The following is a 210952-nucleotide window of genomic DNA, read 5'->3' as shown; positions in this document are numbered from 1 at the left end:
GGGGGGGAAGGGTGCCTGGCCCGAAGGCCTTCGCTCCCAACAGCAAAAAGCCTTACATTGTGGCTGAGCCCAAGCCTCTGTTACTAGACTTCCCACCCTTGAGCCAATCAAAGTGTTGATCCACCCTTGAACTAGCCTAGCCCACCATTGTTTGTGGTCTCCAGGTGGCCTCCAGACTTCCCACCCTTAATCACTCATTGACCTCATTAACTCCTCCTGAAGACCCTCCCCAAACTCCTTCTCTAGACCACCCCTAGATTCCTCCCACAACCTTCTGTACGAAGACCCCATCCTGTCTTCATGTTTGTGAGAGGGCCATAGATTTACCTAGCACAGACTTACTCTGTGTCTAATGCAAGCAAACTTTTAATAAACTTTATTTTTCTTTGGCTGAGAGAAGACTTGAGTCGAATTCATTTGGCAGGACCTGGTGAGATGGAATTTTGGGGTCTCCAGAGCAACCCTAACATTCTTAGTGGGTAACCTCTTCACAAAGACCCATTGATTTTTTTTTTTGCTTTTTTGGAGGGGGGAAAGCAAAGCAATTGGGGTTAAGTGACTTGCCCAAGGTCACATGGCTAGTAAGTGTTAAGTGTCTGAGATAGAATTTGAACTCAGGTCCTCCTGACTCCAGGGCAGTACTCTATTCACTGTGCCACCCAGCTGCCCCCTACCTACTGAATTTAAAAGTAACTTGGTTATTTAAGAAAGGGTTCAGTGTAATAGCCTTAGGTTCCAAATAGTTTGGTACTTCTTTATTAGGTGCATTAAGTTTTCAAGTAGTTAAAGTAAAAATCATAAAACCCCCACTTAAAGGTAAAAGGCTATTGCTCTGGATCAGCTGCCAGCAGGGGGAGTGTTTCATTTTCAGCAACGGCAAAAGATGTTGGGGTAGCTAGGTGGTGCAGTGAATAAAGCACCAGCCTGGGAGTCAGGAGGACCTAAGTTCAAATGTGACCTCAGACACTTAACACACACAAATAAACTAGCCGTGTGACCTTGGGCAAATCACTTAACCCCAACTGCCCTCCAAAAAGCAAAAAAAAAATCTCTCACGGATCAGGGTCACTTTGGTTGATGTGATGATAAATCGAATATTCATGCGGTCCAGTTGTTCTGAGGTGTTGCAAAGCTTTTCCTACTTCTCTTATAGAGGTTACTTCTAGCATTAATCCTTTTCAACTTCTCTTCAGGGGAGCAGATTTGGGAGGAAAAAGCAACAAGTTGAATGAAAGAAAGCAAATAAAATGAAACACATACTCCTTTGCCCTGCACTCGGGAAAGTGCACGACTGGCTCCCACATGGCATGTGACAGTAAGAAGAATGATAAGGATATTAGGGAAAAAGCAAGGGGAGGCTCCCACTCTCTCTCTCTGTCCCGCTCTCTCTGTCCCACGGTTCCATTCTGCTTTGTTCTGATGGCCACACTGTTAAGATGTAACTGAATAAAGAGCAGCCTTGCTTGGCAACCTCCGTGTCCTTGGGTGTTCTGTGGGGGTGAGTTCTTCTTGGAGACAAGAAGCTGGAGACGTCCGAAGACTGGGTATAAGGTAAGACAAGGCTGGAGCTGGGAAGGAGAGCCCAGCACTAGACCAAAATAAACTTAGAAGAGGACAGAATCAGTAAAGTGGGTGCTCTTGTCAGAATCAATGCTTGCTGGTGGGCTGAAGTGGGGGACAGTTTCCCTCAGGAGTATCTTAGCCACAAAAGTGGTCATGGCCCTAGAACCAGGAAGGTCCTTCACCCACAGGGTGAGCTAATCAACAATAACAAGGCAGACTTTACGGTGGCTAGATTTAGGCAGACAGCTGAAATTCATCTGCAAATATTCAAAAAGAGTATAGGACAGGGGGTGCCCACCATAGGAGGTAGCATGAAAGGCATCCTGGTTATATGCCTATAATTCCAATCCACAACAAAAAGCAACTAAGATGTAGCATGATCAGCTAATTTATTAGGGAGACTGATAGTCCCTAAGCAATTGGATCCCATTGCTCATTGTGAAGAGGTTTCCACCTTGGAAGGTCACCAAAAATAGACTGAGGGGTACAATTCCATGATAGGTCAGCTTTGGAAGCAAGGGAACTCACATGATTGGTTAAGGGGAAGAGGTGGAAAACCCCCCATATTTGGTTGAGGGAAGGAACACCCATATTTGGTCAAGGGAGATGTTCATTAATCACTACTTTGTCAGTATCATTCTTGGGCCTTTGACCAGCCATCTGGTCATCTCAGCAGGGGTTTTTCAGGGTTTAGTCAGCAATATTCTGGGGTTCAAGAAAAATGTGATGAGAGACCAAGGAAATTATAGTTTTCAAACAAAGGTCACTTAGGAGTGGGTAGGGGTAGTGCTAGTACAGCAAATTCCTAACACAAGTTAATAAAAGTGCTTATAATAGGCTTAACTAATATAGTATAATCTATCCTATAAATCAGTCACAAATGATATAATCATCAATAAATGGTGGATTAATTAATCATGACTCCTACTCTTACAGCATTAACTAACATAACTTACTCAAACTTAATTCTTGTGATTTTTTAAAAGTTAGAGAGACAAACGTTATGGGTAATTAATATCAACAGTTTAAGGCAAAATAGGTTGCCAGCCTCTGGGTCACTCCTCCCCCAGTGTTTCCATCACCAGGTACTGTGAAGATAATGTTGATAACTCTACTCAATTTAACTAGCACTTACTCAGATCATTGTGAATTAATGGTTATCAGTGATTTATTAATAATGTTAGCATTTTATTAATAAAAGGGTCAGTGACATTCTCAAATGCCAAAGACAAATCATGGAGGTGGTCTTGAAGAGGGTACCCACTAAGAGGGTTAGGGTTGCTCTGGAGACCCCAAAATATCAGCACGCCGTGTTCTGCCGAATGAATTCGACTCAAGTCTTCTCTCAGCCAAAGAAAAGTTTATTCAAAGTCAAGAGGACCTGAGTTCAAATCTGACCTCTTAACACTTAACTTAACTTAACTATAGCCCAAAGGTTTATAAAAATATGCATACCCTTTGACCAAGCAATATCATTTCTAGGACTGTATCCCAAAGATATCATACAAGTAGGAAAAGGACCTGTACGTACAAAAATATTTATAGCAGCTCTTTTTGTGGTAGCAAAGAATTAGAAATCAAGGGGATGCCCTTGATTTGGGCAGACACTTAACACTTGCTAGCTGTATCACCTTGGACAAGTCACTTAACCCCAATTGCCCTGCCTTCCCCCCTCCAAAAAGAACAAAAAAATTTTTTCTGTTAGTTTACAACATTCAGTTTTACAAGTTTTTGAGTTCCAAATTTTTTCCCCCACCCTCTCCCCTCCCATGATGGCATGTAATCCGATATGGATTCTACATATACCTTCACATTACACATTAGTCAAGTTGTAAAGAAGAATTACAACCAATGAAATGAATAATGAGAAAGAAGAAAGAAAAAAACAAAACGAAGAGAGAGAGAGCAAATAGTTTTGCTTCAGTCTGCATCCAGACTCCATAATTCTTTCTCTGGATGTGGAAAGCCTTTTCCATCATGAGTGCTTTAGAGTTTTCTTATAGCCTTGCATTGTTGAGATGAGCCCAGTCTATCAAAGTCAGTCATCATAGACACAATGTGTCTGTAATTGTGTACAATGTTCTCCTGGTTCTGCTACCCTCACTCAGCATCAGTTTATATAAATCTCTTCATGTTATTATGAAAAGTCTGTCTGCTCCTCATTTCTTATAGCACAATAGAATTCCATTACATGCATATACCACAACTTGTTTAGCCATTCCCCAATTGATGGGCATCCCCTTGATTTCTAATTCTTTGCCACCACGAAAAGAGCTGCTATAAATATTTTTGTACATACAGGTCCTTTTCCTACTTGTCTGTTCTCTTTGGTATACTGTCCTAGAAATGATATTGCTTGGTCAAAGGGTATGCATATTTTTATAAACCTTTGGGCTATAGTTCCAATGAAATAGTTCCAAATTGTTCTCCAGAATGGTTGGATCAGTTCACAGCTCTACCAACAATTCATTAGTGTTCCAATGTTCCCACATCTTCTCCAGAATTTATAATTTCCCTCTGATCAATAGTAATTTAGAGCATTTTTTCCATATACTTACAGATATCTTTAATTTCTTCCTCTGTAAACTGCCTGCTCATGTACTTTGACCATTTATCAATTGGGGAATGACTTGTATTCTTATGAATTTGACTCAGTTCTCTTTATGTTTTAGAAATAAGGCCTTTATCAGAGACACTTGTAACAGTTAGGATTTTGCAAAGGGGTGTCAGAAACATCATTACAAAAATTTTCAGCCATGCCTACTACAGAGGCACAATCATGTAATGGCTCCCCAGTGACTGGTGAATTGGGGAGTGATGTGGCAGGACTGAGAACTGCACAGTGCCTAAGAGTGATGTTTTCTTTATCAAGCAAGATCACTTCATGTCTGGCAAGTCTCAAGTCTGGTCATGAAGTAAGAGGGACTCAACTTTATGGGGGCACTGCGTTATCAAGGGAGCACCAAAAGCTAAATCACAAGCCTTCTGTACCAAAAAGGAGGTGCTCCAGCATAAAACTGAGTAGAATAATAAACTACTACGTATGAAGTGGGTCTGAATATATATGTAAGGATACCAGAAGCCACCCCCCACTTTGTTTTTGTACAAAAAGAGAGGACTTACTTTATTTGGGAATCCCAGCACAGGTGCTGATAATGGCTTCTTTCTGAGGTCTGAAAAGGTGGAAAGGTGCTGATGATCAGGCTTCAAAGGATCTGGAACACAGTCTTTAGTCAGAGACACAAGAAGTTTAGTTATTTCACTGAATGAAGGAATCTACCTCCTATAGTACTGGGTTACTCTGAGGATGGTGCACAACTGCAATTGGTGGTGTGTACAGTGAGCTGGATGGCCTAGATGCATTTGCAGAGACAGAATGAGTCCCCAAAGCCAAAATAAATCCCAAATATTCCACCTATGGACGGCACCAGTGGACTTTTTTTTTTTTGCTTTTTTGAAGGGGAAGTTGGGGTTAAGTGACTTGCCCAAGATCACGCAGCTAGTTTTTGTGTTGAGTGTCTGAGTCTGGATATGAACTCAGGTCCCCCTGACTCTACGGCCAATGCTTTACTCACTGTGTCATCTAGCCGCCACCTAGCCACCTTCCCCCCACCCCCACCCCAGTGGACTTTCAATATAGAGACTCCCTCTGATGAAGTTGCATTAGATGATGACAAACCTCTTGGCACAGTCAGGCACTGAGACACACTAGCAGGAAGCACTGATATATTGAATCAGGATGATAAACACTAAATTCTATGGTAAAATTTGAGAGAATAAAATGGAGCTCTCTACACATCCTTGAGGTAGATGAGTCCCCATCCATTGTGTGTTGTGAAGGCAAACAGGTATTGGGTGTCTGAGTGAATGAGGATTATAAAAAGTGCTGAGCAAATATTTATTACCGTAACCTCACAAGGGACTGAGGAAATGATAGTATCGGGGTTGGGCACCATTGGATGCCTAGGGATAAAATAAGCATTAGTGGTGCTCAAATCTTGCACAAGGCAGTAAATAGGCTTTCCAGTTGGACTTGGAATAGGCTTTTTTAACAGTGAGGATTGGCATACTTCAAGGCACTATAATACCTTGATCTCTTAGTCAATGATGGGTGAAATGCTCTCAGTGGCCTCCTTGGGTAAAGGGTAATTCAAACTAGATGGTGGAAGGCTTCCCCTAATTTTGATGGCAATAGAGATGGCAAATTTTGAAGATGCAGATGTCCATAGGGAGTCCAAAATATTAGATGAGATGCTAAATGTATCCCTGATCATCTCTGGATCATTCTGAATGAGAATGGGGAAAAAGGAAAAGAAGTTCTTAGGTATTTGCAAGAACAGAACACTATCAGGAGAACAGGAAATAGTGGCTCTAAGTTTGCATAGGAGCTCTTGCCCCAGTAGATTTACAGGGAACTTGGGCATGAAGAGGAAAGAGTGTTTAACAGACAGGGGGCCAACAGTGGGGCGATCTAGGAACATTCCGAGGCTTTCCCAAGACCCAAACAATATTTAAAGACCCAATAGAGGTATAGTTGGAATTAGATTTACTCATTAGAATGAAATTAGAAGGCTCTGTTATCCTGTAAGCAATCATAGAATGTATCACCAACTTTAAGGCTGACATGGGTAGGTGACATGGTGGCATTTTGAGGAGAAGAATGGACTAGAATAACTGAGGTCAGGACATCAGGTTCAGGAAAAATAAAAGAATCTCTGCAATTTACAACTCATACTTTTTTTTTTTTACATCTCCCATACTTTTATGCAGCAAAGTTACTCTGGGGAAACTCTATGGTCACTCTACCTTCTGTTTCTGAGATCCCATTGTTTCTTTTTACAGTCTTGGACAATATGGACCTTTTTTCTACAGTAAAAACACTCACATGATTTGTGCATTTTGATAGGGTCTCTGAAACAGCATGTACAATAGTTTCCAAAATGGCCCATACAGCAGCGTTCAAAATAGCCTGTGCAGGAGTTTCTGAAATAGCCTACACAGGAGCAAGGATGGTTTGTTGCTGTATCTTAGATCTCACCTTTTCCTTGTCCTTTTTCTTCTTTATCTTTTCCTTCACAGGCATATAGGGCAATGCTCTCAAGCTGGCCATCCTGGGTATCTTTTATGGAATTGTTTTTTGTATTTCTGGCAGTGACTGATTAGCAAATTGTGTGTTAATGATGTGTTCATCTCCTGGGTTAAGTGGGAATAATCTTATATTATTGCTCAGCACTTTTTGCACCATCTATCATAAAAATAGTTAGAGATTTCTTTCTCTTGCTTTACTGTCTCTTGTAATTTACTCCAGTTTTCAGATCTGGTGGTGCAAGCTTCCATGCCCACACTTAAGGTACCCCCTGGCTTGCCACAATCTAATGCAATGAACCTGAACATTAGGATTCCAATGGGGAGCCTGTAGTGGTCTTTTGGGAAGATCTGCAGGGTCTTGAGGGTCCCCTCTGATTAGGGGCATTCTATTAGTAACCTCTAGGATGGCACTTCTTTCTCAAGGGGAGAGTAGGGTCTCCATAAGGTCAGCAACATCTCCCTAAGTGGAGCTATACCACCTAAAACAGTCTTAAGTTGGGAAATAAGAGCCCCAGGATCTTCATCAAATTTGGGAGTGACTTTCTTCCAGGTAGAGAGGTCAGAGGGACTGAAAGACTGATGGTGACTTTTGAGTCATAACTAAGTCTTTCTTGGAGAGAGAATATACCTGTAGGTTGTTCCTCAGTTTCCGAAGGAATGAAGTTTTCACCTGATTTAGGAGGAGAACAAGTTGGGGGTGTAGAAGGAGGAAGGGGAAAAAGAAAGAGGAGGCAGTGGAGGAAGAGGAGCTGGTGAGGAAGACAAGACAGTAGGAACTGAGGAAGAAGTAGCCAAAAGGGAATTAAATATAATGAAATAAGTGACTGCTGTCATGAAACTCTAAACAGAAGTGATGAAATTCCCAAAAGAAATTAGTGTACACACATGACAGTCCCTTTTCAGGCCAATTTTGGGTCTTTTCTTATAAATCTTAGGTCATTTCTGCTCTCCATATATTTGGTTACCCATTTATCTGACTAGAAAGAAAGGCTTCCCCAACCACTTCTTGAATAGGAACCTGAGAGTTCTTGAAGAAAGAAAAATTCTTCAAGGGTTTAGTATCCTTTCTGACTGGATCCAGGAACTCACTTAAAGAAGGAAAAATTCCCTAAGGTTTTAGTATCCCTCTGGGCTTAAATCAGGAGCTTCCCTTGGAGAGAGTAAAAAAAAAAGTTCTCCAAGGGGTTAGAATTTCCTGAAGGGGTGTTGATAATCCCTCTCAGCATGTACTGAGAGGTCCCCCTTGAAGAAAGAAAATTTTTTCTACATGATGGGGTGCTTGGGATCTATGTTTATAAAATCAATTTGTAATACCAATTTGTAACATCAGTCTGTAAAACCATACCTCCCCCCCCCCCCCCCCCCCAGCTTCAGAGCATTAACTCTGCCCAGAAACAACTCATGAATTGTTTATCTCAGCTTGGAACACTGAGAAGCTAAGCCTATCAATCCTTCACAAAAGTATCTATAAACATTCCAGCTTAGGCAACTATTATCTCCCCCTTGTATAGTGTCTAGCTGCCCCCTTGAATCCTTCAGTACCCTATCTCTAGGTTGACTCCTTGGCTGCCTCAATGAATGCTTCAGGACCCTATCTCTGGGTTAACTCCTTAGCTTATTATCCACACACTGAGTCTCCATTAGCCTTGGTTCCCAGTCATCAATCTTGTCAAACATGACACTGATGTGTGGCAGACTGGGCACTTCTCAGTCAGCCCTTGACTGCTAGCTGACTTAGTGAGGTTTCAAGCCTAAAACCACACCTCCAGGTAGCCCGTCCTTGGGCTTTTTCCCAGTGAATTATGGGCAATATGACTGCTCAGTTACATTGGAAGTGCATGTCCCTTTAAACACTGGCCCCACCTTAACTCCTCCCTAATACCATCCTTGATCACCTAGTTAGCATAATTTGAACAGGTTCTACTATGGATTATTCTATAAAAACCTTAATTCTACTCCTTTAAGGTTACAGGTTCCCTAAGAACTCTTGTCAGCTGTACAGCCTAACAATTAACTGGCAGGTCCCCTAAGGACCCCTGCCCACTGTAAAGTGTACAATAAACTGTTACAACTCTGACTCCAAGTTTGCTTGGGCCTACTGAATTCTTTCCAGACTGAATTACAGGCTTTCTGGTCTTAGAAAAAGATCAGAGCTCCTGCTGAACCTATTGTGAGCCACCCTCATCATAAGGGTTTAAGTCCCTTAGGAGATTTCCAGGGTTTCTTGTCTAATTATTTTGAAACAAACACAGTAAACATAGACAGACCAAAGCAAACAAGCAAAGCTGAAACTTTTCCCCCACAAGGGGGGTGGGGTTGGGGGGAAGCTTACCTCGTTCCAAGAAGTTGGGATCAAGGGAAGAACTGGGTCTCTACCACAGTCCTCCACGGGGAAGTCCCCCTCAGTGAAAATTTCACCAAGTGCTTTGGTTGGGGTGGGTGGAGGGAAGCTGAGAGTTTGCCTCAGGGACTAGGTTGCCCCCCTCTACAACTCCTACCTAGCTTGCCCATAGTTAAGGTAAAAATTAAAGTCAACCAAGGCACAAAGCTCTGAACATGATCAATTTATTAATAAAGTGTGAATTTACCAATAAATAGAATTTTAGCTTTGTCCTTAGTTAAGATCATGAGGTAAGGTCTCCTTAATTGTTCCTGGGCAGTCCTATATGAGAAATAATATATTTCCTTGAGTTAGGGTGATTTATGGGACAACTTAGCTCCAAGAGGAAGGCTGAACTTCTGAACCTACAGACTTCTTAGCTCAGAGACAAAGAAAGGGACTTACTTAGGTGGTTATGAAAAAATACAGAATAAAATCAACTACAAATAGAATTAATTACAAAAATGGGATTGATTAAGAAAAGGAATCAATTTTATTTTCTCAAATGGAATGGGCTATCTCAGGAGGTAGTGGGTTTCCTCTCTTTGGAGGTCTTCAAGTAGAAGCTGAGTAACCATTTTGGGGGGTCATTTTCAGGTATGGATTGTATTAAATGTTCTCTGAGTTGCCTTCCAACTCTCAAATACTGTGACTCCATGATTCTGTTTTAGGGTTGGATTGTATTGGATTGTACCACATCCCATGGAGCATTCAGAGGAATGGGTTATTTTGAGGTTATTTTGGAGCATGTATAAAACTGAGCTGAGCTCACCTGGCCACTTCCAGGGATAAGTGCCCTGGCTCAGTACTGAAGTCCTTCCTCTCTCAGATGATGCTACAATTCCTTATTGCTCCAGGTGGATCATGCCTTTGGGATGAGGAAGCAATCCCTTTATTGGTTTCTTGGTCCCAATGACAGAATTTGGGGGAGGGGAGGCTGTTTCAAAGAGGATTGACCTCTGAGCAGGGAAGAACTGCTCACTCAATAGACTTTGGCAAGAGTGACAACTCCATAATTGCTTTCTTTCTTTTTAGCTATTGAGGTCATTGGGACTTTTCAGGGAACAGGCATTTATTATCAGTAAATGAACATTTATTAAGTATCTAAAATATGCCAGACACTAAGTTAACACATACAAAGGATACAGAGAATGGCAAAAGAAATTCTCTTCTCTCAAGGAGCTCTCAGCCTAATGACATGTAAACAAATATGTACTAATAAACTATAGACAGGATACCTTGGAAATTCTAGACAGGAAAGGAAAGCATGACAATTAAGAAGGGTGGGGAAAGATTTCCTGCAGAAGGTATGATTTTGGGTGGTACTTTAAAGAAGGCGGGAAATTGGGAAGGTAGAGATAAGGAGGAAAACCATTCCAGACATAGGGGACAACCCCTGAAAATGCCCAGAACCAAGAGTAATGTCTTGTTCAAGTAACAGCAAAGCCATTGTCAGTGAATTAAAGACTACCTGGGGGCAGGTGTGTGGGGGGTAAGGTATGAGAAAACTGACAAGGGAGTGCAATTTACCAAGTGCTTTCAATCCAAACAGTGGGTTTTATGTTTCTGGAGATGACAGGGAGCCTTTGGAGTTTATTGTTTGGGCATGGTATGATCTGATTTGCACTTTGGGAAGATTACTTTGACAGCTGAATGAAGTATAAACCGAAGTGGAGATTCAGGGCAGAGAGACCAAAAAGCAGTATCTACAGGACAGCAAGTGCTAGATATGAGACTGCAGTTCAGGAGAGAGGTTAGGGGTAGACAGATAAATCTGAGAATCCTCAGCATAAAGATGATAGTTGAATCTATGGAAGCTGATGAGTTCAGCAGGTGAAATAGTATAGATGGAAAAAAGAAGAGGGTCCAGGACAGAGTCTTGGGCATAGCCATGGTTAATGGCCATGATCTGGATAAAGATTCAGCAAAGGAAACTGAGGAGAGGTCAGACAGGTAGGAGAACCAGGAGAGAATGTTGTCCCAAAAACTTAGAGAGAAGAGAGTATTAAAGGGAATTGGGTGATCAACAGTGTGAAAAGCTGCAGAAGTCAAGAAGGATAAGGACTGAGGAAAGGCCATTAGATATGACCATTAAGAAATAATAATAACTCTGGAGAGAGGAGTTTCAGTTGAACAATGGGGTCAGAAGTCAGACTGTTGAGAATTAAGACAGTGAGAGGAGAGGAAGTAGGTCACTATTAGTCAGTCATGTCTGACTCTTTGTGACCCCATGAGCCATAGTATCAGGTCCTTCTACTCTACTGTCTCTCAAAGTCTGTCCAAGTTCATGTTTGCTGTTTCCATGACACCATCTATCCATCTCATCCTCTGCAGTCCCCTTTTCCGTTTGCTTTCAATTTTCCCCAACATCAGGGTCTTTTCCAATGAGTCCTGTCTTTTCATTATGTGGCTAAAGTATTTAAGCTTCAGCTTTGGTATTTGACCTTCCAATGAATAGCCTGAATTAATTTCTTTAATTTCTGATTTGACCTCCTTGCTGTTCAAGGGAGTCTCAAAAGTCTTCTCCAGCACCACAATTCAAAAGCACTGATTCTGTGGTGCTCAGTTTTCCTTATAGTCCAACTCATAGCTATACATTGCTACTGGAAAAATCATAGCTTTGACTACATGGACTGTTGTCAGCAAGGTGATGTCTCTGCTTTTTAATATGATGTCCAGATTTTCCATATCTTTCCTTCCAAGGAGAAATATTCTTTCAATTTTATAGTTATAGTCACTATCTGCAATGATATTTAAACCCAAGAATATAAAATCTGACATGCTTCCATTTCTTCTCCCTCTATTTTTCAAGAAGTAATAGGATCAGTTAGGACACCTTCCAACATGAGGGACTCATCTTCTGATGTCAGCTCTTTTATCATTTTGGTACTATCCATGATGTTTTCTTGGCAAGTTTGTAATTTCCTTCTCCAGCTCCTTTTGTCAGAACTCTCCACTAAGATCTGTCCATCTTGGTAACCCTGTACAGCATAGCTCATAGTTTTATTGAGCTACAGAGGCCCCTCTGCCATGACAAGGCAGCGATGGAGTGGGTGGGGGGCACCAAGGGTAGGATTGTTGTTGAGTTTTTCAGTCATGTACAACTTTTTGTGACCCCTTTTTGGGGTTTTCTTGGCCAAAGTACCAGAATGCTTTGCTATTTCCTCTCCAGTTCATCTTACAGATGAGGAAACTGAGGCAAAAAGGGTTAAGTGACTTGCCCAGGGTCACACAGCTAGGGTCTTGTCTCATGAAGATGAGTCTTCTTGATTCCAAGTCCAATGCTCTCTCCACTGAACCACCAAAAAGCCCAGAGAGACTATAGGCACCTATAGATGCCCATCTCAAGGAATTTAGCCACAAAAAGGAGGAGAGATGTGGGACTATAGTTATTGGGGACAGATGGATCACATGAGTGCTCCTCATTGTTACTGAGTTATTCAGAAAATATGGGTCTGATGGGAAAGAGGTATGACTAATAATTCCAAACTGTATTTGCCCTCTATGGGGAATCTGAACCATAATGTGGGCCTATGAATCTAGGAAGGATTAAGTAGGATGTAGGAATAAGAATTTTGGTCATGGTGTGGTCCCATTGATAGCCTCATGCTCAATTTCCTTCTGAGAGGAGTTTATAAACTATTGTGAGCATTTTCTGTATTTGTTTAAGGGTTCCTATAGGCCCTTTTTGCCTTTGGCATTTTTTTCAGGGTGAAATAAAGGTTGTCCTCTACCTAACATGCAATTTTTACTCTGAGTGTTAATATAGAAACCAGGGATTTTGTTGTCCTAGAGAAATCTAGAGAGGAATTTGTTAATTTCTTGGACAAACTTTGGATAGGGGCATAAAAAGTCAAAGGGGAAATATAATCCTTTGGGGGAGGTCCCTGAAATCTGATGCACTCTGTGTGAAGCCATGTAATAAGAATGTAAATTTTGAAGATCTTCCCTGCCCCTAGGCTAATGTGCACCTGAAGCCTGGGGTGGGAGGCTTGTTTTTCAGTAGATACTTCTTGATTGGCCAGTGAGTCAATAAGGTTGTTACATTCTCTGAGCCAGGAGAAGGCTATATAAGCCCTGATGTGTAGCTTTGTTTTGGGACTCACTTTGAGAAGTGTTCTGTGATTTGATCTGAATTCTGGGAAGCCGTTGTTGAGAGTCCCCCGGCTTTGAAAAACCCAGAATGTGGAAACCCAGATGTTGACTGGGTATGGATGTAATGGTTGGACAGTTTGGAAAGCTGTCTACTTGATGTTTCTGTCTTGATAATTATGCCTGTATACTTTGAGGTTCAGGGTGCTGACCTTTTCTCCTGAACAAGGTAAACGATATATGTCTGACTGATTAAAGTAAGCTTGTTAACCCATTTTGAGTTGCTTTCCTTTAACAAAGCAGATCCAAGAACCTGTGTGAGCAGGCACCCTGGGGACACTGGGGTGCTTGCCACTACAAGCCAGAATTTGGGGGGTTCTGAACCATGTGTTACATCAGATTGAAATGAATTGGTTTTCTTTGTATCTTATTCAAAACTTTGACAATTCAAAGGTGAAAGCTGCTTTCACATAATTACTGGCAATACTCTACTTGACTTAAATAGTTTTCCAGATAATCTCTTTACAAAAGAATTCTTTTCCTGGATTTCAGATATTTTACAAAGCCCCCAGCTGCCTCCTTAACTCACAAATTCCTTAAATATCTAGCAGTCAGGTTACTAAATTTAAGCCTATACGAAGTGAATTGTAACTGTTCCAATTCTGGAACACGATCTTAAAAATTACAACCAGGTAAGAAATCAAATACCTTCTTTGTATGTGATAAAACTTGGAACTCAATCCTGGCAATAACACTTTGTATTTTCCATATGTCAGCATAGATACACATACTATCAGGAAATGCCCGTCTGCATGCTCCTGATTTACCTGCTTTTACTCATTGTTTTGGGGGTGAGGAATCAGTTGAACGGTGTGTCTAGAGATTTAAACCTTTCATTATTCTATTACTTTATGTTCCCATATTTAATCATCTTCTGAATGTATTCAAATAGCTCAACTAAGATGTTTTCTTAAAAAACCAAACAAGTCAAATTAGCTGAAATTCTACTCATGTTCTATCTTTTCACACCCAGTCAGCTATCTCAGAACAGATGGATGAGCTTAGCAGACCAAGAGGGGAAAAAGATGAGACTGTGAACAGTGAGACATTTGTTGTGAGAATGCCTCTAGAAATGAGATTTGATTTCATTTGCAGGGTGTGTGTGTGCGTTTGTACAATAAAGTGTATTTGACTTTGTATGGCAAAGTAACTGTGTTTGTGTTCAAGGTGAGGGAGTTTATGGGTATCTGGTGAGGAGAGTGTGCATGATGGGGTGTTTGTGTTTATGGTTAAATGCATGACTATGGTGTGTATGTGTGTTTGTGTGTATGACAAGAAGTGTGTACAATATAGCAAGCTGTATATTTTTGCATGTGTACATGGTGGTCTTAGTATGTGTGTGTAGTGAAGGGTATGCATTTTGTCTATGTGGTGATGGGATGTATTCACATAAGTGGTCTATTTGTGTGTAGAGTGAAATAGATTTGCGTTTGTGTGCATAAGTGTGTGATTATCTACAATGAATTTGTGCATGGTGGCAGGTATGTATAGTGAGGGATGTGTTGGTATGTGTATATTGATGTGTATTTGTGGACGGTGAGGGCATTGTGGGTATGGTGAAGTATGTGATGGTGGAATGCATATGGTAAAGGGTGTGTGCTTGTGTTTATGGTGATGACATATTTTTTGCGTATGTCAATGAGTTGTATTTTGTGTGTATAGTGATGAATGTTGGTTGTGTTGTTTGTGGATGGTTGTACACAATCTGACTGTGAAACCATGGTGATTTGTGTGGATGTTGACAATAAATATTTAAAAGTATGTGTAAGAGGGCGATGTATTTACGGTATTATTACGGGGACATGCAGTCTCATTCCTAGGTCCAGTTCCCCTCCACAAGCCCTTGGGTGTGTGTAGGGATAGAGGCACGTGGTTGCTGTTCACAGCGCCCCCCTGTGTGGTGGTGGTGTGTGCACAGCCGGCCTTGGGTCTCCATAAGCCCTTGGGTGCTCAAGAACACCGGCTAAGCATTTTAAATTTTGCATACTTAGGCCCAAGAGGACCATTTGTGTGTATGTGCTGTGCATGGTGTGTCCGCGTGGACACTACTCCCACGTCAGGCCTCCCGGGCCCGGGGTGTGGGCAGACGAGGGTTATTTGCGTGTGTCCGTGGGCGGGGTGGACACGGTCTTGCCCCAAGCGCACCTCTCCCCCAGGTCGTGGGGGAGTATATGACTAGTCCCGGAGGACACAGCCTGGAGCTCCTCAGAGCTCCGCTCCGCCCCGCCCCCTCTCCAGGCCTTGGGGTGTGTACGAGTTAGGCTGTGTGCGAAGGCGGACGCAAAGTCTCCCCCACTCTACCCCCTGCCCGGCCCCGGCCCCGTCAAGCCCCCTTTGTGTCAGCCTAGGCCCCCCGGCCTCGGTCTCGGGCCCAACCCCAGCCTCGTTTTCGTCTTCGTCCCGCCTCCTTCAGTCCACGTCCTCGTGCCCTGCCCCCGCCCTCCTCCGCGCGGTTGCCATGGCAGCCGTCCGTCTGATTTCCCGCCCCCTTTCCTAGCCCCGCCCGCCTCTCTCCTCCCGCCTCCCGCCTCCCAGCGCTATGGCTGAGCTGGGGTGGGAGGAGGGAAGGGTAGAGAGGAGGAAGAGAGGGAGGGCCGCGCCGCGCTCTGAGAAAAGGAACGCCGGCGCGCCGGGGCCCGCGCTCTCATTGGCTGCCTCCTACGGAGGCCGGGAGCCCCGCCTCCCTGGTGGGGGGTCACGTGATCCCTTTCCAAGATGGCCGCCCTGTTGTTTTGATGAATAATCCTTGGTGGGGCCAGGGGGGCCAGCGGCGGGCGGAGGGGTAGGCGGCTTCGCGCTCGGGCCTGACGCACCCGCACTCCCGGCCCCTTCCCCGGCCCCCGGTGGGGCTCTGGCGCGCAGGCAGGCAGGCGGGCGGGCAGACAGGCCGGCGGAGCGGGGAGGGGCGGGGCGTGGCGTGGTGGCCGGCCTTGCCCGAGGAGGCGGCGGCAAGAGGGTCAGTGGCTACCCAGGAGGCTCCGGTCCCCAAAGCACCTCGGCGCTCGTCCCGCCCGCAGCCTGCAGCCGCCGGGGCCCGAAGGGCCGCCAGAGACGAGCCGAGCCGCGGCGAGGCGAGGGGCGCGGGACCGAGCGAGCGCCCAGGCTGCAGCTGCAGCGGCCGCCACGAGGAGCCAGCCCGGCGGGCTGCAGAGCCGGGCCGGGCCGGGGCCAGGCGCCTCCTGCCTCCAGCGGCGGCGGCAGCGAGGGACAGCGCGGGCGGCCTCAGGCTCGGCAGCGACGCGCGCCCAGGCGGAGCTCCCCCGGCCGCCCGGGGCGCCGCTCCTCGGGGCCCCTCTTCCTCTCCTCTCCTCTGACTATGCAATTCTGAGACCGCCCCGACGGGGATCCCGCCCGGCCGGCCCCGTGCAGCGAGCCCCGGAGCCCCGAGCCCGGCCCCCACGCCCCTTTCCCCGCCACCTTTCACCATTAAGAGGAAAGCGATGGAGGAGCTGAGCGCTGACGAGGTGAGAGCGGGGCAGAGGGGTGGAACGGGTGTGTGTGAGACGGGGTGGGGGGGGGTACTGAGTGTGACAGTGGTGTGTGTGTGTGTGTGTGTGTGATAGGGCATGGTGAGTGTGTAGATGTGTGTATGTGTGAGACTGAGCGTGTGGTGGTGTTGTGTGTTGTCAGCCTGAGTGTGTGATAGTGTTGGGAATGTGTGTTGTGAGCATGTGTGTGTTGGGAGTGTGTGATAGTGTTGGGAGTGTGTGTTGTGAGCAGGTGTGTTGTGAACCCGAGCGTGTGGTTGTGTGTGTTGTGAGCAGGTGTGTTGTGAGCAAGTGATAGTATTGGGACTGTGTTATTGAGCGGGTGTGTTGTGAACCCGAGCGTGTTGTAGCATGTGGTAGCGTGTGTTGTGAGCCTGAGTGTGTGTTGTGAGCCTGAATGTGTGGTAGTATTGGGAGTGTGTGTTGGGAGTGAGTGATTGTATTGGGATTGTGTGTTATGAGCGGGTGTGTTGTGAACCCGAGCGTGTAGTAGCATTGTGTGTTGTGAGCCTGAGTGTGTGTGTGTTGTGAGCCTGAGTGTGTGATAGTGTTGGGAGTGTGTGTTGTGAGCGGGTGTGTTGTGAGCGAGTGATAATATTGGGACTGTGTTGTGAGCGTGTGTGTAGTGTTGTGAGCCTGAGTGTGTGATAGTGTTGGGAGTATGTGTGTATATAGGTGTTCTGAGCCTGAGCATGTGTGTCTGTGATGGGAGTGTGTGTGTTCGGAGCCTGAGCATGTGATAATGTTGGGAGTGTGTCTTGTGAGCCTGAGTGTGTGTGTGTTAGCCTGAGTGTGTTTGTGTGGTGAGCCTGAGCGTGTGATAGTGTTGGGAATGTGTATGTGACTGTAATAGGGTATTGTGAGTGTGTATATGTGTGCAGCTGATAAGAGCTATGTGTGTATTGTGAGATTAAGTGTGTGATAGTGTTCTGAGTGTGAGACTGAGTCATTGCGTTAGACTGAGGGAGAAACTGAGACTCAGTGAATGTGTGTGAGCGTGTAACTGAACGTGTGTGACAGTATGTGTAAGACAGAATAAATATGTGTGATAGAGAATGTGAGCAAATATGTGTGAGACTGAGTCTGAGTGATTGTGTGCAATTGATTATGATAGTGCATGACTGTGAGTGATGTGAATGAATGTGTTGGGATGATGAGTGTGGGAGATTGAGTGTGTGTCTGTGTGTGTGTTGGGAGGAGGGGGGGTCAGCATTGCACAGACATGATTCTGCTCCAGGACTGCTGACCCTCTCTCTAGTAGAACTGGGGACCTGAATTTCCCACAGACTTGGGTGTCTGACTCTGTAAGAGGTGGGAGGGAAGGAAGGTTCCATGTCTATCCTCTCAACCTCCACCTTGAATTTCTCTTGAACCCTTGGCTGGACCTTATTACTTGCATGATCTAGGGGAAGAAAGGGCTTCTTGGAGGTGGGGTGGGAAGTCTTGGCCTGAACTCCACAGTTGTTTTTCTTTAAAAGTTTCTCACTTCAGGCACCTGAAAGTTGTCTTCTTTAAAAACACCACCACAATTTTCTAATGTGTCGCTTTTTTTTTCTTAATGATCCCGTTTTTTTTTTTAATGATCCCGTGAAGATGCCCAAGATTGTCAGTCTCCCCATATAGTGAGCTAGAACAGTTAACTGTGTGTTGACCTGTCAGTCAGCTAGTGCCTACGGTGTGCTGGGCACTGTGCTGAGTCAGCACCAGAATGCAAAGAAAGACCAGAAAACCTCCAGGCAAAGCACCCAGTCCCTGCTCTCTCCAGGAACCCACCACACAGTAGGCATTTTATAAATTCAGGTTGCTTAAGTGTCTAACAGGGAGGTCCAGGTCAACTCCTGGAATTACAGGCAGTGTTTTCTTTATGACTTGTCATAGGACCTCTTGAATTCTACCTTTTTTTTTTTTCTATTTCTGTTCCCTTTCAGACTGGTGGGCATTTCTTACTGTGGTAGAGACCATGCAGGAAGCCATTGACTTTAGTCAAAAGAGTCCAGAGAGTTCTGGGTTTGAATTCTGACTCTGGCACTTGTGGGACCATGGCCTAGTTGCTTAAGCTCTTTGAGACTCAATTTCTTTATCTGTTAAATGGAGATATTTAACATAGCACCTACCTCATTGGGTTGTTGTGACAATCAAATGAGATAATATACATAGAGAACTTTAAAATGATTTCATTTTCAGTTATCCCTGCTGTATCTAAAAGGAATTGTATTTCTTTCTCTGCTTTTTGAAGATGATTTTCATAAAGCAGGGTTCTGGCAGCTCCCTCAAAGTTCCTTCTGATGGTTCACAAAGAACTACGCCACAGTGAGCAGAAGAAAGTAGTAAACATGAGAGTTAGTTGTGACCAGCCTTCAGTGCAGCTGTTTTAACCTCAGTGGTCAGTGTATTTACTTAGGTATTACACTCCCCCGGGATAGGGCAGACTCATTAGTGGGGAGGAGTCGGACTGGGAAATTGTGATGTGGTACCTGGCCCTTGTGAAGGCCAGGACTGCCCCGACCTGTGCCACAGACCTTTCAAACAGGCCATTTGTAGAGTAGCATCGTACTCCTGGAGAAGCTGAGCAGTGGCATCCAGCCCTCTTCTCTCACCTCTGCTGTTTGGACAGAGCCCCCTCCCCCATCGGCTGCTCCCTCTGCTGATGAATGGCCTCCTAGTTCTTGAAGACTGGCTCAGACGCTGCCCCTTCTTCCAGCCAGACACGTTCTCTTCTCCAGATCCAAGGGATGCTGGCCTTTCCTTTGGCACTTGAGTAAACCTTTGTGGTTTGGTATCTGGAGCCAATTCACGTTTGGTAGTTGCCTGTACTATACAAGATTCTGGGGATAAGAAGACAGTAACAAAACAATCCCTGCCTTCCAGGTACTTCCATTCTTCTGAGAGGAAACAGCCCTTACATATGTGTTTAGTCTGCACACTCATTCCCTCACACTATTAGGTCATCAGCTGTTCAAAATTGGTGATTGCTTCCATAGATGATCCTGCTCTAATTAAAAATCAAGCAAAAAAGGTTGTTTATAATATCTGTTCAGTAGTTAGGTGATTTTAAAGTGAAGAAATTGGGTTAATGAGGAGGCTTTAACATTTTTTAAATTGACAGATGCATATATATTTTTTTGCAACATAATTTCTAACATTCCTCCTCCCTCTCCCCTACCAAGAGAGCTATCCTCAGTAACAAAGAAAAATCAAGGCAGTGTTATATGCACGGGGCCTGGCATATAGTGGGTGCTTAATAAATGTTTATTGATTGATTGGAGACAACAGAAGAGGAATCTAACCAGCCCAGCCCAGCCCAGTCAGTCTAGTCTGAGAGTATCTGCAGTATTCTGCACCCAGAGCGGGGAGATGCTTTTTCTTTTCCCTTATTCAGGGCCATGCTTGCCTGTTATAATTATACGGTATTCCATCTCAAACCTTTGTTCTTTGCATTTACATTGTTGAGGTCATTTTGTATGCCCTCTTCCTGGTTCTGCTGACTTAAGTTTGTAGCAGCTCATCTAAGACTCCCAGTGTTTTTCTGTATTCTCCCTAGTCAGTGGCCCCTCCAGAGCTCCGGCTCTGCCAACAGAGGACCTGGGTTTGTAGCCTGCCTCTGATGTTCTTCACTGTACATGATGACCTTTGAGGCTCTTTCTACCTCTGCATCTGTGATCTCATGGTCACTTCTCATGGTGCAGGGATGTTCCATTCTGTTCATGGAATGACAGTGGATAGAGGGATTGATGGACTCAGTAGAGTCGTGAAGGACTTGGGTTCAAATCCCACCTCACATACTTATGGGCTCTGTGACCCTGGCCATATCCCTTCACCTTTGGGTGCTCCAGTTTTCTCATCTGTAAAATGAGGGGGTTGGACTGGATGACCTCTTCAGGCCCTTTGCAGCTCCAAGTCTCTGACTCTGACCTTATTCCGCAGTGTTAGCCATTCTACAGTTTATGGGCATCTGTCCTATTTCTGGTTCTTTGCTTCTTCAAAAAATCCTGTTATAATTTGTTAAGTGCCTGGTATCCAGGAAGAGACAAAAGGCGACCCCTGTCCTTCAGGAGCTTACAGTCTAACTAGGGAGACGCCGTTCAGACAAGTAGAAAGCAAGCTATCTACAGGGTAAATAAGAAGTAATTACTAGAGGGGAGGCCCTAGAATTAGGAGAGGTTGGGGAAGGCTTCCTGTAAAAGAAGAGATTTTAGTTATAAGTATTTTGCAGTGCTATAAATATTTTGGTGAATGTGGAATCTTCTGCCTTTGACCTGCTGGTGACGTGGATAGAGCTCTAGCCTGGAGTCAGGAAGACCTGAGTTCAGATCTACCCACAGACATTTACTAGGTGTGTTACCCTGGGCAATTAACCTCAGTTTATCTCAGTTTCCTCATTTTGAAAATGGAGATAGTAATAGCACCTTCTTCCTAGGGTCCTTGGAAGGATCAGATAATATTTATAAAGGCCTCAGCCTGGTGCCTGGCACATAATAAACACTACACAAATGTTGTCATTATTATTACTGCTCTTACTGAACAGTGCCTGCCTGGAACATAATAGGTGCTTCCCCTTTCTTAGCAGAATTGCAAAGAGCTTCCCATAGTGGTAACAGTCCATGACTCCACAGACACTGTATTGGGGTGCCTTGCTTTCCACAGCTCTCTCAGCATGTACTGCTTCCCTCTTTTGTGAGAAGGCAGCTGGGGCTGAGACGTGAAGCCCAGAGGGTAAGGAGTGGGGCTGAGAGACAAGGGAGCTGGCGGTCTGGCGACCTGGCAGACTGGCCGCTGTCTTTACTTTGAGAGGGTGATTGCAGCCCTTGCTCTTTTGCTTTCTCCTGATGCCTAGTCAGTTTTGTTTCAGCCTCTCATTTTCTTTTTGAATCTTTACCTTTCTATTTCTTTCAGTGTCTTTATTTCTTACATATGTTTTCATAAGCAAGAAATTGGCTTTTCCCCCCTCATCATTCCATCACTATTTTTTTTATCACGTTGTTTAGTTCATTCATATTTGGCAATTTTTAAACTTCATTTTGATTTTAATTCTGAACATAAACATAAGACAATTTCCATAAATACAGTAGAACAGAAATAGAGTACTACATAAAATGTGAATACTATGTACAGTTATTTCCTTTTTAAATATTATGATTAATTCTAAAAAAGATACTGGAGTAGTTTGTCTTTTCCTTCTCCAGCTCATTTTGCAGAGAGGAAACTAAGGCAAACAGGGTTAAGTGACTTGCCCAGGGTCACACAGCTAGTAAGCCTCTGAGGCTGGATTTGAACTCAGTAAGAAGAGTCTTCTTGGCTTCAGAGCTGGCACTCTATCCACTGAGTCACCCAGCTGCTCCAGGAGGGGAGTTCCCTACAGTGATACAGTTTCATAAGTCTGGACCATAGAGACAAAAATGAGCAACACAGTTGCTAAAATGAATCTTCCCTTTTTAATGTCACTGCCTTCCTTGAGAACCTATTGCTTGCTACCGAATGCTTAACCGTTTTTGGGTGGAAAAGACTTGATTTCTTCAGTTTTTTTTAATTTGATTTCATAGCATATTCTGGCATTGTTGTATTCTAATGTGTATTGTGCTTATATATGTATATGTCTTATTACCCTCATAGATTGTAATCTTTTTGAGGGCAAGACGTACCTCATATTCTTATTTTCTCTAGCTCCTGTCACAGTTGAATGCTTATTTATTAAGTGCTTGTTATATGCCAGGGACTGTTACATATACAGTATATATAGTAGGTGCTTAATAAAGATGTATGAAGGTCCTAGGAGGACCAGCAGCTCCAGTGTGAGGGCTTGCAAATCCTCTTCAGGGCTGTTCCTCGACCTTTGGTGGCCACCTGTCACCCTGTTCTCACCCGTGGCTCCAAGAAGCTGCAGGATACACAGTGGCCACAGCCCAGCAGATTGTCTTGGCAGAAGGGCTAAACCAGTTTGAGGGTTGGGGATGTCTACTCTAAGCATGTGAAGACATCCCCTGGCAGAATGGGCAGATGAGAACAGTTTTGTTTCAATGGCCATGAAGGCTGCCGAAGCAGTCTCTGAGGAGCGCTTAGAGCTTGGTCAGACATCAAGACACCAAGGTCATCCACTGCATCCAGGGCCATTTCTTTTGGCTTGTCCCTGGACTTCAGTGATTCTGGAAAAGAGAACGAGGGTCACTTTGTGCAACTCTGCCTCACTTAAAAATCCAGTTTGCCCAGGAGTCAAGACATTACACTGTGATGTCATTGGTCCTCTTCAAAAATAAAGGACAAACATCTTTACCAGTTTGCTTGGTAGGAAGTGAAACCTCAGATGATTTTAATTTACATTTCTCTTCTTAGTGGTTGGTAGCAATCTTTCATATAGCTGTTAATCATTTGTATCCTTTGTTCTTTTGTGTTTTTGTTTGTGGCCTATATATCTTGGATATATCTTATCAGAGATGTTTAATGGAAAGATTTTTTCCCCCCTTAATAGGCATTTTTCATTCAGGTTATATCTTATTTTATCATCTCTAAACTGTTCTGATTTAGAAGTTTTTACTTTTTTGAGTTTTCAATTAATATTTATTTTAAATCATTACAGGAAAAGGCGTGAATAGTAGTGTATAATTCTGGACTTGGTTTGAGGAAAACCTGGGTTCCTGTTTGACCTCTGACCTTATTTTGTGACCAGAGACAAGGTACATAATCTCTCTGGGTCCCAGTTTCCTGAACTGTAAAAAACAAAACAGGATAATAACACCTATGATAGTTACCTCCCAGGTAATAAGTAAGAGGTTCAAGAATGTGTGTAAGATCTCTGTAAGTTCTAAAACACAAAATAAGTTACCCATTACTAGGTTGTAGCAATTGTCTCTGCAATTTGAGAGGTTATGTAAAAAGCAAGGGCTGTGATGAGAGAAAGGAAGGCTAATAAATATATTTTGTAATGATTGCAGGGATGGGGAACCTGCAGCCTCAAGGCCACATGTGACCCTTTAGGTCCTCAAGTGCAGCTCTTTGACTGAATCCAAGTTTCACAGAACAAATCCCCTTAATAAAAGGATTTATTCTGTAAAACTTGAACTCAGGCAAAAGGTCACACCCAAGGACATAAAAGGCCACATGTGGCCTTGAGGCCGCAGGTTCCCCATCTCTGTATTAGAGTATAAAGCAGGGTGATAAATTTAAAATCACAAATATGTTGATATTAATCAACCTCTTGGTAAAATATTGAGAAAATTGATTTTAGGATTATTCATTATTAACTTAGATATATCATTTCAAAATAATTTCTTCTAATTAAAAAAATCTGACAGAATTTTTGGATAGAAACTGTCTAGAGACTGGAATCTAGTACCTGAGTATGAGACCTTTTTTTTTTTTCTGTTTGGAGGGGGGAAGGCAGGGCAATTGAGGCTAAGTGACTTGCCCAAGGTCGCATGGCTAGTAAGTGTTAAGTGTCTGAGGTCACATCCAGGGCCGGTGCTCTACTCACTGCTCCACCTAGCTGCCCTGGTATGAGATATTCTTAAAGCTTCTGCCATGCCATCATAGATTATTTGTCCTTTGATGAAAGCTTGTTGCATCTCAGTCATGGCAGTATCAGTTCTCAGTGATACAGTTAGGAGTAAATACTTCTCAAATTAATCCTTCACTGAAGACACTGTAGCATTGTGATGTTCTAGTACTTGATGTCCAGGAGATAGATGGCAAAAGCAGAGCATTTGATGAAAATTCTCAAGCTAACCTCGTGGAAAAGATGGTGAGAAGATACAGGCCAAACTGTAGGGCTGTTAGACCAGTCCAGCAGTGAGTGGGTCACCGTACTTGGAGAGGGCTCGGTTTTGGTGTCAGCTTGAAAACATGTCCTTTGGCGGTGTCTGGGATCTGGGCTGTGGCCCTTTGCTGATTTAAGGAGCAGTCTTTGCTCTTCAGGGGCTCACATTCTAATGGCAGCGGCAGAGGAATTTTCATTTGCAGGTTACATGTCAGGGTTTCATAATCCTTAGGGTGGAGAGGCAATGTAGAAGGTCATGATTCTTCGTTTCTGTTGTTTCCATTGATAAAATGGTAATATCAATTAATTAGGAAGCATTTGTTAAGTGCCTGTTATGTGCCAGTCACTGTGCTAAAGGCAGGCTGGGGATACAGAGAAAGGCAGAAGACAGTCCTTGTTCCTCAGGGACCTTACAGTCTAATGGGAGAGGCAACGTGAGCAAATATTCAAAGCAAACTGACTGGATAAGTAAGAAATGGTTAAGAGAGGGGAGGCATTAGAGTTGGGGGGGGGAGGGGATGTTTGAGGAAGACTTTCTGAAGAAGGTAGGATTTTAGTCATAATTTGAAGAGTAGGAGCTGAGGAGGGAGAGGGTTCCTGGTGGGGGGGACAGCCAGAGAAAATGCCCAGAGCTGAGAGATGGAAGCTCTTGGTGGAACAGGCAGGAGGCCATTGTTACTGTATCCAAGAGTATGGGTGGAGAGTAAGGTGTTAAGGAGGCTGGGTTCTGAAGGCTTTAGATATCAACAGAGCATTTGATTTTTCCAAATGATAGGGACCCACTGGAATTTATTCAGTAAGGGGTGACATGGTCAGTCTTGTGCTTTAGGAAATCCACTTTAGTGACTTAATGAAGAAAGAAAGGATTGGAGTGGAGAGGGACTTGGGGCAGGCAGACCCATGAGCATATCAGCTTCTGCTGTTGAACCCCCTTTCAGGGCCCAGGAACTTACTTTTCTGGGTCTTCAGGAGCTGGGGCTGTAGCATCTGTAGGGGCCCCTGACAGGATAAATGCTGGGCATGGGGCTGGAAGCAGTGCTTTCCTCAAGGCTCTTGTGCTTAGGGTTACTGGGCTGTCATCATTGAGGTCTGAGGGGAGATGGTGGTCAAGCTGCTGTTAGTGGTTTGGCTTGCCTGGGTCGTGCTTCCTCTTGTCTCTCCCTCATGGTACCTTGCTGCTAATAGGGGTAAATGTTAAATCTTACACTTAAGCTAAAAAAGTATCGTTAGTATAGTAAAGGAGGAGTTGTGGCTAGATAGCAGTTCATCTAACAAAGCTCTGGGCTACAGAGCCCACTCCGGGGGACTAAAAGTTCCATCAGTGACTGGCATAGTATGGCAGCCAAGAAAGTGAGCGCAGGCTCTGAAATCATGTGATTCTGTAGAATCATAATCTGACCAAGTCAAAATGTGAGAATGTCAAGATACATAAGGGCTGGCCAGCACCAAGCCATTAAGCTGTGGACACTTTAGGATGGGGCTGCTGCTTCTTGGCACCCACGTCTCACTCTATAAGCTTTCATACTTTCTGCCATTGATGCTCTAAGACAGACACTTCTAGTCATAGAAACCACATGAGAGAATGTGTGTGAAAGCATTTCATAAATTGTAGAGCACTGCAGATATGAGGTCTGGTGCAGAGTATTCACAGTGAATTAATTGTCATATAGGTCGTCTCTGTAGGCGTTCTCCCGAGGCCTCCTGCCCAACTCGATGTTTACATATTGCGTACTTGTTGTGAGCCTTTCCCAGCCACAGCAGTGGGATTGAGGCAGCGAGGCTGTGTGCTTAGACCTGGTTTCCCAGGGATGGTGATAGGTTTGCACTGATGCAGTGTATTTTCTTGCCCAGTTTGTACTTCAGAACTTTAGTGGGGCTGTGATCTCCTCATGATCTCAGCCTTGCATCCTTATCCAGATCTTTCTGTATCTCCTGCTTAGAGAATCCTCTTCACGTGTTTTTCTCTAGTTCTTTGAACATTTCATGTAGCCAGATGAGTGTGGGGATGTGCATATTATACCTTATTCCCACCATCTGACAGGCTTACCTCCTATTGTGGTCATAGCATCCTTGATGAAGTCTTCACTGCTGTATGATAGATAGCTGGTGTGTTCCAGCTTGGTTGTGCCCACCCTGTAGGTTTCCCTTGGTCTTTGGTCACTTGAAATTGTGTGATATTTTGTGATTTGAAATAATTTTATTGCCAGTGGAAGAATATCGGTATGAAACACTTGTTTCATTGATAAATTTTCTTTTAACGAAATATACAAAATCAGCCAAATAAAAAAGTATAATCCTGGAAAATAGTTAAGCAAAAACCGAGCCAGTCATTGTCGATGATTTCTGTGCACAGCTGGATCTCTTTGTTATTCTTGTTTCTTAGAAGGGAGAAAGACTTAAGGGCTTTAAAGCCCTTAAAGAAGGGCTTTAAAGACTTAAACATTTTTGCAGTTTTTAAAAAGAAGTTTTATTGATGCCTTTTGTTTTTAAATCATTCATTTCTGGACCTCTCCAAATTGAAGCCTCCTTTGTAACAAAGAAATAGTTAAACAAAACCACCTGGATCCAGTGACTCTTGGACAGTGTAAACAGCATTCTGTCCTAGGCATCTCCTGCTTCCCTGCCAGCAGTGGTTGGTTGGTTTTATTCTCTCTTCTCCAATGCCTTCAGTGGTTTTTCAATAGCTCAGAATTCTGCTTCCTTTTAGAGATATTTATATTCTTTTGCTTCTGTTTATTTTATTCTACATCAGTTCATATAAATTTTGCAGTGTTTCCTTGAGTAAGAAATGACTAAGATGACAAGAATTTATTAGGTTCCTACTACGTGCCAGATACTGTGCCTGCTGCTGAGGGTGCCAAGACATAAGCAACAGTCCTGCCCTCAAGGAGCTTGCTTTCTAGTGTGTGAGGGAAAGCAATACACAAACAATTTATGCAACAGAGATAAAAGTACTAATTTCTTAAGAATAATCCATTAGATTAATTTACCGGCTTTTTCCTGCTGTTCTCCAGCAGATGCATGTCCAGAAAAAGTGTTGCTACCAATATGTTGTTTTACATAGGATGTTTGTGTTTGACTTCTGTCTTTACATTTTTGGGCCATATATTTTCTTAGGAGTGGGATTATTGGGTCTTGATATCCAGAATAGCCGGACTGGTTCCCAGGGTTCCTGCTTTCGTCCAACCCTCCCACATTGACTGATTTTTGTTATCTTTGCCAAATTACTGTGTCTGAGGTGAACCTTGAGAGTCTGTTTGCTTTGGGCCTTACACTTAACCAGAGTAGTGCCAGCACTGTTCGTCATCTTTAACCTGGATTTTGTTGCCATTTGTTGTCCTTTACATATGTTGTTCTTTTGGACCTACTTTCTTCTCTTTGCATAACTTTTGTGTAAGCCTCAATACATTTCTTTGAATTCTTCTTATTCCTTATTTCTTAGGATGGCAGTATACTGTTATGTTCATATGGCACAATTTAGTTCTTTCCCAATCATTGGGCCCAGAGTTTGTTTCCATTTTTTTTTTTTGCTGTTGCTAATAATTCAGCTATAAATATTGTACAGATAGGTTCATAGACTATTAATCTGGTAGTGCAATTGTTGAATCAAAGGATGTGAAGAGTTTTATTACTGCTAGTGAATAATTTTGAGTTGCTTTCTCATTTTCCCTTTACCAAATATTTTCAGATTTTAACAAGTATTTTTTTTTCTAATTAACAAGCATTTATTTTCTCTCCCCCCTCCCGTCACCCCCTAATTAAAAAAAAAAAGAGAGAAAAACAAAACCCTTGTAACAAATATGCATAGTGAAGCAAAACTAATTTCTACCTTGGCCATGTGAGTCAGTCATTAAGCATTTATTAAGTGTCTGCTGTGTACCAGGCACTGGGTTGAACACTAAGAACACAAAGAAAGAAAAAAACCCAGAAAAACAGTTCCTGGCCTCAAGAAGCTCACAGTATAATGGGGAGACAACATGCATACATTATTTTCAGATAAGATATAGATGGGATAAATTAAGATGTAGAAGGGATAAACTGAATAGAATCACCGTAGGGGAGGCACTGGCATTATAATGGGCATTGAAAAGGGTTTCCTTTAGAAGGTGGGGTTTCAGCTGAGATTTGAAGGATGCTGGGAGAGGGTGAGAGAGATGTAAAGCTAGAAAATCCCAGGAATGCTGGGAGCCAGTGAAGCTGCCTGGAGCCAAGGGTTTTGGAATCATTTTTCTTTTGCCAGCCAGCTTTTCCACAGATCAGATTTCAAATCTTGGATTCATTAATACTATAATATAAGCAGTTGGCTTTTGTACTTATCCACTAGTGTCTGTATGTATATACCATAGGAATATCTATTACGCACTTCTTGAGTTTTGGGTTTTTTTCCAATTTTAAAATAATGTCCTTTTTTTTTCTCCCAGGTTAGGGTCAGTATGGTGTAATGAAAAAAGCACTGATCCTGGGGAAGACTTGAATTGAGGTCCTGGCTTGGATGTTTACTTAGCTGCGTGACTCAAGGAGGGAGTCTCTTAATCTCTCTGTGCCCCAGTTTCCTCATCAGTAAAATGAGTACAGTGATTTGAATTAGCTGCCTCAGAGTTTTTGTGAGGACAGTGCTTTTTGTAAACCTTAAGGAGCTATGTGTTATTCATTCTGCTTGATATGAAAATTTTCATAAGAAGATTCATTTAGATGTTCTCATTCATGGGTTTTCTACAGTCAGAGTGAGAGGGATGTTAAAGGTCTTTTAAAAAAATCATCATAAGATTGAAAAATACTAAAAGCGTGATGATTTTCATAAACAAAGAACAGAAGAAGACTATTGTGTACAAAACTGTGAAATCTCTGCTATGTGCAGCAGTTTTCTAAACCGGTGATATCCTGACCTGCTTGTGAAATTGGCCTTAAATGAGGCAGAGCTGCCTGCAGCTGTCAGCCTCCTCTCCTCCAGAGCCTTACCTTTAACACACCAGTATCCACACTACCCTGCTTGTCTGGGTCCCCTTCTGAACTTCCTTCTGCCTTCTGTGTATCTTTAAATGTTTCACTGATATTCTTTTCTCTTTCCTTTTTTTAAATCCCCCTCCTTCCTTTATATAATTATCTCTTACACACACTCCTGTCCAAAATAAAAACCTTCCCTTGTAATAGATTTAAAGCAAAACAGATCCATGTATCCTAGGTAACTTCAGAGGTCTTTTTGTCTCCCCAGTTCTCAGTGTCATTTCTGCAGTGTCTCTAATAAGTGGGCCTCCAGAATCAGCTTTAAGACCTCAGGTGGGTCCCAGGGGAGTCTGTCCCACTCTGAGATGGCTCAGCGGTGGTGCAGTCTTGCTCTAGGTTGTGCTGAAATCTGTCTCTTTGCAGCTTCTACTTGTTCTTCCTAGTTCTGTCTCCTGGGGCTAAGGAACACAAGCCTACTTCTCCCTTTTCTTGACCACTCTTCATAGTCCCACTATGTGCCCCAGTATAGGGCTTCTCTCTTCTGCGCTAAAGCTTCTCCACTTCCCTCAGCTGTGGATTTGAGTTTCTTCATAATCCTGATGACTGTCCTCTGGACACTGACTGTAGAGTCATAGATTTAGAGCTGAAGAAGACCTTGGAGACCATTTGGTCCAATCCTCTCATTTTAAAATGAGAAAACCCAGGTTTGGTGATGTGGAGGGACTCGCCAAAAGTCACGCACTTTGTGAATAGCCCCAAATCCATTAATCTTGCTGTTTTACCATACTGTCACCCTCTGTGATGTCACAAGCATGATGCCCAGAGGTGGGCTGACCACAGCTGAGCAGCCAGAGTGCTCCCACTCCCTGAATCAGGGTGCATCCTTGGCTAATGCAGCTTAACATCCCATTGCTGACTCATCCTGAATCATAGTATCTCAGCATTTGAAAGGACTGCCAAGGTCATCCAGTCCAAAACTTACCTGAATAATGACTGTCACCTACATCTGATGTTCCGGAAAAGTGATGATGTAATCTCTCCTTGAAGACCTCTAGTGATGTAGAGTTTACAACTTCCTAAGGCAGCCCATTCAGTTTTGGACAGCTTTAATTTATTAGCAAATTTGTACTTGTTTGGAGCCAAAATCTATCTCAGTTTGTCCTCTTCAGCCAAGCAGAACAACTCATGTCCTCTTTCGTTTGATTTTTGAAGACAGCAGTCATATTCCCCTTAAAGTCTGATTTTTTAAATTAAACGTCTGACCACTGGGACAGAGTGCTGTAGTACAGGATTGTAACTCCCCTTGTTCTTGACATTGGGCGAGCACCACCTTGTTCCCAGTTGCCCAAGCTCATGACCTCAGTGTCGTCCTTGATTCTTCCCTCCCACTTACCCTACAGAACCTGTTTGTTGCCACATTTTGTTGTTTTTTTCTTGCAGGCTCTTTCCTATACATCCTCTTTTCCCCATTCACACAGCAGGAACCCTGATATAGGCCCTTACTGCTGCATACCTGAATTATTGCAATAACCTGCTTCTGGGTCTGCCTGTCCTGCTTCTCCCCATGCCAGTCCATCCTCCACTCAGCTGTCAAAGTGATCTTCTTAAGGTGCAAGTCTGGTCGTGTCACCCCAGCCCCCATTTACTCCAGAGGCTCCCTTAAAGAACGAATATAAAATCTCATTTGGCTTTTAAAACCCTTCATGACCCCCCCTTCCTTTCTAGTCTTCTTACACTTGGACATCTGGTTCACCCTTTTGTACTTTACTGTCAAATCTGCATTTCTAGTCCCTACCTCCCTTCAGTTCTTTATTGGAGCTCCTACTGCCCTCAGGTCATCTCTACCTGTTCTATTCTATTATATATATAATAATATACCTGTTATTCTCCTGGCTCCTTTGGTTGTCAAAACCTGAGATCCTTATCTTCCCTTCTCAGCCCTTTCCTGTTCCTTCTCACTTATTTCTCACCACTCTTAACTCAAGCTCCTCCATTAATAGCCTTGGATCCATCTTGGAGTCTCCTTTCTTCCTTAACTCATGTCTCGTCAGTTCCTAGTGCCTGCCGGTTGCAGTTCTGAATTATCTTTTGAATCCACTCCCTGCTCTTGGTTTTTCTAACCAGTAGCCATTACCTTTATTATCTCCCCTTCCTCCAACCTTTACACTAATATCAGAATCATCTTTATAGTTAGATCTCCAGTGGTGTGCTAAATACTTGTGACAAGCAATAATTGAAATGGTTTCATTTTGTGACTGCATTTATTAACATGTGGGTACCCCTGCTGACACTAGGCTTGCTCAGGAACATCTGACCTTGACCAAGTGAAACTTGAAGGAGGAGATTGGTTTTCCCACCTTCGTTAGTTCTCTGTCTGTTGAGTGATTTTGTGCCATGTATCATCCCCTCCTGGCTAAGTTTTTTTCTGACTTTGTGGACTTCTCTAGGACAACATAATTGCTGTCTCATCCCTGGAACATTTCCTGTGCCATTACTGGCCCCCTTCTCCCATTTGTGAATTCCTTCTGTAACCTCCCTTTTGGAGCCAGGCCAGGCCAGCCTTGTTCCATTCCCTTCCTAGTTGTACTTTTGGCTCTATGGACTTTGCCACCATTCCTGTTACCCTCCCCCCCAGCCTTCTAGTTCCCTTCTTTCATTAGAATGTAAGTTTCTGGAAGGCAGGGACTGTCTTTGTGTTTGTAATGCCCCAGTGTAACAGGGCCTGGCACATGATAAACTTTTAACAGATGCTTGTTGCCTGCCCTGCCATGCATAAATGTTTTTTATTGTTTTTTTGTTTGTTTTTAATACTGAGGTTTTTATGAGTGAATATTACCCTCAAGGAAATATGCAAGGATTATAGCTCTTACAGAAGGATTTTTAGAGATATTGGAACCACTGTTGGTGTGAGGAAGGATCAGTTTTATCAAAGCTCAAAAGAAAGAACAAAACAAAATGACAAGAATTGAGAACCCATTTCTGCAAAAAACCCTAATTAATCTTCAGAAAACAAGCATAAACCTTCAGGAGGACCTGACATTTTGAGTAGTTGTTACTGATTCTTCTGATGTGTGGTATGGACTTCTTGATGTTGGAAGAACAAACCATAAGCCCAGTAAAAAAAAAAATATCCAGCTGCTAACCAATGATATGAAGAAAAAAATACTTGTTATGGGTAAGACAGCCACTTTTAGAATGCTAAAGATTGGAAAATGGTGCCATTTCCATTGTGAAACTCACTTTTTCATTTAAGGCTTCCCAAAAAATATTGCTAGAAGTTTTCTAGGTGAGTCTATAAAATCTGGACAGAGAAGCTTCCAGTGGTGCTGGAAGTCTTATCCCTGTCAAGATATTGATCGACTTTGATTAACATATTGATACAACACCAAGAGGGAGAAGTTTTGGAAATAAAAGAACTTTTTCAATGGAGAAAGAATATTACAACATGACTTTGTACCGTGTCAGATGTTATGAAAGGTTAAGGAATTTATCCAAGAGGTGGAGATGAACTCCCCTGAAACTCCATTGGAAAACTAAAGACTGTAATCACAGCTAGCTTTTGAAAAATGGACTGTTCATCAAAGCTGTGTTTTGTGCCCTATGTGATGTGTGTGGTTTCGTGATGAATTAAAGAATATGTCAGTCTTTTGGACTCCTCTTCAAGTTATATAAAAGAAGTGATTTCTGCGAAAAAGAGGACATTTCATCTGAAACATTTTATGTGACACCCTTAGGGAGGGCATAGTGGAGGGTTCATGGAGGTGAGGTCTGGCTTGGACTTTGAAGAATGGGTAAGGCCACTGAGGCAGGCAAGTGAAGTTTTTGTTATAGGGAAAGAGTCTTGTTTGGTAGAGTCAGGGGAGAGAGCAGTAATTCAATGTGAACATCAGTTGCTAAGTTATACCAGCCCCTAAAACTAGAAAGGCAAATGAAAAAAATCCCTGCCTTTAGGAAGCTTACCTTCTATTCCAAGGATAACAGCATTGACACAGTTCAGTGAAATGAGAAATCAGCTTGGAAAGATAGAGTGTGAAGGACTTGGAATTTCAAACATGGGAATGAGTATTTTATTCTTGAGGCAACCTGGGACCCACTGGAGACTTCTCAAATAGGGAAAGGATGTAGTTACATTTTCACTTCAAGAATATCACTTGGACTGTGGAGGATGGATTGGAGAGGAGAGAGTCGAGAAGGTCTTGTCTCAGCTGAGAGGTGGTGAAGATCCTACACCATGATGTCATGTGAGTGGAGAGAAGGGCATTGACACAGGTGATAGTCTGGAAGTAGAATGGGCTTGATTTGGCACCTGATCAGATGTGAGCCTCAGTAACTATGAACCACATTGAGTTTGGGATGCCTTTGGGACAACAGAAGGAGCAGAAGGAAGCCTCACTCCCCACTGACCTTTCTCCTTCCCCATGAGATAGAAAGCCTGAGGTCAGACAGAAGACTGTGCGTCTTTATACTGGACCTTCTCCCCATCAGTGTTGGGAGATGAGGCTGGCAGCAGGAGGTGGGAGCTGCCTTGTGCTGGCCCAGATGGAAGTCTGGCCTGATCTCCTGCTGCCTTTCCTCGGGGAATCCTGGGAGCAGAAGACAGAAGTTATGAGGTCTGACTGCCCTTCTCCCCTCAGCCTGGAGATGAGGCCATACAGCAGGAAGGACAGACTCTGGGAAGTGGTAGATTCCTGCTCTATGCAAGGATTGTTTTGTGGAATATGGAAGTCACCTAGTCCAGCCTTTGCATTCCTTTAGCAGATAGGCTCTCCAGCAGGAGAGGGAAGTTCATGGCCAGGGGAAGCTCTGGCTCCTTTTCTCTAGAGACAGATAGGTGGTGCAGTAGGTAGAGTGCTGGGCTTGTAGTCAGGAAGACCTGAGTTCAAGTTCAGCCTCAGACACCTCCTAGCAGTGTGACCCTGGACAAGTAATTTTACTTGTTCTCTTCAGTTTTCTCAGCTCTGATATGGGGATAATAGCAACATCTACTTTCCAAGGTTGTTTGAGGATCAAATGAGATCCATTGTAAAGTGCTTAGCACGGTGCCTGGTACATAAATGCTTAGGGCCCTCCTTCATTATAACTAGCATTTATATATATAAAGATAGGGGGGTTCCCCCTAGATTAGGGACTTACATCCTGGGTTTCACAGAGATCCTGTTTCTCCCCCCTCAAAAAAAGAAAAAAAGTAACCCATGACTAGATTCTAGGTGATCTGTAAATTTAAATAGGAAAAATAATTACATATTTATTGTCATCAACCTCTAATGGAAATGTATCATTTTCTTCAACGAGGAATTTTTTTAAAAACATGTAATTCTGAGCAGTAATACCTAGGCTTCTTCAGACTGCCATAGGGGTCCAGGATATACAAAAGGGGAAGCACCCCTTGCCTAGTCAGTTATTTCTGCCCACCCTGCTTAAGGTAAGTAAAGAGGGGGGGCCTATGACTAGACCTTAAAGAGGTGTGAACAAGGTTAGGCTGCTTCCCCTGAATCAACCATGGGCTTTAGAATAAGTGAAAAAAAGGCCTTGATCATTTTAATGCCTTTGAAACCTGTTGGAAGAACTGGATGCATTGGTTGAGGGAATATAGGGCTTATATCATAGGAATTGTGTCTGGAGCAGCTTCATGGTAGAACCCTCCAGCCAGGCCCCTGTGGGGGATTCTCTTGGGGAGTGGTCTTCTCCCCACCCCTTGTCCAGAAGACTGAGGGAGGATTTGGCATCTGAGCAGTGTCTCTGGGTCAGCAGTGGCTGCTTCCAATGTCTGCATCTGGAGCCGGGGATGGCAGATCCTGGTGCAAGGATCCTAGCAGAAAAGCTACACCATATGTAAAGGGAACATAGAAGAAGCAGTAGTAATAGCTAGCATGTATAGCATGCTTTAAGGTTTGCAAAGCCTTTTACAAAGACTTCATTTTTTCCTCACAACAACCCCGTGAGGTAGGTGCTGTTATTGTCCCCATTTTATAGATGCGGAAACTGAAGCAGACAGGTTTGGGCTCAGGTCTTGCTGAGTCTGGGTCTGCTCATAACTGGCATTTACGTAGTGCTTTAAGGTTTGCAGAGTGCTTTACTATTAGGATCTCTTTGTGCCTCACAACTGCCCTGGGAGGTGTCAGTGCTGTTATAACCCCCATTTTACACGTGAGGGAGCTGAGGCACCTGCCTCACCCACTACTGTCTTCCCCAACTACCACTCCCCAGCTGATGTGTCCACTTCCTTTCACAGACAAATGTACCTTTGGTTCTATCTTTTATTCCATTTCTCATATTCACTACATCTCTGTGACCTTCTTACATCTTTGCCTCTTTGGGTCCTTAACAAGTGATTCTTCTGAGATTGTGGTGTTCCACGATTCAAAACCATGCAACATCACTGGAAAAGGTTTTTTGTTAGAAATGTTGTGACAGCAAACCACTTGTAATCATTGAATGATCTGCAGTTTCCCAAAGGTGATCTAGCCCAGTCTCTTCATTTTCATTTTTTACCCCAGCTCATTCTTTTCCTGTAATACCTGTCCAAAATTTGCATGTACTGATGATGATGTACTGATGAAATGTCCATGCAGCTGAATGTTGTCTTCACCTGGGCTGTGTGCCTTCTTCATCACTTGGTTTTTTTTCTGTAGATTCCTAGGCCAATCTCTTTTTGAACGTTTGTAGATTCAGTGGCTCATTGAAGAGTTTTGTGGGCCTGGTGTGGTTAATGTGATGCTATCTCCTAACAGGAGCATTTGGAGAACCTTGTTGTTTATTTGGAGTCTGTCTTCTATTTGGACTTTGAGACACATGACAAACTATGATAAATAAAATTTGATATTTGATTCAGTAGATTCTTTGAGATATTACTTACTGTAACTTCAGAAACATCATGTATTAGATATGTGAAGGAGCAGAGAATCTTAGTTAAAAAGAACTCATTCTGTAATAACAGATAATTCTATAACAGAACATCAGTTATGCTTTTGTTTCTGACAAGGGCTAAGAGTTAAGTTAAATAAAAATCACATACCCCTCCACTGATATATTCTCTAGAGAAGTACCACTTTCCCCATTTAAAACAATATTTTTTTCTTCATTTGTAAGTTGGAAGCAGGTACAGTGGGAGCTCCATTCTGTGGAGCTTTTGATCTTCCAGTATCCTGAAAAAGTAAAGTATTTCTTTAAAAAAAAAAAATATATATATATATATAATTAAAGCAGTTTTTGGCTGAAGAAAGTATTAATGAAAAGACTGCTTTAATAAAAGAGGAGGAAAAATACTTGTATTAGGGAAACATTTTCCCTGGCATTTTGCAACTTCCTATTTATTTTAATATATGTATAATGAATCTCATTCTTATCAATTAAATGTATTTTAAACAGTGCATATGAATTGGTTTTTGTCTTTGGATAAAATTTTCCAGTGGAGTTGACCATTAAAATTTGACCAACATTTGGTGGTATCTGGGTTTACATGAGTAGGAAGTGCAGTTTGGTGACCCAGATGGTTTATATGGTATGAAAGGCATAAAACTTCACATTGATCGTTGTTTTCTTCCTCAGATCTCACCTCTTGTAACAATTTAATGGATAGTCTTCCCTGGGAATATTGGCTTTACATGTATGGAGTTTAAAGTTAAATTGTGGGGGTTTTACTGTCTTTAAAAACAATACTGATGGTGGTATTTGCTCTCATTATTTAATTCAGAAAACACTTATTGAGTGCCTTCTCTGTGTCAAGTGCTGTACTTGGTGCTGCCTGCTTTCTCTCAGAGAACTTACATTCTGTTGATGAGATACAGTAAAACTTCATATTGGCCACTGTTCATAGGGATCAGGAAAGACCTCATGTTGGAGATGTGTTGTGCTTCGAAGGAAGCTCGGATTTTATGTGATGAAAGTGAGTCAATAATAAGAGACACAGGAGCCCTGCACGCCAAGGTGAGGAGGTAGGAACTGGAGTGCATGTTGGGCAACAGCTATCAGGTCAGTTTGACTAGAACAGAGTTCAGGAAGAGCAGCAGCCACATGAAATTAGAAAGATTGGTAGACACCAGATTTTGAAGGTTTTAAGTGCCAGGTTGAGGATTTTCTGTTTTATCCTTCAGACAAGAGGTAGTAATTGAAGATTTCTTATTAGGGTGTGACATTGAAAAAAATAAAACTTTTTAAAAAATTTATATATATATATGAACAGGTGGTTCTACTTGTAATCGTTTTTTTAAGTTTTATTTTTTTCAGTTGGCAAAAATCCATCTTTTTTCAACCACCTCCCACATTGATAAAGAAAAATAAAACCCTGTTGAAAAAAAATATATATAGTCAAGTAAAACAAATTTTCTCATTGTCTGTGTCCACAAAAAGAGTCTCATTCTGCACTCTGAGGTAACATGTTTCATCATCAGTCCTTTTGGAATTGCGATTATTCATTTTGCTGATGAGAGTTCTTGAAGTTTGTTGTTTCTTGGAAACTATCCTCTTCATCATTTCTTATAGCACAAATAGTATTCCATCATATTCCTATACCCTAACTTGTTCAGCTGGCCCCAGTTGATGGGCATCCCCTCAGTTTCCAATTGTTTGCCACCAAAAAAGAGCTGCTATAAATATTTTTGTACTTATGGATGATAAAAACATTTTTTAAACTCCTAATCTCTTCTGAAGAATTCTGGTTGAACTTGGGATGATTTTGTGGTTTTCTTTGAGCTTTACCTTGTAGATGTTTAGAGTCGTCCTTTTCGCCTGGGTTTGTGTGTAACTGACCTTGATATCAATAACCTTTAATGGACCCTCCCCTCTCATTCTGTTCATTCCAGTGACTTGATTTTGGACAGCATTGCTGTTAAGGGCAGCCTTCTAGTAAATTATTAAAGTGTGTGGTCACAGGCTCAACTTTTTTGTGTTGTCTTTCTTTTTTTTTTTTAAACTTTAATTTATTAATTTGTTTGTTTCCTTTTAGTTTACAGGATTCAATTCCACAATTCCTTGAATTTCACATTTTGTCCCCCTTCCTCCCCTCCCCCCCCATAGCGGCTTATTATCAAGTATAAGATCTGTAAATACTTTCACATTATACAGTGGTCAGTTTATAAGGATGGATTGTACCAGCTGGAATGAAAAATGGTAAAGAGGACATAAAATCAAATAAGAGAATGAAAAAGATCAGGTATTTTGCTTCCCCTGGATATAAATTTAGTTCTTTCTAGTTCTTTCTCTGGATGCACGTTTTTCTCTCCATCATGCGTCTTTTGGGATTGATTTATATCCCTGTATTGTTGAGAAGAGTCCAGTCTATCAAAGTTGGTCATCACACATACGTTGTGTCTGTAATTGTGTACAAATTCCTCCTGGTTCTACTCTTCTCACTCAGCATCAGTTCTTTTAAGCCTCTCCAGGTAAATATGAAGACCGCCTGCTCCCCGTTTCTTATAGCGCAATAGTATTCCATAACATGCATATACCACAACTTGTTCAGCCATTCCCCAATTGATGGGCACCCCCTTAATTTCCAATTCTTTGCCACCATAAAAAGAGCTGCTATAAACATTTTTGTACATATGGGTCTTTCTCCCATTTCTATGATATCTTTGGGATATAACCCTAGGAGTGGTATTGCTGGATCAAAGGGTATGAAAGTATTTATAGCCCTTTGGGCCTAGTTCCAGATTGCTCTCCAGAAAGGCTGGATCAGTTCACAGCTCCACCAACAATGCATTAGTGTTCCAGTTTGCCCACATCCTCTCCATGTGTTGTCTTTCTTAATGGTTAGTGTGATTTATGTTTCAGGTGTATATCTGTGTTTATCAGCTGTGTTAAAATTATTTTTCATTTGGCATTCACTAAGTAGAATTACACAAAGCAGTTTTGATAATGTTATTGTCCATTCATTTCAGTTGTTTCTGGCTCTCTATGATCCCATTGGGGGTTTTCTTGGCAAAGATCCTGGATGGCTTGCCATTTCCTTCTCCACTTCATTTGACAGATGAAGAAACTTAAGACAGGCAGGGTTAAGTGACTCGCCCAGGGTCACACAGCCAGTAAGTGTCTGAGGCCAGATTTGAACTCAGGAAGAGGAGTCTTCCTGATTCTCCAGGCCTAGCACTCTCTCCACTGTACCACCTTGTTGCCCATTTTATAATGAGATATTTATTAAAATAGCAGGCAGCATTTATAAAAACAGGCTTGCAGAAGATTTGCGAAGGTTTAAGGTTTGCAGAGCTCTTTCCAAATACATTTCATTTGATTTTCACAATAATTCTGGGAGGTAGGGGCTGTTATTCTCCCTAGAGAGGTTAAATGACTTGCCAAGGGTCACACAGCTACTAAGCATCTGAGGTCAAATCTGAACTCAGATCTAATTGACTCCAGCTAGGTACCTATAGGTTTATGACTATAATTCTATACTTGTGTAATTTACTGGAATGCTGCATGCCAAACTTACATGGGAAGCACCAACATGGTCCATTAAGTTTAGCCTAAATTTTGTTGTATGGTTTCCTCATTTATATAATTGTTGTCAGAGTGTGTGCGTTTAGAGATGTGTTGTAGTTTATTTGGTTTTGTTTTCTTTATACAGAATCACTCCATCTTTCCACAGTTGTTCGAAATCTTCATGTTTGTCATCCTGAGTGGTGCTGTAAAATGTGAATATTTACATATCGCAAGATATTAAGCCTGGGGTACATAATTTCTAATTTTTTTTGCTGTTGCAGATCATGCTTCTATGAATATTTTTGCACTGATAGACCTTTTTTCTTCCTGTCTCTACCCTACTCAGACCATAAGCCTTTTAGTTAGGTTGCTGAGTCAGAAGGGATGAAAAATTCCTCAACTGGTATTGTATAATTCTTTATTGTTTTGCAAAACAATGAGATGAAATGACAGTTCCACTGTATTGATTGGTATAAACACCTTTCTTTAATGAGGGCACCTTGCCTACTGGAAGTTCCCTATTAAAGTTCATGTTACTAATAGATTACGTGTAGAGCACAGCTCCCACACAGTTTAGGAAGACTTTGCTACCTCAGGTTGTTGGGAGTCTTTTGGCTAATTTTTTTTTCTTTGTGGTTTAGGTTTGTGATGGTTTCTGTTTAGGGAAACTGTTTCCACCTATGTATCTGAGTAGCTTTTCTGTAAATTAGTTTTAGGGACTTGTTTAGGTCATTGAGAAACTAAGTGACTTGGTTATGGTTATATGGTTTATATATCAGGGATGAGAATTGAACCTAGACTTCCTGATTTCAGAACCTTTCCTCCTATCCACTAGACCAATTTCCTCTCATTATTTAATTTTAATTATGCAAATATAAATTGAGGCCTCCATTGGGCCTGTTGTCTACCAGCAGACTAGGCTAGAGTTTTAAATCTAATAGTAAAGCATTTAACTGATAAAATAGCAAAATAAATAGCAGAAAATGAAGCAGCAGAATCATGTACCTCTGGGCACAATTTCCCATACCATGTGAGTGGGGGCGTTGTGTGTGACTGGAAGGCTGCTCATGTCGTCTTCTAGTAGCCTCTCTGGTTTCCAAGTCTAACTCACTAGTGGACGCTCCAGTTCATCTGAAGACACTAGTCATTTTTTCTTCATTGATCTACTGGAGCTACTTCTATTCTGTGAAGGGAATTTTAGAGCCTTTTTTTTCCCTAGGGAGGCAGGGAAGGACTGGTGAGAGTTAGTAGGGGCTGATTAACACATTTTAATCTGTTTGATTGGAAAGGCTATAGTGTAACCAACTGTAAGAGAAAAGGTCTCTTTGTGGAAGTTGCAAAGATCTTTGGACTTGAGTTGCTACTTCAGTCCTGGCTGGTTAGGACATATTAATTTTTTCTCAGTTTATCTCATGTAGGGACATACAGATTACTTTGAAGCTGCTTAGGTAATCCTCAAAGAATCTCTTACACAAGGGTATAGGGAGCTGGTGACTGATGTTTAGCACAGTACCTGATATATAGTAGGTGCTTAATAAATGTTTATTGATTGATTGTGTTTGGAAGTTCTGCAGGCATGACTAATGGTCTCTGACCCTTTATATAGACAAGGATATCAGAGGGAGATTTTTTCAAGTGTTTTATAAAAACCCCAGCGAAAGTATTGGTACTGTCAGGATAATGAGCTGTTTATCTATAAAATAAGGACAATAATGCTTGTTGTGAGAACCAGTTAAGATATTTACATGCCTCAGTTTGTAAAATTGCAAGTACTATATAAAGGGAAATGATTTTAATTACCTTTAAAAATTTTATCTTTGTTTTCTAGATCCGACGGAGGCGCCTTGCTCGACTTGCTGGTGGACAGACTTCACAGCCCTCTACCCCACTTACCTCTCCACAGAGAGAAAACCCACCAGGCCCTCCTGTAGCAGCACCAGCCCCAGGCCCTTCCCATAATCTTGGTCTAAATGTCCACAACATGACCCCAGCTACCTCCCCAATAGGTGCATCAGGTGAGCCTTAGCATAATCCTGGAAAGGAATTTTTGATTTTGACCATGGTATTTCATTAAATTTGCAAATAGTATAGTTTTTCTTACAGATTCTAGGTAAATGAAGATGAATATCTTGAAGTACTATATACTCTTAAAATATATTTGCTATGATAACCCTTCCATTCACAATGGAATATTGCTGCTGTTTTAAAAGCCTCAACCTGATGAATATAGTTGAGTGTGTCTTTCTTAAAAGTTCATTTTAATCTACCAAATGTATAATGTTTTTCTTCTTTTTTTAACTTTTTAGATTTTTATTTTTTCCAATTCCATGTAAAAACATATTTTGACATTAGTTTTATCTTAATTTTGAGCTCGAAATTCTCTCCTTTCCTTCTTCCTCGTTGAGAAGGCAAGCAGTATAATGTTTTTCAAAATTAATTTCTTTTTCCTTGAGAAATACTATCAAGAGTAATACTATTTTAAAGCTTGAGTTAACTTTTTCCATTTTGCAGCTGTAGGTCAATAGATTTCCATATTTCTCTTAACAAATTTTGTTTTTTTTTCTTTGAGTCTTAGGGGCCAACCCATCAAAACGGCCAGACACTTCAGGGGTTGTTCATTTATCAAAGATTTAAGAGTTGTTATACATTTCTTTACAATCATTTATTAAGCAACTTCAGTGGTTACTGAGTGTAGCCATAACACTAGGTAGCTTGGATGATACAAAGCTGTTGTAAACATGATTTCTACCCTCAGAGATCACATTTTCTCTTAGTGATTGATAGATTTTTGGTTGATTGTGTTTAGCACTCCTGCAAACATGACTGGTGGTTCTTGACTCCATATGTGAATGAGGATATCAGAGGGAGATTTTTCAAGTGTCTTTATCCCCAGTGAGATTATTGGTACTGTCAGAATGAGTCCATTTTCTGCTCCTTGGAAAGTCTAGGCCAGGTGATGATTGACAAGTCACTTAACCTCAGAGCTGCTCTGTTCTTCATCTGTAAAATAAGGACAGTGATCCTTAAAAGTTCACATTTTCTTTAGTTGCAGGGTCAATGTGAAAACTAGGAGGGAAAGGTGATTTAAGAATACAGTGCAATCTGTATAAAAATGCTATAAAGCATAAAGAAAAGAGGTGATCCTGCAGATTTAGACTATGAAGATAGATTGCTGATGAGAGAACTATCCTGTGGTGCTTCTGCAGTTGTGACAGTGTTGTATATATTAGTTAATGTATTTTTTTCTAGAAAATCTTGGTATTTTTCTTTCTTCCTTATTTTGGCCTTTTTTTTTTTTTAATTAAAAGCATTGCCAGAGTAAAGGTTATTGAAACACTCACATTGATGATTAAAGGTGAAGATGAAGACTTTTTCCCTGCCCACCTTCACCTCTGTATAAATATACATACAGTATAGGGCTAACGTAGAGGCATCTATTTAACAAATATTTAAAGGTCTGATTGGTGAAAGGTTTATTGCTATTCATTTAGAAGAATGTAAAGAGGAATAAATTCAGATTTTGAATTCAAAAGATACTCATTGAGCAACTGCTGTGAATTAGGGACTGGAGTTACAAAGAGGAAAATTAACATATCTCTTACCCTCAAGAAACTTGTATTCCATTTGAGGATACAACATATACTAGGTGTAATTGAGAGTGTAATAAGGTAAAGGAAAAATCCACAGTGTGCTAGGAAAATTTGAGGAGGGGTTAAAACCTTCCCAGTGGGGTGAAGGGTAAATGTGAAATGTAAATGAAGTAAGAACTGTTCTAGGGGTGGGACCAATACAATAGAGGAAAAGGAACAGTCCAGCCAGATTCTCCCAACATTTTTCGCTGAATACCTTTAAAATAATACATCAAATCAAATTCTAAAGTGACATAACCAACAGAAGGTCAAGGTAAGACATTTTTTCAGTCTAGGACAACTTAGAAGGTCTGAAAAAGTGTGTGACATGGAGACAAGGGCTTGCTGGGAACACAGTTCAGCACAGAGCAGTGATGACGCCCACTGTGGGCCTTTGAGGAAGCCTAGAGCAGAGAGGAGTGCTAAAGGTTGCAAAGGAGCAGAGGCCCTAGTTCTGGATCGCAGTTCCAGGGAGAAGAAGAGTTGTGGTTGAAAAAGAGCAGGGGGTCCTACCTTGATAAGAACCAGAGCACAGACCAGGAGAACGATGACCCTATCTCTCCGCATATCACACCACTCTTCTTGGTGTTGTTGAGTCATTGCAGTCATGTTTGACTCTTCATAACCCTGTTTGGGGTTTTCTTGGTAAGGACACTAAAGTAGCCTGCCATTTCCTTCTCCAGTTCATTTTACAGATGAGGAACTGAGGCAAACAGGTTTAAGTGATTTACCCTCCAGGATCACAGAGCAAGTCTGAGGCTGGATTTGAACTCCGGATGATTCAGTTTTTCTGATTCTAAGCCCAGTGCAGTATCCATTGCACCCACCTAGCTGCCCTCACACCACCTTGGAAGCACCCAAAACTCACAGGTGCTCCAGAACTGGCTGTGAAAAGAGCAACACAAAAAACCTGAAGCTTGTGAAAGTGACACCCTCCCACACCCCTTCACCCCTAGGAGAGCAGAATATCTCTGATAAAAAGATAAGAAGTCAAGAAATCCACTGGAAAAATGAGCAAATAACAAAAAAAGAACATGACACCAAAAACTGCTGGTAACAGAGAAGGCTCAAAACACAAACTTGGAAGACAGTGACATGAAAACATTTGTAAGCAAAGCTTTAAAGAAAAAAGGAAAATTGGTCACAAGTGCAATAAGAATTTCTAGAAGAATTAAAAGATTTTTTTTAAAAGCAAAAAAAAATTAAGTCAGATATGATAGAGGAAAAATTGGGGAAAGAAATGAAAGCAATTCAAGAAAATTACAAAGAGAATTAATTAAAAGCTTGGTAAAAGAGGCATAAAAATATTGGAGAAAACAACTCTTTAAAAAACTTAGTTTGCCAATTGGTTAAGTGGATCTAAGGCGTTAGAGTCAAAAGAATACAAAAATAGAAGAAAACGTGAGCTGTCTCATTGGAAAAATAGCTGACCTGGAAAACAGATTTAGAAAAGATAATTTAAGAATTATAGAACTTCCTAAAAGCTCTGGTTAAGAAAAAAAGATCTTAGTAATCATATTTCAAGAAATTATAAAGGAGAACTGCCCAGATATCTTAAAACTAGAAGGAAAAATAGAAATGGAAAGAATCCAATAATGAATGGGAATATGAAATGAAAATTCCCAGTAGTATTATAGCCAAATTCTAGAGTTTTCAGGTCAAGGAGAAAATATTGTAATTAGCCAGAAAGAAACAATTCAGATACTGTAGATCTGCAGTCAGGATCATGGAAGATTTAGCAGCTACCATGATAAAGGAATGGAGGTCTTGGAATATCATATTCTGGAAGACAAAGAAGTTGGGATTACAGCAAAGAATAACCTACCCAGAAGAACTGAGTATAGTTAGGGAAGAAACAGATAGTATGATGAAATATAGGAATTACAGGTATTTCTGGTGAAAGACCAGATATGAATAGAAAATTTGATATTAAAACACAACTCGAGATGTGGGAATTGTGGGAAGGGAGTGAGCCCTATTGACTCCATCTTGTGAATTATTTCTGGATATAGCTCAGTTCCCTTTCTACTCAATTATGAAATTGTGAGAAAATTTTATTGCATTGTATGATCTTAGCCCAGCATGGCTAGAAAGATGAACCATTTCTACTTATTGCTTAGAGACTCTAAACTAATGACCTAGATTAATGCTGACCAGAGATCCAATCAGATCCTGAAGCTTGATGCAAGGAGTTTTCTCACAGTTATACATTTCAAGCAGTCAATGTGTCTTATTTGAAAATTGGCCCGGTACTGATAAATCAGTTACATTTTCCTTGTTCCTTTGATTGAATATAGACGCTTGTGGGGAGTAGGACCCCTCTTTTTCTGATTTCAGGGAATTGTACCTGTTTGCTCTAACCCTCCCAACTTGAAAAGATCCTAATCAGATTACCTAATTTTGTATCCTGGTCTACATCCTGTTGTTTTCTTTTAATGCATAAAAATATGTCTCCATGTTCTGGGTCTAGTGCCAAGCTGAGGAGGCCTCATCCCTGTTTGTTATGCAATTGGCATACATTGCATAATAAATTGATATGTGTGGAAACTTAACCTTTGTTTCCTCAGTTATTTCAGATGTCACAGAGATGCATAAAAAGTAAACAAGAGTGAGAAGTCTTAAGGAGTTTAACAAGGTTAAACTGTTTACATTCCTATAGGGGAAGATGATACATGCAACCCCTAAAACTTTATCAACATTAGGGGAGTTAGGACAAGTTTACTTAGAGGGCATGGTTGTGAATCTGTTATGTTGGGATGATCTCAAAAGAAAAATCGAAGATTGAGAAAGTGGGCTATACTGAGAGAAGAGGGGAGGAACAACAGGGAAGATTATCTCACATAAAAGGTGTGCAAGAAGAATTTTTACGGTGGTTGGTTTGGGGGAGCAGACCACACTTGAAACTCTCACCTGAACTGGTTCAAAGAAGGAAGAATATATGTGTATATATATTATAGATATGAATATATATGCATAATATACACTGAGTTGGGCATTGATATCCATTTTAGCTAACAGTGAAGTAGGAGAGGAAGGGGCTAAGGGAAAAGGGAAGGAGTTACAAGAGGGAAGGCAAATTAAAGGAGGCAGTGGTTAAAAAGCAAAACACATTTGAGAAGGGATAGGGTGAAAAAAGAGAAGGATAAACAGAAGAAAATTTCCCAGTGAGAAATCATAGCTGCGAATGGAATGAACTTGCTCATAAAATGGAAGCAGAATGGATTAGAAACCAAACTCCAGCAATTTTTTTTTATAAGAAACCCTAACAGTTGAAATAGAAAGATACACAGATTTAAACTAAGAGACTGGAGCAGAGTATTATTCAACTGAAGTAAAAAAATGCATGGGTATTAACACTTACTAGCATGTGACCTCAGGCAAGTCACTCAACCCCAATTGCCCTACCTTCTTCCCTCCAAAAAAAAAAAAAAAAGCAAAAAAAATTGCACATGTAGCCATCATGATCTCAGACAAAGCAAAAGAGGACCTAATTAAAAAATAATCAGGGAAATTACATTTTACTAAGAAGTACCATAGACATGCATTAGCAATACTAAACATATATGCAATTCAGATTTTTAAAGGAAAAGCTAAATGAGTTAAATGAGAAATAGAAAGTGAAGCCAGACCTCAAATTTGTCCTCTCTCAGAACTAGATAAATCTAACCATAAAATAAGAAATTAAGGAGACAAATAGAATTTTAGAAAAGTTAAATATGATAAAACTGAAGAAAATTGAATGGGAATAGAGAAGTATGCCTTTTTCTTAATTGTATATCGTCCTTTCACAGAAATTGACCATGTATTAGTATATAAAAATCTTACAAATAGATGCAGAAAAGCAGAACTGTTAAATGTACTCTTTTCAGCCCATAATGCAATAAAAATCACAATTCATAAAGAACCTTGGAAGCAGAGATTAAACATTAATTTGAAACCAAATAATCTAAGAATGAGTAGGTCAAAGAACAAATCATTAAAGATGACAACAATGAGACAGCATACCAACATTGGTGGGATGCTACCAAGGCAGTAATTAGGGAAAATTTTATATCTCTACATGCTTACATAAACAGAAGAGAAAAAGAGCAGATCAATGAATTGGACATGTGATTAAAAAAAACTAGAAAAGGAGCAAATTTATAATCCCCAATTAAACACCAAAATAGAAATCCTGCACATCAAGGAACAGATTAATAAAACAAACAAAAATCAAACTGTTAACTAATAAAATGAGCAAGTTTTATGGGGGAAAAACAATAAAATAGATGAGCCATTGGCTAATTTGATTTAAAAAAAAAAAGAAAACCTAATCACCACTAAAAAATGAAGAAAATAGGGGCGGCCAGGTAGCACAGTGAGTAAGAGCACCGGCCCCAGAGTCAGGATGACCTGGGATCGAATCCAGGCTCAGATACTTAGCACCATACCCAGAAATAACTGGCCGTGTAACCTTGAGCAAGTTACTTAACTCCAATTGCTTTAAAAAAGAAATGAAGAAAATGCCACATGAATGAAGGTAAAATTAAAGTAACTTTTGGGAATTATTTTGCTGAGTTAGTGCCAATAAAACTAATAGTCTAAATGAAATGGATGAATATGTCCAAATATATAAATTTCCCAGATTAGCAGAAGAGGAAATAGAATACTTAAATAATCCTATTTTAGAAAAAGACATGGAACAAGCCATAAATGAGCTCCCCAATAAAAAATCCCCAGGATCAGATGGATCTACAAATGAATTTTACCAAACTTCTAATGAACAGTTATGTCATATATAAACATTTGAAAAAAAGAAAAGAATGTATCCTACCAAATTCCTAAGTGACACAAATATAGCTTTGATTCTTAAACCAAGGTGAACAAAAATAAACTATAGACCAATTTTCCTAATCAATTTTAATGCCAAAATTTTAAATAAAATACTGGTAAGGAGTTTACAACAATTTATCAGAAAGGTTACATACTTTGACCAGTTGGGATTTGTATCAAGAATTAGAGTCTGGTTCAATATTAGGAAAACTATAAACATAATTGACCCCATCAGTAACAAAAACAAGAAAAATCACACATTATTCCATTCCCATAAAAACAGCAGAAAGCATAATAAGGAATAATTGGATTTTTCTCAAACTATTATGTGGTCTCTCTCTAAAACCAAGAACAAGCATTATCTATAATGGGGATAAGCTAGAAGCCTTCCCAGTAAGATCAGGGTTTAAGTAAGGATGCTCATTATCACCACTGTTATTCAGTGTTATACAGGAAATGCTCACTATAGCAATAAGAGAAAAAGAAATTGAAGGAATGAGAATAGACCAGAAGGAAACAGAACTTACTCTTGACAGATGATACAATAGTATACTTAGAGAGCCCTAGAGATTCTGTTAAAAAAAAAACAAAACAGGGGTGGCTAGGTGGTATAGTGAGTAGAGTGCTGACCCTGGAGTCAGGAAGACCTGAATTTGGATCGGGCCTCAGACACTTAACACACACAAACAAAAAAAAAACCTAGCCGTGTGACCTTGGGCAAGTTACTTAAACCCAATTGCCCTCCAAAAAGCAAACAAACAAACAAAAAAAAACCACCTAGTTAAAACAATGTACAAATTTAACAAAATTATAGCATATAACAGATACCCGCATAAACCAACATTTCTAAATATTACCAATAAAATACAGTAGGAAGGGGACATAGGTGGTACAGTGAGTAGAACACCCAGTCCTGGAGTCAGGAGGACCTAAGTTCAAATTCGGCCTCAGATACTTAACACTTACTAGCTATGTAACCTTTGACAAGTCACTTAACCTCAATTGCCTTGCCCTCCCCCCTCCAAAAAATACAGTAGAAAGAATTAGAGAAATCCCATTTAAAATAACATGAGACTGTATAAAATACTTGGAATTCTTACTACTAAGACATACCCAAGAACTATATGAACAGAATGATAAAATACTTTTCACACAAAGATCTGAATAAATGAAGAAATATTAATTACTCATAGGTAGACTGAGCTAATGTAGCACAAATTAATTTACTTACTCAGTGCTATACCAAACTACCATAGAATTATTTTATAGAACTAAAAAAAAAAAAATCCCCAAAATTCATCTGGAAGAACAAATGGTCAAGAATATCAAGGAAATTAGTGGGGGGTCAGGGGGGAAGTGAAGGAAAGCAATCTAGTAGTACTAGATTTCAAACTATATTTTAAAGAGGTAATCATCAAAACATTTTGGTACTGAATTAGAAATAAAATGGTGGATTAGTGAAATAGATTAGGCATATAACATAGAAATAAATGACTGCAGTAATCTAAGGTTTGATAAAACCTAAAGATCCTAGCTATTGGGGAACTCACCATTTGACAGAAATTACTGGGAAAACTGGAAAGCAGTCTGGCAGAAATTAGGCATAGACCAGCATCTCGTACAGTATAATAAGATAAGATCAAATTGGGTATGTGATCTAGACACAAAGAGTATTATCATAAGCAAATTAGGTGAACTTGGAGGAAATTACAAAAGGTCAAATGGAAATTTTTTTCTGTGAAATTAGAAAGTTTTTTTTTACAGAAGCTCAGTACAGCCAAAATTAGGAGGAAACGGGGGTGGGGGTGGGGGTGGAATTTTATAGCAAATTTTCCTGATAGAGGGAACTGAGTTAATAAAAATAAAAGCTTTTCCCTGATTAATAAGTGGTCAAAGTATATGAGTTTTCAGAAGAAGCAAAGCTATTTATAGTCATATGAATAAATACTCTAAATCACTTATGATTAGTAAGATATAAATTAAAGCAAGTCTGAGATACTAAATTGGCTAATATGACAGAAAATGAAAATAACAAATGCTGGAGGGGAGGTGGAATAATAAGGTACACTAATGTACTGGCGGTGAAATTGTGAACTGGTCCTTCCGTTCTGGGGAACAGTTTGGAACCACACCCAAAGGGCAATAAAGCTGCACAGTGTTTGCCCCAGCAATACCACTACTATGTCTGTATCCCAAACAGATGAAAAAAAAAGTGTACAAAAGTGTTCATGTGTACAAAAGTATTTATAGCTGCTCATTTTGTGGTGACAGAACTGGAAATTGAAGGGATACCCATCAGTTGCGTAATGACTGAACAATTTGTGGTATATGAATGTAATGGGATACTATTGTGCTATAAGAAATGACAAATGGGATGGTTTCAGAAAAACCTTGGAAGACTTATATGAGCTGATACAAAGTAAAGTGAGCAGAACCAGCAGGACATCATCGATATTGTAACAATGATCACCTGTGAAAGACTTGGCTACTTTGAGCAGTATAATGATCCAAGATAATTCCAAAGGACTCATGCTGAAAAATACTATCTACCTTCAGAGAGAGAAGTGATGAACTCTGAGTGCAGATTCAAACATATTTTTTTTTAAACTTTTACAATTTTTCTTGCTTTTTGGGGGGTGGAAACATTTATTTTATGGAAATGTGTTTTGCAGAACTTCACATGTATAATGAGTATCATACTGCTTACATTCTCACTGTATTGCAGAGGACTGGAGAGAGGGTGAGAATTTGGAACTCAAAACTTTTTTTAAAAAAAGAATGTTAAAACATGAAAACTGATTGAAGTCTTGATGGATCTATTGAAAGTTGAAGATGGGGGAGGCATTATGTTCTTGCTATGTGGAATGACATTAATGTAGTCACAGAATCACAGAATTTGAAAATTGGAAGAAACCTCAGTTAGCACCTTCTGTACCCCATATAGAAGGGAACCCCCAGCCTAACAGCACTTGACAAGTAAGGCAGCTGGGTAGCCCAGGGCATAGAACCCTGTACTTGGAAGCAGGAGACCTGAATTGGCATCTTGATGATTCAGATATTTACTAGCACGTGGACAAGTTGTTTAACCTCTGTGCCTCAGTTTCCTCAATTGGGGATAATAATAGCACTATGTAAATTCGAGTTATTACATTTAAAATAGTAGTGATGGTGATGATAATGATTGTGTAGCTATCCAGCCTCTGCTTGAAGATCCTCAGGAAGGGGAGATCCTGCTTGTCCAGGAAGCCACTTCCCTCCCAGGATGGCTCTCATTAACTTTTCCCTGATATTGAGCCTAAGTTTGTGGCTTTGTATCTTCCACCTCTTGTGTTAGGTTATGCTCTCTGGGAACCAAACAGGACAAGTCTGACCCCTCCTTCACATGACAGCCCTTCAGATATATGAAGACAGCTATTGTGTCCACCTTGCACCTTCCTTTTCCTGGATAACCATGGCCAGGTCTTTTAACCAGTCCCTATGTGACCCTTTGTCCATACCCTCTTGGTGGCCTTCCTTCTCACTCTTCAGCTTGTTTAAACTGTGGTGCCCAGAATTGAACACAGACCTCCTGTTGAGGGTTAAGTAGGCCAGAGCACAGTTAGATTATCATCTTATTCTTGAAAGCAATGCCTCTCCTAATGTAGCCCAAGCAACTTTTTTTGATTGCCGTAACACACTACTGATTCCTTCAGTCTTCTAAAAGCTCCAGATACTTTTCAGAACTGCTGACTATCCGTGCCGTCTCCCATGTTTTACTTATGGAGCTGATTTTATTTGAACCCAAGTGCGAGACTTTATGCTCCTAAGAGAGCAATACCATCTTCCCACTCCCCCAAGTTCCCCCAATAAGGATGACTTATTGAGTCATCCTCAATATCTCTCATACTTCAAATCCAAGCTGGTACCATGGCCTGTTGATTTCATCTTTGCAACATCTCTTGAGTGTGCTTCCTTTTCTTCTCTGACAGAGTCCCCTCCCTGGTTATCACCTTGCACCTGAACTTTTGCTGCAGCCTTCTGGTGGGTCTGTCTGCTTCTAGTTTCTCCTTATGCCAGTCCATCTTTCATTCAGTTATTAAAGTGATTTTCCTGAAGTTTAGGCTTGACTATATCACCCTTCAACTCAATAAAGTTCAGTGGCTCTCTATTGCCTCTAGAATCAAATGCAAAATCCCGTGGCATTCAGAGCTCTTCATAACCTATCCCCTTGCCATCTTTCCAGTCTTCTTACACCTTACTCCTTCCCACATACCCTACAACTTGGTGACACTGGCCTCCTGGCTGTTACAAGAATAAGATACTCCATCTCTGCTTTGTTCTTTGCCTGTCCCCCCTTCCTTGAATGTTCCTCTTTCTTATCTCTGGTTTCTTTCCATCTTCTACAGAAAACCTTTTCCCTCTTAATGCTGATGCTTTCCCTCTGCTAATTATTTCCTGTTTATCCTGTATATGTACCCATTTGTCTGCTTGTTGTCTGCTTCACTTGGTCGTGAGCTCCTGGAGGGCAGGGACTGTCTTTTGCCTCTTCTTGTATCCCCAGTGCTTAGCATAGTGCCTGGTCCATAGCTGGTGCTTAGTCAATGTTTATTATTTAATAATAAATGACATTTATTCCTGTTGAATTCTACCTCCCTAGATTGAACTCAGTGCCCTTAAAGCCACTTTGTTCGTGATTCTTAGCTTGTTGTCACCTGCAGGTTTGATGAGTGTTCCCTCTCTGTGTTTATTCAAGTCACTGATAATAATGTTAAGTAGCACAGGGCCAAATACAGATCTTCGGGGTCCTTCACCTGAGAAAATCAAGAAAAGATAAGAGTAGAGTAAAGGGTAGTCTTAATCCATTAGCTTCCATGGATTCAGTGATCTCTAAGCACTTGCCAGTCCTGATTACTCTCCTGGGCTCGTGAGCTCATTTACCCACCTACCCATCCTTACTTCCATTTACCGCACTGCTATGCTTCCAGTCACCCACATTTACAACCTTGAAGTAATCTTTCAACTCTCATTCTCCATCTTAAGTCAGTTTCCAAGTCTTGTCAATTTTACCTTTACAACACTTCTTTTATATGTCTTCTCTCTACACACAGAGATAACAGTGCACTTCAGATTTTCAGCATCTTTTGCCTAGACAGTTTCACTCCCTAACAGTCTCCCCCTTTCCATTCCCTGTTCTCTACTACAGCTACTAATGGTTTTTCTTCAGTCTTTATTTTTTAAAGAATGTTTTTTAGTTATCTCTGTATGGATCTTGGTTGTGCTATAGTAGGTTGGCTCATATATTTTATGTATTTTTAAATTATTTTGAACAGGATGTCATTTTCAATGATTTTCTGTTGAGTTTTGTTGTTGCTGTATAGAAGTGCTGCTGATTTTTGTGGGTATATTTTAGAATCTGCAGCTTTCCTTGAAGCTGTTAATTTCTCAGTTTTTCTACTAATTCTCTGTAGTTTTTCCTATAAACCACTGTATTGTCAGCAAATAGGGATGCTTTTGTCTTTTTGTGTACTGTTGTTTTTATTCTTTTATTCTTAGCATTTTACACCTATGTCAAATATTAGGGAGGAAAAGAAGCATCCTTGCTTTATTCTTCTACTAATTGGGAAAGTTTATAGTGTTTCTCCATTCTAAAATGTTTTTAATTTTAGATACATACTTTTTTATATTAAAAAAAAAAGGTTCTTGGGGCGGCTAGATGGTGCAATGAATAGAGTACTGGCCCTGGAGTCAGGAGGAACTGAGTTCAAATCCAGCCTCAGACACTTAACACTAGCCGTGTGACCTTGGGCAAGTCACTTAAACCCCAATTGCCCTGCCTTCCCCCCCTCCAAAAAGCAAAAGCAAAAAAAGGTTCTTTTGTGCCAATGTTTTGTACAGGTTTTAGTATAAATGAGTGTTATGCTGTGTTTCAGAGTATTTTCCTGCACCTGTTGATATAATCATGTACTTTTGTATCTTGTTTTTGATATAACTGTTATCCCTGGTATAAATCCAAGTTGATAAATTTTTAATACATGCTGTAGTCTTTCTACTAAGATTTTATTTAATATTTTTGAAACAGTTACTAATAACATTGACCTGTAGTCATTCTTTGCTTTGTTCTTTCCTAGTTTAGGTTTTAAGACAAAACTTGACTAATAAAAGGAGTTTAATAGTGTTTTCTTTCTCTGTTTTTATAATAATTTGTGCCCTAATAGCTTTTTATTGCTACTGTTTTCTTAAATGGTATATTTCTCTGCCATCGTGCCGCCCCCCCCAACCATCCCTTATAACAAAAATTTTTAATAAGGGAGGAAAACCGTAAGTAAAACCAATCAGCATCAACAGTTTTTGACATCTGCGGTGTAAACATAAACCCCAGCTCTACAAACCTCTCTGCTTTTATAAAACCTGAGCATGTATTAAGGCATAAAAACCTCACAAATGCAGAAAACAAAAAAATTTTACCAATAACTAGTATATATGTAGCACTCTAAGGTTTTCAAAGCACTTTTACAAAGAACTTATTTTTAACTTCACAGTAACCCTGGGAAGTAGGTACTGTTGTTATCCCCATTGTATAGATGAGGAAACTGAGGCAGGTAAAGATACCCTCAGAGGTTAGGTATAAAAAGTATGGAGAGTGAGTGCATCTGGGAGAGAAGTAAACATGACCAGACTCAGAATACTTCCTGAAATGGAGGTTTGGGACAAGAGCACACTAATTAGAGAACAGGACCACCTTGATTGAAATTGCTCCAAGGTGAGAAGGTAAAGGGTTGGAGATATAAAATGGAGCCAGAAATGGAGCCAGCAGAGAAGGGGGGTTGACCCTGGATACTTCCTCAAATGGAGGTTCTGGGCAGGTGCTGGCTAATCAGAGAAGGGGGACACCTGGATAGAGACTTCTTCAGGGTTAGAATGAAACTGAGGCTGTGGTATAAAGTACAGAGAATAAAGAGTGGAGCTGGGAGAGAAATGAGCATGTTCAACCTGGCTACTATCTTTACTTTGATAGGATGATTGCAACCCTTGCTCTTTTGCTTTCCCTTGATGCATAGTAAGTTTTGTTCTAGTCTCCAGTTTTCTTTTTGAAACTTTGCCTTTCTATTTCTATTTCTTTCAGTGTCTTGATTTTTCACACTTTTTCCACATGCCAATTGTTGGCTTTTTTTTTTTTAACCATTCCATCACTTTCTTCTCTTTTATTAGGTTGTTTAGTTCATTCATATTTAAGTTTTTAAACTTCATTTTAATTTTAATTCTGAGCATAAACATGAAACAAAAAATTTCCACTAACAAGGATAGAAATAGAGGATTGTATACAAAATATGAATCTCTTTTATGTACAGCTTGTATTTCCTCTTAAATATATGATTAACTCACCATGTAATTTTCTAAGTTGTCCCTGCCTATTTATCTATGCTTCATTCTGGCCTTCTCTCTGTTCTGTTCTTTGCATTTAAAAAAGTGCTTCAGTGACTCTCTTTTCTGAGTCCTGTGCATCCATTTCAGAGTTTCTATTCAGCCCTGTTCTTTTTTCCCCCTCTTTTCTTTACTATAATTCTTTATTATACTTTTTTTTTTTTTGCACTTAATAGTATTTTCTTGACCCTGGTATTTTTGTCAAGAATTTTTCAGAATATTGGAAGGAGCCAATATGGTAGATAAAAGGTAGGGACTTGCCTGAGCTCTCCGTATTGATTCCACCCCCTTGCAATTCCTCCAAACAGCTTTAAATAAGGCTTCAAAACAAATTCTAGGAGCAGCAGAATCCATAGAAGGACAAATTGAAAGAATTTTCCACCTCAACACAAGTTAAAAGGTTGGTGAGAAAGGTCTGTTACACCAGGGTTTGAATAGAGCACAGTCCAGAGCAGACCATGCTCCAGCAAAACATCAGTAGGCCTTGGAACAGCTGAGTCAGTGATGGTAGTGACAGTTGCCGTGCCTTTCAGCCCACAGGTGGCAAGGGGGAGTCAGAAGGAGATTACAGGGGTCCCTTTGTTGGCATCAGGGTGAGGACTCTGTTGCATTGCCCATATTTGGATCTTGGTCCTGGTCCTGGGTCTTAGTCCCAGGGTGAGGAGGAGCGCTAGCACCACAAGAGCTTGTCGTTGCAGGGGAATTGAGACTGGTCACAGTTCCAGGTCAGAAGAGAGCACTTGTGGTTGCTGACCGACTGGAGCAAAGACCAGAATAGTTAACATGCCTCTGCCAAGATCATACCAACTTGGAAAACCCAAACACTTAGAGAGGTTCTCAGATTTATCTCTGAAAACAGCTGCACAAAAAAACCTGAGACAGTGCTCACTCCAGTCTGGAAGCAGAGCCCCACTTTATCATAGAGTTAAAAGTCAAGAGATAGGCTGGGAAAATGAGCAAACAGCAGAAAAAAATCCTGACTATAGAAAGTCACTATGGTGTCAGGGAACTCAGAAGAAGACAAGAGAGTCAAAACTGGTACATCCAAAGCCTTAAATAAAAATATGAGTTGGTCTCAGGCCATGGCAGAGCTCAGAAAGGATTTTAAAAATCAAGTAAGACAGGGTGGAGCCAGGGTGGCAGAGTAAAAAGCAGGAACTTGCTTGAGCTCGTCCCCCAGTCACCTCCAATACCTGTAAAAAAGTGACTAAACAAATTTTAGAACTACAGAACTCACAAACTAACAGAGTGAAACATCTCCAGCTGAAGACAGCCTGCCAGATGGAGTCTTTGGCACTGGGTTGGGAGCAGAGCACAGTCCCACAAGGGTCATGTGAGCACAGAGCAGACCTCCAGGGACTGAATAATTGGCAACTGTAGTGGTTTCCATACTTCTCAACCCACAAATGCCAAATACAAAGTAAAAGGTCAGTGGGGAAGCCCTGTTGGACCTGGGTGAGAGAAGAGTACAGTCTGGCTCCAGTCCCTTGGGCAGCAGAGGTGGTGGCAGTGACAGCAGCAGCAACAGGGGCTGCTTCTGGAGCTCCAGGCCCATGGATGGTGGGGGGATCAAGCATCTGATCAGAGGTCAATTACAGGAATCTCTGCTAGCACTGATGCAAGATTGTCTTGCTTTGCCCTGCTTGGATCTGGGTTGCAGTCTTGGGTTGCAGTTCTGGGGTGAGGAGGAGTGCTGGTGTGGCAGAGCTTGTGGCAACTGTGGAGAGGAAGTCCTCACTATTCTGAGGCAGATGCCTAGAAGTAACTCTGACAACAGCTGCATAAAACCCCAGAAAATTTGGGACAAAGCATTTTCTACTCTGGAAGCAGAGTTCTGGCAAAAAAACTCAAAACCAAGTTATTGGCTGGGGAAATGAGCAAACAGAGGAAAAGAAATCAAACGAGAATCTTTCTTTGGGGACAAAGAAGATCCAAACAGAACCAGAAGAAGACAACAAAGTCAAAACTCCTGCATCAAAAGCCTCCAAGAAAAATATGAATTGGTTGAGAGCCATGGAGAAGCTCAAAAAGGATTAGAAGTACAGGAAAAATTGGGAAGAACAATGACAGTGATGCAAGAAAATCATGAAAAATGAGTCGATAACTTGCTAAAGAAGACCCCCCAAAATACTGAAGAAAATAACACCTTAAAAAATGGACTAACTCAAGTGGCAAAAGAGATCCCAAAAGCCCATGAGGAGAAGAATGCCTTAAAAGAGCAGAATTGGCCAAATGGAAGAAGGAAATCCAGAAGCTAACTGAAAAAAATAATTTCCTTAAAATTAGAATGAAGCCAATGGAAGCTACTATTGACTTTATGAGAAATCAAGAAAATATAAAACAGAACCAAAAGAATGAAAAAATAAAAGACAATGTAAAATATCTCATTAAAAAAACAACTGACCTAGAAAATAGATCCAGGAGAGATAATTTAAAAATTATTGGACTACCTGAAAACCATGATAAAAAGAAAGCCTAGAAATCATCTTTCAAGAAATTATCAAGGAAAGCTGCCCTAATGTTCTAGAACCAGAGGGTAAAATAGAAATTGAAAGAATCCACCAATTGCCTCTTGAAAAAGATCCCAAAAAAGAAACTCCTAAGAATATTATAGACAAATTCCAGAGTTCCCAGGTCAAGGAGAAAATATTACAAGCAGTCAGGAAGATACAACTTGAGTGTTGTGGCAACACAATCAGGATAACACAAGATCTAGCAACTTCTACATTAACGGAACAAAGGGCTTGGAATATGATATTTTGGAGGTCAAAGGAGTTAGAATTAAAACCAAGAATCACCTACCCAGCAAAACTGAGTATAGTACTTCAGGGGAAAATATGAATATTCGATGAAATAGGGGACTTTCAAGCATTCTTGATGAAAAGACCAGAGCTGAACAGAAAATTTAACTTTCAAATAGAAGAAACAAGAGAAGCATAAAAAGGTAAACAGGAAAATGAAATCATAAGGAACATAAAAGTTGAATTGTTTACATTCCTACATGGAAAGATGATGTTTGTTACTCATGAGACTTTTATCAGTATTAGGATAGTAGAAGGGAATATGTGTGTATATATGTATGTATATGTACATATGTGTACATTTGTGTGAATGTATATATGTATATGTGAATGTGTCTATATATGGATGTGTATGTCTATGTCTATATATATGTGTATGTATGTATATACATAGAGGGCACAGGGTGTGTTAAATATGAAAGGATATCTAAAATATAAAATTAAGAGGTGAGAGAGGAATATAATGGGAGAAGGAGAAAGGGAGATATAGAATAGGGTAAGTTATTTCACGTAAAAGAGGCAAGAGAAAACCATTACAGTGGAGGGGAAGAGTAGGGAGGTGAAAGGGAATGATTCAGCTTTACTCTCATTGTATTTGGCTTAAGGAGGGAGTAACATACACACGCAATTGGGTATCTTACCCTACAGGAAAGTAGGGGGGAAAGGGATAAGAGGAGGGGATGATAGATGGGAATGCAGATTGGGGAAAGTGGAAGTCAGAAGCAAATACTTATGAAAAGGGTCAGGGTCAAAGGAGAAAATAGAATAAAAGTGGGGCAGGATACAATGGAGGGAAATATAGTTGGTCTTTCACAATATGACTTCTATGGAAATGTTTTGCATAACTACATATGTATAATCTATACTCAATTGCTTGCCTTCACAAAGGGGGGTGGGTGAGGAGAGAAGAAGGGAGAGAATCTGGAACTCAGTTGTAAAAGCAAATATTAATAAATTGTTTTTGCATGCAACAGGAAAATAAGATGGCAGTGGGTTATAGAAATCCATCTTGCCCCACATGAAAGGAAGGAAGAAGGGGGAATAGGGGGAGATAGAAGAGAGGGCAGATTGGGGGAAGGGATAATCTTTATGCTTGGCATCTTGGTGTGTAGGGGAGAGATGGGGAGAAAATTTGTAACTGAAAATCTTGTGGATATGAATGTTGAAAGCTAAAAATAAATACTAAAAAAAAAGAAGTAAGACAGGTAGAGGGAAAATTGGGAAGAGAAATAAACGATGCTAGAAAATCATTTTAAAAGAGTCAATAGCTTGCTAAAAAAAATACTGAAGGAAATGACACCTTTAAAAACAATAGGTCAAATGGTAAAAGAGGCACAAAAGTTCAGTGAATGCCTTGAAAAGCAAGAATTGGCCAACCAACGGGAAGAAAATAGACAAAAATTGGTCAAGATGCAAAGTAGAAGCAGGACTTTTGTGGGGCTCCAGCTTCCACCTCCTCCAATTTATGTTAAAAATTACTCCAGACAAACTTTGGAGCTACAGAACCCACAAAATGACAGAGTGAAGCTAACCTCCCGTGGAAGACAGTCCAGTAGGCTGGCAGGAAGTGGCCAGTGCAGCATGTTAGGAATTAAGTCCAGCCCCACACGAGCCCAAGATTTTAGCCTCAGGGTCGCTACAACCAGTTGCCTGCCAGAGGGACTTCAGATCACCAGCAGCTGTGATGGTTTCCAGAATTATCAGCCCATAGATGCTAAGGACAAAGTGAGAGGTCAGTGCAGTGTAGACTTTGAGATCCAATAGTTCAGGAGTGTGGTTTGGCCTTTACCCCCCTGGAGGGAGAAGCAGCTGAGGTGCTGTGGCCATGCAGCCACCGCTATATGGCAGCTTTAGTTGCTGGCTTGCAGATTGTAGGGGGATCAAGCAACCATTCTGAGGGGTAACTCCAGCGTTTGGGACAAAGCTCCCCTGTATGCTAACAGAGTCCTACTGTGGCAAAAAGCTCAAAAGTCAAGTAATTGAGTAGCAACATGAGTAAGCAAAGCAAGCAGAGCAGTCTAACTTTACATTCCTATTTTGGGGACAAAAAGGATCAAAACATGAAATAGGAGGAAGACAGTGAAGTCAGAACTCCTGCACCAAAAGCTTCCAAGAAAAATATGAGCTGGTTACAGGCCATAGAGGACCTTAAGAAGGATTTTGAAAAGCAAATAAGAGAAGCGGAGGAAAAATTGGGAAGAGAAATGAGAATGATGCAAGAAAATTATGAAATGAGAGTCAACAACCTGACTGAAGAAAATAACACCTTAAAAAATAGACTAACTCAAATGGCAAAAAAAGGCTCAAAAAGGCAATGAGGAGAAGAATGCCTTAAAAAGCTGAATTTGCCAGATGGAAAAAGAATCTCAAAAGTTCACTAAAGAGAAAATAGACAAAAATTACTGAAGAGAACAGCTCCTTAAAAAAGCAGTATTGGCCAAATGGAAAAAAAAAGAGGTACAGTATTTCACTGAAGAAAACAACTCTTTAAGATGTATAATTGGCTCTGTGGGAACAGATATACACATATTCATTGAAGAGAACTCCTAAAAAAGAAAATTGGCCAAATGGAAGAAGAGGTGCAAAAATTCACTGAAGAAAAGTATGCCTTAAAAATTAGAATTGACCAAATGGAAAAGAAGTTACAAAAGCTCACTAAAGAAAATAATGCCTTAAAAATTAGAATTGACCAAATGGAAACTAATGACTTGGAGACATCAAGAAATAATAAAACAAAATCAAAAGAATGAAAAAATAGAATAAAATGTGAAATACCTCATTGGAAAAACAAATGACCCGGTAAATAGATACAGGACAGATAATTCAAGAATTATTGGATTCTCTGAAAGACATGATTTAAAAAAAAACAACCCTAGACATCATTTTTTGAGAAATTATCAAGAAAAACTTCCCTGCTATTCTAAAATCAGAAGGTAAAATAGAAGTTGAGAGAATTCACCAATCACCTCCTAAAATAGATCCCCCAAATGAAAACTCTAGTTATATTATAGCCAGATTCCAGAGCTCCCAGGTCAAGGAGAAAATATTGCAAGCAGCCAGAAACAATCTGTTCGGATATCACAGAGCCACAGTCAGCATAATACAAAATTTAGCAGTTTCTACATTAAGGAATCAGATGTTTTGCAATATTGTTTTGTCCTGGAGGACCAAAGTGCTAGGATTACAACCAAGTATCATCTGCCCAGCAAAACTGAGCTTAATTCTTTAAGGGAAAAAAAAAATGAATATTCAATGAAATAGAGAACTTTCAAGTATTCCTGATGAAAAGATGAGAACTGAATAGAAAATTTGCCTTTCAAATACAAGCCTCTAGAGATGTACAAAAAGGTAAACAGGAAAGAGAAATCACAGTGGATTCAATAAGGTTAAATTATTTACATTCCAGTGTGGGGAAATGATACTTGTCGTTTCTAAAGATTTTTCCTTAATAGAGCAGTTAGAAGGAGTATGCATAGACAGGGCATAGATTATATGAATGTGTTGGGAGGATTATCCAAAAAAATTTAAATTAAGGGTTTAGAAAGAGGAATGCACTGGGAGAAGAGGAAAGGAAGAGTATAATACAGTAAATTATCTGACATTAGAGAGACTTGAAAGAACTTTTACAGTGGAGAAGATGGGGGGAGATGGAGCTGGGGCATATGAACTTTATTCTTAGTGTAATTGAATCAGAGAGGGAATAAAATGCACCCTCAGTTGGATTTTAGAAATCTGTCTTACCCTACAGAAAAGTAGGAGGGAAAGGGCTTGATAGAAAGAAAGGGGGAGGGCAGGGGATAGGAGGTAAAAGTCAGAAGCAAAATATTTTTGAGAACAGAGTGAAAGGAGGGAGAATGAGAAAGAGAGAAAAAGAAATGGGAAATATAAGATGGAAGGAAATACATAGTAATCATAATGGAAAAATTTTACAGCAGGTTTCTCTGATAAAAACCTCATTTCTCAAATATATAAAGAATCGAGTCAAATTATAGAAATAACCATTCTTCAGTTGATAAATAGTGCACAAGTATGAACAGGAAGTTTTCAGATGAGATAATCAAAGGTATTTATAGTCATATAAAAAAATGGTTTAAATTACTGTTGATTAGAGAAATGGGAATTAAAACCATTCTGAGCTAGCAGCACACACTTACCAAGTTATCCAAAAGGGAAAATGACACTTGTTGGTGGGATGTGGGAAAACTGAGACACTGTTGCACTGCTGTTGAAATTGTGTACTCATTTAGCCATTCTATAGAGCAATTTGGAATTGTGCCCAAAGGGCTCTAAAACTATGCATACCTTCTGGTCCAACAATACCACTACCAGGTCTGTATGCTAAAGAGATAAAAAGGAAAGGACTCGTATGTACAAAAATATTTATAGTAGCTCTTTTAATGGTGGCAAAGAATTGGAAATGGAAGGGATGTCTATCATTTAGGGAATGAGTCATAAGAAGTTCTTGTATTTGATTATGATGGAACATTATTGTGCTATAAGAAATGATGAGTAGAATGCTCTCAGAAAAACCTGGGAAGACTTAGAAGAACTGATACAAAGTGAAATGAACAGAACCAGGAGAACATCATATAGAGTAGAAGCAATATTGTATGGTGATCAGCTATGAATGACTTAGCTATTCACAGCAATACAGTGATCCAAGACTAAAGGACTTATGATGGAAAATGCCATTCGTCTCTGAAGAAAGAGCAGATGGAGGCTAAATGCAGATTATAGCATACTTTTTCTTTACTGTCTTTCTTTTTTATTGTTGTCTGTGTTTTATTTCACAACAGAGCTAACATAGAAATATAATTTGCATTATTGCACACCTGTATCATATTGCTTGCCATCTCAATGAGGGGATAAGGGTATGAAGGTTGGAAGAGTGGAAGGGAAGGAGAGAATTTGGAATTCAAAATTTTAAGAAGCAAATGTTAAAAAAATTTCACATGCAATTGGGAGAAAAATAAAATATTAAAAAATATTTCACGGTCTTCTTTATGTTAAAGATCCATTTTCCCCTTGTAGAGGGTAATATTTAGTTTCATAGCATAAGTTTTCTTGGTTGTAAGCCTTTTTATCTTTTGCCTTTTGAAATATTTTCCATAATATTTATAATAATGTGAGTTGCAAAGTCTTCTTTGTTTCTGACTCACCCCTTGGTGCCTGATTTCTTTCTAGTTATGGTTTTTCCATGTTTTTTTCACTTTACAGCGCATTAGTTCATACAGGTTTTTCCAGTTTTGTCTCAAATCATCCCTTTTATCATTTCTCACAGTCCTGTTATATTATTGCATTCACATACCATAATTTATTCATCTGTTGCCTAGTTGATGTATAGTTCCTTAGTTATTCCTTTGCCATTATAAAAAGTAGCTGTAGATATTTTTGTTGGGGTGGCTAGGTGGTGCAGTGAAAAGAGCACCAGTCCTGGAGTCAGGAGGACCTGAGTTCAAATTTGACCTCACTCATTTAACACTAGCCGTGTGACCTTGGGCAAGTCACTTAACCCCAATTGCCCCGCCCTCCCCCCTCCAAAAAGCACACACACACATTGTCCATAGAGATGCTTTTTTTCTTTCTTTAATCTCTCTGGGGTATATAAGCCTACTAGTACCACTGGGTTAAAGAGTAGCAGCAGTTTATTAACTTTTAGAACATAGTTCCAAATTGTTTTTCAGAATGACCAGATTGCTTCACAGGTCTTAATGATGAGTATATCTGCTCTCCCACAATCGCTATTCTGCTTTTTGGGGGATTATCCTCGTCAATCTGATGGGTGGGAAGTGGCACCAATGAGGTTGATTTCACCCCACTTAATATATGTGGGAGGATCCTCTGGTGATAATTTGAATGTAAGAATAATTCTTTGAGCTACCCTCTTATCTGACTTCTAGAATAGAGTCAGTAAGAGCCTGAGTAGCTTCTTTACCCTCCCCTCCAGGTTGTTCCCATTCTGGTACATTTTGCATACATGTCAGCTAAACATAAATGCTTCCCATAACACTACTTTGGTGTTTGCAATCATTATAACAAATATTTGAGTACTTGTTATAGGCAAGTCAGTATGAGAATACACATTTATGAGGAGGTAGTTTCTGCATACAATGTATTTTTATTCTACTAAGTGATATGAAGTGCTTGCTGTTATCAGTTCACTTCCCTAATACCTCTTTCTCCCTCTCTCCTTCCATACTAAATCCCAATTATCCTGCTTAATATATAAGCCCCTCAATAATCTGGACCCATTTAACCTCACTTTTCTATGAAAATACACTCTGATTTTCTCATCTTTTTCTTTGATTTCCTCTTATTTATTCATCATCTCCCCATTCATCTTTTTCTTACTCATTCATTTCTTATTCATTCATCACCCCCCCCATTTATTCACGTTTTTCTCCTGAACTATTTTTCCCCCCACAGCCATCCAAATCCTAACCATCTTTGAATGCCCAGCTTCTGTCATAGCCCTCCCAGTCTTCCTCTGGTGAAACAACTCCTATGAAAAAGGGACCAGCCATGCCCCCAGTTGCGATCCAGCTGCCACCCACTGGGCAGCAGTCCAGCCTGGGTGAGGGAACATGGGAACTTTGATGGGGACACAGGTGCAGCATGGACTAGGTGTATCAAACATACCACTGTCTCCCCTCAGACCCTGCTCTGTGGCAGCCCAGGTCCCTAAGCCTAGAGTCTTGGGGAAGCAGTTCTTCCAGCCCTGTGACCTCAACCATCATCCTGGGGAGATCAGCCCACCCACTGTTCCTGGATGCTTTCCTTGCAGGCACTACTGCTTGAGCTATGAGGACCCACAACAGGCCTTGTTAATATCTGAGAATGGTTTTTATGAGAAAGAAGATGTCTGCTTGGTCGCTGCGGCCTGAGGACCTCGTGACCCTTCCAGCTGGCCTGTGGTTGCAGCCTTGTTTGGGTGTTACCTTCCACATTGGAGTGGAGGCCCCTGCAGGGCAGAGGCTGGCTTCCTTTCTGTGTTTATTGCTAGTGATTAATAGAGGGCCAGGGTTTTCCTCACTGTAAGTGCTTTTCTTCTGAGGCAGAGGAGCAGGAGCTAACAGGAAGAGTCTGGACTCTTGTTGCTGGTGTGTGAATATGTGCATTAGCAGAACCATAGTTTTTAGCATGAATAGTACCACCCTTTATTCCCTAGTGACAGATACTTCTTTTAGAGCTTTGGATGCACACCGGCTCTTGTTTGGGGTCTTCCTATAGAGACTGCTTAGGCTCTTAGACTGCTGTTACGTAAGAAATTCTGCCTTGAATCATCCCCTTTCCCCCTTGTCAGCAAGTTATGTCAGGTCAGCCTTATTGAGTGCTTATGGAGCACCTACTGTTTTGCCAGTCATTGTGCTAAGCTCTGGATTCATAGAAAGGCAAAAAACTGTCCCTGCTTTCAAGGAGCTCTTGGGGAAGACAGGATGAGAAGAGCTTTGTACAAATAACTGTAGACGAGGTCATTTGGAGACAATCAGTCAAGAGAGGGTGTTACCATTTATGGGGAGAGTTAAAGGCTTCCTGCCTCCTGCTCCAGTTAAGGCTACCTTTTCTTAGCACTGTTTGATTCTAAGTACTTAGAAGGAGCCTTTTATCGAGTACCTAGAGGATAGAGCATGAGGCCGGAATAAGAAAGCCATCCTCCTGACCCGAGTGCCTGCTCTGTGCCATGACTGCTAAGCTCTTTGCAGCTCTTCTCCTTTGATGATCACAGTAACCCTGGAAGGGAGGTGCCGGTGTTATTGGAATTCAGTTCCTCCTTACTCAGCGCCTAACAGTCTGTGCAGTGCCAGCAAGCAGCCTCTGAGTTTAGATGTCACCTCAGATGCTTCGCAGCTCTGTAATCCTGGGCACATCACTTAGATCTGTTTGCCTTAGTTTCCTCACCTTACAAATGGGGTTAATAACAGCACACCCCTCCCTTGGCTTATTGTGAGCATCAGATGAGATAAATGTACAACACTTAGTGCAGTGTCTGGCATGTGGAAAATGATACATAAATGCTTACTCCCTTCTCCTTCCCGTTCCTTTTTTGATAATATGTTAGCTCTTCCCTGTCCTCTTCACATTTTGCTTCAAGGACTTTCTAGGAATTTTACCTTGACTGAGTTGAGAGACATCTAACCTGATGGACAAAAACCTGGTATTAGAGTCAGGCTGATCTGACTCACACACACTCTCTGTCTCTGTCTCTGTCTCTCTCTGTCTCTCTGTCTGTCTGTCTGTCTGTCTCTCTCTCTCTCTCTCACACACACACACATGCTGAATTTATGAATGGCAAAGACTGGAAGGGCCTTCAGATGCCAGCAGCCTGATTTTATAGGTAAGGCAGCAAGCGTTTATTAAGCACTCACTGTGTGCTAGCTTCTATGCTAAACCCTGGGGATAGAAATACAAGGAAATAGACAGTTCCTGCCTTCAGAGAGCTTATATTCTTCCGGGAGAAAACAGCACACAAACAGGGGACTGAAAAGAGGGGGTGCACAGTGAAGGTACTTCTCTAGCCAGGGATTCAGAGCCAGGAGGGTGGTTCACGTGAGGCCTGGGGAGTTTGGTGCTCTGGCAGTGATCATACAGGCTCGTAGGTGCCCTTACAGGATGTCAGACAGTAGCTTTTCTGAAGCTTTTACTGTGTTCCAGGTAAATGGAAGTAGAGCCTGCCTTCATGGAGACTGCTTTCTAGTGGGAGAGATGTGTGTGAATAGGTAAATACAGGGTACGTACAGACTGGACAGAAGGTATCAGAGCAGGTCACAGAGTTGTTCATCAACACGGGCATAGACAGATGCCATTTTTATGATCCACACCCTGCCTCAAATGAAGTGGAAAGTTTAGAAGTGGGGTACGTGCAGTGTCATACTGACCTAGGGATAGATAGAGAGACTCAGGTATGAGTAAGACGCTTTAATTTGTGGTGAGAACAGCAAGTTATTTTCATCCCTGTTTGAATTTGATGAGAATCCTGCAGCAGTAGATCTGGAAGGGACCTTAGAGACAGTCTTGTCCAACCCCCTCATTTAACAGAACAGGAGGAGGTTAAATGAGTTTCCTGAGGTGACACACACACAGCTAGTTAGTCACATCCTTGTTTCCTTTTGAAATTAGGTAATTTGATATACTCTCCCTCCCTCTCCCCTGTTCCTCCTCCCTCCCTCCCTGCCCTGCTCCCCATATAAACTCAAAAGAGCACACAAATACGTAATTTTCTCCTGGCAGTGTAGAGATTGATACATCCATGTCTGTCTAGATCTGTCTGTCTCGAGGTTCCTTTCTGTATTCATTGCTTTACAACTGATGGAATCTTAAGAGGTCATCTAAGTCTGAAGTTGGGGCAGCTAAGTAGATAGAATACCAGACCTGGAGTCAGGAAGACTCATCATCCTGAGTTCAAATTTGGCCTCAATCACTTACTAGCTGCATGACCCTGAGTAAGTCAAGTGTTTGTCTCAGTTTCCATATCTGTCAAATAAACTGGAGAAGGAAATGGAAAACCTCTCTAGTATCTTGGCCAAGAAAAACCTAAATCAGATATGACTAGAAAATGACAGAACAAAAAAAGTGTGAAATTAGATTCAGAGTTCCTATATTTGAATCCTTGCTCAGCCACTTTGCTTCCTATGTATATTTGCGGAAGTCATTTAACATCCTTGATCTGAAATCATCTGCCATATGAAGATGTTAGAGATAACATATCTAATAAAATCCTTTCCCATTCTAAATCAATGATCATAAATCTAGTACACCTTTATTTTGTAAATAAGACCCAGAGAGATTTGCCCAAAGGTCATGCAGGTAGGAAGAAGGTGTTTCCTTAGCAGTTTTCCAGGATTGAGATTGTTCATAGGTTAGTTCATTTGACTGTTCCAAATAGGCTAGCTTTAAGGAGGGAGCTGGTTTATTAGGAATTAAAACTGATGAGAAAATTTTGATTGAGATGGAATAAAATTGATTTTTAAGACCAATGAATCAAATCATAGTTCTCTCTTTTGACCTGGAAGGATGTATGAAAAATTGTGTTAATGAGCTAGACCTGAGAAAAATTGTAAGTCAGACAGGAAAGGCCAGTTTATCCATTTGAAATATCTGGATTTCCCAAGATCACTTGCATATAATCACTGGCTGGTTGCACATGAATTTATTATTTAGATTATAAGGAGAGAAGTTTGTATATTTTGATATATTTTCTCAGTTGTGCTTTTTCTTGTAATGTTTAGGAATCTGCTGTTTCTCTTTTAAGGGAAGAAATCTGGTTAGTATAATTGGAGGGTTAGCTGTTAGCATAATATACCTGTGTCTGATAGCATAGAATATATAAATTATAAACGGTTTTGAGGACGGGAGTATGATATAAGCCAAATAAAATACTCTGATATTTGGTATTTATACAATGTTAGCTCTTTGAGCCTTTTAACCTATTATTATAATCTGTACATAAATCTTTTTTTTTTTTGCTTTTTGGAGGGCAATTGGAGTTAAATGACTTACCCAAGGTCACACAGCCATTTTTTTGTATTAAGTGTCTGAGGCTGGATTTGAGCTCAGGTCCTCCTGATTCCAGGACCAGTGCTCTATTCACTGCGCCACCTAGCCACCCCTACATAAATCTTAGTATTCCATTTACCAAGTTTATGATGTTGCTGTTTAGGATTAAAAAAAAAAACTGCACATCTGATCTGTTTTATTCTAACGAATTTGAAATTAGCTTTGTCCTGCTGTGATAGTTCTTTAGGGTATGAAGTTGCCCATGGATGCTCAGAGCCTATGCCTGTAAATGGTAAGGTCTGGTCAGTCCCATTATAGGCCAAATAATAGATGACATGGCAGTTTCCCAGCAGCCATCCAAGCTAGATTCAGAGAAACTCCTGACCAGGCTCACTGAAGGAAGGAAGATGAATTTTTCACCCATATGTAGTCTCCTAAATTATCTGCATGGTTAGAGGGATTATCCACAGTGATCAGAATTAAATAATGAAATATTAAAGATGTGCTTTTAAATTTTAGGCAGGGGGGGCTGGAGTCAGGAGGACCTGAGTTCAAATCCGGCCTCAGACACTTAACACTTACTAGCCATGTGACTTTGGGCAAGTCATTTAACCCTAATTGCCCTTCAAAAAAAAAAATTAAGGGGAGAATTTGTAAAACATCTTAGATTTGGAATGTCATGATTACAGAAATGTTTTGTCAACATACTTATTAATCAGCGTGCGTGTGTGTGTGTGTGTGTGTGTGTGTGTGTGTGTGAGAGAGAGAGAATGAGTCAGGATTTAAACACGTCAGCCTGACTCTAAGATCAGCTTTTCATCCACCAGGTCAGATAACTCTCAACTTTATCAAGTAGAAACTCCTAGAAAGGCCTCAAAGTGAAATGGAAAGAGGAGCGGAAAGAATTATCCTATATCAGAGAACCATTCCTTATATCAGAGAACAAAAATGAAAGAAGGAAAAGGTACCGAGATGAAGGATCACAAGTGGGGAGCTCTGGATGTAATGGCAGACTTGGTTGGTTGTGTTGGTTAGTTCTGCTGAACTGAAAACAATGTGATTTTGTCGTAAGCCTATGCTTATGACAAAACAAGACTGACTGTCGTTAAAACTTAAACATAGGTTTTTGGTCTCATTTTCTTATTTTCACTTAACACCCAGTCTTAGTTAGGAAATGTTGAAATATCAAGAGCAAAGCTTGATAGTAATGAAGTTTATCATATTGTTTCTTTTAGCATATTTCCCATCTAGAATGTATGGTTTTTCTTTAATGAAATTACTCAATCTAATAAGTTTGATTATACTACACTGCTGTTCTGACACTTAGTAATTTGCATTTTATTAAGCATGCATAGTTTAAGTTATCACTTTTCATCAAATGAGCCTAGCTATGGCCCTTTACTTTGAACCAATTTTTAATTCAAATTTTTATCTTTATCTTTCATTTTTACCTTATCTTAATTTCCTAATACGTACCTCCGACTTCCCCTTCCAAAGAGCCATCCATCCCTTACATCAAAGAAAAAGTACAATTCAACAGAACTTACCAACCCATTACCCAGAGGTGGCATTACATGCAGAGCTCCCTGCTTGCAATCCTCCACCCACGTCCAGGGATCACCCATCAGCCTTGGCTGAGGTCCACTGATATCCTTGTGGTGTTAAGGTAAAACAGAGAAGGCCCCTAGTGCATTGGGTAGATTCTCTGTGCTGAACTAATGGAACAACAGCGACAACAATCACAGTCAGTCAAGGTTTGTACACACGACTGGGGATACAGAGAAAGGTAAAATGCAGCCTACCCTCAGGGAGCATACACTGTGCTAAGATAAGCTATTTTTAAATGGTCAGATATATAGAAAGATCTGGGGGAGGGGCGCGTGTGTGTGCGCGCGCATATATGTACAGAATAGATGCAAAGTAATATGAAAAAGAAGCCTTGTTAGCTGGGGGTGGTAGGGCAAGGGAGGGACCAGGAAAGGCCTTTTTGGAAGGAAGCCTTTGAGCTGAGACTTGATGGAGGCCAGGAAAGCTAAGAGGCAGAGGAGAGGGAATTGAGGAATGGAGTTGGGAGAATGTGTCTTGTGTTCAAGGGAACTGTGAGTAGGCCATTCTGACTACCTTGCTGAGTACAATGGAAGGAAGTAAATGCCAAACTGAGGACTTTAGATTGGTCCTGGAAGTGGTAGGGAGCCTCTGGAGCTCATTAACAGGAAGGGTGGCTGCTAGGACCATGTGAATGACTGTGTTCTTCATTTTTGTACCTTGTCACCAGAGCACAGAATTCTGAAAGATGAAAAAAAGACAAATAGGAGAAATCGCAAGGAACATGACGCAGAAGGAAATAGGGAGAACCACAGTAACGATGGACAATAGTAACTTCACCATGGCAGATAATGAAAGGAAGTAACTGTCCTAGCAACAGATACCAAAGTGCACCTCTGTCTTGAGGGCAGACACTGTACTTACCAGTCATTCACCAAATGTTTATGAAGTGCTTCCTATGTGCCAGGCACTGTGCTTGGTACAGGGAATACAAATACAAAGAATAAAACAATCCCTGCTTACCGGGGCTGATGGAGGAGAAAATGAAAAACATAGATATACATGTAATTTGGGACGAGAGCCACCAGCAGTTGTGAAGATCAAGAATGGCTTCATGCAGGAGATGGTACTTGAGCTACGTCTTAAGGGAAGAAAGGGAATCTGTGAGGCAGAGATAAGGAGCAAGGGCATTCCAGGGAGAAGTATGGCCAGTGCAAAGACAAGGAGATGGGAGATGAAGAACAGAGAGAAGGTCAAATTTTCTGGATCATTCAGTAAACATTTATTAAACACCTACTATGTGCTAGACACTCTGTTAAGCACTAGGGATATGAAAGGGGGTAAAAGACGGTCCCTGCCCTCAAGGAGCGGGAGAGACAACATGCAAGCAAATATCTACAAAGAGAGCTGTATTCAAAATAAATAGGAAATAATTAGCAGAGAAAAGGTGCCATCAGAAAGATTAAGGAAAACTTCCGGTAGCAGTTTTAGTTGGGAAGGATGCCAGAGGTCAGTGTTAGGAGCGAGGGCATTCTGGGCATGGAGGAGAGCAGGGGTGGAGTGTCTTGTTCTTGGAACAGACAGAGGACTAGTGTCACTGGATCGAAGAATCCACTTATGGGAGTCAGGTATAAGAAGACTAGAAAGGCAGGAGCGGGCTTTGAAGGGACTTGAATGCCAATGAGAGGATTTTGTATTTGATCTTGGAGATCATGGGGAACCACTGGAGTTTTTTGAGTTGGAGGGCGGGGTTTGACACAATCAGACCCACCCCTTAGGAAAATCACTTTGGCAGCTGAATGGAGGATGGATTAGAGCAGGCTTCTTAAACTTTTTCCACTTGCTACCCCGTTTTGCCCGAGAAATTTTTATGTGATCCCGGGTATATAGGTATATAAAATAGATAAGCAAATCAAACATTTATTGATAATTAATCATAAAGAACTTATTTCAAAACAATTCTTTGGTATACATGTAATTTTACTATTTATTAAAGATAAATATGCATACTATTGAAATGGATGTGCTTATTTAGTTTTACATAGAAAAAATACAAAGAATTAAATCTTGGTAGAATATTTGATACTGTAGGGTATAGAGCATCTTCAGTATTTTGATTTTTATCATCATTAGTGCTGAGAACACCTCTTCACATAAATACATGGTGCAAAATGGCAAGAGTATGTTTAGGGCCATTTCAGAAATTTTTTTCAGAAAATTTTTTTAGGAAACTCAAGTTTTAAACTTTTTTTTTGCTTGATAACTCAGTAAATTCTTTTTTTTTTTTTTAAAGCAATTGGGGTTAAGTAACTTGCTCAAGGTTACACAACCAGTTATTTTGTGTGGGTGCTAAGTTTCTGAGGCCAGAACTCAGTAAATTCTTCTTGAACAAAACCATAATGGCAGATAACTGATGTTTTTTATTTCAATTGAGTATGGTTTATGAACCCAGATTAGTTTTTTAGAATCAAAATTTTAAAGGAAGTATTTCTAAAACTGTCTCCACACGCTTCAGGTGATCAATTATAACTTACAATTAAATTTTTGGGTAGGTTATTTTCAGTTACAAAATCATCTGTAGCTGTAAACATGTCTAAAGAATCATTTTCCACCCTATTCTTCCATATGTTAACTTTTTCAGTAAAACTTTAAATTTTGTTTTAATATAAATGTTACAGTTTTTCCTTGAAGTGACATGTTTAAATCATTAAGTTTTTTGAAAAAGTATGACAAATAAGTCTTGAATGCCATAAGTTATGAAAAAAATGAACAAATTCAGATTTCTGCTTAGTCAAAATATAATAACTTCATCTTTCAATTTCATTAAATTCAAATTCATTAAACTTCACCCTCTTGAAAGCCACCTAATCTCTGTATGTAATAATAAACTTTTGTAATCAGAGTCCATGTCTTAGCAAAGGTTTCAAAACAAACAACTGTTAAGGGCATGGCTTTTAATGAAGTTAATGATTTTGTAAGTATCACGAAACAACATCTAACTCTGGTGATATTTTTTTGGTTGTGAATGTCTCCGAATGGAGTAGGGAGTAAAAATGTAGGGAGTAAAAATGATATGTTCATTGCCAATGGCTTTAACTTTTGCTACAAATCCAACATTCTTGCCCATCTTTGTTCTAGCACTGTCTGTGCAGACTCCAAAGTAGTTTTTCCACCATAAACCTTCATTTGTTAAAAATTCATCAACTTTAAGATGTGTATCTTCCCCTCTTGTGTGCCTTTCCAAAGGGTGACAAAACATTTCCTCATATATGCTTTCATAAACATATCTTACATGAAACAATAATTCCTCATGTACACTTCCTTCATAAACATATCTTGCATAAAGTAACAACTGTGCCATGTTTGAAATATCAGTTGTTTTATCTAACTGAATTGCAAACTTTGAACTGCCCTTAAGCCTGGTAATAAGCTGCTGGAATTGGTCATTACTAATTTCAGAAATTCTTTTGAAAATAGTATAATTCATAAAGGAATTTTATGAATTTCATGTCCATAGTTTTTCCCATGAACTTTCTGACATTTTAATAGCAGCAGGTAATAGAAGATCTCCTATTGGGTAGGACTTTTTAGTTTTTGCAATCAAATAAGTTTTGTAAAATGTAAGTAAATACTTTTGATGACAGTAAAAAAAAAAACTTCTCAAAATACTGTTTTTATTTGAAGATTTTTTTTTAAAGCAATTGGGGTTAAGTAACTTGCTCAAGGTTACATGGCCAAGTGTTTCTGGGTGGGTGCTAAGTGTCGGAACCGGATTCGATCCTCAGATCATCCTGACACTGGAGCTGGTGCTCTTACTTGCTGTGCTACCTGGCCGCCCCTTTATTTGAAGATTTTAAAAAGTCATTCAAAGTATTCCTTTGGTTTATTGCAGTTCACTGCTTGCTTGGTTTTTAGTTTAGCTAGGATCTCTGCAGCCAAAACTTTATTATAAATTAAGCAAAGAGGTTTTTCAACACCATCATCATTATTAGAAGTAAATCCATATTGTAAAAATGATTGAGCATATTTTCTTTTTTCTTGCCCATTTAGGTGTAGTACAACTTGGTAGCAAAGATTCTGATGTGTTGTCATCAGTATTTTTAACTCCTCTGTCTAAATTTAGCCACTTAAATTTTTGTTCCAAAATGTAAATAAATATTGCTAATAATTTCTCAAATAAATGCTAGCTTTAGTGCATGAAATTACATTTGTGCTTAATTTTAAAAATTGATGTTCACATTTACACATATAGCAGTGATAGTGGAGAAATATTATTAAAGGGTTTTTGTCTTTACTTGTAGCAATTAAACACTTATGTTTCTGTAAAGAAGAAGTTAACAGCAATTTTTAAAATCAAACATTCTAGTCATATTTTTTTTAAAAGCAATTGGGGTTAAGTAACTTGCTCAAGGTTACATGGCCAGTTATTTTGTGTGGGTGCCACATCTGAGGCCAGAACCGATCCCGGGTCTCCCAACATGGGGCTGGTGCTCTTACTCACTGCACCACTTGGCCACCCCAGAGTCATATTTTTACAGGTATTGTGGGTGGTTGGAGAGGGAGGTCAAGCAAGTTCCTGCTTTTACTCTACTATCTTGGCTCCACCCCTCTAAAAATCAAACATTCTAACACAATACAATCCAAAGAGAGACTAATTTGATCCTTACATGCTAAGGAATGACTGTAGGAAAATAGTAAAAGTTTTTATTTTCCGTAATTAAATTATTATGTTTCTCTAAGAGCAGAAAACTTTGTATGTATAGTAAAAACACTGCAATTCATAACATACAATAGTCTTGATTCTGAGTTGAGGTGTTTCTGGCATGATGGCATGCACAGTGTAAAGTGTGCATGTTGTATGTTTAGAACCAAGGTTGCAGCAAAATTGTTAGATGCATGACAGACAAGTGCTGCCACAAACACCTCAGATTCATTATGTGGTTGGTTTTGAATTAATTTTTGGTCGTTACACATCCAGAAACCTTTTACTTTTGCCAAATTTTTTGCAACCCCCACTTCAATTATGTAACCCCATATGGGGCAGGACTCACAGTTTAAGAAGCTTTGGATTAGAGTGGGGAGAGACTTGAGGCAGGCAGAGCCACCAGCATGTTATTACAGTGGTCCAGGTGTGAGGTGATGAGGGCCTGCAGGGCCCTCACCAGGGTGGTAGCAATGTCAGGGGAGAGAATGGAGCATATTTGAGAGAGGCTGCAAAGAAAAAAACCAGGCCCTGGTAATAGCTTTTATTGGGGTGAGAGATAGGAGTCTTAAGATGATGCCTAGGTTTCAAATCTGAGACTGGGAGAATGGTGTTGTCCTCTATAGTAACAGGGCAGGTAGTGGGAGTGAGGATGTGGGGATTAAGGGGGAAGAAAATGAGTTCTATTTTGGGCATTTTGAGTATAAGATGTCTATTGGACATCCTGTTTGAGGTATCTGAGAGGCAATTGGAAATGCAAAATTGGAGGTCAACAGAGAGATTTGGGACAGGAAAGGTAGATGTGAGAATCATCAGCATTGAGTTAGTAATTAAATCCATGGGAGTTGATGAGATCAAAAAGTAAAATATTATAAACTGAGAAAAGGGCCCAGGACAGAGCCTTGAGGGGCAGTTATGGTCAGAGGGCATGATCTGGATGAGAATATGTAACAAGATTCTGAAGGATTGGTTTGATAGGCAGGAGGAGAACCAGGAGACAGAGCTGTGTCCTGCAAACCTGGAGAGAAGAGAGTGTCAAAAGAAGAGAGAGATCAGCAGTGTCAAAGACTGCAGAGAGGTCAAGGAGAATGAGGATTGAGAAAGAGCCATTGGATTTGGCAGCTATGCTTTGGAGAGAACAGACTGCAAGAGAATGTTGGTAATGTCCAGTGAGGCCAGGCAAATAGATTGGGGCCTGGTGGTATATGATTTTAAAAGCTATTTGATCCTAGATGTAATAGGAGAGAAGTGGAGTCAGTTGAATAACAGTGTCTGGAATGACCTGGCCTAGTAAGAGAATTTAGTCCAGGAGACCAGTCAGAAGGTTCTTGTGATCATCTAAGTAAGAGGTATTGAAGACCAGAACTGAAATGTTAGAGAAGCGAGCGCATAAAAGTGGCCACATTAGAGAGGTATCCTCGCCATTTCTGTGCCTCTGTTTTCTTATCTCTAAAATAGGGTATTAGGAAAATAAATGATATGCTGATGTGACTGATTTTAGGCACTAAATAAACTACATAATTCTCATTTCTCTTCCCAGTTTTTTCTCCATTTCTCTTACTTGATTTTCAAAATCCTTTTTAAGCTCCTCCATGGTCTGTAACCACTTCATATTTTTCTTGGAAGCTTTTGATGCAGGAGTTTTGTCTTTGTTGTCTTCTTCTGTTTCCAGTTTTGATAGTTTTTGTCCCCAAAAAAGGATTCTATGGTCTGATTGCGCTTCCTCTGCTTGCTCATCTTGCCAGCCAATTACTTGACTTTTGAGCTCTTTGCCACAGTAGAACTCTGCTTCCAGAGTGGAGAGAGCTGTGTCCCAAATCGTTGGGGTTTTCACAGTTGTCAGAGGTCTGAGGAGGGCACCCTTTCTGCAGCTACCACAAGGTCTGGCACACTGGCCACACATCCCAGGACCACCGCCGACCTGCAAGAGCGATTACTCTCTGAATGGTTGCTTGGTCCCCTGCGATCTGCAGGTCGGGAGCTCCAGAGGCAGCCTCACACCACCTCCCCACCACCTCTTGCCCCCAGGGCAGGGGTCGGACTAAGCTCTTCTCCACTCAGTTACAACAGAGTTCCCTACTGACCTTTTACTTTCTCTTTGGTGTTCACTAAATAAATTAAAGGTGATGTTAGTCACTATATTGGGAGATTGCAATGACTATCACCTCAGGTGACAGAATCATAATTCTTTTTTTAGATAATAAGTTTTTAATTGATGCATTTTGTTTTTATATTACTTCTGTATCCTTCTTTATCGTTCTCCCTTCCAGAGAGCCATTTCATATTATAAAGAATTTATTTTAAGAAGAAAAAGATGATAAAGAGTAATAAAACCCATCAAAACTGAGCACAGTACACTGAAAAAATCTGACAAGGGTCCCAGTACCAGCAGCCCCTCCCCCCTGCAATGGACAGGGGGCAGGGGCTTCTCATTTTTCATCTTTGTAATTTTTCAACATTACCTTTCAATAGGTGTTCTTTGTGTTTAACTTGTGGTCATTTTGTATATTGTTTTTTTACTCCTCTTCACCCTGCATCAGTTCATAGAGATCTTCCCAGACTTCTCTGTATTTGTCCCATTCATCATTTCTCACAGCACAATCTTATACCATTACATTCATTTATTTCCATCAGTGTTCATTTCTTTCCTCCTACGAAAAATGGCAGCAGAAAATTCTTGATGGAAATTTGTTCATTGTTGAATTTTGCAGCACTTTGAATCAAACTGGTGAAGCTCTCCTGTGTTTTAACATTTCCTTCTCAGTGTTATCCTCTCTGCCCTGTTCAGGAGTCACGCATCGAAGCCAGAGCAGTGAAGGAGTCAGCTCACTCAGCAGCTCACCATCTAATAGCCTTGAAACGCAGTCGCAGTCTCTCTCACGGTCCCAGAGCATGGATATCGACAGTGTCTCCTGTGAGAAAAGGTAAAAAAGAGGCAGATTTTCTGTAAAGCTATTGGATTGTGGGAAATACCAAGTCATTGCTATCCTTAGAAGGAAATCTCCCTTAAACTCCTTGCCTTGTTTCTTCAGAGTACTTTCAGATACACATGCATACAATAAAAAGTACTGGTAAGTGTTTAAAAGGATGGTGAAAGATCCTACTTATTATGAGAAAACATTAATGGATGACTGTTAAACAAGATCTTTTATGTTAACCATTACAGCAAGTCCCAAGCTTTATAACAAGTTGTTTTCTTAAATTATGCATATTGGAATTATTTTTTGTGTAATGAAAGTGATGTTTATGATATTGGTAATCATTCTGTCAGACTGACTTTTTATATAGTCTGTCTTATCCATAGAACTGGCATTTTTAGATAAGCACTTTTATAAGTAGACATAGAAGATTCTAACTTATCAGAATAGAGCTAATATTGAATGTGGGGGAATTGTCTAGTATACAAGTCATTCATATATTTGAAGGGATTTGGGACTATAGGGTTTCAACATCTATGGAGCGTTTCATGTTGTCTGAGGGCTTCATGGGTACTCTTAATGCTTATTGAATATCAGACAACATTGGCGGTATGGTACCTGGTTAGATTAACCAGAGTTGGTTATTTTGTCCCTGGAGAGTCTGGTCAAACTGATCTTTTTTTTTTTAATTTGGAGGAGGGAAGGCAGGGCAATTGGGGTTAAGTGACTTGTCCAAGGTCACACAGCTAGTAAGTATGTCAAGTGTCTGAGACCAAATTTGAACTCAGGTCCTCCTGACTCCAGGGCCGGTGCTCTATTCACTGCTACCCCTAGGTCAAATTGATTTTGAGGTGAGGAAAAGTTAATTAAATTAGTTGAGCTTTATTAAAATATGCAGAACAATGGAAATTAATGGGGATATGTTTATATCAGTGCGATCAGTTTCTAAAAGATTTTACATATTTTATTTCAGTTGATCCTCTCAGTAACCCTCTGAGGTGTTATCATCATCACCATTTTACAGTTGAGGAAACTGAGCCTGAGGGAAGTTAAGTGTGTTGCTCAGAGTCACATGGAGCAGCTAGGTGCATAGTGCCCCAGGCCTGAAGTCAGGTAGACTCATTTTCCTGAGTTCAAATCCAGCCTCAGACACTGGCCCTGTGACCCTGGGCAAGTCACTTCACTGTTCTCCTCAGTTCCTTATCTGTAAAATGAGCTTGAGAAGGAAATGGCAAACCACTCCAGTATCTGACAGTAAAACCACAAATGGGGTCACAAAGAGTTGGGCACAGCTGAAAAAACAGCTGAGCAACAGCAGAGTCATGCAGGTAGGGAGGTGTAAGAGGCGAGGTTTGAGCTCCAGGCTCTTTGATTCCAAGCCTGGTGCTCTGTCCATTATGCCTCTAGCTGTCTCCATTATCACTGACTTCCTATGTATCGCATGTATATGGATCCTTTACTGGTTTGCAATCATCTTAGTGTTTTGGTTTTATAAATTTGCTTAGGAATATAAGCAGGCGATCCGGATAACTGGCTGAAGGGGAACATGTCACCATGCCTTTGTTGTATGTGCAGAGTACCAGGAGACACAAGTAGGAGAGTGTCTGTCCTAGACAGCCTCTGTCCTCAAGGCTTACGTTTTGTGGGCAAATTAGATTCAAGTTTAGAGAGTCCAAACTTAGAAAGGCCAAATTTTCAGTCATTTTCCTCAGTTAAAATGAAAAGATGAGTATTACTCATTTTAATTGTTTGCCTCAATTTTAATGTGATATTGAGAACAAGAAATGAAATAAAAATGCCTACTAGCCAGTATTGTTAATGACCCTTTTTGTTCTTTAAGTAATTTTCTTTGATTTTGAACTTTCTCCTAGTTAAGGGTGATGTTAAAAATGATCTGGATCTCCTAAGGTTATTTGTTTTTCTTTCTACCTAAAGCATGTCCCAGGTGGATGTAGATTCAGGAATCGAAAATATGGAGGTTGATGAAAATGATCGCAGAGAAAAAAGGACCCTCTCTGATAAGGTTGGTGAGAAACCCAATGCGTCCTTCAGCTTTTCTGTACTATATGCCATGTTTTTTATATTGAATTGGAAAAACCCATAACCACAATTCCTCTAAGTCAGTTACTTTTGTGAAAAAAAGGTTGAAATAGCTCAATATGCCCTGTTAGAAGGGATTTAATGCATTTCCTTTCCCAGAACTGGCCGTTTTTAAAAGCTGGTGTGCTCTTTATCCCTGGAGATCTAAGAATAGCATGTGAATGTTGTGGAGAGGCATTCATGTTTGAGTTGGACTCTCTGACATCTGAAGTCCCTCCAGGTCAGGGATTCTGTTCTCCTAGCCGTCAGGCTTCTGTTTGATTAATATAACCTCTTGGAATGAGTAAATAAGTTCTCTTTTGCAAGCTGACTTTTCTTGGAGCTAAGTAGAGATATTCTTACTCAGGTGAACAAACCAGTAGATAATTCCCATTATCGTAATATGAGGAAGCAGATTGAAAATTGAGCCTGGGCAAACCTGGCAGGATACAGTAGCAAAATAGAAGAAATGTTGGAATCACGATTCTTCATTCAACTGAAGAATCTGAAGAAGGTACAGGAGGTAGGAGAGAAGCTGATGGTGACCCTTTTATTAGTAGATTTCCTTTTTGGGAGCCGTCTTTGAAAATATGTGTGGTTCATGTTTTGATAACTTAATTAATTCCCTTTTGTTTGTGAGAAAGAAACATTTCTTTCAGTGTCGGTTTATACCTGGCAATTATATTCATAACATCCACCAAATTCAGTTATTATGGTATTATTCAATGAAGAACTGTGAATGTTGCATTGCTGTTCTCAGCAATGCAGTGATCCAAGACAGTCCCAAAGGACTAATGATGAAGCATCCTGTCTGCCTCCAGGGAAAGAACTGATATTGATTGAATAAAGACTGAAGCATGTAATTTTTCTCTTTCTTTCATTTTTTTCTTTTATTCAAGTCTTCTTGTACAAAATGACTAATATAGAAATGTTTTACATAATTGCACATGTATAAACCTATATCTCATTGTTTACCATCTCAAGGAAGGGAGGAGGGATAGAGGGATAGAATTTGGTGCTCAAAATTTTAAATAAAAATGTTTTTGAAAATTGTGCCCAAAAATGTATTATGGATAATTTCTTGTATCTTCCCTTCAGTAACTGTGCTGACAGCTATGGAGAATTTCAGTACAAGCACACAATCATTGAATTTGAAAGACCATCTAGTCTAGCTTTTATCTGAACAGTCAGTCATCTCTCTGCACTGTCCCTGACTATGGACAGCCCACTCTACTTTGGGGCAGCCCTAATTGTTAGGAAATTTTTCCTGAAATTAAACCTGCCTGTCCCTCTGCCAGTTTTGCCCCATGTTACTCATTTTCCCCACTGGGGCCAAGGAGAACCAGTACAATCCTTAGTCTGTGTTAGACTGCCCATTCCTTACCACATGTCATGGCCCCCTCAGTGTTCTCTTCCCAGGGTCCCTTGCAGTCTTTGCAACTGTTCAGTTGGTGAGAACTGAACGCAGCCCTTTCCCAGACAGGGCCTCATCTAAGCAAAGGACAGCAAGAGGATGAGCATCTTTATTCTGGGCACACGTCCTCTCTTACTGCATCCTGAAATTGCTTTAGCTTATTGGGCGGCCATATCACAATGCTACTTTATGTTGAGTTGTAATCCACTAAAATGCTCTGGAGTTCTTCATTAAAAAAAAAAAAAGACTTGCCTAGCACTGCCTACTATGTTTTTAGCTTTTGGAGTTTTTTTTTTTTAACACTAGTATAGAATTTACATTTATTCCTATTACATTTTGTCCTGATAGATTTGACTGTATATTCTAACCAGTGACTATCTTTTTTGATCTTTCCTCTTTGATGTAGTCTCTCCATTGATTTCTCTCAGCATTACATCACCTGAAAATTGGATAAGCATGCTGCTTATGTCTTTAGGTCCTTGAGAAAAATATTAGTCAGCACAGGTTCAGGCACTTTCAAGACCCACTCATCCATTGATGTTGAGCCATTAATGATAACTCTTGGGCCCCCAGCCAGACATCTCAGTCTAACAATCCTCCATCTGTCTGTCTCCTCCAAAAACAGCACAAAGTATTTTTAAAAATGCTTTGTAAAAACCAGACAAATTACATCTATCATAGTCCTAACCTACCCATGTAGGAAGCCTGTCAGAAAAGGCTAGGCTAGGAAGACCTGTATATCATGAAGCCCTGCTGGCTCTTTATGTGATCACTACTTTCTTTTCTAGGGGTTCGCTAAAGATCACTCATATAATACATTTTCCAGTTTTGCCGAGAATCCTAGTCACATGTAGCAACCTGTGGTTTGCAAATCCTTCTCCCCATTTTCTGAAAATGAGGGCCGTATTTGCCTCTCCCCCATGCTGCTATACCCCCACCCTGCTTTCTCTCCCTCACTGGGAAACGGTGGCAGTAGCTCATCCATAGTGCTGGCCAATTCTTGGCATATCAGAAACATTTCACCTGCACCAGGATTTTAAACTCTTCAACCCCAGTTAGGTGTTTCCTCTTACTGCTGGCCTGTTTGACTTGGCTATCTCTTTCCATATTGCCCATTTTTATTCTGTTCTTTTTAATGCAGAGTTCTTTGTCCTTTTTTTTTCTTATTTGCCAAAAGCAGAATCAAAACATCTCTCCTTTCTTTTCACCATCCATTAGCATTGTACTATTCACTTTGAATAGGAGCCCTACATTTTCTTGAATACATTTCTTTCTTGTTGTCCTTTACTTAGCTCTTCAGGCTTAAACCCTTTTGAGTTTTAGTGCTCCTGGCCCAGTTGTTACAGGCCCATTCCATGTCTTTGTTAATTATATGTACATTGTCCATGAATGAGAAGTAGCAGTGCATGGTGAAGAGAGAAGTAGACGGGGAGTTGGGAAGACTTGGGTTTGGATAATGCCCTAGATACTTGCTGCCTGTGTGACTCTGGAAATATCTTTTGGATCCTTAACTTCTCCACCTGTAAAATGGGGATGATGATAATAGCATATTATTGCATTCCAGCAAGAAAATCTAGGTAAACCACTTTGCAAAACAGACAGTATTTTTTAAGCATGGAGTTTTATCCTGCATTATCTGCCCTTGGTTCCACTTTTTTTAAGTGCTTTTAAGTTTTTTAATTAGTCTATTAGTATCTTGTTGATGAGGGATAGCTCCCTCTAGGTTCAGCAGGAATTCTGATCTTATCTAAGACACGAGAAAACCTGCAATAGCGTCTGGAAAGAATTCAAGGTCTCAGGCTTAATTGGAGTGAGAAGTGGCAAGAGTCCTTTAGGGGATACATGCTTTTACTTTTAAAGGGTAGGGCTGCCGTTGTCAGGGTTGACTGGATGGCAGGAGGGGACCTCAGTGCATTGATAAAGGTTAGAGCTGACTGAGAGGAACTTGTGACTTTAGTGCATAGATAGTTTAGATGAGATTTGGCCAGACAGCAGGAGACATGAGGCAAGAACAAAGGAGTATTTGGGCCAGACCAAGGAGACATGAAGAGATTAAGTAAGAACAAAGGAGTCCCAAGTTGTTACCTAGGCAGAGTACAGATAGAGGGAGGAGGCAGAGTTTGAGGCTGGGAAAGGGATTTTACAGATTGGTTTTACAAATTGATTTAGACCCCAGGTACCCCGTCATTCCCCCCTTAAACAGATGGGGCCCAAATTCATTTGGGGCAGGGGTGACGGTCTCATCTTCTTGAACTGCTTCCAGCTGGGAACGGATGTAGAGCTGTCCCTGCCTCTCAGGGTCCCATAGTTCAAGGGGTGGGGTTGGTGGCCAATGTCTGGAATTTGGCTGTCGCCAGATCCAAGGGGTGAGGAGTAGTGACTTTGGGTAACGGTTGATATCCAGCCTGTGCAATCAACTGCAAATGGAAAGCACTGAGCCTAGAAGAGACAAACTTAGCAAGGAGCTTAAGCAGACAAGGACTGTGATTAGGAGTGGGACTAGGAAAGGGCCAGTATAGGTAAAAGCCAGGACCACCATGAGGAAGAGGGGGAACCTGGTGCACTAAGGGCTTCATGAATTTCTTCCATCCAATTGGCCTTTTCCAGTATATTTTTGGTGCGGAGTTCTGCCTGTCGAGAATTATTGATATACATGCAGCAGGAGGTGTTAGCTAGGGCACAAACACCCCCACTAGAGGCCAGCAGATAATCTAAGGCTAAGCAATTGTCCAGGATCACATTGGCCAGGTAATCCAGAGACTGCTGGATTTCCCAAAGGCTAAATGCAGTCTTGGTTGCCAAGGCTTGAGATATTTTGATCCCTTTTGAAGATACCAAAGAACATTGTCCCCAAAACCCTGTTTAACTCGTTTTAAAGGACAAGTACTGGGCTTAATGGTGTTATAAATAGTCAGAGGGGGTGGGATAAATCCCAGGGAGCACATACCTCATCCCCAGAATTCACACCCTCTGACCCACCCATCCCACAAAGAAAGGAATATCCTTGGGGAGCACAAATGGGGCCCGTTCGTAGTAGGCCTTGAACATGGAGGCTCCATGGGTCAGTTAGATTACATGACAATGTTCCCGGCAGACGAGTCACCTGCAAGTGAAGGGTGCTGAGCCTAAAAGACACAAATCTAGCAAAAAGATTAAACAAGGGCCAAAAAGGAATAAGAGAAAATTGACCAGAAGTGGGGTGAGTATGGGCTAGTATAACCCATTACTCAGACTATTTCACTGTCCTTTATATTTTCCCATAGACAAGATATATAGGCCTTTTAAAATCCCAGTAGAGATTTAAAATTTCTTCTAAAAGTATTTCCCTTCTTTTAAAACAGTTCAAGATTCATAAAACTTTTAAAATGATCTTAAGCAGTTTGCATAACTTTCTGCACATGTTCTAATCCTAGATGAGAATATTTTATTTTCCAGTAAGCTAACACGAAAGAGCTCACATCTTTTACTGACTCCTTGCTTTGATCATAGAAACCTGCTTTAGAAGGAAAAAAACAGGGACCTGTGACATTCCAAATATGACAGGATAAAACATCCTTGATTCTGTTTAAATTCAGGCTAGTTACAGATATCAAACCAGGCAGTATCCATTCCACCTCAAAGCTAGACTCAGGAATAGGTGGGGAACATTCCTTTTCAAAGGAACCCCATGGGTAAACTGAGCCAGGAGGGATCCCATCCCAGACGGAGGCTAAGATTGTCTCTCCAGCCTTTACCAAATGCAGGCTTCCACCTATCCACAGTACAGGCTCTGAGTAGCTTGTGGCATTTTCTCTCAGATACTGATTTAATGCAGATAACTATACCCAAATTCAAAGGTAACCTCAGAGAAAAGACACTAAGGCTAAAGTCTCTAGAACTGGGATAAGGGAGTAGGCGCCACTCTCCCTTCCCTTGCTAGAGAAGTCAAAGCTATCACTTTCAAAGAAGTTTCTAAGGAGTGAACACATAAAGTTTATTGGAGTAAAAGTTAGAACAGCTAAAAACATTTGGGGGGGGAGGCATAGCAGCCCTGGGCCCCTGGGGCATGCAGATGACCCTCTCTACTTTCCTACCCCTGGGTCCACAACCAAGCTCTGCAACTGTGGAGAGAGGAGAAAAGCCTCTGCACTTAGTAAGCCTAATTTTCTATCAGTAATTTTGGTATGTGATGAATTGGAAATGCAATTAATGTCATAATGTCATTGTTTGATTATGGTATCTATATTGTAAAATCCTCTTATACTGTAAAAATGGAGTGACAAAAAGCAGTTTTCAATCTGAATTTTGTTGAAACTAAAAGATGGAGAAAAAGTTGTGTAAAACTGCTAACCCTGCTAAGGTTGTACTCCAATTACAGATTTCAGTAACTATTCCTTTTATGACGTAATTTTGAGTCCCTTCAGTGCTCTAGTTACTCATTTCTGGAAGGTGCATCAGTCTTTCTCACCTCTCTTGACAACATTCCATCTATGGTGATCATCATAGACTAAAAGGAAATTAGCTTTCAGCCTGGATGCTAATTTGCTTTTAAAAAATGATCATCGGTTTAACTTCAGACAAAAACAAAACTAAATAAGCCCACAAGATAAAATGATAAAATGTCTTCAGAACTTTGCTTTTAGTAGTGTGGTTTCTCACTCCAACAGTGCAGATGAGGACTCTGCTTGGGTTTGTTCATGGGTCATTAAGGTTATTGTCACAGATAAAAATCGCCCTTCTGTGATTAGGTGGTGAGTCCTATTGAACTTAGCTAGGCTGATGCTTAGACAAAAGACTCAAGGCCTTTCTAAATTAGTCGAACCCAAAACAGATTTTGCTCTTCTGGCATTCCTTGTACTTCCCACTGATCTATAATTGGAGAACAACCTTAGCAGGGCACTTTTACACCACTTAATAATTATGCTGGCATGGATAGATTATACATAGAAATCCATTTATTAGTTTTTCTTCTTTCCTTGTCCCCTTCTGTTCATTTTACTCACCTCTGTGTGCATCATATTTATTTTAATGTAGTCTGATGTAAGAAACTTTAAGTGCCTCAAGGTGCTAGAGTTAAAAGCATTAAAAATGGTTTGCCCTTGTCCTCAAGAACTTACAGTATTGAGTGCAGGGAGGACTGGGAACTATTTGGAGTCTTGATGAGTACAGACAAGATGAAACAGAAATGTAAAGGATATCCTAGTTGTTACAGGAGAATTGTAGGAAAAGCCAGTCCTTCCTTCTCTTCTGCTACAATGATCAAGCTTGTATTTGTAATATTAGTTTTTTATATTGAGATATTGCATTTTTTTTTTGAGAAGAAAGTAATTAATTGAGCCTTTTGATCTGGAAACACAAAGGAAATGATTAGGGAATGAACTAATAGATACAGAGGTAGCAGATGCTTCAGTGGATAGAGTGATGGATCTGAGCCAGGAAGACCTGAGTTCCAATCCAGCCCCAGCTACTTCTAGCTGTTTGACCCTGCATAAGTCACTTAACTGGTGCTTGCTTCAGTTTATGGGGATAATAATAGCACTTACCTCTCAGGGTTGTTGTGTGGATCAGATGAGGTAATTTTCCTGAAGCCCTTAGCACATTACCTGGCACATAGTATGAGCTACATAAATTCTTCTCTCTCACACATATATTTCTGAGTCTCACCCCATGCCCCCAGGATAGAGAAATTTCATCAGAAAGAAAGCTACCATACTTGGGTCTGCATTTGGGCTCTCTTGTCTCACTGTCTTTATGTAGTAGGAATAAAACAAGATTCATATAGAGAAGGAAGGAAACTGTTGGGTTGCCTGAGTAATTTAGGGAATGGGAAGGGATTTTAGGAATGTTACCTTGTTTGTTGATTATTTAGGAAATCTCTGAGTTCCTTGTTTCTGCCTATTATGCCTTTCCCACCCTGTTCAGAGTCCTCAGCCTCCACAATTAAGGAGAGCAGGTCAGATGGAGTCTTGAGTATAGACATCAGTGTTGTCCATTCTGTTTCAAAAGGGAACGAAATTTCAGTCATTTGTTGTCTGCCAACTGAGCTTTAATTTGCACCTGGAACACAGAGCTGGGCAGCGATTCTGGAAAAACTTTTTTTTTTCCAGTCAGCCAGCAATTAATAAGCATTTACCTTATATCCATGCTGTGCTTTGCAGTGGGGAGAAAATGAAAAAAGTCCAGACAGTACCTACATCTCTTCCCACATGGCTCCTCCTGCTACGGGGGGGGAACCTATGGCCTCCAGGCCACATGTGGCCCTCAAAGTCCTTAAGTGAATCCAAACTTCACAAAACAAATCCTTTTATTAAGAATGTTAGAGGGGCAGCTAGGTAGTGCAGTGAATAGAGCACTGGCCCTGGAGTCAGGAAGACCCAAGTTCAAATTTGGCCTTAGACACTTAACACTTACTAGTTGTGTGACCTTGGGCAAGTCACTTAACCCCAATTGCCTCCCCTTCTCCCCTGCAAAAAAAAAAAAAAAGAATGTTAGGGAGTTCCTGATGTCAGCTTTATGAAAGAGGTACCACTACACATTTTGGTTTTTATTTTTTGTAATTTAAAAAAATTTATTTTAAATTTAAATGCAAAATGAGAAAAAAAAACCATTGCCTTATGCACAGCAGAACATAAGAGAGGACTCAATGTAAAACAATAAATTTCCATTTCAAGAAAACCTATATAATAAATAGTACACATTGTTTTCAAATCTGCCTAACTTTTCTTTGTTTTCTTTTGTTGTCTGATGTGTGCTTTTTACTTTATTTCTTTCTCCCTCCTTCCACCCACCCTCCTCTAAAGTAGGCTGCAATTAAACAGATAGATAGGTAGATAGATAGATAGTAGATATGCACATATATGTACACACGTATACATATACATAGATATCTATAAATATGCCCACATATACATATGTACTCATCAATGTATATGTAAGACCATGCTATGCTTATTTCCACCTGTAATCTGTTTCTCTGAAGGTGGATAGCATCTGCCTTCACAAAGTCCAAATCTTTCCATGTTTTTCTGAATCAACCAGCTTATCATTTCCTACACCCAGCAATATTTTAACCCAATTACATCCCATCTGTGAGATTGTCTATGAAAGTTTCCCAATTTTCAGCATTCCTTCTGTTTTTGACTGTATAGATTTTATTTATACAAGAAAATTTTCATTTAACATAATTGAAATTACTCATTTTATGCTCAACAGTGCTCTCACCTTATAATATAGTTTATGATATGATACTGCTGAATCTGCTTCCTTTACATCTTTTTTTCCCGGTTTCTTTGAAGTTTGTGACTTTTGTTTTTCCAAATGAACTTTGTTATTTTTTCTAACTCAGTGAGATAATTTTTTAGTAATTTAATTGGATAGCATTGAATAAATAGATTAACTAGATACACTTATTTTTAAATTGTATTGGCTTTACCTACCCATGAACAATAAATATTACTCCAGTTATTTAGATCTGACTTAATTTGTATAAAAAATGTTTTATGTTTATGTTCATATAGTTCCTGTGTCCGCTTTGGCAGGAATACTCTCAGGTATTTTATATTGTCTAAGCATTTAAGTGGTCTAAAATAATATTGAATAATATTGCTGATACATAGTGCAGTTTCCCTATTTTTCTCTTTTGATTAAATCTGTTTTAGCTTTAACTTTGTCTGAGATCCTGATTACTACCCCTGCTTTATTTTATTTTTGTGTGTATGTTTTATAGCATTGCCTGAAAGCAATATATTGGGGTTTTTTTAAACATTTTTATTTTGGAGGGGGGGAAGGCAGAGCAATTAGAGTTAAGTAACTTGCCCAAGGTCACACAGCTAGTAAGTGTTAAGTGTCTGAGGCCAGATTTGAACTCAGGTCCTCCTGATTCCAGGGCCAGTGTTCTACCCTCTGCACCACCTAGCCACCCCAAAAGCAATATATCGTTGAATTCAAATTTTTAATCTCTCAGTTTATGTTTTATAAGTAAATTCATCCCATTTACCTTCTGAGCTGTCATTACTTGTTGTGTATTTTCCTCACACCCTTCTCACTCTATTCCTATCCTGCTTCACTCCTTTGCTTTACTGCTACCTGCTACCTTGTCTTCTTATTCCTTAACCCATCTACCTACCCACCCTTCCAAGACTGCCCTATCCCCTTGCCCTCTTATTTCTTTCTGAATTTAGAAGACTTTTATGTTATGCCCTTCTAGATACATATGTTGTTCTCTCTTTAACCCATTCCCAATGAGAGTAAGATTACAGCACTACCTGCCCTTCCCTATACTAGCTTCTTCTGTATTAATTTTTCCTTTTTTGTATTTATATGAGATAATTTATCTCATATTCCTTTTTATCTCTTCCTACAGTTTTACCTTTTTAGAATCACCCCATTGTATACAGCTCAGCCCAAGCCTATCTTCCAAACTACCTAAGTAATGTTGACAATCATAAGAGTACTGATATTTTGACATATGAGAAGTAAACAATTTGACCTTATTCAGTCCCTTGTAATTGGTCTTTAATGTTTCTTATATTTCTCCTGAATGCTATATGTCAGCTTTTCCCTTAAATTCTGCTGTTTTTGTCATAATTATCTGAAAGTCTTTCAGGTCATTAAATGGCCTTTTTTTCCTTCTTTCAGGATCATACTTAACTTACCCTTGGTCGTAACCACTGCTCTTTTGCTCTACAGAATACAGCGTTCCAAGACCTACGGTCTTTAACATAGTGGCTTCTGGGTCTTGTGTAATCCTCATCATAGTTCCAGGATATACACATTTTGTTTTTTAATAATGCTGTTGACTTTCAACAATAACAAAACCACCATTTACAGCTGCTTGCACAACTGTTATGAGATTACTTTGTTATTCCTCACATCTTCCCTTTCATTTCTTACTTTAATGTAGTTTAATATTGCATTAGTTCTCTCTGACATATGCATTGCACCCATCATTTTTAACTTCCAATCAACTAAAACCCTTAAATCTTTTTCACACAAACTGCTCTTAAACCAGGTCTCCCCTTTCCTATGCTAGGGATTTTTTGGGACCTCAGTTTAGGGCTTGAAAATTAGTGGGGGGAAATAACACCCTATTAGTCTCATCTCATCATTTTAGTTTAACTAGATTATTTTAGGCTTGTGATTTTTTTTACATTTAATTTGTTAGCTATATCTTCCAGCTCTTTTGTCATCTGCACATTTCATAAGGATGCCTTATATGTCTTCATCTAAGTCATTGCCTAAAGAGGTTGAAGAGGGCAGGGCTCTGTGGCACCCTGTTGGAAACTTCTCTCCAGGTTGTCATTAGTCCTTTCACTGGTGAATGCTTTTTGAGTAAGGTCACTCAGCCAACTACAGATGTATCTAACCAGAGTATATTCCAGTCCATAAATATATGATGAGAGCCTGGGTAGGATCCCATATTCTTTGGGGGTGATCAGCGTAGGAGGGATGGGAAACTCTTGAAAATGAATTTATGAAGACATGAAAAGAAACATTAGAGAGGAGGTAAGGTAACATCATCTAAAGAGATTGATATGGATGCATAGGGAACTCATTGGTCAAGTTAGGTTTTTCTAAAGCATAATTTAGTGGAAGCAGTTTTAAATACAGGACAAATAGAAAAACTTGTCATTGTCCTTTAAGGGTAGTGTTAAGAGGTTGTAAATCTTAGGGGCAGCTAGTTGGTACAGTGGATAGAGCACTGACCCTAGAGTCAGGAGGACTTGAGTTCAAATTCAGCCTCAGACACTTGACACAAGCTGTGTGACCCATGGCAAGTCACTTAACCCTGATTTCCTTGCCAAAAAAAAAAAAGAGAGAGTTGTAAATGCTAAAACCAGTTGAAGCTAGAACAGAAAGCCAAAGACAGCAGAAAGCATCCTTTTAGCTGTATAAAGGAAGTGGAGGGTAAAGAAGGAATAAGACCATGACTTAGGGTGGATGAGACAAAGCATGGCAACATAGCCTTTTATTTTGCTTCTATTTTCTCTACTAAGGAAAAAACTTGCAAGGAATAGAACAAAAATCCTGATGTAGGAATCTGAAGTCCAAGATAAGTACAGAAAATCAGAGAAAATCTAGCCACTTTTGACTGTTGAAATGACTGGGTCCAGAACTGGGTCCATTCTGGAGCACAGAAAGAACTGACCCTTGTGTTAAGCTACTCTCCATGATCTTTGAGGTGTTATAGAAAGTAGGAGAGGTGCTGAAGTTCTGGAGAAGGGTGAATGTTGTGTTCATTTTCAGAAAAGGGAAGATTAGAGTCTGCTGGTTTTGATTGCTGGCAAATTTCTAGAATGTATTATTTGTTTTGTTTTTGGAGGGGGGATGAAGGCAAGGCAACCAGGGTTAAGTGACTTGCCCAAAGTCACACAGCTATTAAGTGTGTCAAGTGTCTGAAACTGGGTTTGAACTCAGGGCCTCCTGACTCCAAGACCAGTGCTCTATTCACTTCTCCTCCTAGCTACCCTAGAACATATTATCAAAGGGATGTTGAATGAGCATGTAAGAAAGGAAACAGCGATCACAAAGTTAGCCTGGTTTCACAAAGAACTGATTGTACCAGATTGACTTCGTTTGCTTTATGGGCAGGGTTTTTGCATTTGTAAATCAAGGGAATGGTAGAAAGTAGATATAATTTATCCAGATTTCAGCAAAGCATGGACAAAGTTGTTATTCCTCATGTTATTCCTGTGGATAGGATGGAGAGATATGGGCTAGATTATAGTACAGTTAGGTCTCTTGAGAACTGTCTGACTGAGCCCAAAGAGAGCTCATTCATGGTTCAGTGGCCCCTTGGAAGAAGGTCTCCAGTTGGTTTCTCCAGGGAGTGCTTAGCTGGTACTGTGAAGTAGTATTAGCAGTGACTTGGATGAAGCCATAAATGCGTGGGTATGGAATTCGCAGGTGACACAAAGCTAGGAAGAATAGATCGTAGGGAGATAGCTGTCAGGATCAAAAAAGTCTGGGCAGGTTAGGATCTTCAGTCGAATGTAATAAAATAATAGCTAATTAGGGATAAGTTTACTGTCTTCCATGTGGATTTAAGAAATCAGCTTTATCAGGCGGAAGATGGAGGAGGGATTTGTGGCTTAACAATCCACTTTCCAAGTTTAAGATGGGGAAGGTATGGCTCGACTTACAAGCGTATTTTGAGTCAGTTGTGTAACATGGCTGCCCCAGAAGTTAGTGCAGTCTTAGTCTTCATCAGGAGAGTCATAGGTCTGGAAAGGAGGTGGGAGATATTGCTGCTGGACTCTGCCTTGATCGCCCCATATATGGAGCAGAAGAGTAACATTTAGTTCTGGTTGGACCACATTAATACAATGGAGAGGGTCCAGGAGGGAAGGCAGGATGGTCAATGGTTTTTTAGATCGTGCTGGGTACAAATTGGTTGAAGGAACCTGACCTCTGTAGCCCAGTAAAAAGAAAAGACTTGGAGATGGGAGCAGCCGTTGCATTAGCAATTTTAAAGCATTGAGCACTGTCATTTGAGAGGATAAAAACTTACCAAGAAAAAAAGATTGAAAGTTGCTGAGAGACAGGCTTCCCCTTGACAGTAAAGAAAATCTTGCTAATAATTAGAACTCTTCCAAAGTATAATGAGCTGTCTTGGGAAATAGTTGGTTCTCCTTCCCTCGCTCCCCCAGGTTCTTCATTCAGAGTCTGGGTGATTGCTTCTTGGGGCTCTTCCGATTCTTGGTCAGGATGAGTTGAAGATAACCTCTGTAATCCCTGCCAGCTGGGAGACAGTGATTTTTGTCTGATTTGCTGAAATTCAGATGCCCTGTTACTATAGCTTTTCTTGGTTGTAACTCTAAAAAATTGAGATATGATATTGTTTAATTAAAATTGTTCTCGGTAAGCTTTTCTTGGCTATTAATGATCACCACTCTCCTCCTGTGAGTCCTTACAAACCTTGTGATTAAAGCAAGCAGGAAAGGGTTACATTTTGCTTTTTAATGGTATATGGTTTGTGTTCAGAATGCTGATCTGTTTTAGAAATGAAAAAATATGTCCATACATGTGGGTGATCAGAGTGTACAGATCCTTTCTGGACTTTCTTACCTTCATATTGCCTTGATGATGTCCTTATCCTTTCATACATCTCCAGAGAATATGTTATAAACAGTGAAACTCTAGATTTTACATGAGCTCCAAGTTAGAGTAATTACCTTTATGAGTGTGTTTTCTTCTATCAGTGAATTAACATTTTTAGAGGATTTCTTTTTTGTGTTTTGTTAATCATGTCCCTGAATTTATATAAAATGTTATTCCTTATGGAAATGTTTGACTTATGTTTCACAAAACTTCATTTGAAATTTATGCCAAATAAAAATCTTTCTTTACTCCTTCTTGAAAGGAACTGTCATCAGGTTCTGAGGTATCAGAGGAACAGGCCTTACAGCTGGTCTGTAAGATCTTTCGTGTCTCATGGAAAGACCGGGACAGAGATGTCATCTTTTTGACTTCACTTTCTGCACAATTTAAGCAGAACCCAAAAGAAGGTACGGATTTCTGTCTTGGCATATTTCAGTGTATTGATTGTGATAATGTAAGGCAGGATATAAGAGTTATTTTCATGCTGGGTTATCTAAATTTACCTCTTAGGTTTTTGGTATTTGTTGTTGACAGCAGGGATATCTGCTGATGAGGCCAAATTGACTCTTCATTTACCCTTCTTTCTCCTGGTCCTGTTAATAAACTCATCTTTCAAACAGGACTTTCCTTTCAGGGTGAGGGGACTGAACTTGTGATTTTATTGGTGTGGGGAACACTATCCACCAGTGTAGTTTGGCAGCCCTTCAGAAACATGGAGTCGTGCAGAGCTGCCAGGGTCTGAGAGGATCACATGGCCAGTATGGGGAAGAGTCTGAACCTGAAAGCAGATCTTATGGAATTGGAGGACATTCTTCATCCACACTATCACGCTGCTACTCATTGGGTTATTGTTTTGTTAAAGTTAACAGACTTTTGGAAACAAACTGTAAATGGTTCCGAGTTTTTTGTTTTATATACAGTCTTTTAAATTTTGTTTATTTGAATGGTTTATTGGTAGGTATACTTGGAAGAAAAACATAAAAAATAAACTTTTTTTTGTTATTATGAAAGAAAACTACATCTGAATAAATTAATGGTCTTCGTCATCCTCATTATCACTCCTTGGTTTTAGGGATATCCCTAGAAGGCCCATCATTTCACGAATTTATTTTGTAGCGTTTTGTTAAATGACATCTGAACAGCTTAAAAGGCACCCTCTCTTAAGGATCTCTTAGGTCATGATTTGGACTCTGGGGTAAAACTATTTCAATGAAACTTACTAGTTGAACTAGTAGAATTTGATATAGTGTTGTTGGGATTCCAGGTTTTTGTCCTTGCCATTAACCATGTCTTCCATCAGAGCAATCCATATTTCTTTTGACTGTGAGGAGAGACCCATCCTGGACCTGCGATTTCACCAGAGTAGGAATGCCTGGGAGAGGAGACTGACTTTCCGCCAAGGCAAAAAGAAAAAAGTCCTTCTACCCTCTTGCGAGTCTAATTTCTTTCTCACATCTGGGCTTTTCTGTTTAGCCTAGGCTCAGAATTGAGCTCAACAGCTATCTATTTTCAGTCATGATCAGCATAATACCAGAGTATTCCTAATATCACTGTTCACCTGACAAACCTTGGTAGTTCTGACTCCATATTCTATTTACAAGCACTTTTTTTTTTTTTTTTTTGCTTTTTGGAGGGCGGTTGGAGTTAAGCGACTTGCCCCAAGGTCACAGGGCTAGTTTTTGTGTTAAGTGTCTGAGGTCGGATTTGAACTCAGGTCCTCCTGACTCCAGGGCCAGTGCTCTACTCACTGCGCCACCTAGCCACCCCTATAAGCACTTTTTAATGACCTAATTGTAACTGTATGGTGAAACCGTAGAGTATTTACACGGGTTAGAATCTCAGAGGTGTAGGATAGTGTGAGCACACTAGTTCTTAAGCCAAGGGAAGGAAAGAAAGCATTTCAAGTACAAGGCAAATGTGACTGTATGAAAAAGCAGGATAAAGTCTCAGGCCATTCTCACTAAAGTCTTAGCAACTTAAACCATTTTCACATGTAGTTTGCCACTGATTGATGGGCCTTAGGGGGTAAAGAACATTTCTGGCAGTTCATTTTTCTTACAGCTCAATAACCCTGCCTCCACAGCTGATTGTTAGCTACTGTTGGAGTTGGAAGCATGTGCTTCCAACACAATCTTTACTTTGTGACTTTGATTTCCTGTTGTCCTATGTTTGTTCTGTGGATAATAGTGTGATGTAGCTCCTAACCTTCTCTGTCCTGCTTTCTCAACAGTGTTCTCTGATTTTAAGGATTTGATTGGCCAGATTTTAATGGAAGTGCTAATGATGTCCACTCAAACTAGAGATGAGAATCCCTTTGCCAGTCTGACAGCGACTTCCCAGCCGATTGCAACTGCAGCTCGGTCACCCGACAGAAACCTGATGCTTAGTACAGGATCCAACCCAGGAACGAGCCCCATGTTCTGTAATGTGGCTTCCTTCAACGCCAGCTCACTGTCCAGGTCAGCGTGGTTCCATTTGAAGTTTTCCTTGAACCAAAACTAGCTAGGAATGGTAGACAGGAAGAATTTCTCTTCCAGGGTTCCTCTTTAATGAGGTTGGGTGAGATCTCCTACTCTTAAGGGTGGATTTGGTCATCAGAGGTGTTATCGTCTTCTTTTTTTGGCTTTCTGGTTTGTGGTTAGGCTATTTTGGGGAAACAGATGTTGTGTCTTATTAGCATAATGAGTTTTGGATGTAGGAATCAGAAATGCAGAATCTGACACTGTCCAGCATTTAGCTCATTATGAATATGTGCATGGCAGATAATGTGCCCAAGGGCTCAAAGGGAAAGACAGGTGCAGCCCTTGCTTTAGGGACCCACACAGGAGGGGAAACATGATGTTGGGAAGTAAGCTTTCCTGTATTTTGTGTAGTCTTTCCTACTTTCTTTCTTCAATTGCCTTTTTTTCCCCTTTCTCTTTTTTTCCTTTCAACAATTAATGTAGCCTCTATGACACTAGTCCAACTCCCAATACCCCTTTCTCAAGTTATGTGCCAGTGACGAGCTCGTCTTGTGCCTCACCTTCCAATGCAGCCGCTCCGATATCTGTGCCTTCCATTTCGCTCAGTCCTCGTATTCCAGGAGAAAGCCCTTCAGGAAGCCAGGCTTCATCTCCGAGGTATCGCCCTTACACTGTGGCCCCTCCCTGGGGCTTCTCAACTTCTCCCACCCCGCGGTTCTCGAGCCTCTCTGCTTTGTCTAGCTCACCAAGCCCGCCTGCCCTGTCGACCAGCCCTTCCAGACAAAGACCCACAGCCATGGGCCCATCCTTGTTTCCTGCTTCTCCAGGTCCCATGAGCAGGCGTCCCTCTGCCCTAAGGATTCCTTCTAGGTATTTTCTCCAGAAGAGAGTTGTCTGTGTGCAGTGCTGGGGACTGGGCAGTAACAGACTTTGGAAAACTTGGTCTAGCACTAACCTTAGATACAAGCCTCTTATTTTTCTATTTTGAGTTTAATTAATTCATTGTGTGGCTAACTAGTTGGGTAGGCTCTAATCCCTGATCCCAGGCTTCTGCTGGCCTTGGATTGAGAATGTCCTAGGGGTGAGGCCTGCAGAATCATGATACTTTCCTTCTAGTCCTCATTCTGCTTGCTTCTGCAGAAGTTTTAGTTGTTGGCAGATTAACCTCTATAGAAGATCATCGTTGCATTTGAGTGTTAAAGGGGATCACTTTAGATTAATTTTTGGAGTATTGATTTGAATTGCATCTCACTTTGAGAGCAGCTGGTTTCTAGTGTAAACTGCCCTTGAATTATTGTGGCCAGAGACCCCTTCTCTCTAGATAGTAAAGATGAGGGCAGAGCTAACCCCGAGGCATATTAATCCGCGTGTGCTTGCATGCAAATCCGACCTCCTTAATAAGTAATATTGCAGTTCTCTTATCCCGGTAAGTTTCTGTGTGTCTGCTTCCAATTTCCACAATTGAGTGACCCTAGTGTTTGCATGTGGATGGAAACAGTTCTTGTGCAGAGGAAAAGCTGTTGCCAAGCCTTTTGTTACCCTCTTTGCTGCATTCCCTGATGGCACTTTTTTACTTTTGTTGTGCTAGTACATACGACCATCCTTTCTCCTTCCTCTTCCTCGCACTTTCTGATATGTCTGGGGACAGTAGTGATGAAGAAAATGAAGATGATGATGGTGATGATGAGGATGAGGATGAAGGTGGTGGTGATGATGATTTTACTTGTGTCCAGTTTGGGTCCAGGTATCCGAGGAATGGAGCTTTATTGCATGCACAGGCACTTAGAACTAACCTTTCACTTCCTAAGCCCTGTTCTAGTGGGTGCTTCGAAGGCATGCTGGTGGAGGAAGTGAGGTGTGTGTGGAAACCGGTGTGGAGAACAAATGAGGAACTCATGCATGGGTCTGCAGATAAGAAAGACACCTTAGCACAGCGTTCTATCTTATTTACAGTATTTGCATAAAACACGAGGAGATAGGATAAGCAGACCTCCCAGCTCCTGTGGGAACCATCAGATATGTAAGAAACTGGGAGCCGTGTTTTCTTGATCGGTACAAAGGCACAAATAGCCACTGATAACAGAGAGGAAGAAGAGCTTGGCCAGTTTTTTCTCAAACTATGTTCAGGCAGTCGATTAAAGAGTCCTCAAATGCATGGGTTACAGAGGCCAACATCACATGAGGCAAGAATTTTTTGAGTTTCTTTAAAAATACATTTTTGGTCTAGTGAGAACCTCCCACATAAACCATTCACTTCAGTGATAGAAATATAAACTAAAATACATTTCATGACTTCATTTATTATTCTTACCTGAGAATTGAGAGTCATTTTAAAAAATTTTTGTTTTTGTGGATGAAATTATTTAAGAACTGTTTCCCTAAGCCTATTAACCTGGTCAAAATAAATATTCACTCATCACCACTGTCTAAAAATGACTTGAGACTGTAAGTAGAAGACAGTTGTGTCAACCATCAGCTAAAAGTCAGATTGACCCTTAGTTAAATCTGGTTGTTCCAAAGAATCTGTAAGCTGGAAGGTGAGGAAGCTGTTGAGGTACAGCTGGGTACGTTGTTGGATCTGGAGACTGTTAATTGTGTTGGGCTTTGATGTTGTCTCACCCATAAATTCATAGAGAGCCGGCAGCTCACTTGTGTAAGATTAAAGCTCAGCGAAATCAGTATGCTTTCTGTGGCCTGGTTGCACGGTCTCTGTTAAAAGTATTTTTGTTGCTCCAGTTCAGAGAAATTCTCTTTAGAAGCAATGCTTCCAACAGTCATTCTCTCTAATGAAGGATTTGGGTTGTGCTGGTGGTGGGTGCTAAGGAGTGCTCGAGCTCTGGGATCCCAAATAGAGGGGAAGAAAAGAATTGAGTCAAGTTGTTCATATATTCCCTCCCTATCCCCTCTAAAGAAGCAGTCACTTTTAACTCCCTTCAACTCAGTCGTATTTCATACCTTGGATAGAAAAAGCCCACTTCGAATCTAAAATCACCCAGCAAAAGGGTAAAACACTCATACATTTACAACTGAGGTTTCTTCTTTTACTACTACAACATTTGTTTTCCTTTTTTCTTTTTATGATAATTTGTATTGATATTTTTTTACAATAACTACTTTCTTACTGTATCTCTCCTCTACCCTTCCTAAAGAGTATTCTCTTAAAACTAAGAATTTTTTAAATGAAAGGAAAAAATTCCACAAGGCAGATGAATTAAAAAAAAAAAAGTTGGATGTGACATACAGTGCTTCACATCTTTGTTCCCCTGCCTCTCTGAAGAAGTATGAGGAAGTGTCTTTTTCCTTTCTCCTTTGGGTCAGTCTAATTTCAGTCAGTTTTGTTTTGTTCCTTCCAGAAGAGGTCACATTGCCAGAAAGGCTTAAGTCTCAAGTCTCACCCCTGATACATAGCAGCCCTGTGGACTGCCAAACCCCAGGCCACTTGCAGCCCACAATATCCCAAGTGGGCTAGACCCAGATTAAAATGCAATTAGGAAACATTTTAACAAAATAAACAAAAATCCAATAAACACATAATCTTACATTTTAAAACTAAGTCAGTCTGCACCATGTAGGGATCCTTAAGGACAGACTGGTGGCCACCAGTTTCATTTTGAGCTTATGTCATTGCTCTAGGTAATTATCCAAGGCTCTAAGTTACAGAGAGTTGCCAGCCTGTGTTAGCAAAGAGTCTAACAGTTAATCACCTTCACTAGGTCACTAGCAGAGAACCTGGACATTGATCTCTTTAGTTTTTTTGCTGTTTTATTTGGAACATAGTTTGGTGATTTTTCTTCCTTTTTCCCCTCTTTGTTATCATCATTTATTTTTACATCATTGTCATTTTTTATTATATTATGTTCCTTCCTTTCCCATGTAGAGAGTCTTCCATTTACAACAGTGAATAAAAAAAAAAAAAGGAAAAAGGCAGTTCTGTCTAGCCAACCAAGCTTCACTAGAGTATGGCCTTGTACCCAGAGTCTCCCACCTCTGCAGGGGAGGGAGGAGGGCATTTTCTTCTCTGTTCCAGGCTGAACTTGTAGACAACAGAGTTTTTTTGATTGTTCTTTCCATTAATATCATTCTCTTTGTGTGTATTATTTTCCTTATTCTGCTTCATTCATTTTTCATTAGTTTGTGCTTTCTCATATTTGTTCAAATTCTTCACATGCATTGATTCTAATAGCCTAGTAATATTCCATTATGTAATACCACAGTTAGGGCAGCTAGGTCATGTAGTGGATAGAGTACTGGGCCTGGAATTAGGAAGACTCCTCTTCCTGACTTCAAATCTGGCCTCAGACACTTACTATCTGTGTCCCTGGGCAAGTCACTGCTCTCTGCCTCAGTAAAATTGGTAAAATGAATGGAGAAGGAAATGGCAAACTGCTTTCATTATCTTTGCCAAGAAAACCCCAAATGGGGTTACAAAGAATCCATCATTTGGGAAGTGGCTGAACAAGTTGTAGTATGTGATCATGATGAAATACTACTGTGCTATAAGAAACTATGAGCTCAGTGGTATTAGAAAAAACCTGGCTAGACTTGCAAATTATAACGAAGAGTGAAATGAGTATCACTAAGAGAACGTTGTGTACGGTAACAGCAGTATTGTTTTAAGAACAACTTTGAGTGACTGTCATTTTGACTACTATAAAAACCCAAATTTACTACAAAGGACATATGAAAGAAGACATTATTTACATCCAGATAAAGAAGGAAATGATAAATCAAAGTATGTACAGTATGGATTTGCAAATATGTGTATATGTATATCTCTCTCTCCACATATACATACGCACACATTTGCATCCAGTGGTAGCCATCTCTAGGGCTAGGGTTGAGGGGGGAAGAAAAAAAGTTACATGAGAACTTTGTTATTTAAAAGGAATAGCAAATTGTACATAATAGACTTGCAGCTTCATGTACATCATCTTTTTTTATTCTGCTGTGTTATGGAAATGCTTATTTTCTTTTATTTCTTAAGTTCAGAACAAAATAAAATTTAAAACATAACAAAGCAAAAGAACTAAAAAGAGTTGGATGCCACACTGAACGAAGACAAAGCCGCAGTCCCTATGTTCCTCCCGTGTTGCGTATCTTCTTGGTTTCTAGTTCTGCTATAAGTGTTTGGGTGTACATGGCATTGTTCTTTCTGTTTTTCACCTCTCTGGACATCTGGGCCCAGCAGTGCAGTTTCTTGCTAACCAGGCACTTCAGGTGCTTTGTCAGTATGATTTCAGATTGCTTGCCAGAAGTCCTAGACTCCTCCTTAAATTTCGCCACAGTCTGTTAGTCCCCATGATCCATCCAGCCTCAGCTCTGCCCATCTTTTCTCACCTCTGCCAATCTGCCAGGGATGAGGGGAAACCTTAGCATTGCTTGGATTTGTCCCTTATTTATGTTTCGTGGCAATAGTTCACATGATTATTAATACTTTGAAATTCTTTGGCTAACTAACTGTTCATGCCTTTGACCACTTAGCCAATGAGGAGTAATTCCTATTCTTAGATATTTGTATTAGACCCCTGTATAGACGTCTTGGCACCATTTGATGCAAAGACCACTGGCCTTGCTTCCAGCGTGGTTCCTCAAGCTGTCATCCAGGAGAGCCACCCATGTAGACAAGGGGCCAGGTGTTCCCACAAGCTGCTACAACGAGAGACAAGGCAAGCTGACATAGCTGAAGACACAGGACGTCTTGAGGGGGAAGACAATGGAGGTAGCATGTTCCATGCCCCTGCCTCAACCACTAGTTTCCCTCAGACCCTGACAGAGCCAGCCCCAAACACAGAGTCAGAAATCCCTAGGAATAGTAGGGCCTCCAGATTGCTGGCACTGTTTCCAATTCAGTCCTCCCAGTCATCATCTAGGGTGTATTAACCTTTGTGGATTATATTAATTAAATGTTAATAGTAATAATTAATTAAATATTAACTATTTCCATAGGTGCTCTTAGTTATAGCCTTTGACTCCTCAGCAAGATGCTGATAATATCGAGATTTCATCATGAATAAATTGTGAGTGTTATGGGATTTCATCTTCTTTAAAACCTTAGAAAATAGTGCCTTTGCCCTCTCAAGGTTAGAGGAGGCAGGAATGAAAGGAGGAGCTAGAAATCACCTTGATTGTTTTAGAGCAGTATTTGGCAAGACCAATGAAGAAGTCTATTGTTTTTCCTTAGAATTGGCACTTTAAAGATTTTACCATTAATAATGTGAGCATCTACCTCTGTTTTTGTCCTGTAAAACTAAGTAAATGAAAGAGGATTAGGGGGGACAGTATGTTTTCTGCCTCTAGTCACTTCATGGTAGTGATATCTTATTAGGAAGGATTTGAGATCCTAGGTGAGAGAAGCATTATAGTGCCAAAGTGCTCCTTGTCCCAGAAGTTAGACCCAGTGGTGTGACAGATGCTTATCCCAAGAAAAATGTCTAATTCTTGGTTGGGAAGAAATGGAAATGGGCTTAACCCTGCCTGGATCTTGCATGGTGGGAATATGAATGTCAAATACTGTTCTCTTGTGTGGATGGGGAATTAGAAGAACACAGAGTAGGTCTTTGATATTAGATTGCTGTTCTTGCTCTGGTGGTGATTTTTTGGTGATTTGTGACATGAAAATACATTAAGATTTTTTTTCTTTCATAACTTCCATTCAAAAACCTTCAGCCTGCCAAAAAGGGCAAATGTAACTTGTGTTGAGGAAAAATTAATATACAAAACCCAATCTTCTAAAAATATGTATTTTAAAAGGTGATTATTCACATAAAACTGTTACTATTGCAGAATTTCAGTTTGCCAGGACATCAGAGGCCAGCTCCTTGGAATCCCCTCTAGAGTAAAGCCAAGCAGTGGTCATCCAGCCTTTGCTTCACGATCACCAACACAAGGGAATCTGTCTACCTTTCAGAGAAGCTCTCTGGACTTTTGGATAATGCTCATTGAAGGGAAATGTTAGGATAAGACAAGACTAAATTTGCTTCCTTCCAGCTGTCACCTGTAGCTCATGGTTCTGTTATCAGGGGCCAAGCAGAACAGGTTTTCATATAAAAGCTCTTAAAATACTTGGTAGCGGCTATTGTCTCCACATTTGCTCTCCTGCCCTTTCCCACCTCGGTATCTTGGCCAAGAACACCCCCAGAAGAGAGCATGAAGAGTCAGACAGAGCTGCAGTGACTGAACGAACAACAGAGCTTCTCTGTTATCACAGAATCTGGAGCTAGAAGTTTTTCATGAATTCTTCATAGAATCTCAGAATTTGGAAGAGAAAAAGGAGCTGGTTGGCCCTCTCATCCACCTCCTCCATGAAAGAAAGCCCCCAGTGTGGCATCCTGGCAAGGGCTTTTCCAGCACCTAATTGATTCCCACCAGAGCAGCTCATTCCACACCAGGAAGGCTCTCACTGATTATTGACATTAAGCCCAGTTTATCTCTTCTCACCTTTTTCCTGTTGTTCCTGGTTCTGCTCTCTGGACCATAGAACATAGAACGTAGGCAGACTCTCGCCCATGTGACAGCTCCGCAGGTACCTGAAGACAGTTCATGTGTCCCCTGAGTCTTCTCCAGGACATATGTGCCCTGACCCTAAAACCAGTGCTCAGATGATACGCACTCCAGGCCCTTTGCCATCCCCCTTGCCCTTTAAACTCTCTCCAGCTTCTTAGTGAGCTGCTTCAGCTGCAGCTTCCTGACTGAAAAAAAAAATACTCCAGATGAGGCCTGATGTGCATCATCAGGTCTGATTCAGTGGGATTAAATATTCCTGGAACCCCTGCAGCTATTGATGTATATAGCACAAGATTATGTTAGATCTTTTTTTTTTTTTTTTTGGTTTCAAAAACACAGTAATGGCTAATACTGAATTTGCTACCTACTAAAAAAATCCTTTTCTGAACAACTGCTGTCTATTCATGCCTGGCCTTTTCTTGAACTGGTGAACTGGTGATGTTAAGTTTTTTAACCAAATATCAGAGTTTAACAATTGCCCCCTATTGAATTTCATATTATTTCATTTGGCCCAATGCTGTAGTCTAGCCTGTCAAAAAGATTCTGGATTCTGACTCTAATATTCATTTTATTGTTACCCTTCTCTATTTGGTGTCATCACCAAATTCGTTTTACTTTTATCCAAATCATTCATGAACATGTAAAATAGAATAGGGGTAAGTCACCAAGCAGTTCAGGTCAGCAAGCATTTATTAATCACCTCCTGAGTTCCAGGCACTGTGCTAAAGCCTTGTGAATACAAAGAAAGACAGGAACAGTCCCTGCCCTTGAGGAGTTCACATTCTAATGGGAGACAACCTGCAAACTAGGGGAAAAAAATGGAATAAATTGGTAATATTCTCATAGGGAAAGAACTAGCATTAAGAGGGAAGAGGAAAGACCTTACGGAAGATACAAATGAAGCTGAGACTTGAAGGAAACCAGGGAAGCCTGGAGGTAGAGATGAAGAGGGGGAGAATCGCAGCAACAGGAAGCCAGCATCGTGTGTGAGGAGCAGTAAGGTGCAAGTCACTGGATGATGGAGTATGTGGAGGGCAGTGAGGTGGAAAAAGACAGGAAAGGTAGAAAGGGCTTTAAGGGCCAAGCGGAGGACTTTCTGTTTGCTCCTGGAGACAGTCAGGAGCCACTGGAGTCCATTGAGGGGGGAGAAGGAATGCCATGGTCAGACCTGTGCTTTAGGAAGATTAGCCACATGCAGGATAGACTGGAGTGGGGACTGATTATAGGCAGAGAGACCAGCCAGCAGCTGTCGCAGTAGTCTGTGTGTGTAAGGTAATGAGGTCCTACCCCAGAGTGGTGGCTGTGCCAGAAAGGACAAAAAGAAACGGGGGCACGTAGGAGAAATGTTACAAAGGTAAAAACAGTAGAACCTCAGCGGCAGGTTGGAGACGTTGGGAAGTAAGCGTGAGTAGACACACATGACACCTAAGTGGTAAACCTGGTAACTGAAAGGAGAGTGGTGTCCCACATAATAATAGGGATGTGCATGTTTGTTATGATATGCTTACAGGATATCTAGTCTGAGATGTCCGATAGTCAGGTGAAGCGCGAGGCTGGAGATCAGGAGAGAGGTTAGAGTTGGATAGATAAATCTGAGAATCACCCATATGACGGCAGGCTGGGTGGAGATCCATCCTGAGATGGAGAAGAGACTGAGAAGGAACAGTGAGGCAGCTTGGAAAAGAGCCAGGAGAGAGCAGAGTATCAGGCAGAGGATGCATGATGCAGAAGCCACGGACAGGTCAAACGTGATGAGGACTGAAAAAGTCCATTGGATCTGGCATCCAAAGGATCACCAGTCACCTTGGCTCGGCACAGATCTGTGGGCTACTCTACTAGAGTCCTCTGGTCAGGTGGACTGGACATAGAGCCAATAACAGCCACTGTGTGAGTCTAGCCATCCAGCCAGCATTACCCTCCAGGACACCTCTTTGGAGCTTCTCTCCAAGAATAACATGAGATTTGCTAAACTATCCATATCATTTCCTCCTGAACTAGTTTATTGATTAGTCTGGCATGACTCATTCTTCATAAAAACACAGTAACTTTGTTGTAATCACTGCTTCCCTTTCTGGAAGCCCACCAATCAGCTTTTTGAGGATCGATTCTAGAGTTTTCCTAGGAATGGAAAGCAGGTTTACCACACTGTGTTTTGTAGATTTTTTTCTTCTCCTTTTTGAAAATTGGGACACTTACCTTTCTCCAATCTTGAGCCCTTCATTTTCCACAATATTTTTAAAATGCCTCTTAGAGCAACTCGCCAGTGACCTTTGCTCTTGTTCGGTGTTCGCTTTCATTTTACAGATGACCAGAGCCACACAAAACAGGATGCAATTCAAACCCACGTCCCAATCCAGTGGCAAGCTACTGTTTCTATAAAACATGGATTGCATGAGTGCAGTGCTGTATGGTGAAGTAATGATTTGGCACCATGTAACTTGCAATAACTTCCCATCTTAAGTTGGGAAGCAAAAATGTTAGGAGAACTTAAGTATTTTTAAAATGTCAATTTGTTGAGGACCTACTTCTAGTTTTTTACTTTATAGGAACTGAGAAAAGCCATTTTTTCCTCCACCCTGTTGATCCTACAGTATTCCACAGGAAAGTCCATTGAGCAGTGGTCATTAAGAGTGTCTTAGAGCAGGCAGAAGGGCACTCATGCACTTATGTGAGAGCCCGGTCTTGGGATGAATGGCTGCTGCTCAGTGAAACCTCTCCTGCCGTCCCACCTTCTGTCTCCCCTGCTTGTCTGGTAGGGGTTTATTCATCTTGTACGTCTTTGTAATGCAGAGATGTTGGTATCAAACTGAGATCCTGGCAAATTGCACCAAAAATCATGCTGTAAGAACAAAAGGAATAATACTGAGGTCCTTTGCAAGATTTTCTTTTGGTTATATCCTTTCTGCTGTAGAAGAGTCCTCTTAGGAAGCCAAATGCTTAGCTCACCTCATTACCTTCTCAGTTAGCATGACTGGCCAATGGTTACCTGCCTGCTTCTTGAGTCTTTCAGTAAAATTAGTATCTTTTATTGAGATAATAGAGCAGTTCCTGAAGCTATAGGTCAGATTAACTGGAGGTATAAAACGGGTTTCTTTTCCTTGCTTCTTCTTTTTTTTTTTTGGTAGGGCAGTTGGGGTTAAGTGACCTGCCCAAGGTCACATAGCTAGTTTTTTTTTGTGTTAAGCGTCTGAGGCCGGATTTGAACTTGGGTCCTTCTGACTCCAGAGCCGGTGCTCTATTCACTGCACCACCTAGCCACCCCTTTATATTCGTTTTAAAGTTTTAGATATGTGGAAAGTCCCTTTTCGACCTTGCCTCCCTTGCCCCAATTTGCAGCTCAGGACCTTTTGTCCTTTATTGCATTGTGATTTGTCTGTTCCTTTTTTATTTTATTTTTCCTAGTCTCTTTGAGTCAGCATTAAACTTTATGCCTTCAATGTATATCAGTAAATCAATTTATGAATTTAAAAGAAGAATTGGTCTGTGGTTTGCTGATTAATGATCTTGCCTCATTTTGCCCTTTTCTACACTAACCCGTGGTGTATATTTGGGTCTTTTTGGAAAATTTATAATGCTGCACAGTTCAGTTTGTGGAGTACTTTTCCATCCATTTTTTTTTCCATTTTATCTCTTGACAACTTTATGAGATAAGCAGAGCAGGTATCTTCTGTCTCTCCCTTTCCCTCTCCCTCACCCTTCTTCCTTCCATCCATCTTTCTTATTAATAAACTGAAGCTAAGAGAATGTACTTGCATGTCCAGAGACCCAGTTGTACATGGTATGGGTCATAAGTGACCCAGCTGTTGTATAGCCCAGATTCTAACTTCTAATTATCCATTGCTCTTTTCACAACACAGTTCATCATCATTATTTGTTGAATTTTTTTTTTTAAAGCAATCGGGGTTGAGTAACTTGCTCAGGGTTACACGGCCAATTATTATTTTTGTGTGGATGTTAAGTATCTGAGGCCGGAATCGATCCCAGGTCTCCTGACGCTGGGGCCTGTGCTCTTACTCACTGCGCCACCTGACTGCCCCTTGTTGAATGTTTTTAAAAACTGGGTACTTGATATCAGATGTAAAACTCACAATTTACTGACAAGAAAAAGTTACTAATCTCCAGACCTGATAAGGAATGAAGAGGATGGGAGCTGAAATTGAGATTCTTTTAGTGCCGTGTCTCCCCCTCCATCCACAACCCCCTGTCCAAACTGGGGTTTCAGCATCTAAATGACTAGAGCTTTATTCAACCCTGGCCTTTGGGTTCTGTAAACATTCACCCCTCAATTGTGATGAAGCTGAGTCTCTTGTGATAGAAGGCACACACAACTTCTTGTTTCTTGAAGTGGACCAAAATGCAGCCACAGGTTTGTTATGGAACAGATGAAGCAAGTTATCGAGGCGTTGTTGTGGCATGGTGGTTTATGCTTTGTGTGATCCGCAGGGTATCTAACAGGCTTTCTGCTGTAGAAACAAAACATGATCAAAAGAATTCCTTCAAGAAGATGGGATGTAGAAGGTTAATTTTCTCTTTCTTTTCCTTCTCGCCTTTATTTCCCAAGTTTGGGAGCCTCTGGTGGGGCGAGTGCTTCTGATTCCTGCAGTGACCATTTCACCATTGAAACATGCAAGGAGACAGACATGCTGAACTACCTCATCGAATGCTTTGACAGAGTTGGAATAGAGGAAAGAAAAGCACCAAAGGTAGGCTGGAGTGTGGTGGCAGAAGAACTGCCCGGCACTGCTTCGTCAGCCTCAGAAGCAGTCAAGGCACTGGAGATTGCTGATGGGGAGCAGAGCGTCTTCTCGATAAGCTGTGGGTAGTAGTCCCCTCCTCCGTGGGCCCCTTGAGTCCTGTGACTGGCATGGAATGGGGAGAGCTCTAGACTTGGTGACAGAAGCTCTCTCCAGGCTGTCATGTGGACAAGGAGTTAGATTGTTTTGTTTCAGCTTGGGAGGACCCAGCTTGAAGGAATCAGTAGAAGTGGTGCAGGTGGAAGGGGAGGGACAGACTGTGAGAGCTGTCCAAGGTGGGCCTGGGCTGTCTGACAGTTCCCCTTCAGGACGGAGGAGGCTCTCCTTGTCTTTTTTATGTATGGGATTCTTGTCCAAGTGTTGATGAGACTAAGACCAGACCTCCCACTATGCTCAGGGATTCTTTGATTATTTTTTTTAAGGACATTCCCATCTTGGACTTGCTTTCGATGCCCCTCCCAGTTTTAAATTGCAAAAGAAATTGGTTGTTGCCACATGCCTTTGTACCCACAGAAGGGCCCGGTGGCCTATGATAGGCTTGGTCACAGGGGTTATTTATAGCTCTTTGAGTCCAAGAGGGCCCTTGACTTTGTGGGCCTGGGACTGGGCAGTGCTAGACTGAATAACTAGCTCTGCTCTGAACCTTTCTCGCCCCCTGGCCATAGATATCGGGCAGAAAGAAGTCCTGTCACAAGAAAAGATTTTATTGCAGAATGTTTTCTTTTGACTGTGAATAAGGGGAGGGAGAAAATTCCCTTTCTGTGAGCATTTTTATTGGGACAGTTTTCTTTGTAGAAAAGGGCTTCCTTCGTCTCTGGCATTAACACTTTCCACTTTTCTTTTTCAGATGTGCAGCCAACCAGCGGTCAGCCAGTTACTGAGCAACATCCGCTCACAGTGCATATCCCATGCTGCGTTAGTGTTACAGGGCTCATTAACACAACCAAGGTATGTTACATTGGGGAATTCCTGGGGTTTAACACTGAGAGAATTATCACCATTGAGGGGAATAATTTGCAGCCTTTTGGCAGTCGATGTGCTGTTGTAATTAAAAGCCCTAGTATGCCATGGAACCTCACTGAACTCTGACGGGTTTTCCCCTCCGTAAATGGAGAGTGCCTCTCCATCTCTAAAATCCTGAGATTACCAGGATTTATTTTATGGCTCCCCTTTCTTTCCCCTCAACCACAAGTTTGTCCTTTTCTTCCTCCCATTGGCTATGTGGCATATGTGAAAGAAAGATGGAAATAAACTAAAATTAATTTTATTTTGAGAGCTTTGTAATACCTTCTTAAAATAACTATGGATCTGGCTTTGTGGAATGTATTAGAATCATTGAGTCAAGAATTTTATTTTTAAAAAGCCCCAGGATGAGCTTGGGTTAAAATAAGTAGAGCTATGTAGTAATCAAAGCCATAGAATATTTTTTGTAGATACAGACATGGTTAACTTTTGGTTATCCAGTAATCGAGAAGATGATGGCATGGATGAACCACAGCATTAAATAGTCTTCAGATTAATTACATCTAGTTAAGGAATACAATTTCCCCTTCCCCTACCTCTCCTGTCTCATTATACTTGGCTTAGACTGTTATCCAAAGTAACTTGCATTCCCTGAGTAACAGTAGCTATAGCTTTAGTATACCTTCCAACCTGGGAGGGCCCTTAGAGAGGCCTTAAATATATGTTAGTGTCCATCCCCTACCCTTTTTTCAGATGAGGATTGACAAGAGTTCATTCTTTTGGCTGGTAAAAATTTTATGCCTTTTCCTTTCTTGTGCTCCTATGTTTAGTGTGTTTGTAGTTTTAAAAACATTATAATCTGAGGCTTTATTCTCTGAGTTAAGTCTGTTAAAACTTAAGTACTGGCAAAAAATAAAATGTGTAGGCTCCTTAATATTATGTACAGGGGGCTGTACAGAGGAATTCAGCTGCTGCTTGATGGTTCCCAGAAGTTTGCAAGTTTTTGACTACTTCATGGGCATAAATTTAGATTTTGGTGCTTCATTTTTAATACGCTACATCTGGGGAAAAGTTCTGTGGCTTCCTTTCCTTTCCCCTCTCCCCCCTATGCCTCTCTGCCTTCCCCCTACTTCCTCATATCACCCCCTTCCTTTTTTTCCTTTCCCTTTCCTGGAAGGAGGGAGAAGATAATGGTGTTGTTTGGAAAACCCCCTTTACCCTTCACCAAAGAAGGCACAGAGAAGTTGAGAGGAATACAAGTAGAAAGCTGGCTTTCCTGAGTCCTCTTGTCAAGGACTAACGCAGAAGATCCAAAGAATTTTAGCACCTCAAAACCCAAGTCTGTTTCTTTTACTTTGAGATTCTGTAATCTTCTTTGGGTTAGATCGCAATGAGTGGCCTTTGTTGTTTTTGGTTTCTGTGTGAATAAAGGTCCATGCAGCAGCAGTCTCTCTTGGTACCCTATATGCTGTGTAGGAACCTCCCATTTGGTTTCATCCAAGAGCTGGTGAGAACAACCCACCAGGATGAAGAAGTGTTCAAACAGGTAAGAGGCTTCTGGTGTTTCAATTGCTTGAGCTTCAGGCTGCTGAGTGACAGGATGTTGGATGGTGGGGCCTATGCAGCATTTCCAGATATGCAGTAACTGGGAGCTTACTTTCATGTGAAGGATGAAAATCATGTGGCTTTCATCCAAAAAGAATTTTTACCCATTATTCTTTGCATTGGAAAGGAGAGACACTTTACTATTAGATCAGGATTTTTAAAATACTCTTCTCCTTTGAGGGAGCCTTGCTCACCCCAGCTTTGAGGAATCACTCTTTACTCCTCCACCTTTGCCCATGCCACATTTTATCTGTATTGTCTGTTCCATTTTAGATGATAAACCCTTTGAAGGTGATGGGTCTCTTTCACCATCTGTGTCTTCCCATTACCCAGCAGGTGCTTAGTAAATGTTTACTGAATGGAGAGCTTCATCAGGCAGTCCACACATTTCTTTCGAAAAGTGCCACCTCTGCCAGATTCCACTATGAGTGATTCCAAGAAGCATCATAGTAGGGTAGAAAATACACCTGGCTTGTGGCAGAGCTGTTTCCCCATGCTCCTTGGGAGTGGGGACAAGTCACAGGTGGTCTTTGGGAATCAGTTTCCTCTTCTGCAAAATGATCTAGAATTCCAAAATTTATCCCATACTTATTAAGTGCTTATAATATTCAAGGTTCTACATGAAATGCTAAGGATACCAAGGCAAAAACAAGGGTGTTTTTTGAGCCCATTGGCCCATATCTGCCGGCAGGTGATCTCAGAGGCCTTTCTAACAGGAAAGAAGATGGGCTCTTTTTCTTCAAGTCACCGGTAATATGGTTGATGAGAAGGAGCAAATACATTCAGGGTTAAATAGTGTTATGACATTGTGATCAAGGGTAGGTAGGATGATTGGAGTTCAGAGGATGTTTCACCAGTCATTCATATTGATGAATTGGGTAACCTAGGTATGATCTGAATGTCTCAGTGGCCTTTTCTGCCACAACATTGTTCTTGTTTTAAGATTTCATGGTATAAAGTGTTAGGAAAGCATAGAGTATTGATAGAGTAAGAGACTTTGGGGGCTTTTAGGTTTGGAGCCATAGGTGGTCCCTGGCTGGTTTTGATGAACACTCCTGGGTTAGGGAGTGAGCACTTTCCATTAGAACATTTAGAAATTGAAAGGTTTCACAGAGAATTGGTAACAAAGCAGGCTATTTTTCCTCTTTATAAGTTGCTATCAGAGATGACAGTCCACTTGTACTTAGAAAAGATAAAAGGATCCATTGACCTGTTTGTCACCCTGGCTTGGCCAGTCATGTCATTCGGCAAGCATTTATTAAGCCCTTATTGTATGCCGGGCATTGTGCTGAACATGGGGGATACAAAGAAAGGAGAACTGAAATGTACGTACAAAGTGACGGGAAATACTCCCAGATGGAGCGCAAGCACCAGCATCCGGGCAGCGGGAGGGAGGGGGCTGAGAAGGTGGAATTGGAGGGGAGCGGTGAAGGAAGCCAGGAGGGCGGACCCTCCTCCCGTTATAGGGGCCGTCAGTGAAAAGGCATTGAGTAGGAAGGTGGCGGCGTTGTGTTTGTGGAAGACCAAGGAGGCCAGTGTAACTGAGTGGTGGAGGACGTGAAGTGAGGTAGAAGGGGGATACCAGACAACTTCGTATTTGAGCTCGGCGAGACCCTGGAGTTTGTGGAGTAGAGGTCTTGACATCAGCATGCCTGTACTTTAGGGAAATCACTTTAGCAGCTAAGTGGTGGATGCATTAGTAGGGAGAGATGAGACAGCCCAGGTGAAGTGACAAGGGCCAGAGCTAGGATTGTGGCTGTGAGCACGGGATGTATAGTTGAACCGTGTCAGCCCTGCCGAACTCCTCATCACTGTTTGGGGTTTTCTTGGCAGAGATACATACTGGAGTGGGTTTGTCGTTTCCCTCTCCAGCTCATTTTACAGATGAGGAAACTGGGGCACACAAGGTGTAATTGACTTGACCAGGGTCACACATAACTTGGTCATATGTAAGTGTCTACCATTGGATCTGAACTCAAGAAGAGGCACCTTTCTGACTCCTGGCCCTGGCACTCTATCCACTGAGCCACCTAACTGCCCATATATTAGAGATGTGAAGGTAGAAATGACAAGCTGTGGCAATGGATCCCACATGTATGGGATGAGTGTGAGTGAGGAGTCCAGGATGTCACTGGATAACTGGGAGGCTGAGAAGAAGAGAGTTTGGTGAGAAAAATCCCAGGTTCTATTTTGCTCATGTTACGTTTGAGATAGCCTGCAATATATCCAGTTTAAGATGTCCAAAAGCAGCTGATAATGAAGGACCAAAATGCAGGATTGAGGCTGTAGCTGGATATACAGTTCTGGGAATAATTTGCATAGAAATGCTCATTGAACCCATGGGGATGATAGATCATGTAGTTTGATAATAAGAGAAGTGAAGAGAGTCCAAGACAGAACCTTGGGGGACACACACAGTGCAGTCATCTCTCTCCTTGTTAATCTGTGGTAGAATTAAATTCTACATGTTGTAAGCTAAAAGTAAATAAATTAATTAATTTCTTAAAAAAATAATCTAATTTTACCTTTGGTCAATGACAGGGATTTTGTGGAACTATGGTAATGTGGGCTTTATATATTTCTAAATTGGGAGATAAAATTCCAGAGGTAAAAATGTTTATTAACTTGAAATATTGTGTACGTGTATGTTTTGTTTGTGAATGATTTTCCTGTCTCAAATCACTTATTGGTTTAATCTTAATGAGTCACAGGAATGAGAGGAGCCTGAGAAATAATGAAACTCATCTAACCAATAAAGGAACTTTAGAAAAGAATCAGATTCATTCCTTGCAAGCAGCTGGCTTGCATATATACTATGAAATAATGTAGAGAGACAAGCTTTACTAGAATTGGGTTTAGTCCAGTTACTAATAATCCCACTTTCATCTGGGATTATTACAATAACATTATAAGTATAATGGAAACCAGCTCAATAATGATTCAGTGTTATTTACCTTAGCTTTTTTCTAAGAATACCACAAGTTTTGATGACCAGGTTATTTAACCCAAAATTTAACTCCAGGGTTTTGCTCCAATTTAAATGATGCTGCTTCCTTGTTTTATTTTGTCATTGAATTTTTTCTCTAGAAAACTAAACTCTGTTTGGTAATGGATGGTAAATTGAAACACGTTTGGATTGGGAAGGTTTTTCTTTATTTTGATTTAGGAGATTGACTAGATTGAATTATTAAATCTTTTCATTAAAGCCCAATTCTTTTAATGTTTGGGGGGGAATATAAACTACTGCTGTCTAGAAATTATTTTGGGAATTTAATAGCTTCAGCATTCCTTTAAAGTTGTGGGTTTTTTTTTTAAACAGGAACAAATACTTTAAAAATCTAAAGTAGGAAATAAATCTCAAGCTATTGCTTGTTAAGGTATGATGGTATGTTTTGCCCTTTTCCTTAGACAAGCTTTATTAGAATTAGGTTTAGTTCAGAGTATCAAATGTAAACAGTGCTATTGAGTTAGCTTTTCTTTAGGATTTTCTTGATGATCTTAATGAAATAACTGTTTCATGTTTTCTTCATAATTGTCGTTTTGAGATTTGTTTTTTTAATTGTAAGTATTAGCTTGCCATGTTAGATGATTACAAGAATTTGTTCCTTCTACTCTAGCTGGTTCAGTTGTAGCTACTAAGCTAAACACTTGAGCTCCAGCTTGTGCTTTCATCCATCTCCAGATCACTTAAGGACAGTGCCAACCAGAGGAGCCTTTGTCAAACTCTGCTTTTTAAAAGCCTGCGAGAAGATGAGTGGGGAGAGGGCTTAGTAGATAGGAGGGACGAAACTCTTAGGAAAGAGAATTGTCCCATTCTCCAAGGTTATGGTAGGTATTACGTGTAAGCTCCTAGACTATATCTTCTGACTTCATCAGTCTTTAGACCTCTGGCTATGAATCACCCAATTTGGTTTAAATATTTTGTACTTTACATTGTTAAAACTTGTACTGCCCCATCAATTTCACTCTTTTTGAGAGCAGAACTATTCTAACTTGGTTATATGTTTTTCCTTTTTGTTATGCTATATATTTCTTTGGACCGGACAGTTTGAACTAATAGAGTAGATCTGGTATTGATTTTATCGTTCCTCTCCCCAAATCGAATCAGTAAAATGGGTAGAATTAAATGTGGGAAGCTCAACTTCTTGGTAAGATTTTTTTCCCCTCCAAATCCATGAATCTGAGGAAATGTGGAGAAAACAGCTTTGATTTCATCACACATGGTTTAAGTAGGTGACTTCTCAGCTGACTTGTTTGTGTGAGGTTAGCAGGGGACAGAATCTGTCCTACCCCTGGAAGGCGCACATAAAGGGCATTGAGGCCACAAAGCCATCCATCCATCCATTCGACAAACACGTATTTGTCAAGTGCCAAGAAGCGTTTGAGGTCTGAGTTCCACAAGAGTCTGTTGCCTCTCAGCACTTAGGGGACTCAAAGGTTCCTGGGTTGTGGGCCCTTCTCTCAACGACTTTTTGTAGTGGCGGAGAACTGCAGTAAGATGAGGAGAGATTTGCTGTGCGCCACAAGAGGCTCGGATAGCTTTGAGATGGTGGGGTGGGCTTGGCTCACTCTGTGCTGCTCCGGAGCTCCAGGGCTTGCCCTGCTAGAGGAGAGCCTTGAGCATAGCTTCACATGGGGGGGGAGGGGGAGGGCTTGGCTCCTTATCTGTATGCTAAAGACCGCGGCCCAGAAAAGAAGCTTTATTGAATGCGTCTGGTTCCAGTTTTTGAATTGTCTTAACATTGTGCTTTTTCTTTCTTTTTTTTTTTTTCCAGATCTTTATCCCTATTTTACAAGGTTTGGCTTTTGCTGCCAAAGAGTGCTCCCTTGATAGTGACTACTTTAAATACCCCCTTATGGTAAAGCTTTGTTTTTAACCCTTTAATAGATGACTTTCTTTTCCCAGAGAATTTGTTTAATATTATCAACTCCCTCCTTTCATTGATAATTAATCCTTGCTTGTTTTCCTTAGTTTAAAATTATAACAAAATAATTCATAATGTTTGGCGTGCAGGGAGATGAATGAGTGGGGTGAATTAGTAGCCCAGAAGATAGCACTTTGCCCATGCCCCCAATTGGGAGATTTTTTTAGCAGTTGAGCAACTACTGAAATGTGTTTTTTCATAGGAGAAAAAAAAGCGGCTTACAATTACTTTAAATTCCTGAGTCATCTGTTAATGAACATAACCTGTTTGGAATGCAGATTTAGCATTAAAAGAAATTCTAAGCACAAATTAAAGCAAATCATAATTTTAATTAAAGAACAGCTCCACTTCATATTTACATAGTATATTTTTGCTCTGAATCTCCTCAGAATAACTCTCTAGGCCACCTTTATTTGTGACTTGACACTATATAAGCCTTGTGTTCAGACATTTCCTACGCGGAGAACTTTACCTTTCAACTGTATTCTACACAGTTCTTAGAAAATATTATGCAATGTGGACAGAACTGTGAGCTAAATCCTTATCTGATTATGGCTGACTGTAAGTGGTGGTACTAAAAAGAGGAGAATTTGATTTCCCAGGCTTTGAATTTGTGACATTGGCTATTTGCAGAAAAAATATTTTGATATTTGAAACTGAATCTTTTTTGTATTAGACAAATTTGAAAAGATGTAAATATGGAGGCAGACATTCTCCTTTACAGTTTATTAAAATATTTCAGCACAAATATTTAATAGAAAAGCTCTGTTTTATGTACATAAGAAAAGGCCTCTTTCCCGCATGCTGTTATCCTCTTACTAAATTGCGTCTCTTGCTTCTAAGGGAACCCCAGGTGTCTGGTGGGAGAAGGACTAGATGGGGTGTCAGAAAAGCCGGGTTCAGATCTTTGGTCCTCCATATGCATGTTCTGGGAGAAACCTGTCAGGCCTCAGTTTTCTCCTGCAAAAGGAGGAGTTTGGACGAGATGCTCTGAGTCTATGAGACCCCTTCTGGGAAGTAAACAGCAGAAACGTCATTTTAAAGACTGAGACTTGAAAAGGATCATAAAATGAGAGAAATTGTCAAGAAATTGTCCTTGTGTACTGTCTTTGTGTTAAGGACCACCACCACTGCCCGTGCTGTGTGGTTCTGTCCAATCCCATTACTCACCATAAGATATGCTATATCATTGACACTGTCATTGGCACTGAAGTCATTCACGAGTCGTGGAGTGCAGGGTGGAAGTGCCCTCCTGAACAACAGTTTTCTTTTTCTTTCCTTTTTTAAAATTACATGAACATTTGCTTCCCAAAAGGGAGCTTTTCTTTTTTTTTGTTTTAGCTTTTTTCATTTGTGAATTTAAGCTCACTTGCTGTTTCAGATGAGACTTTTTGGTGTTAAATATCAACAGAATGTCCTGGTCTTGATCAGTAGACAAAAAGCCTCTGTTCTGGGGACAATAGTGTGATGAGGTGCCATCATTGATGCCTGCCCCAGGGGAAGGGCGTGGCCGTGGTTGGTGTGCAACTTGTGCCGATCATCTTAGCAGGAATTGTGAATGTGCATGTGTGCTCTGCAGAGGCTGCTCTCGTCCCCAGCCCTTAAAGCTTTGGCTGACATCAGGACACCTAATATGGTTTATCTAGTATTAAGTGACCCCCGTAATCCCGTGACGTAGGAGAAACAAGCTTCTCTTGGAAGGGCAGCTGCAGATTTCAAGCAGAATTTGGAGACTTGGCAAAGATGCCAGCCAGTGTATCTCTTCTTGCCATAATAATGCTTTAGGCAGAATCGATGGCTTTATACAGTTCAGGTACAACTTAGCATTACTAGTTTATTTGTAGGAATTTTATATACCTTTGTAGAGTGGTAGCCACTTTAATATCTAACATATAGGGAGAGCACCTTTTTTTTGACCAGGATCAATAGCTATTATTCCTTAATGCTTGTTAAAGATATAAACAAGGCTCAAGTAGCTTGTGTATTTTGATAGATAGCTGTTTATATATATTAGGTAAACCATATTTGACTAAATCTTTCTTATTTTAATTGTAGGCATTAGGTGAACTCTGTGAAATTAAGTTTGGGAAAACCCACCCTATTTGTAGTTTGGTAAGTGGTTTTTTTTTTTTCTCCTAACAACCACACCACAGGTCTAAAACTATTCCTTAAAATGATGATATTGGGGACATTTCCTACTTAGAAGGAAAGCATTTGATTAAACATTGAACAGCATATAAATGTGAGCTGTGATTATTAAAAACAATATTTGTAAGTAATTTATAACTAAACTTAAAAAATAAAAAGCACTTGAGTAGTGGACAATACTTTTGATTGAATTTCAAATGTTGAGTAATTATAATTTTTTTGTAATAATGCTGTGTCATTAAGTAACTGCTGAATATTTCTTAGATATCTATGATGTACCAGGATTCTAGGAATACATAGACAAAAAATTAATCTCTCTTCCCAAGGACCTCTCATTCTAATGGGTGAGACAAGTACCTACATAAAAGTATAAAAAGAAGAAATACAAATAAATTCAGAGTAGTTATATTCCAGGGTATTTCAGAATAGAGATGTTCATTAATTAATAATAAGGAGATCCTGCAGAAAAGAAATTCCTTGAACTTTTTGGCAGGGTGAGTTCATTTTGATTAAAAATATTTGCTTTGGAATTTGAAAATTGAAGTTAAGTCCAACAGAGGTGAATGAAGTTGTCTGGGACTGAGACAAGAACATCAGGGACATAAGCACAATCATCTGATATCTTCCTGGGATAGAAGCCGCTTGGATTCATGCTAACGCACAGGCAGCTGGTCATTGAATGTGTGCCCTGCTGACCTCTGTGTCTTTGCAGGTCGCCTCTTTGCCTTTGTGGCTGCCGAAGTCCTTAAGCCCGGGTTCTGGGCGGGAGTTGCAAAGACTCTCTTATCTGGGGGCCTTCTTCAGTCTCTCCGTCTTTGCGGAGGATGACGTGAGTACTCAGCCACTGATTGATTCTCTATGTTTCTCGCCCACTCATTGACCCACTCCTCTGAGCATTTCTCTGTGGAGCTTGACTGTGCTCTTCTCTTACAGGTGAAGGTGGTTGAGAAGTATTTCTCAGGGCCTGCCATTACCCTAGAGAACACTCGAGTAGTCAGCCAGTCACTGCAGCATTACTTGGAGTCAGCCAGAGTAAGTGTTCAACCAAGTGAGGTGTTTACAAAAGAACTGCAAGTGGTTTCTTGATAACCTCCAAGACGATAGTAAAAAAAACTCCGTTCTGCAAGCGCCAGTTGCCTGCTCTATGCGTGATACCATGCTAAGCCCTGCCCCCCCAGAGCTGGCCTTTTCCTGTCCTGAATGTTTGTACTAATGTTCTCTTGGAGGGCTTGCAGGCTGACTTGTCTTTCCAGTGTGGAGGCGTTTGTGTTGAAACCTTCATGTTCTCTCACCTGGTCTCATTTGTGAATTTAGCACAGTGGTAAAAAGTATGTGACTCCTCTGTGTTCAGAACCTAGACTAAACCTTCCAGAGGCAAGTAGAGTAACCCTAGACTTGTGGATATACTTATTTCTTTGTTGGGACAAGCAGATGGTAAAAGTGACTTTGTGCAGTAGAAACATCCCTCTGTCTCTCTCTCTTCAAAGCTGAGGTGTCTGCCTTTTCTCAGGCATACCTGTTGGCAGCCTAGAGCTAGTTTTATGATGTAGTTGGATATGGACAAATACTTCTTGTATGAGTGTTGTTCTCAGCGTGTTCTTTTATAGGGATTTTAGGTGGGGAATTGTTCATTCTTCAAGGCAACTTTTCTGTTCATTCTCATTCCAAATTCCAGCAAGAATTGTTCAAGATTCTACATAGTATTTTGCTGAATGGTGAAACTCGTGAGGCAGCTCTCAGTTACATGGCAGCTATTGTCAATGCCAACATGAAGAAGGCGCAGATGCAGGTAAGGATGTCTAGGGAGGTGAATACTGCCCCCTTGCACATTGGTGAGAAGCATGTCCTTCTCATTTCACTCACAGTACAATAGACTGAGTTGATACTCATACAAAGAGCTGAGTACGTGACCCAAGTCCAACCTAACGTGGGAGGGTGGTTTTTCAAAGCCGACTTGGCAATAGTGATATGAACCTTGAAGTGGAGGCATTTGTTGAATTATTCTGTTTGTAAACTAGGAATAAGACTGTGTGTGATACTTGCCTCCAACCCTCGGTAAAGACCAGCTGATAGCACACACTTTCAGCCCTAGCCCTGGTGTTGCTGCCTGCCTGGAGGCACCATGGCTTTGATTCAGGGTTGCCTCTGAGCCAGTCTGTCTCTTCTTGTTTCACAGACAGATGATCGGTTGGTGTCTACGGATGGATTTATGCTGAATTTCCTTTGGGTGCTGCAGCAGCTAAGCACAAAGATCAAGCTAGAGACAATAGATCCCACCTATATATTCCATCCACGGTGTCGTATTGTTCTTCCAAGTGATGAGACTCGAGTAAAAGCAACAATGGAGGAGGTTGCTGGTTGGATGACTGAACTTTGTGAGTGGCATCCATTGTGTTGGCTTCTTGCCCCTGAAGCTGTTAGAACTGTTGTCTTATTCTGATGTTACTGATCACCTGGCATTTTAGTGCTTATCTAATTTCATTTTCTTAAATAAACTTTAATATTTTCACATTTTCTTAAAATGTTATTTAATTTTTCATTAGCAGTAATCCTTTCTGCTGAGTTGCTATATTGTTAAGGACAGGTTGGGGGAACAGGTCTTTCAGTGAAGAGTTGACCATATGATGGACTGTTCCCATTGTGCCATAATTCTTTTTAAAAAAATTTTCCATGATAGCAGTAAAATTGTAGGACAAATGTCATGAAGGATTTAAATACATTTTAGTTTTTTAAATTCAGTCTCGCCTTTTATGTTTCCCTAGATGGAGATCAGTCTCCATTTTCTGAGCCGAAATTCCCTACAGAATGCTTCTTCCTTACACTGCATGCCCACCACCTCTCTATTTTGCCAAGCTGTCGTCGATATATACGCAGACTCCGAGCCATCAGGGAGCTTAACAGGTGAGAGCTCTGTCTGCCCTCAAGTATATTTATTGCCTTTGACGTTACTCAGTATCTAGGTCACACATTGCCATTCACAGTCCATGTACCTGGTAATCTCTAATGTCGGAGATGCCCACGTTGCAGCACACTTGTTGGTCATGTGCATTCAGATTCTAATAGTAGTAAGGGTGACTCACTCATCAGCCAGTGTCTTGTTAGGTTCTGACGAGGCAGGGTGTTTGTAGGAGTCATGTTTTTCTTACTTAATATCCTTGAGTCTCTTGAGAGTCTCTGAAAAGAATATCCATTGCACTTCTCTGGACTGCAAAGTTTGGAAGACATCCTAGATGGACTGTGTTAATGAACTTTGTCTCTTAATGACCTGCTTTAGAGTACCTTCTAATATTTGTTGTTCATTTTCCAAATGGTGACTTAAAGGTTCCATCTCTGATTTGGGGAAGTCTCTGTATGGGTTGTTAGAAATATCCCCCCTGCTTTATCTTCATATAACCAATATGCTAGAAATGTGATTTTAAAAATGGTACCTGAAGTTAGTCTGTTGCCTGGGACAGTTGTTCTTTCAGGTGGTCTGCTGTTTTACATGCCACATCTGGATTCTCACTCACTTTATGATGCATAATCACCAAAAATAAAAGCTTCGGTCATGCTTATTATATGTCGTTTATTTTTTTTTTTAAAGCCTTTCATGAATTGTGAAGCAGGCTACAGCCTCAGAATGTTTCCTCTCCCAAAGTGTCTCCCATACATATGATGAGATTTCATGTAATCTTCCTAGAAATAACAAGTGAAAAGACATTTTTAAAAATTATATTTTATTTTCAAATTATGATTCTTTTTTTTTTTTAAGCAATTGGGGTTAAGTAACTTGCTCAAGGTTACATGGCCAGGTATTTTGTGTGGGTGCCAAATATCTGAGGCTGGAACCGATCCTGGGTCTTCTGACGCCGGGGCTGGCGCTCTTAACTCACTGCGCCACCTGGCCGCCCCATCAAATGAAGATTCTGCTCTCCCTTCCCCCACTTCACCTCCATTGATAAGACAAGAAAAATTAAGCCCCTCTGACAAACATGGATAGTTTAGCAAAACAAATTCCCACATTGGCCATAGGCAAAAAAAATATGTCTCAGTCTGTGTTTATCACTTTTCTGTCAGGAGGTGGATAGCAAGTTTCATCCTCTCAAATCATGTTTAGTCTTCATATTGTTCTGAGTTCCCAAGTCTTTCAAAGTTGTTTTTACAGTATTGTTGTTTTTCTATAAATTGTTCTCTTGAATCTACTCACCTCACTCTGCATCAGTTCATACAAATTTTCCTAGGTTTATCTGAAATCATCCCCTTCATCATTTCTTATAGCATAATAATATTCCTTAACATTTACATTAAGACAGCTTCTTTAGCCATTCCACAAATTGATTGACAGGCCTCCCCCCCCACCTTCCCGTGCAGTTTTTACTTCTTTGCCACCCAAAAAAGAGCTATTGTAATATTTTTGTGCATATGAGTCCCTTTCCTGTGTCTTTAATCTTTTTGTGGGTGTAGACCTCATAATGGTATTTCTGGATCAGAGGGTATACACAGTTTAATAGCTTTTGGGGGTATAGATCCAAATCAAGTGTTTATTAAATGCTTGGATACAAAGAGGCAGAAAATGGTCCTTGTCCTCAAGTTGCATCTGTTCTAACAGTAGAGACAACATATCTCTATCTGGACACATGTAAGGAGCAGGAGAGATGATGAGAAGGCACTGGCAGCTGGAGGAACTGGACAAGGCCGCCTGCCTTTTCCTAAGCTGCATCTTGAAGGAAGCCACAAATTGTAAGAGGAGGCGGTGTAATCAACACAAATCTACCTTCCCAATAATCTCTTAATTGTCAAATCCAATGACTTTTTCTTAGTCCTTATCTTTCTTGGCCTCTCTGTATTTGTTGACACTGTTGATCACTTTCTTCTCTTTGAAACCCTTTTCTCTAGTTTTCCATGATACTGGTCTCTCCTGATTCTCTTCTTACCTGTTCCTCTTTTGATGGATTTCCACCCAGCCTCCCTTCATGTCCATTAGCTGTGGATGTCCCTCAAAGATCTGTCCTGGGCGCTCTTCTCTCTGTATACTATTTCCCTTGGCGATTTCATCAGCTCCCATAGTTCCAGCTATCATCTCTATACAGATGATTCTCATACTTATTTGGTAATTCTTCCCTTACCTCAAAAGCAGTAGGCTGGTACACAATGGAATGGCAGTACTTCATTTCCCAAGGAAAGCTGGCAGTCAGGCAAGTAGAGAGGCAGGTAGAGGAACAAGTTAACTAGTATGACTGGAGCCTAGATAACGTGGAAGGGACAAAGCCTGGAAAGGTAGGAAGGAACCAGGTTATGAAGAGCTTATCTTTAATAAGGAGCTATGGAAACTTCTGGAGCAGGAGGTGACACGATCAGGCCAGTGCTTTAGAAGGATCACCTCGGCAGCCAAGTGAACACAGACTCGAGGCGGAGACTACTTAGAAGACTATTGCAATAGTTCTGGCAAGAGTTGATGAGGGTTTGACCTAAGATTATGGTCATGTGAGTCTGTGAATTGGATGTGTGAGGGATGACACTGAGTTTGTGAACCTGGGGGAGAGGAAAGATGACTGTAACCTTGGTAGTAATAGGGAAAATGACTTGGGGTAAAAGAACATTTTATTTCAGACATGTTCAATTTGAGGTGCCCATCAGACCTACAGCTAGAAAAGTTTAAAAGTCAGTTGATGACCCAGGACTGTTAACATAGGAGAGAGTTAAGAGCTGTAGACCTAGGAATTCACTACATAGAGATGTTCATTGAACCTTTGGATGTAAACAAGATTACTACATGAGAGGAAAAGAGGGGCTCAGACAGAGTCTTGTGGGGCACCCACGGTTATGCGGACTGACCATACTGAGAAGAAAAAGGAGGAGGTCCAAGAGAGAACAATGACATGAAAAACCAGGAGGGGGTGATGATCCCTAATGTCAGAAGACCGAGAACTCCCGAAGGAGGAGAGTTGAGAGAAGTCATTAGATTTGGCAATTAAGAGATCATTGGTAGGACAGATTTTTATTGATTGAGAAAAGAAAAGAAAGAGGTAACTTTGGAGAAGCTGATTTCAAGTGAATGAATTTGGAAGCTTGATTGCAAAGGGAGTTGAGGAAAGGAAATAATATTTTCTCAAGTAGTAGAAGATAGCCTTCTCTTGAGGAGTTTAGCCACAAAAGGGAGAGGAGGGATGAAGTATGACAGCCAGCAGGGATAGTAGGATCAAGTAGAGTTTTTTAAGAATGGTAACAATGTGGACATGTTCGTAGGCTTTGGAGAAGGATGTGCCAGCTAGAGAGATGTTGACAATAAAAAAGCAAGAGGGTATCAGAGTGGGTACAGTTTGCTGGAGAAATTGAAAGGGGATGAGATCAAGGGTTCACATAGTGAAGTGGCAGCTACTTCCTCTGAGAAGGCATGAATGGGGAGACTGGGGGAAGATTTCTGAATGATGTGATATGCGACAGAAAAAAGAGAGGCAATTCTTGGTAAATGGCCTCAATTGGGGGGGGGTGTCAAATATAAGGTGAGGACCTCTTTTGAGAGAGAGTATGTTGGAAGGTTTGAAGAGGAACAAAATGGTTTGTTAAAAGAGCACTGTCCCACCCCAGGGCTGGCTCCGGACTGCTTGCTTTTCTTTCTGCATCCTTTCTCAGTGCCCTCATGAGCTCTCATGGGTTCAGCTCTCTGTGGATAGAGCCAGCTCTGCGCTGAGCCACCCAGGTGGCTGGGTTTATGCCCCTGCTGGCCTGTTAGTGTCTCAGAGTTAGCATGTCCAGAATGAGAGTCCTCATCCCCTCAGCCTGCTCACCTGGTTCCCTTGAGGCCATGACTATCATCATTGCAGTTAGGCAGATTGGTCATCTTGTAGTTGCATCCCACATCCCTCTCCCTCCTTCCACCTTCATTTCAGTCAGTTGCTAAATCTTGGCAGTTTAGCTTTTTTTAACCTTGTCCATATTTGTTCCCTTCTTTCCATTTTTATTTCCCCTACCTCACTTCAACCTTTTGTTACCTTTTGTCTGAGCTGTTGCAGTAAACCTCTTAATGGGTCACTCTCCTCCCCAGTTCACCTCCACCCAACTTCCAAAATAATTGTCCTAAACAGTAAAGATCTGACTCCACATCATTCCTCTGCTCAAGAATATTCAATGGCTCTTGTTTTTCCTTTAGGATTAAATACGCTTTCCTCACCGTGACATTTAAGACCTTTTAAAATCTAGCTCTTGACTGACCTTACAGGCTCACTTTCCTTCCCATAGCCCCCAAATTGAACATTCTCTCTCCTCACTCTGTGGCTTTGCATAGCCCATCCCCCTGAGCCTGGCACATACCCCTTCCTCACTTTCTTCAGAACTCAGCTCAGGGGTCACCTTCCTGTAGAAGCTTTTCCTGACTCCCGTGATCTTCCTTATGTAAAATGGGTTATATTCCCCTAGTAGATTAAGCTCCTTGAATGCAGGAAGTGCCCTCCACCGGGCCTTGCAGGTAATAGGTGCTTTTGAAATGCTGGTGATCAGAGTTCTTAATGAGGAATAAAGCAGTGAGGCTTTTGTTCCCCAGAGGCATTTTCTGTCAATTAGAGCAGAGGTGTCATTGGGAAATGTTTAACAAAAATAAATAAAAATACAGTACCACATAGGCAGTGTTAATTTGTGGTTTCTAAGTCAGTATGTGGCCAGCAAGGATTTGTTTCTCTTTGAGTTTGACACCACTGAAGTGGAGTGTTCAGCTTAGAGTCCAGATGGAAAGGGATTCCTTCCAGATAGTGGCATCCCCCATATGTCCCTGTCTGTAGCTAACTTTGTGTTGATTTTTTCCAGCCCTCTTAATATTTCAAAATCTGAGTGAGATCTATAGTTACTCAAGAATTTATTTTAACCCACATAAGAGAAACCACCTGGGTGGTTCATAATAATTCGATCAATGAAGTGACCAATCTAGGGGACAGGTAGAGAAATAGGCCTCTTTCCTTCCTGTTGGGAGAGAATTGTGCCAGGCGGGTGTCTGATGAGGCATTTGTTATCAGACCGGCCAGTGAGTCGGTCTGTTGGTTTAACCCCTCTTTTGTTCTGAACGAAGGGTTCTCTGTGGGGGAGGTTGCTGTTATTAGGAACTGACAGTGTTAACTTTTTTTTTAAGTATCTATAATACATTTTTTAAAAAGAAGAGCAGCACAGAAGATAAAATAAATTTATAACTAGAAAAGAAGATGAGTTGGGAGTGAGAGAAAACCAATGAAGAGCCTGCACATTGTCTGGGGTGGCATCCCAGAGGAATGCCCTGGGATGGTGAGTGGCCCCGAGGCAGTTGTGGGTTGCACAGGGGTCCTAGTCTACTCCCTGCTAGCAATATGTACTTCATTGAGGTCATAAATGCCACAGAACCTTCACATTTTTAGTTTTTTCGTGGAGATTCCTTTTTTAAAAAAAGGGAATTCTTCCCCTTAGTCTCCTGTGCCCAAAAAAATTGCTCAACTCAGAGTTTTTAGAACTTTTATTTAATAATAAAAATAATAAAGAAGGAAATCATTCTGTTGAAAACACAGTCTTGATTTTGGCAAGTAAATAAGCATCAGGGCCTTAACATTTGATGAAAGAAATCTTTTCATCCCAGAAAGATAAATAAGGAAACTGAATGCTTGTGGTCCAGAATATCTTCCACCCACCCACCCACACACATCTATCCCATATCACCATAATAAAAGGATAATCTGCTACTTTCTGCACAGACTGATTCATGTTGTAATTCAGATTGAATAGATGAAATTAATACATTTCCCTCTGTTTGATTTTTTTGCTTTTTCTTCGATTACAGAACTGTAGAAGATCTTAAAAACAACGAAAGTCAATGGAAAGACTCTCCACTGGCAACTAGACATCGGGAAATGTTGAAACGTTGCAAAACTCAACTCAAGGTTAGCACTATTTAATTGGTATAATTACCCAGTAACATAATATTTCCTTCAGAACAGAATACGTTCATGTAAAGTAATAGTCATTTTGTAGAACAGATCAGATTTTTCTTCCATAGGTATGGAGACATTTTTCTAGAGGCTGAACACACTCTCCCCTCATCCACACAGGGTCCCTGGGGAGACCCTGGATAGTCCCTATGTATGCTCCCTGATCCTGGATCATGGAAGTCATTTCTTCCCTTTGAGGAGTCTTCGTGAAGGTCTCCTTGGGCACAGCTTTCTGCTGGGCTCTGAGGGCTGGTGTCCTTGGAGAGGCTGCTGGATGTCTTCTTTGTGTCTCAGCTTGCAGCCCCTGTGCTCTGGGAGCCTTGCTACTGAAGTTGATGGGAACTCCAGATTGTCTGACCTTTCTAAATTCCTAAGGTCATCATCTTGTTAAGAGCAGGCAGGGTGGAGAGGAGAGAAAATTCTCTCCTCCCCCAAAAGGCAAATTCTTATTCCTCAGGAGTCGCTTGCAGCTGTTTTTATACATAGCTCCCATGGAGCCTGATTCCTTCCTTCAACCAATCACAAGATATTTCCTGTTAGCTTCATCTGCTTTCACCTAAAGACCACAAGCTCCCTATCATCCTTTCAAATTGAGCATCTGTTCCTGCTTTTACTTTTGATTGATTCAGTGGAGATTTCTGTGATCATTTTAGGAAAGGGGCTTACCCTGACATGTACATACATATTATCTCAACAGGCAGCTGAGCCAGCCTATTGAAAACTGGTTCCCTCATTCTCTTCCCTCTTCCCATCTAGCCAGAGGAGCCTTAGTTGTTGGACACATAGATTTAGGGCTTGCTACCAAAAGGAGCCTAGCCTCAGTAGCTAAGAACATAGATTCCTGTACTTAATCAGGCCTGAGGCCCCCCCCCAGGACTAAGCTAACCTGAAGAATGGAAAACCCTGTCAAGGGTGCTTCAGGCCCTGCCTTCTTTCTTTCCCTGTCTCCTTGTTATCCTCCAAGACCCCTGAGACATTAAAGAACGAGTAATCCGTGTGCTGGAACCCCAGCGCAGAGCAAGGTTCCCATTTCTCATGAGTAGCATATCCCAGAGGTGATCACGGTACAGTTCTGTGGACAGGTCTCTTTTTCTGGGGACCTGATTTCTTGTCAGTAAGCAGTCCCTATGTTGTTAGGTTTCCCAGTTTGCAAATGAATGACTTTTTGCATCTAGGCTCTGCAGGCCAAAAACAAATGTTGACTAATGTAGAACAGAAAAATCATTATTAAATTAATGAATTGTTCTCTTGATAAGTACTTCAGTTGCAAATGCTAATGCTTATGTCTTTTGTTTTAAGCCCCATTGCCTGCTTTTTATTGTGATGGAAGTTTTTCCTTTTCCTTTGATTACATTTTATCATGGCATTTCTCATATTTGTCTGATTGTTTACTGTTGATATTGACCGTACTTGGCTAAAACCAGACTCCTAGAATGATAAAATTAAAGGAAGACTTTTTGATATTCCTCAGCTATAGGAAGCCAAACCAGGCATTTTACAGACAAACTTACCTCAGAGAGAAAGAGAATTCTTTTACATGTTGCAATCCTTTTAGATCATAAAAACTAAACAAACAATTTAAAAGAATCACAATATCATATATCGCCTAATAAACAAACCTGGATAAACAGAATCTTTTGGCATTCTATTGAGAGGGGAGATTTCTGTGCCCTTGGAGTCAGATGAATCCTTCTACAAATTGCTAAATCACAAACATTTTCCATGGATTCCCTTTCCTTTAAGACACGGCTCAGGCACCATCTTCTGCATGCAACATTCCTGATTCCCCCACTGTTAGTGCTCCTTCTCCAATGCCTTTTATTCATCTACTGCTTATTTGTATTTATTCACATTATGTTTACTCTGCATACATTTTTCTCCTCATTAATAAATACTTGTTTGATTATAGACTTTTTTGATGTTTGAAGATTATAAACAGTTGGATAATTTGTAAGTTTTACAATTATACTTCTTTGGCCAGCAGCATGAGGTAATTGTGTTTTTAGCCTGCATGCACACACTGGATGAAAGCAGCTTCATTAGCCACATCCTCAAACTTCCTTCCTATAAAGGGTGATAAGTCTTTACATGGTCTTCATTCCCAGCAATATGAAGATAATATATAACTATTAGGGCAAGATTTAGGAAAAGGGGTGAAATGGAGGGGTCACAGTTAAATAAACAGAAGTATTGTATTTCATTTTGTTAACTTTTGAGCTGTTTTTATTCTTGTGCATTTTATACTCCTAAGGGGACTCTTTGGAGTCGCAGGGACAGAAGATTGACAATGACCAGACATACAACTCATGGGGGGAGGGCTGAAAGCAGCTCCTGCCTCTCCGTGGTGAACCTCTTTCTCTGTAGTCTAAGCTAGAGGTGTCACACTTGAATAGAAATGGACAAGACTTCTCATTGACTTAGAAAATCACAAATTAACATTTCTCTGCTGTTTTTTTTTTTAATCTTGTTAAACATCTCACAGTCACATTTTATTCTGGTTCAGGCCATGCCTAGTTTGATGTCTTTGGTCTAAGGTTCCTAAAGTGGGTGGTACTGTCCCCTAGGGCTATAACTGGGGGACGGGGACATTGAATAAAAATAAGGGGGTGGTGGAAGCATAATAAAAGAAGATAAGAAAATTATTTGTATGTACGTTTCATCTCTTGTATAACAGTTAAAGTTGTAGGGATTATATTATTTTCCTAATAAACACAAAAAAATGCAAATTATAACCAATCATTGATCAAGTTCACCAACAAGTCTTAAGAAGCAAGTACTGGCAGGCGGTTGTGTCTTTGTTGGGAATGCCAGCGTGCATCAGCAGGAATGTGTGCATGTAATGACTTGCTTACCATACAGTAGTATACAGTTACATGATGCAATATTGTGTCATCAAAATTTCAGTTTTGGAAAAAAAACACAACTTTATAATAAATTATTAAATTTAAGATGTGTCATTTTTACCAAAAAAAAAATAGGAAATGATGCAAATAGATGTCTAAAAAATTCATTAAAGAAAGTAGATTTCCAGGAAAGTGCTGAGTAGGTTTTGTTTTTTTTTTGAGAAGGGGACAGTAGGCCAAATAAGTTTGTGAACTTCTGGTCTAAGCCATCCTGCTTTTATGCATATGTAGGCACTGAGTAGTGGAGCCATTTCTTCCTTGTTTCTGCAGAAATTGGTGCGATGCAAAGCCTGCGCTGATGCAGGTTTGCTGGATGAAAGCTTCCTGCGGAGGTGTCTGAATTTCTATGGCATTGTAATCCAGCTGCTGTTGCGCATCCTTGACCCTGCCTATCCTCAGTAAGTCCACCTTGCCTTTGAACAGATTTCTTTTTGCTCTCTTGTCTTTAGCAGCCTGACTGCCCTAGCTTGTTGGTGCTTAGAGGAAGTCAATGGCATTAGGCCTCCCTTGGTTCATATAGCATGTTTAGGTGAAGTACAACACAGCCGTTGCATTTAAGTACAGTCTCTTTAAAAAACAAAAACCCATGCTTTGGTGCCTTTATATCCCCTAGTATGAGGTCAAGACAAATCATAAGTTGACAACCAGAGGGTCCCGAGATGTTGTGTCCTTGTGTGTATTCTGGGCTCCAGGACAGCTGATTCAAAGCACAGGACAGGGCAGTCACCAAACCTGCCCCTGGCCTCCTCTGTTAGTTGTAAGCCACTCCTAAAACAGTCAAGGCAACAACTCCTGGTGCTGAGATAGGAGGGGTGGGTGAGTGGCCACCATTTTGTTTCTGGGCCTGAGCTATACATATGTTTCTTTGTTTGAAGTTGTGTTTTCTCTCCTTCACAGTATCACACTGCCTTTAAATCCAGATGTCCCTAAGGTGTTTGCAGCATTGCCTGAGTTTTATGTGGAAGATGTTGCTGAATTTTTATTTTTTATTGTACAGTAAGTAAAGTCCATTTCTCACCTTAGTGCTTCTCAGATGACTGTAGCCCTTGCCCGTTTGCCAAGTCTTAGAGCAGCCTGCTGAGGTATGTCTTCTCGTCAGCATGACCCTGTCTACTATACAGATGAGTCTTTGACAGATAAAGTTTTTGTGCTGGATTCCACAGCACCTAAGGAACAGAAAAGGCCCTACTTCAGTGATATTTCCACAGCTCCACATGGCCTCTGATTGTAACCCATTTTACACCTAAGAAACTCTATGGCATTCTATGAATAGCACTACAAGCTTCAGTTTTGACTCCTTTCTTAGGCTTAACATTTTCTGCTGATGCCTTGACAGGCTGTCTTGAAAACAAATCCAGCCCGGGTTTTAGAGCCAGCTCTAGCAAGAGCTCTGAGGGCAGTAACAGGAACCTTAGTGTATTCAGGAGAAATGGAGCGGATTTGATGGGAGTGAATGTGTCTAGTTGGGGGGTGGGAAGAGCTGGGGGATGGAGATGGACAGAGGGTGATAGGGGAAATACGAGCAGAGGCCCAGCCACTAGAAATGCTTTGATTGTTGGTTCTTTGGTTTTGTGTGATATACCAACTGCTTCATAACATCTCCCCGTGTGTAAAAGGAGAGAGAACTTGGAAAGAGAATGCGTTTTGTTTTCAGTAATGATTTTGAGGGTGAGGAGCACCCATGTCATTCTCTTCACCCAATTTAATCCTTAGCTGACTTGAATGCCAGAATTTAGGAGTAAATGTGCTTTGGCTAATAGAAGCATTAGGTCTTCAGCTATTCAGTAATAACACTGCTTGCTGTCTTGTATCTAGTGCCTCCGCTAGTTTACCAATGGTGAGGCTTCATTGACCGTTTCTGTCTTCTCTGCTAAGATACTCACCTCAGGTGCTGTATGAGCCCTGCACTCAGGATATCGCCATGTTCCTTGTTGTGATGCTCTGCAATCAGAACTACATCCGGAATCCATACTTGGTGGCCAAATTGGTGGAGGTCATGTTCATGACCAACCCTGCTGTCCAGCCGCGGACCCAGAAGTTTTTTGAAATGATAGAGAACCACCCTCTTTCCACCAAGCTGCTAGTCCCCTCCCTGATGAAGTTTTATACAGGTGAGGTGGTCTGCAGTTCTCTAACGGGGCTATTGGTATTGGTCACAGTGAGGTTCACCTCAAGCGTTTTTGTCAGCTTTGTGCCTAACGATAGCTAACATCTGTATAAGTGTCTACTACATGCCAGGCACTGTGCTAAGCACTTTTCACAAATACTGTCTCCTTTGATCCTCACAACAACTCTAGAGTGTCGTGCTATTATTATTATTCCCCTTTTGACTGATGAGGAAACTGAGGCAAACAGGATTGAGTGATTTACTCAAGGTCTCATAACTGGTATTTGTCTGAGGCCAGGTTTGAATTCAGGCCTTCTTGCCTCCAGGCCCAATTTCCTCTCTACTTTGGTGCCTCCTCACTGTCCTTCATTTAGGAAGATTTTATCGCTATTTGGAGGGCATTTGCACCATGTTACTTTTCCATTCGTGGCAACGTTGTCCTGAGTAATGTACTGGACTCCCCAGTCTTCTTGTAATCCCAAAGTGCACATTTACCAGTCATCTCCCTTCAGTTGGAATCCGGCTTGTTTTAGCAAGTTTTACAGTTACAGCTACAGCAAGTTTTCTCCTCATAAAATTAACTGGTTAATTTAGGCTTTGAACCTGCAGTTTGGTTCATAAAGCCCAAAGACAAATGACAGAAAAAGTAGAGTACATGGGTGGTGAGGGCATGGGGAGTCAGTGGGGGATTGGAATCAGGGGAGTATTCAGCTGAGTTGGCCTACTTATCTAAGGGAATTAAAGTTTTGGAGAGGGAGAGGCTTAAAGTCTCTTGACTTGTGACAGTAGGGAAAGGGAAGGATGACCTAAAGATGTAGATGATTTTTCTAGTTGAAGAAAAGGCTGACGGGGAGAGCAAACAATTAGTAATTAAGTCCAGATGTGTAGGAGACAGTGGTCTTCCAAAGAAATAAGGCATAATAGAAGCAAATTCCAGATTTCACTTAGTCCAATGTCAGTGAAAAATTGGATATTTCCCATTCCTACCTCATCCTTAAATAAATTGACCATTTGTGTCACCAAGACTTATTGAGAGCTCTTTTTCTTTGTTTTGAAAGATTGAGAGGCAGGAAGGCATCTTTAAAGATTACCCTCATATTATAAGATTATTAAGACAACACAATTAAGGAGTAGAGTTAGAGTAAAAATTTTTGAGAACTCCAAAGAGCTTTTGTTTCTGTAGAATCTATCAGTATTTACCATATTAGAAATTAAAGGTAACAAATTTCTAAAATATTTAATTGTGTTTCTTATGAAACACAGGCATTTTCCAAACCAAAAAAGAATTTATAAGAACACTATTTTATATTTTTGACAGTCTCTTGTATGTCTGGCTTACTAGTAGACAGGTGGATTCTCATCTGCTTCTACATTTAATCTGTTGTTTGGTTGAAATATAAAAATAAAATCTGGCCTCACACGGATAAGTAGTTGGAAAAGAGAACAGTATTTTAAAGCCCTTTCAGATAGTTCAAGATAGTTAGCCCCTGTGTGAAATTTGAAGCTGTGTCATTAAAAGTTTCATACTCCATTAAGTTAAAATCCATTGATCTCTCTTGCACTTGAATGGATCTTTTACCCACACATGGTTTTGTAATATCATGCAGTTGTGTTTAGGAAGCACCTGCTATGTGCCAGACAGTAGGAATTCAAAGACAAAGAAACCCAAATAGCCCTTCATTCCTTGCCCCTCAGAAGCTTAAATCCTCCAGGGAAAAACAATATGTACAAGTAGGTACAGGTATTTATCCAGGAGTGGGGAGTGGAGTTGGGAGCAGGGGAGGCAGAGGGAACAAAGTCAGGAACAGCTCATCACATCATGGAGCTCATCACTTAAGCCAAGTAATTACAAGAGGTAGAGGTGATGAAGGAATACATAGCCAGCATGAGGGACAGCCAGGGCAAAGGTGGAGTGTCAGACATGGGAAACAGTAAAAAGGGCAGGCTGAAGGAATTGTCGATTGCAAATCATAAGTAATAAAACTGAAAAGGTAGGAGCCAGGTTGTGAAGAATGTCATATGGTGGGATTTGTTTTATCCTAAAGGTAATAAGGAGTCACTGCATTTGGTTGAATAAAGGAATGGTGTGGTCAGATGTGAGGACTGTCTTTTTGGGAACTGGGAACTGGTGGAGGATGGACAGAGAGACCAGTTAGGGGCCATTGCACTTATCCAGGCAAAAGTTGCTGAGAGTCTCAACTAGGTTGGTGGGGATGAGAAAGGGACAGATGTGGGTGACATGTGGATGGAAGAAGATACAGTTTGACAACGCATTGGAAACATGGAAATGTGAGTGAGAAGTTGGAGTTGTAAACATATGTAACTTAAAGGTTAATGGTGCACTCAAAAAAACCAAGGACAATTCAAAAGCATGGCGACTGTGGAGGAAGAATAGCAGGTTTGGTTTTAGTTTTGGACACGTTATATTGGTGATGCCTATAAAACATTCAAGGTGAACATGTCCAGAAGGCAGCGGGTGAGGTGGGATTAGACTGTGGGAATGAGAACCGGACTAGATGGCTAGATGCCTTGTGCATCTGCACTGAGACAGTCATGGAACCTTGAAGCCAATGAACTCACCAAGGGAGAAAATCTAGATAATGAAAAAGAGAAGTCCCGGGACAGAGTTGTGGGGTACAACTGAACTTGAGGGATGGAATATGGATGCCAGCAGGAGAGACTGAGAAGGAAGGGCCAAACATTGAAGGAAACAGAAACACAGAGAGGTTAAGATACTTGTCCAAGGTCATGTGTAGCAAGTTAGTGTTTGATTTAAGGTTGGAGTGTCTTTTGTCTCCAAGTCCAGTGTTCTTTCCACTCATTCCATTTATGCAAAGAGCTCATTATAGGTGGCAAAACGAACCTGTTCCCTGCAGTGGGTGGCACGAAACCTGACCCATTCTTAACTTAGGACATGAGTTAGGGAATGCTTGGCCAAATAAATGTTACTTCAAAAATATAATTTAAGTTATCTTAAAATGATAAGTACTGTCTCTGTAAAACCATCAGTAAGCATTATCTGTAATGGGGATAAGCTAGAAGCCTTCTCAATAAGATCAGGAGTGAAGTAAGGATGCCCATTATCACCACTGCTAATTCAGTATTGTACTAGAAATGTTAGCTATGGCAATAAGAGAAGAAAAAGAAATTAAAAGAATTGAAATAGGCCATGAGGAAACAAAACTATCAATCTTTGCAGATGATAGATGGTATACTTAGAGAATCAACTAAAAAGCTAGTTGAAATAAATAACAATGTTAGTAAAGTTGCAGGATATAAAGTAAACTCACCTAAATCATCAGGACTTCTTTGTATTACCGACAAAGCCCAGCAGCAAAAGATAGAAAGAGAAATTCCATTTAAAGTAACTGTAGACAATATAAAATACTTGGGAGTGTACCTTCCAAGACAAATCCAGGAACTGTATGAACACAATTACAAAACACTTTTCACACAAAGTCAGATCAAAATAATTGGAAAAATATTAATTCCTTGTAGTTGGACTAAGCCAATATGATAAAAATTACAGTTCTAGGGGCAGCCAGGTGGCACGGTGAGTAAGAGCACCAGCCCCAGAGTTGGGATGACCCGGGATCGAATCCGGGCTCAGATACTTAGCACCACACCCAGAAATAACTGGCTGTGTAACCTTGAGCAAGTTACTTAACCCCAATTGCTTAAAAAAACATTTACAGTTCTACCTAAATTTACATGGTCAGTTCCATACCAAACTACCAGAAAATTATAGAGCTAGAAAAAATCATAACAAAATCTATCTGTAAGAACAAAAGGGCAAGAATGTCAAGGGAATTAAAGAAACAAATGTGAAGGAAGATAGCCCAGCTGTACCATATTTCAAACTGTATTATAAAGCAGTAATCATCAAAACTATCTGGTACTAAGACATAGAATGGTGGATTAGTGGAATAGATTAGGTGTGCAAAACTCAGTAGTAAATGACCATAGTAATCTAGTATATGATAAACCCAAAGACCCTAGCTTTTGGGACAAGAAAGAACTCACTATTTGACAAAAATTGCTAGGAAAACTGGAAGGTGGTATTATAGAAACTAGGTGTAAACCAATATCTTACACTGTATACCAAGGTAAAAGCAAAATGGGTACATGATTTAAATATAAAGCAAATTAGGAGAGCAAAGAATAGTTTAAACTGTTAGATCTATGGAGAAGGAAAGAATTTATGACCCAACAAAAAAATAGAGAGCACTACTAGATGTAAAATGGATAATTTTGATTGGTTTTCCAATGCAACCAAGATTAGGAAGAAACAAAGCTGGAAAATAATTTTTATAGCAAGCGCTTCTGATGAAGGCATCATTTCTCAAATATATAGAGAACTGAGTTAAATTTATAAGAACACAAGTCATTCTCCAATTGATAAATGAACAAAGGATATGCAAAGGCAGTTTTCAGATGAAGAAATCAAAGCCATCTATAGTCATATGAAAAATTGCTGTAAATCACTACTGATTAAAGAAATGCAAATTAAAGTAACTCTGAGGTAGCCCCTCATACCTATCAGATTAGCATTAGCTAATATGACAGAAAAGGGAAATATTAAGTGTTGGAAGACATGTGGGAAAATTGGAACACTAATGCATTCTTGGTGGAGTTGTGAACTGATCCCACCCTTCTGAAGTGTAGTTTGGAGCTATGCCCAAAGGGCAGTCAAACTGTGTATACTCTTTGATACAGCAATTACCACTACTCACCAAAGAGATCCACAAAAAGAGGAAAGGACCTATTTGTACAAAAACATTTATACCAGCCCTATTTGTGGTGACGAAAAATTGGAGGTTGAAGAAATGTCCATCAATTGGGCAATGGCTGAACAAGTTGTGCTATGTGATTGTAATGGAATATTAATTACTGTGCTATCGTGGTGAGCAGGCGGATGAGAAAAACCAGGGGAGATTTACATGAATGAGTGCAGAGTGAAGTGAGCAGAACTAGGAGAACATTGTACACGATAACAGCAGGACTGTACGATGACCCGTTGTGAACGATCTAGCTCTTCTCGGCAATGCAGTGATCCAAGACAATTCCAAAGGACTCGTGATGAAAACTGCTACCACCTCCAGAGAAAGCACTGATGGAGTCTGAAAGCAGTTTGGGGCAGACTGTTTTTCAATTTCTGAAATCGGCCCCGCCCCAGCCTTGGGTCTGGGTCGTCTTTCATAACATGACTAATATGGGAGGTGTGTGGTTGTGTGTGTGTGTGTGTGTGTGTGTATTTGAAGGAAAAAAAACAGTTGCTTTATGTGCTAATCTGTGAGTTCTTGTGCTTTCTGACACCACGGAAGAGAACTTGGAAAAGCAGGGGTCACCAGTGTCCACAGAGGAGGATGCCCCATGATGCAGACTCGAACAAAGACCAGATAAACATGCTGTGCAGCAGTGGTTCATGGGCCTTTGGCTTGTTGCTAATAATAGGGCTTGTGTGTTGGAGTGAACGAAAGAAGGCAGAGAGAAGAACATTTGCTGAGCGTTAACCGTGGGCAGGTGCTGTGGGTTTGCCCAGGATGTAGAAGTGGCCATCTTGGTTCTCATGAGTCTTTGATGGAGACTTTGTTCGAGTCCCCTGGCTATCCCATGCCTTGATAAAGTACCCATCCTTCTTGTAGGGCATTGTTCTTATGTGCATCTTCACAGCAGAGCTATTGCTGTGAGTCATTCTGCATTATGTCTTTTCCCCCTCTTTGATACAGAAGTTTTTCTTAACTCCAGAAATGACACTTTCTCTTTGTCTTTAAATTTCATATTGCTTTCATTTCCAAATAGATCCCTCCTTCTTCCGTTACTAAAGGAGCGGTTTCTTTTGTAACAAAGATTAAAAAGGAGGTGGGGGAGGGGTGTTCAGCAATATATGTAATACTTCACACCTCTCATCTTGTTCTCCCCTCCCCCCTACAGTAAAAAGAGTGAAGTACATTTTCACAAATTCTTTTTGTTTTTATTTTTTCTGTTTATAGCCTCTTGGGTGTTGTGGGCCTTGTTTTCTGGGTTTTGCTCACTTCGCTACATTACTTCATCACCTCTTATACTCCAACCCTGTTTGTATACCATGATTGTGAGGTTACTCCCTCACTGACTGTCATCTGCTTCTTCATCTGGTTCTGAGCTGCCACCAAACATGCTGCTATGAGGACTTTGGTAGATAAAGGAGCTTTCTTTCTGGTTTTGACCTGTATAAAGTTATACCTACCAGAAAGATCTCTGGGCCAGGGAGTTCATGGACATTTTGGAACAAACCCAGATTCTATTCTCACACACATCCCAACTCCCATATCCAGGGCCTGCTGATCACCTTTGCAACATCTCAATAATGTGCCTGCCTCTCTCCTCTCACACTGCCACTGTGCTGGTGCAGGCCCTCATCACCTCATGGATTATTACAATAGCCTGTTGGTTCATCTGCCTGCCTCAAGTCCATCCTCCATTCGGCTTCCAGAGTGATTTTCCTAAAGTGCCTATCGACCATGTCACCCCCTACTCAACAATCTCTAGGACTCCCTATCACCTCCAGGATCAAATACAAAATGCTCTATTTGACATTCAAAGCTCCACATAATCTAGCCCATGCCTACCTTTCCAGTTTTCTTACACCTTACTTCCCAGTATACACTCTTTTACCCAGTGACACTAACCTCCGGACCCACAAACAAGACACTTATCAGTTAGCTAAGGCATTTTCTTTGGCTGTTCCCCATGCCTAGAATGCACTCATTGCATTCTGTCATTCTGTCTTCCTTTAAGTTCCTGTTAAAAATCCCACCTTCCACAGGTAGCCTTTCACAACCCCTCCTTATTCCAGTGCCTTTGCTCTGTTAATCATTTCCTATTTATCCTGTATGTAGCTTTTATGTATATTTGTTTACATGCTGTCTCTCCTGTTAGGCTGTAAGCTCTTCGGGTGCAGGCTGTCTTACTTCTTTTTGGCACTTAGAACAGTGCCTGTCACATAGTAGGTGCTTATGATTATCAATTGATATTTTATGGAAGAAAAAGTTATTTGAAAAGCAGTTTCATGAATGTAAATAGCATCCTCATTGATTAAATAATACCTAGTTAACCCAACTTGATCTTTACTCCAGCTTGACACGTTTCCGTAGAGAAGTGAGCTTCACCCCCAGAGTTAGGACACCCAGATATATGACTTAACTTAGACACATGTTCACTCTGTGGCCTTCACTTGTCACTAACTTCATTGTGGCCCAACCCGCTCTTTCACCTCCCATGAGATGAGCAGATTAGGTGCCCATCTGCAGGGCTAACGGTTGTTTCCTTACCCTGACTTGCCATACCAGTGGGCATATGTGGTTGCACGTTGTCTCCCCATTTAGACTGAGCTTCTCAAGGGGCAAGGCCTGTCTTTTGCCTCCTTTTGTATCTCGAGCTCTTAGCGAAGTACTTGGCAGATAGAAGGTGCTTAATGTTTATTGACTGAAATCACAGGCATGGTCTGTAAAAAGCTAGCTGATAATATGATATCAGCTTCCCACTGGAGCAGGACTTAATTCAGTTGAATTTTTTTTTTTAAGGAGGTGGAAAGGAAGGAAAAAGTTTGGTTTCTAGCTATTGCGAACTTGTTTTTATGTAGATGAAACCAAATCCTCATTGCTATTGTTGATTTCATTTTCCTGGATTATCCTGATACATTTTATTTTGTTTTGAAGAGATTGGGTCTGAGGGATAAACTTCTTGGCTATTTCTCCTAAAATAAAGCAAATTAGGCTGGCCCTTTGTATTTAGGTTTCAGGTGGTAGCAGCCATAATTGATTTTGTAAGAAAACATGTGGATTTGACTGCACCTTCTTTCCCTGTTTTTTCTCTAGATGTTGAGCACACTGGAGCCACTAGCGAGTTCTATGACAAATTCACAATCCGATATCATATCAGCACCATTTTTAAAAGTCTTTGGCAAAACATAGCGCACCACGGCACCTTTATGGAAGAGTTCAAGTGAGTATTGGATTTCCAGAATTACAACTTTTACTCTTGTGAAAACCTTGGAAAGGAATTCTCTTATATCTGGTTTTCATTTGGCAACAATTTTGGGGGCTCTTGATGATACATAATTTTCTGGCTATTGTTACTGAGTTTGGACTTGATTGTTAGAACAATTTAGCCATTTTATTTCAGTTTGACAACATTTTAAAGTGGTTTCTCTGCACAGAGTTCTTTTGGGTGCTGGGAAGAAGAAGTTTTGTTAAGACAGAGTATCTGTTGTCATGGAATGTCCCGTGTGTATGGCTTTACCCCATACACACAACTATAATAAACAAAATATTAGAAAGGTATAAAACAAACTGAAATAGGTATTTTTTGGTTTAGGAGATCTAGGGAGATTTAATATAGCTGGAGACTTTTCATTGGGTTTTAAAGTTTGAGCAAGAAATTAGGAAGTGAATAGGGGTATGGGAGGACCGTTGAGACTTAATGGATTGCATTAACCTAGAAAGGCCACAGGAAATCTCTAGGTGTGCTTTGGGCCCAGAGAGTAGCTTATATTGGCAGTGGGCATGATGCAGATGAGTTTGTAAGGCCAGAAGGGCACATTTGGGGCCAGAACATGGAGCATCCTCTTAAATGGTCACAGAAATGAAATACTCTAACAGAATTCAGTTCAAGAAGTGTTTATTAAGGGTCTACTTTGTGGTAGGCATATAATAGCTAACACAGTTTTGGGCTCTACCTACAGAAGATATAGCATGTAGGAATAAGGAGATGGTGTTGCTTCGGTTATCTGCCTTGATCAGAACACATCTGGAATAATACACTCATTCTTGGTTGCACATCTGAGGGAAGGCCTCTGTTCAACCGGAGAGCATTCAGAGGACGATGGTGAGAGTGGTGCAGCCTTGTGGTTTGGTTTAGGTGACCATTGAGGTTCCTTCTAACTCATTTATTTATTAGGAATAGTAAACTAATGAAGATTTTGGAGCAGAGAAGTGATGTGATCAGATCTCTTCATAAAATCAAATTTGTCTGGCATCAGTATTCATTCAGTCAGCAAATATTTATTAAGACTCCACTGTGTGCAGAACCTGTTAGGTGCTAAGAGGGGTGCAAAGCTTAGACTAAATCTGGTCTCCGTCCTCATGGATTCTAGAGTTAATCGGGAGAATTAAAGTCAAACACATACAGATACAATGACCAAAACATGGCAGTGCATTAGACAGTTAAAAGTAATTTGTGAGGTCTAAGGGGGAAGATTCTTATCAACTATGGGCATCAGGAAAGGTTTGATGGAGGAAGTTTCTTCTAGGTTCAGCTTTGTAGGATCGGTAGAATTTTGACAGTCAGAAAAGGGGAGAAATGCCAAGCATGGGGTATTGCATAAAGAAAGCTATGCAGGTAAAAGAGTACAACATTTTTGAGGAGTAGAGTAAGAGAAAAGATTATGGAGGATACCAAATGCCAGGTACAGAATGAAAGGCCAAAAGGGAACCCTTAAAATTTTGACACAGACATGAAATGATAAAATCATACACGTGTTTTTAATGGAATTTCTCTTTCCATCAGAAATGTAAGTTATACCCTTGTGGCTCGTGGTGACATGGAGGTGAGGTTAGGTTTGAAAGGCTATGCCAAATGGAATGTAAGTTCTGAGAGCTTTTACAGAGCTAGGAAAGCCCTGAGTACAGTCTTGGTAACTGAATGTTTTGATTAGAGAACCAGCTGAAAAAAGCAACACCACTAGATAGAGTCTTTGGCGTTGCCATTCATGAAACATATAAAAATACGAAATGACTATCAGCCCTGTGTAGGCCTCTTCCACTTCAGTAGTGATAACTGAGATTTGTCAATAATGGGGCAGTCCTAGGTATTACACAGCTTTTAGATGCTTTCCCAGGGTAAACATTTGGAACCCTCAATGTGAAATATTTGCCACATAAAAAGCAAGTTGATACACTATTGAAAGACAGATAGGTGGATGGATGGGAGGGAGGGAGGGATCCAGCCAATGGAAGAATGATTCAGGTTCTCCTTGGAGTAGCAAATAGAGGCAAAGTTGGTTTCTTTTATGTGCCCCAGAATAAAGAGAAGTATTTGATGGGATACTTGGTCATCTTTGTAGTGTTCATAAGGAGAATAGGCAAAAGGACCGCTATGGAGATCATGGCAGCAAATGTCTATTGCTAAGGATGAAGAAGCAGAGAAATTGAATGAAGACCTTGACAAGAATGTTAGAATGAGCCAACATACACTTGGCTATGGTGTGATTTCATTTTTGAAAAGATAAACAAAGAATGATGGTTCATGATTAAGGAATAAAAGATGCCTTAGCTTTATAGATTATTCAGAAGCCTCATGCCCATAAATGTTGAATATTTTATGCAAGAAGAGAATTCAGCAGCTAGATTTGCAAGCACTGAACACATCTCAAAGAAGAAATTGACTGTGTGCTAATTGACATGGGTATCATTTTTGTCTGAATCAGCTGTGCAGTTAGATCATTGGCTGGTGCAAAGCCAAAACTAATCAGATTAGAAGGAAACAAGATACCACATGAAATGACAAAATCTTCAGCCTAACCTATTTAAATAAGCTTGTGAATATGAAAAATGGGTAATTGGTCAGTCTTCTCCAAGAAATGGCAGTGGTCCTTCACTACAAAGGGGAAATGAAAAAATAACAGAGGGGAAAAGAACATTGCAGAAAATAAGGCATGATACCCAATTGAGCATCCTGAGCATTTACAGATAAAACTGCATATAGAACAGGAAATCAATCTGAAATGGAAAAAAATCTGCCAGAGTTTCTAGACTGATCTGTTTACGTTATCAATTATAGTGTAACTACCACATTTGGACACTAAACTTTAGTACCTGTTATAGTGGAAATGAAATTAGGGGAGCCATTGAATCTGGCTAAATACACAGAAGAAATCCATCCTGGAGGCAGCACAGTTTTTAAAGGTACTCAGGTTGATTTTGAAGCTTATTGGGAGAAATAAGAATGAAAAAGATCATGGATGATAATATTAATTTTCTCTCCAAAAGTTGCTCTTTAAATCAAAAAGATACTAATATTTTGTGAACCACATGCCTACTTTCTTTTCTTTATAAAGTCTTACAGGCACATATTAAAATCAGAATAGGAGCGAAGAACAGGCAGGTTTCGTTTATTCTCTCATCCAGGCTTTAAATGCAATGGCCACTCACAGCCTGATCCCACTAATTGACATGAGATCTTTGACCCATTCTATTTCTGACCCACCCCCAGGAACTCCCATCAGTGCCAAACAGGCTGCTCTAGTTCAGAACTCTTGAATTGAAGGGACCCATCAGCCTCGGCCTTCTTAGTAACAGACATAGGCATTTGCCACCATGCTCCATGGAATAGGTAGTCTGAAACAATTCTCTACAGCATTTTTAGTCAGCCATTTGACTGATAGAGATAGCAGAAATAAAATCACAGGGTTTATTGTTTTGTTGGTTACAAATGAATGTGTGTGCGTGCGCGCATACATTTGACTTAATTGAGCAAAATGCATTCTTTAAGGCCTTCTTCCAGCTTTGTGTCTATAAATATGCTGACATGAAGATCATGTAAGATTCCTCGATAGATGCAGCAGCAGAGATAATTTTGTTTTACCAGCTTTTCATTTTTTATATATGTATATGTGCCAAAGCTACTCATTCTTATATAGAGGATGTCCTATGTAAATTCTCAGTGGAAGAGGAATTGTCTAGATCGTGATAGGTTTCTACTGTGGTATCTTTGGTAGATAATCTTGTCTTGTGGCATCTAGTCCCATGATAGTCTAGGCCCTCTTCAGTGGATTCCATTCCCTCAAAAGAGAACGGCTGAGTAATACACATTAAAAAAATCCAAATGGATGACAGATTCTTATTGTCCAGACTGACATGCAGTTGAATAGGCAACCCCTGGATTAAGCTATATATTTTGTATTTTATCTGTGCCGAATAATGAACTGGACTGAGAATTGGCAAGAGTTAGGAGAGAACTCAGTGCTTCTAGTGGTTTTAATCTGTTCCCTACCCCCAATGCCAGTCTTTTTTTTTTTTTAACATCAGTATTCTGGTGATCTGATATGACTGTCAGCAAATGAATGAAAAAGCATTTCTTAAACAGAGTGTACCAAGCACTGCACTTAGTGTTGGGGATAGAAAAAGCAAAAACAGTAGTGCCTGCATGGAGGAAACAACACCCATGGGAACAATGGCCAGTGTGTGGAGCACTTTATTCAGAAGGTTACGTGGATGATGAGTGGCGGGCTTATAGGAGAATAAGTTAACAAACAGTAGGTAATGTGGAGAGCATGATAGGTAAAAGTAGCAGACCGCTATGATCAGCAGTGACATTCAAGTGAAGTGGTATAAAATGTATCATTAAGGAAACATTTAATTTTTAAAGACTGGTCATGTAACGAGTTTGAGGGCTAATAAGTAGACAGACATATTGCACTAATAGCCATTGAACCTATTGCACAAGGTGACAGGTCATAGATCGTTATAAACTGTGTAACAGTGAATTTCCGTGAGAGAGAGGTCACATCCTTCTCAGCATGCACGAGAGAATGTTTTGGCAGCAGGATAAAGGTGTAATTGGATGGAAGAAAGAGTTGCTATAAGACCTGCTAGGACATTGAAATAGTACTTGTGGGTGGGAATGCATTGGCAGCTGTAAGCTGTAAGAACAGAAAGAGAAAAAAATTGCTTAAGTGGAATCAACAGGACTTAGGAACTGATGCCATATAAAAGGAGAATGAGAGCAGTGAGTGGAAGGTAAAGTTTTGACCATTACAGACTAACCAAACACCATGGCCAGAACTTGGAAGTCAGAAGGAGAAGCCAGTTCAGGAGAAGAGGGAAGGGTGGTGAGGTCTAAGGGAGAGGCTTGCATTTGTAAGTATAGAAAGGCGCCTTGGTGAACAGGCTTAAAAGAGGTGTGGTTAATAGCTATGTAAAAAGTCAGTATTTTATTGATGTCTTTTTTAAAATATCTACTGCTTCCCAGTGAATTCACCCTGTGAACCTCATTGAATTCTCCTTTGTCACAAAACAGAACAGTTATGCAAATAAGTCAGCTGATTGACCATGATAAACAACATATACCACAATCAACACCTGTAATCTACCACCTTTTTGTGAAAAATTCATTGTCAGAAGCCACAGTTGGTCATTGTGTTAATCAGAGTTCAGATGACTTGTTGCCTTTCAAAATTGTTTTCTTCATCATGGAAATTGCTCTGGTTTTAATCACTTCCCTCTGCACTTCATACAAATCCTTCCAAGTTTCCCCAAATTCATGTAACTGTCATTTCCTACAACTCAGTAATATTACCTTCCTATTCTGTTAACATTCATAGGCTACAGTTTGTCCCACCATTCCTGTCAGCCCTCATGTACTTTGTTTCCTGTTCTTAGCACAAAAAGTGCATTGTAAATATTTTTGTCTGTATGGAGACTTTCCCTTTGTTTTTGACTTCCTTTTGAGTAATACATGTCTAATAGTGATATTGTTGAATCAAAAAGTATGGCTGGTTTAGTATCTTTACTAGTCAAATTGCAGATTGTTTTACAACTTCCACCAACACTGGTGAGCCTTTCTTACACAGGCCCCTCCCCCTGCCCCATATTTGCCATTTCCATCTTTTGTTGGCTTTGCCAAAGGTATAGTCTGGTTTTGTATGATATGCAACAAACCCCTGAGTCGTTTTACATTTGCATTTCCTTGAGTGAGTTGGAGCATTCTTTTTTTTTTTTAAAGCAATTAGGGTTAAGTAACTTGTCCAAGGTTACATGGCCAGTTATCAGTTATGTTGTGTAGGTGTTAAGTATCTGAGGCTGGAACCGATCCCAGGTCCTCCCGATTCCAGGGCCAGCACTCTTACTCACTGAGCTGCCTAGCCGCCCCTAGAGCATTCTTTCATAGTTGATAGTATGTATTTCTCCTAGAGTCCGCTAGGTGGCATAGTGGATAGAGCCTAGCCCTGGACCCAGGAAGACCAAAGTTCAAATATGGTCTCATCCTTACTATCTGTGAGACCCTGGGCAAGTCACTTCACTTCTCTGCATCAGTTCCCTCACCTGTAAAATGAGGATAATAATAGCACCTGCCTTCCAGCATTGTGGTCAGTATCAAATAAGATAATATTTGTAAAACACTTAGCTCAGGGCCTGGCACACAGTAGATGCTTCATAAATGGTATCCTTGTCCTTTGCTTTCGTTTCTTATGATCATCTCTGTCTCTGGTGCAGAATTCTCTCCTTCTTTCTGTGAATTGATGCAGAGTGAAATACATAGAACCAGAAGAGATTATTGCCCAGGAACTATGACAGTGTAGATGAGGCGTGCTCTGAGTGATTTGAGAAGCCTGCTGTAGTCCTAGAAAACAGATAATGAAAGCCCAGAGGCCAGCAGTCTCAGGACAGGAAGATGTCAGATGCTTTTGCTGGTTTTTCCTTAACCATTTGTCTTTGTTAAAGAGCTTTTCTGGCATCCATTGATTGACCTAAAAGCAAAAGGCATTAATAAAGCTTTGGTTTTTTTTTTAAAGTAATTCTCCCACTAGTCACATATGTGTGAGGTACCTCTTAATTTTTTTTCTATGTGACCTTTTCTATTTAGCTGAAGCTTGTTGTGGATGTCATATAAGGTATTGATCTGACCAGGGTTGGGGAACCTGTGACCTAGAAGACCACATGGGGCCTCAGGCCACAGGTTCCCCACCTCTGACTATACAGTTACTGCCCAACTTCTTTCCACTTTGCCCAGCATTCTTCTCAAATAGGGAGTCCTCAATCTAGTTGGTATACTCGGGTTCATTAAACATGCTAATGCCAGTGTCACTTGTTAATAGGTCCTGCTAATCTACTTTGTTCTACTGTTCTATTTTCTAACAAGTACCAAATGGTTTAGATGAATACTGCATTAAGACATAGTTTGAGATCTGACAATGCCAATGGCCCCTTCATTTCTGCTCTTGTCATTACATCCTTTGAATTCTTAACTTTTATTCCTCCAAATGAATTGTGTTTTTTAGTGTGCTTTTGGCACTTTGATGGAACACTAAATCTGTGAAATAATATAGATAGAACTATTGTTTTCATTATATTGCCCCAGCTAAACCATGAGTGAATGTGTCCAATTATTTAAGACTTCCTTTATTTCTGTAAAGTGTATTTTGAACTGGTATAATGGAAGGTTAATGGTATATATTTTATGCACTTTTTTAGTTAAGTGGAATTTCTTTTTGTTTTTGTTAGCACTGTATAGAGATACAGGTGAATTTTGTGTCTTACTACTTCATTGAAGCTACTAATCATTTTGGTTAGTTTCTTTGCTGATTATCTAAGGTTTCTATTATTCTCTGTATAATGATTAGTGTTTCCTCATACATCTTTTCCTTTTGGGCCTCAGTTGAGTCTTAACATATTTCCTCATGTTTCCCAAACTTAGAGCCTGTCTTCTACAACAGGAAGTTTGGATCACGTATTAGTTATATACTTTTAAAAAGGAGAAACAAAGAGCCACTGAAGCAATTAATTTGTGAACTGTGTGAAGAATAACTCTGGTTGCTTGTACCAAGAATGATAATGTCATAGGGAATATTACTGCCCATCTAGGTAGTAGTTTCTGTTCTTCTGAAGGATGTCTCTTTTGCCTTCTCAGAGCCTTTTTTGCTTCTTGGGGGTGATACATAAACATGTATGCATTTTGCTTGCTTTTCCAGTTCTGGGAAGCAGTTTGTTCGGTACATAAACATGCTGATAAATGACACAACGTTTTTGTTGGATGAGAGTCTGGAGTCCTTGAAGCGGATCCATGAGGTGCAAGAAGAAATGAAGAACAAGGAACAGTGGGACCTGTTGCCCCGGGTGAGGATGTGTCCCCAGAGGCTCCTGTAGCCTTTCGGTGACCTGGCAGGTCTGTTCTGTAGAGGGTGCATTGGTTTCCCTGGCTTGATGAGCTGGGAGGTCACCACTTGTCGATTTGAGTCAGTTATGGATTTGGTGTGTAGCTGAGCATTGACTGATTGGCCCTTTGAAATCTCTCAGAATGCATCCTGAAAACTTTACCTCCTGTTAGTTTTTAAAGAGCTTTTCTGGAGAAAAACTTTTATTGTTTGGTCATATTGACTTACATTTGAGAAGGAAACCAAAGAGCATACCTCTGATTCTGTTTGCTGGAGAAGAATCTGAGGCTTTTCCAAGCTTGTCTTAATGTGTCTAAAATATTCAGAGTATTGTGGTAGTCATTCACAAATGGATGGATCTTTGTTTCAGATTAAGCTAACAGTGGAAAAATACTCTTATTTTGCCCAGGACTGTGTAGAAACCGTTTTGATGAGGAGAACCAGTCTCTTCCCGACATTGTAGGCTTCACTTTTTTTTTGTTTTTGGAGGGCAATTGGGGTTAAGTGACTTGCTCAAGGTCACACGGCTACTTTTTGTGTTAAGTGTCTGAGGCCGGACTTGAACCCAGGTCCTCCTGACTCCAGGGCTGGTGCTCTATTCACTGTGCCACCTAGCCGCCCTGGCTTCACTCCTTTTGACATAGATTTGGTTAAGTCACCAAGGTAGTAGAATTGTCCTAATGTCATGATCCAAACAGATATGCCTCCTAAACCATTGGGTGTCATTACACATCAAAACCTGATTTGGAATTGGGTTTCTATATGGAATCAAGATTGTTGTCCAAAATTGGAGTCCCCTTTTGGTATGAAAGTGGGTACATATGTTAAATCTTTGTCTCTAAAGATTCTTCCAAATTAAGATAAAGAATCCTGCTGTGACAAAGCCAAATTGTAGCTCAAGTCTAAGAATTTATGGCAAACTGAGAAAAGGTTTGTTCAGTAAAAGTTTTGCAGGAATATTGGGATCATAGTATCTATTTGCTGTTATTTGAATGTTTCATCTCCCCCTCCCCCCCCCCCCCCCCCTCCTCATAATATAAAAATACGTTTTATTTTTGTATTTTTTTTTTTTTTGTTTTTTTCTTTCTTTTTTTCCCCCCCCCCCCCCCCAACCCCCAACTTTGAATAATATGGGAAAGCAGCTTTTTACCTTTGTATGTGTTCCTTTCAAGGTCATCCTCCTATTTCAGCATGACCCCCGCCAGGGTTCCTGCCCTTATGTCCTACCTGAACTCTTTCTGGCCCATCTCCCTGCCTCTAATTGCTTTACCTTCTGACTATTCTCTATAGTTCTGCCACATGCTCTTTTGAACATGTCATTCTTCCACCTAAAACTTTCAATGGCTCCCCATTTCATCTGGGTTACTATAGTATAAACCAGGAGCCTCAAGGCCACAGGTTCCTCCTTGTATAAACTCATCAGTCTGACTTTCCAGAGCCTTCACAATGTAACTCCAATCTTATTTCTAACCAGTTTTCTGCAGGAACCTTTAGTCTAGCCCATGGGAACACATCACACTTTCAGGCTCCTTGCCTTAGATGCCACTACCTTCCTCTTTTTTTTCCAGTTAGAACAAACAATCATTCTTTTACCCACTCCTTCTGTTATCCACCTCCTACCCACTGTTCAAGTCCTTGCTCCCATGCCATCCCTCCACAACTACTTGCCTCATCATTTCCATTTAGAATCGGTCTCTTCTTGCTTTGCACTCCTGTAGCATTTCCTTTGTGGCAAGCACTTAACACGGACAGTACCGTTATAGATATTTATACATATCTCTATAAGATCGTAAATGCCCTGAGGGCTGGGACACTTTCTCGTGCCCTAGTCAACAGTGACACAATGGTATCCTGCACATAGTAGGTACACAATAAATCCTTGTTGAATGAATGAATGTATATAATCAGTATTTCATTCTCTGTGCTGATGGAAGAAATGATAGTTCTGCTAAGTTAAGGCTTATTAGAAATAATTTGTGTGTCACTTTTAGTCATGTGCAAAACTGATATGTCTAAACTTCACCCTTTGGCATTTCTGCGTCTCTCCCAGTTCAGTCTCTGAGTTATTGTTCTAAAACTTGGATGAATGGAAGGAGAGGGACCTACATAATGTCAAAATAAGACTTTTCTTCCTTAGTCAAATGAGAACAATGATAATTTTATTATCTAACTCCCCATTTGATGGCTGTGAGGGAAGGACTTTGTGAACTTTTCAAGCCCCATAAAAATGTGATTCATTATTTTGATTATGGCCATCAACAAGACACAATGGAAACTGATCTGGGGGTGAGCCCCATCTCTGACCTGTTCTGGCCTTATGACCTCTCAGAGCCCCAGGCAACACTCTGAGGTCAGAAGCTGCTGAAGATCAGACCTTTACTTAAGGAAAATTATTTTGGCAGTTATGGCCTGGAGAATAGAGACAGAAAGCCCTCTCAGGAGATGATTACAGTGGGTCAGGCAAGAGTTGATCTGGTTTGAAATGTCTAATTAGCAGTTAGTAATGCAGGATTGACGCTTCTAAAGGGAACTGAGACTGGCTACATCAATGTAAGATTCATCTTTGTGGACATGTGAGCTGATGAGGTCAGCAGAACACAAAATGTAGAGAGGGCTCAGGACACAGCCTTGGGGACACCTAAAGTGAAAGGAGTGATCTCAGTATGAGGTGGCATAAGAACCCACAGAGTAGAGGGAGAAGAGAGAGAGCAGCAGCAGCAGATGTGACAGAGAAATCCAGAAGGATGAGAACTGAGAAATTACTCTCACCTTCCACAGTGAAGAGAGCGCCAGTCACTGGAGAGGGCAGTTTAGCTAAGTGACGAGGTTAGAAGCCAGGCTGCAGAAGACTGAAGAGGGAACAGGAGGAAAGGTTTGAAACCATTCCAAGTATAGGCAGCTTTTTCTAGGGTAACGGCGGAAGAGGTCAGAAGGATTGAGAAACACCCGGGCATGTTTGGAGCAAGGACCCAGGAAAGGGTTGAGGACAGAATGGAAGAGGTGATTGTCCAGGAGAAGATGTGAGGGAACAGAGCCGAGGAAACCTCTATCGGGGCTGAGCTTGGCAAGGGGAAGGGCCACCTTGTTATTGCAGACCAAAGGAAAGGGAGCTTTGGCTAGGGCAAGGTAATCACAACTCCATTTTCTCATGAAGGAGGAAGCAGGCCTCAGCTGAGAGAGAGGGGAGGGAAAGTATGGGAGTCTTGAGAAGTTTGCACTCACTTGTGGGGAGGAGTTAGATAGGAAATCCATTAGGGAGGAATTGGGAGAGTTGCTTTACCACAATGAGTCCTAGTCAAAAAGATTCCTAGAAAGAGCCCCTGAGGTCCCCAGTCAGGGCCTGTTTACTCTTTATGTACAATTCCAAAAAGCTGTTAATTCACTCACAGCAGACTAGGAGGACCAGTTTAGAAAATTCAAGAAGTCTTCTAGAGTCAGGCTGATGAGATGAGATGAAAAAGTGACAGCCCGATGGGAAGGAGGAGGGAAGAGAGAAAGCAAGCATAAGAATTACAAAGTCATTGTAGACCTCTGTGGAGCAGCAGCAAATGGTCTCTGTCCCTGGACCTGGTTTCACGGGGCTAGCTAAGAGTTTTCATAACCAAGTTATTAGTGAAAAATTATATTTTATTTTTATTCTACATCGTAACAGCTTAGTAATGTTTCCTTCCAGAAAGGTCAAGGTAAACTTTTGGCATTTTTATTAACTGATCAAATTCTCTAGAGTAGAGATGGCTCCTCATTTCCTCTGGGATTTCCATGGCCTTTTGTGAGTAACTGAGGGGAGATGCTGACACTTTATTTGACATTGGTTGCCTGTTCCTAGGACCAGCAGCAGGCGCGTCAGTCTCAGCTCGCTCAGGACGAGCGTGTGTCTCGCTCATATCTTGCACTAGCAACAGAAACAGTGGATATGTTTCACATTCTCACCAAGCAAGTCCAGAAGCCTTTCCTCAGACCTGTGAGTGAAGATTCTTTGTTTGCTGTGTTCGCTTCCCAGGCTGCTTTTTCTGTAGTCACCATTTAATGTTAGTGGTTGGAAGGCCTAGAAACTTAGGCTTCCAGCTCTGAACATTAGCATTCATACAGTCATTGGGGATTACAAGTGGATTTGTCTCTTTCCAGCTTGAGGACAGAGTAAAGGGATTGAGGGGAATGGATGCAGCTGCCATAAAAGTTGAAGATTAAATGTTATTCCTGCTTCATAAATGTGGAAAAGTTTTGGGGTTTGGCGTTTTGTTGGGTTTTTTTGTTGTTTTTTTTGGTGTTACTAACTCTCGGCACCATCAGTTTCTATATTACTTTGGTTCTCTAGGAACTTGGACCACGCTTGGCTGCTATGCTGAATTTTAATCTTCAGCAACTCTGTGGCCCCAAGTGCCGTGACCTGAAAGTGGAAAACCCTGAGAAATATGGGTTTGAACCAAAGAAGCTCTTGGACCAATTGACAGATATTTACTTGCAGCTAGACTGTGCCCGCTTTGCTAAGGCCATTGCAGATGACCAGGTGAGTACTGGAGGATGAAGCCCAGCTCTTTACTCAGAAGGTTCAGCGTCCTGTGCGCTTCACTGCTCGTTTCTTGGCTGACAATGTGTAGGTCACTTGTTCTTTTCTGCTGGTTTTCTGACTAAAAATGAGAGGAGCAGGCTGTTAAAATGACAGGTGACAGAATGGTACCATATAAATATATACAATGATGAGTCACATAGACACATACTCATGGGTTGATTACCACATATGTTATGGGGTGAGTCACAGAATCTTCAAGCCCAAAAACACGTCAGAGGTCATCCAACCCATCCTGTCCCTTAAGAAGAATCTGTTCTACAATGCATAGCTTCTGTTAATAGCCTTGGGATGGAGAAACTCTTCACTGCTTCCTGGAACTGCTTGTTTTGGTAAAGGAATGAGAGAAAAGCCCTGTAACATAAGCATGTGTTAGACTGTCTACTTTTTCCACGAAAAAATTAAACTAGAGGAGATTGGGGTTTTGTGTTGAAGCTAGAAGACCCCGTAGAAGGAAGATGTGGAATATGGGTTCATTTCTGCTCTCTGTACAGAAACTGAAGCAGAGGCTCTATCTCTCCTCACCCTATCATTGAGCTTCCTTTTTTCCTTTTGTAATCATTTTCATCAACCTCATCAATGGGAAACAGATAACCAGTTGTTGTTTTTTTTCTTTTTAGAGAGGGGAAGGTAGGGCAGCTGGGGTTAAGTAACTTGCCCAAGGTCACACGGCTAGTTTTGTGTTAAGTGTCTGAGGCTGAATTTGAACTCGGGTCCTCCTGACTCCAGGGCTGGTGCTCTATTCACTCCACCACCTAGCTGCCCCCTCAGTCACCGGTTTTTAAGTGGTACTTTTTACCTCACAGAATGATATAATCTCCAAGTTAAGAGAGCTCAGGAGCTAGATAGAACATACAAATAAAGAAACTGACGCCTCAGAAGTGGAAAGTAAATGACCAGGGTCCCTCAGCTTTCTAATTGCAGGGCCAAGTTTTCCACGAAGAGTTTCTGACCCCAGATGCAATGCTCTTTGAAGCTCCCTTGTAATTAACTTACGACTTTAATTACTATACCAGTCAAACTATTGATGGAATATTTTACAGTACTCAATCAAATTTTAAATTCCTTTGAAGAAACTAATTATCTAGAATATCACAGGAAATAATGGAAAAGGTCAGAATGAAGGGGAAATGGCACTTTCAGGCCTCCAAGTGTCTTACAAAAAAGTGATCCATAAAAACATTTGAAACTGATTTTAAAAATAGAGAAATAGATCAGTGGATGACTAGACAGGGGAGAATCTGAAATAATGGCACTCATGGTTCAATAAACCAATGATTTCTTGAGCTCAGTGCTTCTGAACTTTGATTGTTTTTCCAAAAGTACATAAATACATAGTAAGAATTTTACTCCTGAGCCTTTTTCAGTTTAAACCTGTGGAAGGATTTTGGTTATATTTTTATTAGGTGGCATAACGAGGAAGTGTACAATATTAGGTTTTTCAAAAGAAAACTTTTAAACGAGAGAACATGCAAGGACTCTTAGAAAAGACATTCAGAGAGCCTTTTAATACATACTGCCAGGGATGGCGCCCCCTAAAACCAAACTTGTTCCCTTATTTATTTATTTATTTGTTTGTTTTGGGTCAGGAAATAAAAGGGAATCTGCTTTTTTAAAATTGATCTGTGCTGCCTGTGGGGACTGCAGAATTTCCTGAGTGGATCTGGCTTCCTGCACTTTGCTGCAGCAAGCTGACTGCTTCCCAACATTCTTTCTACTGTAGGCTTGCTGATTTTTTGCCACAAGATGTTCAGCTCCCAGGCAGAGAACAGATGTATGCCTCCTCCTTTCCACAATAAGGGTGGTGTCATAGGAATAAACAAGTTAGTTGTCACAGAGATTAGTTCATCTCTGCCTGGTGCAGCCACTCTTGCCCATTAGCCATTGAGTACAGCCTTTGGTCTAAAGCCATTCTGAGGATCTCAGTGACAGTGTCCACTGAAGTACTTCTAGGCCGGGGTTGCCCTGGCCTTTGAGATCCCTAGATTTAGAACTTTTACATAGATGTAGTTTACATCTATGTCACTAAATTATGGCCTGAATTTTATGTGATTAAATTAAGGCAGTTAACAAAACCAAACAAGCCATTAACGGGTTTTTATATGCAAATTTGTTGTGGAAGTAAAGCCTATTATTTCCCCCAGCCCGTTCACCTGCCTCATCTGAGCTTTCCAAATCCAGGGAAACTACATAAGCTAAAACAGCTTAAGGAGGAACTTATCAGAATGGGAGAGAATGACTCCATCCAGTCTCTGAGCATTTCTTTCTATGAGTACTTCTTGAATCTGGTACTCTACATTGAATTAAATCTCTTACTTGGAAACTTCTCCTTTTCAGAGATCATATAGCAAGGAACTATTTGAAGAGGTGATTTTGAAGATGCGCAAAGCAGGAATAAAATCCACAATAGCAATAGAGAAGTTTAAGCTGCTGGCAGAGAAGGTGGAGGAAATAGTGGCCAAGAATGCCCGGGCTGAAATCGATTACAGCGATGCTCCCGATGAATTCAGAGGCAAGTGATTACATTTCTTTTGAAAGCAAAATTATTTGTTGTAGAGTTGTATAACTTTTTTAAAAAATTTATGGGTCTTTTTAATTGCAGTGATTTCTTTTTGAAGCAATGCTTCTTTAGCATTAAATGTGTTTTCCCCTTCTACCCTGTCTTATTTCACAGACTCACAGTTGAAAGGGATTTCAGGGGCCCTCTAATCCTGCTTACATCTAAAACAAAACCCTTCTATGATCTACTGACAAATGAGCATTCAGCCTTTGGTTGGAGACCTTCAGGGAGAGGAGGACCCCACTCCATCCTGAATCAGGCTCTTCCATTTGGGGATAGCCCAAATTGTTAGGGAGTTGTTCATTCCATCAACTCTAAAGTGACCTCTTGCAACATCCACCCAATATCTCTAGTTTTTTGCCTTTGAGTCCAGAGAAGACTTGTGTTAACCTGTTCTCCTTTAGTCTAACAAAATAGCCCTTTTACAAATTAGAATTCCAGTTTTAAAAGAAAAATTCTGAGAATTGCTAAGATGGTAAAGATCCTTTCCTGTCTTTATTGCAAAACCTTTGAGAGTCTGATATCCTGCCTCTGTTCCCTTCTTCTCAGCAGCAGCTGTCAAAGGATTAGTTTCTTCTCCAAAGAGCAAAGCACATGATCCAGTTCTTCTCTTCATGTAAAACTGGATGAATTAGCAGACTTAGATTTAAATTGGTTTCTTTCAGAAATTTGTTTTTTCAGTATCTGGGAAAGAATCCTTGCCTTGTTTGTGTCCTGTACTGCTAGGCACAGGTTTTAATGGCAATATCATTATCTTCTCAGACCCATTAATGGACACCCTAATGACTGACCCTGTGAGGTTGCCCTCTGGCACCATCATGGACCGCTCGATCATTCTTCGGCACCTGCTGAATTCACCCACTGACCCCTTCAATCGACAGATGCTGACAGAGAGCATGCTGGAGCCAGGTACTTCACCAAGCAGTTTAGGGTGTAGAGTCAATACCAGGGCAGAACGTGGTGAACCCTTTCTGCCTGTTGGCTTACAGAAGATCATGATAAAATTTCCATCTGAAATATAGATTAATTAAAATCTCCCAACTCCACAAACTGCAGTGTCTGGTGTCATTAAACCATGCAAAGAACATGAATGTGCCCCTTGTTCTTCTCTGCCACATAATGCCTCTTTCTTCTTCCCTTCCTAGCCCTGTTTTTTCCTCCCTAGTACTTTCACCAAACAGTCTTATCAAAATAATGACTTTTTCTTCTCAATTTTGAAGGCCTATAGGTATAATTCCTTAGGGGGGGAAATCATCTTGTTTGGAGCACTAATCCTTACTTTTTTTCTCCTACTTCAGTGCCAGAATTGAAAGAACAAATCCAAGCCTGGATGAGAGAGAAACAAAACACTGATCATTAGGTTGCCCTGCTTCTCCCAGCTTGAAATATCCAGGCCTCTCGAGGCCAGCAGGAGCAACCTTGGCAGCAGTGATGCTGGTTAATCATTGAAGGATGGAGGTGGCAGAGGACGCAGAGGACCCACCAGCAGTGACTTAGAGCAGAGAGCTGGAAGGACATCAGTGAGAGGAAACGCCTAACTCTTGTACATATATTTAAATGATAAAAGATGGTCAGTAGCGTGGGGGACATATTAGGAGGTTGCTCATGTTGCAGAACATGTCCTTCGGTGTCACCATTGGGGTTTTTGCAGCTGTAACATTTTAGCAATGACAAATGAATCTGGGCAGCATCCCCTCAACTTTATTTTTTACGAACAGATATCCGTTGATTTGATTGTGATTAGAACTTTGGACATTTTGCTGCTAAAAAATCTTATTTTCTCCTTCTCCCTGCCCCCACTTGCACTGCTGTTTGGTTTTTTTCCTTTTTTTTTTAAGTGATGCAAAAAAAAAGAGAAAATAAACTCCTTTTTCCCCTGGCCCTCTAAACACATATATTCTATGAAATAACTGTGCCTGCAACAAAGTGTTAATCCTGGGATCGTATTTTTATATCATATTCACATATTTGGGTTTGTTTTTTTTAATTGGTGTTAGGTGACATGTGATTTTTAAAAAGGGCAAAATATTTTCAGTATTTGGATTTTTTTTTCCTTTTGAAATGTCCCTTTTAAAAAAATTTTTTTATCGTGAACTAAATGAAGAGAATCTTGTTGCTCTGGTCCTTTTAATAAGCCCTGAAATAGAAATCTAAGAAAACAGCTGCAGAAAAGGAGATGTTTGAGTGTATCAGGACTTAAATGACCTGTTGGGGTTTTTTTGTTTTGTTTTTCTTTTTTTTTTTTTTAATTTTAAAACCGGTGATGTACTATGCTAAGGGACAGTTCTAAATCTTTCCTATTTACCTCCAGGAGGGTAAATAAATTCCTCAACTCTCGAATTTGTGAGTTTGGGAGCAGGGGTCATTTTTATGTTGAAAACTAGTTTCTGTCCATGGCTTGGCCTTACCAAAGCAGAAAGAGTGTGGGAAATATTAAAAGCGTGTTTTTCTAAACAGCAACACATGTAAGAAGATTTTGTATTACTGCCCCTGCATACAATACTTGAATTCTTGAATTTCCTTTGGGGGGAAAAAGGATTTTGAAACCAAGAAGTGTTTTAAAGAAATTAAGCCTGTTTAAAAAATTTTGTTTTTCTTTTCCTATTTCTTTTTTTTCTCCACTGACAGTGTCCTCTGTTCAATTCCTGACTCTTGAACTACAATAAATGGTGATCCACATTCACAAGGAACCTTCCTAGAGTCTCTCCTCTTTTCTTTCAGAAGGGACAAAGGGGTGGGTGAAGAGACTACTGAACAAGGCCATGCCCGTGTGACTGTGCTGAATTGTCTTTTGTTGGTGAAATGGAGAGCTTCTGAATGTAGTGTCCTCCCCTGTGTCGTCTGTTATAATTTGACATTTGGTTCTCATTATTGCCTTGGTCACACAACGGACTGAAAGGTGAAAAATGCAAGATCCTACTGTGTTTTCTTCTATTTTGTTTTTTTTTTTTTTTGCTAGAGCAAAATGTGGCCATAAGACTCACCAAAGTGTTTGCCATATACATGTTAGAATTCTGCATATTCCCTGGTAGATGCATCAGTAGAAATAATTTTCCTCAACAGTCCTCTGATTATTTTTATCTGACAAGTAACAAAACAAGGGAGATGTGTTCATCAAAGTTATTTGCCACCATCATGAAGGATGTCCTACCCAGAGTTCAGTTGGAAGAGGGATTCTCTATAGATGAAATCTTCCAGATTTTCTTTTATTTTTCAGCTGGTATTATACTAACTGCATCAAGTCCTGGAATACTACAAAGCCTTCCTAATAAGATGCCACCACTCAAAAGTCCTAAAATGCCACCACTCAAAAGAGTTTAGTCTTACAATTTAGACAGGAAAAACCAAGGGGATGAAGAATGCCTATTATCTAAACTGATAAGCATCTAAATGGACAATCCTTTGAACTCTGTACTTTGAACTTTGAACTTTGTACAGTTACTCTGGATTGACATCAAAGATGAACAGTGAGATGGGTTGAGAGAGTGGACTGTATTGCATTTGAGATTTAGCACAGTCCTTTCAATAATCCCAAGCTGTTTCCTGCAACAAACCGATCTTTGAAAACATCAGTCTTTTCTGGATAATGTTACCTGGTTCATGGAATACCCTTAACCTTTCAGGTATCAAAATTGTGGGTGCCCCAAAGGGAAATGGAGAGATGTATGGTAGATGTAAATGGGGGCCACCAAATAGCCAAAAATGGCATAGAGGATAACATCCAGGGGCTGTGTGAAAAAAATGTGGCCTAGTCACGTAATGGGAGCAAGTGGCCACCCTCAAGCCTGAGTGCTGCGTGGGGACGCACACCATGTGAAGATACCTAGAGGGCCTCCCTCATGTTAAACCCCCTGAGCACTTAGAGGAGAGTATGGACCATACACACAGCATGAGAAGGTATGGAAAGGTTGTCATCTGCCTTGTGGTGGTGATTGTAGCCACGTTAGAGATCCCAGATTCCACTTACAGCAAGGAGGGGAAGTTTGGCTTTCTGGCAAGTTGGTTCCTGAGCCTTTGGGCTGCTTCTTCCCCCTACCTTCGCAATCTAGAATGAAAACGTACATTTTGAGAGATCTTTAAGCTATTCCTTGCCCCACTTGACACTCTCCTCCCTAGGTTTTTGTGACACTTCTCTGTCCTGCTGCTCTCCTCCTCAGCCAGCTACTCCTCCATCTCTTTTAGTGGGTCATTGCCCTTGTCTTCCCTTCTGTGCAAAGGTGTGCCTGAGGTCTTTATCTTGGACAGTCTTTTTTTTCTCCCTTCACAGTTGTTATCTGTGATATCTTCAGCCCCCAAGAGTTAGTATCCCTACTGAGATCTAATCAAGACAAAATATAGCAGACTGTAGCGCTTCCCTCTTTAAAAACATTACGGTGACTTAAAATTGTCTTAAGTTTTTTTCATTGCCATATCACATTCTTGATTTTTCAAGTTCATAGTCCACTAAAACCTTCACATCTCTTTCACATGAATTGTTTAACCATGTTTTAAACTCCATAATTTACTTGTATGGTTGATTTAATAAAAACAAAAACATAGAGGACTTGACATTTATCCACATCATTCTAATCTGTCAAAATCTTTTTGGTCACCACCACCTCAGTCCTTTATCAATCTTTATATTGTCTTCTAGTAAATCTGTGTCTTTGGTGTGTACCCCATAAAAAATGTAAGTTTAGTGAGGGCAAGAATTATCCTGCTTTTGTCTACGTTCCCCCAATGCCTCAGACATAGCAGAGGCTACATAAATGATTGTTAGATTGAACCATACAGGGGGTTGAATTCCTGCTTAATACTGCCTCTAGGGTTAATGCATTTTTTTTTAAAGCAATAGGGGTTAAGTAACTTGCTCAAGGTTACATGGCCAGTTATTTCTGGGTGTGATGCTGAGTATCTGAGCCCGGATTTGATCCAGGTCATCCCGACGCTGGAGCCAGTACTCTTACTCGCTGAGCCACCTGGCCGCCCCAGGGTTAATGCATTTTTGCTTTTAATTTTAGAGGTATATAGCCATATGACCGTTCTCTAAATCACAAATAGAGAAATACAAATTTAAAAATTCTGAGATGCCATTTTATTCTCATCAGATTGGCTAAGATGACAAAAAAAGGAAAATTATAGAAGCAGGAGGGATGGTGGGAAAACAAGTACACTGATGCACTGTTGGTAGAGCTGTGAAATGGTCCAGCCATTCTGGAGAACGATGTAGAGCAATGCCCAAAAAGCTATTAAACGGTGCGTCCCCTTTGACCCAGCAATACCGATGCCAAGTCTAAATCCCAAAGAGATCAGTGAAAGGGGAGGAGAGAGGGGGAATCCATAAATATAAAAATATTTATAGCAGCTCTTTTGTGGTGGCAAAAAATTGGAAATTGAGGGGACACCCATCAGTTGGGGAGTGACTGAACAAGGTGCAATATGTAAATGTAATGGAATACTGTTGTGCTGTGAGATATGGTGAATGAGATGATTTCAGGAAAACTTGAGAAAACTTTTGATATGAACTAATATTTTATTATGAACTGATGCAAAGAGCAGAACCCAAAGAACAATTTATCCAGTAACAGCAATGTTGCAAAGATAAGCAACTTTGAAAGACTTAGGAAGTCTGACCAACACAGTGACCAGCCACAATTCCAAAGGACTTACTATGGAACATGCTACCCTCCTCCAAAAGGAGAACTGATGGACTCAGAGTGCAGAGTAAAGGATATTTTATTCTCTCTTTTCTATTCTCGAGACACAGCTAATGCAAGAATGTTTTGCATGACTATACATATTTTTAAGGAGTGTTGTTTTTGTTGCCTTCTCAATGGACAGGAGAGAGGGAGAGCTCAAAGAAAGAATTGAGAACTGAAAATAAAATTGTTAGATAGAAAAGATTCATTTTTGAGGCACGATGCTGCTGTTTTACTGAATCTACCAGTTACTTTTAATCTTTTGAACAGAATCATTGCTGAATGTTAAAGAATTTTAAGGGCAGACTATCCAGAAGGAGGTTAGTTGATTAAGGAGAATACTCGCAGCAGATTGGAAGTGTTCTCTGGAGATCAGCAACTCAGAGATGGCCCTTTCCAGACGTAGGCAGCGTCAGACCAAGCATCTTATTTATCTTGACTTAAATTTTGTCTTGATTTAAAAATCTCTGTTGGAAACAGCACTTACCTCTTTGTCTTTTATTTCAAAATGTATTACTTTTGGATTTGAAGCATAAGGTAGCACGCTTCAGTGTCATCATTGAGGCATTTGGTGGCATAGACTTGCCTCGTTGAATGTGGAAAGAGAAGACCTAATGACATTCATATGCACAATAATCATCTGCCATTGACATTACCCTGTTAGCTCTGGCAGATATGCTGGCCAAACTTCATTGACTGATAAAATAGTGTAAACTTCAGCATCTGTGTGCAAACCAAGATGTTTAATGTCTAAGTGTCAGAATTGTACTGAAAAGAACCATCCTTAAGACTTGTTAAAACTTTGTGTCTAACTGATTTCCAAACAGTGATATGGTATGTGATGTCCAGGAACTTTAAATTCAATTCTGTCTTTTTTTATTAAATGTTTTATGCACTGTTTTAGGCTCTGGTGCCTGAGGATACAAAATCAAAAGTAGTCCCCGCCCTCAAGGAACCTACATTTTATGTAGGGATAGAGGGTGGGAGTATGACATCCATACCGAAAAGAAAATACAGAATCATCTCAGGAGGGAGCAGATGGTTAATGCCAGGGTAGGCTTCACAGAGGATGTCCACCAAAATTGAAATTAGAAGGAATATGAAAATTTGGAGGGGCAGAAGTGAGGAACAAGTGTATTCCAGGCAATGGGAATGGTCTTGTGCAGTGCACGGAGGGAGCAAGGATGAGATGTTGACTGTGGGGAACATATCTTTCAATTTGCATAGAACATATAGTACATGAAGGATGGGGAGGAGTATTTTGAAGCAAGAGTAGAAAGGTCATTTGGGACCAGATTGTGCAGGGTCTGAAGAGCCAGGCTGAATTTGTATTTTGTCTTAGAGCCTATAGGGAAATGCTGAAGGGGTTTTGTTTGTTTTTAGGGAACTAACTAGTCATACCTATACTTTAGAAAGGTCCTTTTATTTCCTATATGGAAGATTATTTCCTAAATCCAGGCAAGAGGTTATAAAGGCTTGAGCAGTGGCGATGCCTGTGGGAATGGGGAGAGTGAAAATGCTTTCTAGAGTTGCATTGTAGAATCTACAAGGGTTGGTAATAAATTGGATAATGGTATAGGGTGAAAGTGATGTGTGATGAGTGAAAGATACGTTAGTGACTGGGGAAATTTGGAAGAGAGGAACATTAAAGAGGGTTTTCATTTTGGACGTGTTGACTTTCAGGTGTCAATGGGATTTTCAGTGGGATGTCCTTTAAGTAGTTGGTGAGGTGGGACTGCAGTTTAAGAGATTAGATCTAATAAGATCTTGGTCAATCAGAAATGCAAGTTATTTCTCACTTATTACAACGTTCTGTGAGGATGACCCGCAGGTAAATTGGAATCATGTATTGTGTAACTGCCCCTCCACCAGAAGCATCACCAGGTATATTCATTTATGTGCAAAGTTGAATAGTTACATCTTTTAATTTTTATATTTTTGCTTTGAGGAGGGCAATTGGGGTTAAGTGACTTGCCCAAGGTCCCACGACTAGTAAGTGTGTCAAGTGTCTGAGGCCGGATTTGAACTCAGGTTCTCCTGACTCCAGGGCTGGTGTTGTATTCACTGCGCCACCTAGCCGCCCCTAGTTAAATTTTTTTTTTTTAAGTGATGAGATGTTTCCTAAAGAGAAGCCATCTCTAAAGTGAAAGCAGCTGCTTTCCCACAGGACTCTATGATGTGGTTCCACAGGTGCTGTTATCAAGGGAGAAGTCTTCTCACCATGATCAGAGGAAAGAGAAACAAATAGTGATGAAGTACTAGAATGACTTCTTTTAGATGTATTTTATTTTTAGCCTATGGAATAAAACATTTCTATAACGTATAATAAAAAAGATGATTGCACATGAAACTATAGATATACTATGTGTAACTTGCTATTTCTCTTAAATCACTTTTTATCTACGTGATGACAGAAAGGTCTGCTCCCTTCCTGGAGCACACATCCAGTGGCCAAGACCTTCCCAAATAATGATTGTCCATTTTCCTTCCATCCCAAAGCCATACTGCCTACACACTGTCTTCCTCTTGTCCCGGCACCCTGGCTCTGATGAGTGAGCTTTTGTCTTCCCTGGCTGGGACCCAGGCCCACCATGTCTTTCCCCAGTCATCTCCAGGATATTCCGCCAGCTTTCCAGATTCTTCCCATAAGAACTCAGACTCCTGGTCCTGAACCCTGGACCCTCCACTCTACTTCCTAACCATCTCCGGACATGGTGTCACAATTATACATTCTCATGCATTCCTTTCCAGATACACGTATCCTCTTTCCCTTTTAGAATGTAAGATTCTTGAGGGCAGGCCCTGTATTATTTTCAGATAGCCCAGTGCTGACATGTAGTGAATGTTTAATAAGTACATTTTTCATTCATTCATTCTGGTGATCCATGTGGTCACAAATGATGCTACCTGAAGAAACCCAGAAAACATTGCTTAAATATTACAACTTGGGCAAGAAATAAAAAACCTTAGGAGTACAGGTGGCATTTTCATCTCTGCAGCCCACGGAACACAAGGGCTTCATGGAAGAGAGAAATTTGGGGAGTGAACAGTTGGTTACGAAGATGATGCCTGAGAATGGAATTTGGGTTTCTGGACCATGATTTAAACTATAGGCAGGTGCACAACAAAGGATAACTGATAAGAATGCATTTGCCCAGAGACTTGCAAATAAAATCCAAAGGACTTTAATTGGAAAAAGAAATGGGAATAATGAAAATTCCTCTCATATGGGCACCAAGTTAGTTACACTAAGGAGAAGAATGACAAGATAGAGAATAAGACTATCAAGGGCTCAATGCCCAGGGGCCATATCTGAGAATAGAGCCCAGTGTGCACGCTCACTGACACCTCAGCTTCTGTAGCTTCTGGCTCTATTCAAATGCATCACGTGTTAGCGAGAGGAGCTGGGGATCCTAACCCTCAAGGAGCGGGATGGAGAAAGAGTTAGCGGAAAACCTACACATGAGTAGTAGTGTGTATTTTTTTAGTCTTTGGAGAAAATAATAATAATAGCATTTTATAACACCTCAAGGTTTGCAGAGCATTTATATATATATATATATATATATATATATATATATATATATATATGTATATCAGTGACTGAAGAGAGTGGAGGACCTCTGTGTGTGTGTTTTACTTGGTGACCTCATCAACCCCATGGGTTTAATGACCAACTCTGCAGATTATTCCGATCTTTATCTACCTTTAGTCTCAAGGGCACCAGCATCCTTTCAGGTACCCAGGCTTGTAACTTCGGCATTAACCTCTGCTTCTCACTTTCCCTCACCCCACATAGCCATTCAGTTGCCAAATCTTGTCTCTCTCGAATTCTTGTCTCTCTCCCATTCGTCTCCTCTCCATTCCCATAGATATCACCCTAGTTCAGGACCCGATAAGATTTTCCCTGGGCTATTAGAACAGTTTTGTAGCTGGTCTCATTTCCCCTGCTATCATCAGTCCTCCACAAAGCTGCTAAAGTGATTTTCCTGAAGCATGGATCTGCTCATGTCATCTCCCTACTCCAGGGGGCTCCCTTTTACCCTTAGGATCAATTAGAAATTCTTCTGCTTTGCTTTTAAAGCCTTCCCCTAATTCTCTAGCCAATTTACACACTAATCTCCACACTGTGGTCCAGCCAAACTTACTTTGTCTCCTTTCTTCCAACCCACACTCAATCTTCTGTCTCCACACCTTTGCACTGGCTGTCTCCCATGTCTGAAATGGATTCTCTCACCACCTCCACTTATCCCTAACTATCTTTCTAGTCCTCACACTTCCCTCCTCTCCACATAAACTATAGTCTAGCAACCCTGGCTGCTGCCTGTACAAGACACTCAGGAAGCCTTTCCTGTCTCCCCCATACATTGCCTTCCCTCCAATTGGAATTGGAGATGACCTCCAATTTATCCTGTGTATCCAGCTACACCTACTTGGTTAGCATATTGTCTTCTCCATTAGAATGGGAGCTTCTTGAGGGCAGGGACTGTTTTGGCTTTTCTTTGTATCTGCTAGGCTTTAGCACCGTGCAAAACTTGAAATAAATGCTTAGTTAGTAAACATGAAGTGCCTTCTATGTGCCAAGGATTGTTAAGTGCTAGGAATTCAAAATGAGACAAAAGACAATCCCCATCCTCAAGGAGCTCACAACCTAACAGGGGAAACAAGTGAACAAATATACACAAGCAAGCTATGTAGAGGATTAATAGGAAATGCTTAAAGGAGGGAAGGCACTAGAATTAAGAGGGGCCAGGAGAGGCTTCCTGTAGAAGGTGGGACTTGAAGGAAGCCAGCGAGGATGGCAGAGATGAGAAGAGGGCATTGCAGACAGGGCGGACAGCCAGAGAAAATGCCAGGAGCTGAGAGGTAACATTGGGTGAACAGCCAGGAGACCAGTGTCACTGGATCGAAGAGTGTATGGGGATGTGAGGTGAAAGGTTTTAGATGACTGGAAAGATGGGGGGAGCTAGGTTATGAAGGACTTTGAAAGCCAAATGGGATTTTGTATTTGATCCTAGAGGTGATAGGGAACTATTAGAGTTCATTGATTTTTAGAGGGGTGGGAGGAGGGGGTGACATGGTCAGGCAATGCTTTAGGAAAATTGCGTTGTCGTCTAAAAAGTCTGGTTTGGAGTCAAGATATGAGGCAGGCAGAAATGTTTGTTGATTTACTAACTATCCCCCAGAATCCCTTCTTTTCTATAAAACTCTCAAATGACAACCTAATGAAGTATTTCCTCACCTCCCCCCAGCCCCAGATGCTTGTGTCCTAAAAATTTATCACATATCTATTTTGTATAAACTTATATATGAAGCATCTCCCTCCCTACCAATCCCTGGAGTTTTAGTTACTCAGAGGCAGGCAAAGTTTATTTATACTTACGTATCCCCAATACTTAAACCCAGCACATAGTAAGCACCGAAATGTTTCTTGATTGGTCAAGTTTACCAATTACAGAAAATTAAGAGATATAGTTAACAAGTTGGGAAATAGTGGAGATACCCACCCCAAATCTTGGCTACTAGAAATCAAGGCCTAAACTAATCAGGTGAAATTTACAATGGGATAGTGAAAAAAATCTTAAAATCCACCTTCCAAGTACAAGATGGTAGGGAAGGGGTGACCAGGCAGGCGCTTCTCCAAAGGGGATCTGGCTTTCATGCAATCACAGAATGTGAGAATTGGAAGGGAGGGGCCTCTGCAGTCATCAAATCCATCAACTTATTTTGAGTGATCATAGGTTCGGTGTGAATGAACAGTGCAACAATATAACATGTCAAAAAGCCTCATGCAGCTTGCATATACTATACTTTGAGCTATTTTTGCTCTTTCTGTTTTTGTTCTTTCCTGTATCCCACAACATGAACAGGGTTAGGGCATGAGAACTACTTTCCAGAGAGCTCACTTCACTCAGTCATAAATCAGATGAGATGAATCGCTAGAATGTTTGTAGAAGCTCTATTCATCATGACTTTGGGAGATAAAATAGAAAGCTCATGAATTACCATAAAAACAGCAACTCAGATACGTTGTAAAACTTTGTTCAGGAGACAGATGTTTTTTTTTCTTCCAAAATTCTTGTGTGCATGTTTATTTTGCCTATAAACCCTGGTGCCCTCCTGCTGCTGCAGTTTCTTTGAAACCACTAGGAAAGATGTGACTCTGCTCAGAGGAGGCTTCTTTCTCCCAGCTCCAGCTCCAGCTCCGTTCCATCTTATCTCAGGCCACTCCATTTTGTGTGTGTGTGTGTGTGTGTGAAATGGCCAGAGGACATTGCTTGTTCTTGTTCCACTCCTTAGTTTTCTTGTGACAGACCTCGTGATCTTTTGGAAAGTTTTGCCTTTGAAGACAAGGGGGAATTTAGGGAAGTGCCATTGCCGATCCTGTGTTGAAATCGACTGAAAATATTTTGTGTGTTTCTGAGCACCTATCACAAGAATAAGAGATGGGGTGGTGATAAACTTCCTTCAGAGTTTAACTCGGATCCCAGCTCCTACTAGAATTCTTTCTGGATCCTCCCCACTTGTTAAGGTTCTCTCAATCCCCATGTTATCTTACATTTATTTATCTGCATGCCTGTTTTCTCTCCCCAACCCTCCATTCCTTGAGGGCAGGATTATTTCTATTTTATATTTACATCTCCAGCATCCCATGCAGTCCCTGGAGGTCTGTCAACAGGTATTAATTAATTCATTAATTGATTGATTTAGTGCTTACTATGGGCAAGGCACAAATCTAAGCAATGGAGATTCGAACAGAAGCGCAGACATGGCCCCTGGTCTCAAGGAGCTCAGATTCCAGAGGAGAATACATGCAAATACTTATGTACATATAGAATATATACAGCATAAATGGAAGGTAACTTCAGAGGGAAGGCACACAGTAGGAATTTAGTAAATGATTGTCAGATTGTATTCAATGGGTAAGACAGAGAAGCTGAGCCAAAAGCCCTGCCATGGTGGTCATAAAACAGCTAGGTTGTTCAGTCGTGTTTGACTCTGAACCCATTTTGGGTTTTCTTGGCAGAGATACTAGAGTGGTTTGTCGTTTCCTTCTCCAGCTCATTTTATAGATGAGGAAACTGAGGCAAACAGGGTGAAGTGACCTGCTCGGGGTCACACAGCTAGTGTCTAAAGCTGAGTTTTAACTCAGGAAGATGAGTCTTCCTGACTCCAGGCCCAGCCCTCTATCCATTGTGTCACCTAACTGCCCCCAAAATAACCCTGGCACATAGGAATATTTAGAGAGAGATGACCTTTTGTGGTTTCCAGAAAGTAGATTCCTTTAAATCTTGATTATGTTTATAGCATCGGTATTACTTTTGCTCTGGCTTGAATTATTTATACTGTCATTTTGATGCAAGTTAAGCAGGTCTGATAAGAGGCCTTTAATCGAATGGCTAAAAATGTGTAACCTGAGCCCCATGACATTCCTTATTCCTGATGAAGCCTTAACTCAATTTGTTTCTAGGCTAGACTGGGGTCTGAAAACAAGTTCTCTGTTCCCAGGTCCATTGTCAAGTCTGTAATATTTTAAATGATTCCTTGACTCTTTATATGCCCAATTTAGCATAACCTTGGTTTCCAGCCAATCCTGGAGCCTTATGCCTAAGACTTTGCTAACTGGTGGAGAGAATTCTAACTTCATATTGGCTTCCTGAAGGATAGAGCTGGTACAAGAGCTTTGGGAGAGGGGACTGCTCTAAGATAAGACTCATGTGATCCCAGGTTCTCTTGGGGACCAACTCTAGATGTCGAGATAAGAGCCAGCACAATAGCTACAAGGCAGACCCCCAAATACCAGAAAGCTGGGTACTCTTTGCCCCTGTCCCTAAAAGAGGTGCTGAACTAGAATTATATCTATGTGTCCCCTGCTAGCCTGGGGGCGGGGGGGGGGGCGGGAGGTGCAGCAAAATAAACAACTGTTCCTTAAAGGCTGAACACAAAATTACCCCAAAATTACACTTGCAGTTGTATGTTCGGTTCTTTTATGCAGGTTATAAGAAGTAAATCCATTTAACCAAGCAATTAACAAATCAGAAAAATCATATAGATTAGGATATACCCCAAAATACACAGTGTGAATGAACTTTCTAAACAGGAGTGAGATGAATGAAATCTCAGCTCATCCAGGAGAGATGCCCGATCTCAGCTAAGGGGAGATTTTCCCAAAGTTCCTAGGGAAGCAAAGCAGAGATCAGGGATATGTCTAAGAGCCAGCTTCCTCTACAAGGTAGCAGTTTCCAAAGTGTCTGTCTCTTTCTGCCTCTCTCACCACTACCCACCTCCCCACCCCCATGTCTGTAGTTAGTCCCCAAGAGAATCTGGCACCATGTATATCCTCCCTTGAACTCTCTTCTCTACCATGCATGTCCTCTCTTGAAGTCTTCTCCAAAGCTCTCACATAAACTCCACACATGTAGGCAGGGTTGAGTCAGCAGTCTCTCCACCATCTGGGAGAGTGTCATGCCAAATACTCTGGACTTATATAAAAACCTAGCGTTCATCAATTCAACAAACATTAACCACCCACTGTGTACTAGGCACTAAGTACATGGCACACAGACAAAGAAGTGAAACCATCCCTCAACAAGCTAGCATTCTACTGGCTAGACTGACTTGTACAAATAGGCAGAGATAAAATACATATAAGGTAAATGCCAATTAACTTCAAGGGGAAACAAATACCAACTGGGGTGACCAGAAAAGGTCTTGTTAAGGAGTTGGCAGTAGAGGTGTACTTTGGAAAAGGGCTGGGGATTCTGTGAAGTGGAAGTGAGAAAGGTGTGTATTTGAGACATCGGATTCCACTTGTGTTAAGAGATAGAAGAGATGAGAAATGGAGTATCAGCTGGCCATTTTGTCCAGAATAGGGTAGGTGAAGAAAATGAAATAAGATCTGAAGGACTGGTCGGAGTTAGATTGTGGAAGGTGAGTCAAGGAAGGCCCCAAGGTTGTGAGTGGAAGATTGGTGGGGCATCGGTAAAAATGGGGAAGTTTGGAAGAAGGGCAGGTATGTATAAGCAACAAAGATGATGTTTGCAGGTGTTAGGTTTGGAGTCAGGTGGAATTATCCAGGAGTCAACTGACCACACCAGATTGGAGTTTAGGAGAGAAGTTAAGGCTGGAGATAAAGATTTGAAAGTCTTCAGCATAGAGATTAATCTGTCAATCAGTAAACAGTTATTAAGCGCTTTTATGTGATAGATACTTTGTTCTATGTTTTGTAATATACATTTGTATACAATGTTCTAACATTGAAGAGAAAAGTGAAACATCTCCTCTCCTCAAACCACTTCCATTCTGTTGTACATATATAAGTTTACACATAATGCCAAATGAAGATGAGCTAGTTCTGGAAGGGACGGCAGGACTAGCTGGTCGGAGAAGCAGGACAGGCTTTGGGATAAACATTTGATCTGAGCCTGGAAGGAAGCCAGCAGCTATTCCAAGAGGAAGAAGTGAGGGGGAGTGATGCATTCAAGGCTCTGGAGATGAAATAATGGAATACACAAGATCCAGTGAGGTTAATGAGAGAATTAAGACAAGCATAGGAAAGAGCCTTGTAAGGATGTCCATGCTTACTGATTTAAAAAAAAAAAAGAAACATAAGATAAAGGAAGTCAAGTGAGGCATGTTAAAGAGGTAGTTAGTAGTATCAAAAGCTGCAGAGTAGGCATATAAAATGAGGACTGAGAAAAGGCCATTGGCTTTGGCAGGTAGGAGACCCTTGGTAACATTAGAAAGAGAGAGATTGCAACGAAGTGGTGAATTATGAAATCAGATTACAAGGGGTTGAGGAAATGGAGGCACAGAGAATCCATAGCCCTTTCCAGGACTTCAGCTATAAAAGGAAGACTTAAGAGGATGATAACTTAAAAGAATGGTAGGGTCAAGTGATTTATTAAGGATAAGGGAGACCTGTCATGTGGGGGATGGGGGTGGGGAGGGGAGGAGCCAGTCAGAATGGACAGATTTAGAGAGAGAATGATTAAGCAGTTGCGGGTTCCTGGAGGAGAGGAAGGGCGAGAATTAAGTATAGGGATTAGCCTTGGCAAGGAAGATGATCACTTCTCCCCCAGAAATTAGAGCCAAGGAGAAGACTATGGGTGTTGAAGAACAGCAGAGAGGAGGAAAAGAAGGGTGACCTTTATGGTGGGTGGCCTCCTTTTTCTCAGTAAAGCAGGAGGCGAGTTCTTCCCATGTTACCCATTTTGTAAAATGATCACGTTTCCTATCAACATCAGGGGGAAAGAGGAAGATTAATGAGGTAATGGTTTTTAAAAGCTTGAACTTCTTTGGAAGAAAAACACATTATAAATACTTAGTGCTATTTTAAGTGATCATAAACACATGGTCAGCTGTTTGAATATACAGACACAAATAAATTAGCATCTTGCTCAGAATTCTTCTTTTTCTTGGAAGGTTCAGCTTTATTTCCTTTCTGTACCAAGATGAACAGGATACATAGCAAGGCCATCAGCAAACAATACTGCAAACATTCTCCATTTCCGATTGATTTTTTTTGGACTCTTGGGAAATGTTGATTTTTAAAATGTCAATTTTTAATGTCTTGCAATCTTCGAGTCTGGTTGTAAGTCTGAGACAACCTTGCAGTTAAAATATCGAAGGCTCCCATTCTCCTATGGTGACCCCTTATCTGGGATTTTAATTAATTACCTGCTTTAATCTAGGGGAGGAGCCTTGGGGTATAGTGGGGATGTAGGGCAGTGGTGTCCAATTCAGACAGAAACAAGGGTCATTAAACCATGCATAAGGATCCCCACATACTGACTTAAAATGTAGTATTATTTATGTTTTATTGTATTTATATTTCTATATTACACTTGAATCAGATGCACTTCAGTGTTGGTAGGCCGTATGCAACCTGCAGGTGCCTCTGGTGTAGGGGATCAAGTCCTGGCCTTGAGGTCCAGAAGATCTGAGTCTTTTTTACCAGCTATGTGACTTTGGGCAAGTCACTTCATTTCTATCAGCATCAGTATTCTCATCTGTAAAATGGGGATAATAACAGCCCCTACATCCAGGTTGGATTTAAGGATCAAATGAGAAGACATATGTAAAGTATTTTTACAGATCTTAAAGTCCTATACAAATGCTAGTTAGCATTATCACTTTATGATGAAGGGAGAGAAGTGTTCTCTGATAAACATATGAACCAGAAGGATTGACAGAGTAATTAATGGTTGGAACTAAAACTTCTTTCTTATGCAAAAAGTTGAACCAATGAGGGAAGAAAGAGTGGATCACCTCCCCTGGTTGTGTTTCTGATAGCTCATTTGTTAATAAAGTCAATGAACAGAAAAGTAGAAGTGAGGGAAGCATAGAAAAGTTTCTTATTTCTTCAACTTTATTTCTTCCTTTTTGAGAAAAGTAAGGGAGATATCCCTCTTTGGAAATAGTGGGATGATTCTCAGTGAGAGGAGAAAGAGGGAGAGAAATCAGAACTCAAAACTTTAAAAAAATGAATGTTAAAAATTGTTTTACATGTAATTGGGGGAAAATAATAAATAATTTTAAAAAGAACAGTGGAATGAGAGAGGTTGGAAATACTACTGAATATACTTTTTTTCTTTAGGTATAGAAATATCATGCTTTTACCTTTTTATCTAAGTAAGGGCATTCTTATCTCTGCTGTTATGATCTAGTTTTGGTGTTGAGGGAATGGAGGAGAAAGATGACTCTTAAAATAATCACCCTCATGCTCAGTCTATATATAGGCAGGGATTTTAGGTGCTCAAGATGGGGAATCTAGAAAACCACTTTATAGCTAGTAATGCATGATGCCTCGCTAGCGATGAATGACAAGCTATGTTAGCAACTGGTCATTTGTTGTTATTGTTGCTGGTTATAATTCTCCTTTAGTGCTCCTCTGAGGCCTCATCTTGTCATGGTGGGGATGCTGGGTTCTTGAAAGGGAATGAAAGTGGAATGGAAACCCTGATGACTGCAGTGATGCTGAAAAGGCTTTGGAGCTCATGCCCAGTGATGACCCATGTGCCCCTGAGAGGAACGTTTCCAAACTTAGCTAGAACTTGTTATCCTGGATGACTAACTCTTAGCTCGTGACTTTTTTTAGCTACAACAGCCCATGAAGAAGCTGTATAGAGGAATAAGACCCTCCACACTGATGAAATACTGGTTCTTTGAAACACCAAAGTATTTAGGTTGGGTCAGTCATGACAAAAAGAAAAATATATGCTTAGAAATAACATATCAAGCAAAGAAGATAAGGGAATACCTAGTAAGATACTATGTAGATGTATCTGTTGACATAAAATTAGGAGGGATCGCTTGCATGTCAGATGAAAGGGTCAGAAATTTTTTTTTAAGTGATGGCAAAATTTGCCACTAAATCTAACCAGACAAAATATAATAGGAATAAGTGTAAAATATGAAACTTGGAATCAAAAAATCAAGTTGTGGGATGCCCAGCTAGGTGGCAGCTCATCCAAAGAGGATATGAGGATTTTGGTGGAACTAAAGAAGGTGTTTTGATTCAGGGTCCCTCTGACTGGAGGGCAGAGCCATGAGCTCTCTCCACCATACCACCTAGCTCTCTTCCCACATTAGAATGTAAATTCCTTGAGGGCAGGCACTGTATTTTGTTTTGTTTTTTAATTTGTATTTGTATCCCTTTCAAATCCAGCCTCAGACACTTACTAGCTAGCTGTGTGACCCTGGGCAAGTCACTTAATACTGTTTGCCTCAGTTCCCTCATCTGTAAAGTGAACTGGACAAGAAAATGGCAAACTGCTCCAGTATCTTTGCCTAGAAAACTCCAAATGGGGTCACAAAGCTTTGGACAGCATTGTAAATGACTGAACAACAACAATAAATGTTGATTATCTTAAAATTGACTATAGAGTTCAGGTCTGGGAAGGTCTCATTCTTTTACATCTGGAATATTCTATTCAAGGTTGAAAGATATTGATGAGTTATAAGAGTGGTCAGAAGTGAGTGACCAGGATGATGAAGAGCCTCAAGGTCATGTCATATGAAGTTTGGTTGAAAAAACTAAGGAATTTTAACCCTGAGAAGAGAAGGCTTGGCAGACACATAATTGTCAGCAAGCATTTGAAATATTGTCACATGGAAAAGATTAGACTTGTTCTTTTTGGCCCTAGAGGATGGAACCAAGAGCCAAGGGTGAAGTTACAAAGAGTAAGATTTAGTCTTAATGTAAAGAAACACAACAGAGTCATCCCAAAGTAGAAAGGACTGCCTCTGGCAGTTGCAAGTTTCCTATTAATGGCGGTCTCCAAGCCAAGGCTAAATGAAGACAAGTTGGTGTAGCAGCAAGCACCCCAAGTGCTTCCTCAGGGTTTGCAGCTACCACAGGTTCTTGGATCTGCTTTGATAAAGGAAAGCAACTCAAAATGGGTTAACAAGCTTACTTTAATCAGTCAGACATATATCGTTTACCTTGTTCAGGGGAAAAAGGTCAGCACCCCAAACTTCAAAATATACAGACAGAATTATCAAGACATTAACAGATCAAGTAGACAGCTTTCCAAACTGTCCAACCATTACATCCATACCCAGTCAACATCTGGGTTTCCACATCTGGGTTTTTCAAAGCCGGGGGACTCTCAACAACGGCTTCCCAGAATTCAGATCAAATCACAGAACACTTCTCAAAGTGAGTCCCAAAACAAAGCTACACATCAGGGCTTATATAGCCTTCTCCTGGCTCAGAGAATGTAACAACCTTATTGACCCACTGGTCAATCAAAAAGTATCTACTGAAAAACAAGCCTCCCTCCCCAGGCTTCAGGTGCATTTTAGCCTAGGGGCAGGGAAGATCTTCCAAATTTGCATTCCCATTACAGTTGGTAACATAGTAGCAGAGACTTTTGTTCAGGTCTGGCCTCAACTGGATGGCCTCTGAGGTCCTGTCCAACTCTGAGATTCTGTGACACGTGGAGAAATACATTTGAAAATGTAAATCGTTGCAAAATGTTTTTTCGGTCTTTTGATTTATAATTAAGTGCCCATTGTTGTTTGTTGTTGTTGTCATATCAGATTCTTTGTGACCACCATGGGCCTTCTGTCCTCCATTATCTCTTGAAGAATGTCCAAGCTCATGCTCTTTGTTTCCGTGATATTATCCATCCATCTCATCTTCTGCTGTCCCCTTTTCCTTTTGCCTTCAATCTTTCCCAACATAAGGGTCTTTTCCATTGAGTCTTTACTCCTCATGTGGCCATGGTATTTAAGCTCCAGCTTCAGTATTTGACCTTCCAGTGAACAGCCTTAATTTCTATGCCTTGTTCAAAACTAAAGTTGGGCCTGTATGTAGAGAAAAGGGGGAAAGAAAACTTAATGAAGATAGAATGATAGAATGTTAGAACTAGAAGGTGCCTTGAATATCCCTTAAACTGAGTTAAGGAAGCTAAGGGCCAGCAGGGGCAGAGTGACTTGTTAGTGGCATTAGCCAGTGGCAGAGCCATTGTCTGTATATCATTGCAATCAGGTAGGTTTCTGATATTATGGTCCATTATTTGCATTTAGGAAAACCGGTCACACCAGAAATCAGGGAGGGTCAGCGAACCTAGAACCCAAGACTCATGACTTCATTCTAGTTGTTCATGGCTTGTTTTTCTCTTCCAGATGAAGTTTTTCTGTTTATCCAGTGACACTAGTCTGCCGGAAGCTTCACAAACAAAACAATCCATCCCTTTGTTCCTGGCATTTTCTCTGGCTATCTCCCATGCTTGGAACATTCTCCCTCTTTTGCTCTAACCACTGACCTCCCTCGTTTCTTTTAAGTCCCAATTAAAATCCCACTTTCTACAGGAAGCCTTCCCCAACCCTTCTTAATTCCAGTGCTGTTAATTATTTCCTATTTATCCTGTACATGATTTTCTTTGTATATATTTATTTGCTCTTGTCTCTTCCATTAGATGGTAAGTTCCTTGAAGGCAGAAACTGTCCTTTTGTCTCTTTTTGTATCCCCAGGTCTTAGCACAGTGTCTGTCACTTAATAAATGTTGACTGATTGATAAAATAATGTATTCTCTAATACTTCAAAAATCTGTGACCTCATGGGTGTGGATCCTCCTGTTGGCACAGATCATGACACACACACACACACATGCACCCTATAATTTTGAGAGCTACTGAGTCTCTCGATTTTGTCAGTCTCTAATAACAAATGTGCCAGTCTGGTATTTCCAGAGCCATGCAAGTGCCTTTGAGTACCCTGGCAACATGGCGCCAGGGAAAGGGTGCTGTATCTAGTGTCAGAGACTCTGGATCTGATTCCTGGCTCTGCCACTTTTTGCTTTAGTCACCCTGGGGCAAATCACTTACCTTTTCTGGATCTCAGTTTCCCCATCTGTAAAATAAGGGTGTGGGACAAGATGGCATTAAAAAACAAACTCTTTTTTTGTTTCCCCAGAAATATAAGAAATAATATTTTCCATCAAAGCCCTTTCCAGTTTCCAGGGAAAAAGCCCCTTGGAAAGGAAGATGGAGGACAAAAAAGTCTTTCATTAGGTGATTAGATTAAAGGGCAGTCTGCTCTCTTTGTGCCCTGAAGGGTTTAGTCTAGGGCCCAACTCTGGGTAGTGCCATCTTTCCCTCAGAGGGAGGTTCTGTCTCTCAGCCTCTTTTGTCTGCTATTCAATTTAGATTCTTGATATAAATCTCTGTTAGGGATCTCAGATTCCTCCAAGGGAGTGGTCCAGAAAGAATGGAAGTATGACTTGGTTGCTCAATTCTGAAATGTCCACCTAGATTTTTTTTTAATTTTCCTTGTTGAAGATTCCTATAAGTGTTACCTGAAACTTTCTTGCAGCAGAGGCTCTACTGGTTTAAACATCTCTACGTCCAAGCTAGAGATTTAATTTACATTTAATTAAGTTTCTGGCAGACTGGTGACCAAAATGAAGAGTGTCGTATTAGTATTAATATGTTTTTCTTCAACATAGGGGTTCTTTAGCTGAGGTCCATGGATAGATATTAGGGGGTCCATGAATTTGGGTGGGAAAAATGTTACATCTGTCTTTCCACTAACCTCTGACCACTAAGAAGTTTAGCTTTTCTTTTAGTTATTAATATAGGCAAGAAGCGTGATTCTGAAAAGGGATGCAGAAGCTTCACCAGACTGCCAAAGGGGAACCATCATACCAAAAAAGCGAAGAGCCTCAATCTAAAAGCTCTATACCAAAATACAGCATTGAACTGAGGTTTCAGTGGAAGTGATGGAAGGAAGGAGTAGAGAGTGGTTAAGGAGGAAAGAAAAGAAAGGGGGAGGTGGAGAAGTAGTTAGAATGATGGAGAAAGATGTGTAGATAGAGATGGGTAGATAAGTAAAAAGATAGAAATAAGTAAAAAAACCTTCATTAAGCACCTAATATGTGCCAAGCCCTGTGCTAAAGACTAGAGATACAAAAAAAGGCAAAAGTTTTCACCTTGAGGCGTTCAAGGAGCTCGGAGTGTAGTGGGGAGACAGCAGAGGGAAGACACTGCATTAAGGATAACTGGGGAAAGCTTCTTGGAGAAGGTGGGGTTTTAACTGAGACTGAGCAGAAGCCAGAGGAAGAGGGAGAGAAATCCAAAAGCTAGTGATAATGCATGGAGTCAGGAGGTGAGGTGTCTTGTGCCAGGTGGGCAGGTTAATAGATCAGTAGAGAGGGAGGAAAAGACAGAGTAAGGGAGAGGGAAGAGGGGCAGAGGGAGAAGGAAATTTGTGTGTGGATATACACATATATATAATAAATTACATGTGTATGTGTAATATACCTATTCAACTTAATTTTGCATTCACTTCTTGAATACCTACTACGTGATAGAAATGGTGTTAGGCACTGGAGATAGGCATAAATTAAATCATCCCTGCTTTTAAAAAGCTTACACTCAAGTAGAGTGGGAGGAAAGAAGATAACATGTACATAAAAAATATATTTAAAAATCCAAATACAGTAAATATTTGGGGAGGGGATAGGAGAGCACTCAGGGCTAGGCAACTCAGGAAAGGCTTCATATAGGGTCACTTGAGCCACTTCTTTGAAGGAAAGTAGAGATTCTCCAAGGCAGAAATGAGGAGGACTGGGGCGTAGTCTAGGTAAAGAACAGTTTGGAGGCAGACAATAAGATGTCATGTATAGGAGACAGTAAGTAGGGCAATTTGACTGAAAAGTAGTGGGTATGTTTGATCCCTGGGGGAAAAATAGATTGGGCTTTTCATTCCAGATAGAGGATTTTGTATTTTGTGCTATAGGCAATAGAGAGCCACTGAAACTTCTTGATTAAGGAAGTGATATCAATGAACAAACATTTCTAAAATGTTACCTATGGGCCCACATACTCTATAGGCTCCAGGAATAAAAAAAAGTGAAACAATTTATGATGTGACTTCAGCAGAAAGGGAGTATCAGCCTGGAGGCAGGAGGGGGTTAGGAAAGGTCTCACACAGTATAGGTCACATTTGAGCTGAGCTTTGAAGGAAATTAGGGATACTAAGAGGCAGAAAGGAAAAATGGGTGCATTCCAGGAATGCAGGGAGAGGGCAGCTTAGGCAAAGGCAAAGATAAGAGTATCACATGTGAGTTACAGTATGTAGGCTGATTTGGATGGACCATGTAGGTTGGACCTCATAAGCTGTAAATGACTTTGAATGCCAAGTAGAAGAGTTTGGAGATAGAGTCAGACTTATGCTTTTTAAAGTCTATATTTTTTTTAAAAATTAAAGTCTATATTATACATTTGTTTCAAATATTTTGTTTGGTTCAGTTCTGTCCAACTCTTCATGACCCCATTTGGGGTTTTCTTGGCAGAGATACTGGAGTGGTTTGCCATTTCCTTCTCCAGCTCATTTTACAGATGAAGAAACTGAGGCAAAGAGGGTGAAGTGATTTGCCCAGGCTCACACAGCTAGTAAGTGTCTGAAGCCAGATTTGAACTCGGATCTTCCTGATTCCAGGCCCAGTGCTTTATCCATTACATCACCAAGCTGCTCTATGTTTCAAATATGCATATTCAAAATATACTGTATATTAGATATAATGCATATCTAATATGCAAATATATCATATTTGTTTTTAGATTTTTATACTCAAAGCAAACATAATGTCAATACAAATTACAGTCAATGTGTTAACTAGAAAACAGAGCAAAAGTTTAAAAGGCAAATGTTGATACAGTGAACCTATGGAAAATAGGAGGTTAGGTTCTCATGACCACCAGCATCTGTAATTTTTTTTTGCTGAAAATACACTTTTCTGCATAAAATTCTTCATAACAAAACATTAGTTCTGACAATATGCACTTTTTCTAAGACAGTAACCATGAAATAAACTATAAAATGCAGTACACAAAATAAAAATGGTTAACATGTAAAACTTTTTTCTTACTTAAATTCCTTAAAATTCTGTGAACTTTTGTGCCAACATCTCAATAATGATTTAAAAAATCATTGATTTCGGTTAATACTCATTATTCATAGCACATGAAATCTATCGTACCATAGTCTACAAAAAATAAAATTCTCAAAACGAAAACATTTTTTTAAACCTGAATCTTGCCTTTCATGGTGTCTAATGGCTGTGTGAGGGTGTCATACTTACTGTATTCTTTTCCTCTGCCAACCTCTCTACCTTGACCACTCTCTGACAATCAAAGGAGAGGTTGTTGGGACTTTAGCTTCTGCTGTCTGAAGACTTGGAGGGCTCAGCATCACCTCCAACACTCTGTCCTTCACAGATGGTGGATGGCTTTGGAGATGGTCAAAGATGCACCAACTTTGAATAGTCCATCAGCCCTGTTTGCTTTTCTGCTGGAGTTTGAGATCCTGAAGTGTTTCCTGAAGTGGTTGCAGGACGTTCCAGCACAAATAATCTACCACCTTTATTTTCTCACCAAGCCATGTCATTGACTTTGCGTGCTTGGGCTTAGTAGTCCAAAGGGCTTGTTCTGCACTTCTGGGGGCATAATTGCAGCACAAAATTTGAGTTTTAGAGATCGACAATGAAAATATGCAAGGAATGCACGGGGGCTCTTTACAACAGTGGTATGATGGTTCTTGGAATGGACCAAATGACATCATTGTGCTAGAGTCAAGTTTCAATGTGTCCAGGTATGCCTGATCAGACCAATATGAGCTTGGAATGCTCTACCACAGGTTGGGCACAAATAGTCCACGTGAACATTTGGGGTGAATTCTCCAAATTTGTGCATCCTGCGTTTCCTTTGAGCTGTTTCAATTCTGCTTTGCTCATAGAGCACAGCACCTTCTCTGATGTGGGCATGTCATGTTGAGCAGTCCTGTGCCAGTGTCTACCATGTCACAAATCAATTCCAAAGTTCATAAGAGAGACCTTGAGAATGTCACTGTATCACTTCTTCTGACCACCATGTGAATGCTTGCCTTTTGTGTGAGTTCTCCATAAAATAGTCTTTTTGGCAAACGTAATAAGCCCAGTGAAGCACCTGATAGGACACCAGCTGCTTCACCACCTGCACCCATCCAATTTCTCCCTTTTTTTCTCTATTGTCCATACCCACACAGGTGCATAAAGGCCAATTTGAAGGTGAAAATGAAATTATTCATAAAATCATGGGAATGCTCAAAGTAAAAAAAGTTTAACATTGAGAATTCCCTGTATCCACATGGTTTTTAGTGGGCATCATCTGAAAAGTTTGGTGTGTTAAGACCTTAGACCCGGGTCTTGGAGTTCTGGGAAATGAGAGATGTGATGTTATGTGAAATGTCATCGTTTCTGTGGTGGGCCTTGTTTCTTTGCAATGATTCTTCTCTTCCCCTCCATTTTGACCAATTTCTTCTCCTTCCTCTTTTATAACCTTGTCTATTTTCTATCTTCTCTTATGTGTCTGTCTTCAACTATGAAGAATGGGTGCTTTGTGGTAATTCAGCCTTGGCTGTGGATTTGGGGGCAAGCTTATTTCAAGCACCATCTAGCTCCTCCTGCCCATGGATGCTAAAACCATCTGTCACTGATACAGCAATTCCTCTAAACAACAATTTGGTTTCTTTAATCATGGTTTTAAGACCCAAGTTAATTGATATGAGGTTGTCCCTAATTAGTGAAAATGCCTGTTACAGAAAGATGATGCATGAACTGCAGTTCACAGGAGACACACTGTGCAAAGCCTTCTCATCAGACAAATTACATACCTCCAGCACAGTCCAGGAAAGCAGTGGGCTGGGGACGCCTGGTCCAAGTGCTGACAGTGCTGACAAGATGCCATTATTGGAGTCCCGGAATATAAATGAGAGCCCGAATCGGATGCAGATCTTATATTTAGTACTAGATCTTCAACATTTAAAGCTTCTATGAGAAGAGAGTGTGGGAGGCGAAAAGAGAAAGCACGCAGGAGCCAATTGAACCATTTTGCTTATCTTTACAAAAGAGTTCATATGTTTGGCATTTGATTTATTATTTCTGGAGAAAAGCTTTCTTAATGTGTGGTTTCTTCCCAGAACCAACTTGATTGAATTGATTGTGCTAATCTAGAGGGTGGTGTGTAGATTAATTGGCAAGAACATATTCATTTAAATATCAATCAACATTGTAGGGGAAGGAAAAAATGACCTAAGTGGTGTAAGTTTATTTTACTGTTGCCTTTGAGGTATTTTAAGAAAATGTGCTCTAAGCAAGATTATATAAATACATCTTCCACTGAAGTCCTCCTCAATGCCTCATCACAGCATGGAGGTGACCCTGGGCTCTCCAAAGCTCTGCTAGAGGAGGTCCAAGGCAGGTCTCTCCAAAATGGAAAGCCTTTGAACGCAGCATTTGCTGCATGTGCAATAGAAATGTATGTCGTACTTGCAGTATTTACTACATGCACATATAGAGCTATATGTTGTCCATGGCGGTGTTTGATATTGAGCTGCTTTAACAAACACAGCAGAGCTTGGAAACCCATGTTAGTTGTACCCTGAGTTTAAACTACCTTTTGGGTATTTTTGGACTTATTAATTTATTTTTTGTTGTTGTTGTTGCTTTTTGGAAGGGTAAGGGCAGGGCAATTGGGGTTAAGTGACTTGCCCAAGGTCACATGGCTAGTAAGTGCTAAGTGTCTGAGGCCAAATTTGAACTCAGGTCCTCCTGACTCCAGGGCTGGTGCTCTATTCACTGTGCCACCTAGCATTCTAGAGCTTCTCTGAGGGGATTCTTTTTAGATTGTGTGGCATGGATTTTAGAACATCCTTAATGGTGGTAAATCATGCTCGAAGAGTTCATTGGCTTTTTTTTTGGGTGGGGAGACACAATTAGGGTTAAGTGAGTTTCCCAGGGTCACCCATTCTTGTAACTGTCAAGTGTCTGGAGGCAGGTTTGAACTCAGGTCCTTCTGACTCCAGGGCTGGTTCTCTATATCATCTGCTTTTTGGAAAGAGCCAAAAGTCACCCAGAGTCAAATGGGCCTGGACTCGGGTATATTTATTTCCCATTGTGACTTGCTGTTATTTCCTGCTATTCTCTTCAACTCCCAGCTTTATAATTTCCTGCTTCTAATATTCAAACCAGAAAACCTAGCTTGTGAACATTTCATGTAAAATGAGTGAATAAAGGCATGGGAATCCGAAGAAGAGAAAACAGCAGGACATGATAAGTGTTAAGTTTGTAAAGAGTTGTCAAATGGAAGAAAGATTAGATTTGTTCTGCTAGTCCTGGAGGGCAGAATTAAGAGCAAGGAGTGGAAGCCAAAAGGAGGGAAAAAGTAGTATAGATGTTAGGAAAATTTTCCTAATAATCAGAGCTATAATGGAGTGATTGGGGAAGTAGTGAGTTCTTTTTTCCTTGTGGTCTTCAACCAATTGTTGGTTATATTATAACGGGGAATCATTTTTCAGGTATAGGTCAGACTAACGGGCTCTGAGTTACCTTCCAATTCTGATATTTTGTGATTGTAACTGTCCACTCCCAAAGAGGAATTAGTGACATCAGCAGGCTCCTTTGTTCTAAGTGTATAGTGAATAGTTACTGACTGCTGTAAGACTCCAACTTAAAATAAAGAGTTTTCAGAGCACTCCATTACACACTGTTAACTGTTGGGACATTTGTCATGGTTATATCACAGCCAAAGCATAAAATTTAAATTTAGGGCTAAATAATTCACTGTCAAGTTCAGAAACAAGAAAACACAAATTTTACTTGGGATTTCTGCTAGAGAACTAGAGAGCTTTTCTCAATTTTATAGGATAATAATGATACTTGACATTATAATTATACATCTTATAGCTGGATATTATGTTGTATCAAATACAGAATTGAACTCAGCCCGAACTGTTTGGTTGTTTGTTTTTTCTCCTCGAACTGGAACTAAATTTTATTTTATGTTGATGTTACTACTGCCACTTAATGTTTGTTTGCAACTGTCTAATAACAATAATAAAGATAATAGCTTATATTTACTGTAGTAACAGTTCTCCAGTGATGGGCACCTTCCAGATGGTACGTGAGGTACAAAGCAGGAAACACAGTCCTTTCGTCCACGATCCTGATACAAAGCATACTGCTTAGCTTAATGAGTATGTAGAGATTTTTTACATTTCCCACTTCCCTTTTATAAGCCTGAGGAGGAAGGTTGTATAATTGGGTTAGATGGGTGGATGGGAATCCACTTCTCGTTTCCAGTTAGGAAGACTCTTTGTGCACTTACTCTTTTCACATTTGTCTTACTAGTGCTGGCCCTAGCCTTGCCCTGTGTGCTCAGGAACGTGCATGCCTGCCATGCTAATGACCATGGTTTGTTGTGTGCACTGTTGGCTCAGGGGCCGTTCAGCTGGTCTGATGTTTTCAATGTTTTCCCACATCAGTGCTCCTTTAGAATGGGGATTCCTAATGGGTAGAGAGCTGATCTAATCATGTCTGTGTCAGGGAAATGCAGTAAAATGTACAGCCATGATTAAAGAAAGAAAACTAACCAGTTTTTTTTTGTTTTTTGTTTTTTTTTAAGTTGGGTTGACAGGGATTCAGACTTGGGGGACTAGAGGAAATAGGTTATTTCTCTCCATGCCTGCCTGCTATTATCAGCTTTGGGATGAAACATAGACAAAGACCCCGTGATAGGGCTCCTTTGCATTTTAAAACACAATTTAATATTCCCAGCAGAGCAACCAGAAAACGCTTAGGAATGGATTGCTCTCCCAACCCAGGCTATAAGCATTTTGAGAACTTATATTTTATGTTTCTTTGCTAATATGATGTTGAATACATAATATGTTGCCACTACATACTTGCTTGCACAAATTGGAAAATTTGTGAAATTTCACATTTTTCTTTTTCCTCAAGCACCATTTTTATTGTATCACCTCCTAGAACCATATTATAGCACCTATCACACCACCAAAACTGCTCCATGATGCTTATTATGTAGAAACTAAAGGCTGGTTTACAAGGCCTTCCATAATCTGTCCTTACCCTGCTTGGCTAGCCCTATTTCCCATCATTCCCTAGTAGTCCAAAGATTATTGTCTTTTTCTGTCTCCTGAATAGATCACCCTCATTCTCTGTTTTGTTTGGGCTGACAATTACTTTACCTTCTTCCTTCCGTCTCCCTCCCACAAATGCCTTACCATTCAAATCCTCCCCATTCTTCGGGTCATGTTTATTTCCCATCACGTGTTCTTCCCTAACAACTGCAACCTGCATTGTTCTCTTCCTTATCAGAACACATAGTCAGAGAATTATAGATTATCTGGAAGAAGGGACTTTCATATCCCAGCCTATTCCTGAACAGGAATCTTTGGTAAGACATACCTGTCTAATAGCTGAGACACCTAATTTTACTTTTAAGTAGCTTTGATTATTTGAAAGTTTTTCCTTACTCTGGTAAATTTTTTCCTTACTTTTGGTAGGTAGTGGTTACGAATTTTCTTCACCAGGTTTGTGAATTTTCCTTCTTCTCTCCCAGACACTGAAAATGTCTAACCCTTTCCCATATATTAGTATTTTAAATACTTAGCTCTCACTTCCCAAACCCATCTCCCTCCATCCCCAATGCCGCAGTTTTTCTTCTGTGGATTAAACATTCTCTTTTCCTTCAAACAATCATAGCATTATATAGATGTCTCTCACATCTACTTAGCCAACCCTAATCTCTCTCCCAAATTCATCTTGAATCTTCAAACTGACTTTTAGACATCTCAAAATGTGTGTCTTTTAGACGTCTTAAACTCAACATGCCCAAAACAAAACTCATTCTCTTCCCCCCAAAACGTTTCCCTCTTCCTAACTCCCCTCTTACTATCAAGATAATATCTACCATGCTCCCAGTCACCCAAGTTTGCAACCTAGGTGCTCAGGAGCTCACTCTCATTCTCCACTCAGTAGCTGTTTCTACTTCCATAACATCTCTTATGTAGACCTAATTCTAACCCTTATTTTCTCTGACATTGCTATAACCCTAGTGCCTCATGTCTTCTGGATGGTCTTCCTATCTCAAGTCTCTACCCACTCTATGAGTCAGCTGTCAAATTGATCTTCCTAAAGTATGGATCTGACCATCTCACCTACCTATTCAATTAGCTCCAAGGGTTCTCTATTACCTCCAGGATCAAATATAAAATCTTCTAGTTGGCTTTTAAGGTCCTTCATATAATGATCCCGTCTAACCTTCCCAGTCTTCTGACCCCTTCCATGTACACTATGATCTAGCCACACTGGTCTCCTTGGGTGTTCCTCCTTGGGCACTCCATCTCCCAGCTCCATGCATTTTCACTGACTGTTCCCCATGCTTGGAACACTCTTTCTCTTCACCTGTGCCTCTGGCTTCCTTTGGGTCTCAGCTAAAATCCCACTTTCTTCAAGAAGCCTTTCAAAGACCTCCTTAACCTCAATGCCATTCCTGTCTAGATTATCCCCATTTTATGCTGTTTAGCTTATTTGTGCAAAGTTGTTTTCATATTTTCTCCCCCATTAGACTTTGAACCCCTTGAGAACAGGGATTATTTTTTAGCCTTTCTTTGTACGCCCAGAGCTTAGCAACTGTGTCTGGTACATAATAGGTGCTTATATATTAGTTAACTGACTGGCCCTCCTCCAGTTTATCAATATCCTTCCTAAATAGTGACTCTCAGAGTCCAATGGGATTCTCACTTCTCTCATCCTAAAAAAGACCAAGATCATGTTAGCCTTTATGTTGACATGTCATACTCATAGTGACTTTTTGATCCTCTAAACCCCATCCCCCTGCAAATAATTTTCTCCCAAATTATTGTCATCATACATTCATCATTCTCTTAGTTGATTCCTTAAGCCTAAAGGTTTATAAAGCAATCCTTATTGGCTCTCCCCTTCTTGGATTGTACTCATTGTTCAGTCCTGCTGAATTCCCATTGGATCCTGCCTTTGTCATCCAAAATGGTGGCCAGCTTTCCGAGCTTTGTGTCATCTGCAAATTTGTCAGGAACGCTCTCTATGCCTTCATCCAAATCACTGATAAAAATTAGGACTAGCACAGGGCCAAGGCAGATTCTCAAATCTCTTCCAAGGTAGATACCTCCCTCCAGGTTGATGTTAATCAGTTTATGATTTGGACTCAGTCACCCAACCAGTTCTAAATTCATTTACACAGACTGTCATCTTACATGCCTACATTTGTCCCCATGGATAACATAAGAGACTTTACCAAATACCTTGGTGAAATTCCATTGTATCCCCTTGCTCTCCCAACCTAGTGCCTGTCAAAAAGGCAAATGAGATAAGTTGGATGTGATTCATTCTTTATGAGGCCATTCTGGCTCTTGGTTGCCATTGTCCCTTCTAAATGCTTAGAAACTGTCTTGGATAACATGTTCTTGAATTTTCCAAGAATTAAAGCCAAACTCATTGGCCAAACTCCAGTAATTGGCACAGGGCCTGGCACATAGTTAGCAATTAGTAAATGGTTATTGAGGGGGTGGCTAGGTGGTGCAGTGAATAGAGCACCAACCCCTGGAGTCAGGAGGACCTGAGTTCAAATTCGGCCTCAGACACTTAACACTTACTAGCCTTGGGACCTTGGGCAAGTCACTTAACCCCAATTGTCCCTCCAAAAAAGTAAAATTTAAAAAAATGTTATTGATTTATTATTTCGATCACAGTTTGAAGACTTCCCCAATTCTCCCTTTTTGGAAAATTGGAACTTTTGCCTTCCTCCATTTCTGAGACACTTCTCATATTGTAGGTTTTTGAAGCTCATAATTAGTTACTAAAATGCATACTGTAGCCATTAGCTCTTTCAGAATCTTTCTGTATTTAGGGAAGCAGAAGGGAATACATCTTTTTTAAGTGCTTACTATGTGCAAGGAGTATGCTAAGTGCTTTGCAAATATTATTTCCTTAGATTCTCAGCAACCCTGAGAGGTAGGTGCTGTTGATATCCCCATTTTACAGTTGAGGAAACTGAGGAAAATAGAGTAAGTGATTTCCTAAGGAAAGGAAGTGTCTAAGGCTGGATTTGGACTCAGGTCTTCCTGACTGCAGGCCCAACACTCCATTCACTATAATACCTAGCTGCCCTTAGTGGGGATAGTCTTTAGAAAGGAGAGATAGGCTGTTACTGAGAAAATATTTAAAGTTTTCCAGCAGAGTAGACTGTGCCAGAGCTCATCCTCTGCTAGTGTAGCATTGGAGAATCCAGGATCACCCTGCATCATGATGATGCACTGGAAACTCCACAGCCTAGGAGGTTGAATATTCTTAGATTAGGATTTCTAGATTACCTCGTTTATTCCACACACTTTGTGCTTTTGTGCACAGACATACGAGACCATAGCTTTTATTGCTGGCTCTCTTTGTGGGTACTGTTTTTTATGCAACTCTGATATTCCCTTTTTTTTTTTTTTAATGTTAAATCAACTCTTACATGTGGTATTTGGCTTGGCAGATAAGTGAGACGATTCTTTCCTTCCTGTCCCCTCACATTTTCTCTTTAGAATCCTTTGGATTGGGTTTAAAAGACTAAAAGAAAAAGTAATTTTTCTAACCCTCATAAGATGTACGCTATTCCTAGTTGAGTCCTTCATTCTAGCAGTTTAAACTTTAGTCTAAATTTATTATTTTCAGATCTCATCTGAAAAGAATGTTTGGTCTTTTCAAATACCATCTCCTTTCATTTCTCTTCATCTCCCTGTCTTCCACCAGCTGCCCCTATGAGCTTCATTTTGTGGGGTTTGGGTTTGTTTGGGGTTTTGGGGTTTTTTTTTGCCTAGGACTTCATAGTTTGCTTTTTGGGTTTTTTTTTTTTTGGAGTGGGAAGGCAAGGCAATTGGGGTTGAGTTGCCCAAGGTCACAGTGCTAGTAAGTGTATCAACTGTCTGAGGATGGATTTGTACTCAGGTCCTTTTGACTCTAGGGCCGGTACTCTCTTCACTTTGCCACCTAGCTGCCCCTAACCACCTACTATGTAAAAGGCACTGGGCCAGGTGTTAGAAATAGGAAGACAGGGAGTCAAGATGGTAGAGTCGAAGCAGGACCTCCACCAGGTTCCACTTCCACCTTCCCCAATCCATGTAAAAGGGGACTCTGAATAAACTTTGGAGCTGTGGAACCCACAAAATGACACAGAGAAGTTAACCTCCCACTGAGGACAGCCTGGCAGGCTGGCAGGAATCAGCCAGTGCAGCACTCTGGGAGCCGAGCCCAGCCACTCACAAGCTGAGGTTTTAGCCCCAGGGCAGGCCTGACCAGCCACAGGCTGGAGGGACTCCAGATCACCAGCAGCTGTGGCCCTTTCCAGATTCATCAACACATAGATGCGAAGGACAAAGTGAGAGGTCAGTGCAGTCTGCACTTTGGGACCCAGTAGGTGGGAGTGGGAATGCATCAGCTTTTGCCCCCGGGGAGAGAATCAGCCAGTGCCACATTACAGCTTCAGCTCCTGGCCTGCAGACTGTAGGGGGACCAAGAGACCAGTCTGAGGGGTAACCACTCTTGCTTTAACCTGCTTAGATCTGGATTGCGGTCTAGGGTGGAGGTCCTGGGGTGTGTGACCAGCTTGCCAGAGTGTGTGGAGGTTTCAGAGAGGGTACCCAACTAATACCTCCGGCAGCTGAGAAAACCCCAGTGTATGGGACAAAAGCTCCCCTGTCTGGTGGCAGAGTCCTACTGTGGCAAAAAGCCCAAGGGTCAAGTGACTGAGGAGCAACATGACCAGACAAAGGAAGCAAAACAAACAGAAGATTCCAACATTAGACTCCTATTTTGGGGACAAAAAAGGAGCAAAGCATGGAATAGGAGGAAGACAGTGAAGTCAGAACTCCTGCACCAAAGGCTTCAAAGGAAAATATGAGCTGGTTACAGGCCATAGAGGACCTTAAGAAGCAGATAAGAGAAGTGGAGGAAAAATTGGGAAGAGAAATGAGAACGATGCAATAAAATTACAAAATGAGTCAACAGCCTGACTGAGGAAAATCATACCTTAAAAAATAGACTAACTCAAATGGCAAAAGAGGCTCAAATAGCCAATGAGGAGAGGAATGCCTTGAAAAGCTGAATTTGCCAGATGGAAAAAGAATCTCAAAAGCTCAATGAGGAGACTCCTTCCCTCGGATTTAGATTGGAGCAAAGGGAAGCTAGTGACTTTAAGAGAAATTAAGATGCCGTTAAACAGATCCAAACAAATGAAAGAATAGAAGGCAATGTGAAATATCTCATGGGAAAAACCACTGACCTGAAAAATAGATCCAGGAGAGATAATTTAAAAATTATTGGACTACCTGAAAGCCATGATCAAAGTAAGAACCAAAAAATCATCCTCCAAGAAATTCTCAAGGAAAATTGCCCTGATGTTTTAGAACCAGAAGGCAAAATAGAGGTTGAAAGAATCCACCGATCACCTCCTGAAAAAGATCCCAAAAAGAAAACTCCTAGGAATATTATAGCCAGGTTCCAGAAATCCCAGATCAAGGAGAGAATATTATGAGCAGCCAGGAAGAAACAATTTGAATATTGTGGAAACACACTCAGGATAACACAGGATCTGGCAGCTTCTACACTGAGGGATCGAAGGGTCTGGAGTAGGATATTCTAAAGGGCAGAGGAGCTGGGTTTAAAACCAAGAATCACCTACCCAGAAAAACTGAGTATCATGTTTCAGGGGAAAATATGGTCATTCAGTGGAATAGAGGACTTTCAAACATTCTTAATGAAAAAAACAGAGTTGAATAGAAAATTTAACATCCAGATACAAGAAGCAAGAGAAGCTTGAGAAGGTAAACAGGGAAAAGAAATCATAAGCCACTGATCAAAGTTGAACTATTAACATTCCTACATGGAAAAATGATAATTGTAACTGATGAAACTTTTCTCAGTATGAAAATAATTGAAGGTAATAGAAATATATATATTATATATATAGACATATATATGTCTATATCGGAGGGTATGCGGGCGTATGAATACATGTGTGAATGTGTATATGTATGCTTACAGGTATACATAGATAGAGGGCTCAGGACCAATTTAATAGGAAGGGATGATACTTAAAAGGGGAAATTAAGAGGTGAGAGAGGAATATAATGAGAGGAGATGGAGAGAGACAGAATGGGGTAAACTATCTCATAAAGAAGAGGCAAGGGTAAAGGGCTACAATGGAGGGGAAGAATAGGAAGGCAAAAGGGAATGGGTCAACCTTATTCTCACTGAATTTGGCTTGGGGAAGGAATGAAATACACACTAAATAGGGTATCTCACCCTATAAGAGAGTGGGGGGAAGGGGATGAGAGGGGTTATGTTGGAAGGGAGGGCAGGCTGGGGTGGAGGGAAGTTGGAAGCACTCACTTTTGAAAAGGGATGCAATCAAAGTAGAGAATAGAACAAGTGGGTGGTAGGATAGGAAGGAGGGAAATATAGTCAGTCTTTTACAATATATCTACTATGTTAATGTTTTGCATTAGCTACACATGAACAATCTATACTGAACTGCCTATCTTCCCAGTAAGGGTGGGTGACAAGGGAGGAAGGGAATGAATCTGGAATTCAAAGTTTTAAAATTAAATGTTTAAAATTATATGTACATATATACTATTATTAATACTATCTTACATGTAATTGGGAAAGAAGATATACAGGCACTGGGGCATAGAGATCCACCATGCCCTACTGGAAAAGTCTAAGGGGGTATGGGAGAAGATATGGGAGAGAACAGATTGGAGGAGGGGATATCCTGTGGGACTGCTGTTCTGGGATGATGGGTAGGGGAAAAACAGGGAGAAAATTTGTAACTCAAAATCTGGTGGAAATTAATGATGTAAATCAGAAGTTAATAAAGCATTTGAAAAATGAAAAAAAAGAAGCTCTGCAATGATCCAAGGTTTGATGCAATCATTATAATGTCATCTTCCAACAGAAGCATCTGGAAGACCTCATCATATATATGGAATCTCTCCTTCATTTGACATTATGTATTTTTGACAGTCATAATTCTCTGCTTTATGCCTTGCTTGGCATAAATAACCAGAGCATGACTAAATGAAGTTATTTTATAACTTCTTTCAAGAAATCCTGCATGATTTTGACACCCTGAAGGAAGATAACTCAAGGGAAGGGAGCCTTTAATAAAGAATTTTGCTCTATCAAATCAAAATTATTTTGTTTAAAAAATTGTAAGCACAGTAGGATCTTGCATTCTATATATCCTTCAGTCAACTGTGGGTGACTGTAAAAGTGATAGACTGTGAAAGCTTTCCTGTCCTCTTTTCATGTCTCAGGCTATTGTATATGGATTATTCTCTTAAAATTTTTGTAGAGATGAAAAAGTAAACATATGGATTAATAGCTAAAAAATAAAAAAAAAATAGGAAGACAAAGAAGAAACATTCAACTGAGGGTGGGCAGGATAGTGGCCCAGGGTACAACAAGTAAATGCATAGATAAGGAAATACACAGTTTTTCAAAGTAATTTTAAGAGGAGATAGCAACTTATGGTTGTTGATGGGGGGAAAGAATATGAAAAAAGTGGAGGTGGGGCATTTGAGCTTTGCTTTGAAGGGAGCTAGGGATTATATGAGGCACTGAAGAGAAGGGGAAGCATTCTAGACCCCAAGGCTGGTTGATTAGTTGTCCTTCATTCTTTTTTTTTTTTGTCCTTCATTCTTGAAGAGGGCCAAGATGACATCACTATGCTAGAGGCAAGGTATAGTGTATTCCAACTGTGACTGATCAGACCAACACTATTTCTGAATGCTCTACCACAGGGTGAGCACAAATAGTTCATGTGAACATTTGGGGTGGATTCTCTAAATGTTCACGTCTCACTTTTGGTTTTGAGCTACTCCAGTTCTGCTTTGTTCAAAGAGCATAGTGCCTTTAATGTGGGCACACCATGCTGGATGGTCCTTTGCCAGCATCTGCCATGTCACTCAATCAGTTCCAAAGACCCCAGAGTCTAATTGTGCAATTATATTTGCAAATTATATTTACACTTATATGTGTGGGATTTACTGAGCCAATCAATCACCCCCACCCCAACTTGAAGAAACTTCCAAACTGCTCTACCTTGATACTTTTATCAAGTGAGAACACCTCTTATTGAAGCAACCAATTGATTAATTGGTTCATTAATTGCCTTTGATTAAAGGCATTTAACTAATGTATGCCTACGCATTGTGTCTTATGTGGTTTCTATAAAATAGCAAACCAAGTCAGAACCCAGCATTGGAGCATCTAGCAGACTAGAGGAGAGATCAGTTCAAGCTAAGCTTGAAAGTAGGAATCACTTTGCAGGGGAGGAGAGGTAGAATCTCTTTCTACCCTCCCCCTAATTTCAGAGGGTCAGGGGATTTGGTATTGTCATCAGCATCCTAGGAGCATCCTAGGAACAGCACTATGACTGGCAGCAAAGGGGATTGAACCAAGAACAAACTTGACACACCAAAAAAGGTAGCTTTTAGGACTCTACAAAGGGCCCAGAAGAAAGTTACATCCTACCTAAGGGGAATTTTGTGAAGATCTTATAGAGAGGTGAAAAGGACTTAGAGGATTTGTAAGTTACTCCCTTTGCCACAATGAGTTTCCTTTCCCCTGAACTTTGTATGTACTTGTAAGTGTGCACCTCGTTGGGGGTAGGAGGAAGGAATGTATTATACCAGCTATTCTGACTATACCAACTAAGTAAATGCCCCCTTAAAAAAGCTAATTAAGTCTGGCTGAGTAGTTTATATGGACTGATAATTGAGGAAACACACTGGTGGGGGGTCATGAGCTACACTATAGTTCATATAACAAATCCTTTTATTAAGGGGATTTATTCTGTGAAGTTTGGATTCAAGGACTGAACCTGAGGATGTAGAAGGCTATATGTGGTCTTGAGGCTACAGTACTCTACCCCTGAGCTATTAGTCATAAAAAAAAGCCAACAACAGAAAAACAACACCAAAGGCCTTTAAGGATTATCCTTAGAACCTTGAGAGAAGTAGTAGCCAGCCACATACTCTGGAGATCTAGCCTAGAAGTGCAAGTGGGACATGGAAGAGTATCTTCAGATCATATGCAGTTAAAAAAAAAAAGGGGGGCATGGGGCAGCTAGGTAGCATAGTAGATAGAGCACTGGCCTTGGAGTCAGGAGGATCTAAGTTAAAATCCAACTTCAGTAGTACCACTCATTCTCTGTCTCTGTCTCTCTGTCTCTGTCTCTCTCTGTCTCTCTCTGTCTCTGTCTCTCTGTCTCTCTCTCTGTCTCTCTGTCTCTCTCTCTCTGTCTCTCTGTCTCTCTCTCTCTCTCTGTCTCTCTCTGTCTCTGTCTCTCTCTGTCTCTCTGTCTCTCTCTCTCTCTGTCTCTCTCTCTCTGTCTCTCTCTGTCTCTGTCTCTCTCTGTCTCTCTCTCTGTCTCTCCCTCTCTTTTACCCTAGGCCCACTGATGATTATTGAATGGAGGTGGGATCCCATCTCTGTGTTCAGTTTATCAATTAGCACCTTTGTAGAGGACTGAATGGAAAGGGAAGTTACCAGAAGTGGGGAGTCCATGAGGATGCTATTACAGTAGTCTGTGAAACCTGGACAGCCTACCAGCACAATGCCAGAAAATAGGAATCATTTCCATTTGAATTGACTTAGGAAGATTCTGAAAATCACCTGGCAAGATAAGGTACCAGGCACTGAGGTCCTCTCTTGAGCTGAACTGCCAAGCATTCAAACTCTACTGCAGAGAGTGCAGCTCTGATGGTTATATTGTTCAAATGCCAAACATGTGTTTGCCTAAAAGACCTTTTTATGGAGAACTCATACAAGGCAAGTGCTCACATGAAGGACACTCTCAAAGCCTCTCTAAAGAACTTTGGAGTTGATTGTGAGACATGGGAGACACTGACACAGGACCATTCAGCATGGCATGCCCACATCAAAGAAGGTGCTGTGCACCATGAGCAAAGCAGAATTTTAGTAGCTCAAAAGAAACATGAGATGTGTAAATTTAGAGCCACATCCACTCCAAATATTCATGTGGACTCTTTGTGCCCAACCTGAGGTAGAAACATCTATATAGCCAAGGCAATATTTACAGCACTGACAGGAGACTATGAATATTCCAGCATAGGTGTGAATCGCAAAATATAGCAGACTTTCCATATAGAAGAGAGAAGCAAAACATTTATTCATATACCAGAAAGCCAAATCCATCATAGCAACAAAGAAATCTTTACATAATAACACTGCAGAGAGCAACACCATCCCAAAGTCTTACAACAAACACTCAGAAGTCTAGCTGTCTCCTTGCCTTCATTCTCTCCCTTCCACTTGTATTAACTGCTCTGACTTCCAGCTTCCTCTGGGCTCTACTCCACCCTTTCTGCTCCACTCTTTTTTTTCTTTTTGGAGGGGGGAGGGTAGGGCAATTGGGGTTAAGTGACTTGCCCAAGGTCACATGGCTAGTAAGTGTTATGTGTCTGAGGCCGGATTTGAACTCAGGTCCATCTGCTCCACTCTTTCAACAAACTTCTCCCACCACAGGCTCCATGTGATTACATTCTACTTATTAAGGGACAGGGAAGATCTGCAAATTGACATTACCATTACTCCTTCCAAACTGATATTGGTCTGATCAGCCAAAATCAGACACATTGTACATTGACCCCGACACTGTGACTGCCATTTTGTTTTTTTTCCATTACAAAGAACAGCAACAGCAATGACAACAGGAAGAGGTAATGAGGGCTGAACTAGGGTGGTGTCCCTGTGAGTTAGGAGAAGCTCAGACACTCACAAGATGTGACAGGGTCAAAATCAACCAGATGTGGTGACTGATTAGACTATTTTTTGGGAAGAGGAAGAGAATGAATCTAAATCTGCCAATCTAGGTGACTTGAGGAATGATGGTTCTATCAACAGAAATGTGGAAGTTTAGAGAAGAAATCTGTAAGTCTGGACTTTGGAGTTCTGACTCCCTAATGAATTGTCATTGGCAGCCTCTGGATACTGTTGTTTCTGAAATTCCAAGAATAACCAGGAGTAACAGAACAAATATATAGCAGTTCTGATCAAGGTGCTATCCAATGACTATGTTGGTACTTTGGGGGATGGGTCAGAGATTACATTTTGTTTTGTTACAGAGGCATACTGGCATTTGTTGGAATAGAATTTTGGGAGGATTGGAGCACAATGAGATAATTTAGAATTACCCCCATAAACTAATCACTAATAAGAGTCTGGGTTTGGGGGAGTTGGGGGAAATACAGAGTTCTCTTTTGGATGTTTTGAGTTGCATATGCCCACGGCTCCATGTCATGGGGCATCTCAGGTTAGAAGTTTAGAGCTGGATAGAAATCTGGGGGTAATTTACATAGAGATCATTGAACTCTTAGGAGCTAATGATACCAGGTGAGGGCACTGGGTCAAGAGAAAAGAGGGCCAAGGAGGTATTCCATACTGAGTGGGCTAGATCACGTAAGATGCCATGAGGACCTGCACTAGAGTAGAAGCAGCACAAATGGAAAGGAGGAGGCAAATTCATGAGAGGTTGTAAGGGTCAAATCAAAAGAACTTGGTAACTTATTGAATATGGGTGATGAGGGAAGAAAAAAAAAGTCAAAGATGACCAGGGTTTAATATATATAAAATTTATTTTTAGTTTTAAACATTCACTTCCATAAGATTTTGAGTTTTAAATTTTCTTCCCCTCCTTTTCCTCCCACCCCCAAGATGGCATGCAGTATGATAGAGGCTCTATTTGTACATTCATATTAAACATATTTTCACAAGGTTTTGAAGGTTACCTAACTGGGAATATGAAAGAAAATAATTTGCTATCAATAAAAATGGGTATTTTGAAGGAGGAGGTAGGTTTGGGAGAGAAGATGGTGCATTCAATTTTGGGCATGCTGAGGTGCTGGTGGGATACATTAGTGGAAAGATCTAGTCCAGAGGTGGGAACCTATGGCCTGGAGGTCACATGTTGCCTTCTAGGTCCTTGGGTGTGGCCTTTTGACTGAGTCCACATTTTACAGAACCAAAATCCTTTTATTAAGGAGTTTGTTCTGTAAAGTTTGGATTCAATCAAGGGCTTCACTTGAGGACTAAGAGGGCCACATGTGGCCTTGAAGCCACAAGTTCCCCACTCGTGGTCTAATCTATAGTTGAAATTGCAGAAGCTCCAGCAACAGCAACTGGGACTGGATTTACAAATTGGGGAGGTGTCTGCCATGGGAGTGGATGAGATCACTGCAACAGAATGCAGAGGGCCAAGGCCAGAACATTGAGGGACACCTACACTTATGGAGCAGGTGGAGGAGGATGAATCAGTGAGAAAGAAGTGGTTAGACAGGTAGGAGAAACAGGAGAGATCAGTGGCACAAAAACCAAGGAAGAAAAAAGGATGTGGTAGGAGCATATTGTTATGAGTGTCAAATCCTGCAGTGAGACCAAGGAGGCAGAGGAGAGGGAGGAGGAGTAACTCTGAGAATAGGTCATTATATTTGGTAATTAATTAAGAGAGAAGTTTCAGGAGGGTGGTTGTTGGAAGCCCATTAACAAGAAGTGAAGTGGGTGGTGAAGCAATGAGTAGAGATTTCTCTTTTTTAGAAGTTTAGCAGTGAAAAGGGGAGTAGGGATGGGAGGGATGGGAGAGAGGGAGGGAGAGAAAGAGAGAGAGAGACAGAGAGAGAGAGGAGAGAAAGAGAGAAGAGACAGAGAGACATGTCTTATCTCCCCAACTAGACTTAACTCCCAAAGACTGAGATTGTGTTTTATACTTTAGTATTGCCCTTTAGCACTTATTAAAGGACAAGCCTATTAACAACCTGCCCTCTTCCATCTTCCTCCCCTTTCCAGTTTTCTCACACCTTATACCACACCGAATAGTCATCAGTTCAATGACACTTGCCTCCTTGTTGTTTCTGGAACAATGCACTCCATCTCCAAATGCCAGGCATTTTTACTGGTTGTTTCTCATGCCTGGAATACTCTCCCTCCTCATCTTTACTTCTTGACTTCCTTCAAGTCCCCACTAACATCCCCACCTCGTGAAGGAATCCTTTCCCCAAACTCTTTAATTCTGGAGTTTTTCCCTCTCTTGATTACCTCCAACTTACCCTGTATATAGCTTGTTGGTACATAGTTGTTTGCATGTTGTGTCTCCTAATTAGACTGTGAGCTCCTTGAGAGTTTTTTTTTTTTAAACTAGATCCATTTATTTAATGTTCTCAGAGATTGAAGGTTCACTTGTTGAAAACAAAGTTAAACAAATCTTAGGGTCCCAAACTGTAGGAAATATAGGAAACATACAATCCAAGAACCCGGGCGAGGGGGGGAGGCGATTCTTCAACATTTTGTTTTCATTTCACGAACAACTTCTACAGCAGACTATGAGAATCGATGTCCGAACTGAGGTTTGATAATAAATGCTCCCTCCCTTCCCCCGCTAATTAGCTTTTGCCTTTCTTTGTACCCGCAGTGCTTAGCACAGTGCCTGACACACATACATATGTATATATGCAATAGGGGCTTAATAAATATTTTATCCACTAACTGGCGAAACCAGTATTTTGATTGTTAGATCCGACTAGGAATGATTGACCTGGAAAAGAGAAAACTTGGGGTTGGGGGACGACAGGAGGGTTGTCCCAGGATAAAGAGGTCAGGGTGGCCCCTGAGGGCAGAAAGGAGCACTGGGTGGAAGAAGCGGCAAAGATGCTGATTAGGGCTGGATGCAGACGCTCCCGCATCCCAGAGGATGGGCTGGGCTGGGGGTCGCCCTCATCAGAAGTCCGCAGGCAGAGGCCGGATCGCCTGCCTAAGGCTCAGGCATGTTAAAGAGGGGGATTCGCGGGTATGTCTGGATGTACGGCCAAGACGCCCGGCCCCAGCTTTGGGAGCCTGATTCCTCCTCTCCGGGCCCCGTGACTCGGGACGTGGAGCCCTCCCCGCCTCGCTGGCCCTGGAGCGGGGCCCGGCTGCCGACAATCCATCGAGCGCCCGGGTATTCCAGGCAGGCCCGTGGGTCGGGCTGCATAGACGAGATGACCTTTAGCAAGGGCCCAGCACATCCCCCTCCCCCTGGGTACCCTCCCCGCCGGCTCGGGCTCCGGGGCCACCAGGGTGCGCTGTGTGGGAGTCCCCGAGAATTCTCGCCCCTTCGCTAGCCCCCCTCCCTGCGCAGGCCCGTCCTTGCTCCTATAGGCTCGGAGCGCCTCGGACTCTGCCTCCTCATTGGCTGTAGGAGGTGCCAGTTTCCCGGGCTGGGAGGCGTGTCCCGTGACACGCCGAGGGGGCGAGGGCGGTGCCGGCGGCTCGAAGGAGCGGGGGCGGGGCGGGGCTTGGGGCGGATCCGCCACTGTCGCCTTCGCCGCTGGTCGTCGCCGCCGCCGCCTCAGCCGAGCTAGTGAGAGCGCGGCCGTGGTGGGAGTAGCAGCCAGCCCCGCAGCCGCGTCCTTGCCTCCCTCGGTGCCCTCGCGTCGCCCCTGGGATGCGGGGCCGCGCCTCGCCATGACGGCCTCGAGACCCCCTGCTCTCCGGCTCCGGCTCCAGCCCCAGGCGGCGGCTCCTCTCGGGGTGGTGCTGCGGCGCGCCGCCGCTGTCCGACCCGGCGCCTGCTGACTGCGGCTCCCGCTCCTCCTCCTCCTCCGCCGCCGCCGCCGCCGCCGCGCCCACGCCCCGGCTCGGCGCTGGTCCTGAGGTGAGGCCGGGGACGAGGGCCCGGAGTGGGGGGGCCGTTGGGGGCCGCGGGAGAAGGGAGGGGCCGATGCGGGTGGGCCGGGGAGGGGGCGCGCCGCCGCGGAGAAGAGAGAGGAGGGGGCGCGCCGCCACGGGCAAGCTGGGGTTGGGGGAGGAGGGCGAGCGCCGAGAAAGGATTGAGGGAGGGGGAGGGAGGCGGGAGGGCGGGGGACGCATTAGTGGCGATTGACAGACGGGCGGGAGCCAGGAATTTGGGCGAGCTCGCCCTGACCCCGAGTCTGCCAGGCGGCCCCCCCTCCCTGCGCTCCACCCCTTCCCCCAATTCTTAGGAGATCGGGAGGGAGGTGGCCCCCGCAGCGGGGTGGAGGGGGGCGGAATCAGGGAAGCTTCTGGGCATCCTTTCACCCTCTGACAGCTGGTGTTGCAGGGAGGGTATCAAATGGACCCCAGCTCCTCTCTCTCTCCTCTCCTCCCTCTCCCTCTGTTCCTCTCTCCCCCTCTCCCCCTCTTCTCCTCCCCTCCTCCCTTTTTCCCCCATCTCTCTCTCTTCCCCCCTCTTTCCTTTCCTTCCTCTCTCGCTCCCTCTCTTCTCCCTTCCCTTCCACTCTCTCTTTCCCCTCCCTCCATCCTCGTCCCCCAACGCCTTTCTCTGTCTCTCTTCACCTCCCTCCCCACAGAAGGAAAGCTGTATATCCTCCGATGAGTTGTTGGGATGCTGCCCCTCTTCGGAGTGCTTCTTTGCCTGGGTTAGGGCTTTGATTATGGATTTGATCCCCTTTCCCCTGTTGTTTACCCATCACTTCTTACAAGACCCCAGGCCAGCTGCGTTCTTGGCTGCTCCAGCCTCCAAGGTGCTGATGTGTGCTAACCTGATCTCTAGGCAGTCGGATGCCAGGATTCTCCTGGTAGTTCTTTCCAGTGGCTCATGGATAAGCTGGTTGATTTATTTTCAGAGGGTGGGGAGGTTCTGAGCAATGTCTACCCTTTCCATAGAAAAGGTATTTCCTCTTTTAAAAACCCTTCCCTCTCAGTTTTTCAAGTCTTTGCTGACATTCAAGGCTTCAGTTAGGAATGTAATTATCCCCCTTTTTGAGACTGATGAAGTAAGAGATACATAATGGGACTGGGAAGACTGAAGATCCAAAGGCTAGGAAGAGGAGAGAGGCTGAGAAGGAAGGGATCTATTCAGTTATGTCCAGATGTGATAAAGGCTGTATGTAGTCACTGTATTCACAGTACAGAATTACCATGGCAGCCATATTGGGAGGATGATCTGACAATCCTTTAGGAGCCAAGTCCAGGCTGCTGGAAGGTACAGAATGACAGCCCTGGCTGCTTTCAGGGTGACTGGTTGCATTAGAGGCCAAGTTGTGGGGGTTGGGAGGCTGCTGGAGTAGGCTAGTCATTGTTCATATAAAACAAAACAATACATTCCACTTCTTAAAAGCAGAATTGAGCTTCCAGGTCATATTTTTTCACTGGTGAATTGTAAAATTGGCTTCAGGTCTGAACTGCCCTCAAGATTTCTCTCTTCCCTTAGCGTGAGATGTAATGTATTACTGAATTAACCCTGGCTGGGCTTTCCTGAAGGTATTATTATCTATGGGCAAATAGGATTTATGCTGAGGTTAATCCTGGTAGGTACTTGATTCAGCATATTTTGCATATCTTTAAAGGATCTATAATTGTGAATGTTAAATAAAAAATATTTCAATAATGGTTTATAACTGAGGTCACTAGCTATTTTTTGTAATCTTTAGGTAGACTGCCCACAGGGGATCTGCTCCTGGTCTCACTGTTTTAGGTGGCTGCTTCACTTATTACACATGCTGCTTTGTGTCATCGTATGTTTCTGAGTACCTGTCATATCTTTAAATGGAAGTGCAGTGTTTAGCATGTGGCAGCTTTTAAGAGATATGTCATTGATTTTAGGAAAAGGGTGCCATTTTGTTCCTGTAGCATATTTCTAACCTTAAATCTTTATTCAGCATTACTTCAGCTAAACAGTAAAGTCTGACATTTCTTGCTTTAGTTGGAATAATAGTTGATTATCTAAAGAAAATTAGATTACCAATTGATCATATTGTGGAAGAGTTGTCAGTCTTCACATTATCAGAGTCCTTTATATTATCTCAGTTCAAGTTGAGAACTCAACACCTAGTGTTATCTACAGTCACAAGGCTGGAATGGGACCTTGAGTGATCAGCTTACAGCCTTTATTTTCTTTATTAGGAAAAAAAGGCCTTCCTGAAATGAACTCAACTTAAAAGTTTATTTTATGAAAATAGTATATACAGCCTTAATAATTTTGGTTTTAAGTCTTCCTTTTAATGGTTTAGAAACTCTTGGGTAATGTTGTAGTTCAAGGCACATAGACACCAAATCATTTTCAAACTGAATTAAAGTATGATAACTTGAAATTGGCTATATAACTTTGGTTCTCCTAATTACAAAAATATTCTTAAAAATAAATTAAGGTTTTTTTAAAAATGTGGATTGGAGAATTCTATCAAAATATGTTTTCAACAGTTTTTTTTTTTATGTGAGACTAGATTAACTGAATTGTGAATCAGATTTGAAGGCAGCAAAATCTTAGGTATTTGTGAAAGTCTGTTCCTTGACAAATACTTTTCTAAAATTTATCCAACTGATTACAGTTTCCAAGTTTTAGGACTGGCTGTTTTTTCTTTACAAGACTAGATATGCATCCAGTTTTTCCTCTTTCCTTTCATGTTTTCCAGTTTGAATCTATGCAATGAATAAATATCTAAGAATAGTCTGCCAGCAAAATGTTTCCAAGGCAGAGTGATTCACTCTAGCTTATTTTCCTGGTTGTAGTCTTGACCTATACAAAAAATAAAGAGCTGAGCTTCTGTGTTCTTTCTTGTATGCCCCTTCCCAAAGTTGCTGACCCAAGCAAGTCTTTTTCTGAAAGAAATATATCTTATTTGACATGGCTCATTTTCTGATGGATTTGAAATTAATGACATTTTCAGTCTACATTCTGTAACTATCTCTTTGAAAAACTGGTCTTGTTTAATGGACAGTAGTGAATTTTTACAGTTCTTGTAGAAATATGAGCAGAAAAAAAACCTTATAGAATATCCTTTTTTGATAATTAGGTTGATAGAAAAATTAGAAAAAATTGATACCAGCATGGTTAGCATGCAGAAAGTCTACAAAAATGTACCCTTGACTTTTTCCTGAAGTAGAATTTCTTCTTAGTGAACCACCGATCTTTTTAGTTTTTTCTCTAGGATCATTATCAGTTAATATTGGATGCCTTAAGTAGAGGCTTCAAGGTATTTATTTATAGACTTCCATTTGTAGATTGTAGATATTTTGAAGTGAACACTCATTCTCTTTTATTCATTCTATTTTCTGCAACAACTAAGAATTTTTACCCCTTACTAGGTCCATCAACCAGCCAAAAGTGATTCAAATTCCAATGATATTTGTTGCCCTATGTCTGAGTCTTATCTCCCAAATAGACTGCAAGTCTCAGGAGGGTAGAGGGCTGGGTCTTGTACTACTTCCATAACCTCAACTACAGTGCTTAATTATTTATATTATGCTTCATACTTAAATTAAACATATAGATATTCAGTCTTATAAAATGTATAAAGCAGGGAATAGATTTATGTGTTACTTGAAGACACTCGACATGTTGGATAAGATCCCCTGTGGAGGATTTATGGGAGTTCATGATCAATAATCCTGTAGTTAAGAAGGTCTGAATGGACTGAAACATACCATTGGAGGGAGTACCTATGTGGTTGGTGGTGGTGGTGTTTAGTCATGTCTACTGTCCATGGGGTTTTCTTGGCAAAGATATTGGAGTGGTTTGCCATTTCCTTCTTCAGTGGATTTAGGCAAACCAAGATTAAGTGACTTGCCCCCAGGGTCACACAACTAAGTGTCAGGCAGGATTTGAACTCAGATTTTCCTGACTCCAGGCCCAGTGATCTATCCACTGAATCACCTAGCTGCATCAGTACAAAATCACAAATTTATCGACAAATGGAAATGGTTGAATATTTGGCTTTATGAAATTTTTAGGTCCTCTTGGCCATGTATTCCAATAAATAAGCTCCCTATTAGTTTACTTTGTTATTTTGAATAATTTTCTTTAGCTCCTTTCAGTTCAAGTGAACTTGATTTCTAAAATCCAAGACGCTTCCACTTCATGCTTAGACGTAGTTTGAGCAGTGCTGAATAGAGAATGCCATCCTATTCTGCTCTTAAAATATTGTGGTTGCTAAAAGCAGAGTAGCATGCTATGTGGTTTGTTAAGCTATCAGACCTTTAACCCAAGGACACCTCTTACAGTAAAAAAAAACAAAATGACAAAAGATGATGTAACAGAATAATTTGCTTTATAGTCTTCCCCCCCCCCCCCAGGAATACTTAAAAAAAAATCAGATGTACCTGGAAGTAGGATTTGGTAACAGGTCTTCAAAAGACAATGAAGTTCCTATGTAGTTTACTTTTTTTTTTACAGCAGTATTTACTTTGCTGATCTGTGTGTGGCCATCTTCATCTTATTCAATGATACTTTTATCTATCATATCCTCCTATAAATCCTTCATAGGGGCTCCATCCATCATGCTGGTAGTGAGAGAGTGTGGGTAGAGCCTTCCTTTTTCACATCTCTTGGTTTGGGGTGCATTTGTTCAAGGGTACGCCAGTGAATCACAGGACTTTCCCTCCATCAGTTATTCTTTGTTTGTGCTGTTTGACCAATCAATCTAATATACTTTTGGTGATGCTTATGGATGTAAAGCATAGAATACCACAATTCTAAAAGTTTTAGGTTACCCAAAGGGATGGTGTACATGAATGGGCTGCAGTGTATTACTCTTAAACAGTTGTAGAGAATAAACATCATCGGTGTTATTATCAAAGAAATATAAAATCAGAAAGGGACATGTCCATTTTTGTTATTGTTAAATAAAAAAAACTTAGAAGAAGGAAAGTGCTTTTACTTTAAGTTAGAGATTTTCTTGCTAAAATTTCTATAATGGTCTATTTTCTTTGGAAAATGGAACTATTTAAAACACTGCAGCAAATTGTTGATATTTACTTGTCAAAGTCTCAACTTCTGGCTAGTTCAATGCATTTTCTTTTTGTAATTTCTTTTTGGAATACAAAATTGTTTTTTTTAATATAAATATCATTATTATAATTACAAATTTAATTGTCAACAAAGACTAAGAAACATACGTAATAGGAAGTAAAATCTTAATACCCTCAGTTAACATAGTAGAAGCAACCAATTGAAATAATAGATTATAGTGAACCAAAAAAAATGCTTTTGCTCTGAATTTCTGAGTCCTCTGAAGTTCTGTCTGCTCCCTTTGGCTTTATATTTCTCATATTGTTTTCTTTTAAAAATACATTTTTATTGATATTGTGTTAACAATATTTTTAAAGACCAAAAAAGAAAAAGAAAAAAAGACCGAACAAGCATAGTTGATAAGTATGAATGTCTGAAAATATATGCAACGTATAGCCCTTGTGGACTTCCCACCTCTGAAAAGAAGTAGGGTGAATGTAACTTCTTATATTATTTCTTCTTTTATTTTGCTTTTTTGGAGGGCAGTTGGGTTTAAGTGACTTGCCCAAGGTCACACGGCTAGTTTTTGTGTTAAGTGTCTGAGGCCAGATTTGTTATATTATTTCTCCTTTAGAGCCGTGTTTATTCTTTATCGTTTTGTAACATTTTAAAAAGAACAGGAGGTTCTTTCCGTTTACTTTGTTGTAGTCATTGTATATATTGTTTTCTTGGCTGTTTTCATCTGTCAGTTGATGTAGACTTTTTCATGCTTCTCTGAATTCATCAAAGGGTATGGACAATTTAGTTTATTTTCATAGTTTCAAATTTCTTCCCAGAATTGTTGTACTAATTTACATACAGTTCCACCAGCAATGCTCCAGTGTACTTCTCTTCCTATGGCTGGTCCAAAGTTGACTATTCTAATCTTTTGCCAATTTTCTTGTTATTAGGTAAAACCTCAGGGCATTTTGATTTGCATTTCCCTTACTGACTTGGAGAATTCTTTTATTTTATTAACAGTTTGCAACTCTTTGGAGAACTCTGTATTCAAGATATATAAACAATTAACAGATACACACACAAGCATTCCTCTATAGGGACATGGGATATGTGTATGTGTGTGTGCGTGTGTGTGTATCTGTTAATTGTTTATATATCTTGGATGCTGCATCCTTATCAGAGAAATTTGATACAAAGATTGTTTTCTCCCCATTTTTCCACTTTCCTTTATCTTAGATAAATTAATTTCATTTGTGCAGAAGCCTTTTAGTATCATATAATCAAAAGTGAGCCATTTTATCTTTTGTGATTGATTCTGCCCCTTGTTTGGTTAAAAATGTATCTCTTCCTCCTACCTGTGAGAGGTATAGGATATGTTTCTCTTCTAATTTTTTTAGTTGTATCATCAAAGGTAGTGTGGGATAGAGGGTGTTGAGACAGGAAGATTTGGGTTTAAATCTTATCTCTGCTCTGTGACTGTGGGCAAGTAATTTCTTATCTGAGACTGAAATCACAGGTCTGGACTGGGGAAAAGCAGGAAACCGGTATCAGTAGAAATAGTGAGAGACCTAGAATGGGAGAACTTGAGGTTCATTACTATAAGTTGGTTGGTTGTTGTCCTTGGTGCTGGAAGAGGACCAAAATGACATCACCATGTTGAAGTCAGGGTACAGTGTGTATGACTGTGGCTGATTAGACCATTGTGAACTTGGAAGGCTCTACCACAGGTTGGGCACAAGATAGTCCATGTGAACATTTGGGCAAGTCACTTTAATCTATCAGGGCTATTTTATTATATTTCTTGTCTATGAGATGAAAAGGTTGGACTAGATCAGTAGTTTCCAATTTTTTGTTCTGTGAACCCCTTTCAATAACAACAAAAATGTGTTGTGAATTCCCAGAATACCTTAATACACTGCTCATAATCCCTTCATTCACTAAGTGCTTATTATAGCTATAATGCTAAATTTTGGCCCCACTTCAAACTCCAAATTAAAATGTACATTATATGATTACAATTATAAAACATAAAATTTTATTCTACAGACCATCTAGGTGGTATAGTGGGTAGAGTATTGGGCCTGGAGTTAAGAAGACTTGAGTTCAGATCTGTCTTAGAAACTCTGTGGTCTCAAGCAAGTCACTTAACTGATATTTGCCTCAGTTTCCTCATCTGTAAAATAGCACCCACCTCCCAGGGTTTTTGTGAGGATCAAATGAGATAATATTTGTAAAGTGCTTAGAAGAGTGTAAGTGATATAATTTTAACTCTTATAATAATTATTATGCCTACAGTTATATGAACTAAATGTGTAATTATGGAATCCATAAAATATTAGGAATATTTAATGTGGGACATTCAGCAAGGCCTTATATACTCACTATTATTTGCAAAACTTGTTATTAAATTTCTTTATTTTACAAATTTTGTTAAATATAAGTAATATTTTAATGAAATAAATTACAACTTGGAAGACATTTAATATAAAATAATCATGTATAAACTTAATTTCAATGTTGCCTTTTTTGTTTGAACAAAAGTTTGCCACTTTTAGGTCAACATCAGACAAACACAATCTTGAATCTGGTTTACAGAGGAAAAATATTTTAGTAACTTAATCGGTAATTATTTACTGCTTAAGCAGTTAGAGTATTTTTAACATAAATCCCTTGAACCATAGTCATGCCCCCTCCAACCCCTCCCCAACTAGATAGTCTTTAAAGTTTCTTTTAGCTCTGACTGTGATCTTGTCCTGTATTTTTCTGATGTCACTTTTGACTACTTTGTAGAGTTCCCTCTACCTTTCCTTATATTCTTCTTCAGGATAGAGACTGGACCTATGATAGCATTGATACAGGCAAGTGAACTCCCTCTGCTAGTGCAGGTCAACACTTTCCCTGCAATTTGTAGTCTGTCAATCAATCAGTCAACATTTATTAAGTACCTGCTGTGTGCTAGTCACTGTTTAGTCCTGGGGATACAAAAAGAGTCAAAAGACAGTCCCTGCTCTCAAGGAATTCACAGTCTAATGGTAGAGGCAATATGCAAATAAATATATACAAAGGAAGCTAAATACTGGATAAATAGGAAATAATTAATAGAGGGAAGACATTGTAATTAAGAGGGATTGGAGAAGGCTTTCTGTAGTAGGTGGCATTTTAGTGGGACTTAAATGAAGCCAGGGAGGTCAGTAGTTGGAGTGGAGGAGGGAGAGCATTTCAGGCATGGGGGGGACAGCTAGAGAGAATACTTAGAGCAGAGAAGGAGCAGGGTGGAACATCCAAGAGGCCAGTGTCACTGGATTTAAGGGTACATGTCAGGGAGCTAGGTTTTGAATAACAGAAGGAACCTTTTATATTTATTTGATCCTGGAGGCACTAGGGAGCAATTAGAATTTATTGAATTGGGGATTGAGGTTGGGGTGGCAGCCTGGTTGACATTATCAGACCCACTTTAGGAAAATCACTTTAGTGACCAAATGGAGGATGAATCAGAGTGGGGAGAGACTGGAAGCAAGCATGCTAGAGCAAAGGTATCAGAGTCACTAGGTTTGTTGCCAGTAATGCCTCAGCCTAACCTAAATTAAAATGTAATTGGAAATACTTAACAAAATAAATATGCAATAAAAAGCATTTTTAGCATTTTAAAACTAAGTCAATATGCAGCCTTCAGGGATCATTATGTATGGATTAGGGGCACCCTCTTCTGTTTGAGTTTGACCCCATTGCTCTGGAGAGTTGCCTAGAACACACTGAGAGGCTAATAAGTTGCCCAGAGGTCACAGGAACCTATGTATAGAGGCAGAACCTGAACCCAGGTCTTTCTAGCTCTCAGGCCTGCTCTCTGTTTACTATGTCATGCCTACCTTTATCTTCATATTTATAATTTTGATGACACCATAATATTACAGTAATGTGCCACCACCCAGTCAGCTATTTTCTAATCATTCCAATCTTTCCCATATGTTTTTTTAAATTATTTATTTTTAGTTTTCAATGTTCATTTCCACAAGATTTTGAGTTACAGATTTTTCTCCCTGTCTCTCCCCTACCCCCCACCCCAAAATAGTGAGCCTATTGAATACCCCTTCCCCCAATCTGTTCTCTCTTATATCCTCCCTCATCCCCCCTAACTTTCTAGTAGGGCAAGATGGATTTCTATACCCCAGTGCCTATGTATCTTATTTTCCAGTTGCATGTAACATGCATTAACATTTGTTTTTTGAAACTTTGAGTTTCAGAGTATTTCCTTTCTTCCCTCCTCACCCCCCCCCAAGACAAGTAATTCAATGTAGGTTGTACATGTGTAGTTATGCAACACATTTCCGTAGTAGTTATATTGTGAAAGACTATATTTCCCTCCATCCTATCCTGCGCCCCACTTATTCTATTTTCTACTCTGATCCTGTCCCTTTTAAAAAATGTTTGTTTCTAACTACCCTCTCCCCTAATATGCCCTCCCTTCTGTCACCACAACCCCTTCTTATCCCCATCCTCCATGCTTTTGTGTATGTTATTCCCTCCTTAAGCCAAATTCAGTGAGAGTAAGATTGACCCATTCTCTTTCACCTTCCTGCTCTTCCCTTCCATTTTAACAGTTCTCTTGCCTCTATTATATGAGATAATTTACCCTAATCTCTCTCTCCCTTTCTCCTCCCAATATATTCCTCTCTCACCTCTTAATTATATTTTTAAGATATCATCTTTTCATATTCAACCCATCCTATGCATACATGTACACATATATTATGCACACACTCACATATTTTTATACACACATACACGATCCTAAAAATACATATATATGTATACATATATATTACCTTCAACTATCCTCATACTGAGAAAAGTCTCATGAGTTACAATTATCGTTTTTCCATGTAGGAATGTAAATAGTTCAACTTTAACAAGTTCCTTATGATTTTTTTTTTCCTGTTTACCTTCTCATGCTTCTCTTGCTTCTTGTATTTGAAAGTCAAATTTTCTGTTCAACTCTTTTTTTCATCAAGAATGCCTGAAAGTCCTTTATTTCATTGAATGTTGTGATAGTAATGGCAATTAAAGATTCCCCTGTATTGGCTTGGTTTTCAAATTGATTGTATTAAAACCCAGGGTTTGTTAATCCCACCTGTGGGATGGGCTTGTTGATGTGAAAAGAAAGTCCTGAAGTGGGAGGAGCGGGTGATGTAGATTTGGAGAGACAAGAGAGAGGCGGAAGTTCTTTTTGGAAGCAGCACCTCGTGAAGAGGCAGAGACTAAGAGATTGCTGGTGGCCGCTTTGAATTGCCCTGGACTTTTGAGACCTGCCCCCTGAGCTGCCAAGGACTGAGGAGACATGGCTGTTTTGCTGGTACTTTGTCTGTCTGTTTTGATGTTATTTTGCCAGATTTGTCCACTGGTGAAAGACTGTCCTGTTGAAGAAGTCCTGGAACCTGGCATTTGGTTAAGAAGGCCTGAGACTGTCCTGCAGACAGAGAGTGAATACTGTCCACTGGTGAGGGACAGTACTGAGAGTGAATACTGTCCACTGGTGAGGGACAGTACTGTTGTTGCAGGGGTCTGGAGACTGTCCGGCAGACAGAATGAATACTGTCCACTGGTGAAGGACAGTGCTGTTGTTGCAGGGGTCTGGGAGCCTTTCTGTTGGTTCAGAAGCCCTGAAGAAGGATTTTCTTGTTGTATGTTTACAGAAATCCTGGGAGAGGGCTTTGCTAATGTGTTCAGGGGTTCTAGGACTGTTCTACAGACAGAGGATAAATTCATGAAGGGACTGGCAATGTATCTTATGGCCTTGCTAAGCCTTGTCTCTCCAGGAACTAAGATTGCTGAGAACTTGCCTCGTGTCAAGATGAAGAAAAGACCTCCATTTGGGTATTAAGTGCTGTGTTTAAACTTGATGTAACTCTGGGGTAGATTCAATTGTGATCCAGGGGTGGGGAACTTTTGACCTTTTTGTGTTCTATGGTTGAGCAAATGAATGTATTTTACTTATGTTTGGAAACTAATCTCCATTTGAGAAGAGGGGCTTTGTGGTGGACTTAATTAAGGTATAGCCTAGGGGTGGAGAAGTATTTGGAACAGAGACTTTGTAATTGATTGAATGATTGGAAAGTCCTGGGGTGGGGTAGGCCTTGGAGATGATTTAATCACACTTAGTAAATGCTGTATTTTGAATGATGTCATGTTTTGATCTTCTCTGTTCTTGGTTTGTCACTGAATAAAATAGAGAGCACCTATGCTGGTATTTTGAACCTGGGAAGTTGCCTTTCCTTGGCATTACATTACAATGTCCATATTTTCCCCTGAAGCATTATACTCAGTTTTGCTGGGTAGGTGATTCTTGGTTTTAATCCTAGCTCCTTTGACCTCCGGAATATCATATTCCAAGCCCTTCAATCCCTTAATGTATAAGCTGCTAGATCTTGTGTTATCCTGATTGTATTTCCACAATAGTAAAATTGTTCCTTCCTGGCTGCTTATAATATTTTCTCCTTGACCTGGGAATTCTAGAATTTGGCTATGATATTCCTAGGAGTTTTCTTTTTGGGATCTTTTTCAAGAGATGATCAGTGAATTCTTTTAATTTCTATTTTACCCTCTGGTTCTAAAACATCAGGGCAGTTTTCCTGGAGAATTTCTTGAAGGATGATTTCTAGGTTCTTTTTTTGATCATGGCTTTTAGGTAGTCCAATAATTTTTAAATTATCTCTCCTGGATCTATTTTCCAGGTCAGTAGTTTTTCCAGTGAGATATTTCACATTGCCTTTTATTTTTTCATTTGTTTGGATCAGTTTTATAATATCTTGATTTCTCATGAAGTCATTAGCTTCCAGTTGCTCCAGTCTAATTTTGAAGGAATTATTCTCTCCAGTGAGTTTTTGAAATTCCTTTTCCATCTGGCCGTTTTGGCTTTTTAAGGCATTCTTCTCCTAATTGGCTTTTTGGGCTTCTTTTGCCATTTGAGTTAGTCTACTTTTTAAGGTGTTATTTTATTCAGAATTTTTTTGGGTATCCTTTAGCAGGCTATTGACTCGCTTTTCATGAATTTTTTTTTTTTTTTTTGCCTTTTGGAGGGCAGTTGGGGTTAAGTAACTTGCCCAAGGTTACACAGCTAGTGTGTGTGTGTGTGTGTGTGTGTGTGTGTGTGTGTGTGTGTGTGTG

General features: G+C 40.7%; 2 protein-coding genes across 11 annotated transcripts in view; both read left to right on the top strand.

The window, feature by feature from the left end:
- The first annotated feature begins 16472 nt into the window (after nucleotides 1-16472).
- Nucleotides 16473-157669, top strand: UBE4B (ubiquitination factor E4B). Of its 2 annotated transcripts, XM_069079413.1 has the most exons (29): nucleotides 16473-16647; nucleotides 41607-41793; nucleotides 77951-78086; nucleotides 80016-80103; nucleotides 93914-94058; nucleotides 95882-96110; nucleotides 96597-96983; nucleotides 97702-97857; nucleotides 108178-108319; nucleotides 109218-109318; nucleotides 110765-110879; nucleotides 115714-115797; nucleotides 117919-117975; nucleotides 118724-118840; nucleotides 118945-119043; nucleotides 119687-119800; nucleotides 120188-120386; nucleotides 120774-120912; nucleotides 126785-126884; nucleotides 130106-130233; nucleotides 130733-130831; nucleotides 131711-131946; nucleotides 139799-139925; nucleotides 147670-147814; nucleotides 151679-151813; nucleotides 152168-152359; nucleotides 154757-154931; nucleotides 155742-155888; nucleotides 156278-157669. In XM_069079413.1, the coding sequence occupies exons 1-29, from the start codon at nucleotides 16624-16626 to the stop codon at nucleotides 156337-156339; spliced, it is 4065 nt and encodes a 1354-aa protein (XP_068935514.1). In that variant the 5' UTR covers nucleotides 16473-16623; the 3' UTR covers nucleotides 156340-157669. The 2 variants fall into 2 exon arrangements, with proteins under 2 accessions (XP_068935514.1, XP_068935515.1); XM_069079414.1 differs by lacking the exons at nucleotides 96597-96983; nucleotides 97702-97857 and having other exon boundaries at nucleotides 16480-16647.
- A 40926-nt stretch (nucleotides 157670-198595) lies between these two features.
- Nucleotides 198596-210952, top strand: part of KIF1B (kinesin family member 1B) — a 204491-nt gene continuing 192134 nt past the window's right edge. For 2 of the 9 annotated variants that reach the window (XM_069079404.1, XM_069079405.1), the window contains exon 1: nucleotides 198597-198736. The gene's annotated coding sequence lies outside the window, so the exon portion shown is untranslated. Of the gene's footprint in view, nucleotides 198737-210952 lie in introns of all 9 variants that reach the window. The other 7 variants (XM_069079406.1, XM_069079408.1, XM_069079407.1 and 4 more) reach the window with 5 other exon arrangements.

This window comes from Petaurus breviceps, unplaced genomic scaffold (assembly GCF_028583685.1).
Source record: "Petaurus breviceps papuanus isolate PSGF00001 unplaced genomic scaffold, PetGlider_PUasm1.0 91041, whole genome shotgun sequence".
Taxonomy (NCBI): Eukaryota; Metazoa; Chordata; class Mammalia; order Diprotodontia; family Petauridae; genus Petaurus; species Petaurus breviceps.
The sequence above is the reverse complement of the archived record's forward strand: the minus strand, read 5'-3'. Positions and strand labels throughout refer to the sequence as shown.

Coding starts and splice junctions, on each gene's coding strand:
- UBE4B (XM_069079413.1), top strand. CDS start 16,624: ATGGAGGAGCTGAGCGCTGACGAG. Junction 109,319..110,764: donor GGCTCATTAACACAACCAAG/GTATGTTACATT, acceptor GTGTGAATAAAG/GTCCATGCAGCAGCAGTCTC. Junction 152,360..154,756: donor AGGCCATTGCAGATGACCAG/GTGAGTACTGGA, acceptor TCTCCTTTTCAG/AGATCATATAGCAAGGAACT.